The sequence below is a fragment of the Mya arenaria genome, chromosome 3 (genome assembly GCF_026914265.1).
Source record: "Mya arenaria isolate MELC-2E11 chromosome 3, ASM2691426v1".
NCBI classification, from domain to species: Eukaryota; Metazoa; Mollusca; class Bivalvia; order Myida; family Myidae; genus Mya; species Mya arenaria.
In genome coordinates this window covers 76,595,369-76,834,612 of record NC_069124.1, presented here as the reverse complement: position 1 = coordinate 76,834,612, position 239,244 = coordinate 76,595,369, and the positions used below count along the sequence as shown (strand labels likewise).

The 239,244-nt window shown below is 36.3% G+C and overlaps 9 protein-coding genes and 2 long non-coding RNA genes across 20 annotated transcripts; 6 read left to right on the top strand and 5 right to left on the bottom strand.

Moving 5' to 3' along the window:
• Positions 1-3,267: 3,267 nt before the first annotated feature.
• On the bottom strand, positions 3,268-4,083 carry LOC128226281 (tetra-peptide repeat homeobox protein 1-like). The gene has a single exon (XM_052936162.1). The coding sequence runs from the start codon at positions 4,081-4,083 to the stop codon at positions 3,268-3,270; it is 816 nt and encodes a 271-aa protein (XP_052792122.1).
• A 12,361-nt stretch (positions 4,084-16,444) lies between these two features.
• On the top strand, positions 16,445-22,144 carry LOC128228221 (cyclic AMP-responsive element-binding protein 3-like protein 3). Of its 3 annotated transcripts, none has more exons than XM_052939388.1 (7): positions 16,445-16,535; positions 16,747-16,916; positions 17,573-18,053; positions 18,335-18,636; positions 19,663-19,790; positions 20,025-20,109; positions 20,404-22,144. In XM_052939388.1, the coding sequence occupies exons 2-7, from the start codon at positions 16,818-16,820 to the stop codon at positions 20,875-20,877; spliced, it is 1,569 nt and encodes a 522-aa protein (XP_052795348.1). In that variant the 5' UTR covers positions 16,445-16,535; positions 16,747-16,817; the 3' UTR covers positions 20,878-22,144. The 3 variants fall into 3 exon arrangements, with proteins under 3 accessions (XP_052795348.1, XP_052795347.1, XP_052795349.1); XM_052939387.1 differs by having other exon boundaries at positions 16,445-16,581; XM_052939389.1 differs by lacking the exons at positions 16,445-16,535; positions 16,747-16,916 and adding an exon at positions 17,198-17,355.
• Positions 22,145-32,900: 10,756 nt separating this feature from the next.
• On the bottom strand, positions 32,901-34,805 carry LOC128228902 (39S ribosomal protein L54, mitochondrial-like). Its single transcript, XM_052940448.1, has 2 exons — positions 34,651-34,805; positions 32,901-33,632 (listed from the first exon to the last, which is right to left on the bottom strand). The coding sequence occupies exons 1-2, from the start codon at positions 34,769-34,771 to the stop codon at positions 33,361-33,363; spliced, it is 393 nt and encodes a 130-aa protein (XP_052796408.1). The 5' UTR covers positions 34,772-34,805; the 3' UTR covers positions 32,901-33,360.
• Positions 34,740-39,919, top strand: LOC128228904 (uncharacterized). Its single transcript, XR_008260003.1, has 2 exons — positions 34,740-34,878; positions 36,423-39,919. It is a non-coding gene; the product is annotated as an uncharacterized LOC128228904 (long non-coding RNA).
• Positions 39,920-44,860: 4,941 nt separating this feature from the next.
• On the top strand, positions 44,861-66,072 carry LOC128227452 (myotubularin-related protein 10-B-like). Of its 4 annotated transcripts, XM_052938009.1 has the most exons (16): positions 44,861-44,996; positions 47,753-47,876; positions 48,752-48,805; positions 49,365-49,449; positions 49,897-50,036; positions 51,051-51,126; positions 53,686-53,768; positions 56,428-56,572; positions 56,904-57,033; positions 58,074-58,161; positions 59,059-59,147; positions 59,886-59,906; positions 60,902-61,032; positions 61,496-61,645; positions 62,057-62,235; positions 62,530-66,072. In XM_052938009.1, the coding sequence occupies exons 2-16, from the start codon at positions 47,874-47,876 to the stop codon at positions 63,364-63,366; spliced, it is 2,211 nt and encodes a 736-aa protein (XP_052793969.1). In that variant the 5' UTR covers positions 44,861-44,996; positions 47,753-47,873; the 3' UTR covers positions 63,367-66,072. The 4 variants fall into 4 exon arrangements, with proteins under 4 accessions (XP_052793969.1, XP_052793966.1, XP_052793968.1 ...); XM_052938006.1 differs by lacking the exon at positions 47,753-47,876 and having other exon boundaries at positions 44,862-44,996; XM_052938008.1 differs by lacking the exons at positions 47,753-47,876; positions 48,752-48,805 and having other exon boundaries at positions 44,862-44,996.
• A 5,170-nt stretch (positions 66,073-71,242) lies between these two features.
• Positions 71,243-74,914, bottom strand: LOC128226433 (prostatic acid phosphatase-like). The gene is made up of 2 exons (XM_052936308.1): positions 74,903-74,914; positions 71,243-73,981 (listed from the first exon to the last, which is right to left on the bottom strand). The coding sequence occupies exon 2, from the start codon at positions 73,958-73,960 to the stop codon at positions 72,596-72,598; it is 1,365 nt and encodes a 454-aa protein (XP_052792268.1). The 5' UTR covers positions 73,961-73,981; positions 74,903-74,914; the 3' UTR covers positions 71,243-72,595.
• A 6,878-nt stretch (positions 74,915-81,792) lies between these two features.
• Positions 81,793-83,993, top strand: LOC128226280 (G-protein coupled receptor 157-like). Its single transcript, XM_052936161.1, has 4 exons — positions 81,793-82,222; positions 82,475-82,674; positions 82,979-83,173; positions 83,640-83,993. Exons 1-4 carry the CDS (start codon positions 81,793-81,795, stop codon positions 83,991-83,993), a joined length of 1,179 nt encoding a protein of 392 aa, XP_052792121.1.
• Positions 83,994-84,315: 322 nt separating this feature from the next.
• On the bottom strand, positions 84,316-86,393 carry LOC128225610 (uncharacterized). Its single transcript, XR_008259664.1, has 3 exons — positions 86,103-86,393; positions 85,546-85,670; positions 84,316-85,014 (listed from the first exon to the last, which is right to left on the bottom strand). It is a non-coding gene; the product is annotated as an uncharacterized LOC128225610 (long non-coding RNA).
• Positions 86,394-87,426: 1,033 nt separating this feature from the next.
• On the top strand, positions 87,427-88,965 carry LOC128228427 (uncharacterized). The gene has a single exon (XM_052939731.1). It carries the CDS (start codon positions 87,612-87,614, stop codon positions 88,656-88,658), a length of 1,047 nt encoding a protein of 348 aa, XP_052795691.1. The 5' UTR covers positions 87,427-87,611; the 3' UTR covers positions 88,659-88,965.
• A 375-nt stretch (positions 88,966-89,340) lies between these two features.
• LOC128226929 (transient receptor potential cation channel subfamily M member 3-like) lies at positions 89,341-197,695 on the bottom strand. 5 transcript variants are annotated; one of them, XM_052937044.1, is made up of 28 exons: positions 197,558-197,695; positions 168,282-168,377; positions 164,811-164,849; positions 145,218-145,297; positions 139,244-139,406; positions 137,259-137,475; positions 135,057-135,181; positions 134,082-134,253; positions 131,469-131,652; positions 130,008-130,131; positions 127,413-127,482; positions 126,737-126,837; positions 124,673-124,807; positions 122,679-122,729; positions 122,315-122,446; positions 121,402-121,581; positions 121,088-121,185; positions 120,648-120,876; positions 120,101-120,265; positions 119,135-119,329; positions 116,475-116,603; positions 106,403-106,651; positions 105,780-105,954; positions 104,789-104,939; positions 104,303-104,493; positions 95,693-95,825; positions 95,192-95,315; positions 89,341-94,204 (listed from the first exon to the last, which is right to left on the bottom strand). In XM_052937044.1, the coding sequence occupies exons 2-28, from the start codon at positions 168,360-168,362 to the stop codon at positions 92,834-92,836; spliced, it is 5,064 nt and encodes a 1,687-aa protein (XP_052793004.1). In that variant the 5' UTR covers positions 168,363-168,377; positions 197,558-197,695; the 3' UTR covers positions 89,341-92,833. The 5 variants fall into 5 exon arrangements, with proteins under 5 accessions (XP_052793004.1, XP_052793005.1, XP_052793006.1 ...); XM_052937045.1 differs by lacking the exon at positions 197,558-197,695 and adding an exon at positions 178,945-179,058; XM_052937046.1 differs by lacking the exon at positions 164,811-164,849.
• Positions 197,696-201,012: 3,317 nt separating this feature from the next.
• On the top strand, positions 201,013-219,755 carry LOC128225589 (HAUS augmin-like complex subunit 1). Its single transcript, XM_052935476.1, has 9 exons — positions 201,013-201,117; positions 211,918-212,092; positions 212,345-212,477; positions 212,957-213,091; positions 214,772-214,895; positions 215,416-215,481; positions 215,873-215,944; positions 216,733-216,780; positions 219,233-219,755. Exons 1-9 carry the CDS (start codon positions 201,097-201,099, stop codon positions 219,281-219,283), a joined length of 825 nt encoding a protein of 274 aa, XP_052791436.1. The 5' UTR covers positions 201,013-201,096; the 3' UTR covers positions 219,284-219,755.
• The last annotated feature ends 19,489 nt before the right edge of the window (positions 219,756-239,244 follow it).

Sequence of the window (239,244 nt, the reverse complement as noted above, 5' to 3'; positions counted from 1 at the left end):
TATAATAATCACATCAATAACATCCGAGATACGAACCCTTATGGTCGCATTCATAGCGCCAGAGTTACGATCATTGATAATCGCATCAAAAGCACCAGAGTTAGGATTCTTTATGACCGCATCAATAGCACCAGAGTTAGGATTCTTTATGACCGCATCAATAGCACCAGAGTTATGATTCTTTATGACCGCATCAATAGAACCAGGGTTATGATGCTTTATGACCGCATCAATAGCACCAGGGTTAGGATTCTTTATTACCTCATCAAAAGCACCAGAGTTAAGATTCATTATGACCGCATCAATAGCACCAGAGTTAGGATTATTTATTACCGCATCAATAGCACCAGAGTTAGGATTCTTTATTACCGCATCAATAACACCAGAGTTAGGATTCTTTATTATCGCATTAATAGCACCAGAGTTAATATTCTTTATGACCGCATCAATAACACCAGAGTTAGGATTCTTTATTACCGCATCAATAACACCAGAGTTAAGATTCTTTATGACCGCATCAATAACACCAGAGTTAGGATTCTTTATTATCGCATTAATAGCACCAGAGTTAATATTCTTTATGACCGCATCAATAACACCAGAGTTAGGGTTCTTTATTACCGCATTAATAGCACCAGAGTTAAGATTCTTTATGACCGCATCAATAACACCAGATTTAGGATTCTTTACTACCGCATCAATGACACCAGAGTTAGGATTCTTTATGACCGCATCAATAGCACCAGAGTTAGGATTCATCATAACCGCATCAATAGCACCAGAGTTAGGATTCATTATAACCGCATCAATATCACCAGAGTTAGGATTCTTTATTACCGCATTAATAGCACCAGAGTTAAGATTCTTTATGACCGCATCAATAACACCAGAGTTAGGATTCTTTATGACCGCATCAATAGCACCAGCGTTAGGATTCTTTATTACCGCATCAATAACACCAGAGTTAGGATTCATTATGACCGCATCAATAGCACCAGAGTTAGGATTCTTTATCACCGCATCAATAACACCAGAGTTAGGTTTCATTATAACCGCATCAATAGCACCAGAGTTAAGATTCATTATAACCGCATCAATAGCACCAGAGTTAGGATTCTTTATAACCGCATCAATAGCACCAGAGTTAGGATTCATTATAACTGCATCAATAGCAGCAGAGTTAGGATTCATTATAACTGCATCAATAGCACCAGAGTTAAGATTCTTTATTACCGCATCAATAGCAGCAGGGTTAAGATTTTTTATTACCGCATCAATAGCACCAGGGTTAAGATTCTTTATTACCGCATCAATAGCACCAGAGTTAAGATTCTTGATTACCGCATCAATAACACCAGAGTTAGGATTCTTTATAACTGCATCAATAGCACCAGAGTTAGGATTCTTTATTACCGCATCAATAGCACCAGAGTTAAGATTCTTTATTACCGCATCAATAGCACCAGAGTTAAGATTCTTTATTACCGCATCAATAGCACCAGAGTTAAGGTTCTTTATTACCGCATTAATAGCACCAGAGTTAAGATTCTTTATGACCGCATCAATAACACCAGAGTTAGGATTCTTTATTACCGCATCAATAACACCAGAGTTAGGATTCTTTATGACCGCATCAATAGCACCAGAGTTAGGATTCATTATAACCGCATCAATAGCACCAGAGTTAGGATTCTTTATTACCGCATCAATAACACCAGAGTTAAGATTCTTTATGACCGCATCAATAGCACCAAAGTTAGGATTCATTATGACCGCATCAATAGCACCAGAGTTAGGATTCATCATAACCGCATCAATAGCACCAGAGTTAGGATTCATTATAACCGCATCAATATCACCAGAGTTAGGATTCTTTATTACCGCATCAATAACACCAGAGTTAGGATTCTTTATTACCGCATTAATAGCACCAGAGTTAAGATTCTTTATGACCGCATCAATAACACCAGAGTTAGGATTCTTTATGACCGCATCAATAGCACCAGAGTTAGGATTCTTTATTACCGCATCAATAGCATAAGAGTTAGGATTCATCATAACCGCATCAATAGCACCAGAGTTAGGATTCATTATAACCGCATCAATAGCACCAGAGTTAGGATTCTTTATTACCGCATTAATAGCACCAGAGTTAGGATTCTTTATGACCGCATCAATAACACCAGAGTTAGGATTCTTTATGACCGCATCAATAGCATAAGAGTTAGGATTCATTATTACCGCATCAATACCACCAGAGTTAAGATTCATTATAACCGCATCAATAGCACCAGAGTTAGGATTATTTATTACCGCATCAATAGCACCAGAGTTAGGATTCATTATAACTGCATCAATAGCACCAGAGTTAAGGTTCTTTATTACCGCATCAATAGCACCAGAGTTAGGATTCTTTATGACCGCATCAATAACACCAGAGTTAGGATTCTTTATGACCGCATCAAAAGCATAAGAGTTAGGATTCTTTATTACCGCATCAATAGCACCAGAGTTAAGATTCTTTATTACCGCATCAATAACACCAGAGTTAAGATTCTTTATGACCGCATCAAAGGCACCAGAGTTAGGATTCTTTATGAACGCATCAATAGCATAAGAGTTAGGATTCTTTATTACCGCATTAATAACACCAGAGTTAAGATTCATTATAACCGCATCAATAGCACCAGAGTTAGGATTCTTTATGACTGCATCAATAACACCAGAGTAATGATTCTTTATGACCGCATCAATAGCATAAGAGTTAGGATTCTTTATTACCGCATCAATACCACCAGAGTTAAGATTCATTATAACCGCATCAATAGCACCAGAGTTAGGATTCTTTATGACCGCATCTATAACACCAGAGTTAGGGTTCTTTATTACCGCATTAATAGCACCAGAGTTAAGATTCTTTATGACCGCATCAATAAAACCAGTGTTAGGATTCATTACGACCGCATCAATAAAACCAGAATTAGAATATTTATGACCGCATCAATAGCACCAGAGTTAGGATTTATTATGACCGCATCAATGTTAGGATCTTTTATGATTTATAAAGTGATATTTTTTTTTTATTTTTTGTTCATCCTCCAATTAGATAGTTTTGACCTGATCATAACATCTAAAACAGGTTCTTATTTGAAAAGCAATGCATTATTTGTATAAGAGCCATGTTAAAACTTAATTAAACGACGCATCAGATATGCACAAAGGTTTTACCTTGTTGGCAAGTCAATTTATAAGAACAGCTAATGACAACTACTTATCATTTATAACCGCATCAATAGCACCAGAGTTAGGATTCTTTATTACCGCATTTATTACCGCATCAATAGCACCAGAGTTAAGGTTCTTTATTACCGCATTAATAGCACCAGAGTTAAGATTCTTTATGACCGCATCAATAGCACCAGAGTTAGGATTCTTTATTACCGCATCAATAACACCAGAGTTAGGATTCTTTATGACCGCATCAATAGCACCAGAGTTAGGATTCATTATAACCGCATCAATAGCACCAGAGCTAGGATTCTTTATGACCGCATCAATAACACCAGAGTTAGGATTCTTTATGACCGCATCAATAGCACCAGAGTTAGGATTTATTATAACCGCATCAATGACACCAGAGTTAGGATTCTTTATTACCGCATCAATAACACCAGAGTTAGGATTCTTTATGACCGCATCAATAGCACCAGAGTTAGGATTCATTATAACCGCATCAATAGCACCAGAGCTAGGATTCTTTATGACCGCATCAATAACACCAGAGTTAGGATTCTTTATGACCGCATCAATAGCACCAGAGTTAGGATTCATTATAACCGCATCAATAGCACCAGAGTTACGATTCTTTATTATCGCATTAATAGCACCACAGTTAATATTCTTTATGACCGCATCAATAACACCAGAGTTAGGATTCTTTATTACCGCATCAATAACACCAGAGTTAAGATTTTTTATGACCGCATCAATAACACCAGAGTTAGGGTTCTTTATTACCGCATTAATAGCACCAGAGTTAAGATTCTTTATGACCGCATCAATAAAACCAGTGTTAGGATTCATTACGACCGCATCAATAAAACCAGAATTAGAATCTTTATGACCGCATCAATAGCACCAGAGTTAGGATTCATCATAACCGCATCAATAGCACCAGAGTTAGAATTCATTATAACCGCATCAATAGCACCAGAGTTAGGATTCTTTATTACCGCATCAATAACACCAGAGTTAAGATTCTTTATTACCGCATCAATAACACCAGAGTTAGGATACTTTATTACCGCATCAATAACACCAGAGTTAGGATTCATTATAACCGCATCAATAGCACCAGAGTTAGGATTCTTTATGACCGCATCAATAGCACCAGAGTTAGGATTCTTTATAACCGCATCAATAGCACCAGAGTTAGGATTATTTATTACCGCATCAATAACACCAGAGTTAGGATTCATTATAACTGCATCAATAGCACCAGAGTTAAGGTTCTTTATTACCGCATCAATAGCACCAGAGTTAGGATTCTTTATGACCGCATCAATAACACCAGAGTTAGGATTCTTTATTACCGCATCAATAGCACCAGAGTTAGGATTCTTTATTACCGCATTAATAGCACCAGAGTTAAGATTCTTTATTACCGCATCAATAACACCAGAGTTAGGATACTTTATTACCGCATCAATAACACCAGAGTTAGGATTCATTATAACCGCATCAATAGCACCAGAGTTAAGATTCATTATGACCGCATCAATAGCACCAGAGTTAGGATTCTTTATTACCGCATCAATAACACCAGAGTTAGGATTCATTATAACCGCATCAATAGCACCAGAGTTAAGATTCATTATAACCGCATCAATAGCACCAGAGTTAGGATTCTTTATAACCGCATCAATAGCACCAGAGTTAGGATTCATTATAACTGCATCAATAGCACCAGAGTTAAGATTCTTTATTACCGCATCAATAGCAGCAGGGTTAAGATTTTTTATTACCGCATCAATAGCACCAGGGTTAAGATTCTTTATTACCACATCAATAGCACCAGAGTTAAGATTCTTGATTACCGCTTCAATAACACCAGAGTTAGGATTCTTTATAACTGCATCAATAGCACCAGAGTTAGGGTTCTTTATAACCGCATCAATAGCAGCAGAGTTAAGATTCTTTATTACCGCATCAATAGCACCAGAGTTAAGATTCTTTATTACCGCATCAATAGCACCAGAGTTAAGGTTCTTTATTACCGCATTAATAGCACCAGAGTTAAGATTCTTTATGACCGCATCAATAACACCAGAGTTAGGATTCTTTATTACCGCATCAATGACACCAGAGTTAGGATTCTTTATGACCGCATCAATAGCACCAGAGTTAGGATTCATTATAACCGCATCAATAGCACCAGAGTTAGGATTCTTTATTACCGCATCAATAACACCAGAGTTAAGATTCTTTATGACCGCATCAATAGCACCAGAGTTAGGATTCATTATAACCGCATCAATAGCACCAGAGTTAGGATTCTTTATTACCGCATCAATAACACCAGAGTAAGGATACTTTATTACCGCATCAATAACACCAGAGTTAGGAATCTTTATGACCGCATCAATAACACCAGAGTTAGGATACTTTATGACCGCATCAATAACACCAGAGTTAAGATTCATTATAACCGCATCAATAGCACCAGAGTTAAGATTCTTTATGACCGCATCAATAACACCATAGTTAGGATACTTTATTACCGCATCAATAACACCAGAGTTAGGATTCTTTATGACCGCATCAATAGCACCAGAGTTAGAATTCATTATAACCGCATCAATAGCACCAGAGTTAGGATTCTTTATTACCGCATCAATAACACCAGAGTTAAGATTCTTTATGACCGCATCAATAGCACCAGAGTTAGGATTCATTATAACCGCATCAATAGCACCAGAGTTAGGATTCTTTATTACCGCATCAATAACACCAGAGTTAGGATTCATTATAACCGCATCAATAGCACCAGAGTTAGGATTCTTTATTACCGCATCAATAACACCAGAGTTAGGATTCTTTATGACCGCATCAATAGCATAAGAGTTAGGATTCATCATAACCGCATCAATAGCACCAAAGTTAGGATTCTTTATTACCGCATCAATAACACCAGAGTTAGGATTCTTTATGACCGCATCAATAGCATAAGTGTTAGGATTTATCATAACCGCATCAATAGCACCAGAGTTAGGATTCATTATAACCGCATCAATAGCACCAGAGTTAGGATTCTTTATTACCGCATTAATAACACCAGAGTTAATATTCTTTATGACCGCATTAATAGCACCAGAGTTAGGATTTATCATAACCGCATCAATAGCACCAGAGTTAGGATTCATTATAACCGCATCAATAGCACCAGAGTTAGGATTCTTTATTACCGCATCAATAGCACCAGAGTTAAGATTCTTTATTACCGCATTAATAGCACCAGAGTTAAGATTCTTTATGACCGCATCAATAACACCAGAGTTAGGATTCTTTATTACCGCATCAATAACACCAGAGTTAGGATTCTTTATGACCGCATCAATAGCACCAGAGTTAGGATTCTTTATTACCGCATCAATACCACCAGAGTTAAGATTCATTATAACCGCATCAATAGCACCAGAGTTAGGATTCTTTATAACCGCATCAATAGCACCAGAGTTAGGATTATTTATTACCGCATCAATAGCACCAGAGTTAGGATTCATTAAAACTGCATCAATAGCACCAGAGTTAAGGTTCTTTATTACCGCATCAATAGCACCAGAGTTAGGATTCTTTATGACCGCATCAATAACACCAGAGTTAGGATTCTTTATGACCGCATCAATAGCATAAGAGTTAGGATTCTTTATTACCGCATCAATAGCACCAGAGTTAAGATTCTTTATGACCGCATCAATAACACCAGAGTTAAGATTCTTTATGACCGCATCAATGGCACCAGAGTTAGGATTCTTTATGAACGCATCAATAGCATAAGAGTTAGGATTCTTTATTACCGCATTAATAACACCAGAGTTAGGATTCTTTATGACTGCATCAATAACACCAGAGTTATGATTCTTTATGACCGCATCAATAGCATAAGAGTTAGGATTCTTTATTACCGCATCAATACCACCAGAGTTAAGATTCATTATAACCGCATCAATAGCACCAGAGTTAGGATTCTTTATGACCGCATCAATAGCACCAGAGTTAAGATTCTTTATTACCACATCAATAGCACCAGAGTTAGGATTCTTTATGACCGCATCAATAACACCAGAGGTAGGATTCTTTATTACCGCATCAATAACACCAGAGTTAGGATTCATTATGACCGCATCAATAGCACCAGAGTTAGGATTATTTATTACCGCATCAATAGCATAAGAGTTAGGATTCTTTATAACCGCATCAATAGCACCAGAGTTAGGATTCTTTATTACCGCATCAATAACACCAGAGTTAGGATTCATTATGACCGCATCAATAGCACCAGAGTTAGGATTATTTATTACCGCATCAATAGCATAAGAGTTAGGATTCTTTATAACCGCATCAATAGCATAAGAGTTACGATTCTTTATTACCGCATCAATAACACCAGAGTTAGGATTCTTTATGACTGCATCAATAACACCAGAGTTAGGATTCTTTATGACCGCATCAATAACACCAGAGTTAGGATTCTTTATGACCGCATCAATAGCATAAGAGTTAGGATTCATTATTACCGCATCAATACCACCAGAGTTAAGATTACCGCATCAATAGCACCAGAGTTAAGATTCTTTATTACCGCATCAATAACACCAGAGTTAAGATTCTTTATGACCGCATCAAAGGCACCAGAGTTTGGATTCTTTATGACCGCATCAATAGCATAAGAGTTCGGATTCTTTATTATAACTGCATCAATAGCACCAGAGTTAGGATTTATTATGACCGCATCAATGTTAGGATCTTTTATGATTTATAAAGTGATATTTTTTTATTTTTTGTTCATCCTCCAATTAGATAGTTTTGACCTGATCATAACATCTAAAACAGGTTCTTATTTGAAAAGCAATGCATTATTTGTATAAGAGCCATGTTAAAACTTAATTAAACGACGCATCAGATATGCACAAAGGTTTTACCTTGTTGGCAAGTCAATTTATAAGAACAGCTAATGACAACTACTTATCATTTTAATGGGTAACTTAAATTAAACACCACGTCTGGTTTGAAAGAAATGAAAACAATGTAATATGACATTTTTTTGGACGAAATAAACTTATGTAACATAAGGCATTATGCAGCTATTGTGCTTCGGAGATTTTCTTGTGGAAGGTTTACTGAGGGTCGGTGGGGTCAAGAGCTTATTGATTACCAAAATTGATTAATATCAGTTCATAATTGGAATGTATTCCAAGTCCTTTGCCATAGTTTTGGAGAGTTTGGGTTTTGTAAAAATGTTCTCAAGGTCGATATTAAATGCAGGGCCGTTATCATGTCGTTGCTTTAAAAAAAAAAACATTTGACCTCCGCTAACACTTTCTTTAAATAAAACAAATACCACATTATATTCAAATCTTTTTTTTATTTTTGAACCTCTTCAAGTATCCCTACCGCATATGCTGATCTTTCTTGATGTGTCTGGATGAAAGTATGTGTTGCTCTGCTTAATACAATGTAGGTAGTTTTGATGGTGATCATGGGGAAAACATGGATTGTACAAATATGTAACTGTTATTTTTTTATATTGTTCGGCTTTTTACACGCAGGTTCTGAAACATTACATTTACATTGTCTGTGAAATGCCAAGGTTTTTTCAGACATCATTTAATCTGAAAGGCTCGGCTATTTGGCAAAATATCACTATTTTGCCGGAGATGGTCGAGTGGTAAGGAGTGCAAGCCAGGGTAGAACTAGAAATTTTACAAATATCCTGTTCAAAGAAATAATATAAATGACTGACGTTTTGTTCTTGAAACTGTCAAGGTAGCACTATATATATATATATATATATATATATATATATATATATATATATATATATATATATATATATATATATATATATATATATATATATGTGTGTGCACTGTAGTATTTTAAATGAGCGTGGACTATTTTTGGCATTGACAGGCTCACATAATAAAAGGTTAGTGAACTATTTTCACTCTTTTTCCCATATCCCGAACTTTGCATCATTTTTTTTCTTAATTTTCTCTCAAGCTGGTGAGGTGTATGTTTGCCCTTAAACCACAAGTATAGTTACGTTTTGGGCTACTGGACTTGTCGCTGCAGTTCCCATTGTATTATCCATTCATGGTCTTCCCGATTCTAGACTTAAAACAAAGACAAGCCAAGCCAGACAGTGTATAATTTAGTAAGGTGAATACATCCCTGTTGCTATAAAAAGATCATGCATTATGATCCCAGTGTTCTGTGGGATTAAACTGTTTATGATTTATGAAACATCATTTTTTTCTGTTGAACACACCTTAATCAATATGAATAATATTTAAATATATTTATTTGTAAAATATTTATTAACAATTTGTCCAATGAGACATGTTGAAACGTGTGCAAAACTGTAACGATCCAGCACATCACACGTAAAGCGCTAGCGAATATAATCCGCACCTCTAACGTGTGACCGAGAGTTGACTTCCAATCATACTGCAATATGATGCGTGCAGTCATGACGAAGGTCGGCACGTTTGCAGTCTACCTTCATTTTGAAAAGGAGAAGTTATAACGTCATATTAATATAGTTAAAATAAAACTAATGTTTAATTTATCACATTTGAGTTTAATGATCCTCGTTTTATTTTAAATAATACATATCCAGTCGTTTTTTGCTTGCTGATCTATTTTCTTAAAGCAGTGATATCTTATACATGTTGTATATCCATCTATCTAGTGTTGCCCTCCCATCTTCACACTACAATTCATAAGTTAATTCCGATGTGTGTGTTTCTTTTGTGATAATCAAACAATGGAAGAATTTTTTCAGCATTGGTGTGTGTAACCACCGTCGCTCCTTTTTTCCCTTTGTTTAGGTAACGCCCAAACAGTTAAAACATTACTTCAAGTAATACAGATTTAATTTTCTCTTTGGTTAGAAGATGGCAGGTATATAAATAACATACTTGAGCCAGCAATTTAACGGCGTTTCAGTGAAATCCAAAGTCTCATGGATCTATTTCTTCATCATTCTAGTTTTTATGGAAAAATCAACTGCTTTAAGACTGGTTGTAATTGGGAATGCAATTTGGTAAAATTATATTTATGAGAATAAGGCAGGAAGTTTAGCAGTCTGGAGAATTAGATTGTATTAAGGGACATATGATAATTTGGAATAAGAAATAAATTTGGTTCCGTGTGACTATATAATAGTGCATGTTAAAGAACTAGGGTAGCTCTAACTAGGGTTACATTCTGTCTGTGCACTATAACATTGCACTATGCACTATGTGCTGACAATGCTCCAAAAACCTAATATGACTTACAATCTTATAGGAGCACTCGCTGAATGACCATTGCTTGAGTGCAAGTATAAATAAGCTTACACACCACCATAGCTCGAGTCAGTTTGATAATTATGTTTAAAGGGACTGTACACCAGATAGGCACCACAAATTTTATTTTTTCTGTCACGAATCTCAGGACAATTATTTAATAAAATGTTTTACTCTTTGATATCATAATTGTAAAAAAATACCAACATGTAAAACATATCGAGTCGGAGACCGGGTTCGAACCGGTGTCGCCAAAATTGCAGGCTAGTTTTGTATCCACTGTGCTACGAAGACAACCCTATACGGTTGGAATATTTAAGCTATATACCTTACTTAGTAATGTCACGTGATAACATCGACTAGCCAATCAGGCATAAGGAATGAATTCTACTAGGTAGACATACCTAGTAATCTTTTTTAATGGAAAAATTTGAAAAAACTGCGAAAATTAAATTAATTGTAAACTATGTGGTAATTCAGTAAGTAAGTTTCAATGCACTGCACACATCGATATCAAGTTAATGTCAGTTTTCGACAATTTTCTCTTTTTTCGCTATTTCTTCATACGGAGTACAGCCCCTTTAATGAATCGGGTCTGTATCTCAATTAGTCCAAGTAATTGTAGTCTTTTTTACGATTTTTGATATGGCAAATCCTTAAGGATTGGAAGAATCCCGTATAACACGTCTATTATTTTAGAATAGTACCTCAATATGGTAACAGCAAAGGTAACTAGAGGTTTAGGGCGGGTAAAAAGATTTCATTGCCAGAAAATAAGATGAACATTATATGAATTATGTAAGTGTATTACCCCTTTTTGCCAAAACGACTCTATTTTCCCCTTTCATGCAAAGGGCCCCGCCACCATTCCCTTAAACGAGAAAAAGACACTGAGGACAGCTATTTAACTGTTGTTTTACTGTTTAGTGCACTCTAAAAAGACGAGGGTAATAAGAAAAGGTGAGTTTGAAATGCAGTAGTTTAAGCTATAAGAGTAGAAATTAATATTAACTTGATAAACAGGGGAACACATTTTTAAAAGTTATGTGAATTTGAGTTTAATAAAGTTAAATTTAATTATGTTCACCGAAAAGAGGTATGTTGCGTATCAAATCATGGTGTTTTCACTATATGCTGACCAAATGTCCGAATTCTACTACTTTTTTGCAAATTTATAGAGTTTGCATTTTGAGAGCTTGAAGCATTGAATAGTGATGGAGTTAACTCCACCCTTAGTTAGCTCCACCCTTATCCACGATTGCCATCAGTCTGACTTTTGTGAACATCAGAAGACAGCAAATAAAGATGTTAAAGTTTCACGATGGAAAACTTCTAAGTTGAACTAAAATAAAGTCTTTGGGAGTGCCAGTTATATGATTGACGGTCCATACTGGACCGAGCTGCAATGGACAACAGTGTGCGATGAAATGTTCTGTGTGACTGTCTTAGTTTTGGCCTAGTCATGCACGTTTTGCCAAGTGTGTTTTCAATCAGTTTTGTTGTTGAGTTTTAAAAAGGTTTGCCCGCGCACTATAATGGCTGCACTATGGCTATTTTTTTACGATTGTATTATTTTAAATCATAGAAGAATTCCTTTTTAAACCTGTATTGTTTCAGACTACATTATGGCTTGTCTCCAAGTGCGACTTGAACAAAATTTTGAAGCCATAGGGGAAAAATCCATCGGTTGATGGGATATTCGAAAAGGAGTAATTGTTTTACCGAAAATGCCGCGAGATCTGTATTAAATGACATCTTTCGTTGTTCTTATGACTGAATAGAAAACCAAAACCGATAGGCTTTTTCTATTCCATGAATTCAATTTTACTAACGGAAATGAAGACAAAAAATTGATTCATTAATACCGTTTTTCGATTTTTGTTTTACAAAGCGCAAAACGAAAAACGAAAAATGAGTGACGCTGCGATTTCCTGTTTTCACATGTGCTTGATGACGTCACCATATATGGTTACGCCTACTAAACGACATAAGGGCCGAGATTTCCAGATGCCTTTCAAGAATCCAACGTGAAGTTGACACAGATTTATTTCTTAGGTGAGTATTTTTATCAAATGTATTGTAATATTTTGTTCCTGCAGCATGATTTAATAATTTACCGAGCTGAGGCGGATGTCAATACCGTTGGCGAATCAAGGTCTTCATACCTGAGGCCGGGAGGAGTGTGGGGGAGGGGGGCACTTTACTTGGGGCGGCAAGTCAACGTTGTGAACGTTTTTTTTTCAAACTGTCGTTAAATAAATAGTACTAAATACTCAACGATGCACCATTTTTTACTGAAAATAGATCTCTCTTACCTCCATCCCCCACCCTCCCTGCTTACATTTGATGCCATATAAATATTGATACATTTAGGCATGCTGATAGGATTACATGTAAGCCGAATTGCAACAAGGCAAGTATTCCAATGCTCGGTGAATTATTACAAAACACGAATAACGGTATTAATGAATCAATTTCTTGTCTTGATGTTCGTGTGTAAAAATGAAAAGGAAATGCCTATCAATTTTAGTTTTCTATTCAGTCATTAGAAAAACGAAAAATGATTTGAATGTTCCTTTTTCGTTTTTAACTTTCAATCATAAAAAAAAACGAAAAACGAAAAAACGGTATATACAGGACAGCTTGTAAAACGAAAAAAACAACAGAAAACGGTATAAATAAATAGTTTCCTTGTTTTGTATTCCGTGGTAATAATTAATCAAAGCGCTTAATGCGTTGAATGGCTTTCGGCCTGCAGCGTTTTGTGAGAATAGTCATGTAATTGTATATTTAACATAATTATTAACATAACCATCTAAAGATAGTATATGCTCGCTCATAATTTCCTTCGCAAAAAACTTTTAGAGTTCAATGTTGATTCTCAGTGAGATCATGAAGTATAAATCACTTGTAATGTGAAATACGTCAAATAGTTTCTTATAAGGTATGGAGTAATTCTCAATATCATATAAAACCTTATCTTGAGCTTTGATTTCATAAACAATACACTGCCACGGATATAGCATTAAGGAACTTTTAGTAGAATCTACTCTACACTTCAAACTTGACTTGGCGTATTTAATTTACTACCAGAGTATGCCAGCTAAACCAAATGCATTCCAACAAAATTAGGTTATTGTTTCAGGCTTCTTTCTACAACGTCAAATACCTCTGGATCGAATCACCCATATACTATGTATTCCCTGTATGTTTGATGTACATGTATCTTAATAATGCCCTCAACATATGTCACTCGGTGACAAAATGAACAGATTTATATCAGTTGTTATTAAATATGCATATGCATTATGCTACATGTTCAAGATATTGGACTGAAATCACTGAGACAATCTGAGAAATATTCACATTCTTTCCGTTTCATTTGGCATTACATGACCATGATGTAGCAGGTCGATAGCCTGTCAACGCTTTACGCGATTTGATTTGAATTTTAAAAGTGTATAATATTCATTAAGTAATGGTTAAAAGGTTGTTAGGTTGTACTTACACAAGAGAATGGTTTTATGCGACACAAGGAAAAAACCTATCACTTTTGGTTTTTCTCTTCAATCATTAGAAAAACGAAAAAGGATTTGAATACTCATTTTTCGTTTTTTACTTTCAGTTGTAAAAAACGTAAAACGAACAGACGGTATATACAGGGACAATAATTATTTGTATCGTTTTTGATGTTTCAAAAACTCTATTTGATTGTGACAATTGTATTTACTCGTCAAATCAGAATCAGAACTGCCATTAAATAGCCAGCAATATGTAATATTTTGAACTCGCCACATTAAAGTTTAAAATGGACGTTCCAAATCAGCCTAACAAATATAAATTTCCAAAAAGATCTTTTGGCACTCAAAAAGCTGAACACAGAGCATTCAACTCACAATGGTTCCAAAGTCACCCGTGGTCTTCACTATAAATAGGTTACTGTGCCAATTGGCTAATTAACATACATTGCGAGACTGCAAGAGTATGATTATTTAAAAGTAGATAAATACTGATGGATTTATAATGACAATGCCAAAACGTTACGAAACGCCATTAGATTTATATCTATCAACTATTTTAACCGAAAAAGGTTTAAAATAAAACATGAAAATAAAACCTGAATTCACTGGAAATCGAGTCTTTCAATGCTTAAAATTGAAAAAAAAAATCTCGACGACCGGAGGAGACACCCAAGCCCACCCCTTATCGCGGCCCCAATGTCAATTTGCTTCCTACGCGCCTGCTAGATTGGTCACACAGCGCTGACTATTGGATATGATTTCATTTCTCTAGTCTTGACGAAGTTTGTGATATAACATGTATCTTAAAAATCATTAACTTGTAAGAATAGTATATTTTAAAAGGATGAGTAAGACTCGCGGTAAGTCCATTGACAAGAAAGTGTTTTGAGAACAGGACAGGTTGTTCAGAATATGTGTAAAGTTTCAGTTTCAGCGTATTGGCAATATCAGCAAATACATGCCTTCAATGGTAAAATTAAAATCGAATTTCATAAAGATGGCAACAAAAAAGGAAAATAAAAACAGAGAAACACATCGACATACAAACATATATATAAGTATATCAAGTTACACGTGATTACACACACATGCTCATATTCAAGCATATACACACACATATGTCAATACAATAAAAATGTTACTGTATGTAGCATTTAAACAAATTAAGAGACAGCGGCAGCAAGTACATATTATCATTTGGATATGGCAAAATATACAAAATTCGCGAGGTTCCTGATAGTCGTAATATTATAACCAGATAAGATAGATACAAATTTGTTAATAGTGTTAAACGATCTGTTTATTATATATTTATTTCTCAGGTCAATACATGAAAGACAAAAAAATATTTTCTGATTCAACAATAGTAGATAGTTTTGTATCTCATATAATGTGAGTGTGTCTTTCGGTTTCAATTTCCAAGGAATGGGCACTCCGAGTCTGAATCTTTTTAACGCAATTCGAAAAATTTCTTTGTCGTATCAACTATTTATTAACCTATGGTTTATAGGTCCGTGGACGTATCAAACTATAAAATCCCCAGACGTCACAACCACCGGTGCTCGCCGAATGGGTATAACCCGATGGCGAGGGTAAATAAGCTCATCCCCCCCCACACACGTCACAACCATACATAATGATAGGCACAACTAAAGAATCGAATACTGCGGCAATACTTTGGTGTTAACATCTAAGCCATTCTCGTACACCAGAGCGATGATGCTATGCGTACAGAATTAATTAGACATCATTATCAAACCTCTGATAAATGAGAATTCTTCAAACCGGATTCTAAAATATTTTTTAAACCGTAAATTGGCGCGATACAGGCATTTAATGCAATAATATGTATAACATTGATATATAATTGTGTATATGAGTCGGTGTCTTGGCCATATATCTATTTTCTATCTATTTTCAACCCCATTTTTAAATATCTCTTCGCTTCCTTAAAATGATATGCCATATGACTTAAGTTTGCTCATAATTAATACATCCTCGGAGTGTTATTGGTCCCAGATACATCTTAGCAAACTTTAATAACATTTGAATTGAAAACAATTCGATCATCAAAAACCTAGGTTTTCCTGATTAGACTACTGCTCAATATGTGAAATACAAAATTCAATTTAAGAGTTTGCATGATAAAACAAACTTTTGTTTCAAACATATTTACATAAATATAGTCTTCATATCTAATACTGTGTGCGGCCTAGTACTGGAAAACCGGTGCCATCGCAAAATTAGTATTACTATTATTACGTGTACGATAATAATACGGAACATATCTTTGGATAAGTCGAAAAATATTTAGCCGGTACCTTGAATTTCCCAATATTTAAAAATAGTAACATTACGTCAACTTCCGGAACACGTCAGTCGTGTTGTGTCATATCATCCACCTATTTTGTCTTGTTTTGAAAACAAAATCCCCGCAAAAACGGTTAATACATCGGGGAGCATTATTTTTTCTTGCTTATGATATACATGTATGTCATATATATTAATTTATTTCACCACATGCGCAATATTGAAGTGTTGATGTGTTCTCATGACTCCGGATGTAAACAAGTCTCAGTGTCTAGAGCCTGAAGAGGGAAGGGATTATTATTACAAGGCTTTTTATTCATAAAATACACACACTCTGTTTTCAGTGACGTGGCTTCCATCGATGTCATAGCTTACAAGTCACTCAGTGATTGAACTTTGACCTCAACTTAGAAACATGGCGGGTCAGCCAACAGCAATTTTGGATTTGTTGTTCGACCAATCTGATGGAGTGTTAGCAAAGGAAACTATCCCAGATATACACACGTTAGACTTTGTAAGATAATCATAAACATTTTGCCAGTCATCTATTTTCCGAAAGAATTTCATTAAGTCATATGTGTCTAGCCTAAATTTATGAACAAACGTACCAGTACACAAAATCTGAATGCTTATTTGCAGTAGAAAATTTGAAGTGTTCATTTTTATAAAACCATAATTTGGACTTTCACAATGAATAATAGTTTCTGTTTCGATAATGTAAACAAGTATCATATTTCCTGTGATCTATAAATAGAAATGATCTTTCTTCAATAAGTTTCATGTGATCATTAGTGCCAAATTCAATCAAGTGTAAGGTGAAGACATTCTATGTGAAGACATTCTATCACAACTTATTGAAATTCTGCAAAATGGATACAGTTAATATTTTTTCAGTACTGAGTAATTGTGATTATACTGTAATACAAGATGTTGATACTGATTGGGACAATTTGGTAATTTATTCATCTTTCAAATTCAGTTTTAATACTCAAACTATTGTAAATCCTCTAAAAAAAATATATGAAAATCATCCCAACAATTGTACATCAATTGTAAACACATGTATATCAACAGTAAAACAACAACTATGGTACATTATGAAGCTGAAACCGTTGGATCTTTACTGAAATAAATATTTTAAATTGATATACATTTTTTTTCTATTTTCAGTCCTCGCTTGGGTTAATGACAGGAGGTTTTGACGATTTCTTTGATGATGACCTGCTGAAAGAAACAGACAACTCTCCAAGAATCAGCACCATCACAGACCATGACTATGTCATGCAACCCACACAGTCACCAGCTAGCAGTGATAGTGGAGTGTCCGTAGAGTCAGGGCACTCCCCCAGAGCATCATATGGCAGTATGACTGAGCTGTGTGGTGATATGAACATGATGTCAGGTTCTCCAGCAAGTGACCAGTCCCACTTTAGTCCACAGACAGTTTTAAATCAGGGAGAAATGAGCCCTGCTGCTCTTAGTGACCAGCTGTCTAACAGCCCAGACCAAGTGCACATGGATGCACTTGATCTAGAAAACTTTGACTTTGCTGATATTGACATGAACTTTGACACTATTGATCCAAGTGCGCTCATGAATGAAACTCCTGGATTGAAGAATACCTTTGATGACAATGTGTCCATTGATTTAGGTGAGAATTGATACATAATTTGTATGGTTGGACTTATTTAGAAATGGCCCTCTGATTTCAGTCTGAAGATTTGGTAAGATTGATCAGACGTACAATTATATGCCATGAAGATCATGATATTTCATAATGCCAGCAGGGATTTTTCCTCATTTTGGAGAGCCTTTCTAATTGAAAAAATGCGACGTTTTTTACATAAATTAGGATTTCCCATTTCACTAAACATCAACAAGATTTCTTATTTCAACAAGATTTCTTATTTCTCTGGTGCATGTGTGTTGTAGGTACTCACTCAGACCTGATGACCTTTGACACTGCTACAAATGTATTTGTCAAACCAGATGGCAGCCAAACCAAAACAATCAAAATCATCAAGGTATCTGCCAACACAGATACACTTCCTTTTTCAATGAAAGACTTGTCGACAGACACAAAGAGCTCTGGCCACTCATTCCCAGAGTTGAAACTTACAGAGGAGGAGAAGGATCTGTTGGCTAGAGAGGGAGTGAGCATTCCAACTGACATGCCACTCACCAAGGAGGAAGAGAGGTCACTCAAGTCCATCCGCAGGAAAATAAGGAATAAGGTCAGCTGTTGTTTATCCATGAAATATGCAATTGAGTCTTATTACAGTCGAAACTCGATGGCTCGATATTCTAGGGACCGGCCATAGTACTTTGAGCCTCGAGAATATCGAGCCAAGCGGGATTGCTTACAGAATGCTATTTTTTCATTTGTTACATAAAGTCTTATTTACCTCATTTGTTATTGGCTACGCTATCTCCCCAAGAGAAGGAAGAGTATTTATTGGGCATAGTTACGCACCCTAAATTTCGTAATATGACTTATTCGATTATTAGAAAATATCATTTTATTTTTTATTTATAATAAAAATACATTTATGCGAAAACAAGCAATTGTAAACAGTGGGTAACACAAACATAGCTTAAAAGTTATATCAAAATGCATAGTAATTTAGGGATGGATAACAATTAGAGACATATCTTAAAGTGATGGCATGTTTATTCAAACTGTTAAACCATTTAAATTCGATAATAATTATAATATCAGTCAAGCAATTTTAATCGATTAGCGCCTTGTGCTAAATGAAGCCAATCAAACAAATCAAGGCGTGAGATTCTTAACTGAACCCGCGAAAATGACATCGACCCAAGCAACCAAATCAAAGTGTGAAATTCTTGTTTGGGACCGCGAAAACCACTTCGAGCGTGGAGAAATATCGACCCTCAAGATATCGAGCCATCCGATTGAAATTTATATGAACAAAGAGTAAATAAAAAAACAGTCCTTTTAATTTGGTTCGAGCCAACGAGGATATCGAGCCATGAGATATCGAGCCAACGAGTTTTGACTGTATATTGATTTATAACTCATGCATATGTATAAGAAATTATCTTCTACTAATAAATTGGATAAGTTTTTAAGTGTTTAAGTTACCTTGTTGCAGTATTATAAATTGACGCAATGCATTAGAACATGTAAACATTGCAATATCTCTTTTGAGATGAAATGCAAAGCCTAATATTTATACTTGGTGATTAATACTCAGCATGGGAAATGTTTTATATAATTGCTATTTTCTTCTTAACAGGTATCTGCCAAAGAAAGTCGTAAGCGGAAGATGGACTATGTTGATGGCTTGGAGAAGCGCGTAAAGAAATGCACACATGAAAACCAATCTCTCCAGAAGAAAGTAGAAACACTGGAGAAGAATAACATGTGAGCACTCTTACACTTGGGTTGTTGACTGAAACTGATTTTTTCAGCACCTTTAAATAATCTAAGGTCTGAAAATATCAATGGTATGCTTAAAAGGCATACCTATACATTTAAATATCAAACTCATTATTGACTGGTCAATTTATGTCTATTATTCCTACCTTAATGATACAGACTCTCATATTAGGATCACTTCAGCCATGGTAATCTTTAATATTTGTTGTTGTTCCTCAGGTCGCTGATGAATCAGCTGAAGAAATTGCAGACAATTATCACACTGAAGTCAACGCGTACAGCTCAGGCCTCAACTTGTGTTATGGTATGCTATCATGTAAAGCTGTATTGGTCTTTATGTCAACAAATAATAGTTGTAGAAGGTTTTTCTGTTTCATTTTATATTTTGTTGCATACTTTAGTTTGTTGTATAACTATGCATTATTGGTCAAAGGTTATCTTGCAAAAGCTCGTAATACGTTGGTCATTGACGTCGGAAAATTTACAAAATAACCATCTGACATTGTTTACAGTTTATAGTGAACCTAATTGTCCTTTACTCTAGTTCCAGTTTTCTTATACACCAGGTTCAGATGTTAAGATATGGTCAACTTTTCAGGTGCTGTTGCTGTCATTTGCGTTTTTGGTTGTCCCCAACTTTAACCCATTCCGTGACGCAGACTCCATGGAGGAGATGAAGTCCATTCCTGTCCCAGGCAAGTCCCGTAACTTGCTTCACAAGTCAGCAGGCGATGACTTTGGTGTAGGAGACACAAATAACCCGTATGGCATCAATGTCAAGCCTGGGGCTTTCTGGGAACAGCCCCAGACCCCAGTCATGGAGTTTGGTAAAGAGATTGTGGATGACATTGAGATTGATGGTGTTGAGCTCACTGGTGACACAGGGACTGATCTAGAAACTGACAAACACAAAGAGAAAGTGGTTTTTGTACAGATTGAGAAATCTGTAGAGGAATCCAATGTTACTTACGTGTCAAACGAGGAGGATTACAAAACCGACCATAACTATAACAGTCGAGGTGCCATACCTCCCATAGATCAGGGAGGACAGAAGAGAAAACAGGACTTATAATGACGTTAATACTTTACATCTGCTCTATTCAGGTTAATAGTTGTTCCTTAGTTCATGTATGGGATTATATCAGTTGAAAGTACATGTGTAATTAAATTATGTTTGATGGTACATAAGAATAAAATCCTCACCTGAGGAGAATTTGAGGGTGTCATGACGCAGCTGGACTGAATACAGGTGACATCTAGGTGGAATGCAGTTCTAAGTGCAACTCTGAACAAAATTTTAAAATCGATATATGTGACAATTAAATGTGCTGTCAAATTAAAGTGTAATATGTAAGTTATTTTAACACATCATGCCTTCGTACCTTACAAGGCTATTTGATGGTTGGATTAGAATGATTCTCACCAATTGACATTAGAAAATGTCATTGTATTATGTGTATTCTCACTGATTATTGCTATGACCTTTGATAAATCATGTTCTAAAGTTTTGAATGTTAATTTCATGAATGACCATTACATTTGTATTCAGGTAATATTATGTTGAGTGTATAGTTGTGACAAATGACATAATGTTCAAGAGTATTTACTTCAGGGCTTACACAGTAGGCGATATTCAGGTTTTGTTTATAATGTCTAACCATTGCATGTCACTGTTTAGTGTTTATTTGCTTTTTTAATACCAAAAATATGCCAAATGTTTAATACTGACGTTTTAATGTGTAAAACCATCCCTCGTCAACGAAAAATAATTAAAAGAATTAAACATTACATGTACCATTATAAATTTAGAAAAGCTATGTGCATTTTGCTAGATGAAATGTGTAAAAATGATTTGATAAAATGAATTGGAAAGTAATGCAAAAAATATCTTTTATTGTAAATTAATGTACCAGAACTAAGACCAAAGATCAAATAGCTCATACCTAATTGGCAATGTGCATAGAATGTAAATCTATTAATTCTAAGTATAACATTTTTTAATTGAACTAAAAAAAATGTAGTTAAGGGGTGGTTTTAAGACTTTTAATAGTTTAAAACTGTTGAAATCAATTTGTCTGAATTGAAATGATCATTTGAGCTGATTCAGGAGTAAAATGATATTTAAATGGTATATGGACTATTTTAATACTAATCTGCTTGATCTCTGATTTAAAAATGTTCACTGTATATTTCATTTCACTTCCTTGTATAATCACTTATAATAAGTGACCTAGTATATCAATTATGTGTACTAATGTTGGTTTATTTTTAGCTTTTTTTGTTATAAATTCTCACTTCTGAGTGTGTAAATAAAATGAATAAATCCAACAGAATTGTCATGACAAGTCAACTCTGCATAAACAGGCACGTCCCTGTTTTTTTAATGCTAGTTCCATACATACGTTTACGGATTTAATGAAGTAGACTTACTGTAAACATTGTCACAGTATTTTCAGCTGATTAAAGTCATCAGACTATGGTTTCCGATCGATCACTCCTGATCGCATAGGCTCAAGGACCTTCAAACGTGATGGGCAGGTGGCTCATGACCAGCAGATGAACCCTAATGGTTTTGAGGTCAGTGGGTCAAAAGTCAAGGTTGTGGTGACTTTAAGCTGAAAATCCGTTTCCGATCAATAACTGAGAAAGGCTGGGGTCCAGGGACCTCCAACCTTGTAGGCAAGTTGGTCATGACCAGTGGATGAACCCTTTTTATTCTTAAGTCAGTGGATCAAGGTGGTGGTGACCTTTAAAAATCCATTTTCGATTTGTAACTGAAGAATTCATGGACCCAGGGTCATCGAACTTGGTAGGCAGGTTGGTAATGATTAGTAGATGACCACGATGTATTTTTAGCCAGTAGGTCAAGGTCGTGGTGATCTTGAGTTAAATTATTATTAATTTCCGACCGATAAATGAAAAACGATCTGTCACAGGGAATTACTTGGTTGGTCATGGCCAAACGAGGACGCCTTTTGATTTGAGGTCAGAGGTCAAGGTCTTCTTATAATAGCTGATGATCCATATCCGATCAATAACTTTAGATCAATAACTTTAGAACTAGGCACTAATGTTGGTTTTGACCAGCAGGTGAACCCTAACGATTTTGAGATCAGTGGGTCAAAGGTTACGGTCAATAACTGATGAACATTTGATACTAGGAGCCGCATATTTGGTAGCTAGTTTAAACACTACCAACCAGTGGTAGACCTCTAAAGATAATGGATACACGTGTACCAGGATTTCAATACGGTAAACAAGAAAAAAAACATTTACTTACATCATTCACTTAAAAGTCATTCAGTGCAACCTTTTTTTCATTCATTTATCATTTAAAAAATGAATCCTGGCAAACACATCTCGAAGATTATGTTAAATGTTCACATACAAACATGATACAGACGCGAGTTAACATCCACTCTATCATGTAGTTACTTTTCATCTTTGTGTTCATAAGATGCCCTTTATATATGTTAGCGATCAATATTTACAAATGCCTGGGAAGATCGTCATGAAAATATGTAAATACTAAAAGCTCTCTGTCCGTATAAACCGTAATTAATACAAATGATTATTTGTGCAACGAGGCCTTTCGGGGGCGGATCAAGGATTCGCCGTCAGAGGGGGCATAACTTAGGATCATAACCTTTGACTTGCGCCCCTCCCGGCTCCGAGCCGATATTTATTTGATTTTTAGTGTTGGCAGAAGGGGTTGGGGTATCCCCCCTCCTGATTCGCTAGTACATTTGTCACATTCCTGAGACAGTCCTTGTTTTCCATCTGCTTGGACAGTAACCCAAAAGAGTGTACTTTCAGCTTCATGGTGTTGCGCTTAAAAAGAAAACCTTTCATACAGAAATTCACATCTACAGTAACCAAAGCGGTCAAGATGAACATTTCAGTGCAAGAAATTAATTTGGCTTTAAAATTATTCTTTTGTGTGATTTTTGTGAAGTGTCAGTACTTGAGATTTTGAGAAAGGGAAGAAGGTACACGTCGAATATTAAATTAATACCATCGATATAATATTATTGTGTTCCCCATTGCAACATAGCTGCTTAAAAACTGTAGAAATAAACTCAAGAGTCTGCATGAAGGTTTAACAGCAATGTAAAGTGTTTTTAAACGATTCAATAACAAAAATGCTTAAAAATATGTATTGCGTTCTATCTAACAATATAAAAAATAGCCTATACGTAATGTAAAGATTTAAGATTGAGTTGCAAACATGCTATAAATCATTCCGAGAAAGGAATCATATAATTTATGGGTTCGTAGACCACAGCGAACAAAAAGTTGCATGTAATATATATATATAGTTGCTTAACCGCACTCAGCTTTATGACCGGACCTATCTAATATATTTGGTCGAATAGATGCAATGCAGTTGGGCGTTTCCGGGATGAATTCCAGAAAAGTTTCTCGGACGTCTTAAGACGCATAACAAAAGGACCACCTTTTAAAAAAAAAATACGCCCAATCTTTTTTTGATAAGCGATGAATCTGTATCTCGTGCACAAACAATCGTACCATGAAGTTTCTATTTATCAGAATAAAGTCAGTTGAAAAAGGCATCAACAAAAACATGGAATTCCTTGGTAACAATTTACGAGAGGTGTCGCTGTATTACTGATATGTATCATATTTCCAATCCATCTTAAGGACTACTTCTTATTTTTTACTTTATGTCATAACGGTATTTTCAGTAAGAGGATCTGCATAAAATGATAACATTAATCATAATGAAAACTCTTAATGACTTAAAAACACAACATTAATCATTTAAACATATTTCTCTGAAACGATCTGTATTCCCCAAATAAGTTGCCACATTTTGACCACAAGGATCGCTATTAAAGGCAAAACACGGGCAGTCGTGACATATATTTGCGGAATAAAGAAACTGCGTGCAAAAAACACATTCCGTTTCTTAGATAACTCAACATATAAAGCATTTTAAGGCTTAGTAAAATTTGGGGATTTTTTTTTCACTTCATTTTATGGAATTGTCCATCTTCATCACATGTTTTCCTTAGTTGAGTAATTGTTGCGAATAACATGCGTTCACCGAGCGTTGTATCGATCGTTTTTCACAATTACTATTGCATTTGGCGTTCACTCGGTGAAATGCAAAGTGCTATTGTTCACTGATGCAAACAAGTATCCTCTATATTAACATTCCACATTTCCCATTCTGCTTATAAAGATATAATTCAAGTGACCCCTTAGAGAGTCGACGTGTAAGGTTAGAAACTTCTTTTGTATTATGTGTGTGTCTGGTTTCCAAAACAAAATCCTATGACTACCCACCGCCTTCAAAGAAATGCATTGCTGTTGAAAACCCATAAACCACAGTCACCTCTTAGAAAAATGTCGATTTTTAATTCTATTACTCGCTAAAGCATTGTGAATAACCTACCCCGAGATCAAAATGCCCTAGACACAAGAAACAGTCCCAAGCAAAACAAAAAATTGATATGAGTTTTACTCCGCTACTTGAAATGCTCCGAAGTGAAACTATCAATAAAAAAATCCTCCCAAAACACCAAAATACTTTCATAAACGGCAATTTTGTTCCGCATCTTACATTTCCCTAACTTAAATTTCCGCAAAAATAAATTACGAACAGAACAGACATTTTATTAAGACTTATACTATCGTACATCGTCTAATCACATAATAATTCACTTAAATATGTCATGTGTATGTACAAGGTAAGTTTTAAAGTTGAACAAATATTTGTGTTACAGGAGCGTAATGCAATTATAATTAACTTCTAAAAGGTATAAATATGTAAACGCAGTAGTGTAACAGCTTCATAAACAGGTTGTAAAAGAGGATGAACAGAGTTATGTATCATTGTTTAGAATACAGTTACGGATACATAGTGATTCCTTAGCGTATTTACAGAGCTTAATAAACGCAAATCTATTAACAAAGTTTAATAGTTGATGATATTTAAACACGGAGGGGCGAACATTATAATGACGTTTTATGTAGTTCTGTCTTATAACTAAATAACATGGGCATTTACATACAAAATGGTATTCATCTTCAATATCAAGATGGTTACAACACATACAGTAGCGTTCATTACGCGGAATATTATTTCTGGCATATCGTCCAGTTTGTATCCTTAATGGATGTACAGATAATCGTAATCTACAAATATAAAGTCGGTATTTTCTTGGTTAAATATTCAGATATTTTTCATACTGGAATGCATTTTTAAATACCTTATGCATATCAAGAACAGAGCTATTAGATAATGAGCCATGCCATTCCTGCTTAAATGTATCTGTAACTCTACATTTAAATTCGTGAATAAATGCGTTTACGTTTACATTTTGTACATTATCATTATATGTGTAAAGCCATAATCGTTAAGAATTTTTTAACCAAATTGGAATATCCTTTATTACTATCAGCTACTGCTTGTAGATATACAACACTTAACAATATATTATTAGTATTAGCTATTTTCAACCAGTACTTAATTATACGCAAGTATCTAGTAATATATAAAGGATATCTACCTAATTCTCCATATAAACTAGCAGTACAAGTATTGATTTTAACATGTAATAATCTTTTACAGAACTTCAAATGAATACGTTCTATTTCTTTCGATTTAGTATAACCCCATATTTCACATGAATAGTTTAATATAGACCCTACAAAGCGGCATCAAACAACTGACAAAATATTTTTATACGAGGCTTTAAATCATACTCTTTACATTTATACAGTAACACATTTAAAGCCTTTAGAGCTTTTCCAGCTAAATATTCTTGCTTTTATGCATAATTACCCGTATAGTTAAAAACAGTTCCTATAGATAGTTCACTAACGACTTCGGTGTTTTGGCCATCATAGGTCCAGCTTTCCTGCGGTAATAAACGTCCGCGCTTACGAAATACCATAATTTTGGTTTTATTAGTATTAACTTTGAGACCCCAAGTATTACAATAAGTATTAAGTTAATCCAACTGATGTTGAGTTACAGCCGGTGTCTTTCCTAAAATGTATCTTGTAAAAATAATTCTAGGTCTTCGACAAATAGTGAAAAAATATTGGGGACATTACCTCCCCTTGTCGTAAGCCAACTGCATAACTAAAGTATTCTGGGTATGATGAACATGATTTTACACAAGATTTAACATTCTCATACATATCTGTCATAACATTCAATATTTTCCCTTGAATACCACATTTATATAATTTTAACCACAGTGCATTTCTATAAATAGTGTCAAAACACTTCATCAAATCGACAAATATAACGTACAATCGTTTATTTTCGTTCATATATTTTTGAATTAAAGACGTAAGTAAAAATATAGAGTCGACAGTCGATCAACCTTTACGAAGTCCGAATTGTGTTGGACCCCCTGAATGTATCTCCGATAAAGACACTACCCAGAAGAGAGTGATGATAGAACGCCGAGGTAAGGTCTTTCCGGGAAGAAATAAAGTCAGGCCGGTTCGAATTACTATTAACTTTGGTCATAAGATGACTGTTTTAGTGAGGGTCTTTTTGGAAATAATTGCACTATTAATTCTAGAATTTAGCTGCTTTGCATGGTGATGGTATGAGGTATTGCGAATATTTTTCAAGCCAGACCCCAAGCGACAGATCAAGGGGTCCCCCAAAATCCAAGATGGCCGCCAAGATGGCCGCCGATTATTTGCCATTTGGGTGACTTGGATTATTTATGAAATTAGTGCCGTCATTATACTTTATTCAAACAAATTTTTATTAAATCCTATTTGTTATAAGTTAGTTATTAAAATGTGATAGTTTTCTAAATAATCATAAGTCGAGGTCAAGGTCAAACTCAAGGTCAAATTAAAAAAAAAGTAAAAAAAAAATGATTTCACCACGAATAAGCACTGGTATTGAAGCATTTATAGTTATTTAGATAGATAAGCTTATTTCTAGGTAAGTATCAGCTATACACAAATCCAATAAACAGTAATCTGTTGTTAGTAGAAGTAGGCTTTAGAATAAAACACTTAAGGACAATTCAAGGTCAGGGTCAAGGTCATATTAAAGTCAACCAATAAAAAATACGAAAAATATACGATATCAAACTCCGCGCAGTGTTACTTCCCTTGCAGTACAGTAATCACTGCCTTCACAAATATCACGTGATGATAGAAACGGCACGTGATTGCAATTTACAAAATGGACGGAACACCTTTAAAAGAAATTCCAGCAACATGTTTCATTTGTTTAGAAAATAAACGATTTTATTCCATAAAAGGAAAAAATGCAAAACGTTCGATACATGTCTGAATAGCTAACAACACATCCATGTTGATATTGTAATTTGTAAATCCTACTTTCAATTTGAAAAAAGACCGAACATTTCCGAATGTTTTTTTTAATTGTTATTTTTTTATAAAACATATTATGCCTATCAACTGGCGTAAAGTAATTATTTAAGAAAGGATATAAGAATAAATATATGTGATTAAAAAAAATGCCATTAAAAGTTTTCATCCAATTTTGGATGAAAATCTTGTGGTGGCAGTGATTACTGTACTGCAAGGGAAGTAACACTGCGCGGAGTTTGATACGATATAACATAATAAATCGAAGTATGTTAATGTCATAATGTTGTACTATAAGTTTGTTTTGCATAATATATTACAAACTATGTTTCTGCTGTAAACAATGTATATAATTAATATATATATACTTCTATAACTTTATTATTCAGGGAAATATCATAAGCAATACCATAAGAAGATCGTGTAAAGCAGCCACACTGGTTGCATTTACTACGGAGGACAAGTTTTTATAAATTATGGGTATGGTAAACCAAGCTTACACAATAAAGACATAATATGATACACAAAGTTATGCAATAGCTACACTATAGTTTACTGTAAAACTCTACTTGTGAAATTACACATTTAAAATAAATTTACAGTCTATCACAAAGCCCAGTGCATTTACACAAGGCTGTACATGGAAGATTAGCCTTCACACATTTGCATCGCCCACGACAGCCCTTGTCCCTGTCACATCCACACTTCAGAAGATCCATACATGACTTTGCTGCTGGTAAGAGTGTTAACCACACTGGTTGCCATGTTGAATTGGGGTATTCTTTCTTTGTCCAACCATGCGAAGCTGGGGAAGGTAGTGTTGGCGATGGACTTAGGGATTGTCCCCAACAGAAGCCGGCCTGGTATACCGCCCGTTGTGTATGTTGGTACAGGGCATCAGATGTGGGTGGTATCAAATCGATGGAGCGAGCTTTCTGTGTGAAGAGTTCTTGACGGGCACTATTAGTTGTTTCACATATACTTGATCTGTCATACATGAGAACTACAAATCGTTCAATTATCGGCATAGTGGGTAATTCACCAAACTGTGACAGCGAAGGAGGGTGGCTACTGTTTTCATGTGCAAAAAAACTCACTAAGATCACCTTTCCGAACCTGACATGACACATACAGCCGCGAAAAGAGGGCACAGTTCTCTTTCAGCGATGAAACCTCAAGCTTCTGTTTTGTTGCTTTTCGTACTGAACGTCTACTGTTTTGTTTAATTGTATCAGCCACTGATTTTACTTGTGATTCAAGCCTTTCACGTACGTATGTATTGTATTGAGCTTTGCCTAATTCTGTTACAGTTTTGATGCTTTCAGCCACAGATTGATCAGCGATATCTCTTGTGTCAAGAACTAACAAAACATTTGATTTTTCAGCAAATGGGTTCCCGAGGTCATGTATTACAGATACCAACTCACTCACTTGTTGCTGAAACGTGACTTGAATACTTCTTGTTTGTTCATGATGTTTATTGCTCATCTGAGCTGCAGAAATACTGTTGGAATCTTCATATTTATGAATAAGCCTGGCTAATTCAGGACCACATAACATCCAACGTAATAACTGTGCCGGGTTTTCTGTTAAACCAACTGCCCCACCATCATCTTTTATCAATTTATTGTTTTGTTCATGTGCCTGATCCAGTGGAAGTGCAGAAAATCTCCTTGCTGTCTTCTTCAAACAAAAATGTCCCTTTTCAAATTCAGTTGCAACCACAGGAACATTCTTCTTGCGAAGTAACATGTCCTTGATATGTACTGGAATCCAGCGGGCATAATTATTGTGATCAAGTGCAAAGAACCATGGCACTAGTTCTATCAGAGAGTTCACATATAATTGAAAGTTTCCTTCTCTAAGCGAGCGAATGAAGGTGAAACTTGTAAGTTCTAGAGTTAAGATCAATGCCCAGAACAAAAACATGGGACTTTCATTCTGTCGTACATCAACCCACATTTCAAGACTCATTTCGGGGCCTATTTCATCTTTTGTAGCTTCAACATATTCATCATACTGTTGCTTCATGAGTACATACAGGGCAGCTGCTGTCACTTGGTGTGCATGTCTGGTCCTAGAAATGTTTGTTGCATTTAAAAATGAATCTGCAGTGCCAGGTGTAGCAATATTTGCTTGTGTGAGTACAGAACTCCATCCACTGTCTTGAAGTAAATCCCCGATTGTTTTCAAGGCTGCTAATTCAATATGGAGACCACCAAACATCACAACAAACTTTTCCTCATCAAAATCATTTGGCCATGTCCACTGAATTTATTTAGCAAGGGCAAATAATGGTTGATCTGCCGCCATTACTGGTATCTGGCCGGGATTTAAGTAAGACACTGTCTTCTTTACTATTGTATACTATAAAATAGTTTGATATTTAAATGCATATATTAAGAAAAACATGCTTTATGTTCCACATTTCTAAAACAAATCATATCTTTGTGTTTTATTGATTGATTTTAGATATTTTCGCATACTTACATACTTACAGTCGGCCATTCTTACCCATTATCTTAGCTTAAATAGACAATTAAACAAATATTAATCTGTCATGTAAATTGATCTTAATACTTTATCTTTATTTATTGCTTGAATTTTCAGATTAATGTTAATATCAAGGACCAGTAAAGAGGACAAAACTAGAATAAACGGAAATTTTGTCTCCACAGGGAAAATGATAGTCACCTTAGAAACCATATTTGGTTGTCATGGTTACCAACTAGAATATCATAAGCATCATACAATGAAACAACATGAATTGGGCTTCCAATATATAAACATTGTTCACCTTTTTTCATCACATTGCTTCAATACCAGTGCTTATTCGTGGTGAAATCATTTTTTTTTTTTACTTTTTTTTAATTTGACCTCGAGTTTGACCTTGACCTCGACTTATGATTATTTAGAAAACTATCACATTTTAATAACTAACTTATAACAAATAGGATTTAATAAAAATTTGTTTGAATAAAGTATAATGACGGCACTAATTTCATAAATAATCCAAGTCACCCAAATGGCAAATAATCGGCGGCCATCTTGGATTATGGGAGAACCCTCGATCTGACGCTTGGGGTCTGGCTTGCAAAATATTCGCAAGACCTCATACTATCACCATACAAAGTGGCTCATTTCTAGAATTAATAGTGCAATTCTATGAAATATCCCCCAAAAAGACCCTCACTATTTTAGATGTTCCTAAGTTGAAAAATGATCCGCAATTTTCAGGTATCTATTTCTCTCAATACCTTACCAGGAAACAGCGTGAACATGCGCATCAGTTGACTGTAAAATTGCCGTACATGTAATAGTGGGGAGAAAACCCTGACAATATGCAGGTTAGGATTGTGAAATTGAATTAAACCAGGCCTAGAAATAGGCAGTAACACATTAACTGGTCGTGGCAGAAGGCAGGCTGCACCTGTGGTCATACATGGAGGTGGCAGCGGTTTTCGTCCTTTATTCTTCGGATGAAGAATCTAAAAACTGTACGCATGTTTAAAGTTCTTCAAATTATGTTGGTTCTAATTTTTGATGAGTATCACAATAAAAATGTTTTCATGAAAGCTGTTTACTGGGAAATCTTTATCACATCTTTTCATAGCTTATAACCTCATTGTGAAATTGGGTCTCACCGAACTCTACAAATGGAGAATACAATATCTTCTAACAAGGTGGCGGGCGGTTTCGTTAAAACCAACATTTCGCGTGCCAGTATAACTTTATAACGAATAGTGATCGAGGGGTCATTTTTCTATATAAATCAATGTGTTAAAGCGGAAAACACATTTATGATATTAAAACAAATGACATTTTGTAGCAGGATGTATGATTATAGAGGATTGAGTATACATGCTGTCCACAAGCACAATGGTCCAACCTTTTTGACCCGAGATGACCGATATTCACACTGGTCCTATGTCAACATGGCGATGTTTAAGTATGGAGTTCTCTTTAGGTGTGACCTTTGACATACTGACAAATGTATGACCTTTGAAATACTGACAAACATATTAAACTTGACATGCCATCTCCTCGTGGTTAACGTTTGTGCCAAATAATAAGTCCCAAAATGCATTGACAAGCTGAAGAAGGGCAGAAAATTCTAACCAATATAACTTTAACTTTAGTGACCATGAACTTTTACATACCGACATGAGTCTCCATATTACAGACCCAACAATGAATGTTGACCAATGGCCCTCGAACATGACCTTACTCTTTGACCTACTGACAGGAGTTTGTAGCGTGGTGCTTGCTTCTGATGGTGAACATATACTCCAAATTATAATTATTTTAAAAGTCCTGAAATGCATGGCCAAACTATAAGGACTTTTGACCTATAACCTTTTAAGTAAGACCTTGACCCCTTACCTACAGACATAGGTCTTGCTCAAAATGCACTGTCTTTCCATGGTGAAGACGTTTTTTTGTGGTAATTTATTTTTTAAAATATCTCTATGCTGCGAAGCATGTGAAATTATGAAACTTCTATTTCTTTCCAAAACATCAAGATGGACAGACTGAAACACAGATTGACAATGCCAAATTTATGTCCCTCCAACCAAACCTTCGGCCGTAAATACATTGCTCATGTCAAATATACATGATATGGTCAAAGTACCCTTTCCTGATACATAAAATATTATATAATCCAGCATACAAGTGTCTTTTATCCTTTGAGTCCCATCAACTTCTTGTTCACCGATTTGTTTTATCCGATTTGTACATACCAGTAAAGAAACAATATCACTTTTAATACCTTTACTAAAAAATGCTGTTATAAATTGCTCATTTATGCAACTGTCCTAATTTGAAATGCAGGTACTGGCACAACAGCAGTCTAAACAGGAGGTTCAAGCACTTGAAATGCATATAAATGAACTACTTTTAAGACATAGTACACAAAAGGTGTTTTTAAATTAATATTGAGGAAATTCATACATGCACAATCTTGTGAGATCTTTTGCAGTTGAACATTCAATATAAAACTACTTAACTGATATTTTATATTTTGCACATACATGTATACCTTTAACAGTTGTACACTCATAGAACCTATTCTACAGTACAACAAAAATACAACTCTTTCCTGTTAATTATATCAGGAGTGAGAAAAAGAACATTTTAACCTGAAAAAACACAAAAGCCTTATTTGCTTGAAACACATAATGACATTGTTTTCACAAGTTATCAAAACACACAATGCCTAAAATTTGCTAAGACCTTTTAATTTATTATTGTTTCTGAAGGCCAATTTTCTAAGTCGCCTCCAGTAGAGTGGGTCTTCTTCATCAAGTTCCTCAAGCGGTACAAAAGTCCTCTCAGTCTTGAGTTTCCAGAGCCATTCTGGGTAGTCCTCATCCTTCCCCAGCACAGGGTCTTCACCTTCCTTGTAAATGTTCCCTCCACACAGACGTGTACACAACACATCAGCATCTGTCTCCACCTCAAACTTTTTTCCCGATTTTGATGGCGCTCCTTTAGTTACAAGCAAAAGAATAGTTGTTAAGAAATATTTGTTTAAAATATCTCTCGTAATGTGCCTTAAAAACATCAATATTAAAAGCTTTAGAATTTATTTATTACTTAAAGCTCACAGATTGAGCGTTTTGACAACTTTTAAAAAAAAAATTCTTGGTATGAGCCAATATTTCCGTAAATGCATTAAAACCAAGAGATATTGTTAGACTGCAGCCAAAATATCATTGCAGGTTTTCAAGATAATATTCAATAATTTTTGTTCTATTCTGAAATCTAATTTAAAGCGTTAGTAACACTGTTAGCCAAAAACTTTCATTTTTGTATATGAATATGAAAAATTGCGATCTAGTCTTTTGCCAGCAGTCTTATAATAATCACTGGTTTTCAGATATCTACGCAAAAATTGTGTTATTCAGACAATTTTTTTTTTTTAAAGTTGTCAAAATGGTCCATCTGTGAGAGTGCAGCTTTTAGTTTTAGTTTTTCTGGGATTACCAGATTGAGTTTGATTAAAAAAAGCTGGGAGTCTGACAAAAGAAACCCAATCAAGTTTCAAACAGTGATGTCTGACAAAAGAAACCCAATCAAGTTTCAAACAGTGATTGAATTGTTTTCATAAATTTGGGGTTTTGCAGCTCACCAATGTGCTCTGGCTAAAACATGTGTATACCGACATTCACACCAACACTACTTCAAACTTTGCAGAAATTATAAATTTACTTCTATTTTGCTTAACTTAACCAGCTGCCGCTGTTGTTCTGGGCGAGGGTTGTTGATACGTAATTAATAAGTATAAAAGAAATAACTATTAACACCGACATATGGTTAACTTAGTTTATGTCCTTGCTATTACTTACTTGAGTGTGTGTGTGTGTGTGTGTGTGTGTGCGTGTGCGTGTGTGTGTGTGTGTGTGTGTGTGTGTGTGTGTGTGCGTGTGTGATAAATTTAGTTGTTTGTAACCTAGATAAACTTTAGAAAAATATTTACTGATGTACGTTAAAGAAAATGAAATACCCTTTTTAGGTGCAGCTACTGCATATTTGGCCTGTTGAATAACATACAACCTGGCAACTGAATATGTGGTATTTTGATGAAATATGCATTTTGTCAGCGATTTTACAATCATCCCTGACATTGTGCTCGACACAATATGTTTTGTTGTAAAATTAGCAAAATCAGACTCAAGGCGAAGCAACAACAACTTTTAAAATTGAAATTTATTTGCTGTTGCTATTGAACAAGGTAAGCATTATATGTCTTTTACACAAAAATGTTTTGCTTCAAGCATGTTGCTCCAATTTGTAGACCTAGTAAATTGTATAAATTCCGGACGATTATTTCGGACATAGTAATGCACCAGTCAATTGTAACCACGGCCCCTCCAGGTCCGGGGAATAACGGGGACTTTGACTTTCGGCCCAGCCAAGCCCGGGTAAAACCCCCGCCCTGCGGGCACGTACTGATGGTAAAATCCCCGCCAAAACCCCCCCGCACAACAGGGACCCTTCGTAAGGCACATTCCCCTCTGTATTTGGTGTGAATACAAAACCACTGCATTCACCTGTCACTGCGGGGCCACCGAGAAGGTAAAAACACAGCCCATTTCCCCGGCTATCCCCGATCCCCGGTATACCCCCGTACCTTGGCGGGGGGGGGGGGGCGTGGTTACAATTGACTGGTGCATAATGTCTTAGACTTAGTAAAATATGAGGGATCCTGCTAAAAGCCACACCGAAGTACTTACAGCTAATTAAAATTAAATTTACCTCTCCTCATATCCTTTTTTCATTGTATTTTTTATTTATTTATATCTTTTCAAAAGTTAACTTGAATTTACCGTCTCCGTGGCCTAGTGGATAAGCGTCCGCCTACGGAGCGGGAGGTCGTGGGTTCGATCCCTGGCCGCGTCATACCAAAAGACGTTAAAAGTTGGAACAAGTAGCTCCCTTGCCTGGCGCTTGGCATTTAAAGGGTAGTGCTTGGTAAAGTGGTGTACTCAGTACTGGTTTAACCCAGGAAAGTTGTACCCCGTGTATCGGTGCTTTACACCGAGCACGTAAAAGAACCAAGGGGTCTCATCGAAAAAGAGCTAGGGTCTCGCACCCGGACTTCCTTGTATCCCACCACTGTCTCTTCAGCGTGCTGTCCCTTCAGCAAAAACAAAGGACCCCGTTGGAAATAAGTGCTTGCACTTTCACGGGTTATCCTTGATCACAAGGTCTAAAGAAATACATACATACATACATACATACGAACACTCCAGTATGCAACGTAGCTAGTAAATAAGTAATAGTATGCAACACTACGTCTTCAAAAACTTCTAAAATATAAGTTCATATTAAATACGTTGTTAAACATTTATACGCCAACTCATAGGCTATATGTATAACTGGTATTTTGGAAAAAAACTTGAAAAGTCATATTTCCCAAAATGTGCTTTCTTTTCTGAATATGTACCAGTCCAGGTCATATGAGAGGGCTTGGCAAAACTTATTATATTTTCATTCTATGAGTAAGTTCTTCAGTGGCCAAGTACAACTTATACTGAGATAGCATTATGTTTGCTATAAAAGACATGTACTTAGTGTTTATTTGCATTAATGATGGATATATAATTATACAGTTTTGCATTTTCAATTTTAGATATTAACATTTTGTTAAAGCAATTAATAGATTTAGAGTCTTGACTCTAGGCTATTGAACCTACTTTTAAGTCATTTGACTTTTTCAAAGATCTATACTTTGCAATCATCAGTAGGTCATGCTTGTTTTCTGTTATTTCATAGGTTGGTGGCCTGCATGGTTGTTCCCATTTATGTGTTCTGCACATAATATGAAAGTCACTCTTCAACACTGCATTAGATGGAAATAAAGTTTTAATTTCTTTTTAATTTGCAAGAATTAAAAAAGAAAAGATTGAAAAATAGTTTAAAAATGACACCTCCACAAACATATGAGCTTACAGGTGTGTCTTTGACAGTGGTGCTATTTGCAGCAGCAGTGTTTATGTGGCTTTGTGTTAAGATGGTTCTTAGTGTAGCACAGTGGGCATTAAAGAAGCATGAAGCTAGTTCTTCAGACAACACTTCAAATGACAATCAAGAAGCATCAGAAGAGACAGACCAGGCCACAGAAGAAGACAACACTGTTGAACCACCAGATTTGGACATAAAGAAGGGAAACTGACCTGAAACTGAGGAGGACATCACATATCACTAGCATGCAAACTAATTTTTTACCCCAATAGTTCAATCCCATATATCACTTGTCCTATTTTACAATAATTTGAGGTTTGATAGAAAATGTGTTTATTTTACTATTTGCAATACATCTATTATATAATTTCTTGATTAAATTTAAGATCATAGGTAAATACAATATAGAGTGAAAAAAAAACTGGCAGCATTTATGTATTGGTGTTTTATGTACAACTTTATACATGTGCTTTGCTTTTGGTATGCTTGAGTATACATATATGCAATTTCTGTAATACAGCTTGTGTATATTTTGTATGTATACCCTTTTATACCTCCGACAAACGAAGTTTGAAGGGGTATATTGGAGTCACCCTTTGGTGGGTCTGTCGGTCGGTCCGTTGCAATTTATCTTGTCCGGAGCATAACTTAAAAACTACTGGATGGAATTGGATTAAACTTCATACAATGGTAGAGCATAATGAGAGGAAGTGCCGTGTACAATAACCATAACTCTATTCTTGCCTATTACTGAGTTATTGCCCTTTGTTACTTTTTTTTGTCCGGAGTATAACTTGAAAAGTACTGGATGGAATTGATTGGACGTTCATACAATGGTAAAGCACAATGAGAGGAAGTGCAGTGTTCAAGAACCATAACTCTACTTTAGATAATCACTGAGTTATTGCCCTTTATTATTTTTTTTGCTGTCATTTTTTTCCAGACATTAATTTGCAAACTGCTAGATGGAATTTATTAAAACTTAATACAATGGTAAAGCACAATGAGAGGAAGTGCAGTGCACAAGAACCATAACTCTATTTCAGCTAATTACAGAGTAACTGCCCTTTGTTACTTTTTTCTTGTCCGAAGCATAACTTGAAAACTATCAGATGGAATTTAATAGAACTTCATACAGTGATAGATCATTATGAGAGGGAGTGCAGTGTACAGGAACCGCAATTCTATTGAAGCTAATTACAGAGTAACTGCCCTTTGTTACTTTTTCTTGTCCGGAGCATAACTTGAAAACTATTGGATGGAATTAAATAATACTTCATACAGTGATAGATCATAATGAGAGAAAGTGCAGTGTATAGGAACTGCAATTCTATTTCAGCCAATTACAGAGTTACTGCCCTTTGTTACTTTATCTTGTCCGGAGCATAACTTGAAAACTATTGGATGGAATTTAATAATACTTCATACAGTGATAGATCATAATGAGAGGAGGTGCAGTGTACAGGAACTGCAATTCTATTTCAGCCAATTACATAGTTACTGCCCTTTGTTACTTTTTCTTGTCCGGAGCATATCTTGAAAAGTATTGGATGGAATTTAATAAAACTTCATACAGTGATAGATCGTAATGAGAGGAAGTGCATTGTACAGGAACCGCAATTCTGTTTCAGCCAATCACAGAGTTATTGCCCTTTGTTACGTATTTCTTGTCCGGAGCATAGCTTGAAAACTACCGGATGGAATGTAATAAAACTGTATACCATGGTACAGCACAATGAGAAGGAGTTCATTGTACATGAATCATTACACTATTTTAGCAAATAACAGAGTAATTCCCCTTTTCTGTGTTTTTTTGTCAAACTTTTGTCCGCACAGTAACTTGAAAACTACCAGATGGAATTTCATAAAACTTCATACAATGATAAATCATAATGAGAGGCGGCGTTCGGGGGTATTAATCACATTCAGTGATAGCTCTAGTTTAATGACACGGGATGTGATTGTAAACAAGCATACCAAATGCAGGCATTGTGTTTATAAATGGAAGCATTATCAGTGTGTGTATACCACGTGATAAATTGCGTCATAAATGCCACGTCGGAAGGCAATATTTTGATTGGAAAAATACTTTAAACAAAGATAACTTCTCTATTTCTTCACCATTTTAAATGAAACATAGCGCAGTCTACGCCGTTAACAGAGCCCTGCCTTTGGTCTTTTACCAGAGTTTGATTGAGAGTTTAGTTTCTTTTAACACTTCGACAAACCTTTTCTCAATACGGCCGTCTGACGTAGCACTGTCAAAACATGATTTTGGAAACAGGTTTGTCGAAGTGTTTGATGAAACTAATAACTTTACCAAATTTCGGTCATAAAACAAAAGCAGGGCTCTCTAAGAGACAGACTGCCCTTTGTTTCATTTAAAATGGTGTTGTGCAAGAAAAGTTATCTAAAATTTAAGTCTTCATTTAAAGCAAAATGTTGCCTTCCGACATAGCATATATATACAGTATGACGTTATTTATCACGTGGTATACACACACTGATCATTATGTGAATGCAATTTACTGGTACTTGTTTTTGCTAAGTTTCTTGACATATTGAATAAATATACTTATACATTCACATGTTTGGGAGCCCTTTACAGTTCCTAGACTCTAATTGTGTAATGTAAATTAAGGATATAAGACTAGTAGTGCTTAATCATTGCACATTTACATGTACTTTATAATGTAGGAATGCTTTAGCCTACATGTAACATCACAAAACGTATGCTATTTAAAGATTCATGATACCATACACAAAATGTGTTTACCATACACAAAATGTATACTGGTAAGGGACTTTTCGATATGAAATAGATGTTTGTCTTAAATAACTTGAGAAATACTGTGTATTTGAAATTTCACAGAGGGAAAGTTAGTCCAATGGTCTAAAAATAAGAATGAGATAAGATTTAAAATGTACCCTTATTTTAAGAATAGATTTACTTGCCAAATATACAAATGTACATGTATTTGCACACTTTTGAATATGGTATTCATTTTTTAAACAATGTGAACATTGTGTATGAAATATTTTGGGATGAATTTTTTTCCAAGTGGTTCAGTGGTAACGGGCGACACAGTGTTCCCAGATCAGTACAAACCTGCATGTGTCTGTATGTTAGCATTGTTGCATTTCTATTTAATTAAATGGTAAGGTTTGCTTATAAGTATGAACATGTTTTATCTATTCATACAGTAACTGGTGCAATGTGTTCAAGCATGTGTTTTTTTTTTATTTTCATCATCATTATAAAGTCATATTTATCATATGCCGGAGATATACAAACATGTATTCACTTACCTGTAGTTCTGTTACCTTTTCCCTTGCAAACGGATGGCCATGCAGTTTTGCTATTATTAAATGATTTTTTTCAAAGTCAACTGTCAGGCACGACAAACAAAATCGAATGAAAATATAAAAGCGCGGAAATGCGTCGCAATCGGAATTCAACCGAAAGTTGAAAAAAGCAAACTTGTAAATATTCACGTAGAATAAATATTCACGTAGAATAATTAATTTAGCTGTTTTATAATTAACATATAATCATGATTATTTTTATTACATGTTGCCAACGGTAAACATCACATTTGGCCAGTTTCTATCATTGTTATGCATGGTCAGTTGGCCGCGTATAAGTTACACTGTTGTGAGTATATGAGTACCGTTCAATGTTGGCAAGTTCAAGGATCGGAACCAGCGGATTGGGTCCAAATTAAAAAATAAATAAATAATATAACCATTTGATCAATCGACGATCGCTGAATGGGCACAATTCATGAAAAGTCTTTGATAGCCGAACAGATGCGCAACGCAATTTGGGATGGTGAAATGTCGTGAAAGTATGATATGCTCTTCGCCAATCGGAAAACGTTCGGCTTTTATATTTATATTTTGTAAATAAACATGAATAGTAATATGTAGGCTCAATATATAAAGCAGAAATGAAGATACATGCACTACCATATAAGGATGTATGTACCTACCTACCCAACCGGGGTGCGGCTGGCACATCTAGGAGATTCAGACAATTTTGTTATTTTCTTTTTCTAAAAAGAGCAGCGAATTTATCGAAATTCTGAGGATCGGAGTTGCTCCAGGCACCAATAATCCTTTGGGGGAAAATATGGCCATGTCTATTTTCCACATTGCGATCTCACCGAGCCTGTCGGAAATCATCCGCTGTCCAAATTTTCCTATACCCACCATCACCATTTCCATACAGATAAAAGGTCTTGTTTTAGGGCACAATGTGTCTGATTAATGTTTAAGGGCAAGCTCGGATTTACCTTTTATTCAATTGTCTGAATACTTCACATAGTTGTGTACGCCCATCACACAATTAGGTTACATAACTCCGTATTATACTAAATTTTGGTCCTCGATTCACTAAACAAATTTGGCTCAAGTTTTTGGGCAACTTTGGGGTTTAACTTAGATCTGTTTATTCAGTGACCTTCATACTAACCCGAGAGAAGTCATCACACAATTAGGTTACGAAACTCCAGAACTTTTTACTTTTTTGTTTGCTTTTGACAGGCACTTTATATATTTTTAAAAGTGAAACCTGGTCATAGAATGACGTATATGTCGTTGTGCGGGCGGCCCGATGGGAGAACGGCGTCAAACTCACCCATCTTTCATCATATTCTGTTTGGGGCCCCTAGGGTCAATGTCAATATTACTATAATATAGAAGAATGGTTAGTTCTTAATAACTTAAATCAGAGTTGACATATTGTTGCCAAATTCACTTGGTATATAGGAAGAGTTTGTAAAGACCTTTAATGGGATTGTGTTTTGTGCCCGAGAATCATGGCCAAGGTCAATGTCACTGTTACTAAAACAAACAAAAAATGTTAGTACTGAATTACATTAGTTTGGTTAAGTCCTTAGTGAGTGTTTGAGAACTTTCGTAGGATTGCGTATACCCTTGTGTCGACTTTCTATATGTTTATAACGGTTGCGGTTATAGTCATATGATTTAAATGTGTCAAGACGGCAGAAGCTTGACATTGTTGGTCTCCCATTTATCGTTCATGATACATCTGCTTTGTTTGGTGTTGCCCGTCACTCCGCTCCAGACATTCATGGTTGCATTGTCACAAACCTCATGTTACTTTGTTGATATAACAACAAGCCAACAGAAAAAGTTCTTGTTGTGCGAAAATGTGAACATTAAATAAATTCAGTGGTTAAAAACAAGAACACTACCAAATAATATAAAATGAATTTAGATGACAGTAACGTTTGTCTGTTGTGAAGAAACTTTACTATGTTTTCCATTTCATTCCCATTTATAATGGTGACTCGTGCATGGACCAGTGGCTGAAGAAAGGCGCCCTGTCGCTTAGATTTCGACGTTAACTTTGAAGCAAAAATGACGTATGTGACAATATCCGGAATAAACATCAAAGGAACGCTCTTTCAAGGCCAACCTAGGGTATCTTTCCAAAGACTGGAAAAAACGAAATGGTACGATGGCATAAACCACACATAATTCCAAGAAATGAAAGAAAATGCCAACCTCGTAACACTCTGGACGAAGAATTTCATTTGCCTTTAGAATGTCCAACGAATAATGTCTCCATCACGGAAACCATACATAAACAAATATTATTAGCGTAGCCCAAATATTATGAATTTCACTGAACGAATTTAACGAATAACAAATACTATACTTACTGTACGCATATTATCGTGTTTTATATATTTACCTACTGCAAAATTCCCAGACACGTGGACAATTATAAGTTAAAATTGGTCATATAAAACATGTATAAATAAAGTATAATATCATGGTCTAAAGACTTGTATAATCGTGCCAGTACATTTGCTTGTCTTGCTGCTTTCTTTAATTACAGACAGTAGACACATGCTGCTCAAAATTTAGCATGTTATAAATGTCAATTCCCACAATTTTACACTAGTGTCACATGAAATAATGTATTCATCAATTTCCAAATCCTTAAGATAATCACCTTTGTTTGAACCAATACATATTGCCTGAAACTGTTCGCGATTTGCTTGCATATGTTACTTTCAAACTATGAAATTAAAACTGCAATCTCAATTTCAAGAATATTGTTTTTAAATAGTTGATATATTTGTCCCAATTAGTGAGAGTGTCATCGTGTGCAGAATTGAAACAGTTGACCCTTTTTATAAAGAAGAAAATAATTCATGAGAATACTCTAGATCAGAGAACCAAAACTTGATCCCTCAAGACTACTTTGGCAATGTACATCCACTCAATATGCCGGTAATCACCTAATCTGACACATTGTTGACGGTTTGAACAATAATAATTTAAGAGTGCAGTAGAAGAGGACGAGACCCCATAGACTTAAAGTTTTTTAACAATCAGCTGACAAAGGAGATGTTCGAATGCCTTTGACAGGTCCATGAGATTGGCTGCAACATATTCATGTCTCTCCATGGCAACCTTTCTATTGCCTTAGAGGGGTTGTTTGGCAACCGAAACAATCTAAAAGCATTTCTTTTTCGAAAATGTGTTAGAATAATAGAACAGAGATTGATTGTTCAAGAGGTTTTGATTATAGCTGGTAGAATACTTACTGGCCTGTAGTTTTTATGCCCCCGAAGGTGGGCATATTAAAATCGCACCGTCAATCCGTCCGTCCGTCCGTGTGTCCGGCTCAATAACTCGTGTCCGGGCTGTAACTTTCCCTTGTATGGACAGATTTTAAAATAACTTGCCACATGTGTTCCACATACCAAGACGACGTGTCGCGTGCAATAGCCGTGTCCCTACCTCTTAGGTCAAGGTCACACTTAGTGTTTATTCACAATGGGGTGCTGCATATAAGGACATAGAGTAAAGGTTGTCGTGCCGGGCTGTAACTTTCCCTTGTATGGACAGATTTTAAAATAACTTGCCACATCTGTTCCACATACCAAGACAACGTGTCGCGTGCAAGACCCGTTTCCCTACCTCTGAGGTCAAGGTCACACTTAGATGTTTATTCATAATGAAGTGCTGCATATAAGGACATAGAGTATAGGTTGTCGTGTCCGGGCTGTAACTTTCCCTTGTATGGACTAATTTTAAAATAACTTGCCGCATGTGTTCGACATACCAAGACGACGTGTCGCGTGAAAGACCCGTGTCCCTACCTGTAAGGTCAAGATCACACTTAGGTGTTTATTCACAATGGAGTGCTGCATATAAGGACATATAGTATAGGTTATCGTGTCCGGGCTGTAACTGCCCCTTGTATGGACATATTTTAAAATAACTTGCCACATGTGTTTGACATACCAAGACGACGTGTCGCGTGAAAGACCCGTGTCCCTACCTTTAAGGTCAAGGTCACACTTAGTGTTTATTCACAATGGAATGCTGCATATAAGGACATAGACTATAGGTTGTCGTGTCGGGCTGTAACTTTTTATTGTATGGACAGATTTTAAAATAACTTGCCACATGTGTTCGACATACCAAGACGACGTGTCGCGTGCAAGACCCATGTCTCTACCTCTAAGGTGAAAGATACGCTTAGTGTTTATTCACAATGGAATGCTGAATATAAGGACATAGGAGTGTAGGTTGTCAGGTATGGGTGGTATTTTGTTCAGAGGCAATTTAAAATAACTTGCCATATGTATTTGACACGTAAAGGCAAGATCAACTTTCCATGTACTGACCTTGTTCATAGGTCAATGTCACATTCGGGGGCATTCGTCACATACTGTGACAGCTCTTGTTCTTCATTAAAGGGTCACCTTTTTGTAGATCGTGGTTACTTAAAGGGCTTACTTAAGATAGTTAGGAAATTGGGATTTATCAAAGCATACATTTGTGCTTACAATTTTGGTCAAAGGGCCTGTTAGAGATCACAGTTCACCTTTGGTGGTAGACTGTCTACCCAAGTGGAAGAAAGGCTAAATTGTTAGCCATTTTTTTTTAGAATTTGGGACATCCTAATAAAAGTGTTGCTTTAGGTTGTATTTAGGTCTGGTCTCGCCTGACCCGGTTACAGAAAAAGGGGGAGATCGAGTATTAACCCTCGCCATCGGGTATTACCCATTCGGCGAGCATTAGTTCGTTAAGGAAGGTGTGTTATCTTTTTATATATAGTCACCCCTCGGAAGGATCGGCTACATTGTAACAATGTCGCAATATTTATTTTCGTATTCCGCCCGTGAGATAAAACCGTTGAAAAGTATTCGATAAATTAAGTACGTTTGGTACGAACCAATGTGAGTACAAATATACCGGAAGTAAAACATTGGGGAGGCAGTCTGTCAAAATAAAGTTCTCTAACTATCAGACAAAAATGACTGCAACATGAGCCAGCCGAAGTCCAAATTTATTTCTTATTTAACTCAGTCTGTTGCTGGAAATTCAAGAAAATCGGTAATATGTTTACTAATAATATTTAACTCTGCGTAGTGAACTCTCAATCAGTTGTGAACTTAGCAAACAGGTTCTTTAAGGGAGCTTAGGGCTGTATTTTGGATAGAAATCGGAAACTGTTAATGTTTAGTTTGAAATTTGTGTTGCAATAATTCCTTTTTGCTCAGGTTACTGTCTTGGTTAGGTGACTCTCACCAAGACCAGACAAAACAGTCCATATGTTAGCAGAAATGGAATATTTTGGAATGAATGATAATGATCAATATCAAAAATACGGTTTAGCTGACTACAAGAGAAGTCGTTCAAACACGAACTCGCACCAAGTCGTTCCATATCCGGTGAAGTTGCCCTTTAGTTGGATGATATAGTACATGTTATGACCGTCATACATTACACACAACTTTATTTTATTGATAAGGCCTAAAAAAAAACACATTTGGTTCGGGTTACCCGACCTTATCTACGTAATAGGCGCCAACCCTACTGTTTTCATAGTCAGTTTAAAAAAATGAAAAACTATAAAAAGGTGAAAAATATATAAGACTTTTCAATAGGTGGATGTGTGTTCATAGTATAACATTTCATTATAGATGGAAGTATGTTCATATAACGTTGATATACTTGTTTGGTAATATGCAAATTAGCAAAGCCTGTCTCCGTGTGGATTGACAATTTACTGTTTATAAAGACCAGTGGGCCCCCTCAGGGTCGAGCATGCTTTTCTTTGAAGGGATCTGTTGGCCTCGCACGTTACAAATGGTGGCAGTGGTGGGATGAAGACAACTGCCGTACCGGAGTTGCCTTACCCACGAGTTTCCCAGGCCAAGACTAGGGTTGAGTCTTCTCAGAGGGGAAAGTAATGTAACCGCTCGCTGTAGGCAGTTGTGCGTTGTATTGTTTTTTTTAGGCCTGAAGAATCATCTTGTAGGGCTGTAATGATTCATCGGTGAATCGTGAAATCGCGATTCGGTACCCGACGATATACTGTATCGTATCGCATTTTTAAAAAATGTGTGTATCGCGTATCCTTAGATTCGTTACCTCGACTTAAGATTTGTATGCTTAAAACACTTTCCAAACATCTTTGCACGATCAATTTGTTAACTTTCACTTTTTACTGTTGAAACAGCGAAAGCCACTTCAGCCGCATTTTCGCAAACAGCAGGTAGAGCTAGCAAAGTACGTTACATCTTACTTATCTACACCGTGTTTATTGTTCAAACTAAAATGAAAAATGAAAATAAAATTATTAAAAAAATTGCAATTTGATTTACAAAAGGTATGGAAAATACTGGAATCTGCGAGCTAGCTATTTGCGAAAATGCGGCTGAAGTGGCATTCGCTGTTTTGACATTTTCAGTCATTTGCAAAGTCAAGAATGGCGGAAGGAAATACTACCGGTAGTAAAGAAAACAAAAGACAAATAAATAATACTCATTTAATAACAATAATAGGCTCAACAATTAACATTTAGCAAAGAGGCAAAACTAAATGAACAATTTTCATTTAATAAAAATATGATCAACAATTTGAAAATAGCAATCATTAACAAATAATATTCATTTTATAATATGGCAAACAATTTACAAAACATTAAAAAATGCAGTTTTGGTAAGGATATGCTCAACAATTTACAAAATAGGCAAACATTTAAGTCCTACATAAAAAAATAAAAAAATATATATATATATATAGATATAAGCATATCGTGATATATCGTGAATCGCGTACTCCGTATCTTTATGACAAGCTAGGTTTATGAACCTAAAACACCCTGTGAATGTTGCTCTTCTTGCTCTCGGCGATCTCAAATATATGTACATTGAACTTCCAATATTTTAATGTTAAGGCAAATTTATCACAGAAAATGTAATTTGATATCCATTAATTATTGAAACAAATCAAACACATTATCTTGATCGGACCTTATCGCATATATATTGGGCGACTTCTCCGTATAAGGCAAGACTTGTAGTGGTACGAGTCAGTTTGTGTTGGTACGACTTCTCCTGTTACAGTTAAGCTAAGTTTTACAACAGTTACAATAAGCTTTGTTAGAAAATGAATATTATGAATGGAATTTTGCATAACTATATCCTATATATATCTGTAGATAACTTTTACTTGTATTATTTGTTGTTTTGTTTCAAATAATAGTAATTTACTCTTTCTGGCTCGCAATAAACTCTCTAGTTACTGCTTTGACGATAAAATTAAGGTTTTATATATTCAAGGAAAGGTAAATTTGTACTTGCTTTGGGATCCTGCCCAACATAATTATAATGATAATAATTATAATATTATATATGCATAATTCAGGTAGTTTAAAAAAAAAGAAAAGAGCTAAATACCGAAATCCTAGTTATGACAATAAACTTATTTTCTTCTAAAAAATATAAAATCATAAGAGCTTAATAGTTTCTCATGCCCTTATTTATGTGCATTTTGGGGTGCTCATGATCACCTTTTATCTTCTTCTTTTCGAGGCATTAAGTACCTCATTTATTTGCTTATTAATAGAGACCATAGCATATTTGTGTTCATTGTTCATGCAATTCAGATTATAAGAAGTGTAAACTTCATTTCTTTTGTGATTTATACATTTTCATGGTACGTGTAATATTGTCTGATTCTTAAACTAAATAAATCATAAACTGATTTAAATCTTGAACAAATGCAACCACTTCCTTTATTGATATCTAAGTCAGATCTCATTTAATATTACATGTATAACTGGTTATTCTTGTATATTACAGTATATGTAGGATACATAACATCAGAACGGCAAAGTCATAAACAACTAAATTGTGGTTGATATTTAATGCATGTGGTTCTTTAAGTGACACACACCAAAGGCGTCTATCAGGACATATAATTATGGTATGTTGGCTACTTCTTGCTGAATTCATATGCTTTAAAGGGATACTGGGTCGATTGTTGAGAACTTATTTAATGTCAACAAAGTTGTTAACAGCAACTTGTGATCTGCTGTTTTTCTTACAAGATTCGAGACAAATGTACTTGTTTATACGTGTATTAAAATGATCTGCACATACTAAATTACGTTTAGAAGTTAACAAAAAAGTTATAATTCACATTGCTGACTTGAACATTTAGTTCTGAACAATCAGCCCAACATCTTCAACGTTGACTTGTAAATACATTTAAGCAGTTTTGACTCTTTTTTAAAGAGAGGATGTGAATGTATACATTGAGTCTCATAGTTTATGAATACCTATATTAATGTTCAATGTTTTACTTCATCAATTAAGCAGCTGAGTAGTATTACTTCTAAAACTCACGGTGTTTACAGCATTATCCATGATTATGTATTACATATTGCCTTAATATAGGTATTCATAAAAAGAGTCAAAACTGCTTAAAAGTATTACATAATCATGGATAATGCTGTAAACACCGTGAGTTTTAGAAGTAAATACTACTCAGCTGCTTAATTGATGAAGTAAAACATTGAACATTAATATAGGTATTCATAAACTATGAGACTCAATGTATACATTCACATCCTCTCTTTAAAAAAGAGTCAAAACTGCTTAAAAGTATTACATAATCATGGATAATGCTGTAAACACCGTGAGTTTTAGAAGTAAATACTACTCAGCTGTTTAATTGATGAAGTAAAACCTGCCATAAATCTCAAGAAAAGTATTCCTGTTTGTTTTTCATATGACCTCTACCCCTTACCCTCCTGTTGCATTACCAACCCTGACCTTGCTGTAACCTTGACCTTCTAGAGTTTCAAATCTTACATAGAGGAAGATGATAATGCTCCACAAGATGAGAATGATGTGAGTATGTTCAAGCATTGTCATGTAATAGTAGTCTTTAATATGCTGTAGCTTTTATATGAACATTTATAGAGCTTCATAACTTCATTGCTGCTTTATATAGATGCAATCACCCATTTCTGACATTTATTCAGGGTTCTCAATAAGTTTCTGTTGAAAGAAACACGTCAAATACATGTAGTAGAGTAACCCACCAGGTTCTTCTTAATCCACTTAAAATTCACTTTTTTTCCAAATTTGAAAATGGCCAAATGTATTTTGAACCTTGCAATTTGACCTTCAGGAAGTTCTTAATGAGACCATTGTGTATTATCTACATGTATTTAACATTTTAGCATCTTTTGTATTCCATGCTTTTATAAACACAATGTATATACTGTATAAAATGTCCCTATAGTATGTTTATGCTTATGATTCACTGTAACCTTTGTGATATATTGCAATTGTGTTAGAATGGATCTAAGACTTTGGTTACCTGTTTCCTCCCTTGCACAACTAACAATCTTTACTGTGGTATTGTTTTTTTCCTGAACTGTATTCTTGTTACCTGTGTTTTCAGTATCTGGTATCAGGAGGAGATGACGAGGTCCAGGAGTCGGCCTCCAAGTTCTTTGATGTCTCCCAGCAACCAAACCTGATGCCAGGTACATGTAGCTAATACTGATACTGATAATGATTTTCCTTGTCTACAATTGAGCATGAACCAATGCCACTGGTTCATAGTTTTAAAAATTAACATTCTGAAGTGTGCCAAACAGAAAGAAAAGGGTATCATTTACATTTGACAGGTAAACCTGCAGATATTGTTGTGTCAGAAATAAAAATGATTACTGACATATTTACTTTGAAATGTAATAAATTCATGCAGCATCACTGTTTCATTACATGTTTGATGCAAACGGAATGTAATAAACTTGATTTGAGTTGACAATATATAATGCTTGATTTGACAGAGTGAAGCAGCCTGTTTTAAAAGCTCACATGATCCGACCTGAACACAATTAGGAAGAATTATTGACTACTTACAGATTTAAATTATCAGGGGTGTACCATGATACCACAGAATTAATGTTAGGTTTCATTATTTATAGGTGAACGGGTCATTGGGGAGGTGGACAGAGTTCTCAAGTATGCGCCCTATTCGGCTGGCAAGCAGGGTTGGTCTGGCGTGCTTTGTATCACAAACTATAAGCTTGGCTTTCTCACTGCAGACAGGTCTTCATATGAAATGGTGAGTTCTACCTTTTATAACTCATAGGTTTTTGTTTGATTTGGGTGATAATCCTATGATATGATAATTTGTTAGATTTTAAAGTGCATGTTAAAAGAGCCAAGGTATTCATTTAAAACAAACTAATTTAAAAACAGATGCAAAATTCTGCATCTACATGTTTAAGTGAGCCAGTCCCTGTGAAAACCTGCAATAATTACTGAAATGCTAAAAAAAAAGGAAAATAAATGCATGCAAAGAAATATTCCTCATCTCTGGGAATTTGACGTATTTTTTCTAAATCTGTTTGAAATATGCTACTTTAAAACAGTATACATTTCAAAGTTTGGTAAATGAATTTGTAAACATCTTTGAATTATTTTGACTTCACATGTACAAACATGACTTTATGTTCAAAACAAGCATAAGTTAAAAGTAATAATTATAGAAGTGAATGTTTGATATAGATCTAATGACATAAGTAAGATACTATGAGCTCCCTACTTTTGATGGAAGGAACCACGCTTTTTAAGGGAAATACCTAATATGCTATGATGGTTGCCATGTCAACTAGCATAAGATATTTTAACATTATTTTCAGATTTGTTTTCACAGAAGAACGTGCTTTAACAACAAACACATTTTATTGCACTATTTTGAATATTTGAATGCTTAAGTCAGGGGCTCTAAAATTCAAGCAGTAACCCTGGATCAGGATTGAGAGCTTAAAGCTCCAGACTATTGTACAGTTGTACAGATTGTTTTTTGCTCAGACATTTTTGGTCAGATGGTTGAAACAAAAGCAATAGGAAAACCCCTTGAAATGAGTTGAATGACTTTGGAAACGATACAAAAGGGGTCTTTGCCTCTTTACCCTACTTTCGGCATTAATCATTCATACCAGTACTCAAATTGACCCCCAGCTATTTTTTTGGATTGACAGTCATCAGCTATCAGAACCATTGTTAATTGTAAGCTTAAAAAGCATATTTCCATATTTGAAATGCTACCCTTTTTTCTATTTTGTCCTTTCAGACTGGCAAGCGGAACCGTAACAAGATACTAGGAGATGATGACATTCCACTTACTTGTATTGACTCCATCTATCATGGTAAGATACCAGGAGATGGTGACATTCCACTAACTTGTATTGACTCCATCTATCATGGTAAGATACCAGGAGATGGTGACATTCCGCTAACTTGTATTGACTCCATCTATCATGGTAAGATACCAGGAGATGGTGACATTCCACTAACTTGTATTGACTCCATCTATCATGGTAAGATACCAGGAGATGGTGACATTCCACTAGCTTGTATTGACTCCATCTATCATGGTAAGATACCAGGAGATGGTGACATTCCACTAACTTGTATTGACTCCATCTATCATGGTAAGATACCAGGAGATTGTGACATTCCACTAACTTGTATTGACTCCATCTATCATAGTAAGATACCAGGAGATGGTGACATTCCACTAACTTGTATTGACTCCATCTATCATAGTAAGATACCAGGAGATGGTGACATTCCACTAACTTGTATTGACTCCATCTTTCATGGTAAGATACCAGGAGATGGTGACATTCCACTTACTTGTATTGACTCCATCTATCATGGTAAGATACCAGGAGATGGTGACATTCCACTAACTTGTATTGACTCCATCTATCATGGTAAGATACCAGGAGATTGTGACATTCCACTAACTTGTATTGACTCCATCTATCATGGTAAGATACCAGGAGATGGTGACATTCCACTAACTTGTATTGACTCCATCTATCATGGTAAGATACCAGGAGATGGTGACATTCCACTTACTTGTATTGACTCCATCTATCATGGTAAGATACCAGGAGATGGTGACATTCCACTAACTTGTATTGACTCCATCTATCATGGTAAGATACCAGGAGATGGTGACATTCCGCTAACTTGTATTGACTCCATCTATCATAATAAGATACCAGGAGATGGTGACATTCCGCTAACTTGTATTGACTCCATTTGTATTGTCTCTATATGTAGGCACTATTTACCCTAGCACCCTGCATGTAAGCACACATAGGTTTATATCCCAGCAACTACTACTTATTGCATTGAGACTTTATACAACGGGACTCAACCATCCAACCTACTTAATAACCAAGTTAGATAACTGTATTTTGCATATACAGTAAAACTGCGATCGCTCAAGGGCGCCGGGGACTGAGGCAAAAGCTTGAGGGAACCGATGTTTCGAACAACCGGAATTTTAATTTTCCAGTCTGTTATGAAATACCTTTCAGTGAATTGAAGTTGTCAAACGGACTGTTTACTAAGACACCTATTATGAGTTGCTTTGTGGAAATCGCTCATACATGTATGTTCAAAGGCTGTCGTATACTAAATGTAAAATGTAAAAGAAATATCAATAAATGAATAAATAGAAATGTTTATTTTTACAAAATTGCCATATTGCAAAGCAAAGTGACAAGAAGGAATTCTTTTCAGAGATTCCGATGTTGGATCGATATGTTAATTCATATTTTTATTACTAATTTACATTTCTCACAATTTATTTCTCGTTATTAACTTCTCATAATTATCTTCTCAAATGCTCTTATCAACTACTATCGGTCATGCATTAACTGTGATAAACGGTTTTTCACATCTTATCAAATTGCCTTTCAACTGTCATTGCAATTTTTACAATTTGCGAAAATTTTAACACCTAGCTATTATTTGTTGATTTTGGAATACAAGTTCAGAAAAAGTGTGAAATTATGACCTTGAGGGAGCCATATGGTTTTGTGCATGATTTGTGTACTTGGGTCTGACTATATTGCTCGACTTCTCGACATATTTTGGTTTATGATGCAGCGTATGTATATTTTATATGAAAATAGAAGGAAAAATGTTCAGGATCAAGCTCCGACCTCAAGGGACCGCCAGTTCTAGAACGACCGCTTGTTTGAACGACCTCAGTTTTACTGTAATGCAAATACTGGCCCTTTATTATTTAACTTTTCAATTCTGGTAAAGGTTTTGCATGTAATCACATTTAAGTGAATATCTCAGTAAACACATCATGTATTGCATTGAAACTTAAAACAAGGGCTCCAAACCATCCAACCTTTTTAAAAATTGAAGTCTGATATCTTGCATATAATATAGATTTTGCCCCTGTTGTTTTTTTCTCAAAAATTCTGGTTAATGTTTCGCATGTAAGCAGATTGAAGTCATTAACTCAGCAACCACTTGATGTATTGCATTGAAACTTTGTACAATCAAGTATGGTACTCTAATGCAAATTTTGCCTCGTTATAATTTTATCTGGTCATGTTTTTTAATGTTATTTTAATTTTTTACGGTCATTCCATATATATTCCACCAACACTTGGCAATCCTTAAACTTTAAAGTGCACCTCCTTTACAATATGCTTTCATTCAGGGCCCTTATAACTCCTGTGATGGCTCTAGTTATATTTGTTACCCATGTTTAACTTGTTAAGAAACACTCCATACATGCTTTTTTTAGTAGGCACTGGTCAATCACTGGGGTATGCTTTGTGTTATAGATTTCTCTATGGTTATACTTGACAAAGAAGCTATAATTTCCTCGTGGGAAATATACTATATGAAGAGTAATGAATAGTTAATACTTATGTTACTGATTTCAGTGGCTTCAAATGGCAAGAGGAAGAAATTAACACTAGGCTCAAGAACCTCGGCAAAAACTGAAACTTTAGAAGTGCATTGTAAAGTAAGTATGCGGCTTCATTATGTAATTATTTAAGTAGTCCATTCAGTGAATGTTTTAAGTAGGTCACAGTTAATTTCCAACCCTTGCATTGTTTGTAATTATACTATATGCAACAGATAGTTGTATCAATCTGGCTGATAAGAACATTGTACTTGTAATCCATATATGATATGCATTAAAAAATACAAAATATTCTTGAAATGATTAGTCATCAGTATATCATTTTGTTCATGAAAAACCCTGTCTTGATAAAAACACTAAGAATTGTAAATTCTGACAAGCTTTATAAAGAGGCTGGGTTCAAATCACTTAAGTCACGTCGACAGCAACATAGACTCACACTGTTCTATAAGATGATAAATTCCATGACACCAACTTACCTTTCAACTCTTGTCCCGAACTTAGTACAGAATGTTACGTCCTATAATCTACGGAATTCTGCTTCTACAAGAAATTACTTTAATAACACACAAGTTTTCGCTAAGTCATTCATCCCATCCTTATGGAACGCTCTTCCTTCTAATATCCGAGGGTCTGAAACTGTGTCGATTTTTAAGTCACGACTATCCGCACTTTTATCAAATATCAAACCCACCAACCTATTGTTATAAAGGCAATCGTTTCGACTCCATGATGCACTGTAGGTTAAGGACCCATTGTAGTATTTTAAAGGAGCACTTGTTTTCGAAGAACATAATTCCAGACCCCTACTGTCAGTGCGGCCAGACAGAAACGACCGAACACTACTTCTTTCACTGTCACCTATATCGCAACCAGAGACAGATTCTCAATCACCAATCACCTCAACCAGTTAATTTACAAACTATTATTTGGAAGTCCTCATACTGATGACATAACAAACCGTAACCTATTTCACCATGTTTATAAGTTCATCTCAGCCTCGGAAAGGTTTTCGTAATCTATTATAAAGGCCTACTCGGGAGTGTCCCCGAAACATGACCCTAAACCAGTTCACATACCCTACTTCTTACTACCTCTTTCTCTCCTGCCATCTCCTTTCTCTGCCACAACCGGTCAAAACTCTGCATAAAGAATCTTTATACCTAACTCCAACTTCCTTTTATCTTTTCTACCGATTCTTTCCTTTTAAGTTAATTTTACTTATGAATAAAAATACTTTACTGTCTACGCTAGTTTTTGTACAAAACGATACATTTGTGACTTCCGAGAACCGTACCATATGTATTTTTCTATATTGCCATAAGTTGTTTATACCAATAAGGAGAGAAGTCTTAATATTAGCTCTAAGCTATCTCTTCAATCCCTACCCTGTATACTTGTAACATGCTGATATATTAACAAAACATAGGAATAAATACTGTTTAAACCAAACAAGATTTTACCTTAAAATAAACACATGTTCAAATAAGGCCACACACAGACTTTTTGTTGTTGATTTGACAGATTTTGGCCATAGTTATGTCAATAAGGATGCACAATAACAATTGTTTTATAAATTAATTAAAATAGACAGGATAATTTATAGATGAGAATTGTTATGAAATGAGTAATTTTGATGAGAGTTTGATTTGCTGATTATAGTCATCGAAACAAGCCCAAATTCTTGTACTAGTGCTTTGCATCAAAAAAATTAAAAATTCCTGCTATATAAATTTAAAGTTTCAATGCACCCTGCTAAATTTGCAACACATGAAAATAGGGTTAAAGTCATAACTCATTTGTACTTGTTAAGTCCCAGTTGTGTTGTTCTTGTTTTGTGTTTAAATTTTTCTAGTTGTTACATTCAAATGCATCTGAATTTCAGTGAAAAAAGGCAATGCTCAGACTGAGAATTGTATTTTAGTTTCCTTTTGTTTATGTTATGCTGCAACTACATTTCATTGATTAATGGCAGTGTTATCTTATTTTTCCTTTTTGGAATCAGGGGCATTTGTCAGGTTCCTCTGATCACTTTTTAGCTCGACTATTCGAAGAATAAGGAGGGCTATACTACTCGCCCCAGCGTCGGCGTCTGGTTAAAGTTTTAGGGCAAGTTGGGATTTTCACTTATAAGTCCAATACCCTTCATTCAATTGACTTAATACTTCACACAGTTGTTCAGGGCCATCACATGATGAGGTTGGATAACTCCATATTATCCTTTACACAGATTATGGCCCCTGATTGACTATGGAACTTAGGTTAAAGTTTTAGGGCAGGTTGGGATATTTATTAATAACTTCTATGCACTTCAATGCACTTAATAAAATTCAAAATTATTTACGACCATCTTACAACAAGAAACATAACTCCATTTAAACCCTAAATACAAATTATGGCCCTTGAATTTTTATTTTTTTTTATTTTTTTTTAATTTATTTTTAAAGGCATATTTGTATATTCTTAACCACATTTTCATAATAGGAAAACAAGTTATTTGAATGACTTGCAACATTGTTCGGGCGGGCTGGTGGGAGGGCAGCATCAAAGTCACCTTATGTATCGAATAATTTTAGTTAGGTTTGACATAAAGAGACCAAACTTGGTAATATTACATCGTTATTGTATTCACTTCTAAGTAAAAGCGGCATAGTCGAGCGCGCTGTCTTACGACAGCTCTTGTTTAAAAAAGAAATACATGTTATGAAATAGAGATGGGTTTAATTGCCTGAAAGTAATTGTTTGTACTTTTTGTCAGGATTTCCGTATCCACAAGTTTGGGTTCAAGTTCACGCCGAAAGACGAGAACAAACGGTTTGTGAACATGCTGGTGCACCATGCATTCACAACAAAGGACACACTGCTATTTGCCTACGAGTATGGCAGGAACAACCTCCTCTCTGGTAAGGGTATAGTGACATATGTTTCATATTTGCTGTCAAAAGTCCATTCACCAGATCAATAAATTGAGATAATTTTGATTAATTATAATTCTCAGGTTCCTCTGCAACAAAAAGTTACATTTCCATCCTTAAGTTGATAAAATAACATGGCCTGGTTAGTCAATTTAGATCATAACATCATAATTTTAGATCTTACCTAAAATTAATTCTTTTTTTCATAGTACATGAAAATCCCCCTATCTTATTTCATAATGTCCAGCCCCATTCTATTATGTTTAATATCACATTCCACTGTAAGACTGTAAATTATAGACTTTCTGCATTCCTGTAGGTCGTCAGATGATGTTGGAGTGCCCTCAGTTTGATTGTATACTGGATTGGGAGGAGGAGCTCCGTCGTTGCCATGCTGACAAGACCTGGCGTGTCACCGATGTCAACATTCACTTTGACCTCTCTCAGAGGTACAGGCATATATGATTAAACCAGGTTTTCACAAAGCGCCTTTCATGTGATTGATTTTTAGTCTGCTAGAATCAGGGTCATGCACTGTTTCTGAAAATAGCAAACAGTTGGTACTGAATAACACATTAATGCTTGGTGACCAAACTTGGTATATAGGAAGAATTTATGGAGACCTTTCATAAGATTGTGTTAGGGGCTCCTAAGGTCAAGGTTACTGTGCCTGTAAATAGAATAATGGTTGAAACTAAATATTTTAAGTTTTGGTTGACATATTGTGACCAACATGGTATAAAGAAAAAGCTTATGGAGACCTTTTATGGGATTGTCTTCGGGGCCCCTTTTTTCAAGGTAACTGCTACTAAAATTAGGAAAATGATTGGTACTAATTAACTTTAGTTAGGGTTGACATATAATGACAAAACATGGTATATAGGAAGGGTTTATGGAGACCTTTTCATGGTATTGCATTTGGACTCTTAGGGTCAGGGTACTTTTACTAAAAATAGAAAACAGTTGACATATTATGGCCAAACTTGGTATGTAGGAAGAGTTTATGGAGACCTTTCATTGGATTGTGTTAACATACACACAACACTCAACAAATTAGCTTACTTACATATACATTCTCACAACACATGCATAAGTGCTACTGTCAAATACTTAAAACCTGGTTTCATTGCATTGCAGTGTATCTTGTATTTAATATAGATTGCTTTGTATTTACGACAGTGTTATGGTTTTATTTTGCGGGTGTCAATAGCAATTCAAACCATCACAAGACACTACTTGTATAATGTGAAATCTGTTGAAGATGAAAGTAATTTTAAACATAAAGGAAACAGCCAAAAGACAGCAGCTGTGTCAAAAAAGGACATTTCAAATGAACCCCAAATATGATGGTCAAATTTAATATGAGATCATAATTATTTTCTGTTTTGTCTGCAATTTGGGTAATTAACTTTTGTTAAAAAAATGCACTAGAAATACTGTCAAAATTTTGTTAATTTAGCGACATTAGTACCTTCTGGTTTTCTTTCAGTTTACCAAAGTACTTTGTTGTGCCAAGTGCCTTGATGAATACTGATCTCCAGAAAGCTGCCCCTCACTTCAAGGACAGAAGGATTCCTGTAAGTTTGCCTAGAACCATTTTGGAATAACTGCTTTATAGTAAGATTATAGACTCTTAGGACTGTCTTTTTAAGATCATAAAAACATTAAGTGTGCTGTATGGTAATCAAAATTGTCTTCACAATTTTTAACCAGGTTTTCAAGGTGAAAAGCTAGCTTGAGATTGCTTTCAGGTCACTGTTACTATAAATATAAAATGTTTTCTGTCCAATAACTTAAGATAGAATTGATGGATAGTAATGAAAGTTGGTGAGTTAGGTAAGTTATGTGAATCTTTAGCATGGGATTGCTTTTGAGAAGGGGTGTGGTCAAGGATACTGATACTAAAAATATAAAAATGGTGTCTGCCTTACAACTTAAGTTATAATTGATGGAAACTAAACACATAAGATATTTAACTAAAGTAATTAGAGTGATAAAGGTAAAAGGCTGATACTTTTATCTTACTCAGCAAGAAATTAATTGGCTATAATTTCTGATTGAATACTTGGTTTGGTCATTGTATACCTAGTTTCGTCTTTGAATACCTGATTTCGTCATTGCAGTGTTTCTAGTTGTTATTTCGGATGTATCTTTTTCTAGAATTGTTAAGTCTGAAGTATAGACTGCAATGAAAATCAGACTTTTCGGACAAAATCTTACTTTTTGAACTACCTAACAAAGCTTAAATAGCTTAAACTTAAAATGCCATCACGGAAATTTATTGGTTAATATTTATGCAATAAGACTGTTTAGTTGTTGAAATTCAGTTGGTTCTATAACATTTTCAATTTCAATGTCACTTGATCATGTTTAAGTATGAACTAGAAATAATTATTGTGTTCGGTTTTTGCAGTTACTATATTAAGATGAATAATAAATGTTGAGAGTGTAGTTTTGCCAATTATCTGTTACAGGTATGGTGCTACACCCATATCAACAGAAACAGCCTGGTCCGCATGTCGGCCATGGACATTAGCTCGGACCAGACAAAGTTCCAACAGCGGTAAGAATACTTCATGATATCACTAAACAGTCCTGATTTACCATGTACTACTGCATTCCCACTTATAATCATTCATTAAGTCCTCAACTTTTGTGGAAGAAAAATCAGGGTGTTTTTTTAAGACCTTTTTTACAATTTGGGTAATGTTTACAAATGGCTAGACAAATCTTATATCAAATATGCATGAATATTAGTTGTTTATAAATATTAATATAAATTGCTTTTATCTTTACAAGTAGGGATTAAAAATCAGTCCAAAATGATAATTAATCATCTGAAATGATGAGATAAGCCATTTCAATTAATAGTCAAATATTAAATCAAAATCAAAAATTTAATATTGTGCTAAAATTTATCATGTTATGAATTAAATACAAACTGCATTTACATGTTAACTGATGTACATTTAATAAACAATTTATGAAAAAACACAATTATTTTTTAAAAGGTTTTATTCATTAGAAGTAACTTTCAGTGTTTAGCTTTTAAGTAAGGTTTTTAGGTAAATGCCAGATACACTACTTTTTAATTACTTCAATTGCTCTACTGTATATTTCTATTTTATAGAATGTAGCTACATGGAGATAATCAATTTAGTATAATATTTATAAATAATAGTATGGAATCCTTTCTTGGCAACCTTGCTTGTAAATAATCGGTCACAACCTCAATCATCGTTTTATCCCTATTTCAAAATGTTCCAGCGTAACTGACTGCCATATTGATTTTACTCTGTAGTAATAATAAAAAAGACAATAAGTGAGTATAAGTCTCTACCTATAGTGTTTCACATGTACATATTATATGCTTTCAAGCTATTTATTAAGATTCATCAGTGAAATAAAAATGATATTTCACTGTTTCAAACAGTTTGATTAATTTCACTTTTGAAATTTTACCTTGCTTTTACTACCAAATAAAACCTGCAAGCACACGGCTTGGATACAATTTCTAAGACGTCATTTTGAAAATGACGTTACATTTTCATACAATATCTCACGTTTTTCGGAAAAACTACAATTAATTATCTTTTTATATCCTTTTTAAGCATATAATAAAAGAAAAAAATGTTTGTTTCAGTATAAGACAGCAATATATTTCACGTTGTGAACATAATGAGTAAATAGTTCACTTGATTCAATGCCACTCATGAAATATAGCCTTATGGTGCTCACTCAGTGAAATGTATTGCTATCTTACACTGGCACTGACAGTTATTCTCCTTATCTCCTCCTCTTCCTTCATGTATGTCTCTACTGATACACGTGGCTCTTGGAAAAACAACATACTATTGCAATGCTTTAACATAAAAATACTTCTATAACTGTTATTATACTGTATGTTAAGATATGATATTTGGATATTCATTATGAGATATCAATGAAATATGTTAAGGGGAAAGGAAGCAAGGAGCATGTGACTGACGAAATTGTTATCAACTTCTGTCTTTCAATTTCCCATCTCTTATTGCTTCAATTTCAAATTTCAAATGCTTCACTTTGTAAATATTCCTAATACTTATATGCAGGGAAGGTTTAAATGCTTATTAAATAACTAATTATATTGTTTAGTAATTGCGAAGACAAACATTGTAATGCTACGGATAAAAAACACTTACCGGTAAATCATAGACTTATTCAGCTGCATTTACATGGACAATCAAATGTTAAAATAATTCTTAAATCTGTAAAAGGATCAGATTTATAAGTGTAGAACATTGCCCAACAAATATTGCAACATCTGGTTCCCTGCAGGATGCTGGACGCAGTGAAGGTTGCTAGTAACCAGAGGAACTCTCCGAAGGTTGTGGTCATCGAGGAGGAGTGTCCCTCATGCCAGGAGGTGCAGGAGAGCTTCACCAGACTCAGAAAAATGTGCATGTCCGGTAACAACACTCACTATGGCCGCTTGTGCAATATTCAAACCTTGCTACTATAGTTAATAATGCTTTTGATGTGACAAAGATTATGATTGATAAACAATCATTTACGTTCACAGTGTTCAGGGTTTTTTTCCCATTTTTATGCAAATTTTACAATGTACTATATTTTTAGGTCTAAAGTGGTTTCGATACATGGAAATAAAGGACAAACTTCATGTTTTGGGGCCTTTTGGTGAATTTTTGAAATTGACATAGGACTAATTGTTACTTCACTTTTTTTCAAATAGAAACCATGTGTAACTAGTTCAAGTGTTAACACAGCCTTAATTGAAGCTGGGCTGTACTTCAGCCTAAAAACCCTGCAGAAATTAGATTCAACTAAAAAAAACAATGTAGCAATTCTAGGAACCCAATTAAAAAAAAAGCATCTCTTGAGCTAACAAATTTCCTCTAATCCTTACCCCAGACACTATAGAGGAGTTTGTGGACCAGGATGCCTCATGGCTCACAAGCTTGGAGAGCTCCCGCTGGCTGCTGCTTGTGGCCAGATGTCTTAAGGCTGCGAAAGACATCTGCGAACATGTTATCTCAGGGAAACGGACCGTAGTTATTCAGGGTAGGATTTTAGAGTTTGATAAACATATAGTAATAGAGTTTTATGTGTGATTATGAGGTTTACAGACAGCTGATACAATTTTGCTTTAACTTTATACCAAATATCAAAAATTCTGTTTTTAAAAATATATTTAAATCGCCAATAATCAGTATTTTTAAAACTTTTTCTTTTACAGGGGTTCTGAAGCCGTGAAATCATGATTGCAAGCTTTTAACTTCAGACTATTGTACAGTTGTAAAGATTATTTTTTGCTCAGACATATGCATAAAAAAAAAGAAATTCCTTAAAATGAATATAATTTACTTTGGAAACTATTTCAAAAGGGGTCTAAGGCCCTTTTCCACCCTTAAAAAATGTCAAGAACTTCGGTTTCTTATATTATGATGTTTACTTTGTATTCCCTTGTTCTAGAGGCAACAGGTTGTGATATGTCGTGCCTGGTGTCAAGTTTGGCCCAGGTCCTACTTGACCCGCACTACCGTACAATGACGGGGCTGCAGGGGCTGGTGGAGAAAGAGTGGGTACGGGCTGGGCACCCTTTCCAGAAATACCTCGCCCTTGTTACCCCCACCGAGTCCAGCCTTGAACAGGTGTGGGTTGTGCATGCTGGAAATTGTCAAAAAGAAAGATATCAGATTGGCTATTGTATTTTAACCTATATGAATTGTAAACAAGTTTGTAAAGTGACAGACTGATAAGAAGTTTTATTTACTAAAAGATCAAAATATAAACATTTTTAATCAACTCTTATTGTTGGAAATTTGTAAATGAATCAAATAATGTTTATGTTGTTAATCCGTATTCATAAATCCAACCATAGATATAAAAGCATTCTTATTGGGAGCACAAAGAATGTATACCAAACTGCTTCTGTGTTGTTTCAGACTCCGGTTTTCCTCCTATTCCTGGACTGTATATGGCAGTTGATGCAGCAGTTTCCCACGAGCTTTGAGTTTACAGAGACTCTCCTCACCACAATGTGGGACTCAGCCCTCATCGGCATCTTCGACACATTCCTCTTCAACAATGATCATCAGCGAGTATCATTCTCAAAGAATGATAACAAGAACATCAGACAGTTCAAACTTCCATCAGCTTGGAAATGGGACTTTCAATTCAGCTCCGAAGATTTGTCTTTTTTCAAAAACCCCTTGTACCTTATTACTCATGATGAGGAACTGAGGACATCCATAAATGACCTTCGTTTACTATCACGCCCTGGGCGAGTTTGTCAGAACTCTAGAAACAATTCATTGCGGATGGTTCAAGAAAACAATGTTATGGGTGCAGGCTCTGCAGAGATGGACCCGGTGCGTCGTGATGTGCTAGTACCAGAGGAGTCTCCACAGGTGCTGCAGCTTTGGAGGCAGTGCTACCTACGATGGCAGAGCCCCGCTCAGATCCTCAGTGGAGGCACGCCCACAGAGTACCTCCAGCAGTGTGTTATGGTAGAAGAGATAGCGCAGCTCCAGCACAAGGTCAAACAGCTGGAGCTTACCAGCAACTCTGATGTCAAGTTCCGATCAAAGAATAACCTTATATTTGGATCACAAACCAACAAGTCTAATCTCTCCGAACTGCTGAACTCTACTGTGTTGACTTCATCATTCCCGTTTTCACCTGGTCCGGCCTCCAAGGATCAACAGTACACATTCACACCAATCAGTGCCTACATCAGACACAGCACCCTGGACTATGACAGGTACATGGACGATGACTAGACCCACCAAACCTACAAACAAAAACCACCTATACTATAGTCTGACATTTTATTTTTCAATTTTGTGTGCATATATTGAGATTTCAGTCATTTGTTAATAGCATTTTGATAATTTGAGCTAGTAAAAAGTAGATATAACTGCTAATGCCAGTGGAAATTGAGTAGAAGAAATAGGATTTTATATAATGTAGGGATATTTTTCATTGTAAACAAGATATACTTTAAAGGGATTTTCTTTTTCATTTTGTTTATTAAAGAATGCATGTAGATTTTCTTTTAAGTAAACATTGTGTTCAGTAATATTGTATAACTATTGTAAAACAGTGTCAAAAGAAAATGATTCCGACTGGTTGTATTGACAGTAAATATACCAGGTACATTGTTGATGCTGTTTTGTGAGATGGTCTGACATGAATGTAGTATATACTTTACCTCTGTGTTTACTTTTCACACTCCTGCATTTTGTTATTTCAAAAGCCTGTATTGGTTGCCATGTTGTTTTGTACATTTCATTCGTTTATATGATCACATTATTATGTAGAGTAAGTGAGAATCTGGCTATGGTGAAAATACATGTATTATTGTAAAGAAGTATCTAATGAATATATTGATGCTGTTTTAATTCATGGGGTTACTGTGTTTACAGTTCTTTTCTCGTCTGTGATATGCAGTGATTCTGTAGTAGAGGAATAGTTTTGAACCCACCAATGACTACACAAACTGTTTTACAGGTGCCCACCATAGTTGGTTCAACTCCAACGATAATATAAACCCAGCGACATATCTTTGCATAGTTTCTATATTCTTTATTCTTACTTGGTGCATATAGATACACTTGTTGTTTCAGAGACTAAATCATTTGAAAATCAAATGTGTTCAAAGAAATACAAACTATTTTTCTCGTTAATGAAATGTGAATGTGTAAGAACAAATTATTTATGTCTCCACAAAAATGCCACTCTTTCATGTTATCATTCTGTTGCATCTTTGTTTTTTTTATGAAAAACCCAAAACATTAAGAGGTTAACCCTAACCAAGATTTATGAGGTTAACTCTAACCTAAGATATATAATCAACCCTAATCCTATCTTTAAGTCTGATACAGTCTGTAACCTAAAATGAATTGCAGTATGAATTATTCAAATTCATTTAGTGTATTTTTCAGAGAAATCTTTATTATTTTGCATATTGTATGAAGTGCAAGTGGTTACAATGTCATTGTTTATATCAGTGATGTGCTCTAATTGGATTAGCGTGGTGCCATTTAACCAATCATGATATGACATAACAATAGGCTTGTCATTTATTTAAACATATATTTTTGCTAGCCTTTCCTTAACAATAAATAATCATCGCTGAAGATTGTATTTATTTCTAATTTTGATGAATAATTGTTTAATATGCAAGGATTAGCACAGCTTGAGAGACCTCATGCATTCTGCGTCATGCATTCACAAAGAATGAGCACACGAGACAAATTGATTAATCCTTATCTAATTTTTTTATACATTATACTTGTGTGACAAATTTCTTTATACATAAGAAGACATTTGTTGGAAGCCTGTTTTTAATTAATAATGATTGGCTCAAGTTATGAAATGTAAAATTTTGAAATTCAAGTGATGTTTTAGTGTCAGTCCACCACAAATGTGACGAGCCTAAGTCTGATACTAGCATTTAATACCATTCATGTGCATGTCATTTGTATTGCAAAATTACTTTTACACTGCTCTGGGCATTGTTATTAATGTGGTAATGTTGATTAATTTGGGTTATTTTTAGACTATGGATGAGTAATATTGGAATAGATATGTGCAATTATTGTCTGATTGTGCTTTTCAGGCTATTAAGTGTATGTGTTAAAGAAATAAAGTAGTGACAGTGGTAAAAATGTCCGCCTCTGGCCCAAAAGGTCATAGGTTCAAGAGCCACTACCGGATGTAGCTTATTAAAACTGGTTTCTTTCCAGGAAAGGCACTCAAGGATGGTTCATGTTAGCTTATTGTTGTCTTCACAATGGGGCTTAAATTAATAAGTACGATACATTAAACTAAATAAAAGCATGAAACTTTACTTGGTTATTTTTAGTTTCATTGCCTTGGTGTCATCAACAGTAGCATTCACTGTGAAAAATAATAATAATTGTCACCACTAGCATGTATCCTTTATGTAATATGAATATAATTCTTGAATGGCTTCTGAGTTATGGTACTAGGAAATGTTTGCACTACTCAACTGATGAAAACAACAACAACAAGAAAGCTATGCATATACAGGATTTTTTCTTAAAAAATGACCAGACATAGTAGCCATTTTATGTAATTTAAGATACATTCCATTAGTATTAATAGGATAATTTAGTTTCAATACTAAAGTAACATTTCCATTTTTGCCTGTTTGTCATGAACTTGTCAGTGTAACTTTTTGAACTGCTTTCATTAGAAATGATCTGTAGATCAGAGCTTTTCTTATTTATTATTATTTATTTTTCATTAGATTTTGAATATTTTGTCTTTTATACTCATAGTCAATGGTTTCAAATCCAGTTCAAATCATTCAGTTTTGATAAAGCTTTTTTCCTTTGTTTGTTACACAGCATTTTCAACTGATAGTTGTTTATTAGAAGAATATTTGAGTTTGTTAAAGCATTGTTTTAAATATATTGAGTATATCATGAATTGTTTTCACAAATAAATAATCAGCGGATGTCTTAGTCTTCCTTCAGATTATTTAATGTCCATGTCCATTACACACCAGTACCTTACCTCAGTTTCTACGTCCATCACCTAGTACCAGTATCTTATGTGAGTTTCTACCTACATCGCCTACCAGTATCCTTCATCAGGTTCTACGTCCATGTACATTACATACCAGTATCTTACGTCAGTTTCTACGTCCATGTACATGACATACCAGTATCTTACGTTAGTTTCTACGTCCATGTACATTACATATCATTATCATACATCCGTTTCTATGTCCATGTACATCACAAACCAGCATTTTACATCAGTTTCTACATATATGTACATTACATACCAGCATTTTATGTCCGTTTCTATGTCCATGTTCATTACATACCAGTATCTTACGCCCGATTCTACGTCCATGTTCATTACATACCAGTATCTTACGTCCGTTTCTACGTCCATGTTCATTACATACCAGTATCTTATGTCCGTTTCTACGTCCATGTTCATTACGTACCAGTATCTTACGTCCGTTTCTACGTCCATGTTCATTACAAACCAGCATTTTACGTCTGTTTCTACGTCCATGGTCATTAAATACCAGTATCTTACGTCCTTTTCTACGTCCATGTTCATTACATACCAGTATCTTACGTTAGTTTCTATGTCCATGTTCATTACATACCAGTATCTTACGTCCGTTTCTACGTCCATGTACATTACAAACCAGCATTTTATGTCAGTTTCTACGTCCATGGTTATTACATACCAGTATCTTACGTCCTTTTCTACGTCCATGTACATTACAAACCAGTATCTGACGTTAGTTTCTACGTATATTTTCATCACAAACCAGCATTTCACGTCAGTTTCTACGTCCATGTACATTACATACCAGTATCTTACGTCCGTTTCTACGTATATGTACATTACATACCAGTATCTTACGTATGTTTCTCCGTCCATGTACATTACATATCAGTATCTTACGTCCGTTTCTACGTATATGTACATTACATACCAGTATCTTGGGTCGGTTTCTACGTCCATGTACATTACATACCAGCATTTTACATCAGTTTCTATGTCCATGTACATCACAAACCAGCATTTTACATCAGATTCTACATACATGTACATTACATACCAGCATTTTACATCAGTTTCTACTTCCATGTACATTACATACCAGCATTTTATGTCAGTTTCTACGTCCATGAACATTACAAACCAGCATTTTACGTCAGTGTCTACGTCCATGTACATTACAAACCAGTATCTTACGTCAGTGTCTACGTCCATGTACATTACAAACCAGCATTTTACGTCAGTTTTTATGTCCATGTACATTACAAACCAGTATCTTACGTCAGTTTCTACGTCCATGTACATTACAAACCAGCATTTTACGTCAGTTTCTACGTCCATGTACATGACAAACCAGCATTTTACATCAGTTTCTACATCCTTGTACATTACATACCAGTATCTTACGTCAGTGTCTACGTCCACCACACACCAGTATCCTACGTCTGGTTTTACGTCCATGTACATTACAAACCTGTATCTCAAGTCAGTTTTTACGCCCATGTTCTTTATACCGGTATCTTATGTCAGCTTCTACGTCCATCACCTACCAGTATCCTACATCAGTTTCTACGTCAATGTACTTTATACCAGTATCTTACGTCAGTTTCTATGTCCACCACAAACCAGTATCCTACGTCAGTTTATACGTCCATGTACATTACATACCAGTATCTTACCTCAGTTTTTACGTCCATGAACATAATATACCAGTAGCTTACGTCAGTTTCTACGTCCATCAGCTACCAGTATCCTACGTCAGTTTCTACGTCCATCAGCTACCAGTATCCTACGTCAGTTTCTACGTCCATCAGCTACCAGTATCCTACGTCAGTTTCTAAGTCGATGTACATTACAAACCAGTATCCTGCATCATTTTTTATGTCAATGTACATAACATACCAGAATCCTTTATCAGTTTCTGTAACTTACGTTAGTTTTGAAATACATTACAACTTATTTACAAGGAGATGTGAAAATATTTCCAATCTCAATATTTTAACTGTTTCTATTTGGTGTTGGCACATTTGTATGATACCGGTGATGCAGTATTTTAAGCTGTGCCAAAGTCAAAAATACCGGTGATGCAGTATTTTAAGCTGTGCCAAAGTCAAAAATACCGGTGATGCAGTATTTTAAGCTGTGCCAAAGTCAAAAATACCGGTGATGCAGTATTTTTATTTGTGACAAATTCAAAAATACCTGTATTGCAGTATTATGAGCTGTGCCAAAGTCAAAAATACCTGTGATGCAGTATTTTTATTTGTGCCAAATTCAAAAATACCTGTGATGGAGTATATTAAGCTGTGCCAAATTCAAAAATACCTGTGATGGAGTATATTAAGCTGTGCCAAAATCAAAAATACCTGTGATAGAGTATATTAAGCTGTGCCAAATTCAAAACTACCTGTGACACAGCATTTTAAGCAGTGCCAAATTCAAACATTCATGTGATGCCGATTGGAAATATTGTCGTAAAGCAGGATTGTTTAGGCATGTTTTAATTACAGGACATATGAGATCACCAATTGCAGGTAGGTGGCATCACTAGATTGAAAAAGCATTTTAAGCTGTGAATAAAAACCTTACTTGGTACACTGAGTAAATACAGTTTTCTTGGCAAGCAAGGCCACCTCCTTTTCCATCACTTACACTGAGCTTGTCAGATCTTCAATTGTATAAGTTAGCTTCAAAGTCAGTGAAATCAGCAGTCCTGTTTCTGTTCAGTTATATCAGTGCGCAATCTGGTGATTAATGAGGTAATGTTTATGACATGGAAATGACCTGATGTTGAGAATGGACACAACAGAAGCATCCTTACATATGCTGAGGAAATCATAGGAAAACAGTACCGTGGCATATTTCTGTTGTTTCTGAGACAGTCCATTTCTTTCTGTGTTTATCATTAGTGTTTTAGTGTCAAGGTTGATGATATACAATCCTGTGAGAGTACTAGCTCATAAGCTTGTCATCCACCAAGGCGACCATCAAAAGAGACAACAATAGTGTCCATGTTAAGTCCTGTACCTTATGGATTGTTAGCTTACCAATGATACAGCATGGGTCTTGCAAATGTGACGTTGCCTTTATGTGTCATATATATACATATATAGCAAGTTGTTGCCACTGAACATAAAAAATACCACCCATACTTCACAACCTACACCCATATGTCCATATATGCAGCATTGCATAGTGAACCAAATATGACCTTTACCTATGAGGTAAGGACACACGATGTATTGTGTTGATACGTCAAACACATTTTGCAAGTTTTTTTTTAAAAATCTGTCCATACAAGAGAAAGTTACAGCCCGGACCGTGATCTTTACCTTAGCGATACCTTAGCGATAGGGACGCAACACATTTACTTTGTTATGTGGAACAGATGTGGCAAGTTGTTTTAAATATGTCCGTACAAGAGAAAATTACAGCTCCAACACGACCTTTACTCTATATCCTTATATGCATCATTGCATAGTAAACAAACACTAAGGCTAAACGTCGTCTTGGTATGTGGAACACATGTAGTAAGTAATTTTGTCCATACAAGAGCAAGTAACAGTCTAGACACAAGAAATTGAGCCAGATGCATTGACGGACAGATGAACAGATGGTGGGATTTTAATATGCCTACCCTTTGGGGGCATAAAAAACCTCGACCAGGCAAAAAAATAATCTCGGACCAGTAAACCGAGGGAATACCGGTTGAAATAGGTTGAATACCGGTTCAATCTCTATTCTATGGGCCAACTGGATTTTCAATTTGACCTGTCCACATCCAAACATCCAATTGTCTACAAAACTGTTTTTTTGCTTCTTTAACTCGCTAGTTAATATGGTCAAATTGTTAAAACTTGACTATATTTGCATAACTTAACAAAAACTTCTTACACACGATATCTCCGAAGCTAAAGCGTTTCAGATCTACTTCCTCGAATTAAGCTGTTATTGATTCGTGTTAACTGACGGCTCCTTTGATGGGTGTATATTGACTCACAGCACTCACATAATTATCTTCTAAACTAACTCGCATGTATGTCTGACAGGGTTGCTTCAATAGGGAAGGAAATTGTTATTACATGTATAACTGCAGATTAAGTTAAAATAATTTATTGCATAGTAACATGTATCACATATTATTTCTAAAAATGAAATAAGACAAAAAACAAACAAACAATACAATTGTTACAAGTATAGTGCACAAATCAACATCTAACATAAGCACAGCAGAATGCACAGCGTCAGTTCTGAGAAATAAGCAAATCAAAATATAAACAAATTATATGGTTGTGGCAGCTATTAAGCTACTAGCAGGGTCAACTAACACTCTGAACAGGTCACAAATCATGAAGTTTTTAAGATAACTAATACTATTTTCACACCATAAATATGAAAATAAGCAAGAAAAGTATCGAAATAATAAAAGCTTATAAAAACATTTGATTTTTTTATTTAGTTTTTAACAATGTTTAAATGGATTCCCCTCAACTTTTAATCAGATTTATTCATATGAATTACAATTTAGACCATTGTCTTACATATTTCCATACCTTTGTTGTACTAAACATTGTTAGTATTCTTTAAATTCATAGAAAAAACGGCATTTTCCTATTAAAGTTGTCAGAAATTTCACCTAAGAGTCAATGAATACAGGTTTTGTTTCAGATGTCCATTACAGAACAATAGCTTTTTCCCTAATGGGTACAGGTGAAACAAGTCTTTATAAAATAATTATAATTGTTAATTTGTAAATGTAGACAATTAATTCAATTGTCGAAGAGGTTAATGAAACTACAGCTGTTGTAAACTTTATGGCACCATGTCGTACTGCTGGTATGTTCATGACAATTTTTCAAAAATATTTTTATGACAGATGGAAAACTGTTAAAGCATGTGAAAACTGCAAAAACATCATTTTGGGAAAAAAATGGAGTTACGACACTATTGCGTTGTGGCCAGCTCGAAAAGACGCACAAAAAGAGAACAAAGAATTTATCTTGTGCTGTGGACTTGTGCCAGAGGCTAAAAACTCTGGAAGACAGTGTTTTTTTTCCTACATACTGTGCAGTTGACCTTAAATATCAAGGGTATCAAGAGTTGTTTTTTTTAAGTTGAATGACATGTGATACTAGTATGTGCTATTTTTAGTGTAACTTGTAATTTTTGCCAGAAATGGCAATTGTCTTTTTTTTCTCTATGATTTAGTGGTATTTTATTTCAATAAAATGTGAATAGCATTTATAATGATAAAGAAAATATAAGAATTCTGTTTTAATGTTATTAATGTTATAAGCTATCATTGAAATTATTTCTTTTGATATTCAAGTTGATTTTAAATATGTTTTTTCCAGTAATAATATCGATTTGATAGCCTTAATAAAATGTAAAAAAATATGTATTATTTTTGGGTTTGTTTTTTCATTTTTCTATACAAAGCTATGTATTAAGAAATAAATAAGTAGAATAAATGGAAAGAGGAGAAAAAACACACAAGACTGCCAAGTTTCATGAATATAATTTTGTTTAAACAAAAGTTATAAAAAAAATGGTGAAAATTCTTGAAAAACGAGTTCCGCGACTCGCGAATCGCTATATGGGATTGTATAAGGGCAAAATTTCATATTCTTTATTTATTAAGATATTTAAAAAAATCAAAATGTTCTGTAAAGGTCTTAATGAGCTGCTTTCAATGGTGTTCATGAATAAGCTATATTTCACTTTAAAAAAAGGGTCTGGGGTTGCTAATTATTAAACAGACGTTCTGACAAAGTTTCAAGAAGATCGGGATGATATTGTAGACCTGACAGAATGCTAATATGGTTTTCAAAAAATTGTCCTAGTGATAATCAATCTTTAACCTGGATAGAAACAAGAACCCTCATTAAGTTCCATGGAGACTGCTCTAAACTGTTTGACTGTGTACCTTTTTTATTTTTTAGTAGAAATGGCCACAAAGCCAAGGACAAACAAAATTTAAAATATCACAAATTTGATATACATGTTCATACTGGTAGTTATAGTAACATCACAGTCAGTGTTAGATTACTGTACAATCACATGTAGCAAAAGAACCTTATACATGTTCTATAATGTCATGATTTGTATATCAGCACAGAGTTCAATTTATGTTTGTTGTCATAAAATAAAAAATAGCATTTATAAGCAGAAACATAAGATCAGAGAGATGGAGATAATTCTTTAAATGAATCATGTAAGCATAATTCCTATTTTTGCTTAAATGACCCTAGTTTACCCTTATCAACTGACCCTGCCACCATTCTTTTATAAGTGAAAAATAAACACTGTCATAAAAATGTGAACAGATAATAGAAATGAGACTTCAGTGTCTATAAGTAAATGCATACATGTATGTTTGAGCCTTTGTCATAACAATACAATAAAGATTTAAGAAAAGAATTACGCTAGTTAACTTGTGTTGAAAAATCTGGGTTATCTTAGTTCAATTTCTGTCATTTCTGTAGGCACTGGCATGTAATTAACACTGTTTCTACTCTTATTGCGTATACACAAGATCAAAATAACAAACAAAATCATTGCTAACAAAATAAACATTACTAGAATTATATTAAGTATTGGTAAAACAGGGCTTGAATGAACTTGTTCACTGGAATTCACTGCACACGCCTTTTCAATATCAAGGGTTTGCAGGGACATATATATCCTTAGAAAACTGTCTAAAGGGCACATTTCATCACAGCCATCAATAGTAAGAATGTAAGGGTCACTATCTGTTTCATTTCTGTATGATACTTGAACAAAGAATCCATCATCAGATTCAAACAGCTCCACTAAAACACAAGCTGTGTAATGTGGCACTTTGTTATTAAACAAATCCAGGGTCTGTAGTAAGGAAACAACGGTCGAGTCATGTGCTGAGTAGATAAACAGATGCTGTAATGAATCATCTTGAAATGCTTGCATTTTTGTCATGTGTTCCATCATTTGTTTTACAAGAGGTCCTCCCCTAAGATATGCAATATCTTTGGGTATCCAAAATTCTGTGTGTGCCTCCTTAAGTTCCAGCAATTCATTAAAAATGTCATCAGTAACCCAATCAGGAAGAGGGTAATTGCTCACTTTCTGACAATACAGCGGGTCAATAACCTGCGAAGTGCCATTCAAACTATTTTCCTCTCCTGAATATTGAGAAACTGTTTCGAATAATTTGTTATATTTATTCTTTATTTCATCTAATTCAGGGCTGACAGCAAATGCGGCCTTCTCTTGAATGAAGAGGGGACATAGTGAGTCTGTGCATAATAGATGATCTTCTTCAATAGGCACTGTATGCACAGGAATAGGCTGCCAAGCATTAAATAAGTATGGCATGGTAAGGTTATCCTCCTCTAGGTCAGATCCTTGTGGTGGATACAAGGCGGACAGGACATTATAGACACTCATTAAAGTTCTGTCAAATGATGTACTTCTAACATACATCTCATTTCGTTCGTATGTTGGACTAAGGAACCCATTACAGTCTATGCCCAAATCTTCTATTCCATAACAATGCATGTATCTATCACGTAAAAACATTCCGAGCTCATACTCTTGCTGCATTCCAGTAATAGAGAGCTGGCCAAACCCTTGAGGCCAGTCCGTCTCATTATAAATGTCATTTGCATATGCATGTATAGGACTTCTGTCCCCATGGCGGAACAAAACATGTGCTAGTCTAAGAGAGTAGATTGGCCCAGGTTTTCCATCAAAATAATTAGAAGAAGTACTATCTTCGTCTTGTTGTGCTCTTATTGTCATTAAGTGCAGGCAGCTTAAAATGACTAAAGAAATCCTCATCCTGTGTTTTTTTGCACTTGCCTGAAAGCAAAATGAGAAAAAGTTATTGACAAAAACTTAACAGTATCATTCATGTACTGTTTCAATAAACTATCATTGCATATGTTAAGATTGATGACAAACTAAATACTTCAAACATAGGTAAATGGAGATTTGCAACAAATCTTCAGTTTAAATTTCATGCAAGGCCTAAAAAAATAATACATTTGGTTCGGGTGACCCAAACCTATCTGTGAAATGGTGACCTACCCTACCATTCACAAAGACATTTAAAAATTAAAAAAATGATGTTTTTAAGTGTGTTTTATTATGTGGTTTAAAACCTTTAATTAAAGATTAATAAAGAAGATTACTTTTACACTATTCTCCGATGATGGCACTAACATTCTTACAAAAAGCCTGATAAAAAAATCGGAGACAATTGGTTAAAAAATAAGTTACAAATGTAGTTACGAGCTTTACGAAAACACCATCGTCAGTATGACAGTCTCAACATGTCCACCTTTAATTGAATATTAGTATTTATTTCCTTTGAATTTTGGATGATATTTAGCAGTTTAGGGTTTTGTGATAGATGATCATGTTCCAAATAGTTTTAGTCCTGAAAAAATACATTTGACAGACTTTTTTAAGGAAGGGGTGTGGCAATAGGGTGGGTCATGTCAATGCAGCTGCCGCCTGTGACCACAACCAAACCATTTTTTTGGCCCAACCACGGACCGTGGCCCACTAGTCATTCTAAATTGCTGTCCAGGCTAAACATCATTAAAATAAAAGCCTGGCTCATTTAAAAATCCTACGTAACAAAAAAATAGAAGTAAGGAAAAAACTTCGTATTATGTGTTTTAAATGTTACACATTTAATATTAATGTAAGTACAGATAATCGATGTCAGTTTGGAATAAAAAGGGAATCACATGTATGTGTAACAAAACATATCACCTGCGAACTCGAATTTACCTGGAATGGTAATATTGCAAATAAGGGAGATAATATTTGTACAACTTATCAAGTACAAAGGTTACTATATACTATAAATTCGTCATTAAAAAGATGATGTATGGTAAGAGACCATTACAGTGGTGCCACCTCGGTAAGAGACCATTACAGTGGTGCCACCTCGGTAAGAGACCATTACTGTGCAGCCATCTTGGTTTGAAACCATTACTGTACTGCCGACTCGGTAAGAGACCATTACTGTACTGCCACCTCGACAAGAGACCATTACTGTACTGCCACCGCGACAAGAGACCATTACTGTACTGCCACCTCGACAAGAGACCATTACTGTACTGCCACCTCGGTAAGAGACCGTTACCGTGGTGCCACCTCGGTTTGAGACCATAACTGAACTGCTTTACGAAAACACCATCGTCAGTATGACAGTCTCAACATGTCCACCTTTAATTGAATATTAGTATTTATTTCCTTTGAATTTTGGATGATATTTAGCAGTTTAGGGTTTTGTGATAGATGATCATGTTCCAAATAGTTTTAGTCCTGAAAAAATACATTTGACAGACTTTTTTAAGGAAGGGGTGTGGCAATAGGGTGGGTCATGTCAATGCAGCTGCCGCCTGTGACCACAACCAAACCATTTTTTTGGCCCAACCACGGACCGTGGCCCACTAGTCATTCTAAATTGCTGTCCAGGCTAAACATCATTAAAATAAAAGCCTGGCTCATTTAAAAATCCTACGTAACAAAAAAATAGAAGTAAGGAAAAAACTTCGTAAATTATGTGTTTTAAATGTTACACATTTAATATTAGTGTAAGTACAGATAATCGATGTCAGTTTGGAATAAAAAGGGAATCACATGTATGTGTAACAAAACATATCACCTGCGAACTCGAATTTACCTGGAATGGTAATATTGCAAATAAGGGAGATAATATTTGTACAACTTATCAAGTACAAAGGTTACTATATACTATAAATTCGTCATTAAAAAGATGATGTATGGTAATAATAATAATAATAATAATAATAATAATAATAATAATAATAATAATAACAATAATAATTATAATAATAATAATACGAAATGATACGTCGATCATCATCATCATCATCATCATCATCATCATCATCATCATCATCATCATCGTCGTCGTCGTCGTCGTCGTCGTCGTCGTCGTCGTCGTCGTCGTCGTAGTCATCATCATCATCATCATCATCAGCAGCAGCAGCAGCAGCAGCAGCAGCAGCAGCAGCAGCAGAAGCAGCAGCAGCAGAAGCATCATCATCATCAGCAGCAGCAGCAGCAGCAGCATCATAATCATCATCATCATCCCCTAGTTCAATCATGGCCAATTGATACGAGGACTAAACTTCTTCGCGATGTCAGTTAGATGACATGTATTTACATTTCCGCCGATAGCCTTTCTTCAACAGCCGCTTTTTGTTCGTAATGTGGTTCATGGAATGCCAATGCTTTTTTGAGAAATATACTTTGATTTTTTGTTCTTAGGAAATATATAAAACAAAAACAGGAATGCAAAAATTAGAAAACATTATTTGTAAAAAAGAATTAATATGTAGATCAAGGAAGGCAACAACAACATATCAACACTGACTTAATAATTGATACCAAATTTAGATAACAATAAGGCAATCTTCCGTTTCATGTTTCAGCTAGGTTTCCAAGCATATTAATTATAGGTATGACAATTTATTCGAGAAAAAGGTTTTTGTTACAAAGTTCCGCTATGACATTTTTATGGCAAAGAAATGATACATGCTTCATATTCTGAAAGTCATGATAACGAATATAACAAAATGGCGTTTATCTCAGAAAAACACAAACTATTGAAAAGAAATCTTATCTTACTCAAAAGTCATAAATTAATGTTTCTGACTAAAATGCTTGAAGCACAAACGTTGACTGTCACTGTCGAGTTATATGCGTGGTTCTGATTGTTTGGTGGGTCGTTCAGGCTGCGAAGTACGAGCACGAAAATGACCTTCACTTGGGGTGCTTGGAATAGTATCATGCTGGTGATTACAATTTGTGTCGCAGTTGTTCGACGTGTACCTACGTATAAGTTATAAATGCAGGCATTTCAGACAAATGAAAAACGCCGGAGTAGCATTCAATAACCCAGTTTAAAATACCCAAAGGGTCATTTTTCAACGTTGAATGTGGATCCTTTATTTAACGGTTAATGATAGAAAATAAAGGTCAGTTATCGACTATCCGTTACAAATAATCACCTAGGTGTCTCTGGAAATAACCAGCATCTTCCGTAATCTAAGTCCATATTGACCGACTTCTTTTCACGCAATTCCGACCTAGAGCTGCCTAGACCGATATATTACGGATTTTAGATCCACATGCATGCATCCCGAATTAAGATTAAACACTGATTCCCTTTTAACATAGAACACTTAGGCAATTGAGACCATCATTGTACTGCCACCTCGGATTGAGACCATTACTGTACTGCCACCTCGGTAAGAGACCATTACTGTACTGCCACCTCGGTTTGAGACCATTATTGTACTGCCACCTCGGTAAGAGACCATTACTATGGTGCCACCTCGGTAAGAGACTATTACTGTACTGCCACCTCGGTAAGAGACCATTACAGTGGTGCCACCTCGGTAAGAGACCATTACAGTGGTGCCACCTCGGTAAGAGACCATTACTGTGCAGCCACCTTGGTTTGAAACCATTACTGTACTGCCGACTCGGTAAGAGACCATTACTGTACTGCCACCTCGACAAGAGACCATTACTGTACTGCCACCTCGACAAGAGACCATTACTGTACTGCCACCTCGACAAGAGACCATTACTGTACTGCCACCTCGGTAAGAGACCGTTACCGTGGTGCCACCTCGGTTTGAGACCATAACTGAACTGCCACCTCGACAAGAGACCATTACTGAACTGCCACATTGACAAGAGACCATTACTGTACTGGCACCTCGACAATAGCCCATTACTGTAATGCCACCTCGGTAAGAGACTGTTACCGTGGTGCCACCTCGTTTTGAGACCATTACTGTACTGCCACCTCGGTAAGAGACCGTTACTGTACTGCCAATTCGGTAAGAGACCATTACTGTACTGCCACCTCGGTAAGAGACGATTATTGTGGTGCCACCTCGGTTTGAGACTATTACTGTGCAGCTGCCTCGGTAAGAGACGATTATTGTGGTGTCACCTCGGTTTGAGAACATTACTGTAGTGCCACCTTGGTAAGAGACGATTATTGTGGTGTCACCTCGGTTTGAGACTATTACTGTACTGCCACCTCGGTAAGAGACGATTATTGTGGTGCCACCTCGGTTTGAGACCATTACTGTACTGCCACCTCGGTAAGAGACGATTATTGTGGTGTCACCTCGGTTTGAGACTATTACTGTGCAGCCACCTCGGTAAGAGACAATAACTGTACTGCCACCTCGGTTAAAGACCATCACTGTGGTGCCACCTCGGTTTGAGACCATAACTGAACTGCCACCTCGACAAGAGACCATTACTGTACTGCCACCTCGACAAGAGACCATTACTGTACTGCCACCTCGACAAGAGACCATTACTGTACTGCCACCTCGGTAAGAGACCATCACTGTGGTGCCACCTCGGTTTGAGACCATAACTGAACTGCCACCTCGACAAGAGACCATTACTGAACTGCCACCTTGACAAGAGACCATTACTGTACTGCCACCTCGACAATAGCCCATTACTGTAATGCCACCTCGGTAAGAGACCGTTACCGTGGTGCCACCTCGGTTTGAGACCATTACTGTACTGCCACCTCGGTAAGAGACCGTTACTGTACTGCCACCTCGGTAAGAGACCATTACTGTACTGCCACCTCGGTAAAAGACGATTATTGTGGTGCCACCTCGGTTTGAGAACATTACTGTAGTGCCACCTTGGTAAGAGACCATTACTGTACTGCCACCTCGGTTTGAGACCATTACTGGGGTGCCACCTCGGTTAGAAACCATAACTGTGGGGCCACCTCGGTTCGAGACCATCACTGTGCAGCCACCTCGGTAAGAGACCATCACTGTGGTGCCACCTCGGTTAATACCATTACTGTGCTGCTACCTCAGTTTGAGACCATTACTGTACTGCCACCTCGGTTGGAGATTATTACTGTACTACCACCTCGGTTAGAGACCATTACTGTACTGCCACCTCGGTTTGAGACCATTACTGCTCTGCCACATCGGTTTGAGACCATAACTGTGCAGCCACCTCGGTTAGAGAGCATCACTGTGCAGACACCTCGGTTAGAGACCATGACTGTGTAGCCACCTCGGTTAGAGACTATCACTGTGCAGCCACCTCGGTTAGAGACCTTCACTGTGTAGCCACCTCGGTAAGAGACCATCACTGTGGTGCCACCTCGGTTTTAGACCATTTCTGCACTGCCACCTCAGTAAGAGACCATAACTGTGCTGCCACCTCGGTAAAAGACCATCACTGTGGTTCCACCTCGGTTAATACCATTACTGTGCTGCTACCTCGGTTTGAGACCATTACTGTAGTGCCACCTGAGTTTGAGACCATTACTGTACTGCCACCTCGACAAGAGACCATTACTGTACTGCCACCTCGACAAGAGACCATTACTGTACTGCCACCTCGGTTTGAGACCATTACTGCTCTGCCACATCGGTATGAGAACATGACTGTGCTGCCACATCGTTAGAGAGCATCACTGTGCAGACACCTCGGTTAGAGACCATGACCGTGTAGCCACCTCGGTTAGAGACCATCACTGTGCAGCCACCTCGGTTAGAGACCATCAATGTGTAGCCACCTCGGTTAGAGACCATCACTGTGCAGCCACCTCGGTTAGAGACCATCACTGTGCAGCCACCTCGGTAAGAGACCATCACTGTAGTGCCACCTAAGTTGGAGACCATTACGATGGGGCTACCTCGGTTTGAGACCATTTCTGTTCTGCCACCTCAGTGAGAGACCATTACTGTGCTGCCACCTCGACAAGAGACCATTACTGTACTACCACCTCGGTAAGAGACCGTTACCGTGGTGCCACCTCGGTTTGAGACCATAACCGAACTGCCACCTCGACAAGAGACCATTACTGTTCTGCCACCTCAGTGAGAGACCATTACTGTGCTGCCACCTCGGTAAGAGACCATCACTGTGGTACCACCTCGGTATGATACCATTACTGTGTTGCTACCTCGGTAAGAGACAATTACTGTGCTCCCACCTCGGTCTGAGACCATAACTGTTGTGCCATCTCGGTTTGATACCGTAACTGTGCTGCCACCTCGGTTTGAGACTTTGAATTTCAAAATAAGACATATGCAAACTATGCACAAGTATTTCTAAATACATTTATATATAACACGTTGAAAAACATGTTTCTACTTTGGCGAAAGTGTTTTTGTTTTGTAGCTATGCACACCGTTGTGGGAACAGTAGAGCGTGTTTATTCCGAAAATATTCTCCTGAAAATCATCATAAGTTATGAAGACCCCTTTCTGCTTAACTTCGTCTGTATTTATATATTTTTGTTATTTATCTTAGAACATCGAGCCAACGGATACGCTAAAACATACATCAGTTATGTGAACTTCGTAAGCCCTGACACTAACTATTTTAGTCGAGCAGTACGCTGTTAAGTTCAAATCATTATAACATACTAACTAATACGCTTGTCTCCAAAGAAACCCTCCCCTGATGATAATCTACGCGAAGAACTTTTGCGTGATCGAGCGCGGTTTCAACAGCTTGTTGAAGAGCGCCGTCAGTCGTCTGAGACTCGGATACTTCGTAAAGAGATTGAGGAGGTGCCATTCGGGTGGGGGTGGGGATACAAGTTTTACTCTTCAACATGTTTGTGGCAACATGGCACTCTCTTGGATTTATATGTTACATATCATTTCATATCATCCCTGCTCATTTCAATCACTTAGTGTCGGAATGTTTAATCTTATATTAAACCTCCTTCGAATCATGATGAACATATTATTATTCACATTTACTTTAAAGCATTTTCAGTCTCGTCTATGATGTCTTGCATCAAAATTTGTCTAGTTTCTGTTTCCGCGCAACTGCATTCATGTCGGCGGGCAAAATCACTTTAATTGTTCCCGTAAATAATATCAGTGAAATGTGTAATATCCGGCCGATATGTCGCAGTAAATACAACTCTTAGCACCAACTCAAGGATATTTGAAAAATGTTATCAGGAATTGGGCGAAACAGAGGAGCGTTTACATTGAACTTATAAACGATGGACTTCAACGCCGTTGTGTGTGTGTGTGCGTGCGTGCGTGTGTTGTGTGTGTGTGTGTGCGTGTGTGCGTGTGCGTGCGTGCGTGCGTGTGTATGCGCGTGTGTGCGTGCGTGTGCGTTTGCGTTTGTGTTTTATGTGTTACAGTAGAACTTTGATTTTTTTTTATTTCTTTTATATAAATAATGGTGAATAATAAATAGGAATGGCATAGAGAGATTATAGCTTGGTTTATCAGTATCATAGGATGCAACACACTAATAGTGTGACCGGGTCGAATAATTGTAGCGTGTAGCGTCTAATCCCTCTGAATACCGCGTGTACGGGAAGAGGGTGTTGCAAAGGTTGATTCCGTTTGTTTGCTGTCTTTCATGTTTCGTATTCCTTTTGAAGAACAGTTTCCTAGATGGATTCATATATATCCCCTGTGTGGACCACGGTGTTGTAGAGCGTTATTTTATAGATTCTCAATTCAGCGCTACTTCCCTGGCTTTTCAAGGATTTCACGTAATGCGGTCTTAGTTCATTGGAAAACAATGCCCGACAAAAGCTAGGTTAAGGAGAAATAGTCATTTCTTTCTTGACAACATTAAACATGTTGAATGAAAGCACGGCTCCCCAGCACGGAATACCGCGGTCAGAGTACATTTACGTGACACTCACGGCGATCACGGCGGGGCTCTCCATATTTGGCGGCACGGCCATATGCATCCTATACTTGACCTTCAAGGACTTACGGTCGCCGGCGCGGCAGCTGCTGCTGTATGTGGCGGCCTCAGACGCACTGCTTGCTCTTGGAAACCTGCTGGGGATCATCTGGTATTTATACAGCGACTACGCCGTCATAAACAAGAGCGAGGGTTACTGTGACTTCCAAAGCGCCATGACCATCTACTTCAGTATGACGTCATTTTCCTGGACCGTGATAATGGGTGTGTCGTTGTTCGCTGCCGTCGTGCTTGGAAAGGCTCAGTTTACAGCCACGTATATGAAACTGTTTCACATAGTGTCTTGGATACCACCAGGTTCTGCTTTTCATTTCCAGGAAGAAAAAAACAATATACAGATGATATTTTTTGAAAGTGTAATGGTTTATAAACTTTATATAATAGTTTTTTTATTGGATTAAGTTTATATTTTATGGCAGCTTAATCCAGGAATACACTTACTATTATTGCCATCTATACAGTTATTCTATTGTTAGGATCTTTGCCCAAAAAGCTACAGCGGCTGACTACAATACCTCTTCTCTTTCTATCTTTCTGTACGTTACACAGGTATCATCACGGTGGTGGCGTTGTGCCTGGGCGTGTTGGGGACGGACACGAGTCTGGAGACTGCGAGCTGGTGCTGGATTGACCCCCGGTCGCCGCACGTGCTCCTCTGGCAGTTTGCGACTGGCAAGTTTCTAGAGATCGCCGCCTACATCGCCACTGTTGTCCTCTATACTGCCATTAAGGTCTTCCTTAGCAGACAGGTCGGTCTGGTAGAAATTTTAAAATTTAAAGTAACGGACCGTGCGTTGAAATATTTGATCAGAAATGTGTCTTAAGTCTAAACTATAAGTAAGAGACTATGTGCTCTAACCCAAGAGGTTCCGGTTTGATACAAATGGTAACTAGTACCGGTCTGGCGTTATACGCAATGATGATCAGATAAAGTTATGTACTGGCGTCTTTTCATTAAATGTCTTCCGTCACGTATGTTGTACCTGTAAACAGCATCTTACTGTGAAAACAACTCATCTGCCTCCAGTAAAATGTCAGACTTATCTTATACAGGCTAAGAAGAAGATTCGGATGGTGACACGACGACGGATCCGGAAGGACGTAATGGACGAGGCGAACCGGAAATTGACGTTCGTTCCGCTCGTGTTTATTGTGTGCCGGATTTGGGGCACCCTGCGCTTCCTCATCGGCAACTTTGGGCATGAAATTGTCAACAAGCCATACGTGACGTGGATAAACCCACTTCAGGTAGCGCCACCGCCACTGCAATCGCGGGATTCGTTATATGTCACATGAACACTTGAGTATAATACTGGCTTTTTTACGGATTTATAAATGTAAATTACTCATCAATACTAATGCTAGTAATAGACGCAAATTTTATATGATCTCGGAACATTATCATATTTCCCACTATTTTTATGAAATGTAGGTTATAATGTTTGCGTATGCTTCTTCGAATTTTAATTACGTCATTTTATTTATAAATAAAACATTCAATTAATATGTCTTTATGACATTATACCGTTTTACGGAATAACATAACATATTTGACCGTATGTCGTAGTTACTGAAAATAGTAACTTGGTGTACATCAAAATGTACTTAAACATACTGACTTATGTAATATTTTTGAATCAGGTAATATAAGACCATCTTCCTTTACATGTGTCATGCAAATGCAAAATAGTATGAATCTGTATCCTATTACCAGGGTATTGGAGACAGCGCCCAGGGGATCGCAAATTTTGTCCTCTACTGCTACTCGACGGAAAGCATTCGTCGCCGGATGTTTCGACATTTAAAATGTTTTAACAAGGTCGGGCCGGAAACAGGTGTCAGTCTGGACATAGGATCTCGCACCATCACCGCGGGGCCATCGAAGACAGTCCACACAAAGGCGGCGTCTGTGACTCCGATGCCTCCCGGACCTGAGAGCGCGCAGCACGGGCCCGCAACGCTCATTTATCCCTCGGAAATGACTACGGAGACTGGCGATGTGTGGATAGGTCCGCCCGAGTCTCAAAACACGTACTCGTCGAACTTAGTGCGAGTGAAGTCCGTGTAAATGTATGCTCTCCGTGAAAATGATGCTGATGCGGCATAATCTGTCAACGGAATTACATCTAAGACGAGACTAACATGCAGACAGTGTTAAATCGCAATATCAAGACTTTCAAACGACAGTGATAGTTTAAATATAATTATATTGCCAACTTTGGAGCTAATCAGACTAACGGAGATCTCTATCGAGTTCTCCTCTCCGTGCAAGAGTAGCGTTAACATGGACTAGTTTAGCACTTATTAATACATAATACATAATTTATGAGGGTCAAAAGGTTGACCAGTCTTAATATTTAAAGTAAAATTGTAAATGGAAAATATTATGTTTTATAACACATATTTATTGCCAATATTGCCAATTAAACTTGAAACCTTAACATTTTAAAGAAAATTCAAAACTTGAAATACACGATATATTTCGGTACTATTATCTTATGAACATCTAATAAACAATTACACCTGATAAAAGAAAATGCATTTTAACCGTCTAACATCGAGTACCATAGATCGAACAATGGAGCGAAATAGTAAATCCATGGTAATATTACATGAACAACCATGGTTGTGTGTGTTTCATATATTATCATAGGATTCAATAAATGTTTCATTTAAATTTTTCCTTTATAATTCAAAATTGTTTAAATGCTTGGAGGAAAATATGTACAAATGGACAGATGACACTGTATAAATATAATGTTTTGGAAAATCAAATGTTAATGGCTTTTCCAATTCAAAGTCAAACTTAAAAAAACAAAAATCATTTCAACGTATGAGGTTAGCACAAATGCCTCACTGCCTATGAAACAGTTTGAAATATTATGCTGTGTTGGAATATGCAATGAATTGTATTGTCTGTGTCCATATATATATAGCTTAAAGTCTGCTTGGTCTGGTATCTCCAGTGGATGTTGGTAATTACTGTTTTGTCACAGTATCCTTATTCACAGTGGAATGATTGGGTGAGTATCTTGAAGACTGACCATGAGCATATTCTAGATGTCTGAAACCTTGGATTACTCAGTGGCCTGAAAAAGACAAAAAGTTATAATATATTGTTTAATACAGCACAACATAATACAACAATACATTCATGTTACACCTTTTAATAGTTTACATGTTTGTATATTTTATAAAAACTATTTCTAATTTAAAAAAATGAAAATAAGTAGGGTATGTAAGAAAACATGAAACACACCATTCTGTTACCAATTTATTTCTAGTTCAATGTTTATACCTAGCTAAATATCACATATGTTATACCAGTATTAACTGTTCAAAATTTATATAAGATGCTCAACAAGGTATTAATATAAAATTCATTGTATTATTCATAAAATTGGTTTGTGTCCTATTGAATTTTAAACTTTAAAAAGTGAGAATATAGAATATCAATTATCATCTGCACATAGCCTGTGCGTTAACTGCAGATACATAAAATGGTTTTGCAGTTAAATTACTTTAATAGTCCTTATGACAATGTGTTCATATGTTAACTATACCTACAGTATATTATCTTTTATAAAACAAGCATTAGATTTTATTTCCCTTTTCCATACCATTATTAAATATATGTCTAACTAAGAGGTCTGAGGAGCACAGCATATTCCATCAAGACCATGACACTTTGTTGTCAATCTTTCATCTTAGGTTTTTGTTGTACACACGCCATCAAATGGTATGTCTGAAAAAAAAAAGATGTATCTTTTGTCATTTGAATGCTCACATGTATACATATATATAGTAATACTGCAAAGTTCTACAAAGAACATATGAAACTTAGTAAAAACAAGTAGCTTTTACAAGTGAAGATGAATAAACCAACTAATTGGTTGTGACAATGGTGTTTGCAGTACAGGTATATTTACAGACTTTATCTAGATAATAGCACCAGATTAAGATGTTTAACTATAAGAAAAAGAATTAAATGTTTATATCATGAAATGATTCAATAAATGGTAACATTGTTTAATAATTCACTGACTATAATATGCCATAGAGGCCGGTAATATTACACTGAATCTGTTTATTGTACAGGCATTTATTTATCCGAATTAAAAACCATCCGAAAAATATGAATATCAAGAAATGTTTTACAGGACATGTTATATTATACTTTGATATGGAGAAAATCTTCATCTGCCATCTTGATCGTTAAGTTTACGAGTGCCTCTAGTCGGTCGTAGGTTTACGATCAGAATTAACGATAAAGCAGGTGCACGTTGCGTCTCTGAAACGGTGCCGATCGGTAATTTTTGTCGTACTACCAAAATCAGCTAACGATCGCCTTAACGATCGTCTCTGAAACGCACCCTGAAACACAAACAAACTTTGAATAGCAAAATAAGTTTTAGCTTCTTCTTAATCCGATGTATCTTTGGGTGACCAACAAACCCTTAAAAATGACCAAAACGTGAAAATCATAAAATAAAAACAAAAAATGGCATACTCTCAATGGGCATGAATTATCCTTAAGGTGGCACACCCCTAATGGACACCATTTCAAACTATGGTCAGCTGGATAATTTCTTTATGTGTATCATTTCCTGAATTCAAAAACAAAATTTAAAAGAATTTTACCGTCAAATAACAATTATATTTAAATTCGAATTACCCTACCCACATTTCAGAATTGTCGATAAAAACGACATCACCCTTAATACAGTATCATGGCGTAACATAAAATTTCAAAGCCATATGCTGCGTTTATATCCCAAACATTTGCTCCTAGTGTAAATATGATTCGGGGGGGGGGGGGGGGGGGGTAAGTATACCCTCGTGGGCATTTGCGTTCATGCACGTATTTGTCCCATGAGTAAATTTGCTCACATGGGCAGGTAAATCTCATCACATAGAAGTTACTAGTGAAAGTACATGTAAGGTCAAACGTGGAGATGATGAGACCAATACGTGGAGATGATGAGACCAATACGTGGAGATGATGAGACCAATACGTGGAGATGATAAGACCAATACGTGGAGATGATGAGACCAATACGTGGAGATGATGAGACCAATACGTGGAGATGATTAGACCAATATTGAAGGTATAACGCCCAAGGATCACCACTCCAACTACAAAGCTTTACAACAAAAAAAGCTCAAGTTCGACTTAAGTTTACATTCATATGTATCTTCGAGTAAAACAAAACTACTGCAGTGCATTGAATGAGGACCATCCAATTGTCACTCCTGTGGGCTTTGTTATTGGCCGAGAAGTCGGATTGCTTGATGTTCAATTACATAAATGTGCGTATTGTACCTAGTATTAACAATGGAGGCATGTTAAATTGTATGGATGTTTATAAATAGGACAGCAGCGCATCACTGTACAAAACTACTCGTGTGCATGTGTTAAATGTTTGCCAAGTCACTTGATCAATTATGTTGATTAAATATATCATGCGATACCAGGCTGGAAGTCCACTGTGATGGAAGGAAAACGTACATAACATAAATTACGGGTGGACTTTCCACTTATACGAAAACGTACTAAATATAGTATATACGGAATTCCCAGTCAGATGTGAACATAAATGTACCGCAATGTTGTGAACTAATCATTACAGTTCAGTACTGTGTACACATCGGACTTAAACTTGGTTTGACATTGTTTGAAATCTCAATGATGAATATAGAACAGCTGCACGTGTCTGAAGTCCCGTTTCCGGATTCCCCAGATTTTCCGGAACACGTTTCCTTTTGCGGATTTCAAAGCTTCTGGAATCCGTGTAGTACGGGTATTACCGTGCAATCTCACCCCATAAAACTTGCAAATTCTGCCGATTTTGGGGCAGCATTGACAACAGAATGCAAAAACAAAAAAGACGTCAATAAACTTAAAACCTACAAGCATTTCTTTTCAAACGTGAAAGAGGGCAGCGTTGCCCAGCAATTACAGCTGGATAATGATGATGAAATCATTACAATAGAAGATGAGTTTGTACCAAACGACAAACACAAAGCGGTGTTGGGTTATTTCGCAAAGGAGCAAACGGATGGGCACAGAAGGCTTCATCTCATTGTCCGAAGAGAAATCAGGGATGGCAGTGTATGTTGTTACGAGATCAGTGCTCAGCTATCGAGGGTGTCTGTGGACAGGACACACAGTGTGGTGAGAGCTCAAAACACGCGGTTGACGCTGAATAGACCGACAGAGGATATGCCGCTGAAAATTCAGGTGGAACACATGTACCGCGTCAAAGGGACAGACCAGTATATGCAGGTTACACCCACCGCTGCAACGGCCAACCATTTGCTGGGAAACGATATGGACAAACGTGTTATAAAAATTTCTAAACTAGAGATCACAGGCCGGCCGTTCCTGAAAGTGGCACTTGCCAGTTATGACCGTAAGTGGTACATCGGCGTCACCGACGGTGAGAATGTCGGCGTTACAAACACAGAGACGTGGTTCACGCAGATCAAACGTGGAACTGAAGTTATGTTTCTGTATAATGGTAAAGTTCTCGCCTACGACAAGCGGAAGGACCGTTTGGTGCTGGTGAACCGCTTCCTGCGGTTGCGATACTTCTACGTGTTTGAAGAGATCGTATTGGTATCGGGCGGTGACCAGGTGGATGGACAATGGTCTGAGGAGGAGATAAACTTCGTTGTTACAGAGTTTTCCGTTTGTGCTATCACTAACTCAGATAATCAGATGGTTTCCTAATCAGTTAAATGTTTTGTTCTCATCAATGTGTGTGCGTAAATTTGGATGACCAATGTTTTTTTATATGTTGATCGATTGTTAATTATCTATGCTGTATATATGGATAAATAGTTCGTTAACATGTTGTTTATCATTATACATGTATGTCTAAAATTGTACATTATCATTGTTGTATGTGGATACATTGATCATAATGTTTCTGTTTACGGATAAATTGGTCATTATTTATTTTGAATATATGGATCATCTGTGCATTACATTATTTGTTTTATCACTTATATAATAAAAACATAATGAACTAATACGATCTAACTGGTTACTCATTACTGGAAATCCCAGTTAATTAAGAATATACCCTCAGGATCTCCAAATGCTAATATTATAACTTATATATAACTTATAAAGCGGTGATTCATTATGTAATAGTTTCATACATTTTAAAACATGAACGCATTTAAAGCCAGCAAACCATGGAGAAACCTGACGATCCCAAAATAAATGAAAGGAATCTGGTTTACCACTATGCTGACGTCATGTTTAAACCTAATGTTCACCTGACACCCAAACCAATGTATGGACTTTAACTTGTGGATAAACAAGGATGTACAGAAATGTTACAGTCCGAATCACATACAACAGTAATTATGCAAATGTTCTGGTTTAAACGAAAAAAAAGACATCCAAGTTACCTTTCATTTTATTGCTTGTAACATCAACAATTCATATGATAGACATTTGGTATACATATTTCATTTGAATAAGTTACAACATATATTTCTATCAATGAGTTACACAGCAAGATGTAAAGTTCTAAAATAATTTCATCAAATAGCTGTTATTTTTTTCGTTTGAAAAAGGTATAATACATCATTGTACTTGATATTGCTGTACTAAACAAAGCACATCACATCTAAGGACTAGACCAACAAACAATCAAACCCAAACCCTTTGTACAGATACTATGAATTCAAGTAAAAACTATAGGTGAAAAGAAAACAAAAAAGAAAAATACACAGAACGATGACATCATTTGTAGGTGTATCATAGTATTATCAAATACCCATTATCAGTTTAATATTCATTTTTATCAAACAAAACAATGCATCTAGTACAGTGTTCCCATTGTAATGTGTTCTAAGAAGAAGTTATTATAATGATAATCACAATAAGCTATGTTTTCATTTCAGAAAATGAAGTTGAAGAGATTTGGTAAATTTAAAAAAAGATACTAAAGTTTGATACAACCGTATGATGTTTTGAGAAATTGGGAAACATGTGAACCACTCCAGACCCCTAAATACAAGCACTTGTAAAAGAACAAATATTTAAGAAGAAGAAGTAAACCCTCATTATTTTCATGTCCAAAATTAAAAGCATGGTAAGGCCTTTAAAACATGCTTTGGACTGCTTATCACAATGAAAAGAAACCTCAAAAAGTTGGGCTTTCTTGATATACTTTAACAAGAATTGAAATGTTTAACATTGCAGAAAATGATCAATACCCCTTCTCCAAAATCCTTGGGATTCCAGACCATGCATCTAAAAAAACAGTACAAATTTAACACATTAATATTTAACCCAAGTTTTAAGCAATAACATTAGTGTTATTAATAGTATATAAAACCCCAGTGGAAAATCTGGTTATGAGTAATACAATATCTATTCAGATGATGATCATACGAATTGCACAATGATCTGTAATACACTATTGGTAAAACAATGATAAATACAATAATATGTCTTTTCTCTGATCTTCATGTACTGTAAAAAAAATAATAGTAAAACAATGTTGAGCTCAGTACACCCTATTAAAAGCCCAGCTCAGTATACGTATGGAAGAAGAACTATGAAATTAATAGAACTCAACTTATCTCTGTAATCTAGTATGCAGTGTTCTGTATGTTGCCATACTTTATACAACCAGGTAATATATACCCATCTATTGGAAGTTATATTTGTAAGAAATGTACTTCAAGAAAGTTTACCTATGAAGTTTCAATGGTTTCAACGGAGACATTTGTCGAAAAGGCATTTATCACATGAATACACAGACTGAGCACTACCCTTGACAGGGTTGAACTATCATTAATATTATCATTTGTATCTTGTATAGCACTTGTGACCATTACTATTACTAGCACCAAACAATGCTAAACAAACATACATACAACATTAACATTTCATACAATAACAATCAATAATGGCTGAAATCATTTTTGAATCAATGGGATGACAGTATTTTCAAATTATTTGACATTTTATATTACTATTAATCAATATTTTATATATTGCTGTATAAATGCTTTACTTAAAAAGTTGCACCCCAAATACATTGGTCGTTCATACTGAAGGTCAAACTGAATAGTTTGTCTTACTATTTTATGCAGTAAAAATTATCAAACAATCAGATGCTTTATATGGAATTTGACCTGGAAATATGACACTGCTGTACGAAATACACAGGTACGTTTCCATTAAAAGAATAAGCAATCATGTAAAAGACAAGGAATGATGTGTAATATATATGCTTATACTTAAATATACTAACAACTACATTCACATTGCCTCATTTACTATTTTCTACACAAACACAATGTCATGTTCAGTGATAGAAAAAAAGATAAAATCGACTAGAGGTCAATAAGGCGGGCTTTGTCGGTAACAAAATCATTTCAACCATTATATACATTTTAATTCATCTGTAGGTCTATATGAAAATTAATTATTCGTCTCACTGTGCAAGAGTTGAATAATTAATTTCCTTACAGACTTGAAATAAACCATAACTGATACTTAACAATCATCCAAGTGACTAAAATTTGATCAACATCACACATAAATGTGTAGAGATTCTAAATGGCACCGGTTTGCCGTAAATGATGACAGAATGTCAATAAACTAATGCACCAGTAATAATACAACTGTACACAAAGTATGGCAAGGAGCGTCATAATACAGTTCTTGGTGTTGTTAGACTAGGATATGTTGTAGGCACAATTAAAATCAGCATGATTTAACATGCTTTTCTATAATGAAAACAGCTTGTATAATAGCCATATAAAGTCATTGATGCCACTTTCTTAAAATTATCAACAAGAAACTGAACTCATAATTAAGTTTTTCTGCCTATGGTACATATGGTACATGTTTCATGGTAGAAAAAAAGGATAAGAATGCAGAGTAAATTGTGGACAAAACCTGCACACACCACAATAATCACGTTAACATGGCATCCTTATAAAGAGTGTGTGAAAAAGAACTCAAGATATTCACATTCAAGTGCCTGCCACCCTGTATTATTACACAGTGTATTCGATATGTTTGCATTCTTAATGATATTAAGTTAATTATGTGCTTTCTCTTGCAAACGACACTGTATATTGAGCGCTTATCCTTCCTGCAAAAAATGCCACATCACTTATTACACATGTGGTCGCCCTTAAACCATTTATTTCGGTCAATGCATACTTCTAACCTTTAACCATTACATGATGCATAACAATAACATATTAACAACAGCTTTTTGCGAATGTTAAACAAGAGAATATGTACAATATTTAAATTCAAATATCGCAAACGATCCCTGCAATGTCAGACAAAACAACAACAACTATGCAACAAAAAAAGAACCTATATCATACAAAATATTATCATATACATTTGAAAAAATGCATTTGCCTTGACAAAATTTGAAATAAAATCTTGAAAGAGAATGTGTGTTAAATTGAAGAACTTTCTGTACTGCAATACAAAGGAAATCTTAACTTTATTGAAACAAAGAAAAAATATTTTTATCAATTCAAATTTTTCATATCATTCATAATAAATAATTATACCATTGATAAGAATTTTGCAAAATGTGATTAAAATCTTACGTATAACAAGCAGCCTACAACTGAGTGCATGGAAACTACTAAACAGACTTTACAGTTTCTTGCATTGGATGTTCAACATCTGTTGTAATACATAGTTACTTTGTACAATTGCGATATCGAAGTATCTCTGATCAACAGAGACAATACAGTAAAAATGGTAATACATGCATGTAATTCATACCCTTGAGAGATTCAACATAAAAATTTGTATTAAAATCACTTAAAATATAAATGCATAAAGAAAGAAATTTGATCACAGAATTCACTGTCAAGATCTAATTTAATCATCATAATAAATTCTTATACAGATTTGGGTGAATGAGGATCTTCATCAAGAGTGGAGGCCCTGCGTATACGGATCTCGACCCCAGCATCAAACTGGATTGGCCCGGAATCTTCAAGTTCGGTAGCGCTAGCGTTCTCTGTGACCGCTCGATATGTGTGGGAGGTGAAGCTCTGTGTGCGCCCACTCTGGGTAAGGTCCTCCGTGGATCCATGGATGCTCTCGTCATCCTCATGGTCCGAGTGTGTGTCCTCAATCTCCATCTCACTGACAGCAAGTTTAGCAATATCGCTGATGCTATCACTCTCATCCATGGAGATCTGACGCAGGCGGTTCCGGATGACCCTCTCCATCCGCCGGTGCTCCATTTCCTCCGCCTGTCTCAGGGCGGCCTTCTCAATGCGTGAGGCTACATTTTCCTCCTTTTCCTCGTCCCAGTTGTCATTGTATGGGTTGGCCGAAGTTGGGCTTCTTGGAGGTGACCGGCTCATCATGCAGGAGGTGTCTATTTCATCTGTGATAGTTGTGTACTCTGCAGATCTGGACGTAAGAATAGGAGTGAAAGGGATTATGTGGGCTGCCTGATAGTTGCCTGCTTGGTACAAGTCCGTATGTTCTATCTCTGGCGTGGGAATGTTGATATTGAGAGGTATAGAAAGGTCAGGGTTTACTGTGGCAAACTTGACATCTATCTGAGCAGGCTGCTGTGAAGAGACATTTGTTTCCGTGTCTAGGTGTGCAATGCTGTATACACCTCCCAACTCGCTAGATGCAGCATTGGAGTTGGTATTGTCATCACTATATACATGAGATGGTACAGCTGTACTGGAAATTGAGTCCTGCTTATTCACAGGCTCTATGTGAAGTTTCGGGATGTGGCCATGTCGGCGACCGAGCAGGTCATTAGTTAGGCTGGCATCTTCTTCTGTAGTTGCTGGTTCATGTTCCTGCACACGTTCCTGCACACGAGGAAGAGATCGTCGATGTTTTAGACTAGACTGCCTCTCAATCCTACGTGTCAGGGACATTGCAGACTTGGTCGAAGTCTTGCTAAAGTCAGTATAACGTTGCAGACTGTCATCCTTGATTGCCTTCTGGGAATGCACCAGTATTGGTGATGGAAGTGATCTCATTATGGAATTGGCTTCCGGATTGAGTGATTTCCCGCTCTCGGAGCTTGCTAACCCTTCCAGCTTTCTTCTCCTGCTAGTTGTTGCCGATGTTTGACCTTCCTTCTGGCCAGGGGATATGAAGTCATCATATTCTATCTGATCTGTGGACTCCTCACTATCCAATCGTGCGCGACTGTTGCTCGGAGTACTGGAGGTACTGATGTTACAGGACCGAAGATCAAACTGTGACATCACAGACTTCATCTGCCCAAGAACCTGGATAGCAGAAATATTAATGTTAAATGACCCTCAGCAAAACATAAATGTTGCAAATATATATACATATGTTATTCTATGAAGCAAAGGCTAGTATAGGCTTCATTATTTTTTGTATCATTTTATTGCTGAAATCAATTTGATTGAAACCAGGATAATCAATGAAATATGAATAACAAATAAGAGCAACAAAAAGCTTAAGATTGCATTAAGACATCAATTAACTTAAAAAGCCCTGGCTGAACCAGGAATTGAATTAAGTGCTTGCTCACTTACAAAATGCCAGTGAAAATTGTAAAATTCATGTTGCACAGGTACTGTGGGAGCAGGACTTTTCAACCCCTTCTCAAAATGAAGACTTTTTCAACCCTTAGACTTTTCACCCCTATTTCAAAGACTTTTCAACCCCTGCCTGTTTGGACTTTTCAATCCCTATATTAAAAACTTCAAGCCCTAGTTGAATTATTTTAATAGCCATATTGACGACTTTTCAACCCCTAAATCAAAGACTTTTCTTCCACTATTTTTTGATTTTTTTGGGGGGCACGTTGTAGACTGGTACTTTATGGTCAGATTTAAGGCGGCAGTATTTGGCACAGTCCATCATCATGACAAGCAAAAATATCACAAGTTTTTTATGCATGGATATTTAAAATTTATGGAAGCTGATGGGGATGATCAAACTAACCTGCCAAAAGTAAATAAACCATCCATAAAAACTACTAACACAGACAAAACAATGGGAAAGATATTTTATGCAGACTGTGTATCAGACTTCCTCTATACGTTTTCTATGTTTACAAATCTAATGACTTTAGAAGGTGAATTGTTATTGTTGTCATTTTTGATTACATTACAAAAAAAAAGGGGTTAACAAAAATGTTCTGAGTGAACTTCAGATTTTGTGAGTTCGCATTGGCGAGTACATTCTTTTTTAGAAATTCAAGCCCTGCCGACCATTGCCACACCCTGCATGTTTTCCTGTACCTCCATGTTCTGTATGGCAAGATCCTCAAGGATGGACATGCGGTGGTCGATGGTCTGCAGGTTGAGCATGATAAAGTTCTCCTTCTGGTTCATGTCATCCATTCGCAGGTTCATGTTTTCAACCCTAAATAGGAGGGACATAATATACACATAAGGAAAACATCATTATACATCATGTTTTGTCTTAGTTATAACAATTTTACAAAATTTCATAAGTATAACTTATCTACATTCCTTTCCAGATGTCACAAAATAGAGAATTTAATTGTACATGGGAAATAAAAGAATCTGATAATGAAATTTCTTAGAACTATTAGTATGCTTTTTTTCAGAAATGAATATTAATCAGCAATTTCTAAAAACATTAATTTTTGGAAGCCTTTCTTCAACTCCTTTTACATGCAGAAAGCTTTATCACCAATACAAACCCTTGTACTTTTTAAATATAACTCCCATACCAATCCAACCTTTTCCTGATTTAAATGTAACCCCTAGACGCACCTCTCATTAGTCAGCTGTATGCGTTTGTCTGTTGATGACTGTACGTGCATCTCCTTCTCACGGAAATAGTCCTCTGCACACTCCTCCTCAAAATCGTGCAGCTTCTCCATGTCATCATGGGACAGGAATAACTCTGACAAAACAAAACAGATGGTTGTACACATACAGAAATATACATACAGAAATACACATACAGAAATACACAAAAAAAGACTAGTTCCACAGTGTTAGATTCATAAAATACTACACATAGCAGGGAAGCTCTACAGTGCCTGATTATATGGGACTACATATGGCAGAGATACATGTAGTTTTACAGTGACCAGTTATACCGTACTACACACAGCAGTTGTCCATGTAGATCTACAGTGCTCGATTACACATTGCTACATACAGCAGATATACATGTAGTTTTACAGTGACCAGGTATACCGTACTACACACAGCAGAGATACATGTAGTTCTACAAAGCCCGATTATATGGTATTACACACAGCAGAGATACATCTAGTTGTTTAATAGAGCCAAATTATACCGTACTACACACAGCAGAGATCCATGTAGTTCTACAGAGCCAAATTATACCGTACTACACACAGCAGAGATCCATGTAGTTCTACAGAGCCAAATTATACCGTACTACACACAGCAGAGATCCATGTAGTTCTACAGAGCCAAATTATACCGTACTACACACAGCAGAGATCCATGTAGTTCAACAGTGCCAAATTATACTGTACTACACACAGCAGAGATCCATGTAGTTCTACAGTGCCTGATTATACCGTACTACACACAACACAGATACATGTAGTTCAACAGTGCCAAATTATACCGTACTACACACAGCAGAGATACATGTAGTTCAACAGTGCCAAATTATACCGTACTACACACAGCAGAGATACATGTAGTTCTACAGTGCCTGATTATACCGTACTACACACAACACAGATACATGTAGTTCAACAGTGCCAAATTATACCGTACTACACACAGCAGAGATACATGTAGTTCAACAGTGCCAAATTATACCGTACTACACACAGCAGAGATACAGGTAGTTCTACAGTGCCTGATTATACCGTACTACACACAACACAGATACATGTAGTTCAACAGTGCCAAATTATACCGTACTACACACAGCAGAGATACATGTAGTTCAACAGTGCCAAATTATACCGTACTACACACAGCAGAGATACATGTAGTTCTACAGTGCCTGATTATACCGTACTACACACAACACAGATACATGTAGTTCAACAGTGCCAAATTATACCGTACTACACACAGCAGAGATACATGTAGTTCAACAGTGCCAAATTATACCGTACTACACACAGCAGAGATACATGTAGTTCTACAGTGCCTGATTAAACCGTACTACACACAACACAGATACATGTAGTTCAACAGTGCCAAATTATACCGTACTACACACAGAAGAGATACATGTAGTTCTACAGTGCCTGATTATACCGTACTACACACAACACAGATACATGTAGTTCTACAGTGCCAAATTATACCGTACTACACACAGAAGAGATACATGTAGTTCTACAGTGCCTGATTATACCGTACTACAGACAACACAGATACATGTAGTTCTACAGTGCCTGATTATACCGTACTACAGACAACACAGATACATGTAGTTAACAGTGCCTGATTATACCGTACTACACACAGCAGAGATCCATGTAGTTCAACACAGTCAGATTATACAATACTACACACGGTACTATACACAGCAGCAGATATACATGTACATGTAGTTCCACAGCGCCAATTATTCAGAACTACACAAAGCAGAAATACATGTAGTTCTACAGTGCTCGATTACACATTACTACATACAGCAGATATACATGTAGTTTTACAGTGTCAGATTATATGGTACTACACACAGCAGATATACATGTAGTTCTACAGTGCCAGATTACAGGGTACTACACACAGCAGATATACATGTAGTTTTACAGTGCCAGGTTATATGGTACTTAACACAGCAAAGATACATGTAGTTCTACAATGCTGTATTCATTCAATTATACACACAGCTGGGATAGCTCTACAGTGCCACATTCAAATAGTACTATACACAGCTGGGATAGCTCTACAGTGCCACATTCAAATAGTACTATACACAGCTGGGATAGCTCTACAGTGACACATTAAAATAGTACTAAACACAGCTTGGATAGCCCTACAGTGCCAGATTCATATGCACCTATACACAGCTGGGAAAGCACTACAGTGCCACATATGTACAGTACTATACACAGCTAGGATAGCTCTACAGTACCACATTTATATAGAACTATGCACAGCTGGGATAGCTCTTTAGTGCCACATTGAAACAGTACTATACACAGCTGGGATAGGTCTACTGTGCAACATTCATACAGTACTATACACAGCTTGGATAGCTCTACAGTGCCACATTCATACAGTACTATGCACAGCTGGGATAGCTCTACAGTTCCACATTCATACAGTACTATACACAGCTGGGATAGCTCTACAGTACCACATTTATATAGAACTATGCACAGGTGGGATAGCTCTACAGTGCCACATTGAAACAGTACTATACACAGCTGGGATAGGTCTACTGTGCAACATTCATACAGTACTATACACAGCTGGGATAGCTCTACAGTGCCACATTCATACAGTACTATGCATAGCTGGGATAGCTCTACAGTGCCAAATTCATACAGTACTATACACAGCTGGGATAGTTCTACAGTGCCACATTCAAACAGTACTATGCACAGCTGGGAAAGCTCTACAGTGCCACATTTGAATAACACTATACACAGGTGGGATAGCTCTACATTGCCAAATTCATACAGTAGTATACACAGGTGGGATAGCTCTACAGTGCCATATTCATACAGTACTATACACAGGTGGGATAGCTCTACAGTGCCACATTGATACAGTACTATACACAGGTGGGATAGCTCTACAGTGCCACATTCATACAGTACTATACACAGGTGGGAAAGCTCTACAGTGCCACATTGATACAGTATTATACACAGGTGGAATACAAATAATTCAAAGCGAATTAATGTTAATCAGTATGCTATTTTCTCTTTCATTACAGATGGCTTACTTCTATAAAGATCAGGATGATATATTGAACAAGTCCAATGTTTGATGGCGCCACATATGTGCCAGTGTGGGAAAAGAGCTGGTATATGTCTGAGCAGTAAGTTTCCGTATCTCATTTTAGATCATATATTTTCTTATAGGTTGATATTTTTCCAGTCTGCACTTGTAGGCATATGCTTTAACAAAACACTTGCTACTGAAATAATTAATGCGTAATTCATTATGTCAAGTGATTTACTGTTATTTTTTTATATGAAAAAAGCAGCTGTTTAAACTAGGGATGGCAACGAGTACCCGAGTACTCGAGTACTCGATCGAACGTCCGAGTACTCGAGTACCAAATCACTACTCGAGTACTCGAAAAAATATATAAAAATCAGCAAATACACGATTTACAGACAAATATCAGATCTGGTTAGTTGCTTAGAGGACAATTTACGGCCCCTCTAATCCCCGCTGTGTACACAATTGACCTCAATCAATTAGTTGACAGTTGTTCTGATAGTTGCAAACTGTCAACAAAGGACCCCTATTTTAAATTAGCACTGATGTCAATTAGCGAAGTTTTGATAGCGGTACTTTCATCTACACAATTCTATTGTATACCAATTAGAGACCTTTCACCAAACAATGGACGCTAATGAGCGAAAGAGTTTCGACCGTTACGAAAATTGATTTCTTAATGGGCGTATTTTAACTATTTTTGCACTGATTATCACAATTGATTGGTTGATATTTTAATTCAAGAATTATGAATATTAATGAGGTAAACAACAATTACACAGTACGAAAAACTATCATTAAAAAAAAAATTGTGGAGTAAACAACTGAACTTCGTATTGAATTTCGTGTACTATTTTTATGTATGCTATTAATTTTCGTTCATTGTAATTCTGATTGTTGTTCATTTCTGCAGTGCATACTCGTATAAAATGAAACGAATAAGACAAATTAAAAGCCTTAAGCAGCATTTGTTTTCTTTTAATATCATTTTTTTGTTAAAATACATAATGAAAGTTTACTTTAAAGGTAGAAAATGACCAATAATACGACCAACGCACAATATACGTCATTAACGATACATGTATACACAATCTTGTCTTTGCGAACACATATTCAATTTTTCCGAGTAATCGAGTACTCGAGTACTCGATCGAACGATCATCCGAGTACTCGAGTATTAATTTTACTACTCGTTGCCATCCCTAGTTTAAACACATATTCTTGATTAGGTAGTTTTGATTTCCAACAAATTAGTAACTGCATATACAAACATTTTTCACTGTCATTTCAGTTGGTAATAGGGGTTCTATGCCTGTGTACGTGATCATTCAAGCAATGAAACATGTACAAGCTATCAGCGTAGTGACAGGAATGGAAAAAGCCATATTCCGCTGTGGAATGGAAGGAGAAGCTATTCAGCTGTCTAGGAATGGAAGGAGAAGCTATTCCGCTGTCTAGGAATGGAAGGAGAAGCTATTCCGATGTCTAGGAATGGAAGGAGAAGCTATTCAGCTGTCTAGGAATGGAAGGACAAGCTATTCAGCTGTCTAGGAATGGAAGGAGAAGCTATTCAACTGTCTAGGAATGGAAGGAGAAGCTATTCCGCTGTCTAGGAATGGAAGGAGAAGCTATTCCGCTGTCTAGGAATGGAAGGAGAAGCTATTCAGCTGTCTAGGAATGGAAGGAGAAGCTATTCAGCTGTCTAGGAATGGAAGGAGAAGCTATTCAGCTGTCTAGGAATGGAAGGAGAAGTTATTCAGCTGTCTAGGAATGGAAGGAAACATTGACGGCCACTGGTTGTGATAGGGCCAGTGTGAATATGGGTAAACATCATAGCGTCACAGCCCTTTTGAAGAGAGACATGCCCCAGCTTATCTTATTGCCATGCACTGCGTTAACCATAGACTAGAGCTAGGAGTATTGGATGTCCTACGCAGATTGATGCAGCTCAGTTTGGAGACACTTAACCAGTTATATGTTATTATTTGGTTGATTTATGTATTTTAGAAGTAAACTAGAGCTATCACTGAATGTGAAAAATACCAGTCCTCATAGGAAATGGCAGTTAAATATTAAACAATCCCACCTAAAATTGAAATACTGTGAAGTATGGATAGAGTTATGGTCCATGAACACTGCACTACCTCTCACTGTGCTTTACCATTGTTTAAAGTTTAATAAAGTTATGCTCCAGAAAAGAAAAAAAGTGCAGTCACACAGTAATTAGCTGAAATAGAGTTATGATTCTTGTACACTGCACTTCCTATCATTGTGCTTTACCATTGTATGAAATTTAATAAAATTCCAACACATATTTTTCAAGTTATGTGCCAGATATGAAAAATTAACAAAGAGCAATAACATATATAATTTATAATTTTTAGAAAGTTCATTTATGGTAAGGGCAAGTAGATTTAGAGTCTAATGTACTGTAGAGGCCTTAGTATACAAATTTGTAAAAGTTAAAATGAGAGGCACTGGTGAAACACACATAATATAGGTGCTAAGTTTGCAGACAGAAACAATACAAACTAGGTTGTTTGCCCTGGAGTTAGGCCGGACAAAGCTAATTTTGCCTACAAGGGGAGATAACTCCAGTCAGGGTCATGTGACCTGTACCAAATTCACAGAGGCGAAAGTTTACAACATGGCCATTAATTTCTGAAAGTTTGATAAAGATTTGTTGAATAATAACAAAGATGAATCCCGGACAGGGCTTATTTTGCCTACTTTAACACATCAAGGGGAGATAACTCCAGTCAGGGTCATGTGACCTGTACCAAATTCACAGAGGCGAAAGTTTACAACATGGCCATTAATTTCTGAAAGTTTGATAAAGATTTGTTGAATAATAACAAAGATGAATCCCGGACAGGGCTTATTTTGCCTACTTTAACACATCAAGGGGAGATAACTCTGGTCAGGGTCATGTGACCCGTACCAATTTCACAGAGGCGCAAGTTTACATCATGGCCATTAATATCTGAAAGTTTGATAAAGATTTGTTCAATAACGACAAAGATTAATCCCGGACAGGGCTTATTTTGCCTACTTTAACACATCAAGGGGAGATAACTCTGGTCAGGGTCATGTGACCCGTACCAATTTCACAGAGGCGCAAGTTTACATCATGGCCATTAATATCTGAAAGTTTGAAAAAGATTTGTTCAATAACGACAAAGATGAATCCCGGACAAAAAAAAAACGGACGGACAGACAGACAGACAGACGGACAGACGGACAACCCGATTCCAGTATACCCCCCCAAACTTTGTTTTGGGGGGTATAATGATGAAGCCATGAAGAGTAAAATAAAAAGTACATTGATCACCTCATATTTTTATGTTAATAAATAAACTGTACTCTACTATTATTTTATGAACAAGTGACACCCGAATGGATACTGGAAATATTTAACGCGAACACTTAATTATGTATGGCCACATCATGGATATGGTTTGATTAGACCTAACTTTGTTATTTTGCAAATAAACACTGCATCAATTGTACAAGTATTAACATTGATTCTAGGCCTACGAAATTGATTGTTAACAAAGAGATGTTCTCAGCCACAATTATTTGATTCAACTGATAATGGTTAAATCACTACTATACCCAGCAAGGAATGCTCTCCTGAAACCATAGCAGCTTTGTATGACCATACTTCCAGTTGAAGGCGAGTTAACACTAGTTATTTAATAACTTCATTACAAAATAAGTTAGCGCTACAAAAGTATATAACTCCAGTAAAGATAAAAATTCTCCATTTCCCAGGTTTTTTCCCAATTACGAAACAAAATTCATAAACAGGACAAAAATAAATAAATTGCAAGTCATCTAAGAAAAAAGTTAAGCAGAAGTTGGTCACATTTACTACAAGACAAGTGCACATGTTAAAACATTCAGCTATCTTCTTTAACAAGTATATTCAGCATTCAGCTATCTTCTTTAACAAGTATATTCAGGTTCAAAAATAATATTGTTAAACAAAACATATCAGCTAAACAATTATGCTACCATGTCTGCTGTCAGAAAGCAAATGATTTTTCTTACAAAGCAATGCTGTTTGTGAAGGAATAAAAGTAAAATCAATTCTTTAATATTCATGCACCAAAAACATTACAATTAGCAGAAGTCTGTAAATTTGTATGAAGCAATATACAAGTACTGCAATTGCTAAAATTCAATAACTGCTCCTGATTTCACTTCAACAAACTAACATGGAAAGGTGCATTAACTGACTGTTATTCTTCAAAGTAATCTCATAAAACTGAGAGAAAAATCCATCAAAAAATTAATTTGTTCTTTTCATTATATCCTATAGATCATCTCATATTTCAAATAATAGTATAGATAATTATCACACATTTTTGTATTATCTTAAGGCAGGAGTAATTTTTTTTTCTATAAATTTTGTGATCTTATATAATGCCAATTTAACGCTGGTATAATTCTAAGTTAAAACATGTTATTTTAGAGAAAATTGAATTCAACAGTTTTGTAAATTGCAGGCTTTAAAGTAATAACTGTTAAAAAAATTCACCATAAAACAAGAGCGCCAACTGTTGCAAAATATTCTCTTCCTAATTTGAGGAATTCAAATATATATAGAAATCTTACACGGTAAATACAGTTTTTGCAATTCAAGAGTCATAACTCTGGAGCGACTAAGGCAAGATGGCTGCTAATCAAACTTTACTGAGATATTTTGCCCATACACATTGAGGCTTAAATTGGTGATGATGGACAAAGGCTTTTATTGATCAGATCAGACTGATTAGAGGTGATTTAAAAAAATAAAAGGTGATTTCTCTTGAATAACTCAAGTGATATGGTTGGTTAACAAACCTTTTCAAGATATTATTCCGATACACATTCTAAACAAATTTTGTAATGATTGGACAAAGGCTCCTAAAGTTATTAATGGCACCAGACCATTTTGAGGTAATTTCCATAACTAAAGGGAAATGACTCTGAAATGAATCAAGCCATTCAGCTGATTATCATCTCTTGTCCAAGTTATTAAAATACATATTCTGACCAATTTTGGTGATTTAATGATTGGACAATTTAGTGACCAGATAATATCAATTTTAGGTAATTTCTATAATTAAAGGGCGATAACTCTCGAGTAGCTCAAGCAATATAGTATATTATCGTATATTTTCAAGATACTATGCCCATACACATTCTGACAAAGTTTAATGATGATTGGACAAAAGTTTCTATAGTTATTGATCAGACTTCATACTGGCGGCCTAGCACCCAGGTACACCAAAAAACTTTCCCTTTCCCAGAAGAACTATGTCATGTGAAAGGAAATTACTTTATACTACAGTGTTTATTATATTGCTTGGAGGGTGGGGCCATCAACTTTTATTTTTCGGAAAAAAGGGTTGAAATCCTGTAACAAAGGAGACCTTTAAAGATGGCCACTGCAATAACAAGCAAAAATCAACACCATATAATACTTACTAAGGCCTGAGTCAAAGTGGTCCCGTTTTCCCCTGCAGCACTGCTTGATGAACTTAAGCCCGAGGTAGATGTGGGACAATGTGATGAGGGGAGGCGGCAGGAGTGGGCGCAGTTCGTAACTCACTATCAGATTGTAACGCTGGAACTTCCACACTTTCATGGTGTCTGGGTTCATGCGGATGAAACATGCACTGGATACAAGAAAATAAAGCATTGTTTTAATAATCGCATGAAGTGTTTAAGACATTGATTGATATTCGTATTTCGTGACCTTGAAATATCAAACATCTACTGATAAATACAAATATGAAATATTCTGTTTCCTATAATACTAAATCTTTTATGTAAGATGTGTTTTCCATTGTCCTGAAGTTCATTTGTAATATCTTATATCATATTTGTAAGCATGAGAGTCTATCACAGCAGTTCATCCCAATTGGTCTTACACCCGTCTACCTCGCCCCTTGACAAAAAATCTGTTCATACTTAAATCTGGCGATGAGGAGGTTGACCATGAGGACAATAGCCATGAGCAGGAATGGAAACATGAACAGTGGGGAGATCCACGCGCCGTACGTGCACACAGAGTCAATCTCGCCACGCTCGTACATTTCTATACGCACCACGTCTGTACACGCTGCAGAAGAAAACAAAATATTACAACACGGCAATCCATGAGCCATAAGTCCACACTCTGTTAACCTCTCTGCAACCATATATCGCTATACGCACCAAGTCTGTACAAGCTAAAGAGATAAGCAAATTATTACAGCATTGGCAAAGGAGATTTAAACTAACATCATTAACATACAACAATCGTAAATCCCTTTTTATGACTCAAATTCTTATATTAAATCTGCTAACCACACACATGATTACAGTACAGCTTTGTAAGTCTTTGTTCAGAGAACACTTTTTTGCTTATGTTTAAGCGTATAAAAAATGATCACTGTTATATTTGTACAAGTATTGTTGTTTAATTTATCTTTCTGGTGCTAACTCAGTGAGATTTATTGCAAAACCAAAAACAAACAATTATCCTCTATTACTAATATGACATGGTTTAGAATACTAAAGACATATATATTCAGTCAACTTTTTCAATTAATGATATTTTGACAATTGTGTGTTGTCATGAGGTTTTCTTCAGGTTTTTCAGTTTATAAGTTTTAAGTATCCTATTTAATATAGCCAATATACAGTTTATGATCTTAAAAAAATTCCTTTAAAACACCAAAATATGAGAATATAATACTAATTATACTTTAAGACACCAAAATATGAGAATATAATACTCATTATACTATAAGACACCAAAATATGAGAATATAATACTAATTATACTTTAAGACACCAAAATATGAGAATATAATACTAATTATACTTCAAGACTCCAAAATATGAGAATATAATACTAATTATACTAAATTCGAAATTGAGTAATGATAAGGAGTTATGTCAACTAGGTGACACATACTGTCAATCTCATCCGCAAACAGCTCCCCATAGATCATAAAGTATGGGTAGAAGAACATGTTTCGCACATGGAACCAGGATGGCTCCTCGTCCTGGAAATGTATCGCCTGCCGTACCACCCCAAAACTCGCAACCACAATCAGCAGGATAATCAGGAAGTAACACATCTCACGCAGCTGAGGAAAAAATTAGAATTAATTATATTAAGAATACATATGTGTTCATGTTCATTCTTGAGTTTGACTAATAAGTGCTGTCTCAAACTGATAGAATATTATTAAAAACAAAACTTTTTGATTGGTATCTTATATAAAGTTGTGTTGGGCTATATCATTAAACCTAAAAGAACATAAAGATTTTCAATTCACACAACTGGTCCAAATGAACACAAGAGATTCATGTTGTAAAAACAATCCTCATCATTTATATTATTTGGATCAACCACTGTTTGATAAAGACTTCTAAGGACCAGATTGTTTTCAATATGCAATGTTTATTCTGCAATTAAACTAGAATCAATTGAGAATGGCCAACACTTGAGATCTATCACTGCAACCCAAGTTTCCCAGAATGCAATCAAGGAATGCAGAGTTTTCCCGGAGTGACTCTTAAGTGACCACCTACCAGTCTGACGATTATCTTGAGATACGGCCCGAGGTATTTGTTTACACTGAGTATCTCCATCACTCTTAGGTACCAGAATGTAATGTTTACGGTGTAGAGAACCCTGGCTGCTCGGGGATTCACCGGGCAGTGACGCACAATCACAGCCGTCACAAAGAACAGGATTGACACTGTGTCCCAAACATTCCACACATTGCCAAAGAAGACCTTGAACTTCCCAAGGAGACTCCGTGGTTCTGATGCTATAATCTGAAAAAAGTAAATTTGTATTGTACAGTGAGATCACATGACCTGCACAGTGAGCTCACATGGACTGTACAGTCAGCTAACATGGATTGTACAATCAGCTCACATAGACTGTACAGTGAGATCACATGGACTGTACAGTGAGGGGACATGGACTACTAAGTGAGCTCACATTGACTGTACAGTGAGATCACATGGACTGCACAGTGAGCTCAAATGGACTGAACAGTGAGCTCACATAAATTGTAAAATCAGCTCACACGTGGACTGTACTGTGAGCTCACATGGACTGTACAGTGAGCTCACACGTGGACTGTACTGTGAGCTCACATGGACTGTACAGTGAGCTCACACGTGGACTGTACAGTGAGCTCACATGGACTGCACAGTGAGCTCACATGGACTGTACTGTGAGCTCACCTGGACTGTACAGTGAGCTCACACGTGGACTGTACAGTGAGCTCACATGGACTGAACGGTGAGATAAAATGGACTATACAGTGAGGTGACATGGACTGTACAGTGAGGTCACATGAACTGTACAGTGAGCTCACATGGACTGTACAGTGACCTCACATGGACTGAACAGTGAGATAAAATGGACTATACAGTGAGGTGACATAGACTGCACAGTGAGGTGACATGGACTGAACAGTAATATAAAATGGACTGTACAGTGAGCTCAAATGGACTGAACAGTGAGATAAAATGGAATGTACAGTGAGCTCACATGGACTGAACAGTGAGATAAAATGGACTGTACAGTGAGGTCACATGAACTGTACAGTGAGCTCACATGGACTGCAATTTAATTGCACTCTTAAGGGAGTTGGTTTGGTATTGAAAAACTCAGTTATCTCGTGAAAAAGCAATTTTAAGAAATAATGGTTTCTGATGTTGAGGTGTTGTAAAACAGTAAAAGAAAAAAAAAATCCCCAAGATATGACAGGCAGCTAGAAGAAACAAAGTCATAGCAAACATTATATTACTCCCTTTATGTTGTCCTTGATATGAAATGAATTCTGACAATAACATTCATTTATAGTTCTGCAAAACAGTGTCATTAAGAAATAGGTAACATGCTAAACCAATTACAATATGATGGCAAGGAAATAACCAGCCCACTCTTTTTCCGATATATGTCTTTTTTCTACTTCTTCAGTTCAGCCAATTGATGAAAGCAGTGCTCTGGCAGCGGACACACTTTCAGCAACAATCTAGTGATCTTCCTAATTAACTGCCATCATCAATAAGCCTTTTAATTGTGAAATCATGGATCTGGCTCTTATGTTAACAATGGTACTAAATCTTACAACAATTTTCTGGAAATTGCATGATAGGTCCAATAATTTGCAAAACATATGGGGCCAACAATTTGCAAATGAAAAATAATGCAAAACTGAAAGAAACAAGATCTTGTCTGAAATCATATTCATGGGGTTGGTCACTTGCATTACAAAAGCAATAACATTCTTAATTTTTGGCAGACAACTAATCAACCAAATTCATGAGTTCTGAGAAAACTAAACAGGAATTATATAAGACCAGTGTCATTTTGTGTCGTAAACAACATGGGAATATCTGATATCCATGTGGACAGAGTATTTAATGCCCCAGGTTGACAGTTGTGCAGTGGTGATCTGTATTGGAAACTAGTATAAAAGCCCAGCTAGCCTCCCGCTGTCTGACATCACCAGTGGGCTTCATCTATATGTCATTGGATTTCATGTTTTCACACTTAAATAGGATGTTTGACTTCAGCCAATGCCAATACCATTGATATCTCTGACTATACAGGGACCTTCCATGAAATAAGAGAAAAGGAATTCAATCTTAGGGATAAAAAATATGAGAAAATAAAGGTCACTTTATTTATGCCAAAAACTAAGCTCCTACTTTAACATTTTTTTAAATAGAAAGTATCTAAAAGAGCAATATCTAAACCATGGAGAATTGGACAGTAACTTACATGGCAAGGAACACTACGAATCCAGCTAACCAAGTGTACAATATGACAACCCAAGCAGAAGCTGTGTTTCCTATAGCAGGGAGCCCGAAGGATGAGCCCATATATAAGATGGGTATAGGACTGCTGCTGTGGACACTACCCATTATTATCACTTTAGGAACAGTGGGAAATATCTTTAGCTTTATGGTGATGTTACAGAGAGAGATGAGACAAACTTCAACATTTTTCTACCTCGCAGTGTTAGCTATTGCAGACACAATTGTGTTATTTATGAGTGCATTTAAAACATGGATTCGCACTTTCTCCGGATTCGAGATGCTGCACATATCAGACTTCAGCTGCAAGTTGTTCACGTTTCTCACCTACTTCAGCCTGCATCTGTCTGCATGGTTAATAGTGGCAGTGACCGTCGAAAGGTTTATTGTGGTCTGGTTCCCACTGAGGGCCTCATCCATCTGCAGCATGCGCCGGGCCAAGCTCACTACAGTGGGCCTGGCTCTGACCCTTGCTATGCTAAATGGGCACCTGTTCTGGACAGCAGAGCTGGTTGGGGACTCTGGGCGTGTCCATTGCGCCATGCTGAAGGATAACCGGTTCCTGTACCAAGAGGTGATACCCTGGCTACACCTCACACTCTACTCCTTCGTGCCTTTCCTCTCCCTGCTCATATTCAACATTCTGATCATCATCAGTCTAATTAGACATAGACAGATGATCACCAGTCAGATGACCCGCGACGACAAGCGTACTAGATACAACCACAGGAAACTAGCTATAACACTGCTATGTATCAGTTTTGTGTGGATACTGACAACAACTCCCAGTGCCTTGTTTACTGTTATACGTACAGTTAACTCTGAGTCAACTACTCAACACCTTGCAAACATTTTCTTTGTGAAAGTGATCTGCTACATATTCTTGTACATTAACCATTCTATCAACTTCTTCTTGTACTGCATCACTGGACAGACATTCCGCCGTGCGTTTATCAAGCTAGTGTGCAGGGCGTGTCAACGGAAACGGAAACCCAAGCCGAGGCTGCATTTCCGTGCAAGCCACAGCGGAAGCGGGCAGGAGACATCGTTTCCTCTTATGAGCAACATGTACTCAGGAAGTAAGAGTAGTCGTTCAAGCACTCAATCTCAGTCTTTTTAAGGTATTTTTATCTCTCTCACTTTCATGCCTTGTGTTTGTATTAGCTGCCACATTCTTTCTATCTATTAGAATTAGTTCTTATATAGATTAAGGTCTTTGAAATAGAAATTAATCATGTTTATATTGTATTTAACTTTAAAACATATTTTCACTGTGTTGGTTTTACATGAACATAGTGCCTGTACTTCACATCTCATATTCAACTGTGTTTTACAGATGCTCAAATACTTGAATTAATTTCTTTACCACTCAAATGTAAAGAAGACAGTTCATCCTCAAAAGAAATTGGCCGACTGAGACTTTATCTAGTCTGATAGGGTATGTTTGCATGCTTTTAAAACCCCTTCTTAGTAACCTATGACAATAATGCGTAAGAAGAAACCAATTTGTCTCAATCTCCAACAAAATCTGTTTTCAATAATTCTCCAAATCACATCATTGAAGAATATCGCAAGAAAACCACTCTGACTTGTATTCATATTCAACTATGCATGACAAATAAGAGATGTTTTCTTTTGGGACACAATTCTGCAACAAGCAAACATGAAATTAATTTAAGTGTAACAAATAATTTGTATGGTTTTGGTAACCTAACTGAACATGTAAATAAACAGCATGCTCGAAGATTCTTATGTAAATTTTTTTTAGTAAGAATAAGAACCAGGTACAAATGAATTAAATATGGTGCAAAAAAGTGCAGTGAAAAATCAATGAGTACAAATCAATGGGATCAGTTGGTTATTGCTGAACATTTGTTGCTGTATCTTTGCAAAGGAAATGGAAGCCATCTTCAGTTCTGACCAAGGCTTCTATAACTTTGAAATCTCAATTTGACTTACGGTAGATGGTAATTTATATTTCATTTATTTCAAATAAGATTGTTATTTTTAACAAGGAACGCTGTTACCGTAATCCTTCGGCCGACTGATCCCCAACGGAAAGCAGTCCGACTTTAATTCATTGTTTTGGTCATGAAAATTAGAATTTGAATGTTCTGTACCTGATTAAAGGATTTCTACTGGCGATCACCATTGTCGCCATTTGTTACAACGATTTTTTAATAACATTTCTTTAAAATGATGTAAGCTCCGCAGTGGTAAATCTCTGCAGTTAATCAAGTGTGTCTCTGTTGATATTCATAGTCATAAAAACAGCAAAGTAAATTAACACAGACCATTCACAAAAAAGTTATCACGCTTTTCGCCTTAAGGATTTCCCCTGGTATTAAGTGATTAATGACAAACACAATTTCTACTTTGTTACTGACTTAGCTGTTTGGGACCAAAATTGAAAGAAAAATAAACAGATTTTTGACCAAATTTTAAGCCATTTTCTGTTGCTGAAATCAGTCGGGGAAGGTCCAAATCTGTCCAGACTGGCAAATTCTCAGTTTTAGAAGCCCTGGTTTTGACCTTCCTACTTTCATTCTATCAGGCATGTCACAGAAACCATACTTATATATTATTGTAGGCCTTTTAAGGCTTCCACAATTTGATATATTGCTTTATAATGTAACAAAAATCTTTATTTGCTTATACCAAAAAGCATTGTCTACTGCCTGCTATACAAGTATTATCAAAGCAGACAATATGATATTGTTGTTTCAGGCTTTTCATGCTGTACAAGAGTGGAGGAATCCTCAACCAGAACAAGACCATCTCCCCTCTCACCACCAACCACGTAGGACCAAGGGACACTGGGTACACAGGTTAAGGGAGTTTGACCACCATATCTATTTTATGAGCTTCAACAAAAGTAAAAACTACACTAATTCCTGAGCTGGCACACTAATTTGGAACACAAGTCTACTGACTGCAATGCAGGCTACAGCACTGACTAGGAACAATTGATAAAACAATTCTGAACGTGGTCTTAGCATAACATGACTTCTGTTACTGGTAGATGACAGCAATCTCACTAGTGTCCAGTTCAAGACTTCTTCAGTTAGCATTGTTAGATGTGTAGAGAATTAGAATTTGTAAGCTTTTTCATATTAACCTTTAACCACTGGCCACAATTTTTCCAAATTTCTTCGCCATATACGCTTAAGTAAACTATTTGGCTATGTAACTTATTCCATTAAGCCAAATTTCTTACTTGATCTAGATTTTACTACTGGTAAGTAAAAATTGTTTTTTCCATGATAATTTGAATAATGTAAAGATCAAACAAAATATACCAAAAAAATAAGAAAAAGTGATCATATCTTAATCCTTTAAAAAGGGATTTAAGATGTTTTGAGAAAATGGGACCAGAGGCCGTATTCAATAAGCATCTTGGTAACAATTTTCATCTTAGTGAAAAGTTGCCTTTTTTCTAATCTGAATTTTAAGAAAATGGACAATGTCTATACACCAAAAATATGAAAATAAGCAAGAAAATGGTTTTAACAATATATGCATATGAATAAATCTGATGAAAAAATTGCACGTATTTAGAATAATTGTTGTCAAAAATCAAGAAATTTTCACTAAGATGAAAATATTAACTAAGATGCTTATTGAATACGGCCCCTGATCATTACTTTGAGTTGTTAAAAAGAGGTTCAGAATCTGAATTTTTAAGCAAGTGTGATAAAATGTTTTCATTAAAACACAACTGCATGCAAGTGAACGCTGAGAGGACACAAAATGCAACACACTGTGACGCCATTAATCAAGTACCAATGCACTCAAGACTCTTATAGCAAGAAAATAGAATTATATATATGACCAAATCTGTTGTTTATGATTATTCTCATGAATTACGTATAAAAGCTACTCTGAAATAGCATTCATCTATAGAATTGAAAATCTATACAGCGACAATACGTAGTTCAGTGAAGAATGGCTGTTTTACTTTTTCACTCAGAATAAAAACAATACACCAAATGACTTCTCTTTAGAACAATACAGACACTGCCACACCATAACACACAGGAGCATTACTGTTATTAATTGAACTTGGGAGTAAACAAAAAGACATTAGCAAGGATTGCTGGCTTTTGTAAAGCAATCTGTAATACCAAACATGGTAATCTGGCTTGTTTGAACGGTTCTTCAGAGGCACTCAACACATTTCCCCACACAGGGACTGGCTAGAGAGGGCAAGGATTGTCTCAACGACATAAGTGATGATGAAATATGTAATGAAAAGGGCTCTTCTCACCTAACCAGTAATGTCTCTCTAAAATATTCATAACATGCAGACTTTCCATGTGTAAACATATAAGAAAAACCTTATAGAAAAAACAATAAATTCTAAATGTATCCTAGCCACCATGGCAAGATTATTGACCCCGCAGTAAACAGTTGAAATACCTATTACGTCATTACAATTACTAACAGGATAAAAACAAAGTGTTTGTTTCAGTTGCAAAGAAGCATAGCTAATTTCAGCTCACAACTGTCAACAAAGATCAAACAGATGTATTTCTACCATTTCCCATTACATCTATTAAGAAATATTGCCTTAATTTACAGAACAAATAAAAAGAGAGTAACTTGCATTAACACAACTACTTAGGCACACAAATCTATATAAATGCTCATAATATGTCTATATTTCGGCAATTAACAGTGTTTGCTATCATCAGAACAGAAAAAGGATACATTGTACTCTCACAATAATATTGATGTTGAAAACATGAATACAATTAATACAAGGATATTTCAGAACATTTTCTGGACGAAAAGTATTAACTATTATGTCTGGGAAATTTTTATTTTCATCAGGAGTATAACACATGTCATCAAGTTAGGAAGTTACTTATTTCAGTAAAATTTCAAAAAAAAGAAACTAATTAAGAATATGGTATTGGATGTGTGACCTGTTTGGAGCCCGCATCAAAGTCAAACCAATTTTAATTTAAAAGGGAGCAAAACTTTTAAGAAAAAGGAAATATTTGTCTGATCATTCATATCATTCAATTTATGATTAGAAAGCCAGCAGTATTTTAATGTAAAAGTAACTGAGGGGACTACACCACAAGAGACATTATGCCCACAAAAAAATGTCATTATGATTGGTTATGATTGGATAATGCATACTTTGAATCCATTTTAAATTAGGCCAAAAGAGAGTAAGCTCAGTTTCCGGCAATTTTTTTTTTATCTCTGACATAGATATGCATTTTTTCTCTCTGAGTGCAGGTGGACTGAATTTTAAGTATAACAACTATAAACAATGTGTATCACTCTTACATAAACACGGCTATCATGATGCAGCAGAGTGCAGCAACAGTCGTCAAACATACTAACTATATTTCATGTTTTTGGTTATACAATACTAATAATTAATTGTCGTATACATTCAATGCAAGCAGACAACACTTAACATTGGAAAAATTGCCATTTCTAACGTTTCAGGTACATGTATATGACAACCATACATTTCCTTAAAGTTCAATTCAAACCCAATTGATTTAACGATAAAAAAGGTATGTCATGTTTCTACTCAGAATTTTCGATCACTTAGAAGTTTTGCATGATTTATTTTTCAAGGAATCCATTTTACATTAGGCTGGAAGGTATGTCATGTGCCTACTAAGAATTTTAATCACTTAGAAGTTTTGCATGTTTTTTTTAAGGAATCCATTTTACATAAAGCCAGAAGACAGCAAGCTTTAGTTCCAGCAAAAAATCTAATCTCTGAGATATTTACGCATTTTTTCTGTCTGAGTGCAGGTGGACTGAATTTAATGTATAACAACTATAAATTATGTGCATCACTCAGACATAAACAAAATAACAATCTAAGTAGTATTCTCAATCTTAAATACAGAGATGGCATCATGGACGTACACTTATAGGCAACACAATAATAACAAATGGTTATAAAGTTAGGTCTAAGACAAGAAGACATGCTACTAAAACCCTAGTATAACAGGGATGTGATTGATCTGGCAGCTGAAGGGCTGAAACATTTTCGGCCACGGGTTTATGGGGCGCTCTTTGGGTCAAAAGCGCACTGCTGTAGAAGAAAAAATGGGTTTTAAGAAGCTCATTTGAGGGCTCGCCAGACTTAAAATTTGAAGCAAACTTGAATATTAACTTAAACACCTGAAAGCAACCAAAAAAATTTCAGGTAATTTGGGGGGGGGGGGTCTCTGGGCCATTAGATCAAATCACAAATCACATCCCTGTATAAAGTTATTCTTCATTAGGGTTGCATAAACCAAAATCTACGGTGCCAAAAATAGGAAGGCTCTTATTTCTAATTCTTTTCTCAAACACACTGTTTCATATTTTTAGAGGCCATTTTTTTTACTAATAGCCTTAGTTTTGAAATTAGTTAAACCATGCAAGAACATCATTTAACATTTTTAGCAGTGGAAGGAGGTCATGGTGGAATCGTTTGAACAAACATCTGTTGCATAAGCAGAATCAGTGAGAGTATACAAGGTTTATTACTGTTTGCTACTCTAAACAAATATTTCAAGAGAAATGTTATGTCTCCGTGCAATATGCATATCTGAGTTTTGTTTTCTGTTTCCTTGTTTCCACATGCATTATTGATGAAAATCTAAAGAAAGTTGACGAAGAAGTAGGCTTTTTGAGATTACTATATAAGTGCTCTCCTTATCTAAGCATTTACCTGATTCTCAACATGTTAAGGCTAAGAAATAGAATAAGTTAACCAATAAAAAAAATAGCAGGAAAGATTTAACTCACTTCCAGAATGTTTTTACAGTTTACTATGCAACAAACTGAATCAAATAAGCGCTCTTCACAAGACCGCCAATTTAAATCGCATACCATTGCAAAGGATTTGTTCTTAAGAGTGCTAAGCTAACAACCTATCCTACATGGTTTTAATACCTGACCATCAACTTTTTCAACAGTAGCACCAGCGGCAAAGGTGAAAAACATTTATGTTCAAACCTGTATCCTCACTCCAAATGTGTAACTGTGCCAATAATCATGAAATGTACCATTCTTTCATCTTGTGTGCAACAATTTCCATGCTGTGAGAATTATCACTATGCAAAATACATAAAAAAGGTGTTGTTTTTCTTCCCCCACTAATTGTTGTTTGTTTGTAGAAATGTTGTGAAATGTAATAAATTGATATACTATACAATTTTAACATTATGTTAAATAACCTTGAAAACTGGCAAGTTCAATATTATAGTGGGGAATTTCATCGGCCTATGCAGAAATTGCTAGGGGGGTTTTGTAGAGAGCATTTAGTCCAACCCAGTGCTCTCTGTCATTATAGACAAACGCCACACCATAAGAGCAAAAATAACTGCTAACAATCGCCTTGTGAAATGATTAATGCCTTTATCAATACATTCACAACTCTATGAAGTTCTGACATGACACATGCAAGGCTCTTGTACCGAAGAATCGTGTGGAGCTATTGGGTTACATAATAATATAATTCTGACAGCACAAACCATAATGCACTGAACAAAACCGATCCCATGATTTAATATTTCCAGCAATAATAGATTGATATTTATTTATGACTGAGAAAATTAAAACGTGATGAGGGAGGTAATGTGTTAAAATATATATCTTAATGTCCTACTTTTTTAAGTCTGTTCTAGTTTTTGAAAACATCCCATGTCTAATTCATTTTCTACCCAACAAAGCAAACAAAATGTCACAAAAATTCACCCAACATTTCCACTCAATTGACAAAACTCATCCAAAACATACACAAAAAACCTTAACAGGAAGAAACCATTGTACAACTACTCAAACAACATGTGTATACCTGTCTTATTTTCTCAATGGCGAGAGTGGCAATGTATCCCATTACATAGTACTCCTGCCAGCGTGGCTTGGGCAGCGTCTTCCCCAGCACAATGTATGTGTACATGAACAGGAACACGAAGTAGAACAGCTGAAACATAACACAGAGTTAAACAGCTGAAAAATAACACAGAGTAGAACAGCTGAAATATAACACAGAGTAGAAAAGCTGAAACATAACACAGAGTAGAACAGCTGTAATATAGCACAGAGTAGAACAACTGAAACATAACACAGAGTAGAACCGCTGAAACATAACACAGAGTAGAACAGCTGAAACATAACACAGAGTAGTACAGCTGAAACATAACACAGAGTAGAACAGCTGAAACATAACACAGAGTAGTACAGCTGAAACATAACACAGAGTAGTACAGCTGAAACATAACACAGAGTAGAACAGCTGATACATAACACATTGGACTTTATTTTTGCATTTTTATATTGCTGATGCATTTCATGGTGTGTTGTACCTTACATGTAAAAACTATACTTGCAAAAAAAATGCAGTGTGAACATTATGTTCTGCCAAGTATATCATGAAATAGTTTTAGTTTTCAAAGTATCATTTATGAGATCAGTTATGTTTTTAACATACATGTAATGATTTAATTGAATGGATTTTAACTAGACGACCAATCATAATCAAGAGAACACCAGGATTATACTTCACAAGTTACTGTGAAATCATTAATGTTCGTGGGGCATTAATGTTCGTGGTTTTCGTGGGTTGGGTGATCCACGAATTCAAGATCCCACGAAATATAAATCCTTTATTCACTTTTTCAATTGCCTTGTTACGTACATACTCTAGTATATTATTTACAGAGGTCGCAGTATACAGTGTTAAAACCTGTCTCACTGTATAACTTACGATCATTATTCTGTTAACATATTATAACTGCTTTTAACAAATAATGAACCAAATCAATTAACCCTTTAGCACATAGACAAGTGGCCAGATTACACCTCCCAGTCAATAGCCATCTTACTGATAAGCAGTCCTTATCTGCATAGGTACTTTTCTGGATATTTGAAAATGAATACAGCAGTATGACCTTAAAATCAATGTTACTCCAAATAATTGTGTCCAAATCTTTTTTATGTGAATTCATTTTTTATAGATAATTAAATTATCTAATAAATGGTGTCAATGATGAAATATTAAATTATTTTATTTCAGCTGTGAATGAATTTTCAAGATGGATTTGTAACATTTCTTTGAAATGTCATAATTGCATTAAATCAAAGCCAAAGGGTTATAAAATGCTGGGATCGATCTAATTTTTATTACCCCTATCATAAAAAAGACCCATCTGGATTAAAAAGCCGACAATTTATGTTCTTGTGTATTAATACACAGAAATATGTCAGGAATATCCGGTGTCATCCAGCTGAGAGATCCAGTCCAAGGTGTCTGTTTAACTTTATTACCCCCTCATAAAATTGTTTACAAAAAAAAGAAAGCCGATAAATGATTTTCCGGTATGAATAAAAAGATCTAGATCAAACAAAACGCTTGCACATGACCTATTTTACAGCCAAAACTATGATGGACATTATATAAGCTTCACAGAAAATTTACCCATCATTTTCTCATTTACTAATTGTTTCTTTTGTTTGTAAACAAAATATTACCTTTAAGTAAATATAATCTCAATTGATTTTAATGGTAAACTGAACTGACGTAATATATTTAATGATTTACGCATCAATGAATTTGGGGGAAATTCCATACAGTACTTAGCTCGTGGTCTTATTACGTCACAATGGGATATCACACCTGCGATTGGGAGTATAAACACCTTCTCAATTTAGCAGACGATATTTTCAAGGGAAAATCAATACACAAAAGGTTAAACTTTAATTTTATAAACATCCGGGATATTGTTTACAAAAAGAAAGATGCAAAATTGAAATATTGAAATGACCCTATTGAAATATGCGGGCCATGCGTTTACATCCAGTAATGGATAAGGTCGGCCAAATGCGTATACATCTGGTAATGAGCTATGTCGGCCTATCTCGTATACATGCGCTAAAGGGTTAAATGTGTTTTATGCAGCAAATGACAGTTATAAGCACGTGTTTAAACGTGTGCTGTTAATGAAAATCTCCAAGTTTACAAGATGTGCGTGATGAGTGTCTGTACTCGATTTTTTTATTTAATGAAATAATTAATCGATTACTAGTACATTGAAGGTTACTAAGCACCGAACGTGACAATATACGCACCTTTTCGGTGTTTTCACAGTTTGCAAAATTCTTAATTGGCATTAAATGGCTTCCCCTATCTGTACTTATGATCAGGGTACATCTTCTTTTATTACCTTTATTCCCAATTAAATCGATAAGTGACATGGGTATATGCACTAATTGGCATGTCGTACCACATTAGCGAGTGTCATAAATCGAGTGACGTAGAAGACGGAAATCACGGGCCAGCGCGTGGATATTATGCAGACGATCTAGGACGATCGCATCTTCGATTTTTTTTTTCAAAAATGAAAATCCACGAATTTAAGTACCCACGAAATTGTTTTTTTTTTCGGCAAACCACGAAATTTCATGCCCACGAACATTAATGATTTCACAGTATATACAAATAAAATATGATCATACAGTGTTTGCCCAGAACTTTGTGATGGGAGCGTTGTAGAACTCATAGATCTTCTTGCCAAGCCTCAGTGGACTTTTTTTCTTCCGTACATGGCTAGAGTAGACACTGGTGTCACCCATGACAACTCCATTCTCCTTGACGGGGCTCGCCATTGGATTCACGGAAATGCTTGACTCTAACTCATCTGCATAGTCATTCTGTAAAAGATAGAGGTATACTTAACATTTTTTCTATATCTGTAACATTTCAAAATAAATCCAACAGCAGTACATATTATAAATAAGACATTGATGTATATTTACATTTGCCTAGTCCTTTCTATCGATAAATCTTCATATTGTATATCACGCAAGGAGTTATAACGTCATTGTTCATTTCAATATTGCGCTCCAAATGGATAAGCGCGACGTCATTTAACCAATGACATACGATGTAACTAAAATTCTGATATACTTTTATTCAAACTTATGTTATCTGTTACATTTCTTTAGAAACAAACTCAATTGCAGAAGAAACTGCTAATTTTTAAAAATTTAAAATATAAATCTAAGTATTTAATGCATTTCACTTGTGTTTATGCTGTATAAATGCATAAGGACAAGCGAGCAAACGATCAAGATGTGCTAGCGGGCTTCATGGAATTTTATCGTGAGCCCTAACGCATTCATACAGCATAAACACAAGAAAAAAAGCAATCAATCCTTGAATGCTCACAAATGAAGTTAATCAAATATCTTTAAACCAGGTATTACTTTAAAGTAATGTATAAAACACTAAAAACTTGGTATTTTCAGTCTATGAGAGTAGCTATTAGTAGAGTGTGAATATCACTCATAAACTCCCCAAACAAATTCAAACTAAAATTTATTTTTAATAACAGCTAAAGCAAACATACCCAAGCTATTTCCAAATTGTATTTCTTATTTAGAGTATAGAATTTTATATTAAGCCTGCAGTTCTCGGGTTACCTGGTCATCATCGAAGGATGATAAGGACATGTTTTCATGGTCGCTGTACTCGCTGTTGAGCTCGTCGAGATGTTCCTCCATGGTCTGGGGCATGAGTTGCAACTCCTCCTTGCTCTTAAACTCGAGCGCTATGATGTAAGGCGGTATCAGAATACCCAGAATCACCTGTATCAGGAGCAAAAGAAATGGTGGGTAAATGGGGCTTATTTGATGAGAGTGTGATCTGTTTGTGTTGTTTGTATATATGTTTGTGTCTCTAGTTCATAGTCATTTTAGTCCTTGCCTTGTGCCTCAACAATTCATTTTTGAATTTTTTAGTTTTAATGGTATTTATAATAATGCAAGGCTTTTTTTATAATTGAAATAGGTATGATTTAACAGTACACCATCAGTCCGGATAAATGTACACGAAGCTATTAATTATAAAATCTAATCACTAAACAAATTAGAGCATTACTGTAGAACCGTATTATTTAAACTCAGTTATTCCATAATACCAGGTTTGAATTAAAGAGAGAATTATCCAACATCCCTATCCACTAATCACCTTGAGGGATGTATTCTTCCTCATCCGGAGTCCACCCATCCACATGTCATTCAGTAGCATCTGTGAGCATGTGTGGGCAACAAACTCACGATGATTTGCCTCGACGGCGAGACTGAGGCAGGTCTGCTCGGAGAAGTTCTTCAGCTCGTAGGTGAGCAGCTGCTGGGTGTAATCATCATCAATCTTGTAGCAGTGCTCCAGCAACTCCAGGGCCAATGTCTGGAACTCACTGTATGAAACAGGAGATGGGATTAATGGTTATGAACATAAAGACTATAATAAATCAACATGACAGTTGTATTTGAAACCAGAAATTTATTTCTTCAAATAATACCTATCAATTCCTTACAAATCTTTATCAAAGATTATAGAACATAAGAATGGATTCTAGCTTTTTCCATATAAATAAAAGACCACAATTAAATAAAGCAATCCAGTACTTGGCATATTTGCGTATCTCGTCTGGGATCTCAATCTCCAAGTCGTCCTGGTCCGCCTCATGTGCCATACCTCGGTACAGTTTACATGCCATCAATGCCTACAGCGATAAATCATACTCTGGTTTGAAAACAGTAACAATTATTCTTTATATTTAGAGGAGGATCTTGAAAAGAGACATTTTATATGCATTTAAAGCATCCAGTTTATTTGTAGATTTTAAATTGCATACTTAAAATTGTTAAAACACAATCAACCAATTGCAAGCAGAATTGGCAATAAGTATCCCATCAATTGCCCAACTCCTTCATCCTACCTTAGCCATGGCCTCTTCGCCGTGTTGCCACATGAAAAGGGCCATCTTCTGTCTCTTCATGAGCACCGCCCAAATCATGAGGTCGTGGAATGGGTATGGAAAAAGCTCCTCCGCTTGCTTCGTGTTCACCAGGGACGGCAGAGTCGTCACCAGCTGACCAATGTTGACCTGGGAAGCTCCCTGAAATTTATTTGCTCTGTTTAAAAAGTGGGCTTACAACATATTGTTTATCATGGTCAGCAGTTGACACTTGATAACAATGAGTTTACTACCAAGGCAGAAACAAACAGATGTGATCATTTTGAGAAGCCATAAGAGTGTCCTTGGTGGGGCTGAAACCGAGGACAACAGAGACAGACATAAATCACTTCACAACCTTTACCCTAAACACATTATTGTTAACGTGTTGGACTAATATAGGCGATTATAAACACATTTAGGTAAATTTATTTTATAATCTGTAAAGTAATACAGGCACAAAACTTAAACACAGCATAATTATGCGTATTATCATTCTATAAACATTTAATTGCCTTAAACAGACTATCCAGGTACATACATAAATATACTGTTGAAACACACTATGATGAACTCTGTTACCTTGCTGTTCCAGTTATGTCAAACCATTTTCAAAATTTGTTTGGGTTGAGTTTAGCATGTTTTGTATTTCAGTAATATTGAAAGTATTACACTAAGTCTAAACAAGTTCAACATAGCGAGTTGTGACTGCACTTATGATGAAATGCAAATTGAATGTGATTTTTCTCCCAAACAAATGGTAGCCACCAGCATGTTATGTTGCTTTATAACACAAATTATTTTTGGACTACAGCAATGCTTGACCATAGTTTTTTTCTTTTCATGATGATTAACATGACATAACAGATATCAAAAGCTATAAAGTGTCACTTACATTTCTCTTGAGAGCATTGTACTTTTGTCGGAACCTTTTTCGGCAGTACGTGGCTCGGAATGCCCCGCTCATCAAGTGCTGAATAACGAGCCCAATGTCCAACAGTGTGTAACGATACCCTGTAGGAAGGTGCTGGAACAAATGTGTTTTTTAACAATGTGCACCCACACATTCATTTATATATATGAAAACAAAAAACTGCAAACCTTGGATTTAAAATGCTTCAGATAATATTTTCACTAATGAATAGAGCAAAATGGGTGCTTGTTATATCTTATTAAAGTGGAAAACTCCTTTATTTAATAAACAACAAATTTACTTGAAGCTATCAGTATCAGTCGGGAATTTAAATTAGTTGTCATACCTTCCTGACATCCCTGACTAGATAGCGAAGAGTATTGGATGGTCCCTGCCTCTGTAATATAAAATTGGAAATGTTAATTTTAAATGCCATCAATATCAACTAGTTCCTAAGTGAAGTATTGTAAATTTACTAACTAACAACAATGTCAAGAAGACTGAATAATGTAATATAAATCACCTCCTTCCCTCAACCCTAAATTACTCCCCTCCCCTTACCCCAAATTTACTCCCCTCCCCTCACCCATAAGTAACTAGAGATTGCTTTTTTAAAAAAGCACTTGTCTCCCCTATTGTGTGGTCCTATCTGAGTAAAAATAAATGATGGACATGAAATTTGTAATTTTGGACTGGAGACGAACCAACAGTGAAGTTTGGATTATTCACCCATATTAAATAGTGAATATCTACTGCGACCTTGACCTTTGACCAACTGATCTCAAAATCAATAGGGGTCATCTACTAGTCATGACCAACTAGCATACCAAGTATGAAGTTCCTGGGTGCAAGTGTTCTTTATTAATTGAGCAGGAAACGAAGTGCGACATACAGACTGACGGACTGACTGACTGACTGACAAACTGATCACAAAATCAATAGGGTTCATCTATTAGTCATGACCAACTAGCATACCAAGTGTGAAGTTCCTGGGTGCAAACGTTCTTTAGTGATTGAGCGGAAACCGTTTCTTCACCTCAAGGTCATGGTGAACTTGACCTTTAACCTACTGATCTCAAAATCAATAGGAGTCATCTACAAGTCATGACCAACAAGCATACCAAGTATGAAGTTCCTGGGTACAATTATTCTTTAGTTATTGAGCAGAAACCATTTTTAAGCTAAAGGTCACCACCAACATATTGTTTTTTTCACCTGAAGGTAACCTTGACCTTTGACCTTTTGATCTGAAAATCAATAGGGGTCATCTACTAGTCATGACCAACTAGCATATCAAGTATGAAGTTCCTGGACCCAAAGGATCTTTAGCTTTTGAGCGGAATCTGTTTCTTCACCTCAATGTCACCGCGACCTTGACCTTTGACCTAGTGATATCAAAATCAATAGGGGTCATCTACTAGTCATGAACAACTAGCAAATCAAGTATGAAGTTCTTGGGTTAAAGCGTTTTTTAGTTATTGAGCAGAAACCATTTTTAAGCTTAAGGTCACCGCCAACATATCGTTTTTTTCACCTGAAGGTAACCTTGACCTTTGACCTTTTGATCTCAAAAAGAATATGGGTCATCTACTAGTCATGAACAACTAGCATACCAAGTATGAAATTCCTGGACCCAAAGGATCTTTAATTATTGTGCGGAAACCCTTTCTTCACCTCAAGGTCACCTTGACCTTTGACCTAGTGATCTCAAAATCGATAGGGGTCATCAACTAGTCATGACCAACTAGTATACCAAGTATGAAGTTCCTGGGTGCAAGCCTTCTTTAATTATAGAGCGGAAACGAAGTGTGATGTACATGAATGGGGAAGACATAATTACTCTCCCCTCACCTACAAGTTACTCCACTCATCTCACCCTAAAGTTACTCCCCTCCACTCATCTAAAGTTACTCTCCTCCCCTTACCCTTAAGTAACTCCCTTCCCTCCCTTCACCCAAAAGTAACTCCCCTCCCTTCAACCCAAAGTAACTCTCATCCCAAGGTAACCTTCCTCCCCTCAGCCCAAAGTTACTCCCCTCCCCTCAGCCCAAAGTTACTCTCCTCACCTCAGCCCAAAATTACTCTCCTCTCCTCATCCCAAAGTTACTCTCCACCCCTAGGCCCAAAGTAACTCCCCTCCTTTCACCTCAAAGTTACTCCCCTCCCCTCAGCCCAAAGTAACTCCCTTCCCCCTCATCCCACAGTTACTCTATGCTGGGTAAGGTCAGGAAGCTTTGTATATGAAGCTTGTTTGCCTTGGAAGTGTGACCCCCCTCACATCCTATGTACCCCTCTTCCCTGCCCCCACATCCAAATTCTGCCCTTACAACCCATACATACTGTGTTGTAAAGTTCCTCTAGGCGAGGAATGGTAAGGAAGCTCTGTATATGGACCCCATTCTCCAACAGCAGTTTGACAAAGTCCACCCTGTCATTGATGAGGGCATCCATCATCGCTTGCTCCAGGGAACCTTCCTGAGAAAATACAAACAGGCTTTGGAAATTACTTCATGAAACTGATACATTAGCACATTAAAATACTTAAAGATCTTTAGCTACTCCTCAACTGAGTAATCTATTACTTAATATCCATGCAACAAACATTGGCTCTCAAATTGAAACTTTGGTTTTTTATATTTCAAGGGCCACTAAATAAATACTTATTATCAGTAAATCAGATTTGTTCTGCGAGTACCATTCAAACGTGTTCACATGATGTGTTATAAAAATACCGGGGTATGTATCAACTCGTGGTAGGGACCTTAAACATTTATTGACCTGTGCGAAACTTCTCATGCACAAAATTGCCTTACGTAAGAAACTTAGTAATGTCACAAAAGTTACTTCTGTAAACGAAAATGGCTTCTCCGAAAATATCGCTTGTTTTACAGATAAATAAAAACAACAAATATTGGAAAATAAAGATGCTGCAAATGCAAAATAATGCACTTAGGCAGGGGTGAAATGTTTTCAATACCATCTACGTAGAAAACTTTTCCCAGCAGTATCTTAAAACCTTCCATCTGACGAATTAAATAATTTGATTAGAGATTTTTATTCTAATTTGGAAGCCAGGAATAAACATCAAACAATGCATCCGCATCAGTGTCAAAGGACCTTAAGACAGGGAAAATCAGCTGTAGAGCAACGGCAGCCCATCTCAGTAGATCTACAGAGGGCGTATGATTTTGCAACTAGACAAGATTCAGTACAAGGTTAACACCTTTGTCAATATTAATATTCTAAATAGTATTAATAGTATACATGATAGATTTAAAAAAAAGAGTATGGTATAGATGACCCACTGTTAAGTGCAGGATACTTTTACAACATAGTACATTCATATTATAAATAAAAAAGTTGATTTTTTTTAAAGGTGTTCTTTGAAGAGGACAGGAGGTTCTTGCTGGATTAGCACATAAAGACCTTTCTGTGACCACACATGAGGAGAAGATGAAATATGTCTACAGGATTTCCAGACAAAAAACACACCATAAAGATGACAATCAAAAGCGTTTTAAGGATCTTTATATAGGACCTACTATGATAAATTGTTTAAAAATTCCATGTGTTTTATTGTTTCAACTTTTTGTTTCAAACATTTTTTGTATTTCATTTTTGGTCTAAATGCTGATTTATGGACCTGATGAATTCATCAGATAAATTTCCATATTGTCTTCACTGAAGTAAAATAATAATTAAAGAATGGACCATAAGATCCACACTATAGGGAACAAACAGCTTTGTAAAAGAAGGATTTTTTGCAAGAAATGTTTTGCATTTTACAATTTCTGCCAAATAATCACTTTTAAATGCATTTATCTTTTCCGATAGATCAAAATATTCCACATCCTTGTTATCACAGCTTTTTTAACAAGAGATGTTTGTCAAACATTATGCTCCCTTGAGCCCCATGTTGGCAGGATTATTTAGACAATTGAATAAAATATGCATGGCCCGAAATGACAGCTGATTTGTAATTGACATTGGATGCCTTTAAGGCAGTTTCAAGATTTCGACCAATCAAAGTGGATAGAATAGAAGGTACAGTATTTAATCTTGTTCAGATGATAACTGATTTTTGCAGATAAAAATCCTCTTAGCACCAGGATGTAAGCAAATATGACATAAATTTTAATGATGAATATAAGTAATGACCTTAACCTTTGACCTCAAAATCCATCATGTCAAGTTTGATGACCATACATCCAGGAATTGTCGAGTTATTACTCAGACAAGCTTCGGTCTACTGACAGACCTACCGACTATTGCAAAGCAATATACCCCCTCTTCTTTAAAGGGGCATAACAATTGTGTCATCCGCAAGGTATTAAGGAAATCAATTAGAAGCCTGTAACCTTTACTCAGCAACTATACAATTATGGTTCAAACAGTCTTACTTACCGGCCACTCCTGTCCATACACAAAGATGTGGCTGCGAGCAATGTCCACCCTGTCCCAAGTCAGGGCCAGGCTTAACTGGTCTGGGGCACTTGCATTTGTACCTGAAATAAGAATGAAATTAGTTTTCGCAAACTTCTTATTGCTAATACCATTTACAATACATATGAATATAATGCTAAAAGTTATTAATAAACTTTCTTTTGTATTAATTATTGCATAATAACAAGTTTTAAATACAGGTTTCAAAGAACCCAGTTCATGATATTAACATGACAGCATAAGAATACAAGACAAAAAAATACATAATAAGAAACGAGAATATTAAAAAAAAAAAAAAAGACCATGCAATATACACATATACAAAGCAAAAGATAGATGGAGAGACATATGTTTGACAATGCTTTAAACGAAAATGTGTTACAATAATAAATTTTAAACAACCTCTCATTGCCGAGTGCATTTAAGTATATATGTATTGACGGTGCTAAAACATATTCAATATTTCTTTTATAAACTGGCAAACCTTTCTAAATGTGCAAAATTTGTTGTTACCCAAACTCATTAAAAACTTAAATTTGATTATATTTGGATTTCCACAGCATTGACACTGCATCTCGTGGAAGATATCAGGGGAGATAAGTTATTGGCTACTGTACTTTCAGTGACAGTTATGTACCTTTAAGTAGAGCTGTGAGAATGGCAAGATCAATGTCTTGTGCTCCCTCTCCCATACGGAACACGGTTATCTGAAATAAAATGTATAAACTTTATTTTTAAACATGATTACCTCATACAACATACAGAGAAATGTTGTGCAACAAACAATCTGTTACAAATTACGTCTCGAAAAAACACCATAACAGCAGAATCATGATGATCGAGAAAATGTGCCAACAACATGCAAAAGACAAATGAGGACAAATTGCCTTAAGTTTGTATTGCATTTAACACATAACTTTCTATGAGATTTATAATGTTACCATAACCAGCCATATCATTGTCACAATTTATAGCTTGTTTATTTGTCTGGCTTAGCCCAAGATGAAACCGGAATATGACAGTTGCCAGTCAGTATCGACACATTTTGTTGGTTTCCTTACACACTGTATGTCTATGTCTAACAATAGGTCCTCCGGGTCATACATTCACCGCCAGGGCAAATCTATGTAAGGGATGGGGGGCTGTAACTGCCATAAATACCCAAAATCAATTTGGTCTTGAAACAAGATTCTGTAAATTCTAATTTGGGCTTGGAAATATTGTATAAGGAATAGGAGGGGAAATCTCCATAAATAGCTGAAATCAATGTGCTATTGTAACAAAACCCCGTTAATTAATTCCAACTTGGGCTTGAAAATCTTGTACAATGATAATTAAGATAGACGTGCATATTGATGGAATAAATTATCCCACAAATTTTGCTGAAGGTAGTGCATACATCCATGTATTTTTTTACAATTGATATGTCAACCCATGTAACCACAAAATTGATATCATGATCGAATGAATATTTCTTGCATGCTACAGAAGCATTTATGGTGAATCTAAGCATACTGAAAAGTCCTATTTGGCAACCCCCATGCCAGATGAGTCACTCACAACATGCCACTGATTATTTCTTTTATTGTATTGTTTATGAAAAGTACATTATGATATTTCAAAGAGTGCAATTAAATATATAGTATGGAAGACTTTTAATTAAAATAAAAATATCTTATACCACAATTTAAGACGAACTATTTGATGTCAACAGTGACCTACAATTTCTACGCTCCATAACATCAGTAAACAAGCTACATGTGCTTTTTGGTGAAATGTACAAAAATGTATTTTCTACTTCAATTTTTCCCAAAGTTCATCTTTTTAGGTATGCAAGAAAAATATATATCATGTTTTCCTGTTGAAATCATAGGTCCAATCTTCAGGCACACTGCGAGGCTGATAACTAGGCAAGCCTTGTAACCGACTGACACCAGTTCCCTCGGGTCGGATTTTTCTATTCAGACCAGAAACACCCGATAGATATTTTAATCAGAAGATAACTATGAAATTCCTAAGAAAACCTTTAATAGCAAACATTGGTCTCACTCCAGACGTTATTTTCATCATCATTTGCCAGCTGGATAGATAACTACATTTCAATTCTGTCCCATAGTCTACAGACACTCAATCATTGGTCAGCATTGGGACAATTAGTTTGCTCCTTATATTCTATGGGCCAGAAAACAACGCCATAAAAACTACTTTCTCTGGCATTTGTTAACCAGGAGTTCCACTGAAGCATCAGGTAATTCTAGTTTAGACCTGACTTGTTCCATTGGAATTGAAGCTTTTTCCAAATTACAAATATATCAGACAAATAAATTTAAATGCCAAATTACTTGTGTCTGCCTTAAAGCGATTTATGATAACAATCTTTGTAATGCTAGGATCAGCAGAAAAGCAATGAATACAGAAGGCCTTTAAAAAGGCAACAATGGGAGATGTGATCCCACCATGTCACCAATGAAACAAACAGATTTCTTTATTTTTTTAAATGCTGAAATTTCGGGCTCAAGCAAATACAGCTAACCTCAGACAAATAACTAGGCCAATATGAAATCACCTAATTATAACATTATAATATTCACCCATCATGTTTATGTGACACAGAATATTGAAATGCAAGTACATGTGTATTCAGCTGCATTCTTACATTTTCACTTGTCATGATTATTTAATTAAGAGCAGGTCGTAGTTATGTCAATTAACAGGCAGGGAGCTTTTTTACCCTCATTTGTGGTGAAGAAATGTCGTTGCCATATTGGCTGATTGTATATTGGACATGTTTGTCAGCCCATAAGAAAGTAATATGAAGAATGTCACTGCGTGATTTTATGGAAACAAAGCAAGTCGTATATCATCCTTCCCCAAAACTGGAGATATTCCTGATTAAGCTCCGTGCATGATGTGTGGGATGACAAAACTAGATCATCTCCTCCACTGATTGAATAGATCTTAATTGAGCAGAGAAATGTTATCAACTCTATTTTACCAGAACAATTTCATAAGAATGTGTGACATACATAACACTACAAGCAGGACAAAAAAGGTTCCTGCACTTTGCCATTCATAATGGTTATGAAGGGCTGAAACTTATTCAAACTCATCATCTTATTCAATTTCTGTGAACTAATATTGATGTAGCATTGACCTACTCTTACAGCCAACTACTCTGATAGTTCATTCTCAGGATTTCGGTAACCTCATTATTTATGGTGTCCAGACTTACAAGTTCTTTTTTCTTGACACAGAGCATGAGCTCGATGAAGAGTTTTTCTGCCTGTTCGGGGGTGTACTGGAACGTCTTTTGGATGGTGAGTATCAGCTGGTCACGCAGGCTCTCCGGCATCGTTCTGGAAAATGGTGGTATACAATAATGAGACCAGGTTTGATGCAGATTTTCCTTTGTTTGTGTTTGATTGTAACATAGAGTCCTGGGCCGAGATTCATAAAACATATAAAGTCATTTCTTAGCTTAAGTCAATTTCCTTCAATATTTATAGTCAAAATGAAAAATGTAAGTATTTTTAACATAAAAATATGCATTTTCAATCATATTAAAAAAAGTAAGTGTTTCATGATAATTGAAATACTTTATTACGGAAAACAACATATGCTAAGAAATAACTTAAGACATTTTATGAATACAAGCTTGCTCTTAAGCATTGTTCTGTAAGATACTGGTTGGTCAAGTTATGTGAATAAGCTTGAAGTTGATGTCTTCAGTAGTGACATTGCATCGACAAAGACAGTCAGTTTTTCTCTTCCGTGAACAGGTTAATTTAAGTAAGGACTTTGCTGTTTAAAGTGAATGCAGAAAAGTTTGTGTTCTGACAGCAAAAACACCAATTTGAGAAACCCTATTTCAAAATGGGAGTTAGGATGTTCTTTGACAGAATGATTTAAATTGTAATTCAGCACTTTTTATTTTCAAAACTGTTTTGTTCGAGCAATACACGTCATTAAAAGAACATTATCATGTCATCATTTATCTACTTAACAACGAAAAGCAACAAAGAAAACATTTACACTGCTCTTTTTGACAGAAACTCTTTATTAAGGAAGAACAGTTGAAAGTGGATTGTTTTCTCCCAAAATGACATTTGCTTAGACTTTAAACCGATTAAAATGTCAACTTAAGAATGGAACAGTTACATTTTTCAGTCTTGACTGAGACATGAAAAATGCTAGGTTTCAGGAAATAACTGAAAATCTTTAAAAGGAAACAATGCACAACATTAACAAGAATGTTTTGTTGTAATAAAAGCAACAGCACTGCAAGATGATAAAAACACTCGCATATTTCTCTAATGTAACCAAGGATCTTAACCATCAGAATGATAGGACTTGCCCCGCATTTTGTTAATTGTGAATGCATGTACACATTAGCATGTTAATGTCTCATGTGATTTCCAAGTGCTGGTCACCTAATAGTCTTTGCACAATGACAGTAATAACAAACAACTTACTTAATTTGTGTCAAAATAATTGATGTGGCATTGATCTACATTTTCATCAAACTACTAGTGATAGTTCAGTCTCAGGATTTTGGAAACATTTTATTATGACATACAAGTTCTTTTTTCCTGACACTGAGCATGAGCTAGATGAATCTTCCAAAAGGGTAAGATGATGTATGACATAGATTCAAGAGCCGGCCAGTGGACAAGAAAATGACCACATATCTTACCCGTCATCAGAGCAGTACTTGTGTGAGAATGCGAGGAGGTCGGCAGCTCGCCCACTGCCATCACAGACAACGACAGGGACAGGGGGCGTGTCAGTGACATACTCAAGCACGGAGCGGATCGTGTTGGCTCCTCCCTCCAACACCACGCAGATTGTAGGCACACCACGACCTCGTACACCATTTGCTGAAAGATATTGTGTGATAATTTTAAATGCAGAATTCATGATGACATATTTTTCTCATTCTTTTGCTAAGAAGAGTTTTTGCTACTTGCTGTAATGGTATTTTATTTAAATCTCAACTGTCTTAGTGTCTTGAATTTTAAACATTGAAATCAATAATTCATAATTAATAAATATTAACTGAGATCAGTGTTAATCTTCATATATATAGTAGTATCATATATATGACAACATGTTTATACATTGTTCTGACTTATGGCAACAAAGGAATAATGAAACTGAATATATATTGCAATAAATCACACATGGTCTTTTCCATAATTTTATTGGTATTTGTTCAAAACAACAATTTAACTGTCATTAGTTATCCTTAAATTTATATTAATTCCTTAAAAATTGTATGTTTATTCAAATGACACTTATATCTTTATACATGTATGTAGTTAATGATTTAACAATGGTTTTAAATATTTTCTCCATAACACATAACTGACAAGAACAAGCCCATATTATAATGAGACATGTTTCAAGGGGATTTAAAGGATGCTCACAGATTTTGTGGGGGCAACAATCCTTTGACATGGTTGAAATTCCTTTATTTTATTTACTTTGATGAACAAACACCCCACAGCCAACTGGGCAGATACAGAATTTTGTTAATCTGTGCCTCAAATGATTCAATTTTCAATACTGTTATGCTTTTGGGCAATATACAGCATTTTCTGACATTTAAAGATTAAAGATAAGTTTTTACAATTAAGCTCTAATTCAAATGATGTTTGATCATTGAAACAAAAATTAAGTTTGTTATCTCACACAAAATTATTTGTGTTCATGTCTAACCCTATAAACATGAACATGTCCCCTCAAGGAGTTGACATTATGACCGGGAACCATGTCCCCGAATAATGCAAATCATTTATTACATTTTGACTCAAACACATCCTGGCAAACTCACAAATATGATGTAGTTAATTAATAAATTCTTGTAATGGTATGGGTATCATGCTCTGCTCACTTGGCCTCAATGATGAAACATTATTTGTTAGTTCAAATATAAAGACATTTAAATTGAACTGAATTACACATTTGGCCATTTTAATTTCAAGATGTCTTAAATGAAGTGATTTTTTTTTGGTTAAATTATACTTATATTTCCTGTCAAATGGATGTACACAAAACTTAAGTATTTCATATAAGTTCACATAACATTATCCTAATTGAACATCACCATATTAGTAAGCCTCACTACAAGATGTTGACACTGGTGACCCTCATTAATCTGGCGGTTAGAATTCTTGATTTGTCCTGTCAGTTACTGACTTCACCTGGTCAACAATGACCACAATACAGACAAAAAAACACCTCACATCAATAGAGCTGTCAACCACAGCCCTCAAGGTGAATAAACAACATAACCTTGCTCTAGTTAGGCCCTTGTCTTAATGCTGATAATGCTGACAAGAACTGTGAGGACAATAAGTCATTTAGCAAAGGAGAGTTTGAACAACTTGTTTTCCCAACATTGTCATCATCAGGAAGGAAAACATTGTCCTTCTTACAGCTGATTTGTTTAAGGCTTAAGAAACAGAAAACACCCTGAGCTTACATCGTCATCAACATCTCTCCAAGCAGTAGAGGAGATACCTAATTCTTCTGGCAATAACAATAAAAACGTTTGTACTTTTGGCATCATAGACCAATTAGAAACAGGATGATTTCTGGTGAAAAGAATGTGTTATGATTGTCATTAGTAATGACCGATGCTACATAGACAAAGCATGAATGTTCACCCTCAAATCAAATGCCAAGTGTTGCGGATGGCCTATTATCTTGCCAACAACAGTGCAAAATGATCTGTCAGCATTTCCCGGACTTCTTGTCATTGTTATATCCGCTAATGTGACTTCAGAATATTAGCCATGATGCAGCAAAGCAATAAATAAGTATAGCTTTGTACGGAAGCTAGTTAATTAAGAAGATGTTTTTTTGTGAAAACAGCTTAAAACCAAATGTCATTTTTGTAATTATTCAAAAGGAACAAATGCACCAAAAGCCTCATTTTTAGTGGAGATCATATATGACCAAATATTAAATAATTACGATGTGACCAGCAGTCTGATTATCCACTTGATATCCTGTATTAGCCCTGCAGAACCAGGAAACAGGTCCAGACAAGGTTGTAATGTCTAATGAAGAGGAGTTGATTGTACCTCAAGTGCGTCTCAATGGTTGTGTTATAGCATGCAATTTTTCATTGAATTACTGCAGTGTAAGACTGTTAACAAAGGAAATGTCTGTTCCTTACCATGAAAACGTTTTTCTGTTGAAAAAAACCATACTAGTGTGTTAACAGTGCTATGATTTTGCCATCAGTCCATGCCTTTTTCTAAAGTAGTTAAACAACATGTTTTTAAAAGCAACTACATACTGATGCATATTTTCTGGTGAGCAATGTATTTCTCAAGACGTTTACGGAAGATGATCTCCCCGCCATATTTTCCGACGGTGCCATTGTCGACCAACAGGAAGTAGGAATGATTGTTGTTGAGGACAGCATAATTTGTGCGTGGGGACGACACACAGTGGTATGGCACTATCACCTGTAACAAACAATGTACAGATAGTGTGAATGAATTCTGTATACTGTCACTGGTACCCTCAGCATGGACACTGCTTTATAATTCAGTGCCAATGCAGACCACCAATGCAGACAACAAACGGATTTAAGGGGAAGGGGGGAGGCATGTCAAAAGGTTACATCCCAAAGTTAAACCCCCTCTAATGTCAAATTCTGGATGTATGTTAAGCAGGACGACCTCTGGGTTGTATTTTATTATACAATAAATAAATTTCACCTTGAATAAAAGTAAAATAACATAAAATTGTTTTGCATAATAAAGTTATTTCCCCACTTTCTTAGAAGACAGCTGGAAGTTCCAATTTAAATAATTTGCAAAATATACAAATGAGTTCACTTCCCTTTTATTTTTAAAACAAAAGATTTATGCAAAATTTATAAGAGTTATCTATATCAATCTCAATATTGTTCCACTTTTAAGACTTGAAATGTCAAATCTTTTGAATAAAGAGATGGATTTTCCATTTATCTACTTCAGAAATATAATCATAATTTACATAATTATGCTTCATATTATTCATTCTTATATAATAGCTTAATGTTGAACATGACAAATGACATCCGGAATCATAAAACTAGTGAAGATTGTATCCTACATCAGCTGTGCATTCAAAGAACAAGTGAAACAATATTGTTGGCTAAATATCAACACAAGCCATATATTATATAAGTTGACTGTAGTCATGAATGAACAACTTCATGACATGTTTCATCTTATACTCTATGAGTAATATTGAACCATTGTGCCATAGAAAGTAGACTAACATCTTTCCCGATGAGTTCGTCCTTATTCTCGACGATACCCCAGGGTGCAATTCCGATGGCGATGATTTTATTTTTTGCCTTAAGTGTCCTGTCACTGATGGCATCTCCCACATGACGTGTAACCCCTGGAAAATATAGACAAGCATTAGATTGACAACAGCTAATGATAATCTCATCATTAGTTAAAGAATACACACAGAAAGACACAAAAGTATCGCAAATAGAACAAACTACTTGTCCCTTTGTCGTTGTTGGTAAAAAGGTCAAAATTGTCAATTATTTGAGCCAGAGTTATGGGCCATACTAAACATAGGAGTATTGTCAATGGAAACATCATGTTTTAAGAGTATTCATCTTGAATCTGTTTAAACACAACAACAACAACATCAACAACTTAAACAACAACAAAAGCAGGGCTATCACAATACCTTGACTATTTCAACAAGCAAGCTAATTAAACGGAGATAAAACATGCTTAACTACTTTATCTGCATGTATGACTAACCAAAGTTGCATTTAGATTTCCCTTATTTATACATCCAGACAACAAGTGTTAAACAAAAATTCAACAAGAATGTTCAGACAGTTTGGACAAGACACCATGTTGTTGTTTTATACGTCTAATTTTAGAGCCTTGAATCAACCATGAGCACATATGTATCATAAGGAGAGGCATTCGGAGGTGGAGATATTTTTTCAAGAACATCTATATGTTAAGTCTTCTGTGATTTAGGCCAAGCTCCTCTCTGCAGACAATTCCATCACATTTTCTCTTTTTCAGATTATAATACATATGTATGACAACTGTCATTTGAACAACATCTCGTATGACAGGCCGGCATTTTCTCTCTGAAACAATCACTCACTGCCTTGGAGATAAGTACTATATTGATTTCTTTGTTGAACTATTGTACAAAATAATCTGAAACCAACCTCAAAGATTACAACTCAATATATTTTAGTAGACATAATATTTACTAATTCTACATATTCTCTAAAACAAATTATAGAAGCTCTGAAACAAAGTAAAGTCACCTTAATGATTTCTGTACAATATCATCGAAAGAGCAATACTAAATAATTTCATAACAATGATTTTCATAAAGATCTATTTATAAATAGGAGAGAATTATTGTGCTTCATTGGAAGGGATTAAATAATAGAATATTGGAACAGAATAGGCATAATGAAGGAACATTTCCTGGTTGCATCCATCACTAAGCTGGCCTGAATAAAACCTTTTATGTCTTTCTTCAATGGTGCTTTAAAATTACCGCTGGATTTTCTCCGACATAAAAGGGGAAGAAATTGAAAATCCATGTACCATGACTGTAACATGCTTCGAGACACCTTTCCCTTGGGAAGGCATGACACTAGAACATCAAATAAAATGTTCCTCTAATGGAAAACCTGGGGACAGGATTGTGTAATTGAATTAGAAACCACCTAGATCAAAAACTGGGAGACAAATAAACTTATTATAAAGAAAGTTCAAAAAGAAATGTCCAATAACACTGATACATGGATTTGTTTATCTTACTTGCAATGTGGTGTATTTTGGAAATGTATCTGAATCCAATCAAGAAATTTGAAAGAAAAAAATTAACAATAATGACGGCAAACAGGATTCATATTTGCTAAAAAAAAGTATATTTTCACATAGCTTTTAACGGTACACCTTTAGGTTTTGCAAATAGGATTTCACCTCCCCCTTATATAATTAATATGCAACTGTCAAATTGGCCAACTTGACATACAATGACATGTTTATATTGTTATTATGTAATTCACATAAATAATCAATGTCAAATTAGCCAGTGATGAGTTACATTTCAATAGCCACATTAGTCTACCTGACAAAGAGCTCGTATCCGAGTCTATGTAACTCTCTGCAAGAACTTCAACAACATAAACAACTAATTAAACAATTGCTAGCTAATTGAAACTTCAAATTGTTTCATATAATCAGTGTTTAAACTGCAAAACAATCTAAAATAATTATACAAAGATCAAATAGATTGTTTAAGCCTACTTTGCAAATTAAAAGAATTCAATAACTTTTTAAAGCACTAACTTTTCAAAGCACATTTTACAAAATCAGCAAAATAAATCTGAAATTTCCTTCTATGAAAATACTTAAGCAGCAGTCATGAAAGACTCATCCATTCAAGATTGTCCTTAAGGTTTACAGATGGCCCTTACCTGTGTTCGTTCCACTGGTGATGATCCATGCCCCTGTGGTTTTGGCTGCCTTGAGGAGGCCCTTTCGGAATACCCGTTTCAGCTTCGGTTGGAGATCAAAATTGAGGATGCCTCCGTGGACGGTGATGAGGAGTTTGGGCAAGTCGAGGCCCCAGTGATGCTGTAAGAGCTGTAAGACCTGGTCTGCCTTCGTGTCATAGCTGCTTAACCGAACATACTGAAATGAAGATAGAGAGCATGTTACTTATGAAATGAAGAATTTAGGGGTGGCAGTTGTTAAAAGCATAAGAGTTCAAAAAGATTTTATCTGTTTAACTTTGCTAGCATCAACATTGTCCCATTTTTTTCTTATTAGAAGCAAACACAATGGGCTGATTGTAACAAAGAAGAAACAACTTTGTTTACGGCATAATTTTGTGCTTTTTAACATGAAATATTTAAAGATTTGCTGAATCAGATGTATTATAGTATGTATCAAAGGTGATTCATTTGTCACAGTATTTGTGAAAAGTACCGCAGATCACATGCGTGTCCATGAAACTATCCAAGATTTGAAAGTTAACAATGATCCAGTTAACAACATTGTTACCTTTTACAATGTTCTAAACAATTGGCCCGATGTCTAGTTCCAAACAACATGACTAAGCTCAGCAAGGTCAAGGGCTACAAATTGAATTCTATGGAAAGAATCTGAATATCAAAAGCCTCAGAGTCTTACAACGGAATATAATTAAAATGAAAACTTGAAACACAACTGTGCAATTTCATCCACATGAGGATTTCCAGGAGTTGTAACTCATCGATGCTCTACCAGGAATCAATAGCACATAAAATACACGTCATTATCATGCTTTCTTTGATTCCAACAAATGATACAACTTAAATAAATAACAAGAGAACATGTGAGGAGACCTTGATTACATAGGAAACTTCTGATTTTTACTCTGAATAGAATGAATATTTTATAGAAACAAAGGGTACAATAACAAAGCAAATCCATATTTTTCACCACCAAAGCAGTAAGGCACATAAAAATATTGAGTTATTTTGAGGCAAAATCAGTTGGAAGCATTCATGTGTATCTATGAACATGATTTCTGTTTTTATCCTTGAAAAAAGCGTCCATAATTATGTCAAATATGTCATGCACAGAAATACCAGTTTATTGAGCATTAATTTGTTTGCAAACTCGGAAGGGTCTAAATCATTCATCTGTGTCTTGTTTATATGACTGGGGATATATAAATCTATATATGGAGACACAGGGCAGTAAACTATCGAGGGTAGACAGGAAAATAAAATAATATATATCTGAAATATCTTTGATAATGTTAAATAAATTTGTCAGTAAAAATGATAAAGTAAGACTAAAGTTACAACAATGATTGATTTAAGTCGAACAATTTCACAGAAATCTCAGCAATTCTAATGTATACAAAGTTCGACCAATCACTGATTTCTTGACAGCATTTTTAAATTAAAAAAATTAAATATTTATATATTTTCTTGTTATTTTTTTCTCTTTCAACATAGCCTCATCTTAGGAAATTAACATGTAATGCAACAGTTGCTAAACATTGACCACGCATAAAAGGGAATGAAGATTTTATGATTGTCATGTTTTAAGCTGACAACACAGTTTTCTTGCATGATAAACAATCTATCAGTCCCTCTGTATATTACACTCTAGTGTCACCACAGGTATTAAATAAGACAGCCTTCCACATAAAAACTTCATTATATGTGTCATTGAAGACAAATTCAGAGTTAATTATTGTAAAAATCAGTACAGAAGAAGAGATCTATGGAGAATAAGCTTACTTTAAATAGAAAGGGAAAATAATGAGCATTTTCAACTGTACAGCTGTGGTGAAATCAAATAATACAAATATTAATGAAACTAAATGTGTGAGACAAGGCTAGAGGAACGAATTTTCAGGTTATATCGAAATCTATTCAGACAGGTATATATGTCGGAGTCCCACCTGGGCCTTGCTGGGGTGAGGTGCTCCCTGGAACTCTAAAACACCGTAAGCGTCGGTGGTCTTGGCCTCTGTGTGCCGGTACGGATGCCATCGCTCCTCCGAAGGTACTCCCAGCACTTGTACGATATGGCCTTGCCAGCTCTCCGGTCGGCCACAACAACATCTGAAACACACATCATAATGTGTATGATACTACCTTAATGCTAGGAAATGTCTTACAGCATCTGGCTGGTCATTTACCCTTATATTTAAAATATATGACTGAATGTGTAACAAATGTAAGAAAAATAATACAAAATGTTCCCCATCAGAACTATTCATCTTTCTATTTAAATTTGATCCCATTTGCAAATTGATTGAATTCCCTTAACCAGATTTATTTACCTAATAATGAACCAATTTCATTGTTGGAAAAACACTCAGTCTGAACAATTTTCTGCATCAAGACAATATCTGACCCTCTTGAGCAGTAGTAAGATGGTAATAAATTCCAAAGTTTTGTAAAAGAACTATCGGTTTTCATCATTTTTCATGGTAACACTTTTTAAATATTATTCAAGCTAATATTTTTCAGATCAATTACAAGAACAAATACGGTACAATGATGCATTTCAAACAAAAGCTTTCCAATGAAACAACACAGGGAAAAAAGGAACAAACAAAAATCTTCCTAATCACACAAAAGTTACTCTTTTTTAAACAATTTTTATTTCAAAAGAACATTTTAAGCATACATAATGTCTGAAGGTAAAAGCTATCAGCTTTGTGTTAGAAAGTTCCTATTAATGAGGTTTCAACTGCAGATTTCTATGTCTTGCAACTATCATCATTATAAGAATGAACTTGTCTGCAATGATGCTGAAACATATTATTACAGCGACTCAGAATGAAGAAGCCAAGAAGCCATGTGAGTGAGTGAATTAATCACTTGTCACCAGAAACAGAGTCTGTTCATTCTCTCATTTTGATTACTGAGAGCTTATTAGTTGGAATCAATGCACGTCTGAACAGCCGCACTGCCATAGTGCACGGCAAGGTGAACAGAGAACCCATTGAGACATTGTTACCCCGTCACACTGCCATAGTGCACAACAAGATGAACAGCGAAGCCATTGAGTCATTGTTACCCTGTCAGACTGCCATTGTGCACAACAAAGTGGACAGAGAACCCAAGATTTCATTATTACCCTGTTGGACTGCCATAGTGCACAACAAGGTGGACAGAGAACCCAAGATTTCATTGTTACCCTGTTGGACTGCCATAGTGCACAACAAGGTGGACAGAGAACCCAAGATTTCATTGTTACCCTGTCAGACTGCCATAGTACACGACAAGGTGGACAGAGAACCCAAGATTTCATTGTTACCCTGTTGGACTGCCATAGTGCACCACAAGGTGGACAGAGAACCCAAGATTTCATTGTTACCCTGTCAGACTGCCATAGTACACAACAAGGTGGACAGAGAACCCAAGATTTCATTGTTACCCTGTTGGACTGCCATAGTGCACAACAAGGTGGACAGAGAACCCAAGATTTCATTGTTACCCTGTCCGACTGACTGCCATAATGCATCGCAAGGAGGACAGAAAACCCATTATTGCATTGTTACCCTCTGATACTGCCATAGTGCATCACAAGGTGGACAGAAAACCCATGATTTCATTGTTACCCTCTGATACTGCCATAGTGCATCACAAGGAGGATAGAAAACCCATTATTGCATTGTTACCCTCTGGTACTGCCATAGTGCATCACAAGGTGGACAGAAAACCCATGATTTCATTGTTACCCTCTGGTACTGCCATGGTGCATCACAAGGTGGACAGAAAACCCATGATTTCATTGTTACCCTCTGGTACTGCCATGGTGCATCACAAGGTGGACAGAAAACCCATGATTTCATTGTTACCCTCTGGTACTGCCATAGTGCATCACAAGGTGGACAGAAAACCCATGATTTCATTGTTACCCTCTGGTACTGCCATAGTGCATCACAAGGTGGACAGAAAACCCATGATTTCATTGTTACCCTCTGGTACTGCCATAGTGCATCACAAGGTGGACAGAAAACCCATGATTTCATTGTTACCCTCTGGTACTGCCATAGTGCATCACAAGGTGGATAGAGAACCCATGATTTCATTGTAACCCTCTGGTACTGCCATAGTGCATCACAAGGTGGATAGAAAACCCATGATTTCATTGTTACCCTCTGATACTGCCATAGTGCATCACAAGTTGGATAGAAAACCCATGATTTCATTGTTACCCTCTGATACTGCCATAGTGCATCACAAGGTGGACAGAAAACCCATGATTTCATTGTTACCCTCTGGTACTGCCATAGTGCATCACAAGGTGGACAGAAAACCCATGATTTCATTGTTACCCTCTGGTACTGCCATAGTGCATCACAAGGTGGACAGAAAACCCATGATTTCATTGTTACCCTCTGGTACTGCCATAGTGCATCACAAGGTGGACAGAAAACCCATGATTTCATTGTTACCCTCTGGTACTGCCATAGTGCATCACAAGGTGGACAGAAAACCCATGATTTCATTGTTACCCTCTGGTACTGCCATAGTGCATCACAAGGTGGACAGAAAACCCATGATTTCATTGTTACCCTCTGGTACTGCCATAGTGCATCACAAGGTGGACAGAAAACCCATGATTTCATTGTTACCCTCTGGTACTGCCATAGTGCACAACAAGGTGGACAGAAAACCCATGATTTCATTGTTACCCTCTGGTACTGCCATAGTGCATCACAAGGTGGACAGAAAACCCATGATTTCATTGTTACCCTCTGGTACTGCCATAGTGCATCACAAGGTGGACAGAAAACCCATGATTTCATTGTTACCCTCTGGTACTGCCATAGTGCATCACAAGGAGGACAGAAAACCCATGATTTCATTGTTACCCTCTGGTACTGCCATAGTGCATCACAAGGTGGACAGAAAACCCATGATTTCATTGTTACCCTCTGGTACTGCCATAGTGCATCACAAGGTGGACAGAGAACCCATGATTTCATTGTTACCCTCTGGTACTGCCATAGTGCATCACAAGGTGGATAGAGAACCCAAGATTTCATTGTTACCCTCTGGTACTGCCATAGTGCATCACAAGGTGGATAGAGAACCCATGATTTCAGTGTTACCCTCTTGTACTGCCATAGTGCATCACAAGGTGGACAGAAAACCCAAGATTTCATTGTTACCCTCTGGTACTGCCATAGTACACAACAAGGTTGACAGAAAACCCATGATTTCATAATGCTACCCTGTCAAGACTGCCATAGTGCACAAAAAGGCGTAGGTACAAGTAACCATCATTCAATTGTTACCCTGTCAGAAACATCAGCTGATCCAACGGCTAATTCGCTAAATGCTTGTGAGATGATCATCCTGAAATCTTCAAACAACATGTGTTTTCTGCTATAAATCAAACCTTATTTCCCAAATCTTTTACTATTAACAGTTATCAACTCAACATTTATGTATACAATTAATGGACGGTGAATGGATTGATAGACAACAAACAATTCCCCAATGTCATTGAAAATAATTTGGCTTGGTCGTTTTCATTTTCTCTTACAGGTGCCCTATGTTCTGAAGTGTTTGTGATCGGTGATTTTTTCATATCTTTAAAAACTTCTTCTCAGCAATTTTATGCACAAAATGATAATATTGTTTTTATTCTTTGGCATTAAGAGTGTTAATTTTGTTTTTAATGTTAGGAAACTACAAATTAAGTTTTTGTAATATTCTATCAATCTAAAGAAGAAATATTTTAACCATTTCACCCATTTGAACACAATCTCTAACATAATGTCTAGAAAAAAATGGTTTAATACGTACTCTTTTCTCAATAGTTTTGAGTAAACACAAAAAGTATATACCGGTACAAAATTTCCAAGAAAATCATAACAGAAAATAAGAAAAATGTTCATTTTTTATTCATAATAAATAAAACCCCTGCTGTTAGAAAACTTACCCACCTAAATCACTAAAGCATTTGCAGCTGTATTAAGACTGTATTGGTTGATTTTGGATATTCAAAAACTGTAATGTTAGCATGTTTTCACAGAGGCAGCATAAACAAATCAAGGAGTCCATATACAACTCCACTTTTTTATTTTTGAATATCATTATGAAGGCAATGGTATGTGTTTTTTTAAATGAAGTTTATGTATTAAAGCCATGGAGATGTTTTATCCCTGCAGATTCTGTTGAAAAGGAAACAGGTATAAAAGTAGCCGTATCAGTTTATCGGTCTGTCTAAACCAGTGTACCTTTCTTTACTGATCACTATTTGTGACCAGATATATTTGTTTAAAATTGTTGTTTTTGTCTGGTAGGGTTAAGGCTATTTTTATGTCATATCATGGTCATCAGAATAACTTCTAGTTTAGATTGATAAAATTTATAGCCTTTTGAGCAAAAAAGATTCGTTAAAATAGTAAAAAGGTTGGACAAACCACAACTTGTATTTCTTATCATCTTGACAGAAATTTAACAGTCAAATAATAGGCTTTTTTTTTTTTCAAGAACTGTTATTTTTTTTTAAATTTCTTTGAAGTTGATGGGTAAAACAACATTTTAACTCAGTTGGAAAATAATACAACATGTTTACCAAAAGCTGGCATTTTGTTGGAAATGATAGACACCAGTGTGATACTGGTTAATATATCAAGAGCTGACATAGGACCGCACGCACTTATACATGTTTGCAGCTTTGTCTTAGAAATGAATGCATTAAAGAAAATAAAAAAGTCCCCAAAAAAGTCAATCAAGGGCCATAATTTGTATTGAGGTTGATATGGTGTTATGTAACCTAATGGTGTGATGGTCCTGAACAACTCTGTGATTAAAGTGAAGGGTATTGGAGTTATTTAAACCTGACGCCAAGGCGAGTGCCTAGGGTAGTATAGCCCTCCTTATTCTTAGAATTGTCAAGCTAAAAATTTCACACATTTGGTTTCTACCCTTTACAAATAAAAAAGCTATTTACCAGGTTTTGGTGTATTATATATATATAGGTGCGATAGCACAAAAAAATGATCTTTTTTATGTTTAAAAAAAGAAGAAAAAAAGGTGCAAATAAATCCAGTGAATGAAACATCAATTTGGTGTCGATTAAGACAATTGTTAGAAAAATTGATTGTGTCTTGTCTTTCAAATAAGGAGGGAGAATAAATTACGGTCAACCTTTTATTTAAAGTGACATATTTTTTAAGACCATATGAAGAATTTTTAATATGTTACATACTCTCTGATTGGAACAACAGTATACTTTAACCAATGAAAATTCAGCTTTCATCTGACTAGCCTACTTGACACTTGTTACGCAAATTTTGTCAGATTCAATTAAAACAATGCGACACATGTGCCTAGCTGATTGATTTACATGTAGTGTTGTTTATACACCATCAGTTGACAATCCAATTCAACTTCAGGACAGGAAGGGCATTATTACTGTTAACTACTGATGAAAATTCTGGGGATTATTTGTCACACCCCCCCCCCCCCCCCCCCTACTGGGGGATGGATAAAAATTCCTGTGGATAAGCCCCCCCCCCCCCCATGATAAAAGTTCCTGTGTGGGACGTGGATAAGCTCCCCCCCCCCCCCTTAATTGCCGTAGAATATGGACATGTTTGTTGTAGCCCAAACTGCCTAAATTTCTCCACATAGAAATCTGGAAGTGACAATATCTTGAAAGGAAAACATACTAAGAAGTAATTTTTATATAGCTTTTATAATGACCGCTCTAGGTGATAGTTTTAGGTGTACCAGCATAAACAAATTGAAATACTTTTACCTCAAAAACTGCATCCCAGAGTGTATATATAAACAATCTTATTTGAACTTACAATCTTACAATGACAGGCTGACCTTTGAATCAGAAAAAAATGTTCCAATCTTTAAGTATTTTTTTTTTTATTAACATCATTTACTTACTTTCCATGGTCCCTATTGCTGCGAATAAACTTGCTGCATTCTCTCTTTGTGAACGTCTTCTCGATCCATGATCTCTGACTCTTAAAAGAAAATAATCGCATGTTATGTTTAACCATTTAATCTTGACTTTATTAACATTTAAGGTGACTCACTGTTATATTCACTACCAACTGAGCTTGACCTATTAATAGTCAAATTTCAAAACAAGGTTAAAATAGGTCAATAGTCATGTATCGATATGCTAAGGTGAGTGAATACACTCATGAACTTGAGCTGCTTATCGTAAAAAAGTAATACCTTTTTCTTATTAGTTTAAGCTACAATTTTTCTTAAAATAATTAAATAGAGAAAAAGGTAGATTCATTTACAGACTTTCTCTTGCTAAATAACAATGTTAATCAATAGAATGATAATAGAGATTAAACTGTGTCTTTACTGTAATCTTAACAGACCATTATAGACACATTTCAAGGTTTTGAGCTAAAGAGTTAAGGATCTTTTGTCCTTTTTTGGTAGCACCCAAATATGCCTTTATGGAATTAAATGCTAAATATAATCAAATATTTCCTTTGTTTTGATTAAAACTTATACTATGATTATATACACATACAAATTTTACATATTTGGCAGTTGAAAACTAACAATTCCGGTCAAAACCATAATGTTCGAATTCTGCATAACCTGAAACAAAGAGCACTTTTCTCCCTGAACACCCTGTCCCTTAATAAAATCTGGCTTATACCCTACCTTCAGAATGAAACTCTATTTCAGTCAAACATAATTTGAGAAGCTTTTTAAAATATCAAACTTACATGAAGCAAAAAAAACAAAACTTTATCTCATGCACAAAATAAATTTTTCTACGAAAAAACAACTTCTTCACTAATTGAAATTCACCACAAGTTGCCAAGCTAAAGACAAGGTCAGCCAAAATGTGGTAATGTAAGTGCTGTCTGAATCAAACCTAGACATTGCTCATTTTGCATATATTTATGTTAAAGCATAAATTTATCTGTAAGTTACAACTGATTTTTTTAAGATGTCAACAGCACCTGACTAGACAACCAAGAGGTTTCATTTTTATACACCAGGTTAAAAATTTAATTCAATAGGACACATATTATACATTGCAGCAGGACAGTTAAAATTTTGAAATCTCAATCAGGTGGTCAGCCACTAGATAGGGTGGTCAGCCATTGAATCAGGTTGATAAGCCACTGGATCAAGGTGGAAAACCACTGAATTGGGTTGACATGCCACTGAATAGAGTGGTGAGCCACTGGATTGCAGTGGTTAAGATTTGTTTAGATAATATCTACAACTTGCCATTCGGACTTTCATTATTTCCCCTAATCTCATTTTCTGTTGGCTTGCTATTTCCAACTTTCAGACTCAAATTTGAATGGCTTGCCAGTCCAGCTTGGTAATCCCCAAACGGAACGACGTTGTAAGTATATTAACTCATAGCATTTATAATCTCATGTTATGATTGGCAGCATAACCAGTTCATTACAAACTGATTGATTTCAACAGTAATCCAATGGTTAGCTGAAAGCACATAATTTGTTTATTTGTGTCTCCTGTGATCTACCATGTGTTTGGACCGCTTACAATCATCCGCCAATTAACAGATATATCGATTGATCATCTGAACGGATCAGCAGCTTGACGTGTGTGTCTATTGGTGATTTTGACATGTTAATTTGGGCATTTGGGAATGTGTGGAGGATAAACAATGTTTGGGTATTTTCTACTGACTGCTATTTTGACACCCACCTATGTCCACTGATCATACTTATCAGTTACAAATTAATCAATTGTTCTGAAGACCACAAGGTTACCAAGCATAGCTAAGCCATCAAATGAAAAATGTCAGCAAATAACATAATCATGTACAGTTTACACTGATTTTACTTCCATGATCAAATTCAATCATAGGTTCAAAATATGCTTCAAAGAAAAGTGTTAAAACTGACTGTTGGAATCTGCCAGTTAGGTGGTATAAATTTACTGTCCCTCAAAGCTAGATGGCATTGTGATGTGATTTGTTTAATTCACTGAAGAGCATGGTTTGCTAAGTTTGTTTCCAAACAGTACTAGCTGTGCCATGGCAATTTACATTGTATTTAGAAATACATTATGTAAACCAGTTTAAGTAACTGTTCCCCATATAGCACATGCCTTCACTGCATTGTTATGTCCTCAAACATTGAATTATTTAATCTTCTTTTTGTTTTAGTAGGCAATTACAGCTTATATTTTAAAGCTAGTTGCTGCTGGCCCGTTTCCATGGTGTTCTTCCATGCAGTTAAATCCACATAACAAATACTCTGTCAAAGTCTTAAGAATGTCATTTTGTATTCAGCAAGTATCAATCCATATTACAAATTTCTCTAATCAATCATTATAAGGAAGACACACGGTTCTTTTTGAAAATAGATGAGTATATCATGCTCATTAAAATTCAGCCATACTCTACTGTATCAAGTACATAGCTGGAAAAAATGCATTAAAATGTATACAATATAAAGTTGTTGATTTAAAAATTACAGCTTACCGAGTTTTCATGTGAACCAGTGCCAAGAATTGTTTTACGAATGGTAGCGAGATCCTCAAAGATGGAGGCGAGACTCGTGCGAGAATGGTGTTTCTCACCATCATGCTGAACCTTCAACATCCCGTTTGGGGCAGCAGTAAACGCACTAGCTAACTTCTTCATAATTTGCTCCAGTAAACTTGTTATTTACATAAGCTTTACGATTAATTAATGCTAACTTTGCATCTAGTTAAGTTCGTTCACAGTGTATCTTTCTGTGACGTCAGCATAAAAACTCCGTCTACTGTCACAGAACTGTCACGTAGCGTATCAAAGTGCTTACAAGATTAATTGCAAGAAAGCTTGCATGGCTTCAGAAATTTATAATTTAATGTCCGATGTGTCAAAATCTGTCAGAATTATTATCATTTCCTCTGAAAACAACAGCAGAATTAATATGTTTAAAACATGGTCCCGCAGTTGCAAGGTTGCATGCTAGATGAACACAATGCATGATCCTACACATAAAGATATGTTCGTGAGACAAAAAAACACTATTTAATTGCCTTCATCCATACCGAAACAAGGATGCTCAGGCCTCCATGTCAGAGATTTTCACTGTTTTGGTGCAGACAGGAATTTACAACTGCAACTTTGCATACAGTTGCTCTTTCCTCTTTAAAAACAATAACTATTTACAAATGAAAACAAGTAAGTTATATATTTACAATAATTTCATATTAAGCCATAGCTGGAATATTTTCTAAAGGATTTATTGTTCTATAATCAATAGAGCCTTCTGTAGAACTGTATAAGACAAGATTAGACTTATGAAAAATTTCCTCATTTAAAACAATCCCTTATTTGCCAACATTACAAGCACTGAGTTAGTAAATTCTTGGCACAAAATATATCCCAAGTTCAAAAACGACTATGACATTATAACATAATAATTCACTACTATCTGAGCATCCCTGAAAGCTTTGTGTAATGGTTTTATTGATAGAAATGCTTGTTATTTCTTGTTTGATGTTCCCCTGCCCACCCCGTATATTTGGCCTGTTGTTTTCCAGCATTTACATTAAATGCATTTTTTCCGAACAAGTGCTGAGGCTTATCTATAGTCGTGAAGATACAGGTCAAACTCTTAAAAACCAACTGCTATGAATTAATTTAGTACCCTGCATTTCACTGCTAATAAATACCAGTGATTACTAGAACTGTGTTCCAAACTCTCACATTTTACAACAAAATGTCATATTGACTATCTTTAGACTGATGTTTTGAAATAAAAATCACATATGAAGATCAATATGTCAATACATATTTGATTAAATATCTGGTTGCAAGACATTAAATTTTAATTTCCAATCATCCTTACATTTCAATTACACGTACTTAATTAGTGTTATTTATCAACACACCACATTTAATCCTCACAGCCCTGTTAATTAAAAAAAGCAGCCAATCATTGTTATATTGGCCAATGAGTGTGACAATAGATCCATACAGCTCCCACAATTAGCCACAACTAGCCAACCCGCCATCCAATCCAGAATTGGAGTCCATCATCTCATTGTGGACAGCATGACGTTTTTTTCCTCTTGTGCTGTCACGTTAAGTGAGAAGTATGACAGGCCGCCATACAGCCGACAAACTGCACCAATACCGATACACTCTCCGTGTGCACTTCATGGGAAATCATTCACTTTCCTCCTGTGTGTTTGCATCACTGTTTTTAAGTGCATTTTATAAATATGAATTAATTGATTCATCAAAATAACAAGAAAATCACACTTGTTCGTATATCAAATTAATGTGAAATGATATTTTTTCAAAGTCAGAACTACAAGTTCCAGGGTTTATAGCCAAGAATCACGATATGAACCTGTTAGAACACTGGCAAATATTCAAGGCAAACTCAAGGCGGCAGCCCAACATAAATCCCACAGACACTTTCTTACTGGGTATAATGATATAGATATTACCATGCAAGAAAGCAGTATCGGTATGGTCAATAGATTTGTTTTATGACCCTGGTTCTGCAACCCAATAATAAAAGTCAATACCCTGTTGCATTTGGCTTTTCTGTGCAAAAACAAAAATGATGTTTTATATGCTGAACTTGCCCATGATCTTTTCTACTAAAAGATTGACCTTTATTTGGCTTTATATATTTAAAAACTATTTTTTTATGAATAATCTCCATAACCTAAGATGCGCAGTGAATCATTCAGACTTAAATCCATATCTTCACCAGCTTATTGAAAGGGCCACACAGCAGTTTGAACAATATATTCAAAACGAAAGTATCATACATGCCATATCCCCTGGAATTTTGAGCTGTCCCCCGGAATTAAAAAAATAATTCATTTCTGCATTTATTTATTTTTTAAGCATGTTTACAGTAATTATAATGCCCTTCCTTTTCTGAAGCTTAATTAGATTATAAACTGATGATGTGTTTAAACAACACTAAATCAAACAGCAAGGCACATGTGTTGCATTGTTTTGATTGAAACTGACAGAAATTGAGTAAAAAGTGTCAAGTAGACTGATCAGAAGAAAGGTCAGTTTTCATTGGTTGAACTATATTTTCGTTCCAATCAGAGAGCATGTAACATATTACGAATTCTTCACATTTTGTTCCAAACAAATGTCTTTTTAAATTAAAGGATAAATATTCAAAAGTGACAGATACAGAATGAGATTAAAATAACTATTAGACAATGTTGTTCTTTGTCATGCTTCACCTACATGTAACATACATGCATTGACCTTCATCGCCAATTTGGGAAAATGACAAAAGTGAAACTGAAAGTAAACAACTCAGAGAGAATGACTCAGTCTATATTTATTACAATGATGATGCACTCTATGTTGATGAATGCCTAAAGGGAAGATGTTTATGAATCTTAACAGAAAGGATGAATTTACTTTTTGATTAAATGCAAACAAATCTGACTAGCAGACATCGCGAAAGTTCAGAAATAGTCTCAGTCATTCAGACCAACAGCCTCTGATATTTTGTCGGTCAAAAAGAAAATTTGCTGGTCCGACAATTTTTGTTTGGAAACTTACTTGTTTCAAAGCCTTTGTTGCTAATTTTACATTTACATGAAATAAAAATGTATTAAGATATTAACCAGTTAAAATGAACAGAAATAACAAAAAATTCTTTCTGCTTTCGTCTGCTTCGTTCTTTCTTTTTTTGCCAGGTTTTGCCCCGGAATATAATTTTAAGGTAGCCATTATTTGACACTCACGATTAATTGCAATGAAAATTCTGATTGGTCTATTTGTTGGCATTTTTTTTCATAATCGAATAACATGTTCCAAATTTGTTCCAATATATACACAGTAGTAAACATTATTTGGTAATTTATTGCAAAGGGAGGCAAATGCTGCATGGTGTTTGACTTAGTGCGGTACGCATTCTTACATCTACACTACCCGAAAAAGACATCGGATTCGTAAACAAATGGTTATTTGACAATATCATTGATAAAAACGTGATTTTCTGTTAACCAAAATAAATTATTCTTACTTTTAAGCTGTGTTTGATAATTGATAAAGATAAAAATTTAAACAGTCAGGACTGTCAGACCGACTGTTTTGGCGAAGTCTGGACTAGTATTTGGGAATTGGAAGAAATGAAAAATACTGATATTCATTCCATTCTCTCTATTAGTCTGAAAGTCATCATTTCTGATAGTCAGGAGATTTTTTATCCTTTCTCTTAAAAGCATTAAATTGTCTCTGAAATATAGTTTTCTATAAAATATTTTGTAATGCAATTGAGTGATTTTATTATGCAATATGACAGTGTCTCATTAATGGTATCAATGACTTAATGAAGTGTAAATAAAATACTTCTGGATGTTGCAAAAAAGTGGAATGGAAAATGGCAATGATGAAAATTCCCTGGTGTGTGACTCAAATCCCCTGGATTTATGAACAAAATCCCCTGGATTTATGAACAAAATCCCCTGGGAAGACTTTCAAAAATATGGCACCAACAAGACAAGGAACAAGACACCAGATGAATTACAAGAAAAAATAGAAAATTGTCAAACACTCATATAAAATTTATATCATTGTGTACAACTCCATGAATCTTACTTACTGATGTAACACATTGCTTTTCAAACTTTCAGTTTTGGCAGATTTTCAAATTTAAATATTTACTGGAGTTGTCCATAACCACTTAAATCCCAGTAAGTTTAAAAATAGCGCAGGTATATTTATCTGTACTAATTACATTACTTTAACATGATAAATATACAAACATCATGGCTTTCTGGAAGAACAAACATTGCAAGGAAGCGGAATACTGCTGTGAATAAGTCAAATAAAAATCACCATTACAAATAAGCGTGCTTCAGGGTCACGTCAGGTATAAATAACAAATCCTGCAGGCGATGGGACACTTGCGGTCGGTACTAATTTCTGAAACATCATGGGCTAAACTAGAGTGAATATCAATACTGTATGTTATCTTCCTACCAGAGCCTCCATTATCTTGACCCTCATTAATCTGATAAATATAACGATCTAAAAATAGTTATATATTCTGCTAAAAATAAAACGCCGGGATACATAATTACAGCGCGGAAATAGCCGAACAAGCAAAAACTCATACTCGGACTGCAACACGACCAATCCATTTGTATGGATTCGACGTCATTCTGCTAAACAAAGAGCCAATTGAGACAAAAAAATGGGTTAAAACGACATGAATAGAAGTAGTTCTTTGGAGTTTGTGGTCTTAAGACTACCTGCTCGCATGCGCAGATAGTCTAAAAAACATAGACACAGAGCCTGACAGATCAACATCAGTGATGAAATTACTAGCTGGCATTGACAGTTCAAGGCTTGTTATGAGACCATGCTGTATTTGCTGATTTTGGGACTGTTTGGTGTCTGGTCCCTTTAAATGTGTCTTTTAGCGTTATGCATAGAAAACTGTGTGAATTTTGATTATGAAACCATATACTCAACTGAAAGAACTTTGGGAATTCCAGATATTGAAAAATCGATTCCTATCACATGACTGTCTCTGTATTATTTTGTGAATTTTCGTTATCAATGGCCCAAGATGTATGCAAAATTGCTCCTGGTGACATTTTTGGACACAATTATATGGCAATTGAAAAAAATAAGTATTTTGAATGAATCCCAAAAGTTTGTATTAATATACATTAAAAATAATGATAGAATCAATAAGTTTGTATTCATAACAAATTCCTTCCTTTCTTTTGTAAATATTTGTCAATTATTTACTGTCAAAATCAAGATACCCTGTCAGCCAAACATATCTTTGTGTTTATATGACATAAAATACCCACAAGGGGAAAATTAGCTACCGATGGGTTGATTATGAGCATATTGACTCCCCTTCCCCCCAAAGGTAAATCATCTTGTCATATAAATATGACATTATGCAGACATGCAACCATTTACAAAACACCTTCTCACACTCTGATACATGGATATATCGGAATGAACACTCTGCACAATAATGACCTAATACTGCTGTATCATATTTTCATGGCATACTCAATAGCCCTAAAGCTCATGGGAAATACAGTTAAATTAAAAGTTCCATCAGAATGACTTATTCCCAATATATGAAGATGATGTTTCCCAGTGAAATTCTTGAGTAAAAATTGACAGAATTCCATCATTACTGTATGTAGGATTTCCGTAACATTCATGAAGGCATTTTTTTACAATACTGATCAATCCATAGTACATTTTAAAATTTCAGTGTTACTCAAAGAGTCAAATATCTACAAATTACAAACTTCTTTACCATACAGTTACAATAAATTGTTTCAGTTCCCCCTGGAAGATAGATAACATTAGTGTCTCTTTTCTTGACAGTTTGTAATGTTTTGTGTTCATAAAATATTCATAGCAACATTAGCACGCTTCAACTTCTGTAAAGGCAGTGTCTAGCAATGCCAAAGACATCAAACTGTTAGCTGCAAATCGGGCCAGATTAACAGTTTTTCCATTTTAATTAAATGTAAATGACAATAATTATTTAACTATCTTGGCAGCAGCTTAATCTGTAAGTAAAAGCTGATGGTTTTGGGGTGAGAGCCAGTCTTTTACACACAAAAAGAACAAGACACAATCATAAGATTTGGGCAAATCAAATGACGGATGCACTGGCCTTCAGACGGTCAAGGGGTTCTCTATATGGGCTTTATATGCTAGAGCTTGGTCAGCAAAACGCGAACAATATCAGACTGCCGCAAAATAGAAATAATGAGACAGTTTTATGAAAGGTTGTTCAATAAATATCTTTGTGTTTTTATGAATATGGAACTCATTTCATTGGCTTTTTCAGGCATGGACATTTGTGTTATCTTACAATTTCCAACACATAGCCAAGTTCTAGCCAAGACAAGCCAAAATACAAGGAATTCTGACCAATGACCCTTTTGTGAAAACTACTGATTAACTGATATAGGTCTTGCATGTGACACACCATCTTGTCCTAGTGACCATTTACGTGAAATCATTTCAAAACTGCCTTAATTATGCAAGTTACAGCCCGATCCAGCAATTTACAAGGAATTTTGACCAATGGCCCTTAAGTGTGACCTTTGCCTTTGACCTGAATACATGAGGCTTACATGTGACACATCAACTTATCAAAGATATGATGAACATTTGTGCCAAGTAATTTTTAAATCCCCTTATGCATGGCATGTCTGTTTCAGACCAGACATTAAATGATGACGCCAAACCAACATCCAGCCTGCATGCCCATCCTTATAACCCAATGTTAGATTTTATTCCTTCAGTTAAAAAATGGAAATGTTAATGTTAAAACTAATCCCGATGAAAAGCATAAAAAGAATCCAAACTGAGGTAAGCAATAAATAAAACATCATAAAATCATAGTTTCATGCTGTTTAATCTCTTTTTAATTTGTATAGCCATAATATGATCAATATGTGGAAATAAGATCACAGTCTGCAATTATATTCTGATACTCATTAATGGATGTCAACATTTATCCTCATTTTTTTTTCTTGAATTTTCATTAAAAATGCACAACAAGCCTCTAGTTTTCTAACCACAACTTGTGTAATTTAATGACTTTCAGTTTAATTCTACAATGTTTACACAGTTTTCATTTGCTTAAGAACAATTGGAGATGGTTTTGATACAAAAAGTCTGCTTTGAAAACTTAAAAAAGGAAATTGAGGAAAGTCAGGATTCAATATGAACCAGTATTGCTTTTCAAGTGTCTATCAGGTTTGCTGGCGAAACTAATTACAGTCCTTTAGGCAAGCTTAGTTTAATTTTGTAGTTGAAAATTGCATTATTGCTCTGTATTAATAATAATGCACATAATATTAAACACTGGCCTCACCATCTTGGTTGCTTTTGTTTCCATAAGCCTGGTACTAGGCATCACCACCTTGGTTGCTGTTGTTTCCACAAGACTGGTACCAGGCCACAGGTACCAGGCCTCACCATCTTTGTTTGCTGTTGTTTCGACACTCCAGGTACCAGGCCTCGCCATCTTTGTTTGCTGTTGTTTCCACAAGACAAGTGACAGGCCTCACCATCTTTGTTTGCTGTTGTTTCCACACTTCAGGTACCAGGCCTCACCATCTTGGTTGCTTTTGTTTCCATAAGCCTGGTACTAGGCATCACCACCTTGGTTGCTGTTGTTTCCACAAGACTGGTACCAGGCCACAGGTACCAGGCCTCACCATCTTTGTTTGCTGTTGTTTCCACACTCCAGGTACCAGGCCTCACCACCTTTGTTTGCTGTTGTTTCCACACTTCAGGTACCAGGCCTCACCATCTTTGTTTGCTGTTGTTTCCACACTTCAGGTACCAGGCCTCACCATCTTTGTTTGCTGTTGTTTCCACACTCCAGGTACCAGGCCTCACCACCTTTGTTTGCTGTTGTTTCCACACTCCAGGTACCAGGCCTCACCATCTTTGTTTGCTGTTGTTTCCACAAGACTGCTACCAGGCCACAGGTACCAGGCCTCACCATCTTTGTTTGCTGCTGTTTCCACACTCCAGGTACCAGGCCTCACCATCTTTGTTTGCTGTTGTTTCCACACTTCAGGTACCAGGCCTCACCATCTTTGTTTGCTGTGTAAGGCCTCGCCATCTTTGTTTGCTGTTGTTTCCACAAGACAAGTGACAGGCCTCACCATCTTTGCTTTTGTTTCCACAAGACAGGTACCAGGCCTCACCATCTTTATTTGCTGTTGTTTCCACAAGACAAGTGACAGGCCTCACCATCTTTGTCTGCTGTTGTTTCCACAAGACAGGTACCAGGCCTCACCATCTTTGTTTCCTGTTGTTTCTACAAGACAGGTACCAGGCCTCACCATCTTTGTTTGCTGTTGTTTCCACAAGACAGGTACCAGGCCTCACTATCTTGGCTATTTTTTTTCCAGGCTTACAACCTTGGTTGCTGTTGTTTCAAGGTTTCACCACTTTGGATTCTGTTGATTCCACAAGACTAGTACCAGGCCTCACCACCTTGGTTTCTGTTGTTTCAACAAGACAGGTACCAGGCCTCAACACCTTGGTTTCAACAAGACAGGTACCAGGCCTCACCATCTTTGTTGCTGTTGTTTCAACAAGACCGGTACCAGGCCTCACCACCTTGGTTTCTGTTGTTTCAACAAGACAGGTACCAGGCCTCACCATCATTGCTGTTGTTTCAACAAAACTGGTACCAGGCCAAACAAACTTGGTTGCTGTTGTATCTACACGACTGGTACCAGGCCTAACCATCTTGGTTATTGTTGTTTTCATGCTTACAACTTTGGTTTCTGTTGTTCCAACATCTTGGTTACTTTTGTTTCCATAAGACTGGTACCATGCCTCCCAACCTTGGCTGCTGTTGTTTCCATAAGACTGGTACTAAGTATCATCAACTTGGTTGCTGTTGTTTCCATAAGACTGGTACTAGGTATCATCACCTTGGTTGCTGTTGTTTCCATAAGACTGGTACTAGGTATCATCAACTTGGTTGCTGTTGTTTCCATAAGACTGGTACTAGGTATCATCACCTTGGTTGCTGTTGTTTCCATAAGACTGGTACTAAGTATCATCAACTTGGTTGCTGTTGTTTCCATAAGACTGGTACTAGGTATCATCACCTTGGTTGCTGTTGTTTCCATAAGACTGGTACTAGGTATCATCAACTTGGTTGCTGTTGTTTCCATAAGACTGGTACTAGGTATCATCAACTTGGTTGCTGTTGTTTCCATAAGACTGGTACTAGGTATCATCAACTTGGTTGCTGTTGTTTCCATAAGACTGGCACTAGGTATCATCAACTTGGTTGCTGTTGTTTCCATAAGACTGGTACTAGGTATCATCAACTTGGTTGCTGTTGTTTCCATTAGACTGGTACCAGGCCTCGCCATCTTTGTTTGCTGTTGTTTCCACAAGTCAGGCACCAGGCCTCGCCATCTTTGGTTGCTGTTGTTTTCACAATACTGGTACCAGGCTTTACCATCTCAGTTGCTGGAGTTTCCACAAGACAGGTACCAGGCTTCACCACCTTGATTGCTGTTGTTTCCACAAGACTGGTATCAAGCCTCACTTGGTTGCTGTTGCTCTTAGGCCTCACCACCTTTGTTGCTGTTGTTTCCACATTACTGGTACCAGGCCTCAGCACCTTTGTTGCTGTTATTTCCATTTGATTGCTACCAGGCCTCACCATCCTTGTTGCTGTTGTTTCCAAATTACTGGTACCAGGCCTCACCACCTTTATTGCTGTTGTTTCCAGGCTTCACCTCCTTCATTGCTGTTGTTTCCACAAGACTGGGACTAGGCCACACAAACTGGGTTGCTGTTGTTTCTACAAGACAGGTACCAGGCCGCACCATCTTCGTTGCTGTTGCTTCCACAAGACAGGTACCAGGCCTCACCATCTTTGTTGCTGTTGTTTCTTCAAGACTGGTACCAGGCCTCATCATTTGGGTTGCTGTTTTTTCCACAAGACAGGTATCTGGCCTCACAACCTTTGATGCTGTTTTTTTGCACACTCCAGGTAGCAGGCCCCACCATCTAGGTTGCTGTTTTTTCTACAAGACTGGTACCAGGCCTCACCACCTGGGTTGATGTTGTTTCCAGCCTTCACCACCTTTGGTGCTGTTGTTTCCATAAGAATGGCACCAGCCCACACCACCGATGTTGCTGTTTTTTCTTTAAGACTTGTTCCAGGCCTCACCATCTTGGTTTCTGTTGTTTCCAAGTTTCACCACCTGGGTTGCTGTTGTTTCCACAAGACTGGTACCAGGCCTTACCATCTTGGTTGCTGTTGTTTCCTTAAGACTGGTACCAGGCCTCACCACCTTGGTTGCTGTTGTTTCTAGGCTTCACTCCTTAGTTGCTGTTGTTTCCTTAAGATAGGTACCTGGTCTCACCATCTTGGTTGCTGTTATTTTAGGCTTCACTCCTTGGTTACTGTTGTTTCCACAAGACTGGTACCATGCCTCATTACCTTTGTTTCTGTTGTTTCCAGGCCGCCATCCTTATTGCTGTTGTTTCCACAGGACTGGTACCAGGCCTCAACACCTTGGTTGATGTTGCTTCCAGGCTTCACTCCTTGGTTGCTGTTGTTTCTAGGCTTCACTCCTTGGTTGTTGTTGTTTCCTTAAGACAGGTACTAGGCCTCACAACCTTGGCTGCTGATGTTTCTAGGCTCCATCCTTGGTTGTTGTTGTTTCCTTAAGACTAGTACCAGGCCGCTCAACCTTGGTTGGTGTTGTTTCCAGGATGCCTCCGTGGTTTCTGTTGTTTCCACAGGACAGATACCAGGCCTCACCATCTTGGTTGCTGTTGTTTCCACAGGACAGATACCAGGCCTCACCACCTTGGTTGCTGTTGTTTCCACAAGACTGGTACCAGACTCCATACCTTGGTTGCTGTTGTTTTTAGGATTCACCACCTTGGTTGTTGCTGTTTCCACAAGAACGGTACCAGTCCTCAACATCTTGATTGCTGATTCTTCAGGGCTTCACTTCCTTGGTTGCTGTTGTTTCCACAAGACAGGTACCAGGCCTCACCACCTTCGTTACTGTTGTTTCCAGGCCTCACCATCTTGGTTGCTGTTGTTTCCAGGCCACTTCCCCTGTTATGCTGTTGTTTCCACAAGACTGGCACCAGGCCTCACCATCTTGGTTGCTGTTGTTTCCACAAGACTGGCACCAGGCCCCACCATCTTGGTTGCTGTTGTTTCCACAAGACTGATACAAGACTCCACACTTTGGTTGCTGTTGTTTTTAGGAATCACCACCTAAGTTGTTGTCGTTTCCACAAGACTGGTATCAGGCCACAATATCTTGATTTCAGTTGCTTCGAGGCTTCACCTCCTTGTTGTTTCCACAAGACCGGTACCAGGCCTCACCACCTTAGTTGCTGTTGTTTCCAGGCCTCACAATCTTGGTTGCTGTTGTTTCCAGGCCACTTCACCTGGGTTGCTGTTGTTCCGACAAGACTGGTACCAGGTCTCACTACGTAGTTGCTGTTGTTTGCACAATACTGGTACCAGGCCACACCAACTTGGTTGCTGTTGTATCCACAAGACTGTTACCAGGCCTAACCATCTTGGTTACTGTTGTTTCCACAAGTCAGGTATGTGGCTCTGTTTTTGTTTTCAATGATTTAAATTGCAAAATGACAGCATTTCAAATGAGAAAAAATTTAATTTTGACTGCTTTGCATCAATGTGTTGTCAGGGATGAAATTATTTGCTCTTCAAATACAATTCTTGATTTAGCAAGCATTTAAGCTTGTGAACTGTACCAAGAACTTGGAGACAAAACCATCTGTGAAATAAAAGGCTAACAATATGTAGTGGTAAACTAACACAACCTAATTCTGATTAATAATTCCTGACAAAATAACACCATATCTGTAAACTTTCATTAGGAGTGACTTTATTTTGGAACCAGCTAATGTTTGTCTTTAATTATGATCATCCATCTTCTACACAGAATTGTAGTACAAGCTACCCAAACAGAGTACTCTTATTGGGAGCATTTAGATTTTGTAAATGTCAACATAATGGAGTGTTTCCATCAGTTTACCATTTGCCTTGGAAGTACTTGTACTGTTAGCTAAGGTAAAGACAAGATGTTCATGTCCCAGGAATAAAGCATAATTATATGAGAGATCCAATGCAGCTCCTTGGAAACCCACTCCTTACTCTGCTCATTGAAATGGCCAACAACAGAGAACAAGCTCACATATATACAAGTTATTCTGCGTAAGTGCTTACCTCTTTTGAAAACCATGCAAATGTTATTATTTTTCCATTTCCCGTGCTTACACTACAATCTCTGGGACTGATTGCCAATGTGGGATGACAATCGTGACATACAGAATCTCTATGATAATTATTCATACAAAACTATATTTTTTCTTCGCTCTGGTAGTATATGTTTTTTTTTAGTTTAAACTCATTTCTTTTTAGCTCAATTGAGGCAAAAGGCTGATAGAATAAGGCTTAATTCTGTCTGATGTGCAGAAACCATTACTAGAGTCTATTTTGAGAAGCAATGAGAAGGTACTTCTGGTGGGAATCAAACCCAAAAACCTCATGGGAGAGAGGCAGACTCCTATACCACTATACTACACATGGTCTGCTATTGTGGAGAAATTAGCAAGGAAGCTAGCTTACTTGTTTACTGCAAGAGTTGATAAATTATATTGCTGTTTAACAAATAGTTCCTGTCAGTGATACTGAGACTGAGTATTTGAATACATTTTCTGAAAATTTCAAGCAATTTTGTCATCTGATGCCTTTTTCATGCCAGCTATATAGGGCTCTAGGTGGGTATCATGTGTGGCTCATGGGAAGTGCATAATCCCAGTTCTCCAGCCCTTTCACACCTAATGACAATGCTGCTTGTCACCAATGTAAAATATTAAAGTAAAATCAGACTTGGTCTTGTACCGATTGACAGCGTAAACACATAAAAAAAATAAGAAGGAATTCTATGCAGACACTTACTGTTATTGCTTCTATTTCCAGGCTCTTTGGCGTAACTATTATTTTATTAGCCATGCAATTATGAGAGACTAAAATGCAAAAATCATCAAAATGCAAATATATTATTGCTTGTTGCAATACAGAACGATAAACAATACAAATGCCAAAAAACAACAACAGTTTTTTAACAAGAGATGTTTGTCAAACATTATGCGCCCCTGAGTGCCATGTTGTCAGGAATATTTGGACAATTGAATGAAATATGCATGGACTGAAATGAGAGCTTATTTTTCATTAACATTGGATGCCTTTGATGCAGTTTTAAGATTATGACCATACAAAGTGTGAGGATAGTAGGTAGGTTTTTAATTATGTTCAGATGATGACTGATATTTTCAGATAAACATGTATCCTCTTAGCAGCAGGGAATAAGTAAATATGACGTAAATTTTAATGACCAATGTTCTGCTTACGCCCAGCACGTAAAGAATGGGGACCAAAAATCTACCCATTGTCAAGTGATCAATCTGACAAGCTTTTCGTGTTAATGGTCACTGTGACCTTGACGTTTGACACTATGACTTCTAAAATCAATAGGGGTCAACAACTGGTCAGGCCCAACCTTCTTGTCAAGTTTGATGACCATAGGTCCAGAAATTGTTGAGTTATCACTCAGACAAGCTTATGTCCACCTACGGACAGACTTACAGACAAACTGATGGACATACGCAAAGCAATACACCCCTCTTCTTCAAAGGGGGGATAATAATTGACTACAGAACTTCAGCTTTAGTTGTGAGAAACTGTTCAACTGTCTCTCTATTTTAAGTAACAGTGACCTTGACCCTTGGGGCCCCAAATGTAGTCCCATGAAAGGTCAAGGTCACAGTGACCTTTTATGCGAAAAGGTTGTCAAAGCTTGTATGAGGTTGGGGGGTGGCCAGTAGATGACCCCTATTGTGGTCATAGAATCAAGTCGCAAGTTATTTGAAAATCCTAAAATGCATGGTCAAGATACATCTTGGACAAGGATTTTCAACCTTTGATCTCTAGTCTTGACCTTTGAGGTACAGTGTAACACCCCTGGGTTTTGTGCAGGACACAACACCTCGACAGCGTGACTATCCATAGCAGGTCTTTTTGTAAATCCTATAATGCATGGTCAAGATGCAGCTCAGACAAGGATTATTTCAACCTTTGACCTTTAACCATGACTGTTGACATACAGACTTGGGTCTTCGGCGCAACACGCCTCATCATGGTGAACTTTCATGGGAAGTTTTTTGAAAATTCTGTAATGCATGGTCAAGATACAGCCCCGACAAATTCATCCCGGAAAGTTGCACACACACATGCACACAGAACCGCCATTGTGACAACTTTCAATGCATGCGGGCTCAACAAAAATCGTTCTCAAGCATTTCTAAATATAAATTTCCTTCAATCTTACCATAAGAGGCCTACACATTTATGTATGTCTCGCTAGGCGTTAGTTACAACTTCTAATTGTAGGATATGACCAGAGAAGCCAAGATATAAAAAACATTTATGTATGTCTCGCTAGGCGTTAGTTACAACTTCTTATTATATGACCAGAGAAGCCAAATTATAAACTAGAAGCGCCGCAATGCGACGAAACCAGGTTTTTGTTATGGGCAATCAGAAATTATAGCCAATTAGTTTGTTGTATGAGCAAGTTCAATCTGCAGCTTCATATAAGCTATATTCACACTAAGATTCATCACTATCCATCAATTCTAACTAAGTTGTTGGGCAGAAAAACATTTTTCTATTTTAAGGAACAGTGACCTTGACCCCATCTCCCAAGCTAGCTCTTCACATAAGCTACATTCGCTCTAAGTTTCATCAATATCTATCAATGCTAACTTAAGTTATTGGGCAGAAACCATTCTATTTTTAGCAACAGTGAGCTTGACCCCACCCCCCTCAAAAGAAATTCCAAGCTTGCTCTTCACATAAGCTACTAGTACCTACACACCAAGTTTAATCAATATCTATAACATTGACCGTATCCCCTCCCCACTCAAAAGCAATCCCAAGCTAGCTCTTCACATGCTACCTACACACCAAGTTTCATCAATATCTGTCAATCCTAACTAAAGTTATTGGGCGGAAACCATTTTTCTATTTTTAGTAATAGTGACCTTGACCATAGCCCCTCCCCACTCAAAAGCAATTCCAAGCTAGCTCTTCACATAAGCTACCTACACACTAAGTTTCATCAATATCTATCAATGCTAACTTAAGTTATTGGGCAGAAACCATTTTTCAATTTTTAGTAACAGGCGACCTTGACCTTAGCCCTACCCCCCTCAAAAGCAATCCCAAGGTAGCTCTTCACATAAGCTACCTACACACCAAGTTTCATCAATATATGTCAATGCTAACTAAAGTTATTGGGCAGAAACCATTTTTCTATTTTAAGTTACAGTGACCTTGACCATTTTTCTATTTTAAGTAATAGTGACCTTGACCATAGCCCCCCCCCACTCAAAAGCAATCCAAAGCTAGCTCTTCACATAAGCAACTTACACACCAAGTTTCGTCAATATCTATCAATGCTAACTAAAGTTATTGGGCAGAAACCATTTTTCTATTTTTAGTAACAGTGACCTTGACCTTAGCCCCACCCCCCTCAAAAGCAATCCCAAGCTAGTTCTTCCCATAAGCTACCTACACACCAAGTTTCATCAAAATCTGTCAATGCTAACTAAAGTTATTGAACAGAAACCCATGTTTGACGCCCGCCCGCCCGCCCAACAACAACCTCATTCTAATAACCCGGTTTTCGTTGAAAACCTGGTTAAAAAAAAAATATTAAAAAATCAAGTACTGTTATGACATTTATACTAAATGGTATACCAGTCTTGGACTTCAGAAGGGAATTAACTTGATTATTTTCAGGTCTTTTTCTTCCTAGAGTTATTTTACCATTGTTTTCTGTGTCAAAAGGGAAATAACTGCATTTCATTAAAATACGGTTGTTAAGATTTACCTTTCTTGAACAAAATATTAATATAAATATTCTACCCAGTTTACAAAATTGATGAAACTGGCATGCAGACACAAAATCCAGTGGAATATAGGTACTTTAACAAAATATCAGTATGCAACACAAACAAAGCAAGAATCTCTGTCACAACACACGGGTAGGTTTTACACGCCCCGCTTGCCCAGCACCAAAACCATTTAATGTATGTATAGCTTGGCTGCTTAAAACAGTTAATGACAAAGTATATAATAAATACCATCATATTGGTTCAATGGGAATCTCGCAAACAGGCACTACAGGTAGGTAATATGAAGTCACAGAAACCTCTGCCAGGTACCACCACAGTAGATGGTCACATGTCAGGTGCTCAAAACTACATGATATTTTCGTAAACAAAAGTTGCCCTTAAATGTTTCCAAGCGCTTAGCAGCACTGGTTTTGTGATCAAATGGTAGTCTTTTTTTAGATACTTAAGACTATACTGACAAACCTCACTGTCTGTAGCATAAGAAAGAATAATAAAAAAAATGGTATTAATTACTTTATTTTTTTATTTTTTTTAGGTGTAATCACCTGATGGAGTGTTTCTCTCATGATTTTAAAGGAATCTAAATGCCATGGTATGCACACTTGTCATCAATAAGGCCTACATATTCACCATAAATCTAAATAAAAGATTGATGTGACAAGAGCATGGCAAATTTCTGATATTAAGCTTTTACATTGCTGTGCTTCCCAAACAAACACTTGTGTTAAAATAAAATGAGCAGAACTGCAGTAAACCTGTTTGTGGTTAAAAGCGATAGTCTTATTCCAAATGGTGATTTATGGCTCTTGGGGGAATAAGTGTGTTAAACTGAAATAGTTAAATCACCTTCAGAATACACTTTACTATTACAACAAAACAACTAAAAAAATCCTTTTATCCTATTATTTTGTAAATAAGAGGCAGTCTTGTTACTATTGGAGGTATCAGAGAGTAAGGAATGGTGTTTGACCGGGCGTGTATAACCTAACTCTAGGACTACAGTAACAGGCCCCTACCTCACTCTCCGCACGAAAAAATGGCCACACGTGCAGTCTCTAGTAAACAAATAAAGGCATCAGGCTCAAATAGAGCAGGTGCACTATGTCTATTGTAAACATAAAGGAGAAATATAAAAAAGTGTTTTTTCAAATGTATCAACTAGTTGTTGCTGATGGGTACAAACATATAAAGGAAGCTCAAAATATCAAAACAACCTGTTATAAAGCGTTTTAAAAAGGTAAAAAGTTTGAAATACATTAAATGAATTCACTTGAAATAATAAGCACAATAAATAATGTGAATGTACAAACCTAATCAGAGGAATACCTAGAAAATGTGTGGCTACCAGATTGTCTACATACTAAAGGCCACACCAAATGACTTTTTGTTATACAGGTTTTTAAGAAAAAATTTGGCCATTGAGTAAATTTATCACAAAAATATTTGTTTCAATTTCAGTGATATAAAGATGTGATCCCAAGGCAATTTGCATTTTTAAATATAATATTCTAAAGATGAGCATAAGATTGAAAAAAATTGTAACATTCAAAACACAATTACATAGTATACTCTAATATGTCGGAGTTGTTAGTATTGTAACTATTTTGCATGTTTATTGTTTTAACAATTGGTCCTTTTAGTACTGATTTTGTACGAGATTTAAGTCTGAATTTTTTGTTTTTGTCAGAATTTTTAATAAGATAATAAACATTATCAGCATAGGAGTCTCTAAAAAGCTTGGACAGTTTTAATTTCATCATTTTAAAATTTATCATTATCTTCACAAACATGCTGAAATGGATACACACAGCAAAATCCAATGATGGAAACTTTTTTAAACAAGAGGGCCCTGAAGGCCCTGAATCACTCACCTGATCCAATAAAGATCATCAACAAAAACATTCTGATCAAGTTCCATGAACATATGGTCATAAATGTGGCCTCTATGGTGTTAAAATACTTTTCCTATTATTTGACCTGGTGACCTAGTTTTTGACCGCACATGACCCAGATTCAAACTTGGCCTAGAGCTAATCAATATAAACATTCTGACAAAGTTTCATGGACATACAGTCATAAATGTGACCTCTAGAGTGCTATCAAGCTTTACCTATGATTTGACCTAATGACCTACATTTTGACCGTACATGACCCAGATTTAAACTTGAGTTAGAGATTATTAATATAAACATTCTGACCAACTTTCATAAAGATACATTTATAAATGTGACCTCTAGAGTGTTAACAAGCTTTTCCTTAAATTTGACCTAGTGACCTAGTTTTTGACCGCATATGATCCAGATTTGAACTTGGCCTAGAGCTAATCAATATAAACATTCTGACTAAGTTTCATGAACATACAGTCATAAATGTCACCTCTACAGTGCTCACAAGCTTTTCCTATGATTTGACCTAATGACCTAGTTTTTGACCACAATTGACCTAGATTTAAACTTGACTTAGAGATTACTAATATAAACATTCTGACTACCTGTCATTAAGATACAGTTATAAATGTGACCTCTAGAGTGTTAACAAGCTTTTTCTTAAATTTGACCTGGTGACCTAGTTTTTGACTGCACATGACCAAGATTCGAACTTGGCCTAGAGGTAATAAATATAAACATTCTGACCAAGATTTCCGATGATACAGTCATAAATGTCACCTCCAGAGTGCTAACAAGCTTTTCCTATGATTTGACCTTATGACCTAGTTTTTGACTGCACATGACCCAGTTTTAAACTTGACTTAGAGATAATTAATGTTAACATTCTGACCAACTTTCATGAAGAAACCTTTATAAATGTGACCTCTAGAGTGTAAACAAGCTTTTCCTTTAATTTGACCTGGTGACCTAGTTTTAGACTGCACATGACCCAGATTCAAACTTGGTCTAGAGCTAATTAATATAAACATTCTGACTATGTTTCATGAACATACAGTCATAAATGTCACTTCTAGAGTGCTAACAAGCTTTTCCTATGATTTGACCTAATGACCTAGTTTTTAACCAAAATTGACCTAGAATTAAACTTGACTTAGAGATAATTAATGTAAACATTCTGACCAACTTTCATGAAGAAACCTTTATAAATGTGACCTCTAGAGTGCTAACAAGCTTTTCCTATGATTTGACCTGGTGACCTAGTTTTTGACTGCACATGACCCAGATTTAAACTTGACTTAAAGATTATTATAATAAACATTCTGACCAACTTTCATGAAGATACAGTCATAAATGAGACCTCTAGAGTGTTAACAAGATTTTCCTTCAATTTGACCTGGTGACCTAGTTTTTGACAGCACATGACCCAGAATCGAACTTGACCTAGAGAGAATTAATATTAACATACTGACCATGTTTCCTGAAGATACAGTCATAAATGTGACCTCTATAGTGTTAACCACCTTTTCCTTCAAATTGACCTGGTGACCTAGTTTTTAACCCCAGACGACCCAATATCGAACTCATCCAAGATTTTATTAAGGGCAACATTCTGACCAAGTTTCATTAAGATAGTGCCCAAATTGTGACCTCTAGAGTGTTAACAGTCAAATTGTTGACGACGGACGACTGACACAGGGCGATCACAATAGCTCACCTTGAGCACTTCGTGCTCAGGTGAGCTAAAAAACTAATGCCTTTTAAAGAGTTTGGTTTTAATTCATTCATTTATATTGTCACAAGCAGTAAAGCAACATTGCTATTTGAAAATTATAAAGTAAGTCGCCAAAAGCACTGGAAATAAATTACACTCATGCTTTACCAGTTCATATCTGATAAAACCGCAAAAATCTGTTACTTTTCCTTCAAAGCAAAACCATACATGCAATGGGGAGGAAATGTGTAAGATAATTGAAATTTAAGTTTTCAAAAAACCTTGATACTTTAAACAAATCAGATTCAAGGTGAATAATTTAATGATGGAGCTGTCCTAAAAATACTTTATTTTTAAAGTGAGGTTTATCTAAAAAAAAACACCTGATCAATTTGGTGTGGCCTAAACTTACATATAAACTGGAGACAATCAATACACTGCACAAAATTGAACAATCCGCAATGTTAATCTTACATAAACAGTCAATGAACATACATCAGCTATGACTAAAACATATAGAGGAGAACTATTGATAGAATTATATTTCACAGAGTGAGCACCAAAAGCTATATTAGCCATGAGTAAAATATTTACTTTTGGTGTTCTTCAGTTGAAATATAATGCAATCTTGCACTAAAACAAATGTTTTCTCCTTTTATTTTATTCTTAAAATGCATTTGATTGAAACGTAATTAGAAAATCGTGCAAAATTTTAATCAAATGACATCATATACTGGGAATGATGCCGCTGAATTTTCTTCCCCCCACCATGTGTGCTGACATTTTTTTTCAGCCTAAACTTATTGAGTACCCTATATACTGCAGTGTATTGTTACATTCCAGTGATGTAGAAATATGACTGATCGTTGTACATGTATGATCCTCACCTGTCCGCTAAGTTGTCTTTCAACGCGGGTGTACACTGTCCCAGACCCTAAATTAGGGATTTGTGTCTGCGAAAGAACCATCACCCTTCACCATTGCTGAAATAACAACAAACACATACTTGCATATTTTTTTTTAAAATTTGGCTTGCTTCAACACCCCACACTAAGTCTTGTTCATACATATTCAGTAAAATAGGTTCAAAATAAAAATGTATGAAAGGTTGATCCGACTGCGTTTATATTATGCCAAAAAGTTGTCCAAGGAAATGCCCCGAAAAAGCCTCATTGGATAGACAGCCATTAGTATTTGTCTTCAAGGACAGATGTTAAGTATATAGACGACCTTCCCATGCCTCTTGGAAATATTGATCACTCACATTTTAAAAGAGAAAGTATGAACACAAAAGATGATGAGTCACTGTGAAATGGAATGGATGTCAACTTGTGCCTGTTCACCTTTAAATGAGATTGTTCAACCAGGGCATTATTGAACATGTTTGTATGTTAGCACTTAACACTTTGTTATAAAATTTTTTAGCCAGGATTAAATTTTTCAATGAAAACAAGACCTGTCAAAGGATAGCACGATATTTTTTACACCGCTTTGTCTTAGAAATGAGTACAGTTATGAGGCAATATGCGTCTGTCAAAAGCAATAAAAAAGTCAGACTAAAAGGTAAACAGGAAACGCCACAATGCCACAAAACCAGGTTTTCAATCATTTACAGAATAACTTCAGCCTTCATTGTGAAATTTTGTTTCAAGTGTTTTTATATATTTAGTAACAGTGACCTTGCTCTTGACCCAATGGGCCTCAAACACAATGCCATGAAAGGTCTCCCTCAAATCCTCCTATATACCAAGTTTGGTCACAATATGTCAATCTTAACTAAAGTTATTTAGTACTAACTTTTTTCCTACTTAAAGTTACAGTCACCTTGACCATAAATCTCTGAGCCCAAAACACAATTGTATAAAAGGTCTCTATAAACTCTTCATAACTAAGTTTGGTTGCAATATGTCAACCCTAACTCAAGTTAATCAGTCCAACCATTTTCTATTTTTAGTAACAGTGACCTTGACCTTGATCCTGGGGATCCTAAACGCAATTCTATAAAAGGTCTGCATAATCTCTTCCTATATACCAAGTTTGGTCACAATATGTCAATCCTAACTGAAATTATACATTACCATAGGTGGGTTTGGCCATACCGTCATGCCAGCCCACCCCAACGTCATACATCAATCTATAATACTTTTGTTAAAAATAAAAAAAAAATATAACTATGAAAAAAGTGCCTGTGAAAAGCAATAAAAAAATCATAATAAAAAAAAATCAATCAAGGGCCATAATTTGTATTTAGGGTTAATATGGAGCTTTGTAACCTAATTGTGTGATGGCTGTTACCAACTGTGTGAATTATTAAGTCAATTGAATGAAGGGATAAGAAGTGATAAGTGAAAATCCCAACCTGTCCTTAAACTTTAACCGGGCACACTGTGCCCAAAAAATTATCCTAAGTTCCTAAGTCAATCAGGGCCCATTATTTGTAATTAGGATGAAATGGTGTTATGTAACTTAATTGTAAGATGGTTGTCATTTATATGTCTGAAGTATTACGTCAATTTAATGAAGGGTATTGAAGTTATAAGTGAAAATGATAACTTAATTGTTCTCAAACTTTAACCGGTCGCTGATGCAGAGACTGAAGTCGGGGGGAGTAGTAAAGCCTCCTTATTCTTTGAACAGTCTAAAATTGTAAGAAAAAAACACCTTATCATTAAATTTCTGGTATCCATCATCAATAAGGATCACTCATTGGCAGTGTTCAAACTGCCTTAAATATGCCAGCGTTATAAGGATGAAACTCATGTTACTTTACATAAAATATACATATCTGTATTTAATACCTCTCTTATTCACTAAGCGATATCAAGTTGCATTCTTTTCTGCGAAAATAATAAGGAAAGCTGTATGTCTTTCAAAGAAAATATTGTCATACTTTCAGAAATCATTTTAACTCTTCGTGTTTATGTTATAGTTTCAGTCTAAAAACAAATGAAGATTCAATGTGTTGAAAATTGATAACTTGTTCAGTATCAGCTGGAAAAAGAAATGCGATAGCTTTTTAATACTTAAATGTATTTAAATGTTTTAGCACTCAAGTTTGATACTTAACTAAACTTGAAAACAAAATAAGTTAAATCATCAATCACATCAGTCAAAATCAGAACCCACCGGACCAACTGTTGCAGGTGATTTTTGGCTTGAGCAGCAAATTTTTTTAACTTTATTGGCCGGACTTGCAGAAAATAAAAATTGGAAAATCTGGTTTGCCTTGTTCTATTAAAACACAATAATTTTGAAAATGATTTCCATAAGAAAATATACCAAGGATCACATCATTTTATTAGACGAGCAGTATTTCAAATCCCACATGGTCGATTCCAGAGTTCTACAAAGAGTAAAGATTATCACATCTTTCTCTTTATCTTATAGAGCTGTGATTGATGTCAGCATAAAATGATCAGTCTGGAACCAATATTTATAAATCAGTTACCAGCGCTGTGTTTATTTAGTTTCTGGTTTCCTTTTTGTCATTGTCTGCCAAATTGTAACAGGGCTTGGTCTGGTTTATCAAATAAACAAGAGCTGTCACAGTATGTAACGAATGCCCCCGAATGTGACATTGACCTATGAACAAGTTACATGAAAAGTTAAAGATCAAACAAAATACATATGGCAAGTTATTTTAAATTGCCTCTGAACATAAAAAAATACCACCCATATTTGACAAACTACATTCTTATGTCCTAATATTCAGCATTCCATTGTGAATAAACACATAAGTGTATCTTTCACCTTAGAGGTAGGGACATGGGTGTTGCACGTGACAGGTCGTCTTGGTATGTTGAACACATGTGGCAAGTTATTTTCAAATCTGTCCATACAAGAAAAAGTTACAGCCCGGACATAACAACCAATACTCTGTATCCTTATATCCTTATATGCAGCACTCCATTATGAATAAACACCTAAGTGTGACCTTGACCTTAGAGGTAGGGACACGGTTCTTGCACGTCGTCTTAGTATGTCGAACACATGTGGCAAGTTATTTTAAATTCTGTCCATACAATGGAAAGTAACAGCCCGGACACGACAACCTATACTCTATGTCATTATATGCAGCATTCCATTATGAATAACACTAAGTGTGACCTTGACCTAAGAGGTAGGGACACGGTTCTTGCACGTGACACGTCGTCTTGGTATGTCGAACACATGTGGCAAGTTATTTTAAATTCTGTCCATACAAGGGAAAGTTACAGCCCGGACACGACAACCTATACTCTATGTCCTTATATGCAGCACTCCATTGTGAATAAACACCTAAGTGTGACCTTGACCTTAGAGGAAGGGACATGTTTATTGCACGCGACACGTCGTCGTGGTATGTCCAACACATGTGGCAAGTTATTCTATTATTCGTCCATACAAGGGAAAGTTACAGCCCAGACACAACAACCTATACTCTATGTCCTTATATGCAGCATTCCATTGTGAATAAACACTAAGTGTGACCTTGACCTAAGAGGTAGGGACACGGGTCATGCACCCGACACGTCCTCTTGGTAGGTCAAACACATGTGGCACATTATTTTATTATCTGTCCATACAACGGAAAGTTACAGCCCGGACACGACAACCTATACTCTATGTCCTTATATGCAGCATTGCATTGTGAATAAACACCTAAGTGTGACCTTGACCTAAGAGGTAGGGACACGGTTCTTGCACGCGACACGTATTCTTGGTATGCCGAACACATGTGGCAAGTTATTTTAAAATCTGTCCATACAAGGGAAAGTTACAGCCCGGACACGAGTTATTGAGCCGGACACACCAACGGACTGAAGGACGGACGGACGGACGGACAGAAGGTGCGATTTTAATATGCCCACCTTCGGGTGCATTAAAACATGATATATACGTATAGCACACTAAGAGTAAAAATATTCCTTATACAACCATTTGTTTTTGAGTATTTACAGTCTACATTTTACAAGCATCATTTGGGGCAGGTGAATATTTTTTCAGAGCAAGTTAATTTCCAGAAACAGGTAGCTATTGAAAAACCTGATACTGAACAAGTTAGGGCTGGTAAATTGCAAAAGTAAATTTCATAGCCTGTTATTACATATCCTTCTTAATTTTGTTTTATTTGTAAACTATTTACTGCAAAACCCTGCAGGAATTGAAAAACACCAGGCGGGTGAATTAACCACACCTCCAGTCATGCCCCCCCCCCCTTGCAGGTTCATCTCGCCATATAAGCGGCATATATTTGTGATATAGGGTGTTAATTTTTACCGTGCATTGAAATATTGCTTTATTTTAGTCCTGAAAAGTAAAGGCGAAAATATCAATTCTAGCCTATCTATTCTAATTGCCATATTTTCAGCGGGTTCTATTTTCAGACTAATCAAAGCTTTAGAAGTTGATTCAATCTAAGGCAATCAATCACATTTTTGAGATGGAGCTGTAGTTGATGCACTTTTTTAGTGTCCATCTAGGAGTCGATGCGGTAGTCTGTATCAGGCATATATAAAAAGCATAGATTTTTGCTCAAGGGTTCCCAGTGCGCTGCGTATCAAATATTGACATTTTCAAAGTTATAATAATTTAATTAAAAGAATAAAGTTATATTAAAGATCATTTGTAATTCACAGTGTTTTAGTAATTTGTATGATTATGCTTGAGTTTCATAAAATTCTATCAATTAATAATCGTTGATGGGTGACTGTTTAAGTTTTTGAAAACAGGGAAATTTAACTTGTTTATAGGTTAAGAATTTAAAAAAATAAAATACTTTACAAACGATGATTTTTTTCCATTAGCGCTGCCAGTTGTTTTCATATCGATGTAATTCAGGGCTCAAATTTAAACAAGAGGGCCATGATGGCCCTAAATCGCTCACCTGAGTAAAAGAGTTTAACATAGCTTGTTTCTCAAAGAATATTAAACAAGAGCTGTCAAAGTATGTGACAAATGCACCCCAATGTGACATTGATCTATGAACAAGTACATAAAAAGTTGATCTTGCCTTTATGTGTCAAATACATATTGCAAGTTATATTAAATTGCCTCCGAGCATAGAAAAAAAAACAATCATACTAAATGACAGCCAACACTCTTTATGTCCTCATATTCAGCATTCCATTGTGAATAAACACTTAGTGTATCTTTCACCTTAGAGGTAGGGACATGGGTCTTGCACATGACACGTTGTCTTGGTATGTCGAAAACATATGGCAAGTCATTTTAAAATCTGTCCATATAAGAGAAAGTCACAGCGCGGACACGACAGCCTATATTTTCCTTCAGGTTGCCATGGCAACCAGAGTTCTGCATGGAATTAATTTTTTTGAACAATTTTGAAAAAGCACCAACCAAGGATCATTCCTATGAAGTTTCATCAAAATTGTCCATGGGGTTTAGGAGAAGAAGATGATTGTAACCAATTGTTGACACTTTTCCTTTAGGTTGCCATGTCAACCAGAGTTCTACATGGAATTAATTTCTTTGAACAATTTTGAAAAAGCACCAACCAAGGATCATTCCTATGAAGTTTCATCAAAATTGTCAAAGCGGTTTAGGAGAAGAAGATGATTATAACCAATTGTTGACATTTTCCTTTAGGTTGCCATGGCAACCGGGCCAAACAAAATTATGTGAACAAATTTAAGAGATGTCCATGCAAGGACACTTCAAACCAAATTTGCTGAAGATCTATCAAGGGGTTCATGCGAAGAAAATGTTAAGATTTTTTTACTAATTTTAGCTCTGATGGCCCTTAAAAGGGGCCAAACAAAATTATTTGAAAAGACCTGACAGAGGCCCATGCTAGGATGCTTCAGACTTGAAGATCCATCAAGCAGTTAATAAGATCAAGTTGTTTAAAGGTTTTTCTATTTTTTGCTCTGGTGACCCCTAAAAGGGGCCAAACAAAACCATTTGAACAAAGTTGAGAGAGGACCATGTAAGGATGCTACATATCAAGTATGGAGTCATTCTGACCTTTGCTTTCAGAGGAAAAGATGTTTAAGTGACAAGACAATGTAAAAACAAATGACCCCTGAGCAAGGCCAATTTGACCCCGGGACAATAATTTGAATACCTTTGGTGTAGGTCCACTAGGTAACACTATATACCAAATATGAAAGATCTAGGTCTTATATTTTGGAGAAGAGGATTTTTAAAGTTTTATTATATAAGACTATATAAAAACAAATAACTTTCAGGGCGGGGCCAATTTTGACCCTGTGGCAATAATTTGAACAACTTTGATAGAGGTCCACAAGATGATGTTGTATACCAAATATCTAAGCTCCTGGCCTTACGGTTCTGGAGAAGAATATTTTTAAAGATTTACTATATAACACTACGTAAAAACAAGGACCCCCTAGGTGGGGTCAATTTTGACCCTGTGGCAATAATTTGAACAAATCTGGTAGAGGTCCACTAGATGATGCTGTATACCAAATATCTAAGCCCTGGGCCTTACAGTTTCGGAGAAGAAGATTTTTAAAGATTTACTATATAACACTATGTAATAAAACTAGTGACCTCTGGGGCGTGGCCATTTTTGACCCCAGGAGAATAATTTGAACAAATTTTGTAGAGGACCACTACATGATGACACATACCAATTTTTAAGGTTCTAGGCCTAGTGGTTTTTGAGAAGAAGATTTTTAAATTTTTCCCTATATAAGTCTATGTAAAACAAGTGACCCCCAGGGCGGGGCCATTTTTGACCCCAGGGGGATAGTTTTAACAATTTTGGTAGAGGACCACTAGATGATGCTATATACCAAATATTAAGGCTCTAGGCCTTGTGGTTTTGGAGAAGAAGACTTTTAAAGTTTTTCCTTTCCGTTGCCATGGCAACCAGAGTTCTGCATGGAATTCAATTCTTTGAACAATTTTCAAAGGGGACCACCCAAGGAACATTCCTGTGAAGTTTGGATGAAATTGGCTAAGCGGTTTATGAGGAGATGTCGTTTAAAGTAAAAGTTTACGGACGGACGGATGACGGACGGACGCCGGACAAATTGTGATCACAAAAGCTCACCTTGTCACTATGTGACAGGTGAGCTAAAAAAGCAAGTGGCCTAAAAAGTTACTTGCGAAATTGTCAAATCTACTTGCTTTTTTAAAAAAACTTTAAATCACATGGCTTTCAATATTATTTTGATTTAAGTTAGTTAAAATTAAATTTTATGGATGTTGTGTTTATTATTGTACAACAAGGTAAGAGACCATTATTCCTCACTTTAATCTGGGACCAATAACAAATCATAATGCCAGCTTTAATAAACACTCAAATGACAGTAAAACTCAGTTTTAAACTGTATACCGCATGGTCAATAATCGTCCTTTTAAATAAATGACAAAGCAATAAAAAGGTATAGAATAGAACATTACTGTTCTGTACACTGACAGTGACTTATTTTGTCCAACAGTTCTACTTTCACTTTCATTACAATTGACAGGAGGTAAACGGGCACCTGTTTCCAGCAATTTTAAGACAATATGTGAAATATATGTATATTTTTCTGTTACGAATTAAAAAATTTAAGATGCATCTTTTAATTTTAGCTGATAGATTATTTAAAACATATTTGAACGAAATGAATAAAATATCAACTTTGATTATTTAGCATTTTTGTTTTCGAAGCCATCACAGTTGGCGAAAACTGCCGAAGGTATCTGTCAATTTGCATAATGGGTGGAGCTATTCACGTCATTGAGTTTGACTGCTGCTAATGGACACAGTTACTGGTCAGAACCAGACCGGTAATCACTTTTCACTTTGGGCGTTGAATACTCTACATGTGTTTATATACTTTAATTAAATAAACAGACATGAACTGAATAAACAAGCATTCATCACATGGCTTGCAGCTCTAAATGGCAGAGCATATCGCTCTATGATCATCGTAAATTTCGGCGAATCAGACTTTGATTTGAAAATAGCGAAGTCGCCACTGTCTAAAAAATCTACATTTTGTCAACATACATTCTTAGTATTCTGGGAGTACGACGTCAAAAGTGCAAACAGGTTTTAAAAACATGGGACAGGTGCAGGATTGATTTATTAATGCGCAGAATTCAAAAGTGCGTATCACTGAGACAACTGTTGGAGGTGTTCGTTAACTTACTGATATTTTTTTAAATAACTAAGTTTTGAACTTAAAAAAGTGATTCGCTAAAAATATTGAGTGGGCAAGAATATTCTACTCGCATTTTCTGAATTTGACTCGCATTTAGCGAGTTAGCGACTGCTAAATTCGAACCCTGTAATTTAATCTCAAGTCAAGTGAATAAATATTGTAAGGGTTATAATCTTTTGTTACTTATTAATCATTGTGTCAGCCTATATACAGTGCCAGAACAAGCCAACAATACAGTGCAAAAGATGTGGTTACTATGTAAACAACAAGAGCTGTCATAAGACAGCGCGCTCCACTTCGCCGCTTTGACTTAGAAGTGAATACAATAACAATGTAATATTACAGTAAGTTTGGTCTGTTTATGTCAAACCTAACTAAAATTATTCAATACATAAGGTGACTTTGATGCTGCCCTCCCACCACCCGAAAAATGACGCAAGTCATTCAAATAACTTGATTTCCCATTATGAAAATGTGGTAAAGAATATACAAATATACCTTTCAAAAGAAACTAAAATAAAATTAAAAAAAAAAAAAAAAAAAAAAATTCAGGGGCCATATAGTATAGCCCTCCTTGTTTTCCCTTGGTAAAAAACAGGTTAAGATTCAAAAATGTGCCTGTCAAAAGAAATTAAAAAAAATCAAAAAAAAAATCAAGGGACATAATTTGTATTTAGGGTTAAAATGGAGTTATGTTTCTTGTTGTAAGATGGTCGTAAATAATTTTGAATTTTATTAAGTGCATTGAATGAAAGGTATAGAAGTTTTTTTATTAAAATCCCAACTTGCCCTTAACTTTTACTTGCCTAAAACTTTAACCAAGTCAATCAGGGGCCATAACTTGTATTAAGGATAATATGGAGTTATGTAACCTCATTGTGTGATGGTCCTGAACAACTGTGTGAAGTATTTAGTCAATTGAACAAAGGGTATAGAAGTTATTTATAAATATCCCAACCTGCCCTAAAACTTTAACCTAAGTTTCATAGTCAATCAGGGGCCATAATCTGTGTAAAGAATAATATGTTATCAAGTTATCTAACCTCATCATGTGATGGCCCTGAACAACTGTGTGAAGTATTAACTGAATTGAATGAAAAGTATTGGACTTATAAGTGAAAATCCCAACTTGCCCTAAAACTTTAACCGGACGCCGACCCCGACACTGGGGTGAATAGTTTAGCAGGGTTTCCGCCAGGCCTTTATGACTGGTCGAGCCAGACGTGCCTTCAGCTGGCAAGGCTAATTACCGACACGCGTTAATTATGCCGACATGCTTTAATCCGCGCAGCGACAATCCTTATCAAAACAATCATTAGTTTTGACAATACACAGTTTCGCTGCGTTTGCAACTGTTGCAACGGTTGACTGAGAGCCAGAAGGCGTGTCGGGACTGTTACGGCATTTGTATTAGCCATTCAGGATCCATGAAGGCGTGTCGGTGAGGATCGACGGTGCAATTAACCAAACTCCTCCTATTCTTTATCAAAATGAGAATATGTGAAAAACACCATTGTCATAATTGCGACCTTCATCCCTTTAATCACCTATGAATGCAAAGTAAATAATAAGTGTAAATTGATTTTGGGAACATAAATTATGTGTCGTTTAATTTTGTATTGATCCGGAGTGCGTTTGTTAATAGATTTTTGTTTACCAATTATTAAATTGTAATTGAGAACCGTGTTAAGATATCTGTGTTAACAAGGGTTATATGCTATGTCGTCGTATGTAATTGAGTCGCGTTCCCATCTTCAGTTTTGTATAAAGTTACATTTTGTGTTGCTTATTTTTAAACTTTGATTATTTTATTGTTCTTTTAATTTATTTAGAAAAAAAGATAAATAAATCTGAAAAAACTCATTACATTCCCTTTGAGTTATTATTTAGCCGACCCGGCTTGAAAATGATTAGCTGTTGCAGCTTTAAATACACCCTCGAGCAGTCGCTTTGCTCCAGGCTCTTGTGTGTTCCAGCATGCAGACAGCGATAATAAATGAAGAGTAACAATTAAACCTTTTCGCAAATATTCTTAATGTAAATCGGACTTGAGTTGGTAATTCTAAATCATAGGAACATAACTATAAACGTGTTTAAAATGCAGGAAATTGCACCATTTTGATTACGAAAATATAAAAAAATCGACGTCATAACCCTCTCATCCCAACATGCCTTATGAATTTCCTGGCGGAAACCCTGTATAGCCCACCTATTCTTCGAATAGTCGAGCTAAAAATTAACTTATTATAATAATGTCAAGAAAGTGATGACGATCCATTTAAAGGAAGAAGTTTGAAAGTAATTAAAACTCATTCTTTTGGTCATTGATTATTTCATTTGTATTTATGTCTAAAGTTTCAAAATGGTGCTAAGAAAATAATCATAAAAAAATACCCTCAGGTTACGTGCACAGACAAAAGAAACTCACCCCAAAGGATCCAATAATAAGATTTTCCACAAGATGACAATTACTCCAAGATGAACACGTGCCAAAAACAATTTAAGCTTACCCTGAAACTGTTACAATGCCCTATAAATATACCATAGCGACTTGAGTACTAACTGAAAGACTTCCTCAACAATAATATCTACACCTTATAAACACTCCTAGTCAAAACCAGTTGGTGCAAGACTGTACATGAATTTATAAACAAGTCCGTCAATATGGAATTTATAAAAAAAATAGTTTTCTTAACCTTGGCAACTGCTTTTTAGGCAGGTTTCCATTGATTTAAAGTTATGTCCTAAAAGAGCAGTGTAAAACTGTGATACCATCAACCTAATACGGTAGTTATAAGAGGAAGCACCAGAGAAGTGCAATGACTTTCAACTTCATCATAATTCAATGACATGCTCTTTACCAGCCTAAACATGTGATCAACTCACACTATCTTACCAATATAACTACAGAGCTTTCACCAGGAATACATTCAGACACCGACAATGCTAGGATAGATGCAGGAAGGGACTAGCACGCGACGACCCCTTTCTGCATTGTGGACACTTTAAGGTAAATGAAACAGTAAATGGTGTATTCTGGTCCCATCAAAACACATAAAAATGGATATTTTTTTCAAGTTTATTCTTTTTGCTTTTCAAGTTCCCTTTTTAATTCAATAATCAAATTTTCATCCACCCATGTGTCTCCAATAAATTACATCTTTGCTCCCAATTACAGTCTTTAGCACTATTGCAAGTCATGCAAGTGGCCGTAAAATATCACTATGTGTGCCTGGTTGTTTCCTACTACTCCCATTACCTATATTTGTGCGGCTATGGTCCATTACTTATTAACTATAAATGCTCTCATCACTGAAATATGTGTGGCTGTGGTCCTGTTTAATAATGAAGTCAACAGACCAGATAAGAGATCCATAGTATTTTGTTGATTTCCTCATACAAGAAGGACGACTTTATATATGGCACATGGATATTTCCATCACATAAAAGCCTTTGATCCTCATGCACCAAGTGTTTATTTCACACTGGCACAAATATTCTAAACAAAGTGTAAGACATAATAATGTTGACAATCAGCACAGATATATGCTGTGTAAAAATTCATAATATCACATGAAAACTGGTCAACCAAATTGGTTCACCTCCCTCACCCTTGGAAGAAAAAATCCTGAATTTCCAACAATCTGGCATATCCCTAAAATCTATGCTATCGGATGTCACAGCAGAAAAATTATTCACGCCTGTTTTCATCCAGTTTTATTAGTTGTTTTTTTCGTTATATTATGTAACATTTAATACAAACATTTTTTAAAGTATGAAATAATAGTTCAGTTTGCATATCTACTACTGCGTATTAGGCCATACTATACAGGCCATGAGATATATTAACCAGACATAGCCAATATTAAGCAGTGATAACAAAAATAAACAAGTTGTGTATTATCAGAAAGACCAGGTAGCAGCAGCTGCTGATCCTGAATAAAAATGATATATTTGCCACAGATTTAATTACCAATTACCATTACTGACATGACATAGACAAATATACAAGCACCCCACCCTCCCAATCCACCCATCCTAATAGTGTACACTTTTGAATTGAATTGCCAAAGTGACCCAGATTTAAAATACAACTGCCACTGTGCTCTGAGGTGCAAAATGGCGATGGGAACGCCCAAATCTATATCACAACATATACAGGAACCATTCTTCGAAGGAAAAGGCCAGCATGCAAGCTCATGGCTTTATCCTTAAAATATGTATCTTTCTGATTACATTGGCAAAAAAATTGTTGACTATTAGGAATTGTATGCAATTTGTAACAGTGCTCAAGCTAGCCCGTTTTTCAATGGCGCAGCGCCCGTGCCCCTTTTCTTACCGCCCTGCCCCTTTTTTGAGTACTGCCCTTTTCACAAATGCTCTATTAGCGCTAATTATCCGGTTAGTGCCCTTTTTACTATTGAAATCATTATTAAAGATCGGCAGCCGCCGTCATAATTGAGACAAATTACGTAATATTTATGATAATAATGTTCCCGCTAGGTGTCACCATGCTGCCCCATTGCCGACTGCTTAAAATATGCCGTACTGCCCTTTCATCTTCCCATGTGCCTTGTCCAAGTCATATGACAGCTAATTGTGTATTTGTGTAGTGAGCAGACGACATGTGTTTTCATAACCGGTCATCTTTTAATCCGATTATTAGGAAAAGCCAAATAGGGAATATCGGCAGGAGGCGGAGCTATTGAAAACCAGCCAATCAGAATATACATTGAGAACTCGTTTATTCAATGATGAAAGTTCGTAAAATGCGATAGAAAATGTGAGGGGATGGTGAAAAATGTTGTCAAGCACAATTAAATATTTTTAAATAATTGTTTATTGTATTGTACAGACGAAACTCGCCATTTTAAACAGTGTTGATTTGAAGCAGACGGTCACTGCCGATTTATAAACACAGGAAAAGTGGCGCTAACACAATCAAATACATCACTTATTCAGTAAATGTTTTGAAAGTTTATTTGTAAAATATTGATGATGAAAAAATTTTTGTAACCCACAAAAATATGTTGATGCTTTATCTAGTGTTTACCTATCATGTCCACGATCTTGTCAAAATTCGCCGAAACCGCCATTTTGTCAGACCGAATTTAGGAGTTATTTTATCAATGTTTTATGTTTTATAAGTGACTTTTTAAGAGAGAGCAGTGATTTTAATTGTCATTTTATTCTAAAACATGAGCATATTAAACATTATTTCACCAAAGACAATTAAATAACAGCCAGGCTGAATGTAACATTCGTACCCAATCCTGAACGTACCAAATTAAGATTCGTCCCTTACATATTTTTTTTTTTGTGTATTTATTTATTTGATTGCTTCAAATGTTTAACTGCCTTTGTTTTTTTCTTCATTTTACATGATTTTTAGGAGAAATATGTGACATTGCACTAAAGAAGACTCCAGTCAAGTACAATCACACTACACCACAGACAATAAGACAAATTTTAATTTTGATATTAAAACACACCCTTCTAAATTTTGAGAAAAAGCCCCATTTTGTTCAAGTCTGAAAATCATGGAAAATGATTTAAAATGAGTATGAAAACAAAACAAATTCTAGGGTGAGACACCCCCCCCCCCCCCCAGAAAAAAAACAACTTGTAACAGGGGTGGACCCCTACCACAACCACCCCCAATCACCCCTACACGACTCATGTAGCTTGCCCTTTTCAAAACTCCACCCTGCCCTTTTCAAATCCTGGCTGGAGCACTGTTGTAAGATGTCATTAAATCAAGTTTTGGACTCAAATATACTTGAACTAGTTAAAATTTGTGTTGTTGGTCCTTTTATTTTTGAATAAAATCTTCAAAGGTCTTATCTTTCATGCATGACAGTCCGAGTGGAATTTTTGTCATCATGAAAAGATATTGACCATTAATTTTAAACAGTAAATGACCCAGAAGTGGACTAACAATACAATTTTTATTGTTTCATTATTAGAAATCAGGCACAAATAGATGTACCGGTACACTTGTGCTCCTTGACTAACGGACCAGCATTGTCATCTGCAAAACTCACCTATTGTGGTGATTTATACATAGTTTAAAAGTCAAGTTTCCAAATGATATGAATTGTGCATTTTAAAATATTGTGTTTTCTATTGAGTAGAACTGCATGGCAAATACCCACATTTTTGTTACACCACTGTTATAGACGACAATATATTAGCCATTCAACCAATGAGTATGGCACCTAAAACATCCATCATTATGGAACTTAAAAGATGATTATTTTGAAAAATGCTGCCATCCCATTGGTTCAAACGGATTACAACTATTATACTTACATACTGACAGGGAAAAAGTTCATCAATAAAGACTAGCATAAACAGCTGTAAACAGGAACATCCAAACCTTTATACCATGTTTAATATGTCCACTGTATTCTACAATTTCTTCAGTATTCGCAGTCACTGGCCGGCAACAGACACAAATTACATTATTTGTATGATAGAGTTCCAAACATACAAGGTAAAACATATCCCTACCTATCATACACAAACAATTAACAACTGATCGTCTGTTGAATACCAAAGAAAAGAAAAGAATGACAACAATGTCTGAGAGTTTTCCCTTTTAAACAAAACAACCAACTCTATCCCTGACAAGCTACATGGACAAGATTTCTTATGCGATAAATTTTCATGGATTTAGCCAAAAACAATATCCACATTCCATACATTTAACACTGTCACTCCCTCTTTTTTTAGATTTAAGAAACTTGAGCAAACTATAACATGACTGTTACAAATTTGAGATATAATATTCAGGCACAGCAACATGAATTTCCTTACAGGAATCAATGCATGGGGAGTTTGAAACCCAAGGGATGTGTGGCATTTAAGCAGAGATTTCATTGATTGCTAGAGAGATTTTGTGGTATAAAGTCTGACCAATATATTATTCACACAGAAATGCTAGGTGACGCACATGCTGCTAGTTGGAAAAATAACGGAAACGGTCTTAACGAATCTACAGAGACAAACACAGAACTAGGATTGATTACGTGTCAATGAACATCCTTTATCTGAAATAACTGTCATCTATGATGAAACACCTGTCATCAGCTTCCATATCAGCTTCATCCCCACCAGTTATGCACTAGTCAATTTTTACCTTCCAGGTGGCCTCGCAGTGAAGGGTGAATGCGGTGGTTTTGAGTCGCACAAAATATAGCAGCCTTACATAGGGTCCCTGGGGTGCGGGGGCAATTGGCAGGGATTTTACCACCAGTTTGTCCCCTCAGGGCGGAGATTATACCCGGGGTTGGCTGGACCGAAAGTCAAAGTCCCCGCTATTCCCCGGACTCGGAGGGGCTGTGGTTTCAATTGACTGGTGCATCAAGATTACTAAAGGAAGTAATGCGTACAGAGTTCTTTTACAGGACTGGATACGAGATAGTTTCAAAATCAGCAATACTTTGTTTCCACAATACAAACCTGGAATTGTCAATACAAATTAGTATGAGGGCGATAATACATGATTCGATAATACATGATTTTACTTGATAAAAATAATAATTTGTTGCTATCTCAACTAAGTTTTCCCATTTAAAAATACAGCATGATGGTTTCCCAGATTATAATGTGTATATGAGAAAGTCACGTAATTAGTAAAAATACATATACTGACATTTTCAAATTACCTGGGATTTACGTGGCAGACACACCCAGTAAATTGGAAATGTTCGCAAAAGATAATTGTGTGTAAGTGATGTGTTTACATCAGTAAAAAATATTAAATGCATTGTACACAATTATATCAATTTTATGTAAGTTTTTGACAATTTTCTTTTTCTTGCAATTGTATCATTTGGTGTCTAGTCTCTTTTATATTTGTTTGTTGTTGTTTTCCAAACACAAGACAATCAATCTCTTTCACTTTTTTTGTGCTATGTATAAGTTTACAAAATAGTATTCATTAACAATCACTCAACACTTGAATATGAAAAAAAAAAACAGAAATAGTTTGAGCTAACATTTTTCCTAACAATTTCTAATTTCTACAATCATGATAGAGTTAAATCGTGAGTAAGAACTTCCGGACATTGTTACATTGTCAATTCTGTAACATGAACAAGGCTTACCTTAACTCTAAACAAGCATTTTCAGTGAAAAGATATCCCCCGCCAACAATGGCTTGTTTGTGCTTGATGGCTTGTTTGTGCTTGAAGGTTAAAAAAAATCTCAGAAAGAATAAGATAAGCACATTGGTTTATCCCTTTCCGAGCCAAATTATAAAATATCGACCGGGACTACTTTATGATAAAAATTTTTAACGAAATAAATCAGAGGGATGATTAAATAAAACTGTCTTTTCCGAAACTGCATACTCGGAAACATCAATCATTGCAAAATAGTACTCAATAGTTGAGATAAAATTGTAGCCGTAGAAATTCACCGAAGAAGTTCATTGCAGGATGTTGGTTCATATAACATTCAAGTTTCATTAAATTCTAGCAGGTAGTTACTGAGAAACGGCTGCAAACAATGATTTTTTAATAAATCAAGGGCAATAACTCTAAGGAATATTGACCAATCCAAAAGAAAAATAGACAGGCATCATCACAGTATGTTGGTTCTTATTTATTCCAAGTGTCATGAAATTCTACCAGCTAGTTGCATAGAAAAGGCTGCAAACATGGATATTTTAATAAATCAAGGGCAAATAACTCATATAGAAATTACACAATCCAAAATATAAATAAACAGGCATCATCGCAGTATGTTGGTTCATATTTATTTCAAGTTTCAAGAATTTCTACCAACTAGTTACTGAGAAATGGCTGTAAATGAGAGTTTTCAAAAAATCAAGGGCAATAACTCCAAGTACAATTGACCAATCCAAAAATAAATGAACAGGCATCATCCCAGTATAGTAATTCATACTTATTTTAAGTTTCATGAAATTCTGCCAGCTAGTGACTGAGAAGTGGCTGTGAATGTGCATTTTTCAAAAAATCAAGAGCAACAACTCCAAGGACAATTGACCAATCAATTTTTTTTTTGGACGGGCATCATTCCAGTATAGTGGTTCATATTTATTTTAAGTTTCATGAAATTCTACCGGCTAGTTACTGAGAAAACGCAGGTGACGGACGGACGGAAGGAAGGACGGACGGAAGGAAAGACAGACGGACGGAAGGACGGACGGACAACGCCATTTCAATATCCCCCTCCCTATTTCATAGGCGGGGGATAAAAAAAGTAATTTGTTCCAATGATAAGCATCCCGGAAGGTGCCAATATAGAGCACCTGCTCAGGCTGAATTGATGCAATGAATATTATACAGTAAACCCATAAAAGATAAAAGTCACATGATAATCAATACCGTATTATATTATGCATAGGACGCACTTTTTTACCCAAGATTATCATCTAAAAAATTGCCTGTGTCCTTTCTATCCTATTCGGATTTTATCTGTTTTTCACAAGTCTATTTCAGGCCGAAAATGTTGCACTGGAGACGAACGCGGTAATGGAAAGTACCGATACTCAGTGTCCACCGAAGAGTGCAACTGGCGTAGGTAAAATCACGCAAGTTAACACACACAGAAATATATTGAATGTTTACTTTAAAATGATTTATTAAGAAATAAATTGAAAACAAACGTGAGTGTTTACTTTTTTACAAAAGGGACGCAACTCACAAAAACTCGATGCGAGTCAGCGCTTTTACTGGATTGAGTTATAACGGCAACGGGAAATCAGGATATGAGGTAAATATCCATTAAACGTTGTTCACGATTTAAACGTTTCAATATTTTACAAAACATTTTGTTGTATGTTACTGTTTTAAAATAATAATAAAGGAATGTGCATACCGCAAAGTAGCATTATTGTCACTATCAAATCTTTTCAAATGTGCGAAGGTCTGAAAAACACTCGCTGTCTGTCATTAGAAAAACACCAATGGAACAAACTATTGCGATGGTAATACCGTATGGTTGTTTGTTCGCACTTAACCACATGTTTTAATACTTATCTGAGGGTGTTGACATTTTGAGAACATTCACGCATACTATAAGACTTATATCATTGTTCTTTACGATACACCGTCAGAAGACGACGAAGGCGAATTGAAGAAAAGCGTCTTCAGGGTGACGGAATAAAACCATAACCATATTATTACCTGTGCTACTGTTACTTTTCTTGCGTATCTAATGTATAAATTTAACAACAAAGTACATATCAGTTTGCTATAATATTTAATATAGCATGGTTTATAATGACCTTTGCCATTTTCACGATCCCAAAAAATAAATCATCAAAACAAATATGGCGGATATTGGGCTTACCGAACTAAGCTAAATTACCGTTATACGACGATTACTATTGAAATACACAAGACAGTTATCGAAATATGCCTTATATTCATTTTTTTTATTGTTTTTACCTTTATATATGTAATTAATACTCTACCAACCTAAATTTTTTGGCTCCGAATTTGACATTTTTCCGCTGCATACTATCTTATATATTAAGGGTTTTTACTCTGTTTTTTTCACCAATTTTTTTGCCTGCATCTTATCTATGCTAGCGTCCTATACATACAGTGCTCCAGCTAGCCCGTTTTTCAATGGCGCAGCGCCCGTGCCCCTTTTCTTACCACCCTGCCCCTTTTTTGAGTAGTGCCCTTTTCACAAATGCTCTATTAGCGCCAAATATCCCGTTAGTGCCTTTTTTACTATTTAAATCATTATTAAAGATCGGCAGCCGGTGTCATAATTGAGACAAATTACGTTATATGTCACCATGCTGCCCCATTGCCGACTGCTTAAAATATGCCGTACTGCCCTTTCATCTTCCCATGTGCCTTGACCGAGTCATATGACAGCTAATTGTGTATTGTGTAGTTAGCAGACGACCTGTGTTTTCATAACCGGTCATCTTTTAATCCGATAATTAGGAAAAGCCAAATAGGGAACATCGGCAGGAGGCAGAGCTATTGAATACCAGCCAATCAGAATATACATTGAGAACTCGTTTATTCAATGCTGAAAGTTCGTAAAATGCTATAGAAAATGTGAGGGGATGGTGAAAAATGTTGTCAAGCACAATTAAATATTTTAAAATAACTGTTTATTGTGTTGTACAGACGAGACTCGCCATTTTAAACAGTGTTGATTTGAAGCAGACGGTCACTGCCGATTTATAAACACAGGAAAAGTGGCGCTAACACAATCAAATACATCACTTATTCAGTAAATGTTTTGAAAGTTTATTTCTAAAATATTGATGATGAAAATTTCTTAGTAACCCACAAAAATATGTTGATGCTTTATATAGTGTTTACCTATCATGTCCACGATCTTGTCAAAATTCGCCGAAACCGCCATTTTGTCAGACCGAATTTCGGAGTTATTTTATCAATGTTCTATGTTTTATAAGTGACTTTTTAAGCAAGGGCAGTGATTTTTATTGTCATTTTATTCTAAAACATCAGCATATTAAACATTATTTTACTAAAGACAATTAAATAACAGCCAGGCTGAATGTAACATTCGTACCCAATCCTGAACGTACCAAATTAATATTCGTCCCTTGCATATTTGTTTTTTGTGTATTTATTTATTTGATTGCTTCAAATGTTTAACTGTCTTTGTGTTTTTCTTCATTTTACATGATTTTTAGGAGAAATATGTCACATTGCACTAGAGATGACTCCAGTCAAGTACAATTACACTATACCACAGACAATAAGACAAATTTTAATTTTGATATTAAAAGTTAAAACACACCCTTCTAAATTTTGAGAAAAAGACCCACTTTGTTCAAGTCTGAAAATCATGGAAAATGATTTAAATTGAGTATGAAAACAAAACAAATTCTAGGGTGAGACCCCCCCCCCCCAAAAAAAAAAACAACAACAGAAAACCTTGTGACAGGGGTGGACAACTCCCACAACCACCCCCAATCGCCCCTACACGACTCATGTAGCTTGCCCTTTTCAAAACTCCACCCTGCCCTTTTCAAATCCTGGCACTGACATAGTATAATACAGTAGGTCATGTGACGCATTCTTAGGCAAAAAGGGCATCAACTACTAGTATTCAAAGTTGTACTGGTTTTATGTGCCATCAATCTAAGAAAATAAGGAAATTTTTTGAGTCTGTATTGCATCTAAAAGAAATTTAATGTTCAAACTCACCTGTTTTGGACCAGTTTCTTAGTGATTATTAATAAAATTTATGCTTTTTGTCTCGAGATTTGCAACAATTTCTACCCATTAGGTGGTCAAAATTAACACAAGCCCGCAAGCCCTGCACTTGTAAAATGTCTTTAAGACTTGCTCAAATTCTGATATAAAAATTTTATATAGCAGGGCTTGTTAAAAAATTGATGCCAAGCACTAGTATAAAAATTCAGGCATGTTAATCCTAAAGTCTAATTTCGATGACTGGTTCAAAGAAACAAACATTCCTCATTTTTGCCACAGGTTATGTAATGTTTACACACCAGGGGTGTTCATGGCTATGATGATTGGTCATTTGCAGGCTTTTGACTTTGCCTTCTGTCTAGGTAATGGGTAAGTGTTTCAAGTGCAGTCGATATTTCATAGGTTTTACTATATATACAGGACTAACATTCAAATTAAGAAGATTTTAAAAAGGTGATGAAAAGGGAAAACAGGCCTTATTTAGCACGCAGGGTACTTAAAAAGACACACTCCCAGGTCCTTTAATTGGTGATTTACGGTAACTGTTCATAATCATATTGGATTTTCCTGATAAAAACATTTTCATTTAAAATTCATTACCGTTGTTACTTATATCCTGCGGGCACCTTGTGAAAACAAAGACATTTAGGTAATTGAAATTATACGTAAGTTTACAAGGGCAATTTAAGAGCAAGTTATGTATTATCTGTATAATATTCATCACAAGTCAAGTCAAGTCAAGTCAATATTTATTTATTGTCGGGTACTATCATCAACAGTTTAACATAAGCTATGAATAGCTTTTGACCGACAAGAATGTGGAGGCAGGTTCGATTTAGCGTTTTGTATTATACTGTCAATCAAAGCTTAAACTTTGATGCTCTGTATAACAGTTCCCTGGTCGTTTCAAAGAAATGATAAGCGATAGCTCTAGAAATAACTAGAGCTGTCACTGAAGGTGATTAATACCCCCGAACGCTGCCTCTCATTATGATTTATCATTGTATGAAGTTTTATGCTATTCCATCTAGTAGTTTTCAAGTTACTGTCCGGACAAAACTTTGACTCTGTAATTTGCTAAAAAAGTGTAGTGATTCATGTACACTGAACTCCTTCTCATTGTGCTGTACCATTGTATAAAGTTTTATTACATTCCATCCAGTAGTTTTCAAGTCATGCTCCGGACAAAAAAAAAAGTAACAAAGGGCAATAACTCTGTAATTGGCTGAAATAGAATTGCGGTTCCTGAACACTACACTTCCTCTCATTATGATACAGTGCTAGATCATACTGAGAGGGAGTGCAGTGTACAGGAACTGCAATTCTATTTCAGCTAATTACAGAGTTACTTGCATTTGTTACTTTTTTCTTGTCCGCAGCATAACTTGAAAACTATTGGATGGAATTAAATAAAATCACTGTATGAAGATTTATTAAATTCCATCCAATAGTTTTCAAGTTATGCTCCGGACAAGAAAAAAGTAACAAATGCAAGTAACTCTGTAATTAGCTGAAATAGAATTGCAGTTCATGTACACTGCACTCCCTCTCAGTATGATCTAGCACTGTATGAAGTTTTATTAAATTCCATCCAATAGTTTTCAAGTTATGCTCCGGACAAGAAAAAGTAACAAAGGGCACTAACTCTGTAATCGGCTGAAATTTAATTGTGGTTCATGTACACTGCACTCCCTCTCAGTATGATCTAGCACTGTATGAAGTTTTATTAAATTCCATCCAATAGTTTTCAAGTTATGCTCCGGACAAGAAAAAGTAACAAAGGGCACTAACTCTGTAATCGGCTGAAATTTAATTGTGGTTCCTGTACACTGCACTCCCTCTCATTATGATCTATCACTGTATGAAGTTTTATTAAATTCCATCCAATAGTTTTCAAGTTATGCTCAGGATGAGAAAAAAGAAACAAAGAGCAGTAACTCTGTAATAAGCTGAAATAGAGTTATGGTTCTTGTGCACTGCACTTCCTCTCATTGTGCTTTACCATTGTATGAAGTTTTAATAAATTCCATCTAATAGTTTGCAAGTTAATGTCTGGGAAAAAAATTGACAGCAATAGAAACAAATAAAGGGCAATAACTCAGTAATAAGCTGAAGTAGAGTTATGGTTCTTGAACACTGCCCTTCCTTTCATTGTGCTTTACTATCAGGGCTTTTTCTGCCCATTTTGGGAAAAAGACCCTAGACATTTTGGGAAATTTTGCGTCGTGAAAATGCGGAAATTGGGAAATTTTACAGTGAAAAGAAAAAGCTGTCTAGTCTCCTGTGAATTAGGAAATGATTTAATATTAGTTTATTTTCTCTTTAAAAGACCCACAATGGCTGAAATATCAATCCTTGGGGTGTAAATATCTATTTCAATAAATCATGACAGATATTTCATATCTCTGAATGTGATGAAAATCAATGATTTCTGAGTTCAAGTACCAAAAAAACTTCACATCACGTAATTTATTAGAATGTTGAAAATGAACCAGTACAGGTATAAAGAATTTCTAAAAAAAAAAAAAAAATTTTTTTTTTTTTGGGATTGGGATTTTTTTCTGAAGATTGGGAAAAATATCTTATATTTTGCTTTGGGAATGGGTCCGATAGTCGGACCCGTGGGTACTATAGAAAAAGCCCTGACTATTGTATGAAGTTTCAATGAATTCCATCCAGTACTTTTCAAGTTATACTCCGGACAAAAAAAGTAACAAAGAGCAATTACTCAGTAATAAGCAAGAATAGAGTTATGGTTATTGTACACTACACTTCCTCTCATTATGCTCTATCATTGTATGAAGTTCAATCCACTTCGATCCAGTAGTTTTTAAGTTATGCTCCGGACAAGGAAATTGCAACGGACCGACCTACAAACCGACGGACGTACGGACCGACCTACCGAGCACAGGGTGACTCCAATATACCCCCTTCAAACTTCGTCTGTCGGGGGTATAATGAACCAATCAGGCTTTCTAATATGTCATTGCCAGTTCAACCAGCTTGTTGTTTTTTAGACCACATAATTGAAACTTTTAAGTGATAAACATTTATATTGCTATTAAACTTCTGAAGTGGAAACTAATCAATTAACATAATTGACTTTCAAGTATAGAATAAACAATTGATTTCAATTAGGATTTGTTTATTGTTTTGTTACTGTTAATATAACTTTATAAAAAGGTGATTGGTCTACAAAATTTTAATGAATCTGTTATAAAAATTCATGTTTTTGTTAAGATTCCGTGCAATAATTAGCTTGCAGATAAAATACAACAATTTTAAAATATACCACATGCTACTTAATGAATGGTAACCTTGAATGTTAACAGGCTAGACACCAGATGGTCCCAAATTTGGCTTACAGTTACACATTGATTCCACAAAACAAGACTATAATTTTCAATACAAGCTAGCATGAGGCCACCATGGCTGCCATTGCATGAAAGGCAACCCCTTTGAAAATGTTCTCTAAAACAAGAGCTGTCACAGTATGTGACGAATGCCCCCGAATGTAACATTGACCTATGAACAAGGTCAGTACATGAAAAGTTAAAGATCAAACAAATACATATGGCAAGTTATTTTAAATATATTAAAAAAATACCACCCATACTTGACAACCTACATTCTTAAGTCCTTATATTCAGCATTCCATTGTGAATAAACACAAAGTGTATCTTTCACCTTAGAGGTAGGGACATGGGTCATGCACATGACACGTCGTCTTGGTATGTCGAACACATGTGGCAAGTAATTTTAAAATCTGTCCATACAAGAAAAAGTTGCAGCCCGGACATAACAACCAATACTCTGTTTCCTTATATGCAGCATTCCATTGTGAATAAACACTTAAGTGTGACCTTGACCTTAGAGGTAGGGACACGGTTCTTGCACGCGACACGTCGTCTTGGTATGCCGAACACATGTGGCAAGTTATTTAAAAACCTGTCCATACAAGGGAAAGTTACAGCCCGGACACAACAACCTATACTTTATGTCCTTATATGCAGCATTCCATTGGGAATAAACACCTAAGTGTGACCTTGACCTTAGAAGTAGGGACACGGATCTGGCACATGACATGTCGTCTTGGTATGCCGAACACATGTGCCAAGTTATTTTATAATCTGTCCATAATATTCGGAGTTATTGAGTCGGACGGACGGACGGACGGTGCGATTTTAATATGCCCACCTTCGGGGGCATAAAAAGTGAATTTTAATCAAAAACTTTTTTCAATGATTACTTATTTCAGAAAGTATCACTGAAAATTATCTCTGACAAAACACAAACACACGAAAAACTTTTCAATATATTTATATACCATCAGTATCAGAATAATACCATCATATTGATAATCAAAAAAGAAAACAATGTCAAGAACTAGACATGTTGAAAAGTCAAAACATACTCGGTACTTACATGTTAGGATATTGCTTTACTTCGGTTTCTTATGCATACATTGTTTAGCGGTATAGGACAGACATGTTTGTTTGAAAGTGGTGTGCCTGGTCAGTAAACAAAAATGATCTCAACCAGAATATACATCATACGCTTGGATCAGTTTGTTTTAAGTGAACAACAACCTACATTTGTTTTCTACATGTACACATAATGAAAACTGAATGCAAATCTATTTGATACCACCCTGTTTCAAATGTGTTTTAAGTAATGAGATGTTTAGAGATGTGATGAGATCTGAGATCAGTCCTCTGCATAACATGTACCCTCTGACAACTCCAAATACCAAACAATGTTGCCAGGCAATATATTGGTACATATCAATTTAATACTGTAAATATCCTATCAAACACACAATGCACATAATTTGCAACATAAACCATTTGCTACCATTCAGCAAATTTCTTTAAATCTGCTATCATGTATAGATTCATGAAAAGGAGGGATGCAAACGAATATTTGACCGAACATTTGGTATTCAAATGTCAAAATCGACACTCGAATATTCAGTGTTTTTTGTTGAATCAATGAAAAAATAAACCTTTTGCCTGCAACTGAGATGTTATGTACATGTATAAAGTTTGTTTGCCCTGATAACACTACACTATACTGTACTGTATGTCAATTAGGGTCTCATAACAGAGTTTATAATAACAAGCTATAAGACTAATGACATTAAAATCAAATATCTTATTAATTATATTAATATTTTTGGTATATTTAAATGACCATGCCAGTAAAGGGTCTAAGAAAACGGGCACACCAATTTTGTTGTCTTGGCTGCCAATTAAGCTCTGCAATATTGCTCAATTCGCCGTTAACATATGAATGACATGTACTACCCCGGTTTTTGATTTAACGTTTGTGCATTTAAATGAAACCATGCAATATAGCATTTTAGGACATACTTTCTGTATTGTTGTACAATAGAAGAGTCCGAATCCATGTTTGTTTTCATTTTATTATTTTACTATATAAATCCCTAGTTGTTGTTTTTTTCCATAGTTATTTTTGGTTAAGGTAAATCCCAGAAAGAGGCTACAAGTCCTACGATACGATCCTCCGTTGGTGCATAACATCATTCAACCGTGTCATACGATCTTTGCAGATCAAATTTCGTATTGTTTACAAAATATTATATGAACACAGTTGAATTGAATTAATTTGATTTTGTTGGGATTCGTTTTCAGAACATGGGGAAATTTAGACGCTAATTTGGAGAAAATCAGGGTCCGTGGCGAGTACGGGCTGAGAAAAAGAAGGGTTAAAAGGCCCCAGCTATTGCTATAGTGAATAATACTAGTTTACTACAAGTTTAAAAAGAATCTTTTTGGTAATCAACTATTTGATCAAAAGAATTACCAACAATTTGAATATCAATTTTGACCTATCAACAGAGGTGTTCACCCCCTTTTATATAAATAAATAAAATGATCCACCGAACACTTGGATATTGATTTTTTTTCAAAGCTAAAAGTATTGGTCAAGTCTCAGAATCAGCTAATAGACTCCAGAAAAGACCCCCTGTGCATCTACTAGGGCATGTGCGTCTGACAGGACATGTCAGGATACTGGATCAGATTACAGCTGAAATGACAATGAAATGCTAATACCATCCTACACAGCAACAGATGTCTCCTCAAATCAATCCTTACAAACATGCTTCTCACTTTCTAATAAAACCAACACTTCGCTTAGAGGTTACATTATACAATAGCTTTTACTTGTACATGTATTTCAGAGCTGATATACTTAACAAGTCTAAAGTGCCATTGTTTTAAACATGTTAAACTGTTTGATCTTATTGCTCTTTTGACAATTTTATTTCATCAAAACCTTAACTTTTATATATGTTATTATCATTTTTTTCATTGTAAACTTGCTATATATTTCACTTAGTGAGCACCTTAAGCTTAATATGTCACAAGTAGCATAGCCACATGTTAATTATTTACTTTTGATGTTCCTGATGTGAAATTTATCGCCATTTTACACTGAAACAAACTTCTTTTCTTTTATTTTAATTTTTAAATATGCTGATAAATAGTGTTGGGAATCAGTTCTAGTTTGACTCTCGATAATCAGTTCAGTAAATGTAGTTTTATTCTTGTACTCGTATTTCTTGATTATGTTTATGTCATGTGTATGTTTGAAGTAATTTAGAGTTTTTTGTTGATTCTTTTGGCCATATTGTTTACGATAACAACTGAACAAATCCGAATGCATAAATGAACTCAAAGGAGAAAACTGCTATTCTATATCTCTATAAACCACTGGAATGAATACAATAAAAAATATAATTGATTTCATGTTTTTAACACTTTTTTTCAAAATAAAAATTTGAATTAAGAATGTCAAAAATATTTAGTATCTAAATCTAAGTTCATTTAAGTTGCCAGTTCATTTGATACTTTTAAATGTTCATGTGATAATTACATGTTGTTGATTTTTTAAGGTTTATTGGAAAACCCGCGATATATAGGTATAAGAAGTGACAATACACATATATGGTATAAATATCTGTCATTCGAAATTAATCCTACATAAATTTAAAAATTATCTGATTAATTTAGATCCAGGGAAAACTGAATGTTTGTTACACGTATTTTCAAATGTACATTTCCATTTAATAAGTAGCCAGATTTAATTGGACTGGTGTATTGGAATGCGCGATATTGGTTTTTGGCCCCTTCATAATTATGTGTCATCTCTGCCGGGGGGGGGGGGGGGGAATTATGTAATATTGGTCCATTGTTTATGACACGCGAGAGGACATTGAGAGGAATCTATTTATAATTACCACATTTATTGTTTTGATAAATTTGAGGGATTTTCATTAGAAAATATTTTTGATATGATTTAATTTCGCGAATATTCCGTAATAACTGCTTCATATCAAATATGTATTTAAAGAAATGGAACTTGATTGGATGTTTTAAATATCAAAATATCTATTTCATTATCCTACGAAAGTGTGAACAATTAATTGTGTCAATGCCAATATACTACCCTCCACCCTTGAAGAACACTCGCACTATTTTGTCCCCCACCTCCCTCACTATAGTTCCATTAAAAATGAAATCATATTGACCTTAAAACTTAGTACTTGTGTTATAAAACATACAATATTGTGAAATATGTGCACCTTATATTGATTGTTTAAGAATAATATTATGTTTCGCAGCTTTATAAAATAATTGATTTACTTTTTTGCATTAAACTAATACTTCATTAATATATCTGTCCATTTATGATTATGAAATTAAGTAACTGAATGCCTTGTGTTTTAAATGCAGGGATGTGATTGACCTGGCAGCTGGAGGGCTGAAACCATTTTTTAGAAGCTCTTCTGAGGGTTCTTCTGACTTTAAATTTGAAGCAAACTTGGATATCAACTCTAACAACCAAAAGCACACTAGTATCTTTTTTAATCAGCTAAAAAAAAAGTTGTTTTTTTTTGGGGGGGGGGGGGGTCCCTGGAGCCATTAGATCCGCGGAATTCCGCGAACCCGCGGACAAATCACATCCCTGAAATGTAAATTGCTGGAAAAAGATTTTTGCTAAAAAACTCATAGTCGTATCAAAACAGAGTACTAAATTAACTTTACAAAATTAATGAAAAATCAATTAACGGCAAAACAGCGTATCGATGGTCAGTGATCAATAGTAAAGTATGCTTAGCATTTTGACTGGTCGGCGATGATTTCAGGAAAATGACCTAGTAATGGTTTGGCACTCCATTTTGAAGCGATTGAAGGTTAGATTTACCATTATGAAACATCTGATGAATGAGAATGCTAAGTTTAAGATTATTAAATCATAATTTCAAGTACATGTATTTTAATGTTGACTTTTGGCAGTTTATTACCAATCAAGTTTTTGATTTTTTTTTGTTTTCAATTTGATGTCAATTCAGTTCAAATTTAAACAACTCATGTGTTTCAACATAATTTTGTCAAATGTAAGCAAAGCTTTATAAGTGATCGGTATTTGTCGATGAAATAAGGAAGATTAACTGTCAATAAAATAAATGACAAATTTGCAACATAAACTTAATAAGATTGTAAAACTTAGTTTTGACAGATGTTTAAACATAAACCAAAGATGTTATATACAAAACTACAATAAATCTCGCCAAGATGATTGATAAAAACCACCTAAAGTATTCAGATTTGTGACCGTAGTCATTAATATTTTTCAAATATTTTTTAAGGTTTTCGCTAAATTAAGATGCAAATACTATTTCCCAAAATTGCTATAAAAAGCCTGCAATCTTTTCCAACAAAAAACACTCTAAAACGACAGTTCAGTATCAGTATCTGATTTTATCATTATCATAAGATAACCTAACTTTTACGATCGGGATAATGGATGACACATTAGTTAACTTACGATTTCCAGTTTTAAGTGCACAAACACGACAGACTTCTGCCAGTTTAAAATAGGGGCATGTACTCTCCATCGGCGTAAAATATCAACCAATTCCTGATTTTGTTCTTTTATGAAGTGTGATGATTGTTTTGTAGAAACCTCTGCCACACTTTCTCCAGCTAATTGTCACATCGTATAATTTGCAAACGGTCAAAGCTCTTACTAAACTCCACGTAGCGTTACTGCCCATATCTTCTCCGAGAAAGGGAATATTGCTAAGACTAAACTCGTTGTGTTAAATTATGCATAATCTCATTTGAATTAGTTCTTACTGTGGTGAACGGTGAATTGGGTAGGTACCCGTTACATATAAAGAGATACGTAAGCATCTTAAAATACTGTATTAAAGGGACTATACACCAGATGATACATTTGCAAGAAAAAATAAAACTTTCAAAAACTTACATAAAATTGACATCGCTGTGTACAACGCAATGAATCTTACTGGCGTATCACATCGCTTTCGATGCGCATTTTTCCCAATGAAAAATTTACTAGGGTTGTCTACAGTACCACGTTAATCCCAGTAAGTTTAAAAATAGCGTCGGTATATCCATCTGTTCTCATAAACACATTTGATTTAAATGGGAAAACATTATGCTTTATTTTTAAACAGAGAAACTCAGATGAGACTTGTTTTAAGGAACTATATTTCCCGATTTTTGGAACAAACTATAGTTATTCAATCAGTCTTATAGATATTGATAATATTAAATCAAACTGGTTTAGTAATATTAAGAAACTTTTCACACGATATATTTTATAAAATATATGGTTTTATGATTCATGTTATTTGTATTTGTAAACAACGCCATACAGGCAAAAAAATTACAACAATGGCAAAGAAATGTCAACAAAAATTGTATTTTAACTTCGTATAGAGAACTTAAAACCTCATTTGAATTTGAATCTTATTTAGATAATATCAAGTCAATAAATCTTGGAATTGCTATTACAAAATAGCGTATTTTTTCTCAAAATTAAAAATACATACTGGTAGATCGTAATTTAAGAATACAATCATACCGGCAGATATTACTAGACTAGAAAGAAACTTGCGTCATTGTCAAATATGTCATTAAATTTAATTAGAGGATGAGTTTCACTTTATGTTTAAATATTTACACCTCAACTTCCATTCCTTAAATGAACTGCCTTTCGGCAATTGCGTTCATCAATCGATGATAGACTGGTACCCTTTTTCTCTTTTCTACAAAAAGAGACGTCATTTGAAAAAAAATGTTTCCGGTTATAGTCGGGTCGTTCTCTTTACAGAATGGGTAAGAACGGATTACTGAAAGGTTTTCTTAAATGAAATGAAGATTTTTTTTAACAATTCTTGAATGAAATAATGAACTATTGGTGTAAATATAAGGAATGAATTGCGGGGTTGATGTCCTTCGGACTCCACACACATTGACCAACCCAATTGTGTTCATACCCCGATAATGACATCAACCCCGCAACTCATTCCTTAAATGAATTTTACAATTTATGATCAGCATCTTAAAAGGATATTGCTCAAATTAGATTAACAAAACAACGCATGAAAAGTAAATTCACTTATTTTAGCAGACTTCTCTGGAAACATTTACCTGAAGACAAGAACTCTGGTTTGACGGTACAATTTTTCAAATCAAAAAGCAATACATAATTATAAAACATGATACAGTCTATTTCATTGAAAGAGATCAAACAATAGTCTTAGTTACCAGAATAACGTAATTCTTAAATTGAAATAGATCATGATGGTGCTTTATTAAAACACACACACTAAACAACACCAACTTTAAACTAAATTAATCAACAGTTATTATGTACATGTGATTCCACGTATATATGAATATGTGACTGATTATTGTCTTAGTGATTGATTATTTATGTTGTTTGTTACATATAGACGGCCACAATGTAGATAAGATGTGTTTTGTATTAAGACGCCTTAAGATGTATTTTTATCATCATCTAAAGTATATAAAAATGTTATTATTAAACACTATTTTCACAAATATGGGGTGGGGTGGGGGTTATACAGTTCACCTTAACGTTCATTAAAGAAACTATATCAAAATAACACACACAATACATGTGAATTAAGGAATCCGTTCTATGAATAAGCTTGTCGTCATTTTTATTTCTGCCATTGGCGATAATGTTAAATGAACGATATTGATCAGAAAGGGATGTTTCTATTAAAGGACAATTTACAAGCAAATAGAAATAAAGGGGATGGTAGGGTGTGTTATTGTTACTTTTCCCTATGGCATAGGCCCAAATACGTACTTTTTGCATGGCTATATAATACTAGTACTTAAAAGTAAAATGCGTCAGTGCCTTAAACTGATGTATCGAGGGCAGACTATCTCTGACTGCTAAAGACAATAACTAGAATGTTAACAGAAATGCGAGTGTGTGTTTATATTGTATTTTGCGTGGTTTTTAATAGCGGATTGCACAATTTTTGCAGTTCTCACAGTTATTCAGTTATCATAACATATATTATGACATGGCTGAAATTGGCAAAACACATACAATTATATTAATAACAATGGCAGAATCACACAAACTCTATAAACGCAAACCAGAAAACGATTCATTGACCGCAAGTTTTAGCTAAATATAAACAACAACAACAATAACAACAACAATAAAACAAGCAACATAAAGCAACAGCATCTGAATCATGCAAGAATACGTAACTAGTGAATAGCAACTACACACAAGAGGGCGGTACACAATGATCACTGGCTCTACAAGAACAACATAATAATGAAACATAGACACAAACAGAAGTACAATTAACACATAGACTAAGGGCAAGCATACATGTATACTCCAGAGGTGCTGTGTGGACCAAACTAACCATGCTAACAAGCAATGTCGAACTTGCATCCCCCTTCCAATTTGAGATGAGGATTCCGTAAATTGGTTGGAGCTAGAGCTGGTCAGGCAGTGATGTCATCGGTGCAGCAGACTTGAACATTTTTTACCGAAAGCAGTTGTTCGTACATCTAATCCGTTATATATTAAACTATCTAAAGTTAATACGTGTTTATTGTTTGACCGTTAGGTCAGATTCGGAAAACCAGTGAAGCAATACTAGTTGTTCTAACGTGCGACGTTAAACAAACACCGACAGATCCCTTCGGAGAAAAGCATGCTCGACCCTGAAGGGGTCCGCTGGTCTTTATATACAGTAACTTTTCAAGTAATCATAAGTACTATGAACGTACTTCCGTCTATAACGGAATGTTATACTATGAACGCACATCCGCCACCTACAGCGGACCGTGACATTGTTTACAATTATGAACGTTTCTAGAGCCATAGTCTGACAGTTCGTCAGCGCGATGATTATTTTTATGCAAGGTGGAGTTCACTGCGTAGTGTATTGAAGATGACTGTGGAATTTTGATCGTTTTGACTAATTAAATTTACTGTCCGGTATAGTTATTTTGTAACGAGCGCGCGACTGTCAAACAAAAACAACAACAAAACCAATGAATAAACAACACCAAGAGGTAATGTATTTGTCTGATACTAAATCATGGCATAGTTTTGTAAGAAATAAGAAAAGAACACAAAATATTTCGCTTATTTAGAAAAGAAACGTGCACAGCATAAAACAATCACACAATTTAATATTGATGAAAATATTAAAACTGATAAACATAAAATATTAGAGTATTAAAGTCGTATTATGAATCTTTATACAGACAGGACGAAAATATAGAAGAATCTATTAATTCACGATTTCTGACAAACATTACAAACACTATTACTGAAGAAAACATGCATACCGAACATTTAGTCTAAAATAATAGACGTGTTATACGGGATTCTTCCAATCCCTAACGTCTAAACGGGAATGTGCAAAAAATGGGGGTGTTTTAAAAATATTGAAATTGTTTTAAGTGAAGTATTTTGTTGTTTTCCGATCCATTTCATCATACTATTGCTGTACTGTTATTTTTGTATATACGAACTGAATAAAATATGTTTAAACTAAGTGAAGTATTTTATGGTTGAAATTGATCATAGAGTTATATTCATATTTTACCATGTAAGTGAAATGTTATTTTGCACTAAACAAGCATTTAATGCATTAAAACAAGTTGTTTACCTTTCCAATAAAACGAAAGTTGACTGACACAGACAACAATTATGCGAAGGGGAACAACTCGATACAATCGTAATAGCTCGGCCTCCTCCGACAAAGCTTCGAGATAGACCTCGTTAATACAATCGTAACAACTCGGCCATGGCCGAAATGTTCCGAGCGATTTAAAACTGTGCCCTAAAGCCTTGCAGGTGCCCTTCATGTATATATCGTTATGTTTTGACAGAATGAAATGAAGAAAAGCCGTCAAACTCATAATTATAAGTTGGGCCTAAAAAAAAAAATTGTTTGGTTAGGGTTACATCCTTAAAAAAAATAGGTAGGGTAGGTAGGTAGGCTTTTTTTTTTTTTTATTTATTTTTTTTATTAGGTTTTATATAAGAAAATAATTTTCATCATTGGAGAATGGTGTTAAAGCTATCTTCTGTATAAGCATTTAAGGTTTAAACTTAATATTAAAAAGCAATTTAAAAAAAAAACGAGATTTTTTTATTTTTATTTTTTATTTTTCAATTTTTTTTTCAAACTTACTATAAAAACGGTAGGGTCGGCGCCTATTCCGTAGGTAGGGTCGGGTAACCCGAGCCAAATGTATTTTTTTTTTAGGCCTTGGATATTTACTTTTTTGTGTACGGAACTAATATAAAATAACATTATCTGGTAATATTTCTTGTTTTTATGATATTTTATAGACGCTATATGCTTTAACCCGGAATCCTGATCGGAACAACTACCCACTTTTGATACTAAACAATTTGTACGTGAAGGATTTGCCATATCAAAAATCTAAAAAAAATCTGTCAACGTACAATTATTTGGACTACCCGAACATTTATCAGAATCTGAATGCTATAATGCTCTTAAAGATATGAAACTTGATAAAAGCCCAGGGTCTGACGGTTTGACTGCAGAATTTTACAAAATGTTTTGGAATGAAATAAAAACTTATCTAAAAGACTCACTCAATTTTTCATTAGACAACGACAATCTTACTCAGCTACAAAAACAAAGCGTCATAACACTTCTTCCAAAAAAAGACAAGGACACAAGTAACATCAATAACTGGAGACCTATTTCCTTATTAAACATTGACTATAAAATAGCTTCAAAAGCAATTGCTAATAGGATAAAACCCCTGCTAAATAATATAATCGGTACTGAACAAACAGGATTTATAAAAGGAAGATATATTGGGGAAAATGTTCGTATTTTACAAGAAGCTATTAATTTTGTAAATGAAAATGATATAAATGGCCTCATATTTTTTTCAGACTTTAACAAAGCATTCGACAGCTTAGATCACAAATTTATGTTTGAATGTCTTAGAAAATTTAATTTCAGTGAAAATATAGAATAGATAAAGGGGCAATTTGGCACAATCATGCGGGAAAGGGTTAAATGGGTTCGATTATTTTATAAAAATGCAATGGCTTGTGTTACCAACAATGGTTATCTTTCTGACTTTTTCAACATTAAGAAAGGTGTACGCCAAGGATGCCCATTATCTCCGTACTTATTCCTTATTTGTATAGAAGCGCTTGCTGTTGAAATCAATACAAACAAAAATATTAAAGGTATAAATGTACATAATACAGAACTGAAACAAATGTTATTTGCTGATGATGCCAGTTTCCTTATGGATGGAACACAAAAATCTTTCGAAGAACTTATGATTAGTCTAAAGGATTTTGGAAAAGTTTCAGGGTTAACATTAAATAAAGCTAAATGTGCAGTTTTACGATTAGGTCCACTTAATTACGCTGACATACCGTTTTGTAAGAAATATAATTGGCAAATCACCCAAACATCTGCGCTAGGCATAACATTTACCAACGGCACAGTTGAGATGGAAAAAGTAAACCTCACTGATAAGATTTTAGAATTTGAGGCATGTCTTGAAAAATGGAAAAAATGGAATCTTTCGTTACTTGGCAAAATCACTGTAATCAAAACGTTTGCGTTCCCAAAACTTCTGTTCCCACTAACTGTTTTGGAAACACCATCTGAAACATGTTTAAAAATGATACAAAACAAAATGTACAAATTCTTATGGAATGGAAAACCCGATAAAATATCAAGAAATCAAATAATTCAAGAATATGAAAATGGTGGTTTAAAAATGCTCAATATATCTATTTTTGTCAAAGCAATTAAAGCAAGCTGGGTAAAAAGAATTGTTTTAAGCAAACAATCTATATGGGTTAAATTATATATGCAAATGACCAAACAGTTTGGAGAAGATCTAATTTTTAAAAGTTGTTTGGATCAGAAAAGCACTCAAAATCTTAAATTAAAATCTGCTTTTCTTCTAGAAGTCATACAATCATGGGCATCGTTTACATATAAGACGGATACTGTGATCGTAGCAAAAGAAATTATATGGAACAACAGCAAAATAAAACTCCCTAATAATAAAATATTTTTTTACAAAGAATGGCATAATAGGGGTATAAAATATGTCGAACATTTGTATGACTACAGAAAAAAAAACTTTTTATGACTTATCGAGACTATACGATCTTGGTACACATGATTTTTTGAAATACCATGCTTTAATCAGCAGTATTCCTGATGACTGGAACACCCGGTTGAAAAATGAAGGCATATCATATAACACACCAACTTACTTTGTAGATAAAATGGAGGAAAATACAAAAATTAGTAAAATAGTCTACAAGAATCTTAATATACAACCTGAAAATAGAACTCGAGAAGAAAACTGGGAATCTCAATTTGATCTTAACTCTATACGTAACAATGGAAAAATGTGTACACACAAGCGCTCAAACTAACAATAGATACGAAACTTCGGGAATTCCAATATTATAGGTATCTATCATGTGCTTCCGGTACGGATAGAAAAATCCGACCGAGGGCACGCGCGTAAGCCGGTAACGAGGCTTGCCGAGTTACCGGTTACGCAGCGTGCCAGAGGGTCGGATTTTTCGATTCAGACCGGAAACACATGATTGATATTTTTTCTTGCATACCTAAAATTATGAATTTGAGGACAAAATGACGTAGAAAACACATTTTTGTACATTTCACCATAAAGCGCGTGCGACGTTATGTACTGACGTCATAAAGCGCAGTAATTTTAAATCACTTTTGACGTCAAATAGTTCCATTAAAAATCACGCTTTTACGGTTATTTATTTTCAATTTTAATCAAAAGTATTGTATACTTATATTTTTTAATCTTCTTTATTGAAATTGCATAATATACCTTTCATAAACCATACAATTAAAGAAATAAGAAAAGGCGCGTTGTTGCGCGTGACTCATCTTACATGGGGTATGTAAGATGAGTTTTTCCAGCACCGGTCACATGACCGGAAACACACGTCTGTTATGCAAGAAAAATACATAATGAATATGTGATTAATTATGTGATTTAATGCCAAACAAAGAAAAATTTGGTTATCAAATAAACTTTATGATACTTATAGGAAAATATTTTATTTTTAAATCAAAATGTGAAGGAAAGATACCAACATGTGCCATGTTTGTCCAATATCTCAATAAACGACTAAAAATAGAGAAAACAATAGCAACAATGAAGAATAAAATCAACACCTATAATAGACGATGGCAACAATTAGAACACTTATTATCTTTGTAAAACAGCTCCAGTATATAGTAGTATTGTAAAGCGCATTTGAATGAAATATCCACCAAAGAACTGTACTTTATAAGATTCATTTTTTTTAAAGTAAGTAGGTTTTTTAAAGTTAGTAGGCTCTTATTTCATTTTTAAATTTAACATTTATGTTAGGAACACTATTCCGAAACATCAAATACACACCACCTCTTCTATTTTTTATTTTTTTTTTGTCTACCTTTTGTTTTTAGAAAACAAGTCCCAAATGCTAATAGGAGTTTTCATACAAAGAGTTAGATCAATATTTATTTGTTCACATTGATATTATTTAGTATAACGGTTTGTATTAAATGGTATACATATATATGTCATTTATAAATGTTTGTATGAATGAACTTTTGGGCAATAAAAAACAGAAACCAGTAAAGAAATAATCTATAATGTAACATTAGTCTGCAGGCGAATGCAGTTATTTTGTTAAAGGCACCCGTTGTTGTCCGGTCGGTGGAATTACCGAAAACCTGGAAACCCCCGAAAAAAACGTAAATTGTCTTAAGTATATACAATAGAGTATTTGTGGTGGTTTGTACGCCAGGATTAAGTACTTCATTCCGTTTGTGGGTTGTATTCCATAGTTGTTTGTTGATGGCGAGGGGTGGAGATGTCAGAGCAGGAGGGTGGGGGTAACTAAAACCCAGGAACCCCTTTCATCAAGACTGTTAAATGTCCAAACAACAAAATCAAAGCTGTTGAAGCTGACTTGGTATCGCCAGTGGTGCATGCTCAAAGCCCTGACTGCAGCCTACATCAAAGTGACCGGTCGGTATTGGTGGTTGGTGAGTTCAGGGACAGTCAGATACCTCGAGTTGTACCCTTTCATTGACGGCCTCAGAAGGTACCTATCAGACTGTGAAGAGACACCTGCCAACATTTTAGAAAAGGACTGGTTAGACCACAGCTGCGTTCCCAACACCAAAAAGTTCCGCACACTGTTTAATAACCCGACAAATGAACTGCTCCTGAAAATAATCAGTGTGCTATGTGGTGCAATGGGACAAACTGTGGAGAAACAGCTGGTAGATTTCCTCGAAGGTGGGCGCTATGCAGGTACACCATCCAAATCAGACCTACAAAGGACCCACTTCTCCCACATGACCAACTTGGGGTGTGAGCACCACTTTGGGAACCTGGACAGCTCCCAGCGCAGAAGGCCGAATGCATCGTTCCATCACCACTCCAGTGTTCAGCTCATAAAAAGGAATAGACAGCTTTTCAGGTGGTTGGATGAAAAACCTGAGAATGAAAAGACCATACTCATGAAAGCTGCGCGAAGTGGTGGTCGTGACCTGCGAAAGGCGAGCATGGCTGAGGAGAGTTTAGTCAAACGTGAACCTTTCAACACCATGCAAGTGGAACCGAAGAAGAAGAGGAAAAAGTCCAGTAAAATATCTGACAAACCAGAATCGGAGCCAATTCTCGACTCTTCAGTCCAATCTTTTTGCATATGACTATGTTGCCATCTCATATCAAGATCCCTGGTACCCAGGATGTGTTGAAGAGGTATATGAAACTACAGCTGTATTATGGCACCATGTCGTACTGCTGGTATGTTCATGTGGCCAGCTCGAAAAGACGCACAAAAAGTGAACGAAGAATTTATCTTGTGCTGTGGACTTGTGCCAGAGGCTAAAAACTCTGGAAGACAGTGGTTTTTAGCTCGACTATTCGAAGAATAGGTGGGCTATACTACTCGCCCCGGCGTCCGGTTAAAGTTTTAGGGCAAGTTGGGATTTTCACTTATAAGTCCAATACCCTTCATTCAATTGACTTAATACTTCACACAGTTGTTCAGGGCCATCACATGATGAGGTTAGATAACTCCATATTATTCTTTACACAGGTTATGGCCCATGATTGACTATGGAACTTAGGTTAAAGTTTTAGGGCAGGTTGGGATGTTTATTAATAACTTCTATACCCTTTGTTCAATTGACTTAATACTTCACACAGTTGTTCAGGACCATCACACAATGAGGTTACATAACCCCATATTATCCTTAATACAAGTTATGGCCCCTGGTTGACTTAGGTTAAAGTTTTAGGGTAGGTTAAAGTTTTAGGGCAACTTTGGATTTTCACTTAAAACTCCAATACCATTCATTCAATTGACTAAATACTTCACACAGTTGTTCAGAGCCATCACATAATGAGGTTAGATAACTCCATATTATCTTTTATACAAATTGTGGCCCCTGATTGACTATTGAACTTAGGTTAAAGTTTTAGGGCAGGTTGGGATATTTATTAATTACTTCTAAACCCTTCATTCAATTGACTTAATACTTCACACAATTGTTCAGGACCATTACCCGATGAGGTTACATAGGCTCCAAATGTGGTGCTCAAAAGGGGTTAAATTTTAGTTCGACAGAAGTAGTTCTCGGACGCTCCCTTAAATGATCAACAAAACCGGGAAACATGCGCTGAAGTGATTTTTTTATTTAAAAAATTTAAAAGTGGAATTTTCAAACCAGTAGGTAATATATATCTTATTATTGTTCATTAAAAACTAATCTAATTGTACATATATACATAAATCATGAAGCTCATAAAAATGAAATAAATAGTATCAACTTTTAGCACATGTGTGATGTAAACGCTTGACTTAACATGAATATTTTCGTAAATGCAGAATGTCATCTGCGTCAAAAAAGGAAGTATACTGAACTTATAGTTTAACCTAACTGTTGCCCGTATTTTAAGTTGTGCTTTTTGCGCATGCGCACTAAAATTGTGATTCCCAGCGGAGGTAAAATGTGATTTTGTAAACAACTGGAAACTTTTGGAATTTAACGTCTTATAATCCGTACCTAATGAAAAGATTTGGTACCTGCTAAAACTTTTCAAACGCCTGATTGATTTAAATCAGGTGCTTGATATGTAACTTCCAAAATGAGGCGAAAATCGCGAGTGTCCGAGAACTACTCGCCTACTGTACTGGTATTCACTTCTAAGTCAAAGCGGCGTGGTCGAGCGTGCTGTCTTACAATGGCTCTTGTTTCCTACATACTGTGCAGTTGACCTTAAATATCAAGGATATCAAGATTTATTTTTTTTAAGTTGAATGTCATGTGATACTAGTGTGTGCTAATTTTAGTGTAACTTGTATTTTTTTGCCAGAAATGGCAATTGTGAATAGCATTTATAATGATAAAGAATTCTGTTTTAATGTAGTTTAAGTTATAAGCTATTATTGAAATTATTTCTTCTGATATTCCAGTTGATTTTAAATATGTTTTTTCCAGTAATACTATCGATTTGATCGCCTTAATAAAATGTAAAAAAATGTATTATTTTTGGGTTTGTTTTTTCATTTTTCTATACAAAGCTATGTATTAAGAAATAAATAAGTAGAATAAATGGAAAGAGGAGAAAAAACACACAAGATTGCCAAGTTTTATGGATATAACTTTGTTTAAAGTAATGAAAAAAATGGTGAAAATTCTTAAAAAACGAGTTCCGCGACTCGCGAATCGCTAAATAGGATTGTATAAGGGCAAAAATTCATATTCTTTATTTATTAAGATATTTAAAAAAATCAAAATGTTCTGTAAAGGTCTTAATGAGCTGCTTTCAATGGTGTCCATAAATAAGCTATATTTAACTTAAAAAAGTAAGAATGGTCTGGGGTTGCTATTTCATTTTCATCAGTACATGCAATGGAGTATGTGTGGTGGTTTGTACGCCGGGGTTTTAAACTCCATTGTATTTTAGGTGGTTGTATGCCGTAGTTGTTGGTGGTTGGAGAGGGGTAGGGGAGTCTGAGGAGGGGGATGGGGGTGACTAAAACCCTGGAACCCCTTTCATTTTCATAAGTACATACAATAGAGTGTGCGAGGTGGTTTGTACGCCTGGGTTTGATACTGCATTGTGTTTTAGTGGGTTGCATGTTATGGTTGAGTGCGGTTGGAGAAGGGTGGGGAAGTCGGAGGAGGGGGATGGCTATGAAGAAGTCTCAAAAACTACTTACATATACTTCATTTCAAAGTGTAGAGGAAATGGAGGGTAGGGCTCATACTGTACACTTTGTGAGGTGAGAATGCTGTGAGTTTGTGAGTATGGAAGTGGGGGAGGGTCGAAAGGGTAGGGTTGTGGCTATTTCAAATGGTTTATATGATACAGGGAGTTATTGTATTTTTTTCAGTTTACTGGCAATTTACATATATTACATTGTGTTTATTCTTTTGTCTAAATTTAAGCATTTAACACTATTTTTATTATTGTTGGAAAACGTGATCAAAATAAACAAACTATGATAACATGCTTTGTTCTTTTAATTTCTTTAATGAAACTTGTACTGTATTGGACAGCACCGCACGGTACTGCACAGCAAGACACTCAGATCTGAGATCTGATAAGACAGCAGCCGGTAATGAAGATTAAAAGCAATACAAAGAAGTTGTGTTCTATACACGGGCTGGGGTAATTGTGTATTAGAGTTGTGTATTGGTATCATGCGGAGGCTGGTGTATGGTCATTTCATGTATTTGTCCGTGGAACAAGGTATATGCGCCTTTATGGTTTGATAGAATGTTCATTCAGTTGGTCGTAATTATTCATCTGTTAATGGATATCAATTTCTAGAGGTAAAGGTGAAGACCTGACTGTGTGATGTTAGAAACGGAAGTAATACAATGTCCTTAATTCGTAGCCACAACCCTACCCTTCCGACCCTCCCACCTTCCACACTCACAAACTGACAGCATTCTCACCTGACAAAGAGTACAGTATGACTATGAGCCCTAGTCTACCACGCCTCTACACTTTGAAACAAAGTATCTGAAAGTAGTATTTGAGACTTCTACATAGCCAACAAAGCCAGTGATAGGGATGCGTTTAAACAAATGAACTTAACAGCAGCAAAGGTTGGTGGCCCTTTCTATCGGGTCATCAAGTCAGTTGAGCGAACCTTGATCAACAGCTCAATGTGGTGTTCAGAGAACTGGTTTGTGCTCTGAGATCAAATCAGAACAAACAACTAAGTTGAGCATCATTGAGCATCGCTCCATCAAGACCAAAGCTGGTAGAGTAAACCTGGGATTTGAGCATCATTGAGCATCGTTCCATCAAGACCAAAGCTGGTAGAGTAAACCTGGGATTTGAGCATCATTGAGCATCATTCCATCAAGACCAAAGCTGGTAGAGTAATCCTGGGATTCTATATCTTGGACCCTCCTGCGGTGAATCCGAAAGGTCTACCTGCAGATTCGCTTGGTCAGGGAGTATTTCCTCGCCGGCATCTAACAGAATAAATATGCTACACTCCATGGATGACTCTTCGACTCTCTTTGACTAAGACTCGGCTTTGAGGAGAACAAGCTCCCCTCAACCGGCTTCTGTGGACAGTCAGCAAAATAGCCAGACTCGAACCCACAAGTTTATCAGATGCTGTACATAATGATGACATGATGATTTTTTTTTTGCCATATACAGTCCAAACTTGATTTGTCGACGTTGGATATCTCGACTTTCCGGTTGTGTCGACTTTTTTCTCCGGTCCCGAATTTATTCCTTCTTATTCTATATAAAATAAATCTGCTTTTATTAATTTTTCTATCTCAATTTTTTTGCTATGTCGATCTCCTATTTCAGTCCCTGTGGTCGATTTTCACACATTTCCCTTGTTTCTTATGTCGAACTGTAGACGGGTTGTAGGTGCGAAAATATACAAGATGGTTTGCGACATGTCGCTTAATTACCGCGCGAGTCAAAATGATAAACTGTCATAATTGGAGTTTAATTGGTAAGTGTGAATAATAGTTGTTTGTTTATGTTTTTGATTAAAGAGACATTTATTGCTCAAGCTTTTCATTGAAACGCACAAGGACTCCTATGACATCATCGGAAAATTCGACAATTTTGATAGTAATGTGACAAAGAAATTTCGGACATAAATCAAACACAAATGTGTTGGGATTGGTGATATTTTTTGAAATTCGGATGTATCAAATGTTCGTTATCTCGACTTTTTCCCCTAGGTCCCGACAAGGTCGACATAACCGAGTTTCGACTGTATGTAAAGGGTCATTGCTATATTAATATGTATTGTTGAAAAATCAACTCAGAAACTAACTTGTGCGCATTTATTGCTCATTATTGACTTTGTCTTAAAAATCTGTAACATATTGAGATTGTTGTGTAAATAATGTATATGCTTTTTAATACTGTGTTCTATTTATTAAACACCATCTAAATTTTCTCTATTTATTAACCAAAAAAATATATGCACAGTCATGTTTGTCAAATAAATAAATAGAATATGCAAAAACACTAAAATTTTAAGTATTAAAAGACTTCACACACTCTGCTTGTCAAATTACCTATTACCAAAATAGTTCTGAAATTATTCCTTTCCTCCTAAATTAGGGTTTGTTCACACCTGTTATAAGACATGATAGTTGCATTAATTGCTTATTATGATAAGGTTGACGTAACAACTACCTAAAATAAAGTAGACAAACTAGTAAGGTGACCAAAGATCCAGTACATCTTTCCAGTACTCTGTCCGAGAAGTCTGGCTAAAAACAGTTATGTCCACAGGTGCAGGTGTGGCTGGAGGGGATGTTTGGTGATCAGTCTGTGCCTGCCTATGAGCTCAACAAGTTTACAGTGGACACCCTGGCAGAAATCATGCGTAGAAACAAGCGGGCAGAGAAACACAACCAGCTCCTCATACATGACCACAGGCAGAAGGCGGATGAGTACACCGCTGAAAGTATAATCATTACAACAAAATACATATTCCTGTTTTATCAGTAATAACTCCATAAACTAACATATAGATGAATAATTTCTAGGCCACAAGGTCAAATATTAAGACAAAATTTTGTATTAAAGTTTCTTATTCCTTTAATAAAGCCACCTTCAAAAAATATTTATGACCAGTGTGAATATGGGCCACTTGGGTCAAAAACAATCTTACTTGGTCAAATACATAGACAAAAATGTGTTAATAAATTTGTGACAGGTGTGAGGCTGGGTGGGATCCTAGAGAGTATTGGTATGACAAGCACTAGTCTCTCCCAGTCTGGCCTCATGAGTCTCCGAACACTGGCCAATCTTGCTCTTACTCTCAACACCGTGGATGCCTCAGAGACCAGGTATCACATCCATGCATCTGTCATTGAGAAATATATATGTTAATGTTCAGCAGCTAATAACTTCAAGTCTTTTTTATTGAGTGAGTGCATACATGTGACTCATCATTATTTGTTGATTTGAATTTTCGCACTGTGTGTTTGCACATTAGTATATAACTGACTATTTTATATTACATTATATATTATAATTATAATTATATTTTAATTGTGTAGTTTAATTTCAAAGTCAAAACTATAGTCTTGTGGGTTTGAGCATTAATATTCAATTAACTATGGAGTCTCTTATCTGTTTTGCCTTTATGATAAATATAGCCAGCTTAATATGTAACAATGACTTCTTTTTAGAGTTAAGAAGAATTATAAATTTTAACATGATCAGTCTGAAGCAGACTCCTGGATATGTAAAGTAATGTAAAGTAATAACTGATTTCATCACATGTAACAATTATATCATTATGATGCTTCCTTGGCCATTCCAGTTTCCTGCTAGCACTAGGTCAGCTGGAGGAAGAACTCTGTCGTGTGGACGAGGCACGCAGAGCCCTCCAGAAGTCCATACTCTCCCTCACACGTAACATACACATAGGCAGGCTCAAACATGCAGATCTCACAAAGTGAGTTGGTTAATGTGTTCTACAGTATCTCTGTTTGTTTTCAACATTTGCTCTTACATGTATTTCATTGATTTAATGTTGTAAACAAAAAATATCAGTTGTTAACTCTACTGGCCAATGGCTATGTACAGAGAGTTGTGTATTATTGTATAAGGTTTTTATTCTCTGCTCAAAGCAAGAAAGTATTTTCTAAGGGAGACAACTTTGTACAGAGAGGTGTGTATTATTGTTCATGTAGTAGGTTTTTCCCTTTTTTTTCAAAAGCAAAAAACTCTTAAGGGAGACAACTTTGTGCAGAGAGTTGTGCAATATTTTAGTTCTTGCTCTTAGTGAAACAAACAGTTCACTGATTGCTTTACAGTATTTAACCAAAACAAATCATGCCAGTAGAGCATATGCCCTTGTGGGCCTCTTGTATTTTTATGCGATGATGTTGAGTCTTTCGTACATGCATCTGTAAACAGTTAATTGTGTACGCGATTCAGTGTTCAGTTTTTATTGTATCTTAATAAAACTTATACATTAGTTAGATATGCATGAGAACTCGGGTCCTTTTTTTAAAATCAGCCAGATCCACCCATGCCTGAATGAATTATGACCCTTGAAATTGGCAGCCCTTAAAAAGTTTTTTCTAAGGGAGACCTCATTGTACAGGGCGTTGTGTATTAGTTTGTTTTTTTTCTTTTGAAGGAGACAACTTTCTTTCCCTTTGCCCTTTGTGAAACATATGATTGCTTCCCTTTGAATGTGAGTTCAGTATATTTCATACAAATTCATGCCAGTAGAGCATAGACCCTGGTGGGCCAAAGGCCAAAGGCCTAAATAACATTAGCATCATCTGTGTTTCTGTGCGGCTGTAAATTGCTTGTGAGCGTGATACAGTCATTAGTTTTTATTTCATCTCAGTAAAACTTGTACAGTAACTTATAAACTTATACATTAGTAAGATATCCATGAGAAAACATCCAGATCCGCCATGCATGACTGGATTATGACCCTTGTGGTTATCCATAAATTTGCCATTTTAAGCCAAGTCTGAATTTTCAGAAAGACAGCCTGTTTTTAGATTGTGCAGTTGGTTTTATGTTTTACCCTTCCTTGCCCTTGTTAAAGAGGTCAAAATTACAGTATAAGAGGTTAATTTTTAGCTCTACTGGCCGAAGGCCTGAAGGACTTATGCAATGGCGCATTGTCAGTCGTTTGTGGGTCCGTCTGAAAACAATTGCTTGAATCTTGCCTCGGGCCATTACTGGTCACGCCTAGGGGTTCACAAGTTTGGTATTCTTAAAGAGGGAAATGCTAGAAAATCGTCTTGTCTGAAACTGCTTGGCCCCAGATCCTTGATTATTTGTATGAGGCATGTATGAGACAATTGTTACAGATAATTGTGAATTATGTGAAGTGTTTGTCTCCCTTTACCCTTTAAAACGTATGGTTCACATTGAATGTGTGCTGTGACTTGTATGTACATGCTTTGGATATAAACTAATGTCACTGGCACATATTAAAATAGTTCCAAGTGAACTATAAGTATGTTGCCTATTTCCCATACATACATACATACATACATACATGCTCTATATTGAAAATGACCATAAGAGCGATACCAGTAGAGCATAGGCCCTCATGGGCCTCTTGTTTAAATATGTATGACTGTGATAATTTGATCTCCACAATCAGGGCGTTGGGGGAGCTTGAGCGGCGGTCTGTGGAGGACCATGGGGAGATGGAGAGACATGCACGGGAAACACAGTTCATACGCAACAAGGCCAAGGAGTACCGATCGCACACACACAAGATGGAGGTAACTGCTAAAATCTGCAAGTCTTAAAAGTACTAACTTACAAGCATTAGTCTGAATTTATACAAATCTATGTGGTATGGATTTTTAACATACAACGTTCTACTTTTGGGAAGTCTCAAATTGTATCAGATTGGTGAAAATTATAATAAGCACACAAGTCTTGCAATGGTAGAATGCTATTTGGGCTTGCTCAAACTTTTGATTTTATATAACAGGGTTGGTTGAAAAAAATGATGCATAAGTGTAAGAATTCAGGCTTGTTCATCAAAGACTCTAATTTCAATGACTGTTGTATAATATCTGATCACTTGTGTATAAGGCAAACTGATTTGGTGTTGGTATTATTGTGTGTTCATGATTCATAGCAAAATGCTTTAGGAATAGAATAAAGATGAGTTGTAAATATTATATTGAATTCAATGAGAAATTTTTTGGAACTTGGTTTAAAAGATTCCATTATAATTACAAAATATGCCCCATAAAATATAATAATAATGTAATTTTCCCTCATACATTGTAGGGTATGTTGGAGAGGACGGGGGTCGAGCCTGAGGTCTATCACCAGGCACTCACAGAGCGGGCTCAGGTAATGTAGGGGAGGAACGGACGTGGGCTCAGGGAATGTATGGGAGAAGTGGAAGTGTTGGGTGTTTAAGATGTGGCCAAACACCATGTCAGTTTCAAAATGTGCAAATTTGTATGACTGTGGTAATCCGTGGATGAAATCATGCACTTATATTATAATTTTTTTAAAACAACGTTTTCAATTTTCATTACCCTCTTTTTTATTTTGAAAACATCTACTCCCTTTTGACTTGGTAATTGCAAAATGTATTGTATCCAGCACTTGTTGGTTGTCAAATAGAATTTAAAAACTTAATTTAAAAGGCATGATATATTTTTCCGCAGACCTGTAAGTCGTGTTTGTTCAAGTGCCTCTATAGATTTAACCAGTATAATTGTATATGTGTTTGCAGGCGTTGGAGCGGTTGAAGCAGGAGATTGTCCCTCTGAAGAAGAAGCTAGACTCTTACCATGGCCTTGTACCGGTATGTACACCTTCTGTAACACAAACTACTTTCTGTATTATGAACCTTGTGAAGAAATGTTTTCATCATGTTTTCAAAAATTCTTGTTATGTTTTTCAGTGGCTTGTGTCTTCAGGGGACTAGACACCAGATGGTCCAAAACTTGTCAAATACAGTATTTCCTCAAAACAGACCTAGAATTGTCAATGGGAGCTTGTAGGAGGCCAATAATACATCATTTCACATGATCAAAAGAATTAACGCAACAATCATGTTGCTTTCACATCTGAGTTTGCCCATTTAAAAATAGCTCTCGATGGTTTCCCAGTTTCAATATATCTGTTTATGAGTACAGACAAATATACCAACGCTTATTTTTAAACTTATTGGGATTAAAGCATTAGACAACCCCAGTAAATTTTGAATTGGAAAATTGTGCAAAAACTTGCGAAAGATGCATTTGTAGGAAACGATGTAATGCATCAGTATGTAAGATTGATTGTGTTGTACACAACGATGTCAATTTTATGAATTTTCAAAAAAACACCACACACCTTTTCATGCAATTGTATCATCTGGTGTCCAGTCCCTTTAATACCATTAGTAGGAAATGTGAAGAATTTAAAAAAATGTTATACAATAAAATGGTGAAGGGAAATCAAATGACTGTAAATGGTGCCTAACATCAACCACTGACAAGCTCTGTTGCTGGTTAGAAAGGGCTTCAGTAACTCAATAAGTATTTTTTGTAATTATTTTTTTAATTTGAAGACTGTCAAGTACAGTAATGAAGTACATACATGTTTCAGGATGCCATCCAAGCACACATGAGACTAGATGAACTCAAGGAACAAGTGGTAGGGAGTGTGATCGCTTGTGCCTGTAGTCTCCAAACTCAAGGAACAAGTAGTAGAGAGTGTGATTGCTTGTGCCTGTAGTCTCCAAACTCAAGGAACAAGTAGTAGAGAGTGTGATTGCTTGTGCCTGTAGTCTCCAAACTCAAGGAACAAGTAGTAGAGAGTGTGATTGCTTGTGCCTGTAGTCTCCAAACTCAAGGAACAAGTAGTAGAGAGTGTGATTGCTTGTGCCTGTAGTCTCCAAACTCAAGGAACAAGTAGTAGAGAGTGTGATTGCTTGTGCCTGTAGTCTCCAAACTCAAGGAACAAGTGGTAGAGAGTGTGATTGCTTGTGTCTGTAGTCTCCAAACTCGAGGAACAAGTAGTAGAGAGTGTGATTGCTTGTGCCTGTAGTCTCCAAACTCAAGGAACAATTGGTAGGGAGTGTGATTGCTTGTGTCTGTAGTCTCCAAACTCAAGGAACAATTAGTAGGGAGTGTGATTGCTTCTGTCTGTAGTCTCCAAACTCAAGGAACAATTAGTAGGGAGTGTGATTGCTTGTGTCTGTAGTCTCCAAAATCAAGGAACAAGTAGTAGAGAGTGTGATTGCTTGTGTCTGTAGTCTCAAAACTCAAGGAACAAGTGGTAGGGAGTGTGATTGCTTGTGTCTGTAGTCTCCAAACTCAAGGAACAAGTAGTAGAGAGTGTGATTGCTTGTGTCTGTAGTCTCCAAACTCGAGGAACAAGTAGTAGAGAGTGTGATTGCTTGTGCCTGTAGTCTCCAAACTCGAGGAACAAGTAGTAGAGAGTGTGATTGCTTGTGTCTGTAGTCTCCAAACTCAAGGAACAAGTAGTAGAGAGTGTGATTGCTTGTGCCTGTAGTCTCCAAACTCAAGTCACAAGTAGTAGAGAGTGTGATTGCTTGTGCCTGTAGTCTCCAAACTCAAGGAACAAGTAGTAGAGAGTGTGATTGCTTGTGTCTGTAATCTCCAAACTCAAGGAACAAGTAGTAGAGAGTGTGATTGCTTGTGTCTGTAGTCTCCAAACTCAAGGAACAAGTAGTAGAGAGTGTGATTGCTTGTGCCTGTAGTCTCCAAACTCAAGGAACAAGTAGTAGAGAGTGTGATTGCTTGTGCCTGTAGTCTCCAAACTCAAGGAACAAGTGGTAGGGAGTGTGATTGCTTGTGCCTGTAGTCTCCAAACTCAAGGAACGAGTAGTAGAGAGTGTGATTGCTTGTGCCTGTAGTCTCCAAACTCAAGGAACAAGTGGTAGGGAGTGTGATTGCTTGTGTCTGTAGTCTCCAAACTCAAGGAACGAGTAGTAGAGAGTGTGATTGCTTGTGCCTGTAGTCTCCTTATTCAAGGAACAAGTAGTAGAGAGTGTGATTGCTTGTGTCTGTAGTCTCCAAACTCGAGGAACAAGTAGTAGAGAGTGTGATTGCTTGTGCCTGTAGTCTCCTTATTCAAGGAACAAGTAGTAGAGAGTGTGATTGCTTGTGCCTGTAGTCTCCAAACTCAAGGAACAAGTAGTAGAGAGTGTGATTGCTTGTGCCTGTAGTCTCCAAACTCAAGGAACGAGTAGTAGAGAGTGTGATTGCTTGTGTCTGTAGTCTCCAAACTCAAGGAACGAGTGGTAGGGAGTGTGATTGCTTGTGCCTGTAGTTTATGAACTCAAAGAGCAAGTGGTAGGGAGTGTGATTGCTTGTGTCTGTAGTCTATGAACTCAAAGAGCAAGTGGTAGGGAGTGTGATTGCTTGTGTCTGTAGTCTATGAACTCAAAGAGCAAGTGGTAGGGAGTGTGATTGCTTGTGGCTGTAGTCTATGAACTCAAGGTACAAGAGGTAGTGAGCCTGATTTCATGTTGCTGATGTTTATAAACTCAAGGAACAAGAGGTAGTGATCTCGATTTCATGTGGCTGTAGTTTATGAACTCAAGGAACAAATGTTAGGGAGTGTGAACTCTTGTGGCTTTAGTCTATGATCTCAAAGAACAAGTGGTAGAGAATGTCATCAATTGTGTCTTTAGTTTTCAAACTCAAGAAACAAGTGGTAAAAATAATATCAAAATAGAAGGTGTAAAAACAGTATTGCACTACTAAAGACATCGATTTATAATTTGGTTGGATGTATGTCACTCTCAAAGACACAGTAAACAGTGTCATTTTAGAACTTTAAGCATAGCACTCTTTTCTTTAGCTTTTAATAATATCAGGCATTACTTGTATTTGTCCTCATCAAGTCTTAATGATTGGGTTTATATTTTACTATTTAGACAGTAGATTATATTAATTGTTTGGTATGTCTTAATTTATTAAACAAATATGAGGCAATAATTAACAACCAATCTTTAATGACAGTTGAGAAGTGTTTTGTGGCAGCTGCACATCCCATCATATCAACAAGCTGAACTTTATTTTTGTTTTACTTACATATATGCATTATGTACTAAGCTTGTTTCTGTTTTCGTAATCAGGGTGACCTGGAGGAGGAGTTACGGGGGAAAATAGATCTGATGCAGGTGTGAGGTCCCAGCTGAAAGACCAGAGGAGGTCAAACACTGAATAAATTGGACATGTGTGATGTTTGTCAAGCAGATGGGGGAGAGACTGGCTGATAGAAGAATACAACAGCCACCTCGAACACTCCAATCAGCCATTGTCATGTTACTTTACATGTACTTAGGACTGTAAATAATTACAGAATGTGTTCTGTAATATGGTGCCAACAATTATGAAATGTGAACAACAAATACTGAAAAGGTTTATAAGCTCTTTGGATTAGAATTGAGTGTTTTATTGAACAGATCATGTGCTAGTTTTTGAAATGACTCAATTGTCTTTTTGGTATTTGATAGATCATTATGTGAGTGCTTTCAGTTGCACTGTGATGTTATACATACGAAAAGATGTTTCGGAATTGAATAAATTTGTTATTATCTTTTGTGTATATATTTGATATTAAATCACTTTTCTACATATGCAATAAAACAAATCTGTCATCAACACATTCTTGTCTTCAATATCAATGTAGGCAACCCATTTACCACCATCTGTGCATTCAAGGGAGCGCTACTCCAGCACACATTGCCTACATCATACATGACAGAGTTACTTCCCTTTGACCTATGGAAATTTTTTCTATGAAACGCAAAATCTTCTACAAGAATATATTTAGGATGGCTTTGATAAAGAGCAATCAATTTGACTGTTCAATCTCTAATTTGCAATATACTCTCTGTTCGTATGGAAACTGTACTTGCCAATTTCATGTGTGATTTTCGTTTTTGGTAAATGTTGGTATGTTAAAAACCAAAATATTCATGACGTACAGAAGTGATAAATTTCCTCTAGATTTTGATAGCAATTATGATACACTAATAAGGCCAGAACATGGTGCTTTTCATAAAACCAAGAGAAAACATGCAAAATGTAAAAGAACGCCGGTGGACACTCGTGCAACACTTCATAATAGATGTATATAAAATACAAAAAAAACATATTCATATAAATCCATACTATTGAAGTGTGAAAAGTGCTCAAACAACTGTGCACTGGGATAAGACTTTGTGGTATTTAAGCTGTATTGCATATTTCTTCAGAGATTCTATAGTCTGATCTGAAGTAAGTGATCCAGCGAAACCACAAAACTCCCGCTATGGCAGTCGGATATCTTCAGAAATGGCCTAAAACGAACTCGGAAATAAATCATGCGTAGGTCATAATTAATCAAAAGATCAAGACAATTGTATGTTTATTTGTACTGAGAGTATAATTTGTTAATAAAATAATGTCATTTATGCCGGCATTACATTACCACTTCTTTCAGGAAAGCGGGCCCCTGGGAGCGGATCTTTCTCAAATCATTCGCTTTAATGATCCTTATATTGATAGACCATTATGGAAAGTAAATCGAGGATAAATGGCGGCAATTTGTTACGATTTCCTGGCTAGCAAACATGTCAATTAAATGCGCATGCAAGCCTATTTTCGAAATAAATATCTCGATTATCAATTACAGCCGGGGCCCTTATGGGATTCGGAAGTATTTGTCTGTGACATTGATAATGGAAAATTCTTGATCTATTTTGTAATTCATACAACAGTGTGAATTTCTTAGAATGCCCAATAGCGTGTGGAGGAAATCAAACTTGCATTTCCCGTTATGGGGTCAAATAGTTTCATTTTGCTGCCAAGAAAAGGCAGAGTTCCTCCGGGGACCCGAGTCAGTCATTAAGAACATTATCAGTTAATACTCTTATTTCAGCGATGATATGAATTTTATCTTGGGACGATATATGATGTTTTAATGTCGTGACAGCCCCTTCGATTCGAGATATTCTTAAATCATCGGGGACAAGAAATTTAGATTGACCTATTACAAAAGAAATCGCTCGTCGCCGCGTTTTATGATGTATTAAGTCAGTCCGGATCTCTGTCTTGTGTAATTTGATAGCGGGACATCTCTGTTTAGAAAAAGCGTCTGATGGCGGGAGCGCACCGCTAGATGGCGCCGAGGGCCGGACCGGGAGCGCGTGACACGAGCGCATAAACTCTCCCGGGAACAGCCACGGATAACAGACTGCAAAATAGCTAGAATAGTGTTCGAAGTAATGTAATATTATTTTAAGAAATGTAGAAACACAAAAAAAATCAGCTCAATTGCAGCAGTGGCCGATATACGGATTATAGTTGTTCAGGAAATTGAAGGCTACTCCTGGTTAAAATACGTTTATGACTAAAATATTGGAAGGAGCATTCCATATATAGTATCAATTTTAGCTTCCATAGCAAAGTATTCGTGTCTGTCTTTTGTGCGCTGGAACTCCGGGCTCGATCCCCACCAAATTTGCATAGCAATTTGTAAGGCCTTACACGTACTTCTAGAACGATTTATTCTGCTTATTGAATTGCAATCGATTAGCTTTATTTCGCAAAAGAGCACTATTAGAGTATTCGTGTCGTGGAGCAGTCGGTTCAGACGGTTCAGACGTCGACTATTCATATGACAATATTCAGTTTCGGAAAATTATCATTTGGATTATCATAATAATTATACGCCCTTTAAAAGCTCCATTTAATATGTAAGATGTTTTAATAGTTCGTCGCATTTTACAAACGTATTTGGTTTCTGCTCGACTGTTGTCTGTTGTTTCATAATTTAGAGCTTTGCACACAGACGATACTTATTTCTTCTTGCACTTAACCGTCTGAATTTCTATTTACAACGAGAAGAAAATTAAAGCGACCTGAATTAAATATTTATGTTGCAGCTAATTCAATAAAACGTAAATGAACTGTAGATTTTCTACATTTCACCAAAAGCCGGTACTATCAAAGTCAATATTTCTCAGCAGAATGTGTCTAATGCTGTTAATCTGCGGTGATACTGGAATCAATGTCGTATCAGATCGCGGTCGAATCCATCTTAGTGGCCGCTTAATCATTTGATATTGCCCATTAATTGTTCCAGCACGGAATCTAAATACGGCAGGACAACCGTATGTCGCCGGAAGTGAGGTCCCCATACAGCGCAACATCAGAGCCCAAGGACTGCGCACTTTGAACTTCAACATGCATTTTCTGTTGTAAGCCCGTGGAATGTGCCCAATGAACTACAATATGCAGGTTTCTGTTGTTGGCCCATGGACAGCGCCCATTGAACTACAGCATGCATGTTTCTGTTGTAAGCCCGTGGAATGCGCCCAATGCACTACAACATGCATGTTTCTGTTGTTGGTCCATGGACAGCGCCCGTTGAACTACAGCATACATGTATTTCTGTTGTTGGCCCATGGACAGCGCTCATTGAACTACAATGTGCAGGTTTCTGTTGTAAGCCCGTTGACTGCGCCCATTGAACTACAGCATGCAGGTTTCGGCTGTAAGCCCGTGGACTGCGCCCATTGAACTATAACATGCATGTTCCTGTTGTAACTCCGTGGACTGCGGCCATTGAACTACAACATGCATTTTTCTGTTGTTGGCCCGTAGAATGCGCCTATTGAACTACAACATGCAGGTTTTTGTTGTTGGCCCGTAGAATGCGCCCCTTAAACTACAACATGCAGGTTTCTGTTGTAAGCCCGTGGACTGCGCCCATTGAACTACAGCATGCATGATTCTGTTGTTGGCCCGTAGAATGCGCCCATTGAAGTACAACATGCAGGTTTCTATTGTAAGCCCGTGGAATGCGCCCATGAAACTACAACATGCACGTTTCTGTTGTTAGTCCGTAGAATGCGCCCATTGAACTACAACATGCACGTTTCTGTTGTTGGCCCGTAGAATGCGCCCATTGAACTACAGCATGCAGGTTTCTGTTGTTGGCCCGTGGAATGCGCCCATTGAACTACAACATGCAGGTATCTGTTGTTGGCCCATGGAATGCGCCCATTGAACTACAACATGCATGTTTCTGTTGTTGGCCCGTAGAATGCGCCCATTGAACTACAACATGCAGGTTTCTGTTGTTGGCCCGTAGAATGCGCCCATTGAACTACAACATGCATGTTTCTATTGTAAGCCCGTGGAATGCGCCCATTAAACTACAACATGCATGATTCTGTTGTTGGCCCGTAGAATGCGCCCATTGAACTACAGCATGCATGTTTCTATTGTAAGCCCGGGGAATACGCCCATAAAACTACAACATGCAGGTTTCTGTTGTAAGCCCGTGGACTGCGCCCATTGTACTACAGCATGCATGATTCTGTTGTTGGCCCGTAGAATGCGCCCATTGAACTACAGCATGCAGGTTTCTATTGTAAGCCCGGGGAATACGCCCATAAAAGTACAACATGCAGGTTTCTGTTGTAAGCCCGTGGACTGCGCCCATTGTACTACAGCATGCATGATTCTGTTGTTGGCCCGTAGAATGCGCCCATTGAACTACAGCATGCATGTTTCTGTTTTAGACCTGTGGAATGCGCCCATTGAACTACAACATGCAGGTTTCTGTTGTAAGCCCGTGGAATGCGCCCGTTGAACTACAATATGCAGGTTTCTGTTGTAAGCCCGTGGAATGCGCCCATGAAACTACAACATGCACGTTTCTGTTGTTGGCCCGTAGAATGCGCCCATTGAACTACAGCATGCATGATTCTGTTGTTGGCCCGTAGAATGCGCCCATTGAACTACAACATGCAGGTTTCTATTGTAAGCCCGGGGAATACGCCCATAAAACTACAACATGCAGGTTTCTGTTGTAAGCCCGTGGACTGCGCCCATTGAACTACAGCATGCATGATTCTGTTGTTGGCCCGTAGAATGCGCACTTTGAACTACAGCATGCATGATTCTGTTTTAGACCTGTGGAATGCGCACATTGAACTACAACATGCATTTTTCTGTTGTAAGCCCGTGGAATGCGCCCGTTGAACTACAATATGCAGGTTTCTGTTGTTGGCCCATGGACAGCGCCCATTGAACTACAGCATGCATGTTTCTGTTGTAAGCCCGTGGAATGCGCCCAATGCACTACAACATGCATGTTTCTGTTGTTGGTCCATGGACAGTGTCCGTTGAACTACAGCATACATGTATTTCTGTTGTTGGCCCATGGACAGCGCTCATTGAACTACAATGTGCAGGTTTCTGTTGTAAGTCCGTGGACTGCGCCCAATGCACTACAACATGCATGTTTCTGTTGTTGGTCCATGGAATGCGCCCAATGCACTACAACATGCATACTTCTGTTGTTGGCCCATGGACAGCGCTCATTGAACTACAACATGCAGGTTTCTGTTGTTGGCCCATGGAATGCGCCCATTGAACTACAATGTGCAGGTTTCTGTTGTAAGCCCGTGGACTGCGCCCATTGAACTACAGCATGCAGGTTTGGGTTGTAAGCCCGTTGACTGCGCCCATTGAGCTACAATATGCAGGTTTGGGTTGTAAGCCCGTGGACTGCGCCCAATGCACTACAACATGCATGTTTCTGTTGTTGGTCCATGGACTGCGCCCAATGAACTACAACATGCAGGTTTCTGTTGTTGGCCCATGGAATGCGCCCATTGAACTACAACATGCAGGTTTCTGTTGTTGGCCCATGGAATGCGCCCATTGAACTACAATGTGCAGGTTTCTGTTGTTGGCCCATGGAATGCGCCCATTGAACTACAACATGCAGGTTTCTGTTGTTGGCCCATGGAATGCGCCCATTGAACTACAACATGCAGGTTTCTGTTGTTGGCCCATGGAATGCGCCCATTAAACTACAACATGCAGGTTTCTGTTGTTGGCCCATGGAATGCGCCCATTGAACTACAATGTGCAGGTTTCTGTTGTAAGCCCGTGGACTGCGCCCATTGAACTACAATGTGCAGGTTTCTGTTGTAAGCCCGTGGACTGCGCCCATTGAACTACAATGTGCAGGTTTCTGTTGTAAGCCCGTGGACTGCGCCCATTGAGCTACAATATGCAGGTTTGGATTGTAAGCCCGTTGACTGCGCCCATTGAACTACAGCATGCAGGTTTCGGATGTAAGCCCGTGGACTGCGCCCATTGAACTATAACATGCGTGTTCCTGTTGTAACTCCGTGGACTGCGGCCATTGAACTACAACATGCAGGTTTCGGCTGTAAGCCCGTGGAATGCGCCCATTGAACTATAACATGCATGTTCCTGTTGTAACTCCGTGGACTGCGGCCATTGAACTACAACATGCATGTTTCTGTTGTTGGCCCGTAGAATGCCCCCATTGAACTACAACATGCAGGTTTTTGTTGTTGGCCCGTAGAATGCGCCCCTTAAACTACAACATCCAGGTTTCTGTTGTAAGCCCGTGGACTGCGCCCATTGAACTACAGCATGCATGATTCTGTTGTTGGCCCGTAGAATGCGCCCATTGAACTACAACATGCAGGTTTCTATTGTAAGCCCGTGGAATGCGCCCATGAAACTACAACATGCACGTTTCTGTTGTTGGCCCGTAGGATGCGCCCATTGAACTACAACATGCAGGTTTCTGTTGTTGGCCCGTAGAATGCGCCCATTAAACTACAACATGCAGGTTTCTATTGTAAGCCCGTGGAATGCGCCCATGAAACTACAACATGCATGTTTCTGTTGTTGGCCCGTAGAATGCGCCCATTGAACTACAGCATGCAGGTTTCTATTGTAAGCCCGAGGAATGCGCCCATTAAACTACAACATGCAGGTTTCTGTTGTAAGCCCGTAGAATGCGCCCATTGAACTACAGCATGCATGATTCTGTTGTTGGCCCGTAGAATGCGCCCATTGAACTACAGCATGCAGGTTTCTATTGTAAGCCCGGGGAATACGCCCATAAAACTACAACATGCAGGTTTCTGTTGTAAGCCCGTGGACTGCGCCCATTGAACTACAGCATGCATGATTCTGTTGTTGGCCCGTAGAATGCGCCCATTGAACTACAACATGCAGGTTTCGGTTTTAGACCTGTGGAATGCGCCCATTGAACTACAACATGCAGGTTTCTGTTGTAAGCCCGTGGAATGCGCCCGTTGAACTACAATATGCAGGTTTCTGTTGTTGGCCCATGGACAGCGCCCATTGAACTTCAGTATGCATGTTTCTGTTGTAAGCCCGTGGAATGCGCCCATGAAACTACAACATGCACGTTTCTGTTGTTGGCCCGTAGAATGCGCCCATTGAACTACAACATGCATGTTTCTGTTGTTGGCCCGTAGAATGCGCCCATTGAACTACAACATGCAGGTTTCTATTGTTAGCCCGGGGAATACGCCCATAAAAATACAACATGCAGGTTTCTGTTGTAAGCCCGTGGACTGCGCCCATTGAACTACAGCATGCATGATTCTGTTGTTGGCCCGTAGAATGCGCACTTTGAACTACAGCATGCATGATTCTGTTTTAGACCTGTGGAATGCGCACATTGAACTACAACATGCAGGTTTCTGTTGTTGGCCCATGGACAGCGCCCATTGAACTACAGCATGCATGTTTCTGTTGTAAGCCCGTGGAATGCGCCCAATGCACTACAACATGCATGTTTCTGTTTTTGGTCCATGGACAGCGCCCGTTGAACTACAGCATACATGTATTTCTGTTGTTGGCCCATGGACAGCGCTCATTGAACTACAATGTGCAGGTTTCTGTTGTTGGCCCGTAGAATGCGCCCATTGAACTACAATGTGCAGGTTTCTGTTGTAAGCCCGTGGACTGCGCCCAATGCACTACAACATGCATGTTTCTGTTGTTGGTCCATGGACTGCGCCCAATGCACTACAACATGCATACTTCTGTTGTTGGCCCATGGACAGCGCTCATTGAACTACAACATGCAGGTTTCTGTTGTAAGCCCGTGGACTGCGCCCATTGAACTACAACATGCAGGTTTGGGTTGTAAGCCCGTTGACTGCGCCCATTGAGCTACAATATGCAGGTTTGGGTTGTAAGCCCGTTGACTGCGCCCATTGAACTACAACATGCAGGTTTCGCCTGTAAGCCCGTGGACTGCGCCCATTGAACTATAACATGCATGTTCCTGTTGTAACTCCGTGGACTGCGGCCATTGAACTACAACATGCATGTTTCTGTTGTTGGCCCGTAGAATGCGCCCATTGAACTACAACATGCATGTTATTGTTGTTGGCCCGTAGAATGCGCCCCTTAAACTACAACATGCAGGTTTCTGTTGTAAGCCCGTGGACTGCGCCCATTGAACTACAGCATGCATGATTCTGTTGTTGGCCCGTAGAATGCGCCCATTGAACTACAACATGCAGGTTTCTATTGTAAGCCCGTGGAATGCGCCCATGAAACTACAACATGCACGTTTCTGTTGTTGGCCCGTAGAATGCGCCCATTGAACTACAACATGCAGGTTTCTGTTGTAAGCCCGTAGAATGCGCCCATTGAACTACAACATGCAGGTTTCTATTGTAAGCCCGTGGAATGCGCCCATGAAATTACAATATGCATGTTTCTGTTGTTGGCCCGTAGAATGCGCCCATTGAACTACAACATGCAGGTTTCTATTGTAAGCCCGAGGAATGCGCCCATTAAACTACAACATGCAGGTTTCTGTTGTAAGCCCGTAGAATGCGCCCATTGAACTACAGCATGCATGATTCTGTTGTTGGCCCGTAGAATGCGCCCATTGAACTACAGCATGCAGGTTTCTATTGTAAGCCCGGGGAATACGCCCATAAAAGTACAACATGCAGGTTTCTGTTGTAAGCCCGTGGACTGCGCCCATTGAACTACAGCATGCATGATTCTGTTGTTGGCCCGTAGAATGCGCCCATTGAACTACAGCATGCATGATTCTGTTTTAGACCTGTGGAATGCGCCCATTGAACTACAACATGCAGGTTTCTGTTGTAAGCCCGTGGAATGCACCCATTAAACTACAACATGCAGGTTCCGGTTGTAAGCCCGTGGAATGCGCCCATTGAATTACAACATGCAGGTTCCGGTTGTAAGCCCGTGGAATGCGCCCATTGAATTACAACATGCAGGTTCCGGTTGTAAGCCCGGGGAATACGCCCATTAAACTACAACATGCATGTTTCTGTTGTAAGCCCGTGGAATGCGCCCATTGAATTACAACATGCAGGTTCCGGTTGTAAGCCCGGGGAATACGCCCATTAAACTACAACATGCATGTTTCTGTTGTAAGCCCGTGGAATGCACCCATTAAACTACAACATGCAGGTTCCGGTTGTAAGCCCGTGGAATGCGCCCAATGAACTACAACATGATGTTTCTGATGTAAGCCCGTGGAATGCACTCATTAAACTATAAAATGAATGTTTCTGTTGTAAGCCCGTGGAATGCGCCCATTGAATTACAACATGCATGTTTCTGTTGTAAGCCGTAGAATGCGCCCATTGAACTACAATATGCATGTTTCAGTTGTAAGCCCGTGGACTGCGCCCATTAAACTATAACATGCATGTTTCTGTTGTAAGGCCGTGGACTGCGCACGTTGAACTACAATATGTATTTTTTTTGGCCCGTGGACTGCGCCCGTTGAACTATAATATGCATGTTTCTGTTGTTGGCCCGTTGACTGCGCCAATTGAACTACAACATGCATGTTTCTGCTGTTGCGCCCTTTGAACTACAACATGCATGTTTCTGTTGTTGGCCCATGGACAGCGCTCATTGAACTACAGCATGCATGTTTCTGTTGTTGGCCCATGAACAGCGCTCATTGAACTACAACATGCATATTTCTGTTGTTGGCACATGGACAGCGCTCATTGAACTACATCATGCATGTTTCTGTTGTTAGACCGTGGACCGCGCACGTTAAACTATTTCTGTTGTTAGCCCATGGACAGCGCACGTTGAACTACAACATGCAGGTTTCTGTTGTTAGCCCATGGACAGCGCACGTTGAACTACAACATGCATATTTCTGTTGTTGGCCCATGGACAGCGCTCATTGAACTACAACATGCATACTTCTGTTGTTGGCACATGGACAGCGCTCATTGAACTACAACATGCGTATTTCTGTTGTTGGCACATGGACAGCGCTCATTGAACTACAACATGCATGTTTCTGTTGTTAGACCGTGGACAGCGCCCATTGACCTACAACATGCATATTTCTGTTGTTGGCACATGGACAGCGCTCATTGAACTACAACATGCGTATTTCTGTTGTTGGCCCATGGACAGCGCTCATTGAACTACAACATGCGTATTTCTGTTGTTGGCACATGGACAGCGCTCATTGAACTACAACATGCGTATTTCTGTTGTTGGCCCATGGACAGCGCTCATTGAACTACAACATGCGTATTTCTGTTGTTGGCACATGGACAGCGCTCATTGAACTACAACATGCGTATTTCTGTTGTTGGCCCATGGACAGCGCTCATTGAACTACAACATGCGTATTTCTGTTGTTGGCACATGGACAGCGCTCATTGAACTACAACATGCGTATTTCTGTTGTTGGCCCATGGACAGCGCTCATTGAACTACAACATGCGTATTTCTGTTGTTGGCACATGGACAGCGCTCATTGAACTACAACATGCATGTTTCTGTTGTTGGCCCATGGACAGCGCTCATTGAACTACAACATGCGTATTTCTGTTGTTGGCACATGGACAGCGCTCATTGAACTACAACATGCGTATTTCTGTTGTTGGCCCATGGACAGCGCTCATTGAACCACAACATGCGTATTTCTGTTGTTGGCCCATGGACAGCGCTCATTGAACTACAACATGCGTATTTCTGTTGTTGGCACATGGACAGCGCTCATTGAACTACAACATGCATGTTTCTGTTGTTGGCACATGGACAGCGCTCATTGAACTACAACATGCATACTTCTGTTGTTGGCCCATGGACAGCGCTCATTGAACTACAACATGCATGTTTCTGTTGTTGGCCCATGGACAGCGCTCATTGAACTACAACATGCATACTTCTGTTGTTGGCCCATGGACAGCGCTCATTGAACTACAACATGCATGTTTCTGTTGTTAGACCGTGGACAGCGCTCATTGAACTACAGCATGCATGTTTCTGTTGTTAGCCCGTGGACAGCGCTCATTGAACTACAACCTGCACGTTTCTGTTGTTAGCCCGTGGACTGCGCTCATTGAACTTCAGTATGCATGTTTCTGTTGTTAGACCGTGGACCGCGCTCATTGAACTACAACATGCATGTTTCTGTTGTTGGCACATGGACAGCGCTCATTGAACTACAACATGCGTATTTCTGTTGTTGGCCCATGGACAGCGCTCATTGAACTACAACATGCATGTTTCTGTTGTTAGACCGTGGACCGCGCTCATTGAACTACAACATGCATGTTTCTGTTGTTAGACCGTGGACCGCGCCCGTTGAACTACAATATGCATGTTTCTCTTGTTGGCCCATGAACAGCGAACATTGAACTTCAGTATGCATGTTTCTGTTGTTAGACCGTGGACCGCGCTCATTGAACTACAACATGCATATTTCTGTTGTTGGCACATGGACAGCGCTCATTGAACTACAACATGCGTATTTCTGTTGTTGGCCCATGGACAGCGCTCATTGAACTACAACATGCATGTTTCTGTTGTTAGACCGTGGACCGCGCTCATTGAACTACAACATGCATGTTTCTGTTGTTAGACCGTGGACCGCGCCCGTTGAACTACAATATGCATGTTTCTCTTGTTGGCCCATGAACAGCGCACATTGAACTTCAGTATGCATGTTTCTGTTGTTAGACCGTGGACCGCGCACGTTGAACTTCAGTATGCATGTTTCTGTTGTTAGACCGTGGACCGCGCACGTTGAACTTCAGTATGCATGTTTCTGTTGTTAGGCCGTGGACCGCGCACATTGAACTACAACATGCATGTTTCTGTTGTTAGACCGTGGACCGCGCACATTGAACTACAACATGCATGTTTCTGTTGTTAGACCGTGGACCGCGCCCGTTGAACTACAGCATGCACGTTTCTGTTGCTAGACCGTGGACCGCGCACATTGAGCTACAACATGCATGTGTCTGTTGCTAGACCGTGGACCGCGCACATTGAACTACAACATGCATGTTTCTGTTGCTAGACCGTGGACCGCGCACATTGAACTACAACATGCATGTTTCTGTTGCTAGACCGTGGACCGCGCACATTGAACTACAACATGCATGTTTCTGTTGCTAGACCGTGGACCGCGCACATTGAACTACAACATGCATGTTTCTGTTGCTAGACCGTGGACCGCGCACATTGAACTACAACATGCATGTTTCTGTTGTTAGACCGTGGACCGCGCACATTGAACTACAACATGCATGTTTCTGTTGCTAGACCGTGGACCGCGCACATTGAACTACAACATGCATGTTTCTGTTGCTAGACCGTGGACCGCGCACATTGAACTACAACATGCATGTTTCTGTTGCTAGACCGTGGACCGCGTACATTGAACTACAACATGCATGTTTCTGTTGCTAGACCGTGGACCGCGTACATTGAACTTCAGTATGCATGTTTCTGTTGCTCTCTGTTTTGCACCTTGACGTTAGACGACATACGTCCTAGTTTAGCCATGTACTCTCTTTACGCTAAAGTGAAGCCAGGTTGATTTAATTATTAGCACCAATGTTGTGGAAAGTATGTCATTAGGATGCTTATAGTCTATTATAACGTATCAAGTTTGCTACATTGATTTTAATGTTTTACAGGCCCTTTTTGCAAGTTGATAAGATGCTTCTATGATAAGTGTGGATCGTGTGTGTCACGCTATGTAGCATTTAAACTGTATCACTTACGACAGCGAAACCAAAGTAAAACAATAAAAATACCATCTTTGTTATCAGCACATGGAGGAGAATATCAGTTCGTGTTTTGGAATGTGTTAAGGATAACTCATACAATATAAAAAATAATGCGATAATATCATTTGATGTCACCATATACCAAACAGATATTTAAACAAAAACAGTGACCCTCGCGTGCCAGATATGGTCTGTACAATGCGATGCTTTAACTCTTTCTATCTTGATTTTGTGCGTAGTTTGATAAAAGGAATTGAAAGCACTGAATGATATGACAATTCATCAGTAGTTCTGTAAATGTTCATTATCTTAACGAACTAATTGACACACACTGTCGTTTGTATCCTGGTTAAACAAAATCAACTAGTTTTCCTTAAAAATATCTTAGAAATTGAAGGAAATGGTTATTTGGGAAATCAGCCACATTATCTGCATTTGCAGGCCTTCACCTACAGCACATACATGGAGCTACGCCAGGTCACAGTAGTCGTTTCAAAAGAATCTTAAATATGTATACGCTTTAAGAATTGAAATATAAATAAATAATTCGTACAAAGATGCCATGAAGTGCAATGTGAATTATTAAATAAAGAATTATGTGCGTATTTGTTGAGTTGTGAGCTTTATTTCGTATCTTTTTTTTCTATTTTTATCATACAAAAAGTGTTTCATTTCGCATTCTGAGAAGTACTTTACCGGGGATGATTTGCGAGTTGTTGAGTCGACAGTAAATCATTTGGTTTGATGATAAAATATTAAAACATAATAAATTCTGATAAAAACGTGCTATTTTTCGATTTGTCAATACTGCGCACAAAAGTTTGCTCCAACAAAATGTGTCTTCAAAGCGATCCTTGCGTCGTTGAATTATGGTAACGACATTACCAAACAACTTAATAAATGCGTTTAATATGTTCGATGTATTATACTGATATTTGATATGGGTTTATGACATTGATCCTGTTATGGAAGAAATAAAACACAAGTTTGCCATTTATATTTGAAATAATGTTTTAGATCTATTCATTCCTGTACATATTGATCGTGGAGAAAATTGAGCCTTAATGTCACGTGTTCACAGTCGCCTTCATGAAGACTGGGATGCAAGAGATCTGACGATTTTGCACAACACGGTTGATTGACAGATTGTTCACAACGGTTGCACTACACGCTTGGTTGACAGATTGTTCACAACGGTTGCACTACACGGTTGGTTGACAGATTGTTCACAACGGTTGCACTACACGGTTGGTTGACAGATTGTTCACAACGGTTGCACTACACGGTTGGTTGACAGATTGTTCACAACGGTTGCACTACACGCTTGATTGACAGATTGTTCACAACGGTTGCACTACACGCTTGATTGACAGATTGTTCACAACGGTTGCACTACACGCTTGATTGACAGATTGTTCACAACGGTTGCACTGCACGCTTGATTGACAGATTGTTCACAACGGTTGCACTACACGCTTGGTTGACAGATTGTTCACAACGGTTGCACTGCACGCTTGATTGACAGATTGTTCACAACGGTTGCACTACACGGTTGATTGACAGATTGTTCACAACGGTTGCACTACACGCTTGGTTGACAGATTGTTCACAACGGTGCAAAGTTAACAATGTGATTAACGACAGCATTCATAACTTTAAAAGGCGAAATTCCTTATGATGTGCTCATATAATTCAATTAAACAATTACTGCTAAAACATTGCCTCAATTCCCACTGGGAGCTCTACAGAGTAAAAGTGTCTCCGTGCTGCAAATTCATACATTCATTCATGTATAATGTCATTAATATTGTTTTTCTGCACATATTGATTTGATATAAATGCATGTGCTTAGATGTTTATAATTATTAATTCATGCGATCTATGGTTGAATTGTAGTGTTACTTGGTGTATTGCATACGTATATCTCCATTTATTCATTTCTATGACTTTTATTTATGTCTCTTCATATCAAATGGAGGAAGTAAAGAAAGTCGCTGCCATATGCGTGTAAAACCATTTCATGAGAGTATTACTAAATGTGCGCATTTTAATGTTGCCGTGTCATGGCAATAGAATTTCTACACTTAAAATTTGATATTGTATTAGTCATCAAGGTAATAACACTAAATGGTATGTAATTAGTTCACATTATGAATTTTAAAATTATTGCCTAATAATCGATTGTGCCACAACTATTTAAGCTCGTTTACAAAATATGTTTAATGTAAAATATCTCGCGCATTTTGCAAACAAATATTAAATATCAATGCATTTTTGTGACTCATTATCTCACTTACAACGCGCATCAGATTCAAACAGATTATCTTTTGAAAACAAACAAAAGTCATATTTTAATCTATTTTTAAAAATTGTAAGTTGAACAAAGTAGAATGTTTGAGTCAAATTGTGTCATGTGAGATAAGATCGAAATCTATTGATGGGCCTCAAAACAACGATGACAATCAAAAAAACTTTAAGAAGATAGCGATTGACTTTTAAACACGTTCACGTCGCGTCTTTAATTATCTATGAATCACTGAACAAGACTTTAACAAGTTGGAGCTAATTCAGTTAATTTTTATTTTGATAATTTCACTTATACTGATATAATCTCGGGTAACGCGTGCATGAAACCCGAGACACTTGTAGCCTGTGAACGGTACCACCAAGCTCGCTGTGAAACTCACAAGGCTGGTTAGATGGCTTCGATCGCAAAAAGATTAACAAAAACTTATTACTGTTAAATATGAATGCATTTGGACACAATTTGCCCAACTTTTGTTTGTGCATGTTGTTGTTTTATATATAAATACTATCTGCTGCATTTATAATACATGATTGCATTTGTTTATCTCAGTTGTTGTTTTGGAGAATAGTGCCCAGACAGAGTGTAACGCTGAGTTACCCGCGGTGCGGCGGGGAATCGAATCTGCGACACCTGGATTGACAATCAAGTGTGTAACCACTAAACCACGGGTCCGCCACTTGTCTCAGTTGCCATGAAGCGATATCATTTTCAGACTTAACCAATGCAGCTCATGAAGCGATTGCAAAGTTAGTAGTTGACCAACACAAATTACGACACTTTACAACGTTCAAAGCAGGCGGCGGTAGTCAGGATCAAATATTTTAAAATTTAAGTATATTCCTTTCATTTGCTCTTTGCTTGTCTGTATGAAGTAGTTTACCGTTTAATGTGGGAAAACGAAAGGCACGAACAATCGGGCATTTAACCTGCTCATGATACCTTAGTCGTTTTAAATCAATTATCATTTTGCTAATTAGAAGCATCACTGTGTTCTTAAATTCACGGATGATTTTCTGGGTAAATGACCGACGGTGATGAAAAGGACAGGAAAATTAACATACCAGACCTCCTGTACGTGATCTACAGATATCATTGCTAAATGCTTAGATGGTGGCTTAATCTTATTTAATGCACACCGGACAATTGGCAATAAATGGTTACAGAATAATGACTTTAATTAGATTTTTTCGCAAGGTTATATAACTGTTTCTCCTACCCCAAATAAGTAGATCCAAATATTTGGCCATCCTGGATATCTTTATATTGTCCACAGGCAAAGATTAAAAAGTACCCGATGGTAAAAAAATAATAAATTACATTCTTACTAAAGTTTGTTTAACTGAGGCGGAAGAAAAGGCTCGTGTAAAATAGGTTCATCCCAACCCTCGCGCAACGTGTTCTGTAAAAACTCGGTAAAAACGCCGTACGATCGAGTTTGAATGAACCTTTCTAACACTCTCGGCTATGGAAGAAACTAATAATCTATATTTTTCGAAGAAAACATATTTTCTGTAGTATAGAATGCAATAATGTTTACTTCGTCATTTTACACAAAGTAGGTCCTGTGTCCCCGTTGACCACACGGAACACAGACGTCTGTAAAACAATACGCGCTTGATAAAATGCACAAAGAATCACCTAATCAGATGATATTAATACATCAGAGCCCTTTCCCTGGCGCCAGTACGGTGTTAGATTTGGGCTCTAATTTTAGGGGCAACATTAAATATGGCCCAAGGTTCAGTGAGCCCTTTAGGGACTCAATATAGCGGGTCAATAAAGAATTTCATTTACTGCGTCTTTCCATATGAATGACGGGAAATAAGAAAATTAAGATTTCATTGATAACTGTCAAATACTACTTCATAGGAAAACAGATTCGTTTACTCTTTTATATGTTTAGACTAAAGTATTGTTTCACTTCGTAGATTCGTATGATATTGATGGTATGACATGTTCGATATCATGAATTCAACGCTGCGATTAGCGAAGCCTTAAATTGATGAACAGATAAAACTAAGATCTGTGAAATGTAAACAAAACCGGAAAATGTGTTATTAAAGGAGCCACGTGAACCCAATTAGGGAATGGTTAACGAGTCTATAGAAATAGAAAGTGAACACTGTTTGAACCAAGTATAAACATATTATACATAGCCTGGTATTATATTATTATTATATTCCATAAATGACAGAACCCTATAGTCCATAACAGTTAGATACAAATAGGTATAATAATTTTAATAATGAAAGTCGGTTGATTTCTTCGAGTAAATGTGTCTTTACGCAAGCAACGGGGAGTGATACACTCCCACAGATCGACCGAATTAGTATTTCTTTTATTTAATTCCCTTAATATATTACTCTAAAAATTAAAATAATAATTGTCTTCATGCATGCGCTCTAGGCTACTGTGTGATGCGGAACCAGAAAACAAAATGTGCAATACGGATTTGGTTTTACGATGTCAATATTTTATGTTTAAATCATACAATATTTTAGACGGAATAAATCCCTTTATTGACATCTTTCCGCGCCATTATACAGTGAATGACAGAACTGCCTCTACAGGGTGAACATTTAAATGGCGTCGTCCGAAAGTGATAGGACGTATTACAGTTATTTTTTCTGACCAGCAAGAGCGAAGGCTCTATTCTCTTGCTAGCTAAGTCATCCAGAACTCTGTATGGATGACAGACATTCTAAGGTACTCTGCAGAAAGAGCGTCCAATGAAAATGAGTTCTTCGAACCAAATATTGAAAGTGGACAACTGCGACACATGACGACCCAGTTGCTGTCCATGATAGCTCTTGCCATACTTAAACACAATATAACAATAACTGTCTTTTCACGAGCATGGCATACGAAATATACTGGTTCTATGGAACATTTTCGCTTTGTTAACATGCCTGAAAAATGATCTTTGTTTAAAATTTGAATATTGTGGTGGGAAGAGTTCAGTTGTGTAAATCTGTAGACTAGTTTGTTTGGGATGTACTACTCTTAACCTGGGACCAAAACAATTTAATCCTACTCCTAGTCTTAACAAACAACTTACTTGTCGTTTTATATAAGATAAGCCAAATCGAGTTGAAAGTGGAGAATCTGAAGTTGTTATAACAGGCGGTACGTGTCCCTCTTCATAGACTTGTATACGTCGCTCTATGTCTTAAGGCATAATTTTAGGTTTCACCGAATTTGAAGACAAATTAGTTTGGACTAAGATTATTAAAATTAGTTTAAGCATCATTCAGAATATTTGAAACATGTTATTACTTTTACCAGTGTAATTGATACCCGCGTTATCAATGCAAATATCTAATTTTACATTTATCACGCGGCGGGGTTCGATTTCCCCATCCAGGCCGAGTGAAGATTCCTTTTCAAACCCAACCGATCGAACAACCGGCTTGAAAAGGCCACCAATTCTCTTATCTGGGGCGATCTATTATATAGTTTTAATTTGAACAATGGAATTAAATTTCTCATTTTGATAGTGGAACAAATTTATCACAAAATTCAAGATTCGTATTTTTGGCGATTAATAGAACGGAATTTTGATTTCACGAACAATTGGCAACAGGAATTTATTATTTAAAAAACGCGATGCCAAGGGTTGACATTTCCTCTGGAAGGTCGAATAAAACGTTTAATTAATGTTTTAAGCTAATTGTTCAACATCTGGTTAAGGAGATAAACATCAAATTAGTTTAAATATTTTAATATACGAAATGTCAATCTATAGCCAGTAACGCGGCCGTAGGGAGGGATATAGAAACAGGGATTTACTGACGTCCTATGGTGAATATGCAAATCGTTTAAAAATATGAAAAAGCACATATGTGGAAGGATATGTTCCAAAAAATGTCATACCAGAGAATATAGAATGTGTATAATTGGAATCAAATAAATGGAGGAGTCTATGGGGACACCGTAGCTTCAGGTTAAAAATGGTTGGGTCTTAATTCTTCTACCACCAAAGTACGCTCCAAAGAACTTTCAGCTTTTAACAAATACTGATATTATTATAATGAATATTATCAATATATGTCGAAAGTTCATGCATATAATTATACAATTATAAATTATTATTATAATTATGGTTTCACTTTTCCAAAATGTAACAATGAGGCAAACAATAAGTGTATTGTCTAAGCCTATCCACATTTATCTTTTTTAATCCACATGGGGTAGCTTGACAAATGAAATTGAAGTGATTTAGCAATCTATTACACCAAGGTGATCATTATTGTCATACAATTTTATTGTTTTAATCAGTAAAGAAGAGTACACCTTAAAGGCAGATTGTCAGGCATTTTGAGTCAATGGAAAAAGGAGGTTCGAACAGGTGAACTATGTAGCAGATACTTTGTGAATTGGAACCAAACTTGAGTGACATTAAAGCTAAATCTTAGTCCTAGTATATTTTACTTATATGTTATACTCTAGATAAGTTCATTTATCTCTTTTTCAAAACACACCCCAGATGTCAGTGTCCTTCACTAAATCATCACTGTGACCTTGACCTTTGATAAATGAAATATGGCTCTATGAATCAGGATCTCTCTCTAGATGTGGTAAAAGAAATCTATATTGTGCAAATTGTTAAGATATTGACTTCAATACTGCAGACAGTGTCGGCGACATATTGATGATGTTTAGTCACATAGTCCTTATTTTATCTTCTTTAACTATGAGAGCTAGGCAGTGCGCAAGTTCCAGCATAGACACGGTCCCTTTAAAGCTCATCTGCTGACTAATATCTTAACAATATGCCCATATCACCTAACAATAGGAATGTCTGCCATAATTATTGTGGCTTCAATCATCAAAAATCCTTGAAAGCGTATCAGATTATATTACACCATTGTTTTAATTTGTTTTATACTACAAAACGAACAGCTCGACAATTATTTGCAGTAATTTTGTG

What these genes read in the sequence shown, in the direction of transcription:
- LOC128226281 (XM_052936162.1), bottom strand. Translation starts at nt 4,083, where the DNA reads ATGAATCCTAACACTGGTTTTATTGATGCGGTCATAAAGAATCTTAAC.
- LOC128228221 (XM_052939388.1), top strand. Translation starts at nt 16,818, where the DNA reads ATGGCGGGTCAGCCAACAGCAATTTTGGATTTGTTGTTCGACCAATCT. An exon ending in ATATACACACGTTAGACTTT is followed by an intron (nt 16,917 to 17,572) that starts GTAAGATAATCA and finishes TTCTATTTTCAG; the next exon opens with TCCTCGCTTGGGTTAATGAC. An exon ending in AGGCCTCAACTTGTGTTATG is followed by an intron (nt 20,110 to 20,403) that starts GTATGCTATCAT and finishes TCAACTTTTCAG; the next exon opens with GTGCTGTTGCTGTCATTTGC.
- LOC128228902 (XM_052940448.1), bottom strand. Translation starts at nt 34,771, where the DNA reads ATGTCAGGGATGATTGTAAAATCGCTGACAAAATGCATATTTCATCAA. An exon ending in AGTAGCTGCACCTAAAAAGG is followed by an intron (nt 33,633 to 34,650) that starts GTATTTCATTTT and finishes TTGTAACTAAAG; the next exon opens with GAGCGCCATCAAAATCGGGA.
- LOC128227452 (XM_052938006.1), top strand. Translation starts at nt 44,928, where the DNA reads ATGAGCCAGCCGAAGTCCAAATTTATTTCTTATTTAACTCAGTCTGTT. An exon ending in CTGGAAATTCAAGAAAATCG is followed by an intron (nt 44,997 to 48,751) that starts GTAATATGTTTA and finishes TTGACCTTCTAG; the next exon opens with AGTTTCAAATCTTACATAGA. An exon ending in TCAAGGACAGAAGGATTCCT is followed by an intron (nt 58,162 to 59,058) that starts GTAAGTTTGCCT and finishes TATCTGTTACAG; the next exon opens with GTATGGTGCTACACCCATAT.
- LOC128226433 (XM_052936308.1), bottom strand. Translation starts at nt 73,960, where the DNA reads ATGAGGATTTCTTTAGTCATTTTAAGCTGCCTGCACTTAATGACAATA.
- LOC128226280 (XM_052936161.1), top strand. Translation starts at nt 81,793, where the DNA reads ATGTTGAATGAAAGCACGGCTCCCCAGCACGGAATACCGCGGTCAGAG. An exon ending in AGTGTCTTGGATACCACCAG is followed by an intron (nt 82,223 to 82,474) that starts GTTCTGCTTTTC and finishes TACGTTACACAG; the next exon opens with GTATCATCACGGTGGTGGCG. An exon ending in CGTGGATAAACCCACTTCAG is followed by an intron (nt 83,174 to 83,639) that starts GTAGCGCCACCG and finishes TCCTATTACCAG; the next exon opens with GGTATTGGAGACAGCGCCCA.
- LOC128228427 (XM_052939731.1), top strand. Translation starts at nt 87,612, where the DNA reads ATGATGAATATAGAACAGCTGCACGTGTCTGAAGTCCCGTTTCCGGAT.
- LOC128226929 (XM_052937043.1), bottom strand. Translation starts at nt 147,936, where the DNA reads ATGAAGAAGTTAGCTAGTGCGTTTACTGCTGCCCCAAACGGGATGTTG. An exon ending in TCACCAGAAAATATGCATCA is followed by an intron (nt 131,653 to 134,081) that starts GTATGTAGTTGC and finishes AATATCTTTCAG; the next exon opens with CAAATGGTGTACGAGGTCGT. An exon ending in GCGAAGAGGCCATGGCTAAG is followed by an intron (nt 121,186 to 121,401) that starts GTAGGATGAAGG and finishes TTATCGCTGTAG; the next exon opens with GCATTGATGGCATGTAAACT.
- LOC128225589 (XM_052935476.1), top strand. Translation starts at nt 201,097, where the DNA reads ATGAATAAACAACACCAAGAG. An exon ending in CACTCACAGAGCGGGCTCAG is followed by an intron (nt 215,482 to 215,872) that starts GTAATGTAGGGG and finishes ATGTGTTTGCAG; the next exon opens with GCGTTGGAGCGGTTGAAGCA. An exon ending in ATGAACTCAAGGAACAAGTG is followed by an intron (nt 216,781 to 219,232) that starts GTAGGGAGTGTG and finishes TTTCGTAATCAG; the next exon opens with GGTGACCTGGAGGAGGAGTT.